Below are 288,358 nucleotides of genomic sequence, written 5' to 3' on the forward strand. Positions count from 1 at the left end.
CAGGATATAGGCTGGGTCATTCTCAGCTTCTAGATATTATCTGAGTCCTTGGCTCATGGCCCCCTTTACCTTCAAAACCAGCAACAGTGGGTTGAGTCCTTCTCATACCTCACCTCTCCTATCTTCTATTCTTCACCACATCTTTGTCTGCCTCTTCCGCCTCTTCTTTCATTTTTAAAGGCCCATGTAACAATCCAAGATAATCTTTCTATTTTAAAGTCAATTTATTAGAAACTTAATTACATCTGCAAAGTCCCTTTTACCATATATCATAACATATTCACAGGCATTTAACATAAGTGGGTTGAAGATTATGGCTTATGTTAGCCAAAAACAGCACAACCTAATAGATAAATAACCATTTAGAAGACAGGAAAATATTAAAAACTTAATATCCTACAAAATATGCATACAAACACTTTTATGTACTCTGATTTTAGAGAAGATATTTATTAAAGAAAATATGAAATCTGGTAATTCTGAATGACCAATCAATATAATTCTGTTATTCCTGAGATATATTAAAACAAAACTTTTCAATGTAATATGTACCTAGACTCTTCATTTTTGTGGTCTAACTTTTTCCTTTTTCATTACATTCTGGATAATTTATTTTTATTTTCAGTTTTTTGGTTAATATGACTTAGTTCAAACTCTGGCAGAACTCAAAAGATGCCTTAGACCTTATTTTTATTTTCAAATAATGTCAACTACAAATACAATGGATTATTACTCCACCATAAAAAGAATGAAATTTTGCAACAACATGGATGGACCTTGAGGGTATCATGCTTAGTGAAATAAGTCAGAAAGAGAAAGACAAATACTGCATGTTATCACTTATATGCGGAATCTAAAAAATAAAACAAACACATGGATATAACAAGAAAAACAGACTCACAAATACAGAGAACAAACTAGTTGTTACCAGTGGGGAGAGGGGAGTGGGGAGGGACACAGGAGGGGTAAAGATTAAGAGAGACAAACAACTATGTATAAAATAAGCTACAAGGATATACTGTACAGCACAGGGAATATAACCAATATTTTATAATAACTTTAAATGGAGTATAATGTATGAAAATTTTGAATTACTATGTTGTACACCTGAAACTAACATAAATAACTAATATAAATCGACTGTACCTAAATAAAATAATAAATAAGGTGACGTACAATCAATCCATTCCCTTATTATAAGTAATGAAGGACAGATATTAATATTGGAACATATAAAGTATCATCTATAGAAGGACTGATCAACCAACATTGAATTTGGAGTAAGGAATTTAACACTATGATAAGTCCAGCACTAACTGCCCAAGTAACTATGGGCAGGTCATTTATTTCTTCCACATGTACATATTCTATGCTTTATAAAATATTGCTGAATGAATTATATTTATGCTTTACATATTTGGGGCTAATTGCTCTAATCATAGCAATAAAGCATTTTGGTTAAGAGGAACAATTTGTGACCACCACGGCCTGGTTCAAATACTGGCTCTACCACTTATGAGCTCTGTGACCTTGGATAAGTTATTTAACCTCCCTATGCCTCAGATTCTTTATATAAACAGTGCATAAAATTACAGAAAATTAATATCTAATTTCACATGATTATGTTAAAGAGTAAATGGCTATTATTTGCAAAGTTCTTATAAGAGAACTTGGCACATATGAAATGTGTTCTTTTTTTAAAAAAATTATTTTATATTGGAGTATAGTTAATTTACAATGTTGTGTTAGTTTCAGGTGTACCACAAAGTGATTCAGTTGTACATATACATATATCTATTCTTTTTCAGATTCTTTCTCCAAATAGGTTATTACAGAATATTGAGTAGAGTTCCCTGTGCTCTACAGTAGATCCATGTTGATTATATATTTTATATATAGTAGTGTGTATATGTTAATCCCAACCTCCTAATTTATTCCTCCCCCCACCTTTCCCCTTTGGTAACCATACGTTTTCTAAGTCTGTCTGTTTCTGTTTTGTAAATAAGTTCACTTGTATCACTTTTTAGATTCCTCATATAAGTGATATCTATGATATTTGTCTTTCTCTGTCTGACTTACTTCACTTAGTAGGATAATCTCCAGGTCCATACATGTTGCTGCAAATGGCATTATTTCATTCTTTTTAATGGCTGAGTAATACTCCATTGTATATATGTACCACATCTTCTTTACCCATTCATCTGTCAATGGACATTTAGGTTGCTTCCATGCCTTGGTTATTGTAAGTAGTGCTGCAATGAATATTGGGATGCACATTTTTTTTTTTTTTTTTTTTTTTTTTTTGCAGTACGTGGGCCTCTCACTGTTGTGGATCACAGGCTCCAGACGCGCAGGTTCAGCGGCCATGGCTCACAGGCCCAGCCACTCCGCGGCATGTGGGATCTTCCCAGACCCGGGCACGAACCCATGTCCCCTGCATCGGCAGGCGGACTCTCAACCACTGCGCCACCAGGGAAGCCCGCACATATATTTTCAAAGTATGGTTTTCTCCAGATATATGCCCAGGAGTGGGATTGCTGGATCATATCTATTTTTAGTTTTTTAAGGAACTGTCAGATATTTACACCTGTTCTAAAATGCTTACTGGCATCTGATTACCTGTAAGTTTCAAATTTCTTAGTGTACCATTCATGATCTTCCATAATTTGATTGTATCTTCTTTTTCAGACCTAATATTCCACTCTTTTGGCCAACTTCTCCCCCAACACACATTATCTCTCTGCTGACATGATTTTTTGTGACAAACAGGTTTATTTTTCACCTCAAAACACCCTTAAAATGTCTGGTTTCTTTTTTTATTACCTACACTACCACCATGGATTGCCCTCCCTCAATCTTTCTACCTGTTCCATTGTTCTCACTCTGCAAAGTCCTATTCATATTAATAACACAAGTTTATCACCTCTGGATGCCTAATATTTATGTCTACCATTCATTTGACAAATGTATACTGTGTTACTTTCAGTAGAGTTGCAGCTTCTTGAAGACAATGTTTTCAGCTTCTGTATATTCACTACTATGTCATTATTTACAATAAAACTGTGTGGGCTTATTTATTGAACACAGATATTATAATTTAATTAAAAATTGAAATTACACTATTATTGAATTTGATCTTATGCTACAAATTAAATAAAATTATAATAGGAATTGGTAGTTCTCTATTATTTCTTTGTAATTCTACAGAACAAAAGCATGAGTTTACAATGTAATCATGGCAGAGATACTTTAAAGTATATTACATTGTTGGTTTAATTTTAGAAATATGAACACAATGCTTTCTGGAATTTTTAATATAACAAAAAAACAATGAAAAATTCAAAATAGCCTTCAAGGGAATAAAAATGTATTTTGTAAGAGAGTTTATAGTCTGGAAGTGTGTTTTTTTTAAATTCTAGCTTTACTAAATATCTGAAGAATTGAAAAATTGAAACATTTTCCCTTTCCTATAGCAAAGGCTTTTAATGTAACTACCAGGTTGCATACTAGCCATTTTTACTATGAGTTATAACATAATGTGAAAGATTAACTGAACAAGTGAAAAAGTAAATCTACAATTTGTTTAAAGATTTACAAATGTAACAGAATAAAAAGAAAATGAGAGGTGTCAGATTTTATACTGCTATACAACTTTGGTTAGGCATAAAGAGGTACATCAGTTTCCTTTTAAGAATTTATAAGTGCTTCCTGAAATTAAACTGATACAGTCATTAAATAGTTTGTTAATTTGGAAGCAGAACTTTAGGGATAAATAACTATAATGGATGAGAAGGTTATCTAGTCATGGTGTTTTAACAGTGACAATTAACAAACCAACTGAATTTTTAAAAGATTTGTCTTGGATAAGCTAATAATTGAAAGCTCCTATAAGTATTGCTTGCCAATATGGCTTATCAGTAATAAAAACAAATGCAAATTTAAAAAGAAAAGCAAAGAATAAACTATCTATTTGATCAAAATTATTTCTGAGGCACACATTTAATACTGCCTATCTCTGATAACCTTATTAAAATGTTAACACATTTTGAATAGCACAGTAAGTTATCACGGTTATTTTATATTCAGATTTATTAACTATTACTAACAGAATACATACATCATTTGTCAGTAGATAAAAGTTTACACCAATAAACTGATAGGCTAAGCTTTTTCTTTGTGTCAGTATTTTGTTTTTATAACATGAAAGGTCAATCAAAAGAAGCTACAGATGGGTGATTAAGAATTTCATTTAAGACCCTGAAGATATGAGAAAAAATTCATAAGATATGTATTTTAGATAGCAAACAATAAGAATTTATCAAAGAAATTAAACGCATCAGTAACATTTCAATTCCCTTGGATATTGTAATAGCATCCAGTTGGTAGTGTATTTTGATTGTTTTTTATTTTTGCTTTTTTTGTTTTGCTTTTTTTTGACTTTTTCTTCTTTAGGTAATCTTATGAACAAACTGCTTTTTATTTATTCAACATGTTTTATTCAGTTACAGTCATTATTACTTAAATTCCTCTAATTGTTCCATATTTGGCCAGTCAGAGCCTCTTTATATGAGCTGTTATGTCCTTTCGACATGACAGCCTATTAGTCTTTGAAAAATTTCTTCTTACTGGCACAAGACATTCTCTGCTCCTTTTCTGTAGTCTTTGCCCAGGACCTAGAATCAGTGAGTACTTCAAGGAGTCCAAATTGTTTTAAGTGGAGAAAACACACACACACACACACACACACACAATCCGTTTCTGGTTTTCCAAAATGTTAATGCTATTTGGAAAAAGAAATGCGAGGAGAGCCTGTTACTCTCATTGCTCTCCTTGGTTTTCAGGAGGATAACGAGAAGATTCAGTAGGAATCTGCCAGTAGGGTCCTGATAGAACCCTGGAAGTTTACAGTCAAAAGAGATGTCAAATCATGAAACCATTGAGAAACCAAAAGTCTAATATGTATAGGGATTGTATAGATCAAAATAATACGATATTTTGAATGCAACCTCAAACCAGAAGTACCCACATATCAAAGAGGAAAACAAGGCAGATGGCTGAAGACAGAGTGGCTGGAAGGAGCAAGGAAAGATCAAACCACATCAGACAGATACACAGCCATAGGTAGCAGTACCAAGAAGATCTGGAATCTGAAGTTAATTTTTTCCTCAAAATATCTTACATGCATCCTGCTGAGGTAAAGTTACATCTTTGGATTTGGCAGCCACCATATAGATAAGAGAAAAATAAGCATCCAGACAAAAGAAGTAATAGTTAAATTTTTGCAAAGTCTTTGAAGCCCTCTCAAAAGGTACAAGCTGATTCACAAGTGAATTAATTGCCTGAACAAAATTCAACACTGTCTCTAGTAAAGCCACAAAATCCAGACACTCAACAACATACATGCAAAATGTCCAACATCTAATAAAAAACTATGTCAAGTGAGGAACATGACCCATAACTAGGAGAAAAATCAATCAGTAAACAAACTCAATATATTAAAGAAGATATAATTAGTAGTCAAGGGCCTTAAACAAACTCTTTCGACATATTCAGCTACTTAGAGTAAAGCATAAAAATTATGAAGATGGACTTGGAGACTAAGTAAACTTCCAGAGCCAAAAAATATCAGAATGAAATATCACTGGCTGGGCTTTCAGAAAATTAGAAAAGAATGAAAAAATATTAGTAAAGTTGAAGACAGGAAATAGAAACACCAAAACTGAAGAAGAGAGAAAACAGACTTGAAAAAAAAATAAACACATGCCCAGTGTCCTGTGGGGTAGTATCAAGCAGTCTAACATACGTGAATTTGGAGACATTTGTAAAAGACAAAGAGAAAAGAGGACAGGGCAACAAAGGTAAGAAATAACACAAATTTCTTAAAATGCAATTCAGAAGACAATGTAACAACATCTTTAAAGTACTGAGGGAAAAAAATTGTCAACCTAAGTACTGTTTGCAACAAAGCATCCATGAAAAATAAAGACAAAATATTCACATTTTCAGATAGGCAAAAGCTGAGTGAATTTTGAGCCATCACACTAGCACTACATGAAATGCTAAAGGAAATTACTCAGGCTGAACATAGAATTTCCAGAATGGTAAATATGTGGATGAATAATACTATTTTAGAGTTAATAGAATAATTCTATTCTATTCTATATACTATTATACTATAATAATGATAGTTTACTTTTTAAAGCAAAATTAATAACACTATGTTGAAAGTTTATAACTTGTATAGAAAAAATTCATGATAATAAGAACAGCACAAAGATAAGAAGGGGGAAATGGAAGTATGCCCTACCAGAGTATTTAATTACATATAATGTTATAACATCTTTTAAAGGTAGATGGTCATATTTTAAGGATACACACACACACACACACACACACATACTCCTACTATGTGTAGTAACTCTAGCAACCATTAAATCATAAGGCAAAGAAGTATAGTTAATAAGTCAATAGGTGGGTTGTTTCTCACCCCTTTCATTACTTTCTACATTCCCTCTACCTCGACTGAAATTTCCTGCTGTTTTCTCTTTTTCCCACCACTTCTGTAATTTTGACCCTACTTTGGAATATTCAGTTATTTTATTATATATGAAATACTTCATATATCACACCCTCCAATCTCCAGTTATGTGGCCCACCATAATTAGGACACACATCTTAGGGCATACAACATTACTGCAAGCATTTTCTTTGATGAGCTAGACACTAAAATAGGTACTAGGGATGTGGCAGTGAACAAGTTAAAATGAATTTCTGTTCTCAAAAAGCTTGTATTCTATGAATAAAGACAAATATTAAATGTGTGATAAGTATAGCTAAAGAGATTTACAATACAACTAGTTCTTATTCATCTTTGTTTCCCTATTGCCTGGTCCATTTTGAATCACAGAAAGCACTCAATAAATAATTACTGACTGAATAATGGAATGTAGTCATGATTTAAATGCTGCTCTCTGATAATGTCTTCTCTGATTTCTCCAGGAAATATAAGCTTCCACAGCTCTTTGTTCATGTCAGTTTATGTCAGTTGATGGTAATCATCATATCGATGATAATCTATCTGCTTAAATAACTGTGGGCTACAGGAAGGCAAGTTCTGCACATTTTCTATGAATAATCTGAGTATCTCCAAATTAATAAAACTTCTGAGGTAACCCTTCATTATTGTTTAAATCGCTTTGACTGATTTTTCAAATGGATAACCACCCTTGCATTACTGAAATAAATTCCACTTCTTCATGATGTATTATGCTTTCCATATACTGTTGGGTTCCATTATGAGTTAGGAATGTTCTTCTCTATTTTATACACTAAGATAAGGTTGGTGTTATTTCTTTCTTAAATATTTGGAAGACTTCTCTGGAGAAGACATATGGGCCTGGAATTTCCTTTCAGTGAATGTTTTTAGTAAGACTTTCAGCTTCTTTAACAGATATGAGACTAACCATATTTCTTATTTCATGTTCTAGAAGTTTTAGAAAACTTAGTTTTTTAAAGAATTTGTCCACTCCAATTAAATTCTAAATAGTGTTTTAATGATTGTAGAAACTGTGTTGAGGTTACCTTTCTATTTCTAATCTTGAAAATGTGTCCTTTTCCTTTTTTCTTAATCAGTCTTAAAGAGTTTATAAATTTATTAATCATTTCAAAGAACATAATTTAGGATTGGATATATTCTTTATTAGACATTCATTCTCTATGCTATTGATTTCTGCTCTACTTTTATTACTTTATTCTATTTCTTTTGTCTTTGAGTTACTATGCTTTTTCTACCTTTGGGGAATAGAAATTTATCATTCATTTTTAGCCTTTTTTCCCCTAATATGTCCATTTCATTCTTGTGAATGTTTTAGCTGTGTGCAAGTTAGATATACATATTTGTTATCATCAGGCTCAAAATATTTTCTAATTTTGATTGTAATTCTTTTTGACCCATGGATTATTTAGAAGTGTATCTTAATTTTCAAGAAGTTGGGCACTTTGTGTTATTGACTTCTAGTTCATTCCACTAAGGTCAGAGAATATACTCTGAACTACTGAGACTTTCTTTATCATTTAGAATGTAATCAATTTTGGTAAAAGTTACACACGCATTTGAAAATAATATAGTCTTTGTCATTGGTGGATTCATTTTCTAAATATGTCAATTAGGTCAGTTTATAAGTTGTGTTTAGATTTTGTCATTTTATTCTGTCAGCAATTAATAAAGACATTAAATTCTCCCTTTCTGATGATGGTTTTGTCTATTTCTGTTTCTAATTCTGTCAATTTTTGCTTTATTTATTTAGAACTGTGTTATTAGGTGATATACATTTAGAATTGTTTTATCTTCCTTTTGGATTGACAGTTAAATGAATGAAAACAAACTCCTGTACATTTGCAGTGATGCATTTTAACAGTTGTTTTGTCAGCAATACAACTACATGAGCCTAGTGATTAAGGTTTGAATAGTAAATTACTTATCCTTTTACTTCCAAACTTTTGAGGTTTTTTGTTTCTTTTTTTTCCTCGGTATGGAGTTGTACTTTGATCTGAATTATCTTTTAGCATTTTAAAGGTGTCATTTCACTGTTATATGGCTTCTATCTTTAGGGTTGAGAAATATTATTGTTCCTTTGAAAATAATTTCCCCCCTTTGGCTAGTTTTAAGATTCTTCTCTTTGTCTTTAGTATTCAGCAGCTTTATTATGATGTGCTTTATATTCACTGAGCTTCTTGAATCTGTTGGTTGATATCTTCCTTCAGTTTTATATAATTTTTATCATTGTTTCAAATATTACATTTGCCACATTTTTTCTTTCCTATCCTTCTGGGACTCCAGCAACATATATGTTAGGGATACCAAATACACATATGGTTGAATGTGTCCCACATATGTCTTACCATCTCTTTTTTTCTCCATTCTTTTTATTTCTTATTTCTACCTCAGAAAGTAGATTTCCTATTGAAATGCCTTTTGAGCTACTGACATGATTTCTGCTGTTTCCTGTCTACTGTTAATCTCAATTATTGAGATCACAACTTTGGACATTGTAATTTTCTAGTTTGAGAATGCCCATTTGATTTTTTTTTAAAGATTCCATTTTATTATTGAAATTCTGTATCTTTTAATTCATTTTGTCCGTCTTTTTTCTCTACATTAACGTATTTATAAAAGTTATTTAAAGTCCCTATCTATTTCTAACATCTTAATCATATGAATCTGTTTCCATTATCTATTTTTTTCTTGGCATACCTTGTAATTTTGATTGAATGCTAGGAATAGTGCACACAGAGTCTAGAGATTCCAAACAATGTTATCTTCCATCAGAGTGGGTTCACTTTCTCCACTACGCAGATAAATTGACAGGTGGGTTGCATCTTAATTTAGAGACTGAGCTGAGTTGAGTCCAGGCTACAACTTTTCTAAAACTAACTGTAATCTTACATTTCCCCTGTTTTTTAGATAGCATCCTTCATGCTTTCAACTGGTGTTTTCAGTAGGTTCCTGGATCCTGGCACATCTTTGTCTTCTGAGCACCATTAGACTACAGGTAATTCCACTGTGCTTTTCAGAAGTCTTCAGCTTATCTGATTGTCCTACCACCTTGCTTCAGAATTGAGCAAATGTCTGCCAGGGAAAACAGGCTGTTCACTGATTCTACTCAGATTTCCTATTTTGTCACCTCAAGTCCATACAACTGCCGAAAGCTCAGTTGGTCTCTCTGTTCAGGCAGTACATCTGTCCAAGTTCAGATTCTTAATTCTCAAAACTGGCAAATACCACCAAGGGAAAACAGTTATAGATTATCTGTATCTTTACATACAACTCTCAGATATATTTAGACAGATGATTTTTTGTCTTTTAAAGTTTTCTCAGTGGGAGTATTTTTCTGCTACAAATAACCTAAAAACTGTTCCTTAACATGAGAAAAAAATCACTCAAACTCCACTCCAACAAAATTTCAATAGATCCAGTACCTTCCCAGTATTTCTACAGATCCCTAAATGTGGGATTCAATGCCAGGTGAAGTTGAGGGGTGGTACTTTCTTTTTCTTGTGTGTACCTATATTCTCTTCAAATTCCTGCTCTCTTAGCTCAATTTCTGTCTTTTGTTGTTAGCTGCCCATGATCTTGCCTGCTGTTTTCTCTGGCTGACTTTTGCCTCAAAACATTAAAAAAATTACAAGAGCCAAAAACTAATTTGTCACTAACAAACCCTCACTAACACAGCGGGCTAATATAAACAGACAGTTTATGATGTTTCAGGCATAATAAGATGAAGTTATAACATTTAATTTATTCTATTATGTAAAATATTATAACATCCCCCAAAACAAACTAACCTGGACTCACCCTTTCTTAGTCAAATGGCTCGATAATATAACAAAGAAAAGAATAAGTTTTCTCCTGTTGTTTTCTTTGAACAATTAGTCAAATAAAAGCCAATATTTAAAATAGTATTTTTGGAGATACCTGTATATTAGTGCAAAGAAGACTAATTAATATAAAATTGTAAAGCCTCTGCCTGAGATATGGTAGATGTCTGGTGATACTTATAAGGGATAAACCACATATTTTTCTCAAGTATAGTTTTTACTAACTAAACACAAAGAGTGGTATTTATTTTTTCTATACCAAATGATCTTTAAATGCCAAAAACTGGGCAATGAGCAATTTACACAAATCTATTTTTCTTGGGCACATATTTGAAGGAATTATTTGGATGGTGGCATTATTTGAAGTCAGAGGGTGTGTGTTGAGTTCTGATTTGGCAATTCATTAGCTATGTCACCTTAGGTAACAAATAGATTACTCACTAGTTCTTTCTGAATCTGTTTCCTCAAAAGTAAAATAAGAGAAAACTACCTACCCTGCAGGGTTGTTGTGAGGTGTAAATGCAAAAGCATTTAATCATTCATTTTTCATTTAGTGCCTATTTTGAGCACTATGTTGAATGTTGTGGGAAGAGATGTAAAAGATACATTTCTGGCTCTGAAAGTGTTGAGTGTATACTGAGGAAAACAGAGATGCATGTATATGATTAGAATTAAATGTGATGAATACCATGAGAGAATCAAGCTTAGGATGTAATAGAAATCAATAGAAGGGCTAGATTCAGCCTGGAGGGGCTAAGAAAGAAGTAAATTGAGATGTGAAACCAAATACAGAAGTTGGGAAAAGATATTCAAGGTAGAAGGAACTGTTTGTGTAAAGAACTGTTGTGAGAGAGTGCACGGTATTTTGGAAAAGTTAAAAGTAAATCAATATAACTTAATTATTTTCACCTAACAATTAGGATAGTTGATTACAGAGAGCAAGGTTGTATCCAAATGCTAAAAACCTTGTGTGCCATCCTAAAGGATTTATATTTTTGTCATGGAGTCAATGGGGGGCCACCAAAGGATTTTCAGAAGGATCAGATGTGCATTTTGGAAAGATATGTATGTTCTTATTAAATGCTCAGTCATGATTATATAAATGATAATCTCTTTGCTGAACCTGAATTCATGGACTTGCAAAAGATTAAAGTTCATTAGAGAATGGATCCATGACACTGCCTCATTAGCCTAAAAATTTGCCAGTCACATTTTGTCATGTCTGACTAACAATTAAGGGATAAACATCAAGCCCTACGAACCATAAAAAATCAAGGAAGTTTTTATGACATCCCTATGGCAAGCTCTATACGAAACTTCAGCACATTTTATCTTCATTAAACACTTTCAAAATATCAAGTTGTGAGTTTCTCCACAAAAATCTGTATCAAGGGGTTACCATGGATCAGAGGAAGATGTAGATGCTGGTGGACCAAAGTATTAGCTAATATTTATTATTAGCTAATACTAGTGATCACCAAGGTCCTGTCAAAGTTTATTGATGGTTTGTTCAAGTATTTTTCCAGGTATCAAGTTAAAAAAAATGACAGCTCTGTAACCTCAAAATTTTTAAGAAGTTCATTTACAAAAAGAAAAAAATACATTACTGTTCCTTCTTCCTGGTTTAGAGGTGGGGTTGTAGCGCTGTATCTTCAGTTAATACTCAAAGATAATAGCTAAGGTATATAGAAATATATGACACTAAGTTTCCTATAAATGAAAGGACAGATTATTTTAGAGAAAGGAGGAGCTTCTCTATTAAGAATGCATGCCTCTAATCACAGACTGGCTCTAAACTGGCTGTCTGAATTTATTTGTTAAAATTAACATTTTTAAGTAGAGTATTAATAGCCCTAGTGTCTTAATATCGTCTGATATCAGTGTTTCACCATCACCTCCCACCTCAAATTATCTTATTCTTGATCTACTGAAGGACACATTTTTTTTAAGCTGTCAAAAAAATAACAGTTTGCTGTTCTTATTTCTTTCTGTATTTGTTTTTGGTTAAATGTTTTGGTTGCCAACGGCCTTTGTTCTAAAACAACTATCTAAGTTTAATAAGATGACATAAACCTTTGGGTCATAGTATATAAAAATCAAATATGGAAAATTGTTTCAAACCAACATGCCAAGACTATTAGAGAGTACATAAGAAATGCATTTCAACATTTTCTACCATTACAAAGCAGAATTTGATTAAAGTACAGAAACTGCCTTCTTTCTTTTCATTATTTGCAGTAAAACCAATGCATTAAGCTACTGTTGCTGGTGACCAGACTTTCTACTCCTCCCTTTCCAAGCTCAAACTCAATTAAGAGGTTATAAACTCTAAGTAGTAAATACGATTTGCAAATACCACTAAGGTGGTAAGTAGAGCCCATTAAAGGAAAAGATTCCTTCTATTTCTCTACAGAAATATTTGTCTTACTATTAACACAACATATCAGGTTGCCCTTGTCTGATGACCCCAAATATAAATCTGAAGCACTGAATATAAAAGTCCATTTGATTTGATTCCAAAACCTAAGGGCAGAACTTAAAAGAAAACAATTAAAATAAACAAAAAAACCACATTTTTTGCAAAAGCAAAAAGTGTAAGAACTTCTGTAACCCTGTATAACTACGTGATAGGGGAAGAAATGGACATTTTTTTCCATTTTATAATGGTCAATATACCCTCTCTTGATAAAACATTTCTAGTTGGTGGTGGGTCAGTAACAGGAATATTATATTCAAATGAAAGAATGTTCATCAGGCTGGTCTTTTTTTATAAATAGCAAAATATACTTAACATGAAATTTACCATTTTAACCATTTTTAAGTGTACAATTCAATGGCATTAAGTACAATCACAATATTGTTCAACCATCACCACTATCCTTTTCTAGAACTTTTTCATCATCCCAAACAGAAACTCTGTACCCATTAAACAATCACTCCCCACTCCCTTCCCCCTGCCTTACTAACCTCTATTGTCTCTATGAATTTGCCTACTTTAGGTACCTCATGTAAGTGGACTCATATGATATTTGTCCCTTTTTGTCTGTCTTATTTCACTTAGCATAATGCCTCCAAAGTTCATAGATGTTGTAGCATCTATCACAATTTCATCTTTTAAGGCTGAATAATATTCCATTGTATGCATATACACATTTTATTTATCCATTCATCTGTTGATGGACATTTGGGTTGTTTTCATTTTTTGGCTATCAGAAATAATGCTACTACAAACGTTGGTGTGTAAGTCTGAGTCCCTGATTTCAATTCTTTGAGGTACACACCTATAAGTGGTGTTGCTGGATCATGTGGTAATTCTATGTTTAACATTTTGATGAACTGTCATACTGTTTTCCACAGCGGCTGCATCATTTTACATTTCCACCAGCAGCGCACCAGGATTTCAATTTCTCCACATCCTCGCAACATCTGTAATTTTCTATTTTTCTGATGAGTCATCAATGTATATGAAGTGTATATGAAGTGATATTTCATAGTAGTTGATTTTCATGTCCCTAGTGATTAGTTAAGCATTTTTTCATGTGTTTATTGACAGGTTTTTATCTTCTTTGGAGAAATGTATATTCAGATTCTTTGACAATTTTTTTAGTGAGGTTGGTTTTTGTTCTTGTTCTCGTTAAGTTGTAGGAGTTCTTTATATATTCTGGATATTAATCTCCTGTAATTTGCAAAGATTTTTTTTCTCATTCTATGGTTTGCCTTTTCACCCTCTTAATAGTATTCTTCGAAGGACAAACAGTTTAAAAAAATTTTTTAACATCTTTATTGGAGTATAATTGCTTTACAATGGTGTGTTAGTTTCTGCTTTATAACAAAGTGAATCAGTTATACATATACATATGTCCCCATATCTCTTCCCTCTTGCATCTCCCTCGCTCCCACCCTCCCTATGCCACCCCTCTAGGTGGTCACAAAGCACCGAGCTGATCTTCCTGTGCTATGAGGCTGCTTCCCACTAGCTATTTTACGTTTGGTAGTGTATATATGTTCATGCCACTCTCTCGCTTTGTCACAGCTTACGCTTCTTCCTCCCCGTATCCTCAAGGCCATTCTCTAGTAGGTCTGTGTCTTTATTCCCATCTTGCCCCTTGGTTCTTCATGACCATTTTTTTTTTTTAGATTCCATATATATGTGTTAGCATACGGTATTTGTTTTTCTCTGACTTACTTCACTTTGTATGACAGACTCTAGGTCCACCCACCTCACTACAAATAACTCAAATTCGTTTCTTTTTATGGCTGGGTAATATTCCATTGTATATATGTGCCAAATCTTCTTTGTCCATTCATCTATTGACAGACACTTAGGTTGCTTCCATGTCCTGGCTATCGTAAGTAGTGCTGCAATGAACATTTTGGTGCATGACTCTTTTTGAATTATGGTTTTCTCAGGGTATATGCCTAGTAGTGGGATTGCTGGGTCCTATGGTAGTTCTATTTTTGGTTTTTTAAGGAACCTCCATACTGTTCTCTGTAGTGGCTGTATCAATTTACATTCCCACCAACAGTGCAAGAGGGTTCCCTTTTCTCCACACCCTCTCCAGCATTTATTGTTTGTAGATTTTTTAATGGTGGCCATTCTGACCAGTGTGAAATGATATCTTATTGTAGTTCTGATTTGCATTTCTCTAATGATTAATGATATTGAGCATTCTTTCATGTGTTTGTTAGCAATCTGTATATCTTCTTCGGAGAAATGTCTATTTAGGTCTTCTGCCCATTTTTGGATTGGGTTGTTTGTTTTTTTGATATTGAGCTGTATGACTGCTTGTAAATTTTGGAGATTAATCCTTTGTCAGTTGCTTTGTTTGCAAATATTTTCTCCCATTCTGAAGGTTGTCTTTTCATCTTGTTTATGGTTTCCTTTGTTGTGCAAAAGCTTTTAAGTTTCATTAGGTCCCATTTGTTTATTTTTGTTTTTATTTCCATTTCTCTAGGAGGTGGGTCAAAAAGGATCTTGCTGTGATTTATGTCATAGAGTGTTCTGCCTATGTTTTCTTCTAAGATTTTGATAGTGTCTGGCCTTACATTTAAGTCTTTAATCCATTTTGAGTTTATTTTTGTGTATGGTGTCAGTGTTCTAATTTCATTCTTTTACATGTAGCTGTCCAGTTTTCCCAGCACCACTTATTGAAGAGGCTGTCTTTTCTCCACTGTATATTCTTGCCTCCTTTATCAAAGATAAGGTGACCATATGTGCATGGGTTTATCTCTGGACTTTCTATCCTGTTTTGTGCCAGTACCATACTGTCTTGATTACTGTAGCTTTGTAGTATAGTCTGAAGTCAGGGAGCCTGATTCCTCGAGTTCCATTTTCTTTCTCAAGATCGCTTTGGCTATTCAAGGTCTTTTGTGTTTCCATACAAATTGTGAAATTTTTTGTTCTACTTCTGTGAAAAATGCTTTTTTGGTAGTTGTTGCCTGTGCTTCTGGTGTATTATCCAAATAGCTTTGCTTAAAGAAAAATACACAGTAGCTATGTACAACTATGTACTCTCAGAGGAGCAGAATAAGTTCACTTAATGGAATTACTGTATCTTTTAAAAGCTATAAATAAGCTTTGTGGAGTTATTGATTGTTGTTTAATTACTCTTAGGTCATCGTGTCTGCGATTCCATGTCTAGTTCACCAAGTAGCTAGAAGTACACCCAAGGAGTGGTTAGGCTCTGCCTCTCGCAAGGCTTATCTGGGGGTATTTATCCTAAAATACATTTTGGCATCTACTTTAAAAAGTTTTAAAAATCAATTTGTAAACTACAAGTCACTTAGTATTTAGATTAAGCTTTATAAACTTAAAAGGCAACTTCCCCATTGCCTTCCAGATTATCCTAAAGAAATCTTAGGACAGATTTCTAGTCAACTGTCCAGATTATCTTTGCCTTTCACTGTTTTGATTAGGCTATTTTACAACCCTAGAGACACAGAAATTAATTTGTAGAAAAATGTATAGCTATGCAAACAATTCTTGTCCATAGAAATGAAACATCTCTCTAGTGGAGGTTCAATTGATTTCCTTTCCCCACTGTAGAAAAAAAGAGTTTGTATCTATTAAGAAAACTTATTTTAGGATTTCTAATGTCCTGTAAATATGTCTGCTTTGTGGATTTTCCATAAAACCAGTTACAACATTTTTTCTGCTTCCTTTATTAATTAATGTGTTAAATAAAATCTTTGACACATTTATTTTACATTTTTATGAGAGCCATGACTTGTAACTTTACAAAAATATTATTTAATAACCTGCACCCCACTAAAATAGTTATTTAAAAAATACTCAGGATGATTTTTTTAGAGAAGTAAATACATCTTTTAAAAAACAGCTTGTTTTAATATTCTTTCTATGCCATTTTAAAATTCTTATCCCTATACTATACATATTTTAAAGTCCAGGTCAAGGCTTTTCTGGATTAATTTTAAAATTTGGGATTCCCCTGAACTCAGATCCCTTATGCACCAACAATTTATTCAATAATTGATCTTGCACAGCACTGGAATGTATTTGTCTTCATACACTGTTTAATTTTCATATATTAATATCTATTTTCTCAACATAAGTCTATAGTTCTTATATGTTGGGACTTTCCTTTATAACATCCACAACATAAGGCTTTATATAGAATAGAAATTTAAATATTTGATTTAATTAATTTCCACAATGTCCGATAAAGCTTACAGGTGCAGTTCATTATCAGATTAATCAAAAATTTCTATTAATGACATAAACACTTAGGGTTCAAAAAAATAGTACTAACACTTTTTTTACTCTCCCCATCGAGATTATATGGAATAGACGACCAAGAATGCCTTCTTGACTCGTTTTTCCTTAATCTAATTTAGTCTTTTTAAAATTTACTTTACCCTTCCTCCAGCTCCACCCCCACAAATCTCACACAGTCTAAGCTTGACTATAGATCAATCTTTCTCAACCTTTTCAGTTTTGCTTCTCAAGAGAAAATTTGAACTTAATTTAAATTTTCATTGAGTGTGGTAAAGTACTAAGGAATAACATTTTGTCATGTAAGATTGAGCTTTGGAGGGCCAAAATATATTGTAATATCTAAATTATTTTCTTTCTCCCAAAGCCAAGTTTTACCCCCTTGCGGGAAATATCACCTCCACTGAGAATGCATGCTATATATGTTTTTCAAGGTTGCTGGAAGTTGTAATTTCAGGAAATGACTTAAACTTTTTTAAAAAGTGGAGTGTTGGGCTTCCCTGCTGGCGCAGTGGTTAAGAGTCCGCCTGCCGATGCAGGGGATTCGGGTTCGTGCTCCAGTCAGGGAAGATCCCACATGTCGCGGAGCGGCTAGTTCCATGAGCCATGGACGCTGAGCCTGCGCGTCCGGAGCCTGTTGCTCCGCAACGGGAGAGGCCACAACAGTGAGAGGCCCGTGTACCGCAAAAAAAAAAAAAAAGTGGAGTGTTCATGGGGACACAAACCTTTATCATATGACTTAAATGTGACACATTATTGTGCTAGCAAAGCCCTCTCCTTTTATGTTATTTCTCAAAGACCCTCACCCCAATTTGATAGATGTGAGGGCGAGGGAGAAAGCGGGTAAAGAGGAAAATGTATTGTCCTTTAACAGTGCCATTTTTATTCCCTCACTATATATTTTAAACATTTATATATTTAAACATTTCTTAATGAGTTATTTATTTATGAAGTTCCATTCTCAAGGAACATGCATAGTACAGATAGTCTTATCTTTGCATGGTTCTATGTGCACAAATGTCAATTACCACAGTTTAGTTAAAAAACACCAGTCACCCCAAAACATGGTTCAAATTTCATTTACCATGCTGTACTAGCTCTAATTACATAAAGTGCAATTTAATTCTGTCTCTTCAGACCACAAATCACTATGTAAATAATAGATGTACATCATGATTAGTGATCAGTCACATCACTTCTTTCAAAGTCTATCAATGACTGGTCACTGTGCATCTGTTATTTAGTTCACAGCAAAAGTACAGCTGTGTTGCCTCCTTTTTCCCAGTGATAAACTCACAAGACATTTTACAAAATGATTAATCAAAAGAGGGCACTTGTCAGTAAAGATGAAAGAACAAAAAAGAAATGAAAAGTGATAATGCTGGAAGTGAAACTGCGATCCAAAGTAAATGGAGTGACAGAAGAAACATCTGACTGCAGGATTGCTGACACCATCACAGTTCAAGAGGTTCTAGAAAAGCAGCCAGGGAAACTTAGTGAAGGTGAATTTATGGGCATAATGGAAGAAAATGATTGTGACAAAAGGAAAGGACTTTGAGAGGAAGTGAGGTCAAAAAACTTCACATGAACACAACTCTAAGAGATATTTCAGGACACTGAATGTGCAAAGCCTCCCAAAATTTTGGAAGTTGTTTCAAACTTAGAATGGAGTATGACAATCCTCCAAGGCAAAGAAAAAATACTCTATCATGTTATACCAGGAGAAGAAGCAAACACTGTTCAAAGTACTCTTGATAATTTTTTATAAACATAAAATCCCTTCTCATTTAAAAAAATTACAGTGCACTAAATACATACTAGTTTTACTATATTTTTATTTCCCTATACATTTACAGCCAGCAGTAAGAAAGTTTTAATGTTTTGACAGGAATATTTAGAAGTTATAGAATAATAGTGTTTTTCCCTATTGATTATTAGGATTTATTTGCACAGATTTAGCTTTCATGTCATTTTTACCTTTATACACTACCCAAGAAAGCGAGAACTGCCTATTCTCAAACTTGACACCATTCATTCACCAAGTTCCAATGTCTGATCCCATAACTTATTTATACTATTTAATGTAAATACGTCTCATTAATTGCACATGTTAGTGGACGCCATATATTTTTTAAGCCATTGGTTAGGTACCATCATGCTGATCTCTGAACAGAGATGGAGTTACTAGAGGTGTTTTCTGAATTTTTGTTCCCATTTACTTCCTCTGCATATGATTGGGCACTAAAATGTGGCTGTTAGCCACCTACAGTGGTAGGGGAATTTTTTTCTTTCCTTCTTTCTCTTGACCTACTAGTTGATGGTTGTTATGATTTCTCCTCTCAAGACATCTCACCCCTTTTCCTGTACTGAGGCTGATCTGGGTGGTAAGAACTTTTACAAGCAAAAATAGCTACAAGTAAAGAAACAAAAGAGAGAGAGGTACTAGAAATGCCTAATAAGAATTGAATTTCAAAGTATCTCCTGTTCCATTAGCTCTTTTCCAAGTAAAGCTTCTGATCTATTCCTCACTTCAGAATTTATTATAAAATATTTGGTGTAATGTGGGATTTTGTTTCTAAAGTATAGATGACTTTCACATATGGCTTTAGTGTAAAAAGGCAACTGATTAAAATGTACATACATTTTTTTCTTTCCCTGCAGGATCAAAGAGAAAAAGGAGAAATCTCTTAGTAGGAGTAAGAAATATTTTAGCCCTCAGTCTGTGTCCCCTTGGATAATATATAGTAAAATGATTTAAAAGACTTCAAAAGAACTTTGTGCCTATGTACCTGCACACATGGGGCTTAGAAAAACGGAGATTACATCAGTTGCCTGAACTCAATTTCATGATAGTACTATTCTGCTTGATTATACTTAAGCATAATCATTCTTCAAAATATTAATAATATGCATTAGGATTATTATAGTATCTTCATTAGCTATATTGGAATCTTTCATCAGAATTCAATTAAATGTTTTTCAGTTGTAGTATGGATGAGAATATGTGGGGAATTTGCTAAAAACTAGAGATTCCACATCAGAAGGACTTGAGTGGAACTGAGGAATCTGCCATTTAAAAAAATGTCTTGAATAATTCTGTTGCTGGTACACTGAGGACTAAACTTTAAGAAATATGGAAAAATAGGCCTGTCATTATTCTAGTGCAATGTGAATCCAAGACAGTCTAATGGGGGCTTCCCTGGTGGCACAGTGGTTAAGAATCCACCTGCCAATGCAGGGGACACAGGTTCGAGCCCTTGTCTGGGAAGACCCCACATGCTGTGGAGCAACGAAGCCCGTGCACCACAACTACTGAGCCTGCGCTCTAGAGCCCATGAGCCACAACTACTAAGCTCGCGCACCTAGAGCCCAAGCTCCGCAACAAGAGAAGCCACCGAAGTGACAAGCCCACTCACCACAACGAAGAGTAGCCCCGCTCACCACAACTAGAGAAAGCCCACGCACACCAACAAAGACACAACGCAGACAAAAATAAATAAATAAGTTTTCAAAGACAGTCTAATGAAGGTGGAAATGTATAGTTTATGGAGTTATATTGCTTGACTTCAACATTAACTCCTTCACTTATTAAACGTGTGATCTTGGTTAAGCCATAAACTTTCTCTGTCTCAGATCCCTCACCTGTAAAATGGAAACTAGAACAGAACAAGTTTTGCAAGGATGATGTGAAATAATCCTTCTAAGGGTTTAACACAGTGACTGGCAAGTAGGAAGGGCTTAAAAACAGTTGATTCATATTGGTTTTCTTTTCTTTTCTCCACAGATTCTACAGATCACCTTGTTGTCCCCTGAAGTTCTAATTCCATGTGAGAATGCATTGTAAGATGTCCGCGTGTCATGGTTGTTAGAGATGATTTCAAATAATTTTCAATCTCTTTTATATTTATTGTTTGAATTTTAAGAGTCAGAGACCTGGACTTTCTTCTAACACATCCTTTTAAACAGATATCCCTTGTTGACTACTATGTAGGAAAGTTTCCCTTATCTAATGGAATATCTGTGCATCTCCTTGTGGCTCTCACTGCTCCTTCTGTTCTGCCAATGATGTGGTTATGGGGTAGAAAGGTTGTCCTCTCACTGGAGTCAGTGCAAAAAGTATTTTCTCCATTAAACTAAGTCAACAGTATTAAATAGTTCCATTACTGCAAAAACCTGCAATTATATTGGCACACTCTATAGGCAGATATATAGATTGCATACTGTTCCTCAATTGATCTTTTTGGTGCTTAAGTCCATATGTCAAGCATATCTCAAAGAAAAGGAGAGGAAGGGGTTTAAATGATTATGACCAGTGACATCTCCCAAATTCAGTAATCAGATACTTCACCCCTCCTCCCACAGAAATAAGTGAATAAGGGGAGGAAGAACGAGCAGACATGGTTCTCTGGCAAAGCCCTTCCTCATGGAAATGCAAGGAGATGGGAGTGAACAGGACTAATCAATATTCATCTTGGTAATGTGCAGCAAGTACACTGGCAAGGCCCATCAGGTGCTGAAATATTGACATAAAATGCAAATTTGAATGTAATGTATCTGGTCCTTTGCAACCACCCCCCCCCGCACCCCCACTACAGCAGGCTATACCTGCTACTTTCTAAACCTGGAATGATACAAACTTGCACCTTTGGCAATTGAAATTTTGGAGACTTTGTTGCCATATGCCTGGGTTTTCTATACTTTCCTACCAATTGGTCGACAGCTGACCAACTGGTAGTATACAGTATATAAGGCATAATAATGGGGTAAGTAAAGTAATCAGTATTTAATAACATAAATACTATGTATACAAAGCCAAAAGTAATTGTATATAATGCCAAAAATATCTGGATTTTCCTACAGCCACTCTACACATGGGGTTGCCTCAGTACCTTCACTTGGACCTCTGTCCTTCCCTCCAACCCCCAGGATATCTGCAGCCAACAGGAATTAAATGTTCAGCAGGTGTGCACCATGCTACACATTTTGAATATTCCCTTTGAAAATCAGGGTTTTTTTCCTAATCAGTACCCTTGAACGGTGAACTCTTAACTAGATTCAAGAGTTCATTATAGTGAAATGCCACAAGCCAAATTCAAGGACTTCATCAAAGAAACAGAAGTGATGACTGGGAAAATAATTAATTAGCAATACATATCAAAAGAAGGCATCACCGTCATATTTTCTGCCACTTCAGTCTACTAGACCTCTAGCCCTTTCCCCTTCCTACCATTCCAATTAGTCCTTTGCCTAAAGGAGTCAACTGGTCCTAGACAAAGGAGCCACTTCCTAATACTTAAAGCTCATGGCTGAGGTGAAAAGTAGATGCAGGTCTTCAGAGAACAAAAAAAAATTTAAATGCCCTTTCCCTAAGGTATGTATTTGCATATGGTGGCTTATGATGTTATTACCACTGTACTGTCCTTCAGCAACCTTGGATGATCGGAGATTCTAAAACTTAAAAAATTATTTCTAAATGGAAAACTGACATGTATGATGGTTGGAGATTCTAGTTATATGAAAGTTAGACGATTGCTATATATTTTTCCCATCGGTGGTTACAAAATTTTACAAAATTATTATTTAATAAGATGATGCACTGAGATTCTTGACACTTACCTTTACTTAATATATACAAATTTAATTGTCTTCTTCACACATTAATTTTGAAAATGTTAAAAAATACACAGAGAAGTCCATGTTAATGTATTATAATTGTTTATGGTTTGCATATATGTATAACATATCTAAAAGAAATCAATCATTACTAATCATGTTGAAATCCTTATTACTTCCCTCTATTCTCAGGTGTACCTACAATCATAAATATAGTTTGTTATTTTCCAAAACACATATTTTTCATAATTATTAGTGTCTACAAACAATAGTAATATTATTTTGCATGTTTTATTCATATAAATTACATTATACTTGAGCTGTATTTTCAACTTTATCTTCATCCTCTTATTATGCTGATGTATTTAAATCAAGTTTATTTATTTTAAAGATGGATAACAATAATTCATTTCTTCTTTTCCTATTGAGAAACATTTAGACACTTTTTCTTTTTTTTTTTTTGTTCTTTTTTTTTTAGACACTTTTTCTGATTTCCCTGTTACTAGCCATTATGCAAAAGGTTCTTTTTATGTACGTGTGTGACACATTCTCTAACATATCTACAGAATATGAGTTTTGTATCACAGGCTATGTACATTTTCAACTTTATTACTTAATTATTTTCCCATTGATTTTTTTCCCAGATTGCAGTCCCATTAGCAGTATATGAGTACCACATTTTCCCACATCCCAGTTAACACTTAATATTTTCAGACTTTTACATTTTTTCCAAATTTAGAAATATGAAATTCCATCTCATTTTTTAATTTTAATTTTCCTGTTTACTAGTGAAGTTGAACATTTTTTCATATATTTTCAATTTTTATCGTTTTAGCAGAGTATATAATCAAAAGAAATGTTTCTTTTGTTCCATTTATTAAAAAGAAAAAAAGCTGTCTAATTGGAATTAAGTACTTTAGGGAAGAGATTTTAAATAACATAAATAGAAAACTATAATAAGAAGGTGAGATACTTTAAGCTGTATAATTTGGTTGTTATATATCATGGACTACAGAATTTCTCTCTACATATATGTAGCCCATAATTTTTTCCACACTCAAATGTTACATTTTGAATTATAATGTAGATTTTTCTGACTCTATGTCCTTTCATAACTCAAATTCAACTTGATTAAAACCAACAAACATTTTTTCCCACTTTCATCAAAAGAAGCACAACATAGTTGCATTATGATTTTTTTGTTACCGATACCTCTCTGAATGTCCAATATTAAAATTCCAATTATCCTATAATTATCCACTAACCAATCAGGCACAAAATTCTGCTAAGTCATTCTTAAAATAATTATACAAAAAACTAAATATTTAGGTTTAGAATGAGAACCAAAAAAGATTGTGTTTGTCAGGGATCTATTGTTATATGTAATCCCATATCATCTTAATACAGTGTTAGAGATAGTGATGATCAGAAGCTGTGTATAAAAGTCTTCATGAAGACTTTTATTTGGGGTTCCCCCTTACTTATAGGTGTGTTAGTACTTATATATCTCAACCCAAAATAAGGATAGGGCAGGAGGAAAGGGAAAAAGGAGGACTGCAGGGTGGTACCTTGGTGATAGAATCTGGAATTCCAGTTTGAGTTACCTTAGCCCTGTGAGGCTGTTAGAAGGTCTGCTAAGTTTCCCAGCCTCCATGTAGACTCTTCTGAAGGTGGCAGATGCTCTTAATGAAAATGTAGCCCTAATTGCTAGGCTTTCTTCTATTTCTTCACTCTTCTAGATCTTGGTCTCATCCTTTGTCATTGTCATTATAATGCTCCAATGCCTTTAAGCAGTCATATTTCTATTTCTCTGGCTCTTCCAGTCCTTCTCAGTGAAAGAGAAGGTCTAAATTATCTAGTCTTGCATTACTAGAAGCAGAAGTCTTCTGTAATATTAGTATTTATAAATATGCAATTCCTTCTTACTGGAATTTTTGCTTCACCCCTGCTAAATTATATCCAAATCAAAATCCATCTTCAAAAAAAATGCTCAACATCACTAATTATTAGAGAAATGCAAATCAAAACTACAATGAGATATCACCTCACATCGGTCAGAATGGCCATCATAACAAAATCTACAAACTGGAGAGAGTGTGGAGAAAAGGGAACCCTCTTGCACTGTTGGTGGGAATGTAAACGGATACAGCCACTATGGAGAACAATATGGAGGTTCCTTAAAAAAACTAAAAATAGAACTACCATGTGACGCAGCAATCCCACTACTGGACATATACCCAGAGAAAACCATAATTCAAAAAGACATATGCACCCCGATGTTCACTGCAGCACTATTTACAATGGCCAGGACAGGGAAATAACCTAAATGTCCATCAACAGAGGAATGGATAAAGAAGATGTGGTACGTATATACAATGGAATATTATGCAGTCATAAAAAGGAAAGAAACTGAGTCATTTGTAGAAATGTGGATGGACCTAGAGACTGTCATACGGAGTAAAGTAAGTCAGAAAGAGAAAAACAAGTATCATATATTAACACATATATGTGGAATCTGAAAAAATTGATATAGACAATCTTACTTACAAAGCAGAAACAGAGACACAGATGTAGAGAACAAGCAAACAAACATATGGATACCAAGGGGGAAAGAAGGGGGCGGGATGAATTGGGAGACTGGGATTAACATATATATATATATGATTGATACTATGTATAAAATAGATAACTAATGAGGACCTACTGTATAGCACAGGGAACTCTACTCAATGCTCTGTGGTGACCTAAATGGGAAGGAAATCCAAGAAAGAGGGGATATATGTATATGTATAGCTATTCTATAGCTGATTGTAAAGCAACTGTACTCCAATAAAAATTTTAAAAACATCCTAGCTCTGATAGATTCGTGATTGGTAGGGGTACCATGAGAATTTTAAATGAGTGTGCAAAATGATCCCTTTTAAAATATATTTTCAAATACAGCATCTATGAATTTCTTCCCTCCCTGTATGCATATATTGTACTTTACATTAAGAGATGGAGCCTAGTTTACTTCCCTTTAAATCTGGGTTGGCTTTAGTTGCTTAAGCAAAAGATGTTGCAAATGTGACTGTTGTGCTTCTGAGTCTAGGTCATAAGAATCTTTGCTGTTCATGACTAGGTCTTCAAGAATACTAGCTCTTGGGATGCTCCCTCAGAACTTAGCTACCATGCTGTAAGAAATGTAAGCCACATAAAGTGAAGACATGGAGGTAACCTAGTCAACAATCCCACCTGAGCAACAAGCTGACAGCCAGCATCAACTGCAACCATGTGAGTGAGCAATTTTGAATATCTAGTCAAGACTGACTGTGAGATGACCCTAGCCTCCATCTGACTGACACTGAACAAGAAACCTCAAGTGAGAATTATCATAGCACCATGAGAGTTAATGATATTTTTTGAACCACTAAATTTCAGAAGAGTTAGTTATACAGCAATTGTTAACCTAAACATCCTTAGGAGCTTTACAATCAAGTGAAGAAGACACAAAAGTAGATTCTAATAATCAAGTGTAGTAAATACAATGACAAAAGTGTTCACGCAAGGTGTTATGGAAAAAAGAAACTGAGAAGAGGAACCTTGAGAGAGGGTACTGGGGGCCTAGGAAAAGATTTCTAGATGAGATAATATTCTTAAAGAAACTCAGAAGAAAAATAAGAATGGTTCAGGCAAAAGAAATGCCATTAAAGATGTTTAATGTTCTTCTCTATCCTCTTTAAGAGAGAACAATGTTAAGGGAACTATAAGCGTTAAAATTGTACTGGATCCAAATTATTGGGAGACAATGGGTAGAAAAGACTGGAGAAAAAGGCAAGAGACCATATTATGCAGGGCCCTGGATTAGTCATTTTAAGGAATCCTCACTTGATTGTCTAGAAGACAGGGAGACATTGAAGGCCTTTAATCTAAGAAACAACAAGGCAAAATTAGTCTTTAAATCAACCATCTCAGGTGCTGTGTGGATAATAAATTGCAGATTGAAAGTAGAAGAGACATAATGCCTGAGGCAGAGTTGAGTCCTTGCAACAGGGATCATTTTGCAGATATAAGAAGATGGTCATCTGTGATCCAGGAAGGGGGCCCTCACCAGACACCAAATCTGCCAGCATGTTAATCCTGGACTTCCAACCTCCAGAACTAGTAACAGAATGCCCAGTCTTTATTTGATTCATGGCTGCCCAGAAGGAAGATTAAAAATCCAGACTTCTTCAGAGCTAGATATGGCCACGTGGCTAAATTCTGGCCAGTGGGACGATAGAAGAAATTATGTGCCTTAAAAGAGAAAGGGTTGCCCCATCCTCTTCCTCTTCCACACAGGTACAGGTGACAAACTAAGGTCACAGAGCCACCAGGAGAAGGAGACTTGATTCCTAATGTGCAGAGGTGCTGGAAGAGAGAGAAATCAACCCTCTCAACCACAGCTGAATGGCAAAGGAAGGAAGGAATTAGAAAAGAAAGAAATACTGATGGTAAGGAAAGGGAAAGAAATCACTCTAATAATTCATATCATATAAAATAAGGTCCTGACCTAGGCATACATGGAGGAATAAGAAGGATTGAGAGATATTATGCAGAAAATTTAACAGAATTTTTGATGGATTGAATGCAGGGATAACGATGAGAGAGAAATCAAGTGTGATTTCCATGCTTCTTGCTTTGCAATGGAGAGAAAATTGTGCTACAAACTAATATGATTGAAGGAAAATATTGGTTTGATATACTGAGTCTGAAGTTCCTGTAAGAAATTAAGTTAGTGACATATAGCAAATCTTGGGTATATAAATATCATGCACGGAGGTATTAGGGTTAGAAATTCACTCATTCACTCATTCATTAAATGATTACTGATTAAGTGACTACCAGGTACCAGACACTACTCTAGGTGATTAAAGTAGAGCAGAACAAACAATGACCCTTCCTTCTGAATAATATATTCTAATAAAAGAGACAGTAAATAATAAAAATAATAGTAAATAGAGAATGATTAAGGTACTATTTTGACAGACTAGTTAGGGGAGGTAGGGGATCTAGATAGAAATTACTTAAAAACAGGGAAAAAGTCACCTCAAAAGAGAACAAAAGAGAACAGAGCAAAAAATGAAAGTGTGTCAGTACTCTGACAGGTCAAGGACCTTAGGAAATGTTTCAAAGACTATTTTCATTTATATAATGAAAGGGGAAATTTTTCTCAAGGGTTTATATAACCTACTGGATAATCCTTTTTAAAACTGTTTTTCTAAAATAACTAAGTTCATCAATATTAAATGATAGATAAAAATCAAAATAGGTAACAGCATTTTTTAACATAATGGAACATCTCTGGAATGCTGAAGCAGTATAACATATATGAAAGAAGTATATCATATAAGTTTTTTATCAAAAGAAGACTAACATACATAAACAGCTAACAATATAATCCATTATATACTATTAAGAACTTACTTTTGTAATATTGGGCATAAATGTTAAAAAAAGTTTCATTCTTTGTTCTACGTGTTGTATATGTACAATTTCATATAAACTTATTTTTATGTATGCCTCTGTAGATACTACTGGCTAAAAATTTTTGTAGTGCTTTATAAATTTCAAAGCAACTTTATACCCATTGTAGATATAGAGGATCTTTAATTAGATACATAAATATCAAATATTTTTCTCATGCATGTATTGAAAAATGCAATATTTCTAAATCTATGCTATGCATCACACTTTATCATTTTGTTCTAAGTTCCAGTTACCAATTTAAGGTTACAGTAACCAATCTGAAGTGACTGAAAACAAAAGTAGTTATACCATTTCCTCTCTATAATAAAATTCTTTTGAATATCTAATGTAGGACACAAGATACAAAGAGTTTCATGGACTTTCTAAAAAGGAGGAATTGGTATGTACAGATAAGATATGATGTGGCCTACAATACTGTCAGATTGATTGTATGGAAATGTATTATAAGAAAGTTTTACTACAAAACAAATGACTAATTAGAAACAATAGAATTATGTTTAAGAAAAACTATGCAGTTTTATTTTATTTTTTAAAGAGAGATAGAAGAAGTAGTAGGGTATGGTTGGATTTATGTATAGCTACAGCTTCTGCTTTTCAGTGGTATGATCAATAGTTTTTGGTTTATTACTAAACTTGAATGTTCTCTACAAATGAATAAGCTTCTCTTACAGCAAGTATGTTTTCTATATGCTAAAATCATCTGTTTTTATCTGTAACATAATTACCATCCATTGCTTACTTGATCTTTAAGTATTATCATCTGGTATCACATTTTCATAGAATTTGTCTTCTTATTAACTGCTTGTTACAAATGATCTTCCAGTACCACGAAATACAGGGAAATGGAGAGTTAAAGGGGAAAAAATGTGCTTATGTAGGAGTTTTGGTCCAATCATTAATATTGGACCATACATGTTTGAGATCAGAATAGTTTTTATTCCCAGAAAAAATATTAATGTCATTAAAAGAATAGCAGTTGATCTTGAGGCAATAAAATTCATATGATTATGTTTTCATATTTTGTGTGTCTGTTAAATACAGCTTCCTGTACTCAAATAAGTATGCTGCCCTGCCTGCTGAGAGGTGGAAAAAGATTGTAGAAGACATTCTGAGAAGAGTGAAAAGCATATGTAAAAACAAATAATCAAACAATCATGTTGTATTAAGTATTAATGCACTATTATAACCACCCAGCTACTGTAACTCTATAAACTCATTTTCAAATTGTGCAATGATTTGAAAGGTTTGAAAATGGGTGCAGAATAAAATTCCCAACAATTTTTATGTATGGATCATTGAAACATACTCTATGCTGATTTACCCTTGATAGATAGATAGATAGGGAAACAAATGTAAAAAGAGAAAGACAGAGTTAGCCTCAAACATGCTCTAGAAAGTTATCCCAAAGAGTGTCAGACATAACTCTGTAGTTTTATCTATTACCTCAATAGAAAAGTTCTGTTTTCTGTTTCTGCTAGGAAATAATGGAAATTCAAACTGTGGTTATGATTGCTAGGGTTATCATTAAACTAAAAACCCTCAAATAATTCCACCTTCTTTCTGCTATTCTGCAATCTCTTTTTTATGCGTGATCCATCTGTTCAAAAATTTTTTTAAATTTATTTTTCTTGTTATTGATGTTTTATGGGAAAAAAAGCTTCAAGTAATCATACACACATGCACTCATATTCATAATATCAGGAGAAAAACAGATGCAATGTGATGCAAATCCTTGGGGATTATAACTTTCAAAAGTATTTGAATCCTAATTGAGATTTCTTGAATTTAAAATATACATATTTATATATACATGAAGAGTTTTCAGTAAAAGATTGTAGAGATTTATACACAGTATGTATCTGATATGTCAAACAATTTATTCTCTTTTTAATGTAGAAGAAATGCCCATATCTCTAGTTCATATACTGTAGTCCTTAGGAAATTCTAGAAAAATCAACAGAAGACAAAACTCAAGTTGCATTAGAGGTGTAATTGTATGAGAGGGTGGTTGACAACTCTTCCCCATCTTTTTATCTTATGGAAAACACATTTTCCAGCTACAAAAAAAAAAGTTTCTTGAGTATAGTTAAATGATGCAGGGTGTATGAGAAAGTTAGTTTGTCATTTACTCTTTCTTTGCTCTTGTGAGGCAGCTACCTCTTTTCTTGAGCTCTAGAAAACAAGTATTTGGAAGCTTAGAAATAATGCTTTTCCCATCCCACTGTCCACCCATCACTGAATTCTTCCTCAGGTTGACAGGGAAACTACATTTCTGGGTATGGCTGTGTGTGAGGAGGGGAGATTTCAGCTGTGTGGGGTCACTAGTGGAATATCCCATTTACAAGAAAAAAAAAGAAAAGAAAGCCTCTTCATTTATTTATACGTAGTATTTTAGGTGACCAAAAGCCCTAGATAGATAATAAACACATGAATATTTAACCAAATAGATTATTTCAATAGGATAGCTATAAATGACAGTTCATATATGCATATATAATAGCTATAGACTGTGTACCTTGAACAGAAAATACACACTGATAGTCTGCACTGCAAACTTTCTTTAAAGCACTAAATACAATATCAAGTCCTCTGTCAATGACAGCAGACGATTCCAGGCACTATTTGTTTCATAATGCTATATCTAGCTGACTTTACTTCTCTGAAGATCAAGATACCAGCAAATGCTGAACTGGAGCAGGAGAGTCAATCCTTGTTTGGATAACAAATTTCCTACAAAATATCTCCCCAAGCCCCAGGGAGCTGTAGTGATGTCATATCCGTTGTCCAGGTCTCCACACCTCTCTCAGCTGTTACTCCCTTTATCTTTTTCTTGGGTCAAAACTTTTGAGGTGGTCTGGCTATATAGCCGCGGGAGAGAAGGTAAATTGGGGCGCGCGGTTTGGAGGAGCTTCAGCACCTCGGTCAGCGACCACTGCAGCTCAATCCACTCCTAGAGCTCGCGGACTCCCAGCCCTGAGAATGCCTGCGGAATGATCGCCCCCCAGGGCGGCTGCCGCTACTGCCGCTACTGCTACCGCTGCTGCTGCTACTGCTCCTGCCGCCGCCTCTGTCTCCACTCAGCTCTGACTGGCAGGCAGAAAGTGCAACTGACGAAGGAAAGGTCTCTGCAGTGAGAGTGGAGTGGCTACATAAAAGAGAGTAAACAGGGGCAAAAACCCAGACCAGAATGCAGGCGGCATCCAACCTACTCAATCTCCTGCTGCTGTCTTTGCTTGCTGGATTAGACCCTTCCAAGGTATGGGCAATATTTTAACTCTTGTTTGAAATAAATGTGCAATATGTTACAGACCGACCAAAAATGCATTTAATTATGAAAAAAAAAAAGCCGCATGAAAGACCGCTCTTCCAGCTATCTTGTGGTGTCTGGCGTATCCCCACTGCTTGGAAGATAACAAGGTGAACTACCCGAGGAATAGCTCCACAAGGTAGAGTCCCGGAGAGAGGGGGGAGGGACCAGGAGCGAATATAACGTGTATGGGCAGCGGGCAATGCGGCTCTTGGGAGAATTTAGCTTATTTGGTATCCAAGTGTTTAATGTTCTCTTCTGAAGTCGGACGGGTAATGCAAAGGACTTAGCAGTTAAAATAATGCAATTTGTAATCATGTATTAGGAGATGGTGAACCGTTTCTTTGTTGAAAGCAGAGAAGCGTTTTCCAGCTGATCGTGGTTAATAATACTCCCATCGCAGACGTGCTGCGGTTTGTGTCCAAAACATTTGGGATGCTGCTTGTAACACACAGGGCAGAGCAGCAGAGCTCCACTCTCTGCCGTGGTTGAGAGGCATTGGTGAAAGGGACTTGTGTTTGTTTCTCTCTTTTCATTAAGGAAATTACGGAGCACTGAGGAAGTTCTGATTACCAGTGTTAAGAAACAGGAAGTGAGAATCCTTTCAAACTAAGGAGGGAAATAGCAAGGATGAGTTGTCTCATATCTGTTGAACTCTGGTAATTATCCAGTACTGGCAATTAAAGTGAATGCTAACTTCTTTTGATAAAAAATCAGAAAATATGGAGAAATATTTTCAGCAGTGTATGAGAAAAGTCTTGAGGATAAAATGAGATAATTTGAGAGCTTCAGCATTCTAAGAAAATCATAACTATCTGGAATAAGATATAATGCATCTAGTAAAAAGTAAGGAAATACAATATCAAAAATTATTTTACTTCTTTAACTGGTCAAGAGCAATTTGACACAATAGGAGAAATGATGTCATGTTCTAAAACCATTTAAAATTGTATTTTGGAATATTGTAAAGTTATTTTAAAATAACTGTGTAGTGTAGAGAAATTGTTTCTTTTCATAATTGAACTAAGATATAACAAAGCATAGCCTAATACTGTGGTTGAATGAATATTTCTAGGCCTAATATAGTATACAGTGAAAATTTAGAATCATATCATCTGTGCTTATAATTATTTCTGTGTACTTTTCATATTTAGAGAGACCTGATAAGAATAAAATCATTTCCTTTTAAAGCTATGGTTGTGATATTAAGACAAAATAATAATTTTGTCTTAATATCCTTAATGGGATATTTCATACACTAAGGTGTAGCTTTAAAGCATTTTACATCTAGGTACAAAGTGTTGATTCTGCTTTCATATTTTTTAATCTTTCTTTTTCATTTTTTTCTCTGGATCTATAGTAACATATTCCATTGCCCCTCTCATTATATTATGTTTGTTACAACTTTGAACACATTCTACTATATATCTCATCTGAAATATTCTTGGTAAAACATTTTTTAAAAGCAAAGCTAATTACTGAGTTACTGCATTAAAAAATCACTTAAAGTAAGATTTATCATTCTTTAAAATGAATTCAGAAATGCAGAGCTTTACTAACAACTGCATGTTTCATTTGATTTTTCTGATATCTTTAAATGCATAAATATCTTCACTTCTTGTACTCCATTCTTTCCCAAATTAAAAATATAGCAACAAAGAAGAGCTTCCAATAAATATTGAGATAAATTCTCCAAATAAATGACCTATTTTTAGTTGTGATCTTTTTCTAGTATTAATAAGTTTATTTCCAGGTATTCAACAACAGAAAACTTTTCTTCAGACTTAATTTTGGCTGTTTGGTACAACTGAGCTGAGAAATCCAGGAAAGGAAAGGCATACATTAACTTTTCAAACTGTCCTTTTCAGTTTCTAGATATTGCAATACAGTATGCAAAGAACAGCAGATAGTATTTGTTATATACTACATATGACAATATAGAGAATATTAAAATGTTCATAGCAAGTGATTTTAATGTTATAAAGAGGTCTTTGGACTAGTAGACAAATTTTGTTTAAAAAAGTGAATAAAACTACTTTTGTTACGTTTTAGCAAACTATTGAGAATCACGAAACTATATCATCTCCCCTCCCCCAAATCACAAATGGCACCACTGAATTCTCAAAATGATTGTCAATTAGGTTATGACATAGAAATTTTCTCAAATTTTATTTTTTTACTAACTACTTAAGGGTTTAGATAATAAAATTAACATCCATGATGCAAATTACTTTTGGCAAAATTGAAATTAAATTAGCACAAAAGACCACAGTTTGTGGACAAATAAGTAATAATTAAGTGATGAAACTTAAATATACAAAAATTCTAAACAGCTAATAAAAAAATTTTTATAACGTTAGGACTGATATATTTCAAAATCATACTTTTAAATAAATTCATTTAAGTATTCCTCTATATTATTGCATTTTATATTTAAACTACACATAAATTATGCATGGATACACACGGACTGGCAATATAGTAGAGCTATTAAAATTGAATAGACTTTTTTAGGTATAGGATTGTCACATATACCAAATATTGGAAATCTAAATTTTAGAGCATGCTTATTATATATTAAATTATCTGAAACAAAAAGGCTTCTAACAACAGTACCAATTCCATTTCATGGAAGATTATATAATATTTATGTTTATGATCATTCTTCCTGAGACTGAAACTTACAGATCATATATGACATTTTATAAAGTGCTTAGGTATCACCATCTTACAGCAAGATAAATCACTTGAAAGTCAATTTTATTGTTAAATTTAAAACAAAATGCCCAAATATTTATATTCACAGGATGAAGTTACTTTCAGCATCCACTTACTTTCTTTTCTCTCATTTAATATACCAGAATATTGGTAAGATTAGTATTTTCTTTCAGTAAAGGAAGCCAATTCAATACTAATCAATTATTTGTATTTTTATATAGACAGATTATCAATTTTCCTCTCAAGAAAATCATGAGAATTATGCTTTCTTAATTAAAATCATATTAACAAATTTCCAGTTCCATTTACAAAAACTCAAAGGTATATCCCTTTGCCCTTTTTAAGAGATATTAATTAATTAATTTCATTTGTAATGGAGTATCTGAACTACAGGCAATATGCCAAATCATCATTCATCCAATACGTAAATTAAGAAAAAACAAAAGCTTGTAGAATTCAATTATTGCTCGGTTTTATAGAGAAAGGACTATTTCTGTGCAGGAAATTCCTGAGGGCGGCTGCTAGATGGCATCTCTGTGCTTTTAAACAGAAGGCACAGAGTTTAGTAATGACCTTGATAGTAGGACAGTGAACCTCTTTTTCTTTTACAAGAAGATTTTTAGCAGACCATTATTTGAACATTATAACAAAACAGTAATCCCTTGAGCCAGAACTGTGAATTTCTCTGCTCTGCAATGCTGAATTATAAAGAAAGGAGGTATAAATGTGACTGTGCAGATTTCAAATAGAACATTTAAACTGGAGTCAGACACTTGGGGAACAGTTAAAAAGAGGTGACATAGGCATAGCCACACATTACAGTGACTGTTATACTTTTAAGCAGTCATACCTGTGTGATAAATATATTGCAAAATGCCCTAGCATGCTTAGACTGAGAAAGCATTCACTATCTCCTTACTTAGAAATATATTAAATAACTTATCACCATGGTTCTTGCTGACACTACAGACATAAAGTGAAACAATGATTCAGCAATAATCTTCAACACCAAACTGTTTTTTCTATCTAAAACTACTCGGTCAATTAGAACTCTTGCCTTAAATAAGACAGTTGCTTTAAGCCACATAAACACAATGGGAAGTAAGGGAATTTCAATAATTATATTGTTATATGCTTCATAACATAATATACCATGTATAACTGCCTTTGTGTTTTGGTATTGCTAAAAACAAAATCATCAAAGACCTAAATTGGCTAGAGGTGGCTTTAGTACATAAATCTAGTTAAAGTTTATTTTCTTATAACTTTAAAATGAAATTCATAAAAGCAAAAACAGCGAGAGAAATAAACTGAGATCAGTATGAATTTGCTTTAAAATTCATCTTAAAAATCTATCTTCTCCTGTATCTCCTGTACGCCAGAGACATTCTCTGTACAACAGGATCAACTCAAATTAGAACAGAAAATATGGATCGATGGCATCTGGCAAGGATCTGTAATTACATACCAATAAACCCGGATATGGTAAAAAATGAAAAGCTCAACACAGCCCACCTATGTTTTGAAAGTGCAAATGACTTTGCTACTCTCATTTTATCCCATCCTTCTTAACCCAATTAAATGTTTAGTTTGAAATGTAAATATTCTTTCTGACTCTTTTTCTTGGCAACCTGAAAAGGTTAAAATGGTACTGTGCTCCTTTATTTAAAAAAAAAAATCTTATTCCTTGTAATTTTGCAACAATTCTCTTTAGAAAATGACTATTGTGATGATCCATTCTCTCTGTTGGGAGGGAAAGCAGCACAAGAGTGAGAAATAAAAGGGTCAGATTCAGACAAAGTCCCTCATTTTTCATCCCTAATTTGCCACTGATATGTATATGTGTTTTTATTATATATATATTACATAATAAATACTTGTATATGTTTATTATACATTATATAACAAATACACACACACATATATAACTTTGGGAAAGCTATGATCTCAGTTCTCTCACCTGTAAAATGAGGAACCTACATGCTCTTTTTTAAATTTTATATTGGAGTATAGTTGATTTACAAAGTTGTGTTTCTGTTTTGTAAATAAGTTCATTTGTATCATTTTTTTAGATTCCACATATAAGTGATATCATATGATATTTGTCTTTGTCTGACTTACTTCACTCAGTATGACAATCTCTAGGTTCAACCATGTTGCTGCAAATGGCACTATTTCCTTTTTTTAAAATGGCTGAGTAATATTCCATTGTATTTATGAACCACATCTTCTTATCCATTCCCCTCTCGATGGATATTTAGATTGTTTCCATGTCTTGGCTATTGTAAATAGTGCTGCAATGAACACTGGGGTGCATGTATATTTTCAAATTACAGTTTTCTCTAGATATATGTCCAGGAGTAGGATTGCTGGATCATGTGGTAGTTCTGTTTTTAGTCTTTTAAGGAACCTCCACATTGTTCTCCATAGGAGCTGTACCAATTTACATTGCCACCAACAGTGTAGGAGGGTTCCCTTTTCTCCACACCCTCTCCAGCATTTATTGTTTGTAGACTTTTTGATGATGGCCATTCTGACCTGTGTGAGGTGATACCTCATTGTAGTTTTGATTTGCATTTCTCTAATGCTTAGCAATGCTGAGCATCTTTTCATGTGCTTCTTGGCCATCTGTATGTATTCTTTGGAGAAAGGTCTATTTAGATCTTCTGCCCATTTCTTTTGATTGGGTTCTTTATTTTTTGATATTGAGCTGTTTGAATATTTTGGAGCTTAATCCCTTGTTGGTCGCTTTGTTTGCAAGTATTTTCTCCCATTCTGCATATTGTCTTTTTGTTTTGTTTACGATTTCCTTTGCTGTGCAAAAGCTCTTAAGTTTAATTAGACCCATTTGTTTATTTTTATTTTTATTTTCATTACCCTAGGAGGTGGACCCATAAAGATATCACTGCAGTTTATGTCAAAGAGTGCTCTGCCTATGTTTTCCTCTAAGAGTTTTATAGTATCCAGTCTTACATTTAGGTCTCAATCCATTTTGAGTTTATTTTTGTGTATGGTGTTAGAGAATGTTCTAATTTCATTCTTTTACATGTAGCTGTCCAGTTTTCCCAGCACCACTTATTGAAGAGACTGTCTTTTCTCCATTGTATATCCTGCCTCCTTTGTCAGAGATTAATTGATCATAGGTGCATGAGTTTATTTCTGGCTTTCTATCTTGTTCCATTAATCTGTAAGTCTGTCTTTGTGCCAGTACCATACTTTTTTGATTACTGTAGCTTTATAGTGTAGTCTGAAGTCAGGGAGCCTGCTTCCTCCAGCTCCATTTGTCTTTCTCAAGACTGCTTTGGCTATTTGATGTCTTTTGTGTTTCCATAGAAATGTAATATTATACACAGAAAATGCTAAAGATGCTACCAGAAAACTATCAGAGCTCATCAATGAATTCAGCAAAGTTGCAGGATACAAAATTAATACACAGAACTCTCTTGCATTTCTGTATACTAACAATGAAAGATCAGAAGGAGAAATTAAGGAAACAATCCCATTTACCATCACATCAAAAAGAATAAAATACCTAGGAATAAACCTACCTAAGGAGGCAAAAGACTTGTACTCGGAAAACTATGAGATACTGATGAAAGAAAATGAAGATGACACAAATGGAAAGATATACCATGTTCTTAGATTGGAAGAATCAATACTGTCAAAATGACTATACTAACCAAGGCAATCTACAGATTCAATGCAATCCCTATCAAATTATCAATGGCATTTTTGCAGAACCAGAACAAAAAATCTACATGTTTTTAAAACTTCTTTGTTAAACTCTAGGATGACTCTATGCTATGGTCAGTATGTGTGTAACCCCTCCCCTTCCCACAAGTCATATGTTGAAACCTAATCTCCATGTGATGATATTAAGATATGGTGCCTTTGGGACGTGACTGAGTCATGAGAATGGAGCCTTCATGAATGAGATTAGTGCTCTTATATAAGAGGCCCCAGAGAGATAACTCACTCTTTCCACCATGTGAGAATATAAAGAGAAGTCTAGGGCTTCCCTGGTGGCGCAGTGGTTGAGAGTCTGCCTGCCGATGCAGGAGACATGGGTTCATGCCCCAGTCCAGGAAGATCCCACATGCCGCGGAGTGGCTAGGCCCATGACCCGTGGCCGATGGGCCTGCGCGTGCTCTGCAATGGGAGAGGCCACAACAGTGAGAGGCCCGCGTACCACAAAAGAAAAGAAAAGAGAAGTCTACAACCTGGAAGAAGGAGCTCACCTGACCATGCTGGTACCTTGAACTTCCAGCCTTCAGAATTGTGAGAAATAAGTATCTGTTTATAAGCTGCCCAGTCTGGGGTATTTTGTTATAGTAGTCTAAACAGACTAAGATATTCTGTTTAATATTATTTGATCATTCATTAAAAATTAGCAGATTCTTTTGTAGAGTATAGCTTATAAGATCATAAATTTGTGAGACCTGAGGGCTTCACTCTCATGACATAATCACCTCCCAAAGGCCCCACCTCCTTATACCATCACCTTGGGCATTAGGATATCAACATATGAATCTGGGGGGAGACAAACATTCAGACCATAGCAGTAATGGAGAAATGACCATTTCTATGAACACAATTTCTTTGCTCTTTTCTCTTGGATTGCTTTTTCAGTCCCTCTGTTTATACCGGTTTCCTTGCTTTTCTCAATAGAAACTTTATAAAGCCCTTGAAAAGACGTGACCCTTAATTAGACACAACAGCATTTCTCCTGATGCTGCTCATCCAAACGCAAGTCCACCTAAGTAACTCAAGAATTGATTCTCTCATACGAAGGGCAAAAATAGATGAGAGCAATTGTATAATATCTAGGATAGACCCTACCCATGAACACCTAATATTTAAGAAGAAATATACTATTTCAAAAATACCTGCACACCATACCTTAGTGAAGTTTAACTTTTAACTCACTTGTTACTTACTCAAGAGGTTGAAAACCATTTTGGGGGAAGAGGGGTCCAAGACACAAAAACAAAATTAGAACAACTCTATCAAAAGTGCCAGTAATTTAAATGGTGCTAATAAAAATACTCAAAAATACTGTCAAAACAATAGATTTTTCTAAAAACACATCTTTTGTGCTTTAAAAACAGGTGTTGTAAAGCATAATCACAAAGCTATGCCTCTGTTATTCTCATACCAAGCCTTCAGCAGAATAAAAATAAATTCAGAGAAAAGGATCACAGATGCTGCTATGTTCATGCTTTTGCCTCTCCCTGGAAAGCTCTATCCTTCTTCTCCATATGTCAAAAATTTACCTAAATTTTAAGATGCAACTCAAGTATCATTTCTTCCATAAATCCTTTCCTGACACACCCTGCACCCCAGGAGGAGATAATCCTGATAAACTAAGAACTCCTATAAGATAAGAATGATGTTTTATTTATCTTTACATCTACAGCCACTGGAACTGTGTCTGACACAGAATAGGTGTTCAATGAACACAGACTGAACTGTATTTCTTCTCCTCCCAGATTTATAAAACACTCTATTTCCAATCACTCTTACTATACTTACCACTTTCTTTTTTAAAAAAACTGGGTATTTATTATATTGTGTCTCCCCTACTAAATTATAATGTAGCTGAGGGCAGGCTCTGTGTCTTGATCATAATCTTATTATTTCCTATCTATCAACTAGCACAGTGCCTATTCAGACATAATATTTATGAACATTTGTTGAATGAACAAATGAATAGATGAAGAAAAAACGTTAAAATCCTAGGCTAAATGACCTACGGATATAATCTGTGTTTTTGGCCTATGCTCTCATCAGACAATATATTAGGGGTAGGGAAGTAAGACAAACTTTAAGAACCTTGTTTTAAAGGGTTTGGAATTCATACCAGGTTATTTATCTTGAAGAATGCTGCAAGATGATGTCTTTTAAATTTTTTGATTAACTTCCTGTCTTACCTCACCATCCTTAGTGCTATTTTTGACTTTTGGTAACTCCCTGGGATGCTACAAATTCAATACTCTTGTGAATTATTTGCTGTGTTTCATCATGCTTGTTGGCAAAGTTAGCATATCCTCTTATTCCTTGGTGTATCTATGTGTCCATTTTATTTGCATAAGTTTATGAGGCTAAACATTTTATTAATGTGTGCTTATTGTTTTGACTATCTTTATTTTATGTAATGTCTTACCTTATTGGATAAATTAGTATATTACCTATATTTTTCTACCTCTTCTAGGGACTGAGTTATTTTTTTAAGGATCTAAAATATTCCATTGAAATTATTATCTTACTATATATTCTTATAATACCACAATAGGAAGAGAAGTAGTATTGGCTCCATATTTGTACTGCATTACTATATGAGCACAACACTCCCAAAGAGAATAAAGTTAAATGATTAAAAGCAAATAGAAGTAAAGTTAGATTTATCTGAATTAAATATAACCAGAAATCCAAATTTTTATAATTAACTTTGTAGGCTAAAATGCTCTGAAAAGAAATATCAGTAATAAAATTGTTTCAATAGCACAAATAAACAGCTATCTAGATAACTCCACAGGAAGGACATAAATTGAACAGAAGATCCTTTTCATTTTTCCAACTAAACTGAATGTGATTAAGAAGCATTATCCCCTGATGATTTAAATAGCATTACTAGAGGGACCAGTTCCAAAAGGCAGGATTTCTTCAAATAGAGATCAGTACTGGATATATTGATTCACTGGCACCAAAATGTCACTGATGAAATGTTGCCTTACAAAAGATGCCGTTGCTTCTGGGAATGATCTATGTCTACGGCTGCTTATGGAATTGTGTATCTGGTGAGTATTTTCACACCTACATGTGTTTTGGGGCATGATGACTACATCTTAGTGCATATTACTGTAGTACTAAACAAACTGAAATATTATCCAGCTCAAGACACACTAAAGACTTTTTGCTATACTTGTTGCTTATTACTTATATTTTGCTACAGATGTATTCTTCTTTACAATAAGCTGAGTGCTAGATCAAGTCAGGGAATAAAATGACTCTAGTTTGACTGCCATATACCTTAAAAGATTCCAGGGATAAGTAGGAGGAAATGTACAAAGTGCTATGAAGATCATGCCAAAGAGGTAGTTAGTTACTGTAACATATAGTGACTCAAAACAGGGCATATGATACTTGAGAGTAAGGAATCAAGTGGGTTGAAGGAGTCAATATTTACTAGTAGTGCCCCCATTGGTGCCAAAGCATGATGACTTCCCTGTCAGGCAAAGAAAGAAAAGACTCCAAATCTAAATATTTGTCCTAAAATAAAAATGGATATTAAGAAGTGATAAAATTATACATGAGCTTACATGCAGCAGGAAGGTGAACACATTCAAATATAGTTAAAAGAAAAAGAAAAATTGAGATGAGGTAAGCACTTATTTACACATCAAGGATGCAGCTTTTAAAGATGATATATACAACACATCTGCCAATGCTTATTTAAGCATTTCAAGTGACATTTATTGCCCCCTGCCAACACCACACATGCGCACACACACACACACACACACACACACACACACGCTCCTACACAATGACTGCATTCATTAATCTGAGACCTGGATGCCCTTCTATTACTAACTGTTTAAAATAGGGTCTCTAATTTAGTTCAACTGATCTTTAATATCTCTTGGTAAGAAGAAATAGAAGGAAGAAAAAGGCATGAAAGCATTCTTAAATTCCTTTTCCTTTTTTATTTGCATCTAAACACTGCAGATAGAAATAAAATAAAAACATACTTCATTTTGTCCATTTGTACATGGTCATTGCTTTTGGAAAATGTATCTCTCAAGGGACTCAACCTAATTAATATTAATTTAACATGTAAAATGAAGATAAAGGAAGAGATAAACCATATCAAATTCTGAGCAAATTATATAATAATTAGGAAATTAGAAAGTTCATAGTGGAGTGAACAGAGTACTAAATTAGGAGTTACAAAATCTGCGGCCTAATATCAACTCTGCAACTATCTAGTTGTATGGCTTTGGGCAACTCACTAAACTTTTTTGGTTTCCATTTCCTCATGTAAAAATTAAGGATGCTGAACAAAATGCTCTTTTGTATTGGTAGGTCATCCTAAAATGGGGCACATTCATCTCTTCTAAATGTAGTTCATCACCCTTTCAACCTCCTTCCTCTGCTCACCAACTCTCAGATTGTTAAAATTCAGGATACAATCTAGGCTGCTTCTACTTTACTGCTGAAAATCAGTTATGTCATTGAGCAGACTATAACAATTCAGTTGTACACACATAGTGACACAAAAAAATAAATGTCAAAACGTATAAGGTCATTCCATATCCCAAGCATTACAGCATATTTTACATTTATTTTGTATCACTCCATTAACTTTAGAAGATTTAATGAAAAATAAATGAGTGAATGACATTATGTATCTAGTGTCTTTATCTGACAATAGTTAAACTAAAGAGACTCTTAGAGTTACAGGAAATATAAAGGCCATCTATTTTAATTCTGCATAAGGCAAAAATCTCCTCTATAACATAACTGATGGATGGTTAGCTAGCTTATGGTTATGTGTTTCTAATATTGGGGAGTAGGATAGTATTCAAGTAATTAGACTACTTTTAATCAAAAATAATTATTAGAAAGTTTTTTTATTGAGTTATGACTTCCAATGATATTTTCTAATACTGAGTTACAATTCTTTATGTGGCTAAATATAGAAAGAAAAAAAAGTATATGGACTGTAGTAGACAGAATAATGTCCTCCCAAAGATGTTCATATCCTAATCCACAGAACTTGTGAATATGTTACCTTATATAGCCAAAGGGCATTTGTAGATTTGACTAAATTAAGAAACTTGAGATGGGAAGATTATCCTGGATTTTCTGATGGGATCATGTAATCAAAAAGTCCCTTTTTGTACAGCAAAGGAAACCATAAACAAAACAAAAAAACAACCTATAGAATGGGAGAAAATATTTGCAAATGAAGGCAACCAAGGGATTATCTCCAAAATTTACAAATAGCTCATGCAGCTCAATATCAAAAAACAAACAACCTAATCAAAAAATGGGCAGAAGACCTAAACAGACATTTCTCCAAAGAAGACATACAGATGGCCAAGAGGCACTTGAAAAGATGCTCAAAATTGCTAAGTATTAGAGAAATGCAAATCAAAACTACAATGAGATAGACCTCACACCAATCAAAATGGTGATCATCAAAAAGTCTACAAACAATAAACGCTGAAGAGGGTGTGGAGAAAAGGGAACCCTCCTACACTGTTGGTGGCAATGTAAATTGGTACAGCCACTACAGAGAACAGTATGGAGGTTCCCTAAAGAACTACAAATAGAGCCACCATATGATCCAGCAATCCCATTCCTGGGCATATATCTGGAGAAAACATGGTTCAAAAGGATACATGGATCCCAATGTTCATTGCAGCGCTGCTTACAACAGCCAAGACATGGAAGCAACCTAAATGTCCATCAAGAGAGGAATGGATAAAGAAGATGTGGTACATATATACAATGGAATATTACTCAGCCATTAAAAGGAATGAAATAAAGCCATTTGCAGCAACATGGATGGACCTGGATATTATCATACTAAGTAAAGTAAGTCAGACAGAGAAAGACAAATATCATATGATATCACTTATATGAGGAATCAAAAATATGACACAAATGAACTTATTTACAAAACAGAAACAGACTGAAAGACTTAGGAAAAAAACTTATGGTTACCAAAGGGGAAAGGTAGGGGAGAAGGATATATTGGGAGTTTGGGATTGACATATATATATACACTACTATATTTAAAATAGGTAACCAACAAGGACCTACTCTTTAGCACAGGGAACTCTGGTCAATATTCTGTAATAACCTAAATGAGAAAATAATTTGAAAAACAATAGATAATGTATATGTATAACTGAATCACTTTGCTGTACACCTGAAACACAACATTGTTAAACAACTATACTCCAATATAAATCAAAAAAATTTTTAAAAACATACAACTTTTTTTTGTTTTTACAAAAAAAGGTCCTTATAAGAGGAAGGACTGATGCTCAGAGTCAGAAAAAGAAGAGAAGATGACAGAAGCAGAGATGAGAGAGAAGCACTTTAAAGATGCAGGAAGGGGTCAAAAGCCAAGGAATGCAAGCCACCTCTAGAAACTGAAAGGCCAAGAAAATGGATTTTTCTGTAGTTTCCATAAAGGAATACAGCCTTGCTGACATTTTGATTTTAACCTCATAAGATTTATTTCAGACTTCTGCCCTCCAGAACCATAGGATACTAAATTTATGTGTTTAAAATCATTAAGTTTATGGTAATTTGTTGTAGCAGCAACAGGAAACTAATATATTAGTCTAGATGATAATAATTAATATGTAAATACAAAATGTAAGTCAGCCAAATAATACTACAGTCTGTACTGGTGAATATTAAGATTAGAAAGACCATAGATATGAAATTACAGTGAGGTCTAAAAATTATAAAGGTAGTATAGAAATTAAAAATCACTTACTAAAGAATACTTACAAGATTACACATAACCCTAACTGAATTACATGACAGGTTACTGTGCCCCCTAGTTGATATTTGTAAGACACAAAGTGATGTTTGTTGTTGTTGTTAGGTAAAATCTGCCTATAGAATCACACCCTCAACCTAAGAAGTAAGTGGATTTCATTTCATGTCTTTGCCAGCATGGGACTTTTTAAAAGCATTTGATTCCAGATCCTTTGTCCTGGATTTATAATCTACAGTGAAAATTCAAACTCTCTACCAATGATTCAGTAAAATGATGATGACAGCTCCTTCTTTTTCATCAGTCAAATCTGATTTACTAAAGACATTGGCACGTCTTCAGCGCTGATTTTGAAAGCAATTTTGTTTAGAGAACCAATGCATGTTACACAAATAAAGGCACAGTCAAACATGATGATTGCTTAGTAACATCCCGCATACTACAAGCAGGATCTACCCTTTTTACATGCAGTCAAGAAAAACGTTATTGAATTTGCTAATTTAATTTTAAATAATTGAGATTTGTTTTTAGCTTTAAGAAAATTTGTAATATGAGAAATAATTAGTCCAGAAATGAATGATTATCAATGATCTTAAATATTATACATGATAAAGTAGTTCATTGGCATTCATACTGTAATAATTTTTTCAACAAATACTCATACCTGACACTGTTCTAGGAGTTGGAGATAAAAGCAGTTTTAAAAAGGCACAGCTACTATTCTCAAAAAGATCTTAATATTTTCTACTGGAGAACTCATATAGGTATACCAATAATTGTAGTACTGTAATATGTCTTATAACAGTGACTTGGATCGGATGCAAGTAGGGCATAGAGAATGGATACCTTCAGTAGACTGGGACATAAAAGAAAATTTCCTGAGGGAGGTGATGCTTAAAGGAAGATCAGCTGGGCAATGAAAGGGAAAAGATGGTTACTCCATTAAAAGGCAAGAGCCTGTATGAAATCACAGAGATGTAAAAGAGCATGTGAGCACTAAAGAACGTTTTTAATGTGACTTAGCTCTTTTGCTGCTAATCATATGGGAAGTAAGAGAAGCTGATGCAGATGAAAAACAAAGAGAACTACTGGTGGCATTAAATTCTTAGAAACATGACTACCTAAAGAGTCTAAGACTTAACCTAACCAGATTTTTAAATATTTCTGGACTTTAATAACCTTAACCCAAAACAAATAAACAAAACAAAATGTAGTTATATTAGAGTCCTCCAGAGAAACAAAACCAATAGGGTGTATGTGTGTGTATACACACACACACACACACACACACACACACACACATATATATATATATATATATATATATATATAAAATATATGTGTACATAATACAGCATACATCATATGTAAAAATATTTATTATAAGGAATTGACTTATGTGATTATCGAGGCTGATAATTCCCAAGATCTGTAGTCAAGAAGTTGGAGAACCAGGGGAGCTAATGGTGTAGTTCCAGTCAAAAAGACTACAGACTCAAGACATAGAAGGAGCCAATGTTTTTAGTATGAGTCCAAAGGCAGGAAAAAAAATTGATGTCCCAGCTCAAAGGCAGTTAGGCAGAAGGAATTTTCTCTTACTCAGCCATTTTGTTCTATTTAAGACTTCAGCTGATTGGACAAGGCCCACCTACATCAGGGAGAGCAATCTGCTTTACTCAGTCTACCAATTGTTAGTGCCATCCAGAAACACCCTCACAGGCACACCCAAAGTAACGTTTGATGAAATATAGGTGCATCCCATGGCCTAGTCAAGTTGATACTTAAAATTAGTCATCACAGTAATAAAATTTAAAACAATCTATATAGCTATATATCTAAGTGTCTCTGTATTATATTTATCTATCTAATCTCATCTCTATCTACCAAGCTAGTTTTGTAACCATCTACCTATCTTAATTAGCAAAACAGAAATGACTGAGAATCCCAACACATACTTTACCCCAAGATCTCTACAATTTTATTTTGATTATCTGTCCCTGCCTTGTCCATATCAGCTGATTGGGCTCCCATGAAAGTCGTGACTGAAGATTCTTTGAATCAGGGATTGCATCACCACCACCATGCATGAAAATTATTATTACTCAATTATTAAAATTATTGTAAATCCTTTGGTCACAAGTCTGTTGTCAGGATAGTTTCCCCTAAATAAATGATGTATTATATTTTTATCTGGTTACTAGATGATTTTGGCTTAGTTAAACCGGTCTGTGATTTAGCATCACCTTAAATTTTTAGTCAAGTTGCACATTGATTTCAAATTCTACTGACCAAGGACCTCCTTGGTAGCACAGTGGTTAAGAATCTGCCTGCCAATGCAGGGGACATGGGTTCGAGCCCTGGTCCGGGAAGATCCCACATGCCACGGAACAACTAAGCCTGTGTGCCACAACTACTGAGGCTGAGTTCTAGAGCCTGTGAACCACAACTACTGAGCCCGAGTTCCACGATTTCTGAAGCCTGTGCACCAAGAGCCCGTGCTCCACAATAAGAGAAGCCACTGCAAGGAGAAGCACGCGCACCACAACAAAGAGTAGCCCCCGCTCGCCACAACTAGAGAAAGCCAGAGTGCAGTAATGAAGACCCAATGCAGCTAAAAATAAATAAATAGATTTATTTTAAAAATTAAAAACCTCTTCATTAAAAAGAAAAATTCTATTGACCAGTTTTTTTTTTCATGATTCAAAGCTTATTCATCTTGGACTAAGAGGAATTTCTTTCTTCTGTCTTTCTTGTTTTTCCTTTTCCCTCCTTTTTCCCCTCCTTTCTTCCTTCCTTCCTTTTTCACTTAATTTCTTTCTTCTTTTCTTCTATTCATTACAAAAATACAATAAAACCCCATCATAATGTTAAAATTGAGGCCCCAAAGTTCAAAACATGTAAAATGGGTTGCCATGTTGCAACAAAGGCAACAAAATGACTAAGGTAAGCCTGCTATAGAAGTTTGGAGCCAATCACTGATTGCATGACATGTGCATCACTAGGGACTAGTGAAAGATTTTCAATGTAGTTTTAGAATGTCTGCCATATACCTAGAACTATCTGGAATCTAAAGACATAGCAGTGACCAACAAGACAAAATCTCTGCCCTCATAACACTACAGACTAATAAAAAAATAATAAACAAACAAATAAGCAAATATATGTCAAAAAGTGATACAATATGTGGAAGAAAAACAAAAAAAAGAAGAGTGAGAGGCAGTGGCATGTTGCAGGGTAGTGACAAATAGAACAGGTTCCACAGTAAATGTGATACTTGAGCAAAAACATGAAGAAGGTGAGGGAGTGAACTACACAGATATCTGGGAGAAGAGAATTCCAAGCAGAGAAAATTTAAGTACATATTTAGAAAAGCAAGAGCATACATGGAAATTTTGGGAAAGGGCAAGGAGACTAGGAACAAGGAAATTGAGCAAGGAGAAGACTAACAGAAAATGAGGCCTGATCATGTGGATCCCTGTAAGTGGTTTGTTGTATTCTGAGTGGGATGGAAAGATTTTAGTGGGTTTTGAGAATAGATGGACATGAAATACATTTGTCTTAATAGGACCACTTTGGCTGCTGTGTGAAGAATTTACTTCTAGTGTTAAGGGAAAAAGTAGAGAGACCACGTGATATAAAAAACTAAGTTAATGTTGATGGTGGCTAATAGAATGTGTGAATGCACTGGAAATTGGTTATGAAAGGTTGTTGACTTAAGCCACTGGAAAGAAATATGTCTCCTGAGATGCAAAAAAAAAAAAAAAAACATTGGGAGAGGAGATCAGGAGTTTGATTTTGGACATGATAAGTTTGAAATGTCTATTAGACATCCAAGTAGAGTTGCTGAGTAGGCAGCTGGTGTTTGGAGTCCAGTAGAGAGGTCTAGACTGAATATATCATTTTGGGAATCATCAATATCTAGACAGTATTTGAGCTGGTGAAACTGGAGGGGATCACCAAGAGAAGTAGCCGGACCACTAAACCTCAAATATTTAGAGCTAAATAAATGAGGGACAACCAGTAATATAGACTGAGAAGTAGTTCATGAGACAGGAAGAAAACTAGAATATATTGTGCTGAAAACAATGTGAAGAAAATGTCTCAAGGAGAAAGATTTATTAAATTACTAAATTATCATATGCTTCATATTAGCTAAATAATATGAAAATTGAAAATTATTCATAGTCTTTAGAAATGGAAATCATTGATGACATTGATAAGTGGTTTCAGTAGACAGATGGTGGCAAAATCCTCATCCTAATGGACTCAATAAAGTATGGGAGAAGAGCAATTTGAGACAACAGATATAAACAAGACTTCCTAGGAGTTTTGCTATGAAGAGAAGAGAAATTGGGTATACCTAGAGGAGAATATGACATCAGACATGTTTGTTTCTGCTGATATCTAAAATTAGATAAGAGCACCATGTTATAATGCTGATTGGAATAATCTATGAGAGGTTAGTTTTAAATAGGAACACAGAGAATTCTATGGAAACAAGTAGAAAGACAAAGTATATGTGTACAAATGCTGTTGGTAGTTTAGATAAGGAAGTACAAGCACGTGGAAGCCCTCTTGTAATTGCTTTTATCTTCTCAGTGAAGTAGAAAGCATGGGTATCAGCTGAAAGTGAGAATGAGTTATTGGTAGACAAAAAGAATGTCCTGAAAATCAGGAGCAATGAGGACTTTTCCACTGCCAGACTTAGTGATAGAGGAGTGTGGCAAAGGGCTTGAGATTACTTTAGAAGCAGCTGCGTACTCAGAGGAAAATCTGAGATTTCAATAAAAGTGAAAAGGAGAAAGAAATTTTCAGGGAAGTGAGTAGACATGAGGGAATGTCACTGTTGATTGATTGTGAGTTTCTCACATGTTGCTGTCTGCAGTAAATCAATAATGACTCTTTCATGTACATTGAAAGACAAGTCTGAGTTTTCCCCAGGAACTAGTTATTTTTTCACTGACTTTATGAAAAGGTTTAGCAAGTTCAAATACCTCCAGATGTGGAAAATGTGCAAAGCCATAAACTAGTTGGAGGGCATTCAACAAAGATTATAGTAGAAAGTAGAAACATGTATCACTCTCTTCCCCCTCACTCTGGGCCAGATTTATCTTAGATGTCACATCATACTCAAGGGAAGACTCATCCACTGAGCCTTAGAAGTTGATATGGTATAACCAGGAAAGAATGGCAAAGCTAACAGCAAACAGGGTTACATATTTTAACTGTAATGGGTCAAAACTCTATCCTGAAAATTACCTTGGAATATTTTTAAAGCACTACAAGAAAGTTGTCTCACTGACTGATATGGGGGCTATCAGTTCTAAACAGCAATCTTCCAGTGCCCAAGAGGACATGTTATTTCAGCCTCAAACACACAGGAAATCTGGGTTCACTTTTGTTTCTTCCAGAAATCCTGAAACCAAAATAAAGTCTTATTTCAGTGTACTACATTAATGGAAAGAAATTTGTAGTTTGTTATATTTAGCAATTTACTTCTGCTCTAGCATATGCTTACAAAGACGTGGCTCACATATGGCTCTTAATCAATTATATGATGTCTTTCTAATTATCCAACAAACAAACAAGAAAAAAAGTGTGAAGTTTTATGTGACTAAAGCAAACAAAAAACAAAAAACAAAACCCTCTGTGACATTCTTCTCATTTCCCTTGCTATTGGATGACATTATAATAGAGTAAAAAGAAGGTGTAAGGTAATGTAACGATGTTGAACTAAGGAATGGGAAATGGAAAATGAAAGCACGTGCCTGTGTATGTGTGCATGTGTATTTGTGTATGAAAAAGGAAAAGTTTCATCTGGTAACTATTAGAGTAAAACCTCAACAATTGAAACTAATTACACCAACTATGGAAGTAAGTGAACAGCATGAATTACAAAATATTTATAAATGCAGCTTATTTCCAAATCACATAATAATCTAAGTTAGTTCTACAAATTTTACTTGAATCTTGCCTAAGAGAGATCTTTAGAACATATTACAAAAATAGATGAAATGACTTTTAAATTATCCTATCAATTGAATAAACAGGAGTGATTTAAATTTCCCATCAAAATTCCGTTTATATTTAAAAAAAAGCTTGTTTCCTTCTTTCTTACTCCTCTTCTTCCTTTTATCATCTTTAAAATGATAAAATGTCATCTTTAACCTGTCACAATTATTACATGGTCCAAATGACAGGGAATTGAAAAAAATAATGTCTATTGATTGAAATTGTAATAAATTACTTGTCTGGTTTGAAGCATGTTACTTCTCTCTAGATCATACATTTCTCAGTAATACAGTGGGGAAAATAATACCATCCTCATGGGACTAAATGAAGGTTAAATAAGATAATCTTTTGAAGCACCAAGTCCAAGGCCTGACATTTAGTAAGTGCTGAATAAATAGCTGCTTATTTTTCAGTAAATCAGTGTTCAAAAAATATTGCTTGTGCTATATGTCCTACTTCTTAATTAAATGTGCTAAATTTGTTACCTGACATTACTCATCTAGTTTCTCTTATCCAATTTTACATTATTCCCAGTATATCTTAGGAAAACAGAAAACACATATTCCTTTCAGAAACTCTCTTCCTGCCCCTGTCCTCATCCTCATAAAGCTTAGATTATCCTTTGAAACAGTGGTGTGGAAGTGTTTATATTTAGGGGACCAAAAGAGAAAAGAGAAAGTAACATTCTTAAAAACAGAAAAGGCTATGTCTTTAGGAATAAATCAAGAGCACAGTTATTTAAAAAAATAACAACCAATGATTTGCCATAAGGGTTGACAAAAGAGGGGTGGAAGGAGGCGATTTTATATGTTCTATCTTTACTCACTTACAGATCGTCTCTGATCTCTTGAACACTGCTTGTTGGTATTAAAAATCTTCTGCATAAAGTAGGATAGAATTGGATTAACAAATGGCCCCTGAAGTCCCTTCCAACTCTGAGATGTATTTCAATTCAACAAATATTTGCTAAGCACATGTTCATTTCAGGTCCCCTAGATGCTGTGATTTTTGTTTGTTCCAATCTTCTATGCACTTTTTGTACTCATGGATTTATCCAGAATCATAGTAAGTGCTCAAGGAAAGGAAAAATACAAACGGATCTAAATTTCAGTTGATTGTGGTTCAGCTCTTTAGCAAAATCGAATATATCAAAGAACTCAAAGATTAATTAGATGTCAAATAAAGTATCAGTTATTTAACCAAAAAAATAAATAAATAAAGATGCCAGAATAGAATAAAATTGGTTAGGTTACTAATTATGCAAGCCTTCTCCAATTGTGCTTTTTTACAAGGTGGAAAAGGTGTGGGTGCAGCTAGAAATCAGCAATAATCTGTCCAGTCATGGCATCCATCCAGTGATCAGATGGTCACTACAACCCACCTGGATACATATGATTCTCCTACATATAATATCAGGTCACAGTTCCTTAAGTGGAATTTAACCACAAAACAGAGTAATTTGAAATTATCTAATTATATATTAGGTAAATTTATTTTAAAAGGCTAATGAAAAAGTTAAAAAAACCCACAAACTTCTAATTACATATTAACTGTATTGTGTCCTAGCATTTTGTGGACTCTGTCTCTTAATCTTGTATTCTTTTCTGTCCTCCCCTTATTAATTTTTCAAAGAACTTAAAATGTCCTTTTGGAACTTAATAATGTCCACTAGACTACAACTATGACTATGCTTTTGGTAACTTGTAGCAAATCCTTAAATCTTGCTTCTCATTCCTCCTGTACTTTCCTTCCTTCATTTCCTTGTTTTTTATGCTCTTTCTGTTATTTTTATGTATTATTTTTACCCCCCTTTTTCAACTCTCTGTATATGTATATTCCAATGCTCCTGGTGTTCTCCTAAATATTTTTTTCCTCAAGACTATACCTTCTATGCAATAACATTCTGCTGCCTTCCTCTTCCTTTTGCTGTCTCTTTTTATTAACTTCCATCTGATGGAAAAAGCAATCTCTTATGAAATCACTGTGTTACTTGTTGTGTTGCAAGCATTAATAAGTGGTTTATGTTTTCTGTGGTAATGGTCACTTGCAGTTCCAAATGACATTTCTGCTGGCTGAAATGAGACTATTTTTGTCCTCAAGAAACCTTGATATTCTGGCAAAAAAGACTGGCCGTAAGTCAGAAAGCCACCAGAAAAATGGTTACCTTAGGAAACAAAGCAAATTATTTCAGATATTTTGTGAATACCTCTACCTACAGGAAAAAAAGTGACGTCTTTCAAAAACACAAAACGCTTCAAAAATGTTTTACTATTAATTCTTTAATGTCCAAAGGATATTGCTTACGGTTCCTTACAGTTAAAAGCATCAGTGCATAGATAATAAGCTTAAATTCATTTTAAAAACTAAGAGAATGTGTGTGATTTAGCCAATAATTACTTTCTAGCCATAGGACTATGTAGGTATGTTGCTGTGCAACTTTAAATGTTAATCTAAATGTTATCCGACAATATCCACACCACTGTCCCCAAATAACAACTATTTGCCTGGGAGAAACCTGGATATGTTGTTAATTTAGATAACTGAAATAATTCACTTTCTGTTGAGCAGGGATGCTTTACTTTCATCTGTAAAGCACAACCCTCCATGAAGCATATACTGATAACCTCATACTGTCTTCTCACTGGTTGAGGTAAAGTCACAATCAACTCACTAGACAAGTTTCATGGTAAGAGGGATTGATCCAGAGCTTTTCTCATGTCATCAACAGTGGCATCAACCACATGAACAACAACAAAAACATGATGTTCTATTATTGAATTTCCTCCTTTGTGAAAGTGAGAATGAGGGACCTGAAGAACATATAGAGTTGTTTCTCATTTCCTATTTATCCTACATCTTATTCTGGGGAACATGCTTCAAGAGCATGTTAGGACAGTCCCTGTTTCATGGGTCTTACGATCTAGTTGTGGACAGAGACTGAATCAAAAAGTAGATAAATAAATAGCACGACAATGTAGCATTTGCAAATTGTCGAGAGACTAACTCAGGGCACAAGCATGAGAAGATGGTAGGGTTATGCAGCATTAGTGGACACAGGATTAGATTAATACTGCACCTTGCATCAAAAAACCCAACACAGGGCTTCCCTGGTGGTGCAGTGGTTGAGAGTCTGCCTGCCGATACAGGGGACACGGGTTTGTGCCCCGGTCCGGGAAGATCCTACATGCTGTGGAGCAGCTGGGCCCATGAGCCATGGCCGCTGAGCCTGCGCATCCAGAGCCTGTGCTCCACAACGGGAGAGGCCACAACAGTGAGAGGCCCGCGTACCGCAAAAAAAAAAAAAAACAGAAACATAATAATAACTTGACAGGATGTTACAGGTCCTTATCACCTAAATAAAAGGAAATTTAAAACATCTCCACAGTGGCATAAAGGTAAAATTATGAAAGGAGAACCACTGTTGCAACATCCAAAACTAAAGAAAGTGAGGGTACCCCTGGTGCAACTGAAGTGTCTGAACCCTGAGGCGCTACCTCTGTAATTCTGAAATTACAGAGCTGGGAGATGATATCAAAATATTTAGAGCTCCTAAAAATAGTTAGTTATGAGCAGGCTGATTTTAAACAATGTATTGGTATGGAAATACTCAAAACCCTAGAAGACCCATTTATCCACTTATTAAATCACGCATCTGTGCAAGAATTTATTTCACAAACCATTAACAAGTACAATAGTAAAATGCTAGTCATTGGAAAAGCAGCATGAAACACTGACACTGCCGTGGGTAAAAATAATCTGAGCAATAACTGCTAATTTTGACATATACTTTCCGAGCAACTATCATGTGCCAGGTCCTCTAATGAGACAGAAACATTTGATCTGTCCAAGGAACAGTAGTTACCATATCACCATTACCTTCTCAGAGGAAAAGGACAGTAGTAAAATTAAATGTCAGGGACTTGAAACAAATTGAACAATAACTTAAAAAAATACTAGTTATGCCACACTATTATAGATCTGCAAGGAGAGAAAAGTCCAGTTAAAAAAAAATACTTACTAAACCATAAACTCAAAAGTTGACTTTTAAAAAATTATCTTAAAATCAAATTTAGGAATACACATACACACAGGCATGCACGCACCCACAAACAAGCTCTGAAATACTTAAAGCAAAACTAGATTATCAATCCTCTGTCATTAAACTACATAAAAGAAAGATATTCCTTTATTTCCTTTAGTTCCTTCTTATTTCCTTTAATTCCTTTAGAATCCTCTTCATACTCCTAACAACTTGCTTTATAATAAGTGAAAAAACATAAATAAAAAATGATTTGACCAAACTGAGATTTTCTGTCAGCTCTAGTTCTTGAACTGTACTACCACCTTGGACAGCTCCAGGTCACACTAAAGGCTGGTCTGCTTGGGCCTCAAATATAACTTTAATATTGAAAACAATATCATACACTTCCCTTGAATTACTTATTCAATTCAACTTAATAAGCATTTAAATTGAATGCAGAAGTTTTGCTTTACTTCAACTAAGTTTTCAAAACTTCACTTCGGAATATGTGTGTCTTTGTGAACTATTAAGAATGCAGTCCCGGGCTTCCCTGGTGGTGCAGCGGTTGGGAGTCCGCCTGCCAATGCAGGGGACACGGGTTCGAGCCCTGGTCCGGGAGGATCCCTCATGCCGCGGAACAGCTCAGCCCATGCGCCACATCTACTGAGCCTGCACTCTAGAGCCCGAGAGCCACAACTACAAAGCCTGCGTGACACAGCTACTGAAGCCCATGTGCCTAGAGCCCGTGCTCTGAAACTAGAGAAGCCACTGCAATGGGAGGCCCGCACACCTCAACGAGGAGCAGCCCCCACTCTCCGCAACTAGAGAAAGCCAAGACACAGCAATGAAGATCCAGTGCAGCCAAAAATAAATAAATGAAATAAATAAATTTATAAAAAAAAAAAAAAGAATGCAGTCTGGTCACGAAAGTTCTGTTGACAGGTGTGGCTATTCTCTAATTAACAATAAGGAAATTGTTTTACCAAAAGCAGGGAACAAAAGACTGGAATATGGGGTTACAGCATTCTGAAGTCTTTGCAACTGCTTTCTTTATAAATTGCCTCTTCACAGTTGGCAGAAAACAGCTGAAGAAAAACCTATGCCATCCTCAATCCTAACGGAGGGGTTATCCCAAATCCCATCTCTATTTAATTCCACATTCAAGTGATCACCAATCCCTGTCAAATCTGCATCCTTACTCTGACTGAAAATCTGCCCTTCCACTCCAATTCTTCTGTGACTGCAATTACTCAGGACCTCAATTTTCTCTCACCTGGACCAGAATGATGGATGCCTACTTGTCTCCCATACTCTATTTTCATAGTACATCCTCAACACTGCTTTAGGCATGAACTTTTCAATAATAGCTGAAGGGGGCGCCTTCAAGAGAGCGGAGAAGTAGGATGGGGAGATCACCTTCCTACCCAAAAATATATCAAAACTACATCTACATGTGGAACAACTCCTACAGAACACCTACTGAACACTGGCAGAAGAGCTCAGATTCCCAAAAGCCTCGGGAGCAGAGGATTAAATCTCCACAATCAACTTGATGCACCCTGTATCTGCAGAATACCTGAACAGACAATGAATCATCCCAAAATTGAGGCAGTGGACTTTGGGAGCAATTGTAGACTTGCAGTTTGCTTTCTGCATCTAATTTGTTTCTGGTTTTATGTTTATCTTAGTTTAGTATTTAGAGCTTATTATCATTGGTAGATGTGTTTATTGATTTTGTTGCTCTCTTCCTTTATCAATTTTATATATATATATATATTTTTTTTTTTTTCATTTTCCTCTTTTTCTGAGCGTGTATGTATAGGCTTCTTTGTGTAATTTTGTCTGTATAGTTTGCTTTTCCCATTTGTCCTAGGGTTCTGACTGTCCATTTTGTTTTTTTCTTTGTTTTTTGTTTTTTAGTAGAGTTTTTAGTGCTTGTAATCATTGGTGGACTTGCTTTTTGGTTTGGTTGCTCTCTTCTTTCTCTCCTTTTTAAAATTACTTTTTCATTTTTTATTTTTAATATTTTTCTCTATGTTAATAACTTTATTTTACTTTATTTGTTTATTTTTTCTTTCTTTCTCTCCCTTTTCTTCTGAGCCGTGTGGATGACAGGGTCTTGGTGCTCTGGCTGGGAATCAGGCCTGAGCCTCTGAGGTGGGAGAGCCGAGTTCAAGACATTGGTCCACCAGAGACCTCCCAGCCCCATGTAATATCAAACTGTGAAAACTCTCCCACAGATCTCCGTCTCAACTCTAAGACCCAGGTCCACTCAATGACCAGCAAGCTACAGTGCTGGACACCCTATAACAAACAACAAGCAAGAGAGGAACACAACCCCACCCATTATCAGAGAGGTGGCCTAAAATCATAATAAGATCACAGACACCCCAAAACACATCACCAGATATGGTCCCGCCTCAAGAAACAAGAAACAACTCAAAGAAACAATCTAACCTTACATCTAAAGCATTAGAGAAAGAAGAACAAAGAAAACCCAAAGTTAGCAAAAGCAAAGAAATCATAAAGAACAGATAAGATATAGATGAAAAAGAAAAGAAGGAAACAATAGCAAAGATCAATAAAACCAAAAGCTGGTTCTTTCAGAAGATAAGCAAAATTGATAAACCATTAGCCAGGCTAATCAAGAAAAAAAGGGAGAAGACCCAAACCAATAGAATTAGAAATGAAAAAGGAGAAGGAACAACTGACACTGCAGAAATACAAAGTATCATGAGAGATTACTACAAGCAACTATAGGACAATAAAATGGACAACCTGGAAGAAAAGGACAAATTCTTAGAAAAGCACAACCTTCCGAGACTGAACCAGTAAGCAACAGAAAATATAAACAGACCAATCACAAGCACTGAAATTGAAACTGTGATTAAAAATCTTCCAGACTTCCGGGTAAGATGGCGGAAGAGTAAGACGCGGAGATCACCGTCCTCCCCACGGATACACCAGAAGAAATACAGCTACACGTGGAACAACTCCAACAGAACACCTACTGAACGCTGACAGACGACCTCAGACCCCCCAAAAGGCAAGAAACTCCCCACATACCTGGGTAGGGCAAAGCGGAGAGATTCCCACACAGAGGATCGGTGCCGAGCGGCACTCACCAGCCCGAGGGGCTTGTCTGCTCGCCTCGGCGGCGCTGGAAGCTGAGGCTCGGGCTTCGGTCAGAGCGCAGGGAGAGGACTGGGGCTGGTGGCGAAACTCAGCCGGAAGGGGGCTAGTGAGCCACAGCTAGCCGGCAGGGAGTCCGGGAAAACTCTGGAGCTGCCGAAGAGGCAAGAGACTTTTTCTTCCTTCTTGGTTTCCTGGTGCGCGAGGAGAGGGGATTAAGAGCGCTGCTTAAAGGGGCTCCACAGACGAGCGCGAGTCACAACTGAAAGCGCGGAGCCCAGTGACGGGCGTGGGACGCTGGGGCTGCTGCTGCCACCGCCAAGAAGCCTGTGTGCGAGCGCAGGTCACTGTCCACACCGCCCTTCCGGGAGCCTGTGCAGCCCGCCACTGCCGGGGTCCCGGGATCCAGGGGCGGCTTCCCTGGGAGAACGCACGGCGCGCCTCGGGCTGGTGCAACGTCACGCCGACCTCTGCCACTGCAGGCTCGCCCCGCACTCCATGCCCCTCCCTCCCGCCCTGCCTGAGTGAGCCAGAGTCCCCGAAGAGGCTGCTCCTTTAACCCTGTCCTGTCTGAGCAAAGAACAGACGCCCTCCAGCGACCTACACACAGAGGCGGGGCCAAATCCAAAGCTGAGACCCAGGAGCTGTGAGAACAAAGAAGAGAAAGGGAAACCTCTCCCAGCAGCCTCAGAAGCAGCGGATTAAAGCTCCACAATCAACTTGATGTACCCTCCATCAGTGGAATACATGAATGGACAACAAATCATCCCAAATTGAGGATCCGGGAGTTAGTGCTGTGCCCCTGAGGTGGGAGAGCCAACTTCAGGACACTGGTCCACAAGAGACCTCCCAGCTCCACATAATATCAAACGGCGAAAATCTTCCAGAGATCTCCATCTCAACACCAGCACCCAGCTTCACTCAACGACCAGCAAGCTACAGTGCTGGACACCCTATGCCAAACAACTAGCAAGACAGGAACACAACGCCACCCATTAGCAGAGAGGTGGCCTAAAATCATAAAAAGTCCGCAGACACCCCAAAACACACCACCAGACGTGGACCTGCCCACCAGAAAGACAAGATCCAGCCTCACCCACCAGAACACAGGCACTAGTCCCCTCCACCAGGAAGCCTACACAACCCACTAAACCAACCTTAGCCACTGGGGACAGACACCAAAAACAACGGGAACTACGAACCTGCAGCCTGCAAAAAGGAGACCCCAAACACAGTAACATAAGCAAAATGAGAAGACAGAAAAACACACAGCAGGAGAAGGAGCAAGATAAAAACCCACCAGACCTAACAAATGAAGAGGTAATAGGCAGTCTACCTGAAAAAGAATTCAGAATAATGATGGTAAAGATGATACAAGATTCTATTTCCAAGATCCAAAATCTTGGAAATAGAATAGACAAAATGCAAGAAACAGTTAACAAGGACTTGGAAGAACTAAAGATGAATCAAGCATCGATTAAAAACACAATAACTGAAATAAAAAATACTCTAGATGGGATCAATAGCAGAATAACTGAGGCAGAAGAACGGATAAGTGAGGTGGAAGATAAAATAGTGGAAATAACTGCTGCAGACCAAAATAAAGAAAAAAGAATGAAAAGAACAGAGGACAGTCTCAGAGACCTCTGGGACAACATTAAACGCACCAACATTCGAATTATAGGGGTTCCAGAAGAAGAAGAGAAAAAGAAAGGGACTGAGAAAATATTTGAAGAGATTATAGTTGAAAACTTCCCTAATATGGGAAAGGAAATAGTTAATCAAGTCCAGGAGGCACAGAGAGTCCCATACACAATAAATCCAAGGAGAAATATGCCAAGACACATATTAATCGAACTGTCAAAAATTAAACACAAAGAAATCATATTAAAAGCAGCAAGGGAAAAACAACAAATAGCACACAAGGGAATCCCCATCAGGATAACAGCTGATCTCTCAGCAGAAACTCTACAAGCCAGAAGGGAGTGGCAGGACATAAAGTGATGAAGGAGAAAAACCTGCAACCAAGATTACTCTACCCAGCAAGGATCTCATTCAGATTTGATGGAGAAATTAAAACGTTTACAGACAAGCAAAAGCTGAGAGAGTTCAGCACCACCAAACCAGCTTTACAACAAATGCTAAAGGAACTTCTCTAGGCAAGAAACACAACAGAAGGAAAAGACCTACAATAACGAACCCAAAACAATTAAGAAAATGGGAATAGGAACATACATATCGATAATTACCTTAAATGTAAATGGACTAAATGCTCCCACCAAAAGACACAGATTGGCTGAATGGATACAAAAACAAGACCCATCTATATGCTGTCTACAAGAGACCCACTTCAGACCTAGAGACACATACAGACTGAAAGTAAGGGGATGGAAAAAGATATTCCATGCAAATGGAAACCAAAAGAAAGCTGGAGTAGCAATTCTCATATCAGACAAAATAGACTTTAAAATAAAGACTACTAGAAGAGACAAAGAAGGACACTACATAATGATCAAGGGATCGATCCAAGAAGAAGATATAACAATTGTAAATATTTATGCACCAAACATAGGAGCACCTCAATACATAAGGCAAATACTAACAGCCATAAAAGGAGAAATCGACAGTAACACACTCATTGTAGGGGACTTTAACACCCCACTTTCACCAATGGACAGATCATCCAAAATGAAAATGAATAAGGAAACACAAGCTTTAAATGATACATTAAACAAGATGGACTTAATTGATATTTATAGGACATTCCATCCAAAAACAACAGAATACACATTTTTCTCAAGTGCTCATGGAACATTCTCCAGGATAGATCATATCTTGGGTCACAAATCAAACCTTGGTAAATTTAAGAAAATTGAAATTGTAAGTATCTTTTCTGACCACAATGCTATGAGACTAGATATCAATTACAGGAAAAGAGCTGTAAAAAATACAAACACATGGAGGCTAAACAATACACTACTTAATAACAAAGTGATCACTGAAGAAATCAAAGAGGAAATTAAAAAATACCTAGAAACAAATGACAATGGAGACACGACGACCCAAAACCTATGGGATGCAGCAAAAGCAGTTTTAAGAGGGAGGTTTATAGCAATACAATCCCACCTTAAGAAACAGGAAACATCTCGAATAAACAACCTAACCTTGCACCTAAAGCAAATAGAGAAAGAAGAACAAAAACATCCCAGTTAGCAGAAGGAAAGAAATCATAAAAATCAGATCAGAAATAAATGAAAAAGAAATGAAGGAAACGATAGCAAAGATCAATAAAACTAAAAGCTGGTTCTTTGAGAAGATAAACAAAATTGATAAACCATTAGCCAGACTCATCAAGAAAAGAAGGGAGAAGACTCAAATCAATAGAATTAGAAATGAAAAAGGAGAAGTAACAACTGACACTGCAGAAATACAAAAGATCATGAGAGATTACTACAAGCAACTCTATGCCAATAAAATGGACAACCTGGAAGAAATGGACAAATTCTTAGAAATGCACAACCTGCCAAGACTGAATCGGGAAGAAATAGGAAATATGAACAGACCAATCACAAGCACTGAAATTGAAACTGTGATAAAAAATCTTCCAACAAACAAAAGCCCAGGACCAGATGGCTTCACAGGTGAATTCTATCAAGCATTTAGAAAAGAGCTAACACCTATCCTTCTCAAACTCTTCCAAAATATAGCAGAGGGAGGAACACTCCCAAACTCATTCTACGAGGCCACCATCACCTTGATACCAAAACCAGACAAGGATGTCACAAAGAAAGAAAACTACAGGCCAATATCACTGATGAACATAGATGCAAAAATCCTCAACAAAATACTAGCAAACAGAATCCAACAGCACATTAAAAGGATCATACACCATGATCAAGTGGGGTTTATTCCAGGAATGCAAGGATTCTTCAATATACGGAAATCAATCAACGTGATACACCACATTAACAAATTGAAGGAGAAAAACCATATGATCATCTCAATAGATGCAGAGAAAGCTTTTGACAAAATTCAACACCCATTTATGATAAAAACCCTGCAGAAAGCAGGCATAGAGGGAACTTTCCTCAACATAATAAAGGCCATATATGACAAACCCACAGCCAGCATCATCCTCAATGGTGAAAAACTGAAACCATTTCCACTAAGATCAGGAACAAGACAAGGCTGCCCACTCTCACCACTCTTATTCAACCTAGTTTTGGAAGTTTTAGCCACAGCAATCAGAGAAGAAAAGGAAATAAAAGGAATCCAAATTGAAAAAGAAGAAGTAAAGCTGTCACTGTTTGCAGATGACATGATACTATACATAGAGAATCCTAAAGATGCTACCAGAAAACTACTAGAGCTAATGAATGAATTTGGTAAAGTTGCAGGATACAAAATTAATGCACAGAAATCTCTGGCATTCCTATATACTAATGATGAAAAATCTGAAAGTGAAATCAAGAAAACACTCCCATTTACCATTGCAACAAAAAGAATAAAATATCTAGGAATAAACCTACCTAAGGAGACAAAAGACCTGTATGCAGAAAATTATAAGACACTGATGAAAGAAATTAAAGATGATACAAATAGATGGAGAGATGTACCATGTTCTTGGATTGGAAGAATCAACATTGTGAAAATGACTCTACTACCCAAAGCAATCTACAGATTCAATGCAATCCCTATCAAACTACCACTGGCATTTTTCACAGAACTAGAGCAAAAAATTTCACAATTAGTATGGAAACACAAAAGACCCCGAATAGCCAAAGCAATCTTGACAACGAAAAATGGAGCTGGAGGCATCAGGCTCCCTGACTTCAGACTATACTACAAAGCTACAGTAATCAATACAGTATGGTACTGGCCCAAAAACAGAAAGATAGATCAATGGAACAGGATAGAAAGCCCAGAGATAAACCCACGGACATATGGTCACCTTATCTTTGATAAAGGAGGCAGGAATGTACAGTGGAGAAAGGACAGTCTCTTCAATAAGTGGTGCTGGGAAAACTGGATAGGGACATGTAAAAGTATGAGATTAGATCACTCCCTAACACCATACACAAAAATAAGCTCAAAATGGATTAAAGACCTAAATGTAAGGCCAGACACTCAAACTCTTAGAGGAAAACATAGGCAGAACACTCTATGACATAAATCACAGCAAGATCCTTTTTGACCCACCTCCTAGAGAAATGGAAATAAAGACAAAAAATAAACACATGGGACCTAATGAAACTTCAAAGCTTTTGCACAGCAAAGGAAACCATAAAGAAGACCAAAAGACAACCCTCAGAATGGGAGAAAATATTTGTAAATGAAGCAACTGACAAAGGATTAATCTCCAAAATTTATAAGCAGCTCATGCAGCTCAATAACAAAAAAACAAACAACCCAATCAAAAAATGGGCAGAAGACCTAAATAGACATTTATCAACAGAAGATATACAGACTGCCAACAAACACATGAAAGGATGCTCAACATCTTTGCTCATTAGAGAAATGCAAATCAAAACTACAGTGAGATATCATCTCACACCAGTCAGAATGGCCATCATCAAAAAATCTAGAAACAATAAATGCTGGAGAGGGTGTGGAAAAAAAGGAACTCTCTTGCACTGCTGGTGGGAATGTGAATTGGTACAGCCACTATGGAGAACGGTATGGAGGTTCCTTAAAAAACTACAAATAGAGCTACCATATGACCCAGCAATCCCACTACTGGGCATATACCCTGAGAAAACCATAATTCAAAAAGAGACATGTACCAAAATGTTCATAGCAGCCCGATTTACAATAGCCCAGAGATGGAAACAACCTAAGTGTCCATCATCAGATGAATGGGTAAAGAAGATGTGGCACATATATACAATGGAATATTACTCAGCCATAAAAAGAAATGAAATTGAGCCATTTGTAATGAGGTGGATGGACCTAGAGTCTGTCATACAGAGTGAAGTAAGTCAGAAAGAGAAAGACAAATACTCTATGCTGACACATATATATGGAATTTAAGAAAAAAAAATGTCATGAAGAACATAGGGGTAAGACAGGAATAAAGACACAGACCTACTAGAGAATGGACTTGAGGATAAGGGGAGGGGGAAGGGTAAGCTGTGACAAAGTGAAAGAGCGGCATGGACATATATATATACTACCAAACGTAAGGTAGATAGCTAGTGGGAAGCAGCCGCATAGCACAGGGAGATCAGCTCGGTGCTTTGTGACCGCCTGGAGGGGTGGGATAGGGAGGGTGGGAGGGAGACGCAAAAGGGAGGGGATATGGGAACATATGTATATGTATAACTGATTAAATTTGTAAAAAAAAAAATAGATTTTGAAAAAAAAAAAAATCTTCCAACAAACAAAAGCCCAGGACAAGATGGCTTCACAGGCAAATTCTATCAAACATTTAAAGAAGACCTAACATCTATCCTTCTCAAACTCTTCCAAAATATAGCAGAAGGAGGAACACTCCCAAACTCATTCAATGAGGCCACCATCACCCTGATACCAAACCAGACAAAGATGTCACAAAGAAAGAAAACTACAGGCCAGTAACACTGATGAACATAGATGCAAAAATCCTCCACAAAATACTAGCAAACAGAATCCAACAGCACATTAAAATGATCATATACCATGATGAAGTGGGGTTTATCCCAGGAATGCAAGGATTCTTCAATATACACAAATCAATCAATGTGATATACCATATTAAGAAACTGAAGTATAAAAACCATATGATATTCTCAATAGATGCAGAAAAAGCTTTCGCCAAAATTCAACACTGATTTATGATAAAAACCATCCAGAAAGTAGGCACAGAGAGAACTTACCTCAACATAATAAAGGGCATATATGAGAAACCCACAGCCAACATCATTATCAATGGTGAAACACTGAAACTATTTCCACTAAGATCAGCAACAAGACAAGGTTGCCCACTCTCACCACTATTATTCAACACAGTTTTGGAAGTTTTAGCCACAGCAATCAGAGAAGAAAAAGGTATCCAAATTGTAAAAGAAGTAGTAAAACTGTCACTGCTTGCAGATGACATGATACTATACATAGAGAATCTTAAAGATGCTACCAGAAAACTACTAGAGCTAATCAATGAATTTGGTAAAGTAGCAGGATACAAAATTAATGCACAGAAATCTCTTGCATTCCTATACACAAATGATGCAAATTCTGAAAGAGAAATTAAGGAAACACTCCCATTTACCATTACAACAAAAAGAGTAAAATACCTAGGAATAAATCTACCTAAGGAGACAAACGACCTGTATGTAGAAAATTATAAGACACTGATGAAAGAAATTAAAGATGATACAGACAGATGAAGAGATGTACCATGTTGTTGGATTGGAAGAATCAACATTGTGAAAATGACTATACTACCCAAAGCAATCTACAAATTCAGTGCAATCCCTACCAAACTACCAATGGCATTTTTCACAGAACTAGAACAAAAATTTCACAATTTGTATGGAAACACAAAAGACTCCAAATAGCCAAAGCAACTTGAGAAAGAAAAATGGAGCTGGAGGAATCGGGCTCCTGGACTTTGGACTATACTGCAAAGCTACAGTAATCAAGACAGTATGGTACTGGCACAAAAACAGAAATATAGATCAATGGAACAGGATAGAAAGCCCAGAGATAAACCACTCACATATGGTAACCTTATCTTTGACAAAGGAGGCAAGAATATACAATGAAGAAAAGACAGCCTCTACAATAAGTGGTGCTGGGAAAACTGGACAGCTACATGTAAAAGAATGAAATTAGAACACTCCCTAACACCATACACAAAAATAAACTCAAAATGGATTAACGACCTAAATATAAGGCCAGACACTATAAAACTCTTAAAGGAAAACATAGGCAGAACACTTTATGACATAATCACAGCAAGATCCTTTTTGACTCACCTCCTAGAGAAATGGAAATATAAACAAATGGGACGTAGTGAAACTTAAAAGCTTTTGCACAGCAAAGGAAGCCATAAACAGGATGAAAAGACAACCCTCAGAATCGGAGAAAATATTTGCAAATGAAGCAACTGACAAAGAATTAATCTCCAAAATATACAAGCAGCTCATGCAGCTCAATAGCAAAAAAACAAACAACCCAATCCAGAAATGGGAAGAAGACCTAAACAGACATTTCTCCAAAGAAGATATACACATTGCCAACAACACATGAAAGAATGCTCAACATCACCAATCATTAGAGAAATGCAAATCAAAACTACAATGATGGGGCTTCCCTGGTGGCGCAGTGGTTGAGCGTCCACCTGCTGATGCAGGAGACACGGGTTTGTGCCACGGTCCGGGAAGATCCCACATGTCGCAGAGCGGATAGGCCCATGAGCCATGGCTGCTGAGCCTGCATGTCCGGAGCCTATGCTCCGCAACAGGAGAGGCCACAACAGTGAGAGGCCCACGTACTGCAAAAAAAAAAAAAAGAAAAAACTACAATGAGGTATCACCTCATACCAGTCGGAATAGCCATCATCAAAAAATCTACAAACAATAAATTCTGGAGAGGGTGTGGAGAAAAGGGAACCCTCTTCCACTGTTGGTGGGAATGTAAATTGTTACAGCCACTATGGAGAACAGTATGGAGGTTCCTTAAAAACTAAAAATAGAACTACCATACGACCCAGCAATCCCACTACTGGGCCTATACCCTGAGAAAATCATAATTCAAAAAGAGTCATGTAGGGCTTCCCTGGTGGCGCAGTGGTTGAGAGTCCGCCTGCCGACATCGGTTCGTGCCCCGGCCCGGAAGGATCCCACATGCCGCGGAGCAGCTGGGCCCGTGAGCCATGGCCGCTGAGCCTGTGCATCTGGAGCCTGTGCTCTGCAGCGGGAGAGGCTGCAACAGTGAGAGGCCCACGTACCGCATAAAAAAAAAAAAAAAGAGTCATGTACCACAATGTTCATTGCAGCTCTATTTCCAACAGCCAGGACATGGAAGCAACCTAAGTGTCCATCAAGAGATGAATGGCTAAAGAAGATGTGCACTTCCTTATTTGAAGCAAGACTTCCTTTTTTTTCTAAAACTGAAGGCCAGAAAATTATAACTCCTTGATAATGGTGAAGGTCCATTCAAAGCTGTATATATGTAACCAGGAGAAACACAAATCTTTGATTTGATGATGAGTGTTTCAGAATATACTGTACTTGAAATTAATGAATATTCTTCTTTAAGTCCTTCATTTACAAACTGATGAAAATATATTTTCCACTTATAATCTTTCAAAAGCCCCCCATTATCCTAAAGACAAATGCGAACTCTTCAATGTGGCATATAAAACCCCCACAGTGTTGTCCGATCTGACCCCCTGCTTTCTCATTCTGCCGCACACTCCAGCAGTATCCAAGGGCTCCAAGGTGTTCTTCCCCACGTTTTGGCACTTGCTGATCTCTTGGCCTGAAATGCACACCATGCTCCTTCCAAACCTGCTTCCACATATATTTACCACCACCGCCCACAATCTGCTTCAAGACTAACTTAGGAATCCCTTCTAAAAAGCCTTGCTGAGTTAGCTGAACTGAGAAGAAAAAACAATCACTGATCAGAGTATATCAAAGTGAAAGCCATGAAATGTGGGCAGAAATTTTGTTTTTACTATTATTTTTGAATATTCATACATTTCAGGCACTGTACTAGCTACTGGCAATATAACCGTAAGTAAGAAGAATGCATGCCCTCTAGAACATGGTCATCCTTGGTTGAATCAATTCATTTGTAAATCAATATTTACAACACATTTAATAACTGCTATGTTTGCAGTGTTAAAAAATACCAGAATGAATGTCTTCTTTTCCTCAATTTCAACAGAGAAACCAGTAAGAGAGATGACAAGGTATACCTCCAACCCCATATGAGGAATTAACAGAAGGGATGAATTAAAATCTCTTCCTATCTCTTGGTCCTCTCACCAAAACCAAGGATATTAAAAAGACATGAAAAACTGACGAACTGGATGAAAAGAAACTTGCTTACATCTCTCGGATACTTCATTAAGCTCAAGGGTGTAAAAAGTGTCTGAGAGAGGAAATGAGAAAACAACAACAAAACCTAAAACAAGTGGACAGATTTCTTCTGAGTTATGTCTCCCTCTCCAGATACATACGATGCTACCTTCTAACACAAATCCTGGTAAAGGGGGCTTCAAAAGAACCACCTACAGAGCTGAGATAAATTTTCCGCAATTAGACACATAAAACTGGCATCAGACACTTTTGAGGCTGATTGTGGACTGGGGTTGGCCTACCTGAAAAGAATCTAGAGGACAAGAGAAAAGCTATCTACCTGCTTTGGAAGCAGGCCGAGGAGACCGATAATGGAATTTGCTTGTACTCCTAGAGTTTGTCAGGAAAAGGGATACATGGAAATTTTCCACATACTGTTTGGCAATGGGGAAAACATGCATTATGAGTCTTTTGGGTTCTGTGCAATGGGGTGGCCCAGAAATATGAGGAGACTTCAACAGGAAGGATATGAAGTTGTACTGCCAGCTGTCCAGGACAGAGAAAGGAACTCCACTCTGCACAGGGTGCATTCACTAATGTCAACTAAATTGCAAGAAAAAGAGCCCACCAGGGAACTTGTAAAAATCCCAAGTCACACAATGAGACATTCAGCTCTAATCACTTGCATCCCCACAGAGTGGTACGAAATTTAACTAGCAGCCCAATGAGCAGACACCTTAGCTAAGAAAAAACTGGCTACTCCTGCTCCCCCTCTATGCACCACCCTCAAACTTTGACTTCGGGAAAGAGTTAACCATTTCTGAAGGGTGGAGACAAACAAGTTGGAAGGATAAAGGAGAGCTACTAACCATGTTATCTATAGACTTCCTGTTTGAAGCCAGTGGAGAAGCAGGAGGGAAGAATATTTAACACAGAGAAGCTTCAGTTCTTTGATCATTCCAAAGTTCATGCTAATTCCTGAATCAAGATTGTGTTTGTTACTGAAGCAATTTTAGAGCTGTATGTTATTTCTGTCAAAATGTAAAAACTCTAGGACCTACTGAAACTTTTCATTCTGGGACAGAGAAGTTCACCCTCATTGAAAAAAAGGATTGAGGATCAATAAAAATTCAAGAAGAAATTGCATTTTGCTGATAATTTACAAGTCATTTATGTTCAACAAACCAGTTAGAGAATGAAGTATAATTTATTCTCCAAAAATCATTATAGGCAATTTTTTTCTTTTATTTCTATTTCTGTATTTTAATAAAGGAAAGAAAACAACACAGCTGACTTTACCAATCATCACTTACAATAATTAATCATTTGTCAAAGTCCCTACTAGAAGAAAAGTGCTTTGCTATGTACTGCAGATCAAAAAAAATGTGAGGGGACAGTTGTATAACATCTAGTCAAAATTCTGTATATGTTTATGGCATTGAATTGTGAATCTCTGCAAACTCTGCAATCCCTGTAGTTCTAACCATCAGCCCTTCCCCTTCCAACACTGACCCCTCAAAAATAAGAATATGCTGGTAACGATGAGAAGTGACTAACATTAAACTTTTTATTTAACTTTAGAAAATACTTCTATACCTATTTCATAGAAGGTGCTAAAAAAAAGTCAGCAATTTGATAATCTGGAGAATAAATGAAAAAGTCGACAAGGGTATTAACAGATAAAAGTGAGATTATGAGTGTTAGAAAAGAAGCCAAGAAGAGGTGAAAGGAAGCTAAGCAGGTGAATCTGGAGGTCTTCACAGAACTTCCCACATTCCTCAATGTGTATATTGCTATATAGTTTTCTTTCTTTTAGAATTTTTAACATATGAGCTCTAAATCCAAACTCTTGTGTGAAGGTTTATGCCCAGTTTCCTGGATCACTTTATAAGTTATATCTTTCAGTCATGTAAATATATTGGTTATTTAGCTTCCAACCCATGATGGGAATTTGCTTTTTACTAAGGCATGGTCTCCCCTCACTGTCTGCAGTAAATTTTTATCTACTCTTCTGTGAAACACTGCAAGATTATAAATCACAATAACAATATTAATGGCTTTTTATTACATAGTCCATTTGTCAGGGACCAGGATCATTAGGAAAATTATTTCTGTGGGTGTTTTCTTCTATCTCTAACTTTATTTTATTTAGACTCAAATAATTGAGTCTTTATTTTAATAGACTCAAATATTTTAAAATGATTTCTTTTTTCAGTAAAAATATTTTCTAAAGTTAAAAATTATTACTTACGGCTCTGCTTTTTGATCAACAAAGAAGGCTTGGCACATGGTATTTAAGAGGGTCAAGGAATCAAGTTATTGAAAGCAAAATTAAATATTAGTCTGGCCAAAAAGTTCATCCAGGTTTTTCCATAACATCTTATGGAAAATAAATTAAAAAATACAGTATCCATCTTAAATATGTTACTATAATTTACAAAAGACTTAAATCACAAGGTTTAGTCAACTTAAATTTCTCTATGTACAAATTGGATGTAAAATTACATCTAATAAAAATTAGCTTATTTTTAAGATTCTTCATAAAACAATTACCATTAACTGCTTGAGAAGTTTACAAGTCATTAATTCTGTAAAAATACACTTCAGTGAAATTTTCATTGCCCCCATCATCCTCCTTCACCAGTCTGTAGATGAGCCTTCCTTATGATAAACTGACATATCCAAAAAGATGTCTCCGAGGGCCACTGACCAGTCTACATATATTATCCAAATAAATCTCATCATAGTATCTCAATATTTAGAATCAGAAATTTCTTTCTATTCAATTTATTCTTAAGCTAAAGACTCATTTAAATACATTATGTCTTCTCCAAACACTCAAAAGTTTAGAAATGTCATGAGCATATGTGGTTTTTATAAGTAGATGAAAGGATAGACCATTTAAGGTCTCCATCCCTATAAGAGTTCAAGCAAAGACTGTTTAACATGGGTTATGGATGTTGTGATAGGATTTTCTCAGTGGGACTGGCAGAGTTCTAGGGTTGTAGTAACTCTATTTCTCTTCCATCTAAAGAGGGTGACAGTGAGGTACATGGATACTCATTAAGATACTACATAGCTTAAGAACGTATCAATTAAAATGAAGAACTGGCCAGTAGTCAGGTATAAATATAAAAGGAGAATCACTGAGGCAATTTAATATACCCAACCCAAGAACTGCCCAGGCAGAAGGGTACAAACACAGGCAGACCATTCTGCTACGACACATCCTCTATAACACCAAGCAGCTCTTATGTGAGTGGCAAATACAGGAATAATGTTAACATAACAGAAATGTGATGTTTTACAAATGCCTTTTTTCTAGGCATGTGGAGCTGGAATTATGAGACTAGAATGATAATGAGCCCCTGTACCCAGGTCACTTTCCCCAGTAAAATGTACCGCCACCTTTGGTCTAGGCTTGTGGCAGGTTGTACTCCCTGTTGTGGCAAACATAGTGACTCTGAGTTATGCTTCCATCTGCATCGTCCCAGGCCCACAAGTCACAATCTACACTCAGTTGCTCCTGGCATTTATAGTATCTCATGGTGCAAACTGAAGCTATTGTGAGCTGCCTTCCCAAGTTATCCAAGTAATCTCTCAAGGTACCAATTATTGTTTTTGTTAGTGTTCTGGATACACAATTACATAGGTTTTGGGTGATTTGTCCCAACCCCATTTTCCCCATAATAATGTAATTTTTAGTACACAGTTTTTCAGGATAGAGTTTTTCAAGAATCCAAGTATCATTTTACAACAGAAACATGTGTATATGTTACCGTCTGTAGAGAGACTTAAGGGTATCCGACACTGGTATTATTTGAATTATATGACTAAGTCATCTTATTTTGATTTCCCTTGCTTGAAGTAACTTCTGATCATTACTGGTCACTCCAATGCAAATATCCAATCCACCTGTCATATTTCACATGGGAAATTATAAAGTTGCATTTTTATTACATATGTCAATCTCTTGTGAATTTGGTTAACATATATCAGCAGACAACTGCTCAGTCAAGTATAAGCACTAACAAAACTGAGTTGATGACCTTAAAAAGCTGAAGACCAGACTGAACTCCTAGGAGCTAATAGAGATAAATGCCACCCTCTAAGGTCTTGACTCAGCAGCCATCTACCCTCATCCAAGATTGATCCATCACTCTATCTTGCTGTGAAACCTTTTAAAATGTCTAATTTCTGTACTGCAACGCAATGGAGACTGATCTTGATTCAAACACCCAACTCTGAATAAATCAGTTAGCCTCACTAAGCTTAATTCTCTACATTAAGTAATGATGGTATTTATATAGCCATTGAATAGGGTTGCTGTGGATGTTTCACAAGTATAGCACAGTGCTTGAAATGTAGAAGTATTTCTTAAAGTATATCTATTATTATTATAGTTCCTGGTGAGCAGTACATCCCATTTGTGCCAGTCCTTTCCCACCATTATGTCTCTAAATTTAACAAACCTTTAAAAAGTAAAAGGGGAAAAAAAACATGGGGGGAGGAAAAGAAGAATGCATTGAGAATTTAGAAATATGTGGTTTTGAGAACTGAGACCTATCTAGCTCAGCTTTATACTTCTAACCCCTGGCATATTTAACAGTAAGGAAAATTTATGTCTGTAGTACTGCTGAAAAGGAAAGTAGTATAAATTATGTCTATATATATACTGTTCCAGAGCACCTCTTGGGGCCATATTATTGATAGAAAGCTCTACAGCTATCTTACCCAAAACTGCATTCTCAAGTCAGTTAAAAGACTATGTGTGTTCTATTTGAGGAAAAAAATTCATGTTACTCAAGAATCCACTCTCATGCTCACACAGTTTAGCCAGGAAATTCTTCCTATGTCTTCTCCAAATCCAATCTTTATTGCCTGCTCAGAGAGAGCAAATATGGCCACATTCTAAAATTCTGATGAAAAAAAAGCTTACATGTCCTGAAGAAAACTTAAAATGCATCCAATTTTTATGCTCTTCTGACCCCAAAATCTATAATGCAGTCCTGTAAAAAGGACTCTGAATTAGTGAATAATGTTGACTTTTACTAATAAATTGTCTGAGATAGGAAAACCATTAGACCTATCTGAGCCTATTTTTTCTGAGGGGATCAATAACATCAGTCATGCCTACCACTTCACAGTGTAGTGAAAACCACTATGAAAAATTTAATCCATTACAGTGGGCTACATAAATGAAAGAGTATATCATCATAGTAAACTTGCAAATATTTTAAAATATGGAATTCAATAAAAAATTCCAAGCTAGTAAAAACAGTAGATACAATTAACATGTATTTCAAATTGTCAGTGTTAAGTAAAGCATAAAGTCTGTTTTTCCCAACATACTTTTAAAAGTTTCAATGTTTTAAGGGAATTGGGTTGGCTAATGCAGGCACAAAAACTAAAGACGGTAAAAGTCACCTAAACCATTCACCCACCTATGCCGTCTCCTGAATGCTATAGCACTTCTAAGGTTCATTCATTTAGCCACATAATCATTGCTTAATCTCACAGTTGCTGCATCCCTTTCTGCTGTGCATTTACATTTTTCTTTGGTTGTAAGTTAAATTCAAGCATTTTGTTACCATCTTTTTTCTCCCCTGGTATATTTCCTGAATTAAACACACTTAAGAAGAAAGTGTTGTCTGAAGTTATTCTAATTTCCACTCTCACTTCCTTACCATTCCTTGATGTATGATGCTTGGAACTGGTGATATGTCAATTTTAATAGTCTTTAGCCTTTTAAGAACCCACAATGTTATCCTTTCACTTCCTAATTATTCAGCTTCTTCCCAGAGAGATCTCATTTATGTAACATCTAGTCTTTATAATTTTCTTAAATTTCAAAGGCAGAAAGAGAAAGTATATCTAACTTAAGCATTAACTATTATTTAATCTCTATACCATTCTTTGGTGCAACAGCTAATCATACATTTTATTATTTCATCCATATTTGGCAATAAAATTAGTAACAATTAGATGTTTAGGTTATGCTTTAACAAAGATTCAGTTGGATTTTTTAAATTGTTAATCCATGAATTCCTCTGTGTAGTTTACTATGAAGGTGAAGATGTTCATTTGTATTCAGTTTCCTATGTGGCTTTCATACTGTCCCTTTGGTGTTTCTTAATCTACTTGCCTTCTGATCTTCATTGTCTCTGGCACTCTGATGGAATACATTACATGAGCATTCAGTCTAAGTGTTCTTTAAACATATCTCATTTTCAACAATCAAAACACCAAGGTTGAATCTCCAAGTCTGACACAACAGCTGTAAAATTACCTTGTTCTTATTGGGCAGTAATTATTTCTGGAACTGTCCTTTGAATGCACACCTATATTTTTTTATTATCAGGAGTACATGATTCTCCTACTGGAAATCATGCACTGTGATAACAAGCCTCCCGAAGCACTACATGCGCATTTTATATCAGATACTGCCTAAAACTACAGAATATTTACACAGACATAGTGCAGGCACAAAAGGAAAGAATTGAGTATAGACGTTTATTAACCTAATTTTGTTGAAATGAAAGAATTGGTTGAATTACAAAATGTAAGATTATCAGAAAGAGAAAAATTGATGAGTAGTGCTTTCAATGGTTCCTCTTTGTAGCAATTGGAGATGCAGAAAAAGTATACCTCTCCTGATTATATTCTTCCCGAAAGGACTGTTTGCTGGTCCTCAAGTATGCCATGAGCTTAATGCCTCTGAGAATGTACTATTAAGGCAGTTAAGAAGGACACTGTTCAATGTTCTATCAAGACCCAGCTAAAATTTCATGATTTCTATTACATTTTCTCATCTTTATACTCCAGACTCACCACTCAGCAGAATTATCTGCTTCCTTCTATATGGCCTCATGATGTTTGGTTTATTCCTCTATTACAATACTTATGGTATGGCTAAGTAACTACTTGTATATTTTGCACATATATGCCTGTCTCTCTGAAGATTGTGAGCTCTTACCAATAATGGTAAGGTCTCATAAATTATCAATATCAACCATTTATCAATAAGTTAATTCAAATGCCATGATGCTATTTTTAATTAACTGGCTAGCTAGCTAATTAATTACTTACATTTACTGACCCTAATCTGAGCTCTATGCCAACATTTACAACAGCTATTTGACATCTCCTTGCAGGTATGTCAGAAGTATCTCAAATTTAATATATCCAAAAATAAATTCATGGGCTTCCAGTCCCTAACATGAACTTGGCTTAATATCTTCTGCCCCAGTGAGTATTACCATCCATCCAGTTGTGTTAGCTAGAAACCTAGAAGTCACTCTTGACACCTTCTCCTTTATCACCTCCATTTTTCTTGATTTTATCTGCTAAATATTGATATCTTTGAGTCATTCCAGTTTTTGCCATTTCCACCACCCCACCCTAATCCAAACAACAGCACCACAAGTGGGTTTAGGAGAGGTAAGTTAAAGACAATAATTTAAAAGTAACATATGAACAGAGTTATAGGGTTTGCTGATGAAAAACGAATTTTAAAAAAATATAGGATGTTAATCACAGAATACCCACCCATTATGATTAATCAATAAAGATATGAGAGTGGCCTCCAAAAGTGCGTCCCTCATGACAGCCCCTCCCAAAGAATGTCTTTAGAAGGATAGCTGTGCAATTGGCTTTATTTGGCCTATTAATGAACACTGAATTCCAATTGTGGAATGGACTATTGTTTAGAGAGAGAGAGGGAATCCTATACACCTCATAACAGGAGAGGTTTTATGAGAAGAAAAGAAAGATTGAGACTTCAGCATTCCTGTGTTTTTCCTCGAATGAGTCTTCTTTAAGATTATCGAATTCTCTTACCTGCAGTTTGAACCGTAGCCACATTTTCCTTTGTTAGCCAGAGGTCCCAGGATGAGGAATAATCTGTCTTGCAGGAACTCACCATCCAGTGGGGAAGAGAGACGTATAAAGCATTTTCTGTAATAGGATATGAAAAGATTATGTATAGGCAGTGGCTTAAGATAGTCAAAGACCAAAAGGATGCAAACTATGCCTTCTCTTTTCCCTTTATTTCATATAAACTATATTAATTGTGTTTGAATAAATCTGTCCACTTTCAATTACATGCTCTTTTCACTAAATGACCAAAATAGACATTTGAAGAACTACAAATGGCCATTCAAAATATCAGGGCCTTTCATTGATATTAGTTGTTCTAGGTTAAATAAATAAGCTACCACCTGCAGACTCAAACTTTCCAAACCTAATTTATATTTAATGTTGAATGGCTTCACTAGCTAAAGAAGACAGAGCTCTGGCAGGGGTTCCAAAGGGAAAAAAAGAATATTTGAATATTGAAAGGCAAATAGATGTTTCCCAAGAATGGAAGGCAAGGCTGAAGTATTACCAGTAGGAGAATAGTTCTATGAATTGGAGTGATAAGTGACCTAATTCTGTAGGTCGAGATCAAATTGTAGAGCTTTACATGACACATTAGAGAGTTTTAATTTCATCTTATAATCAAAGAGCTAAAAGGGGATTTCAAAAAGATTTTTGTTTTAGTGAGATATCATGGTAGCACTGTGAAGTTTAGACTGGAATGGAAAAAGGATGAAAACAAAAAATTCCAAGAAAAATCCTGAAAAGGTTTTATGTAAAACTGGGATTGTGTTGAATCGAGAGATGGCAGATTAAAGAAAGAACCATGAAGTAAAATGGACAGAATTTGGTGAGTGGTATGAGAAATATAAAAGTTTAATAACTGTGATTCAAAGCTTGATGGTAGACAGTGATACCCTTAACTGAGATAAAGAGTACAAGAACAGGAACAGACTTTGGAGGTGGTGGTAATGAGAAATCATGAGCACTTTGGTACCTGTAGTATTTGAGGAAACTGAGGTATATTCAAGAAGCAATTAGATGTTAAGTACACAAAGATTTCAAGACTGAAGACATAGATTTGCGAGACATCAATACATGGAAGATAGTTAAGAGCACTGGGTAAAATGAGGTTCTCCTGGTATATATATATAAATGACCAAAACCTTTGGAACTCCAATGGGTAAGAAGCCTCCAGCAAGATGAACAGAGCACTAATGGTTAGACATCTAGGAAAAAAAGTCAGAAGGGGGAACTGTCTTAGAAACCAAGAGTGAAAAAAATTTTAATACCCAGGGAATGGGTAATAGCAGTAAAAAGTGTACATGGAAGTCAAGTAGTGCTGAAGACAAGTTATCAAAGATGGTAATCATAAGTTTATTAAAAACTTTAGTGTTTCCATAAAGCAGCTTATTTAGGCAGGTTAAATTAAAAAATAGATGTCAAGTAGGTTTAACCATTCAATAGAATCTTACTTGTACAAGGAATAAGAGATAGAGGGTCATAACTTGGTAAGAAATAACCCAGGGTAATAGTGTTTTGGATGAGAGATTATTTTTTATAAACTGGGTTAATCTCCATTTCCTAATTCCAGAATAGCTGAGGTGGCATCATGATAATATTCAGCAAACCTATGGATACGTGAATTCTGCCTTGATCTAACCAATTCTTTTTCCCTTTGAATTCCCAGTGGAGATAGAGGGACCACAGCAGCAAAAGAATTTAACATTCTTCTTATAAACTAAGATTTCAATCTTAGATTCTTAGAATTTTAGCATGCCAAAATGAACCACATGGAGAATTTATTTTATATATTATTTGGTCTAAATGAAACAGCCTCATAATGAAGCAGACTAAATGGTCGGCTCATTCTTCCTTACCTCTCCCCCATCTCCAGCAATCAAACTGAGTTTGGTAAGCAGTAAGGTCACACATCCCCACAACACAGTGCATTCTGATCCAAAACGTAACCAGGAGACGGCAACTTCCATAAAGGAACAACCTTGAAAATAGTCACACTTAGCTATCTGACATCATCTGAAAATAACACTTATTAGCATGGTACCCAATAAAATGTTTTAAATTTTGACTAATCTATATTACGCACTCTTCCTCCTTTAGGGTGGAATAAAGAGGGTGGGCCCACTCTTTGAGAAGGAGTCAACTGTTATCTACTAACTAAACTTCAGAAACATTGTTATTTACCTTTTATTTAGTTTACCTTTATGTTAGGACACATTTAGTTTGAAATATTTAAAGCAGAGTTGTTGCTTTTAGGTTAAAGTCATTATTGACCCTCAAGGTAAGAACTCATCTTAGGGAAGCTATAAAATTATTAAGGGAAGTTTTAAACCTAAATTAAAACATTTTAGTGTGCGTGTTCTTTACAAGGAAGGAAAATTATTACATGTCTTTAGAAATGGAATGAAATTCACTTTGATTTCACAATAATCATATACACCCATCTATACTATCAAATTTTACACATTTACTGATGTTACTTCTAAAATAAAAACCATACCAAGAAATTATACATTCCTACATCTAAATTTGAAATAAATCTTTTTACAATGAAAGTGGACAGGTTTATTTAATTCTGTCATATTAGATAGAAAAGCAATTTGCTTTTTGGCTACAACTCTGTTCAAATGGGTAGGCAATTCGATCAGTTTTTTTTTTTTTAACATCTTTATTGGAGTATAATTGCTTTACAATGGTGTGTTAGTTTCTGCTTTATAACAAAGTGAACCTTCTTAATTACAAAAGAAATAGTATTATAATTAAAATAATTTAAAATGGAAATCCAAAGTCATTTTAAAATTTATGCTAGAATATATATTTTAATAGTTATACTTAAATATGAATGCATCCTAGGAATAAACCTCATTTTAAAGAACATAACACTATAATTCATGAAGATTAAAGTAGGAAGAAGCCAGAAAGCTGAACAATTTCCCCTACTTTCTTAAGGCTCAACTAATCCTTCATCTGCCCCCAAAGGCTGCTCTTAAAGACTCTCCCTAGAACCTAGAATCTGAACTGGTTGTTTCCTACTATCTGTATATGTATTTGTCACTCTCTTACTTACCTTTCTTACCTATTTAGGGACTAAAATAGGGCTAAATGTGTTGGACACACAGATCACAGTGCCTGCTGGGCCCAGCATCCTCTCTGCCTGCTCACAGATGTCTCTGAAGGGCAAAAATATTAGACTGCGTTTTTGCCCAGGGTTAGCCACATATTGGATTGAAATGAGTATCTGATTTATAGGTTGGATGAAACAGCCTGGCCAAAAATGGTCTGATCAAATAGGATCAATTGAAATTTGATAAACCAAAATTTTTGTTTCCTTCCAGAATTTAGACTACAGATTACAAAGGGGTTTGACTAATTCATAGCAGGACGAGGCAGAAGGGACACACAGGGAGAAGCAGAGATATCATGGAAGAGCATTCTTCTAGAACAGAGATCTGCAAATTTTTTTTTTTTTTTGTATAGGGACAGATAGCAAATATTTTAGGCATTGCAGGACATATGGTATCTGTTGCAACTAGTCAACTCTGCCATTGCAGTGAGAATGCAGACATGAACAAATATGTAAGCAAATGAATGTGGCTGTGTTCCAATAAAAATTTGTTTACAAAAACAGGTGATGCACCAAATTTGGCCAACAAGCCATAGTTTGCCAATTCCTGTCCTAGACTACTGTTGTCCAGTAGAAATATTATATGAGCCATGTATCTTATTTGACATTTTCTACTAGCCACATTAAAAAGTTAACATAGGTGAAATTAATTTTATTAATATATTTTATTTAACCTAATGTGTCCAAAATGCTGTCATTTTAACATGTCATTAATTTTAAAGATTATTGAGAAATTTTGCATTTTTTAATACTAAGTCTTGGAAACTCGGTATGCATTTTACCCTTAAAGCACCTCTCAGTTTAGACTAGGCATTTCAACTAAACATAACTTTTCAGTTTAGACTCGACATGTTTCAAGTGCTGAAAAGCCACCACTTACTAGTGGCTATCATATTGAACTATGTAGCTATAGACCATAAAAGAGACTGTGAGAGTAGCCAGTCTCCTGTGAAGCCCAGAGTCCTTATGGATTTCAGTTGCAGCATTCTTAAAAAATATTGTCTGGGAAGATCTTGTATTTGGCAGCCCAAAGAGTCTCACCTAAAGTGTGAATAGATAAATGAATGAACGAACAATGGGACAAATGCTGTTAAGTGCATAGATCATCCCAACCTATATGTATTATGCAACTTAGTGTTTTCATCATTTTTTAAAGTGAAAATTTTGTGAGAAAGGGGGTTTTGTCCTGCATATGTTTGTGATTCAGTAGCTCTCCTATACTCTTTTTATTTCATTCCATGGAGATGTTCAATAACTGTTTTTTGAATAAGCATTGAATGTTATAGTCATTATATTCACCATCTACTCACAAAAATGTGTGTTGCTTTAAAATAAATTATTGAGCCATAATACAGAACTGTATTAAATAGCAGGTAACTAAAACAAGAAAAATGAAATAACTCAAGTATTCGATAAATTAGTCAAGAAGTACCTATATGTAAACAAGTCAGTCCAGTATAGAAGCAAGGAAGGAATCAGAGAGGCAGTCTTTCTTGAGCTGTCCTAAAAGCTAGGTAGGTGTTTCTTAGGCAGATTAGCTGTTTATGGTGGTAAATAGTGGAGCCCAGGTACTGTTTAAGCAACGCTTTATAATCAAGGGAACCAGGGAGAAAGTTAATTTTTTTAAAAAAAGATAGATAACTATTAACTAGATAAATGTTGGGTATTTTTTAAAGACCCACCAGTCATTTATTTGACAAATATTTACTAGGTACCTGTTTTTTTTAAATTAATTTTTATTGGAGTATAGTTGCTTTACAATGTTGTGTTAGTTTCTACTGTACAGCAAAATGAATCAACCACACATATATGGATATCCCCTCCCTTTTGGACTTCCTTCCCATTCAGGTCACTGCAGTGAATTAAGTAGAGCTCCTGTGCTATACAGTATGTTCTCATTAGTTATCTATTTTATACGTAGTATCAATAGTGTATATATGTCAATCCCAATGTCCCAATTGCTCCCACCCCCCTCCCTTTCCCCCTTGGTATCCATACATTTGTTCTCTATGTCTGTGTCTCTATTTCTGCTTTGCAAATAGGATCATCTAAACCATTTTTCTAGATTCCACATATATGAGTAAAATATTTTTGTGATTTGAAGAAATTTAAATAGCTACATATTTTAGCTTTACTTCAAAGAAACAATTATTCCAGTTAATACCCCTAATTATAACTTCTATACAAGGATAGAAAAATGGAAAACTATTATCCCCATAAAACTTAGATATCTGTTTCAGCAAAGAATCCTTTCACTGTTTGGGACAAAGAAAGTTGAGTTTGAATGGTTTTGCTGACACAAGCTCAAAACATACCCTTATTTTAAAGATTGGAAAAGCTCATAATTTATCATTCTGAATGAACCCTTTATAGATGCAAAATATTTCAAAATCTATCAAGAAGAGAGCGTGTTTGCTAAGGAAATGGCACCTTTGAAGTCTTGAATCTGGCTGACCTTTCCTTCTTTTGGATTATTCAAGATAAATGGCTGCAGAGAATGACTAACTGTGGAGAAAAGAAAAGCAGCAGCAGCAGCAGCTAAGAACCTCCAGAATTCTGAGGCACTTGTGAACAGTAGATCATTTCCTTTCACTACAGGAACGCCTGCCAATGTCTGACCATTCTGATGATTATTCAAACTAATCATGAATGATGTATTAAGTCACTCTCTAGCTTATTATGAGGTCTAAGCTGCATGTACCTGGAATATTGAGATAGGAAAGAAACCATCGTATTTCATTTAAAATAATATTTTCCCCAAAAGTGTGTAGACTAATACTTCAGTTTTCCTTCAATATCCTACTGCATAGAAAACAAACTTAAGTTAAAAATAAGTTATAAATTCTCAATAGAGCATTTATAATTGCTAATCCAAAATTTATTCACTTGTCTCATTTGCTCTTCCAAAATATATGTTTGTGGTGGTTGTTATTGATTTTTATTAGAGGAAATTGACTGAAGCAATTTAGAATAGGAAAATTAAGGTGCTAAAAAGCTATGCTTCCAAATAGTTTCTGGCCAAACTGTCAATGTAATATAATCAATTTATTAAGGCTTACTATATGCTAAAGTATCCCCATAGCATATACTGTCATTTAGCCTAAAACAGACTCTGCAGATTAGATTTTCTAGCTTCTTGCTGGGTAAATTAAGAAGCTAGAACATAGAGCTTTTACATAACATTCCTGAGTTGCAGTAACTGGCATATCTGGAATTCATTTATGTATTCAATCAATAGATATTTATTGAGTTCCTTTTCTGAGTTTGGCTCTATTCTAAGGGATATAGCAACGAACAAACAAGAGAAAGCCCCTTGTTCTTAAAGGACACTCTGGTAGACAGAAGTTGTCAATTAAAAATAAATACAATGAAATATTATCACTAGCAATAGGGGTTGGTAAGGTGAGAAATCTATCCAGGTGGAGATAATGGTAAAAATCGTAAATGGTTTGTGATTTTTATACACTGAGGTTATGCTGTGCCTCTCTGTTAAAATGATGTTTGAGCAGAAATGTGAAGCAAGCAAGAGAGTAGATGTACCAAGACAAAGAAAGCAAGGTGCTTAGTGGTGAATCTTGTTGGTGTATTCAAGGAACATCAAAAGGACAAGTATGCTTGAAGAGGACAGAGAGTAATCAGAGATGATATTAGAAAGGTCATTGGAACAAGATCCCAAATGGTCTTAAACACAGTAAGCAGATTTTAGATCAAATCCTCAGTAAAACTGCAGCCATCAAAGGCTTTTAACAGAGTGACTGGATCTAAACTATTATTCTAAAAAGACTGCTCTTTATACTTTGTAGAGAATAGAGTATAACAGGAGATGTAGGGGTCAAAAAATAGAAATCTGTGTTAATATGAATTTGTCTAGAGGGATGGCAGTCAAAGTACGAGAAAGGTTTTGATTTTGAAAATATTTTGAAAATATGGCCAACATCATAACTAAGAATACATAATTAATTGAATCTTTATTGCCACTTATAATCTTTGTAACTTTGCCTTTCAAATGACAGCTACTCTAAAATATAAAAGTTGAATGAATCAAGTAATTTCTAAAGAAATTTTTTTATTATTTATTTACTTATTTGCTTACTGGCTTGATTGACTGTTTATTTAAAGGTATGAAACCAAATGAAGTCCTAACATTACTGACTTGCTTGACACCCTTGCAAACTGCCTCTGTTGTGCAAATTACATCCCTTTGTCTCAGGACTTTCATTAAAAAAATGTATCTCCCTACCTCCCTTACATTCATCACATTCACCAAATTCCCTCTCTGTAACACACTTTTATTTCAAGAAAGAAACACATCCTCTCATCCTACTTTTCTTTTTATTTTTCTGCTTCTTTTTCTTTTTTTTTCAGGAAGTCTATTGGCTGCTCAAAATAACACTACCAAATTAATTAACTTGTATGCACCAGAAAACAAAAACTTGGTAATTAAGAACAATGAATATGATTGGGATTGACATATATACACTAGTATGTATAAAATAGATAGCTAATAAGAAAGTGTTGTATAAAAAAAATAAACAAAATAAAAGTCAAAAAGAACAATGAATGTGGATGTGGAATACCTAAATTCAATTCCCAGCCCTTACTGGCTTTGAGACCATGAAACAAGTTACCATATCTTTTCTACCCCTGTTTCCTCATCTGGAAAATTGAGATGACATTAGTAGTGTTTATCTCAAAAGAGTGTTGTGAGAATCAAATAACTTAATATATGTTAAGCAGTTAAAATTGTGTCCAACACAATAGTATTGTTTGTGTCATGGTCATCTTCACAGTTGCAGAGGGAATTAATTCATTGTTTTTCAAATGATAGGCATTTGATAAATATCAGATCAAACTGGATTCTTGTTGACACTGCTTCATTGCTTTTCACTGCAATACTTGGGTGGTTTGCAAGGTTTGAGAATGATGCTGACCAAGTTACTAAATTGAGACCAGATGACAGTACCAAGAATACACAGCAGGCATTTTCTGAAAGAAGAAGAGTATCAGAAGTGTCACTCCTACAATACTAAAATTTTGGAAGATTCCATTTTTAATAATTCCATTCTTGCCTTGTCCCTGACTCAAGACTATCAACAGGAAGCACACTCCATTACAATCCATTCCATTATAATCACAATCTTCCTTTACGCTAGTATTTTTGTTTTTTTTAATTTTGTTTGTTGATGTTGTGTTTATTGTTTTTGTTTTTAAAATCATTTTATTGGGATAAAATCAATATACAATAATACATATTTTAAGTGTACAGTTTTATAAGTTGTATAAGTTTTGACATGTGTATTCCCTGATAAAACTATCACCACAATCAAGATAAAGAATACATCTATCACCTTGCAAAATTTCCTCAGGCCCCTTGGTAATCCCTTTTTCCCATCCCTTCCAGACCTTCCCCTGAGAAACCACTGACCTGCTTCCTATAGCTATAGATTACTTTGTATTTTCAAAAATTGTATATAAATGGAATCATATCATATATACTCTTTTGTCTGGCTTTTTTCACTCAGCATTATTATTTTTAGATTCATTCACATTGTTGTGTTTATCAACAGTTAATTCCTTCTTCTTCTAAGTAGTACACCATTGTAAGGACATACTATAATTTATCCATTCACCTCTTGATGAAAATTTGTGTTTCCAGGTATTGGCTATTTCAAATAAATCTGTTATGAATATTCATGTACAAGTCTCTGAACTGGACACATGCTTTCATTTCTCTTGCATAAATACCTAATAGTAGAATGACTAGATTATACAGTATGTGTATGTTTATTTTTTTCTTCAAAGTGGTTTTGCCATTTTAGATTTTCACCAGCCATGTATGAGTGTTCCAATTCTTCCACATTCTTGCCAATATTTGACATGGTCAATCTTTATAATTTTAGACATTCTACTAGGTATGTAGTGATATCTCATTGTGGTTCTAATTTACATTTCTCAATGACTAATTATGTTGAACATCTTCTCTGGCCTCTGATAGTTCCTCACATGCACTGATGCAAGCGCTGATCAATATCTGCCGAATACTTGAGGGGCACCTTTACAAATCTATACATTTCTCTCTCTGTGCAACCCTCTCTTCTACAGAACTCAACTTAGCAAGCTCTAATCTTCCAAGATTCTCAGTTTCCTCTACTCAGCTCAAGGAGTCCACTGGACTCCTCCTGGGTTTCCCCTTCTCTACAATCTGGAAACTCTGACAACAATAAACGGGTGTAATTTTAGTCTTCATCCTGTTTCTTCCCTGTCTCTTTGAGATCATTACTCTTTGTTACCTGATATCCAATGTTGTTAAAATCATTGTTTCACATATTTCGCCCAACTTTCAAATTTATCAGAAGATTTATCAAATCTGCTCATACGACTCCAACTTAGAAACTGAAGTTCCCTTTTTTGCTCTTATGGTCTACTGTTATATAACTATTAGATCCTATATCACAACCAGACTTGCATTATTGTGTGTTTTTGTGTTTTTTCATTATGAGCACTGTATTCACATAAAGTTATAATACCAGGTAATCTATCAGTTATGTGACCTTAGGCAAGTAACTTTACTTCTATGAATCTCTTATTTTTAATTATAAAATTAAGATAACCATATTTTACATGATATATAATATCATATTATTAAGATAATCATTCTTATGATAGAGTGAGCTTTATATTGTATAAGGCATATATATGTTCTGCATAGTAACTGGAACATAGTTAATAGTTAATTATCATATATTTTAATACATGATCATCAACAGCATATACCCCAGGTACTACTAATGGTATGTTGGCATGTCTCAGAATGAGGAATGGAGGAAGATGGACAGATGAACATGTGAAATCAAAATAGAAGAGTTAGATTCATTCACTCTTGCTTAGAAATGATTTTCTCAACGAACCAGCCTCCTTCTTTAAACAGTGCTTGAGCAGGCACTACTTAAGTTTGTCTCTCATTCTTTCCTTATTTCTTCTGACCAACCTCCATCACCCACTCCTTTCAATTTCTCTATCTTTTTTTAGATTATTAATACAATAAATTTATAAGCAATTCTTACAGAATTAAGAACTTTTACATATAAATTTCTATGTGTATGTTCTGATCCATAATAAGTTGATATTATCATTTCATTCTCAGAGCTTATTTTTCTAGGTATTGGCAGATATTATATATAATTTATGTGCAATAATGAAATATAAAATAGAAGTAGCTAGAGATTCTTTAAAGACATTGACATCGGAAATCTAGCCACTCTTTTATTACTGAGAATAGTAGGAAGATAACTTTCAATGAAATATTGTGTTGGGGTTACTTTACCATAAATTATTAGGCAATGCTGCAAGGGGCAAAACTCTTATCTTAATTATAAGCTTAGGGTAGTAATATGATGCCAATAAATTTTCTTTCTAGAGTTTTACGAAGTTAACCAGATATGGTGTTGTTAAATATATCAATACACAATATCACTGATTCTTCTATGGCTATCCCTATGCAAATACATGTTGAGGGGTATTAGATATATACATAGATATACAATAGAGAATATATATACATACAGATATAGATACATATATCTATGTACTTCTTACTTAAGAAAATATTATAATTAAGACTGCTAAATAATATATTCGCAAATTAAGTGATGATAATAAGAAAGAGTGTATCTACAATAGCAGTTCTCTGATCCAGACCTGTTTAATGTTTTGAAAACTACAAGGGAATCATCATGTTTCTAACTCAGGGTCACTCTTTACATTGAGTTTGTATATTTTCTGAAGACTTAGATACCTGAAATTACTGCTCTATATCAGTTGATACTTGTATATGTGTTCCAGTGTGTTCAACCAGAGATGCAGAACCAATAGGAGGTAAATAAGAGATTTATTGCAACAAATTCTCTATACACAATCATGGGATGGCTAGGCAAGCCCAGAATCTGTCAGACAGGCTATCAAGAAGAGTAGGCTGAAACTCACAGCATAGGCTGAAGCTACTATCCACAGGTGGAATTTCTTCTCTCAGGTAAGCCTCAGCTCTATTTTTAAAAAATTCTTTCAACTGCTTGATTTAGGCCCACCCAGATTATTAGGGATGACCTCCCATATTTAAAGTCAATTGATTATGAGCTACAATCACATATACTTTCACATATATTGTTACTTTCACAGTAATACCTAGATTTCTGTCCGACTGAATAACTGGGGACTGTAGCCTAGCTGAGCTGACACATTCAAAAGACCATCACAATGCTCCAGTGTCCTATTAGGGGACATGGGACTAAAACGCTGAGGGTTTGCCAATCCTGCATGTTTCTGAGCTCAGACATCCACAGATAATTTCTATCCTAAGGTGCTGTAAGTGTCCAAGTTCTAAGCAGTTGCTTTCATCAGTCACTGTTATTAACCAAAGAGGAAAATATGGTCTAATTGCTAAAAGACTAAAGGTCATTCTTAATTTTTTTCCCTCTTTTTTCTAAGAACAAAGCAAGAATGGAAGTGCAATTTCTTCTAATGTAATGCTATTATTCGAAGATCTCTCTCCAGTAATTTATTCATTAACTGTGGGAGGAAAATAATTTCAGAGCCCTCATATTGTACCACATGCATCAAAGAACAGTTCACCCTATGGCTACCAATTATGACAGGCAATTGTCTAGTAGTAATTGGAAAAATCATAGAAGGTTCATAAAACAATGGATCTGTAAATGTTCCATATAGTGATCATATGGGTTACTGCTATAGGAACAGAGAAAGATGAAAGATGTGTCATGCGGACACACAGAAGGAAATAACAACTATAGAAAACCATTTGCCCCGGTGTGAATATATAAATACATTAGGAGGAAACACTTAGTAACATCTCCCTGGAACTCAAGATGTGACATCAATTACAAAAAAACTCAATTCTTAATTTTCAGTGATGTGGAGAAGGGTCAGGGGTGGGGAAGGCTTTAAACTGTTTTTGTTGTTGTCTTATTTTGTTTTTGTTTTTACATAAACTCTCCACTTATTAAACTGAAATGTTATAGAACTACAATATACCACTAACCCTTGGCCTGACCTTCTTATCCTGGAGTCTTTAGATATATAGGGTATCCCTGAATATGTCTCAAAAGTGTTTCTGAAAGAACACTCTAATTTTGTATGTGTGCATGTCTGTGTTGTTTCCTGGGGAGAAAACTACCACTTTCTTTAGCTTTCCAAGTATTCTATTACCCTAAGTTATTAAGACACACTCTGAGTACAAGCCAATACTCATAGCTAGGCATCTGTAACTGTAATCCAAAATACTTAAGTTTAAAATCCCTGTGACCTGGGGTGTGATTTCATCTCTCTTAACTTTGATTTTCACACCTACAAAATTGGGATGAAAATATTTTCTTGAAAGGGTTATTGTGAAAAATAAATAAGAGGATGAATATGAATGTGGTAAATTAGAAAGTGTTTTATTCAATACATGAGTTAGTTTTACTGCTATCTTTTTAAGGGTAAGAGAGTATAGCTCTTGTCTTCTACTTAGCTCTTTCTAACAGCCTGGAAGTATTACTCAGGCTGATACAAGTGCTCTAATTTGAACCAAAGCTGTACTTCAGTTTTAACAAATGTTGCTTATACTTTAACTTAGGTATATTTTTACCCCTTGGTAGATTATAACTTCTGAAATATCATATACTTTCTAAAAGTTTTTAATATGTTCCTAGGGTTTTAACTTTTCAGTTTTTGGAATTTTCCTTTTTTTATAACCTTGCCGTCATGAACTTACACTCAAGTTTGTAAATAAAGTGCTTAAAAAAGAGTGTGATTTAGATCTATAGTGTTTTTTTTTTTTTAATGATTTTTTTTTTTTTTTGGCTGTGCCGGGTCTCCGGTGCGTGGGTCCTCCCCAGCTGTGGCGAGCGGGGGCCACTCCTCGCCGTGGTACATGGGCCTCTCACCGCGGTGACCTCTCTTGTCATGGAGCACGGGCTCCAGGCGCACGGGCTTCAGTAGTTGTGGCACATGAGTTTCAACAGCTGAAGCTCACAGGCCCCAGAGCACAGGCTCAGTAGTTTGGCACATGGGCCCCGCTGCTCCGTGGCATGTGGGATCTTCCCGGACAAGGGCCCGAACCCACGTCCCCTGCGCTGGCAGGCGGACTCCCAACCACTGTGCCACCAGGGAAGCAGGACCTGTACCATGTATAACCATCTCTGTAGGCACAACATATCTGACCATTAATGCGCAATGAACACATTTGTTGGATGAACAAGTGAATGCAAGAAGCTACTTTCAAAATATTCTGCTAATATAAATTACATTTACTTCCTTATATAATTTCTTTATCCAATTTTAGTTCCCAAAGAAGTCTGTAAGCAAACAAATAAACAAAAAAGCAATTGAATTAGTTTCTTGGGAATAAAATTTTTAAGCGATTTAGTATATGAACTGTGATCTTTCTCTTCACCTGGCCATAGTACTGGATGGTGTTTGTGCCAGTTGTGAACTGCCTTACTTTCTAAAGAAGCTTTTGGGTTGTTGGGGTTTTTTTGCGGTACGCGGGCCTCTCACTGTTGCGGCCTCTCCCGTTGTGGAGCACAGGCTCCAGACGTGCAGGCTCAGTGGCCATGGCTCACGGGCCCAGCCGCTCCACGGCATGTGGGATCTTCCCGGACCAGGGCACGAACCCGTGTCCCCTGCATCGGCAGGCGGACTGTCAACCACTGCGCCACAAGGGAAGCCCTGTTTTTTTTTTAAAGCATGGCAGGAATTTTACAAGATGAGGCCTACCTTGGCATTATAATTTATAAAAGAAATACTAAAATTAGGACAATATAACAAAACAAGGACAGAAAGAAACAACTGTCTCTCTGGTACCAGTCTCTCAACAAGGACTCCAGGCAATTTACCCTAGATAGAAAAAGACAAAACATCTGGGATTTATCCTGGCAAATACACTGATTCTCAGCATGGGAGAATGATTTGGATGAATACTTGATAGAGACACTAGAATTCTCTCTAGCCTCAGGGGAACTTGTTACAAATATCCTGAGAGAGGCAGCTGTAAGAAACTGAGAAGGTAAGCCCAATAAGAGTTTCTTCTAATACATTCTAGGGAGCAATATAAGAAACTGAGTGAATGGGAAAACTCAGCAGCGACTCCAAGAACTTGTGTTAAACACAGTGGGCCAAAGCTTCCCTCTCTCTTTAGCAAAAGCAGCATGTGCTGTTATGTGCAAAACACAAGGAATGTTTGTGTTGATGATCTGGATGAGACTAGCAACAGTCAAGTCACCACTTAGTGGCCAAATAAAGGCTGAGTCACAAAACAGGACATGAGGAAACAGAGCAAAGACAACCAAAATGAAAACAGGTGTGTGAAACAGGTGTGTGAAAATAAGTTTATGAAATTATAAATACGGAGTTCCAGAATCAGGTATACTAAGTTCAAATCATCTACTACTTACTAGCTGGGTAATGCGGGATAAGATCTTAACCACCCTGCTGTTTACTTTCCTCATGTGTAAATTAGGATAATAATAGCATATATATCATAGTTTTGTTGTGAGTACTACATAAGTTCATTTAAAGTATCTGCATATAGTAGGCATGCAATAAACATTATCTATTACTAATATTATTATCATAATGTAAAAACAACCCAAATCTTCCACTACAGGGGCTAAGCTGAGTAAAAACGGCAAAATAATCGATTGTAATAATAAGTAGCCATTAAAATTATACATATAATACAAAAGAGTAAAACATCCATTCATCCACTCACCCATCTATTCTCTCATTTTTTACATCTGAATAGCTGTTATACATCAAATACTGTTTAAACATTTCTTTCATAGCTTTCCCTAAATAAAAGAAACCTTGATTTCTCTCAACTCTCCCATCTTCCTAGACTAGGGCATGACGTAGTATGAAATAAAACAAAGACAAAGATACATTTCTCTATATAGAAAGATGACATATATTTTAGAGTTGTCACCTGAATCCGAGTAGCATGAGAGACAGGTTTGAGAAACTAGAAGTATGAGGAGTGATGTTCTAGACAGCAAGGTCCAAAGATAATAGTAAGCTGAAACTAAAGGAAGAAGAACATGGAAAATAAGAAATTTCCTCCAGGACAGGATATAGTTGATGGGAATTTATATAATAATATTTAGTTAATTACCTAATATTCAGCTCCAATTCTTGGTTTGTGTTTTGTAGGGTGCATAGTACACCTTTATTCCTGCCTCTAATCAACATGGCTTTGTCTTAGTGTTGCTTAGGGTAACTGAAGGAGATAGGAATATGTTCCATGTTTGATCAATATGGCACAGAGGGGAGAATGCAATGACGGAGACAAAATATAAGGAGCTTCAGATTTGAAGAGTGCTGGAAAATGGGAGTCAATACCACATATGCCAGATAATTTGCAGAACATCTGAAAAGCTACTGGAATTGCTACTCTCTGAGTAGTGCAACTGAGCCATTTTATTAATAATTAAAGGATAGGATATTCCCATATAGCTGGATGACTAGGGGACTTTTATAAGCATCCACCAAAGTGAGTTTGGTGGACATTTTTGTAAGTTCTTATGTGAAGGTGAGCATACAGAAGAAGTGTTCCTAACTTTGCAGAAGGGATGGTGAGTCTCAGGGAAGGTGCCCAAAGACACAGTGATATTTGAAATATTTTGGGAGATAGGTAGGAATTACTTTGGGGAAAAATAGTGTAAATAAAATGAACAAAGACTCAGAAACATGAGAAAGCATATAGGATTTTTTTAGATTATGTTTTATAAAAACAGCTTGTTATAATACATGATTCCTATTTGTTTTATGGGAAAAATTAGAATACAGGTATAAAATTGTTAGAACTTTATAGATATGTGTTACATATAGAAAAATATTTGGAAAAAAATGTGCCTGGGCACATAAGATTATGTTATTTCTAAATTATTTCCAGGCCAAATTGAAAGGGAGTTTCTTTTACTCTATGGCACATAAGTTAAAGAGCCTTCAGATGATTCCATTTCCCAGTCTTTGAGTCTTCTAGCTGAGAGCCCAGACATTATGGAGCAGAAACAATCCATCCTCCTAGTAACCTGTCTCAATGCCTGACCTGTAACAATCATGAAAGATAATACACAGTGTGACTGTTTTAAGCCATTAAGTTCTATGGTAATTTGTCATGTAATCAGAGTGACCAGAAAAATATATTCAAACCTTAACAATTAGGACGAATCAAGAAATCCAGGTACATGAGGTTACCATATTTGCAAACTATATATCACAGTTATTATATTTATATTAAAATAGGGTTTACAATAGTCACATCTATTTTTTCACTAAAAGAATATAATACACTAAACACAAATGCCAGTTCTGAAGTCTGACTACCTGGGTATGGAATCTAGCTTGCCACACGCTAGTTGTATGACTTCAGAAGAATTAATTGTCATATGCTTGTCTTTTCATCTATACAACGGGGATAATAATAGTGCCAGCCTCAGAGGATTATGATGAAGGTAAAGAAGATAAATATTAAAGTCCTCAAAAGTTGACCGTAACACAGTAAGCACTTATTAACTCACTGAATGTTAGCTGCTATTATTATATTATTCTTTGATTTGTTCAACAATACTGTAAATTAAGTATGAATATTATTCCAACTTTATAGGTAAGGAATTGAAGCTCAAGGATGTTGAATGTTTTGCCCAGGGACATGCAGCTAATAGGTAGCAAAGCTAGACATCAAATCTGAGTTCTGTAACTCCAAATCCTATTTTAAAATGCATACTCCTGTATCTCACAATAGCCTTACTGAATGAGAATGCAAGGTGGGTCCACCAATCTAATTTGAATACCATTTTAGGAGGTTTTAATGCAGAGGAAGGCTTGAAAACCACTGCACCTAGTCAATATAGAGAATATAAGATTTCCGCAAAATTTAAAAATCAGTTTTTTCTTTTTGAAATCTTTACAGCATGGAAAAAACACTCTCTGCACTTTTCATATAAGTAAAATAATCCATGCTAGGCAGATTTTGCCATTAGATGCCCAAGAACATTAACACATTCATGCCCTGTGAAAAACAACAGTTCCATTATTGTAGGTTGCCTTAGTGACCATGTGAGAACAAGAAAATGAGGACATAGGCTGCCTTGTTGCTTTCTGGCAAGGATAAATTGCCATAAGTATTTTGAATTTGTTTACTGGCTTCTCACAGAGTTACAGAAAGTTTCTTATGCCTGCTTTCCTGAAATAGGCCAAACTCACATAACCCAGTGGATTGCCAATTATTATTAGGATAAAATATTAATGAGCTCCCCCAAAGCTATATCAGGGGCACAAGTCAAAACACCTACTTCAGGTCTGATGCACATTTAGTGGCCTACACAGCTATTCTCAAGAAATGTACCCCTTTTTGGCATACTTCCTCTGCCTTGCTCCAGCTCTCCAGTACCTTCCAGAAAGGAGTTTATACACTTATCTGGAACACCAATTTCTACAACTGGCTATCAGGGGACACCCCCAGATCACCTGGTTCTGATGGCCAGCAGGGCTCATGCTTGTGGCCCTGAGGAGTGTTACTATTTGGCTTTTAAAAAAAAACTGCTGCCAGAGTGTCTGGCTTCCACTCAGCCTGAATCTAGGTGCTGAAATCATTCCCAATGGGACACTGATAGGTCTTGGCACATTCTCAACTACTGGAAGCTCTTAAAAATATAATAGGCTGCATGGACAAGGCCTACACAGGGCCACTCCTTTAAGACTAGAAGACATGGTTGTCTCATCTATTGGATATAAGAAAGCAACATAGAGTAGAGCAAAATGAAGAAACAAAGGAATATGTCCCAAATAAGAACAAGTAAAATCTCAGGAAAAAAAACAATGAAACTCAGATAATTTATCTGATAAGAGTTCAAAGTAGAGGTCATAAAGATACTCATAAAATTGGGGAGAAGAATGGATGAACACAATGAGAACATCAACAAAGACATGGAAAATATAAGAAAGTACCAAATAGACATCACAGAGCTAAAGAATACAATAGCTGAACTAAAAAATATACTAGATGGTTTCAACAGCAGACTATGTGAAGCAGAAGAGTCAGTCAACTCAAAGCCAAGGCAGTAGAACTCACCCAATGAGAGGAGCAAAAAATAATAATAATAATAATAATTAAGAAAAGTGAAGATAGCTTAAAAGGCTTATGGGACAACATCAAATGAACTAACATTTGTATTATAGGTCTCCCAGAAGGAGAAGGGAAAGAGAAAGGGGCAGAAATCTTATTTGAAGAGATAATGGCTGAAAACTTCCCTAACTTAGGGAAAGAAACAGACATCCAGATGCAGGAAGCCCAGAAAAGTTGAAAACAAGATGAATCCAAAGACACCCACTCTGGGCTTCCCTGATGGCTCAGTGGTTAAGAATCCACCTGCAAATTCAGGGCACACAGTTTCGAGTCCTGGTCCAGGAAGATCCCACATGCCATGGAGCAACTAAGCCCATGTGCCACAACTACTGAGCCTGCACACTGGAGCCCGCGATCCACAAGTACTGAAGCCCGTGCATCTAGAGCCTGTGCTCTGCACCAAGAGAAGCCACTGCAATGAGAAGCCCACACACCACAACGAAGAGTAGCCCCTGCTCGCTGAAACTAGAGAAAGCCTGAACGAAGCAATGAAGACCCAATGCAGCCAAAATAAAATAAATAAATAAATTTATTAAAAAAAAAAGACACCCACACAAAGACACTTTATAAATTAAAGACAAGGAAAGAATATTAAAAGCAACAAGAGAAAAACAACTTGTTACATATAGGAGAACACTCATAAAGCTATCAGCAGTTTTTTCAACACAAGCCCTGCAGGCCAAAGGAATTGGCAGGATATGTTCTAAGGGCTGACAGAAAAAAAAAAAAAAAATCCAAATAAGAATACTTTACCTAGCAAAGTTATCATTCAGAATTGAAGGAAAGAGACACAGTTTTCCAGACAAGGAAAAGCTAAAGGAGCTTACTACCACTAAACCAACCTTACATAAATATTAAAGGGACTTCTTTAAACTAAAAAGAAAGGATGCTAATTAGTAACAAGAACACATATGAAAGAATAAATCTCACTGGAAAAGTAAACATATAGTAGAGGTAGTGGACTACTTATAAAGCTAGTATAAAGGTTAGAAGACAAAAGTAGTAAAAATAACTATAATTACAATGATTATTTAAGGGATACACAGGATAAAAAGATATAAAACATAACATAAAAACATAAAACATAGGGAGGAGTAAAATTGTTGAGCTTTAGAATGGGATCAAATTTAAGTTGTTATCAACCTAAAATAGATTGTTATAGATATAAGTTGTTTATATGTAAGCCTCATGTTAACCACAAAGCACAAACCTATAGTAAATGCACAAATGATATAAAGAAAGTAATATAAACATACCACTAAGGAAAGTCATCAAATCACAAAAGGAGAGAAATAGAAAAAGAAACAGAGAGGAGCTACAAAAATAGCTAGAAAACAATGAACATAATGGCAATAAACACACACCTATTAATAATTACTTTAAAAGTAAATGGGGTATATTCTCCAACCAAAAGACATAAGGTAGCTGAATGGATTAAAAAATGACCCATATCTATACTGCCTACAAATGAAACACTTTAGATGTAAGGACACACACAGACTGAAAGTGAAGGGATGAAAAAGGTATCCCACACAAAGGGAAACCAAAAGAAAGCTGGAGTAGCTAAACTTACATCAGACAGATAGACTTTAAAACAAGGACTGTAATAAGAGACAAAGAAGGGCATTACATAATGATAAAGGGGACAATCCAACAAGAGAATATAACATTTGTAAATATTTATGCATCTAGCATAGGTGTACCTAAATATATAATGCACATATTAACAGATCGAAAGGGAGAAATAGCAATATAATAATTGTAGGGGACTTTAATACCCTACTTACATCAATGGATAGATCATCTAGACAGAAAATCAATAAGAAAACATCAGCCTTAAATGACATGTTAGGTCAAATGGACAGATATTTACAGAACATTCCATCCAAAAAGCAACAGAATTCACATTCTTTTCAAGTGCACAGAGAAAAGTTTCCAAGGTAGATTATATGTTAGGCCACAAAGCAAGTCTTGATCAACTTAAGAGGACAGAAATCATATCAAGCGACTTTTCTGACCACAATGGTATAACACTAGAAATTAATTACAAGAACAAAACTGGAAAATTCACAAATATGGGGAGATTAAACAACATTACAGAACAATCTAGGGGTCAAAGAAGAAATCAAAAGAAAAATTAAAAAGAAAATCTTGAGACAAGCTAAATGGAAATGTAACATACCAAAATTTATGGGATGCAGCAAAAGCAGTTCTAAGGAGGGAATTTCATAGCAATAAATGCCTACCTTAAGGAACAAGAGAAGTCTCAAATAAACAAACTAACTTTACCTCAAGGAACATAAAAAAGAAAAGCAAATGAATAAATGAAGCCCAAAATTAGATGAAAGGAAATAACAAAGATTAGAGAGGAAATAAATAAAATAGACACTAAAAAGACAATAGAAAGGATAGAAAGGATCAATAAAACTAAGAGCTGCTTCTTTGAAAGATAAATAATATTGGCAAACCTTTAACTAGACTCACAAAGAACAAAAGAGAGGACTCAAATATATAAAATATGAAAGAGGAGTTGTTACAACTGATACCACAGAAATACAAAGGAGACTATTATGAACAGTTATATGCCAACAAATTGGACAACCTAGAAGAAATGAATAAATTCCTAGAAACATGCAACCTACCAAGACTGAATCATGATGCAATAAGAAATCTGAAGACTGATTACTAGTAAGAACACTGCAACAGTAATCAATAGCTTTCCAACAAACAAAAGTCCAGGATCAGATGGTTTCACTGGTGAATTCTACCAAACATCCAAAGAACTAATATCAGTGCTTCTAAAATTATTTCAAAAGTTGAAGAGGGGAGAACTCTTCCAAAAACATTTCATAAGGCCAGTATTACCCTGCTATTCAGACAAGAACACTACAAGAAAAGAAAATTATAGGGCAATATCCGTGATAAACATAATTGCAAAAATCCTCAACAAAATATTAGCAAGTTAAAGTCAACAATACATTAAAAGGATCATACACCATGATCAGTGTTATTTATTCCAGGGATGCAGGGATGGCTCGACATCCTCAAATCAGTCAGTGTAATATACCACATTAACAAAATGAAGGATAAAAATCATATGATCATCTCAATAAATGCAAAAAAGCATTTGACAAAATTCAACATTATGATAAAAACTCTCTACCAAGTAGGTATAGAGGGAACATACCTCAACATAATAAAGGCCATATATGACAAACCCATGCTAACACCATACTCACTGGTGAAATACTGAAAGCTTTTCCTCTAAGATGAAGAACAAGACAAGTATGTCCACTCTTGCCACTTTTATTCAACATAGTATTGGAAGTCCTATCCAGAGCAATTAGACAAGTAAAAGAAATAAAAGGCATCCACATTGGAAAGGAAGAAGTAATACTGTCAATATTTGCAGATAACATGATACTATATAGAGAAAACCCTGAAGCCTCCCTCAAAAAAACTGTTAGAACTTATAAACAAATTCAGTACAGTTGCAGGATACAAAATAAATACATAAAAATGTGTTGTGTTCCTTGACACTAATAACAAACTATCAGAAATAGAAATTAAGAAAACAATCCCATCTACAATTATATCATAAAGAGTAAAATACCTAGGAATAAATTTAACCAAGGGGGTGAAATACTTATATATTGAAAACTACAAGATATTAGCTTAAAAAATTGAAGAAGACACAAATAAATGAAAAGATATTCCATGCTCATGAAATGGAGGAATTAATATTGTCAAAATGTCCACACTAACCAAAGTGATATATAAATTCAAAGCAATCCGTATCAAAATTCCAATGATATTTTCACAGAAATAGAGCAAACAATCCTAAAATTTGTATGAAACCTCAAAAGGCCCTGAATAGACATAACCATCTTGAGAAAGAAGAACAAAGCTGGAGATAGCATACTTCCTGATTTCAAACTATATTACAAAGCTATAGTAATCAAAATAGTATGGTATTGGCATAAAAACAGAGATGTAGATCAATGGAATAGAACAGAGAGCCTAGAAATAAACTCACATGTATATTGTCTATTAATTTATAACAAAGGAGCCAAGAAAATACAATGGGGAAAGAACAGCCTCTTCAATAAATGGGGTTTGGAAAACTGGACAGCCACATGCAAAACAATGAAACTGAACCACTATCTCACATCATACACAGAAATAAACTCAAAATAGATTAAAGATTTGAACATAAGACCTGAAACCATAAAACTCCTAGAAGAAAACACAGGCTGTAAGCTCCTTGACATGATTCTTGGCAATGATTTTAATTGGACAACAAAAGTAAAATAAACAAATGGGACTACATCAAACTGAAAAGCTTCTGTACAGTGAAGGAAACCAACAAAATGAAAAGGCAACCTACTGAATGGGAGACAATATTTGCAATTCATATACCTGATAAGGGTCTAATATCCAAAATACATAAAGAACACATATAACTCAATAGCAAATAATAATAACAACAATAATAATAAATTCTTAAATGGGCAGATTTGAATAGACACTTTTCCAAAGAAGATATTTGGATAGCCAACAGGTACAACAGGCTCAACATCACTAATCACCAGGGAAATGCAAATCAAATCCACAATGACATATCACCTCACATTTGTTAAAATGACTATCACCAAAAAAAAATAATAATAATAACATACGTTGCTGAGAATGTGGAGGAAAGGGAACCCTCGTGCAGTTGGTGGGAATGTAAATTGGTGCAACTGCTGTAGAAAACAGTAAGGAAGTTCCTCAAAAATTAAAAATAGAACTACCATACAATCCACTACAACTCCACTACAGAGCTCATAAGATATTGTAAATAATGCTGCAATGAACATGGGGGTGCAGGTATTCTTCCAGTTAGTGTTTTCATTATCTTCTATCTGAAGATATTAAAACAACCTAAGTGTTCATCAGTGGATGAATGGATAAAGAAGATGTAAATACACACACACACACACACACACAGACACACACATAATGTGATATTATTCAGCTGCTATAAAAAAGAATGAAATCTTGCCATTTGTGAAAACATGGATGGACCTCAAGGACATTATGCTAAGTCAATATGTCAGAGAAACACTGACTAAGTAGATAAGAAAGATGAACACTGATAACGTATGATCATATGAAACATGATCTCTCTTATATGTGGAATCTAAAACAACAACAAAAACAACACAACAAGCTCATAGATACAGAGAATAGACTAGTGGTGAACTGTATTTTTGTTTTTAGCTTAAATAAATTGAATAAAATTTTTAAAATATTTTTGGTGTGAAAAAAATCACCTGTGGATTCTCACCAGGCTTCAATCTTTCCCCATTTCTCATTAAGAACTAGGCATCTGTACAATATGGCTATGGGCACCTTCATCTCATTTTCTCTGTGAACTCTAACTTAGATTATATTGTGTAATATATTTATGATAGCTAGTGCACTAATATATGAAACATTATTACACTGACAATGGATGCAGGGGGAGGGAAAGAAGGATGGAGGTGCTCACTGAGGGATACTTCTCAAGACTGTGTAAGAGCTATAGAAAAGGGAAGAAACAGAGGAAAGTACAGTAGAGTAGATCTCTCCCCACTGGGAGTTGACTTATATAAAGGTCCTACACAATAGAGGAAAAAAAAAACTTTTTTTTTTTTTGTCTTATGAATCTCTATGAGCTCAGTGCCTTAGCATGGGATAAAAATGTGAGTTTGCTGGGGGTCATGAAGAGCTTATTATTGACATACAGAGACAGCTGATTCCATTTGTGCTGGCTTAGAAACAAAAACTCCTTGAAAGTAACCTGAAATACTACTTTAAAGTAACCTCTTAAATATTTCCATATTCTATTTAAAATCCTGCTTTGCAGGACAATTATTTGAGTTAGTAAGATATACCATTAATTATAAAAAGTAATTACAAAACAAAATATCGATGTGTCTGAAGTCCTCTGAGATATTGCAAAAAGCACATTCCCATTGATATTAATGCTTCCTTTAGATCTCATTGTGTGGGTAGTCGCTTTCAAAGGAAACAGAATTGATTGATTTATGTGAAAATTCAGAAGCACTGGATCCTAGCTCAGCTATTTACTAACTATATACGCTTTGGACAATTATTCAAATGTCCTAAACTTTAATTATCTCATCTGTGTAGTAAGGATTATGGGAGCCTCTATGAAGAGATTCTGGATCTTCCTTTTATGGAACTGACCACACTTTTCTTTAAAGTCTTGCTGTAACCTACAAATACTTCCTATCAAAGCACCTACCAAACTTTTTGCCTCCCCACCCACACTATACACTGTACAGCTGTACAACCAGGCCAACAGTGAACATTCAGTGCATACTTGTGTATGAATGAATAAGTGAGAAAAATCTTACATAAAACACTTATGAAGTGTATTCTACTACTACCATTTTACAGAAAACAAAGCTAAAGCTCCAAAAGGTTAAACAGTTTGCCTAGACACTAGAAGATGCCCAGAACTAGAAGATGGAAAAGCCAGAATTTAAACCTCAGTCATATCTTCTCATTTTGCCTTGCAGACTTCAACATGATGTGGTTTCCCTTCAGAAAGCTCACAGAGCATTGTATGTTTGCCTGTGGCCACTACTATGCTCTTCCTTGCATTGTGAGGTGCCAGTACTTGCCTTATCTATTAACTAAATTCAAGATTCCTTAAGGACAAAAGAGCACACTACTGATCTTTGTACTTGAATTCATAATGCCTAGTTCAATAAACATTTGTGAAATTGAGAAATTTAGCTTTTTAAAGAGATCCCAGCAATCTCTCTGAATTGGTTTGACTGTGGCTCTATCTGTGGCACAGGAAAGGATGAAATGATTTTTCAACAGTAATATTATTATACCTCTTTTACAGCAAATTCAAGATCCCTCCCATTCTCTTACATCTATCATAGAATTTTATTTGGTTTCTGAACAAATATCACCTTTTTTTCTTCCACAGTCTATATATTCTATTTTATCTCATAATTTTTGCAGAATTTTGAGGAACTATGAAATAGTTTCTCATAAGTTTATCCTCTGCTGAAAATCTTTTTTACATGTACCTTATAATTTGTAAGCAATCTTGAAATCAAGCTTAGAACATCTGGAAGAAACTGAGCAAGAAAGCATTATTGGGATTACTTACTTTTCAAAAGACATGTAAAAATTTTATTCTCTCCAACTATCTGATAATATTTGTATATTTCAGATGAACTTCAAATAAAATTTATGTTTTTTGTGTGGTAGAAAAGTTGAACTGTACTATTATGACCTCTGCATATAGTATTTTAAATTTGATTTTGTAGAGCCCTAAATGGTTTCCTAAGTAATTTTTAATTCATGTAAATTACCTGAATTGGAGGTCTATTAACTTTCATTAGGCTGTCTCAGGAGCTGACTGCTGGCAAAGTGCCAAGCTCCTGGAGGCTGAGGGGTAGAGATAGATGTGGGACCACCAGAATGGAGATACCAGAAATAAAGGTAAGAGCCCAGCACACTTACTCTTCTGCATTCGAATGAACAAGATTGCAATTTAACTAGTACTTTTGGCATTAAACAATCAAGATTCAAGAAAGTTTAGCGGAATGCAAGAGGTGGGTTTCCCAAGATGACTCTATATTTAGACTATACTTTGGTAGGACTTGGTAGGACTCTAATGCTTCCTGGTTTTGCTCATCCAAATGTAGCAAAGAAACAAAAAGATGATTACACTGGAGCACTTATGACATTTTACAGTGCCAGGATGATGTACTATCTGCTTAGTTAAGAAGATTTACCTGCACATTTGCTGCCTCTAGGAATCCATCACTAATGAGTTCAAGCCCATATATCATAGCTAGAAAGCATGTGACAGTCTGAGTACAATCCAAGTCCTGGCATTTCAGGATTGTACTCTAATTTCCATGAGAATGTTTCAGGGTGTGTAAGATCTTTACAGTGAAGACATAAAGACAATGGATTCTAATCAAAACAAAACAACACAAGCAATCATGCTTTGATCCACACCTAGCAGAAATCGAATCTCAGGTCAGTCATTTCCACAAGGGCCTTCTATGAGTAAATTTTATATCTCTGAGCCTTGGTTTTACCATCTAAAAATGGATGCGATAATGCCCACCACTAGGGCTTTTTTTTAGAAGGACTAAAATAGAAAATGAATATAGTGACAAGCATAAAATAGGCCTTCAGAATACGGTATTTTTTGCTGCCTCTGTAGTTGTAAATGTATCTGTACACAGAGTTACCCTTAATCACACCCTCAGAATCCCTGTGCCAGAAGAAAACATCAGAATGACGGTGAAATTATAAAATTCAATAGATTTTTGTCAAGTTTTCTCTGTTAGAAAGTAGAAAAGTGCTTATGAATTTAAGTAAAAGGAAACACATACTCTGTGCAAGTGTTACTGGCTAAATTTGCCAGTAAAACATCCTCCCAAAAAAGGAAGACACAAGTAGATGAGGAGGACTCAGGATCTATTCCGCTCATTCTGTAGATCTTCCCGAATGCAATGTGTGTAGAGTCATGCACAGTAAACCTCTATAACCCTGCAAAAAGAAGCATTCTAGCAAACAAAATGAACACGCTTTTTGTTGGTTTGTTTTTCTCCACTGAATGACTATACTTCCCAAAGCTTGCCCCGTAAGTATTTTAGATATGTTTATTTCCCATGGCAATGACCAAAGATGTGTTATTCAAGTCTAACAATGTAAATGTTCCCGTAAGAGAAAAGATTTCACGTGGTCTCTAAAGACAACCTTGAAATTAGTTGTGGCAGCTTTCTTTAATGTTTTCATTCACTCCTTCAAGAAATATTTATTAAGTGGTCTCTGTGAGGTAGACAATGTGAAACACAACAGTGAACAAGATAGAAACAGGCCTGCTTTGATGAAGTTTATACCTTTTCCTTCACATCTGACACTCTTCTTACGATGGCCTCCTACTAATTTTTTTAATGATATAATTTTCTAATTCCTGAATACATTTATATTCTTAAAATTCAAAAGACATAGCATAGCACAAAAATTTATCATACCATTCTCTGCAAAATCACTACCACCAATAGTCTGGCATGTGTTTTTTTCACTTTTTCTAATCTCTTTCTTTCTTTCTCTCTCTCTCTCTCTATACATAAATTATATTTATATGTAATATCTTTTTCAAAAATGGCATTATATTATAAATTTTTAAAATTTAGCATAACGACTAAGTCATAGTAGTTACTCAATATATTTCCTTTTAATAAAGTTTGCAGGCTCTGAATTAACTTGAATTTAAAACAAAAGGCGGCGGGGAACAAGACTTTAGGCTTTAAAGAAGCCAAATAGTCCTCGTAGAGTCATGAAAGGAAATTTTCCACAGAGCTGCCAGCCTTAAGCTGATTATCCTCTTACCATGGTCCTTATACCACAAATCTTAAAAGATGGACTGACTTTATCAGACAATGCTTCTTTCTTTCTTTATCATCTTTATTGGAGTACAATTGCTTTACAATGGTGTGTTAGTTTCTGCTTTATAACAAAGTGAATCAGTTATACATATACATATATCCCCATATCTCCTCCCTCTTGCTTCTCCCTCCCACCCTCCATACCCCATGCCTCTAGATGGTCACAAAGCACAGAGCTGATCTCCCTGTGCTATGAGGCTGCTTCCCACTAGCTATCTATTTTACATTTGGTAGTGTATATAAGTCCATGCCTCACTCTTACTTCGTCCCAGCTACCCTTCCCCCTCCCCATGTCCACAAGTCCATTCTCTACTTCTGCATCTTTATTCCTGTCCTGCCCCTAGGTTCTTCAGAACCACTTCTTTATTTATTTATTTATTTAGATTCCATATATATGTGTTAGCATACAGTATTTGTTTTTCTCTTTCTGACTTAATTCACTCTGTATGACAGACTCTAGGTTCATCTACCTCACTACAAATAACTCAATTTCATTTCTTTTTATGGCTGAGTAATATTCCATTGTATATATGTGCCACAATTTCTTCACCTATTCATCTGTCGATGGACACTTAGGTTGCTCCATGTCCTGGCTATTGTAAACAGAGCTGTAATGAACATTGTGGTACATGACTCTTTCTGAATAATGGTTTTCTCAGGGTATATGCCCAGTAGTGGGATTGCTGGGTGGTATGGTAGTTCTATTTTGAGTTTTTTAAAGAACCTCCATACTGTTATCCACAGTGGCTGTATCAATTTACATTCCCACCAACAGTGCAAGAGGGTTCCCTTTTCTCCACACCCTCTCCAGCATTTGTTGTTTGTAGATTTTTTGATGATGGCCATTCTGACTGGTGTGAGGTGATACCTCATTGTAGTTTTGATTTGCATTTCTCTAGTGATTAATGATGTTGAGCATCCTTTCATGTGTTGTTGCCAATCTGTATATCTTCTTTGGAGAAATGTCTATTTAGGTCTTCTGCCCATTTTTGGATTGGATTGTTTGTTTTTCTGATATTGAGCTGCATGAGTTGCTTGTATATTTTGGAGATTAATCCTTTGTCAGTTGCTTCATTTGCAAATATTTTTTCCCATTCTGAGGGCTGTCTTTTCGTCTTGTTTATGGCTTCCTTTGCTGTGTAAAAGCTTTTAAGTTTCATTAGGTCCCACTTGTTTATTTTTGTTTTTATTTCCATTTCTCTAGGAGGTGGGTCAAAAAGGATCTTGCTGTGATTTATGTCATACAGTGTTCTGCCTATGTTTTGCTCTGAGAGTTTTATAGTGCCTGGCCTTACATTTAGGTCTTTAATCCATTTTCAGTTTATTTTTGGGTATGGTGGTAGGGAGTGTTCTAATTTCATTCTTTTACATGTAGCTGTCCAGTTTTCCCAGCAAAACTTATTGAAGAGGCTGTCTTTTATCCATTGTATATTCTTGCCTCCTTTGTCAAAGATAAGGTTACCATATGTGAGTGGTTTATCTCTGGGCTTTCTATCCTGTTCCATTGATCTATATTTCTGGTTTTGTACCAGTACCATACTGTCTTGATTACTGGAGCTTTGTAGTATAGTCTGAAGTCCAGGAGTTTGATTCCTCCAGCTCTATTTTTCTTTCTCAAGATTGCTTTGGCTATTCGGGGTCTTTTGTGTTTCCATACAAATTGTGAATTTTTTTGTTCTGGTTCTGTGAAAAATGCCATTGGTAGTTTGATAGGGATTGCACTGAATCTGTAGATTGCTTTGGGTAGTAGAGTCATTTTCACAATGTTGATTCTTCCAATCCAAGAACATGGTATATCTCTCCATCTGTTTGTATCATCTTTAATTTCTTTCATCAGTGTCTTATAGTTTTCTGCATACAGGTCTTTTGTCTCCTTAGGTAGGGTTATTCCTAGATATTTTATTCTTTTTGTTGCAATGGTAAATGGTAGTGTTTTCTTAATTTCACTTTCAGATTTTCATCATTAGTGTATAGGAATGCAAGAGATTTCTGTGCATTAATTTTGTATCCTGCTACTTTACCAAATTCATTGATTAGCTCTAGTAGTTTTCTGGTAGCCTTTATAGGATTCTCTACATATGGTATCATGTCATCTGCAAACAGTGACAGCTTTACTTCTTCTTTCCTGATTTGGATTCCTTTTATTTCTTTTTCTTCTCTGATTGCTGTGGCTAAAACTTCCAAAACTATGTTGAATAATAGTGGTGAGAATGGGCAACCTTGTCTTGTTCCTGATCTTAGTGGAAATGGTTTCAGTTTTTCACCATTGAGAATGATGTTGGTTGTGGGTTTGTCATATATGGCCTTTATTATGTTGAGGTAAGTTCCCTCTATGCCTATTTTTCTGGAGGGTTTTTATCATAAATGGGTGTTGAATTTAGACAATGCTTCTTAAAGAAAATTTCCAGTGATGTGATAAAGCTTCCTCCATATTGCCAAGAAATATTTAAATGGATTATTTTTCAAAGAAAGATTTTTAAAAACCCATTCTAGATTAATAGGAAGCTGGTCCCTTTCTGTTTCATTAAAAAAAAAAAAGTTGAAAGACAAGTCAAAGCCCAGTTTAGAAAAAAATGCCATTTTATATCAAACCATTTCAGGTAGTTTTTACTTCTTTTCTCACGATTCTTCTCTAGGCTTTTACAGTGTAGGGTTATAGAGGACTGTCATTTTTAGTCCTTCTATCTATTTTTATAAAAAATGAAAGTGGTTATATGTAAAGAATGAAAGCCGTCCTTCATTTGAAATAAGGCTAAATCATTTTTAAAAGATTTCAAGCTAAGTGTGTCTCTCAAATGCTTTTCAATCCAAGAAATGCTCTGGCCTTCACTCATTAATAGGCAAAGTGATTACATTATTTTTCCAATTCTCTTGTTATTGCTGTATCTGTTTTTCAGAAGGCAATGCTAGAATTAAAGAACTTCCTTTTAAAAATGCAATAAAATAGTGAGTTTTCTTTTAAACCAAAGTTAGAAAACTTTGTTCAATTTCTATTTTTTATGTCCTACCATATTGAGAGACAATTATCTACCATATGTGAAATGTAAACAGCTAGTTTTAAAATGCATTGTACAGACTTACAGACTCATAAAGACATCGGAAATGGTTGCAACTAATCCTTCTATTTAAATAAATGAAGAAACTTAGGGAGGAGACTAATACTTCCAATATGCCAGTTACTCTACTCAGTTTTTTTTTAATCTATTTTACCTCATTTAAGACTTACACCCAACTTGCAATCAGAGTCGTAAGTCCTAGTTTATGACTAGTCCAAAGTCACAAAGTGATTTAACTGCAGAACTGAGACTTCTGCTGGAGACTTTTGTCTTAATACATAGCTCTTTCTGCTATACCAAGCCATCTTGTACCATCGATTGATCAAAGGCGTACATGAATATAGTGACAGGCTGAAGAGAAATTATTTGGGGAACTGAACCTTATTGTCAAAGATAAGAGATTTAAGACTAGATACTATAAATGTGACTTTTTCTGTGATAGAGACTACCTTGTTAGATATAGATTAGATAACATCCCTATTTTAGTACCATCTCAATTGCCATAGGTAGAAGGTCTGTGACCAAACAGCTGAATGTAGCTGAATATGATACAGCTTAATTGGCTTAAGCCTACAGCTATAAATTTCTAATTTTTTATGCTCTAGCTCAATTAAGCTCACCTAAGGCTTTAAGTATTCAGCAATTTATTATGAGCAAGAGTATAGCATATTCACTACCTTAAAATAATCATCCAGATTCAAACTTAGACTTTGCCACTTTCTTGACTACTCTCTTACCTCACTTCTCTGCATCCTTGACACTTGGGTCAGAATTACTATCCAAAAGCATATGATTAAATATATTCACCAAATATTTACTGTCAAGCCATTATAAGTAGAGAAGATCTAGATAATTAAGTTAAACAATTTTAGACTCTTAGGTCTTTCTGATAATTGACTCCATTTTTCTTCTTACTTTTTGTGAATAATTTTAAAATATAGAAATTTCACTTGTTAGATTTAAATAGGACTTTTCCCCCAAGCTTTGCTAATTACATAAACTTTAAACAGATTTTACCCACACTTTAATTACTTCACTCATAGGATGAGCTAAGAATATATTTCAGACATTCCTATTTCCAGGTTGTTCAGAATTCAGAAGTGCTGAAGTGTTTTGAAATTCCCCTGTAGAATTTAGTGCAAAAATACAAGTTAAAAATAAGTAATTGGATTGAGATTATAAATACACAGATTTAAAAGGACATGGCCACAGCAGAATTTAAAAATATTTATAAATTCTACCAAACCTCCTTATTCTATTCAGGAGCAAATATTCAAAAGCAAAGGAATAGTCACACAGGAAGGAATATATCCTTGTGTAAATTTTAAAATTAGCATTCATTGGGGCAATCAGGTTAAAGTCAGTCATTCTACAGAAATATGTCTAAGAAATAAAGGGCACTGTCTGATGCATAGGACTACCTGGTATCCAGAAAATGCCTGGACAGAATCCTCTGAGATTCATGGTTAAGCCGAGCATCTACAAAAGTAGAGTTGCCATTTACTGAGATGGGGAAGGTCACTTGAGCAATTCTGCATTGTTTCTGTGATAGGAGGGGACAGAGATAAGAAATGCAGTTTAGAATAAGCTGATCATATGCTGCCTGTGTAGATCCAACTTGAGATATTAAGTAGGGAGTTTAGGTAAATGAATTTGGAGGTCAAGGAATAGATTCAGGCTGGAAATAAAATTTTAGGGGTTCACAGCATGTAGATAATAGCTAAATCTCTAAGACTGGATAATCTCACTTAGGGATGAGTAGAGGAGATACAGAAGAGTAAAAATCCAAAGACTGATTCCTGGGACAATCTACCATCAGAGATCAGGGAGCTGAATAGTAAAAGCAAAGGGAGCTAAGAAGGACAGGATGGTGAGAGAGTAGGAAAAGCAAGAAAGCCAGAGTGCTGGATGTCAAATGAATAAAATATTGACATTTCAAGGAAAAGAGAATGATCATCTGCATCAAATGTTGCTGAGAGATCACAAAAGATGAGGACTGAGATTTGACTTCTGATTTAGCACTGTGGTGACCGCTGGTGACCAACTAGAACAATGTCTGTGGAGCAGTGGGAACAGAACATGACTGGAACAGGTTAAGAGTAGAATAGGAAGAGAGGAACTGGAGATCAAAAGTTCAGAAAACTCTTTCGAGGCATTTTACTTTTTTTTTTCTAAAAACCAACCTTTAATAAGCTCTGCCCCTGAGTGATCAAAGTGAAAACTGGGGAGACTTTGGAGTCTACCTACTTCCTGGTTTATGTGACCTTGGAAAATTACTTAACTTCCTTGGGTTCAATTTTCTGTAAAATGGGAAAAATGATGCAGATGAGATCAATTTATAAAGCAGTGGGACAACATCAAGGCATTTTACTTTAAAGAAGAGTAGGGAAATGGTCTGGTAAAGGGATATGTTGAGTTAAAAGATCTTTGTAGTTATTTAAAGATTTCTATCAGATAATATATTAAATTTTCTTTAAAATCTACTATTTCATTGTTTTACAATTCATCACAAGGAGCTAAATAAGGATCAAATTAAGCTCTAATATCTGGCATTGTTTGATCTCTGATAATACTTTGCAAATAAAATTAAGGTAAGTTTAGGTAGTTGACATGTAACAGCGAACTGAAAATTCATTATGTAAGTCAATTAACTAAATCCACACATTATCAACAAATTACCTTCCTCCTTTTGAAACCTAAGATTGTAAATATTCACCTATTTAATTGAATATGTTAAATCTGTGGCCTTATAATCTTCCCTATTAATATTTAAATGTTTTTCCATGAATAGATTAAGACAACCTAAATACTGAATTTTTGAGTGTGTCAATATCCACACCTAAGATATAAAATATAAGATATAATCTATTTACCATGTTTAGTCATATGTAGTAGGCAGATGTCCACATCCTAACCCCCAGAACCAGTAAGTATGTTACCTCACACAGATAAAGCGCCTTTGCAAATGTGTTAAGTTTAAGGTTTTGAGATGGAAAGAGTACCCTGGATTACCCAGGTGGGCTTAATTTAATCACAAGTGTCCTTATAAATGAAAAAAATGGCAGGAGAGTTAGAGTCAGAGAAGAAGATGTGATGATGGAAGTAGAGGCTAGAGTGATATGATTGCTGGCTTTGAAGATGGAAAGGAGCCACAACTGAGGAACTCAGACAACTTCTTGAAGAGGGAAAAGGCAGGAAGCAGTCTCTTTCCTAGAGCCTCTAGAAGGAACACTGTCCTGTTAAGACTTAAATTGTAGCTCTATGAGATCCATTTCAGACCTCTGACCTATAGAACTGTAAGATAATGAATTCTATTATCGTAAGTCACTTAGTTGGTGGTAATTTGTTCTAGTTGCAATAGAAAACTAATACACCGTTAGGGATCTATATTTGTCTAGATCCCTCAATAAACTGAACTCCTTAAAGTCAGGCTCTGGTTTTGATCAGCCCTGTATTTCTTACAGATCTCTATAGTACCTTGCCTATAACAGTTGCTCAATAAATGCTGAATTTCTTTGGAAAATTAATTAATATATAAGCACTGTATCAAAACTAGACCAGTAACTACAAAAATGTTTGTGCAGAAGGAAGCCCTAAAGGGGAAAATGATAAAATGTGGTATTTATCCTCATTGTTCTTTCAAAAAAATGAGTTTACCAACATAAATGAAAGACACATTGGAGAATTATAAATTATGTGACCTTTTCTTACTCAGGATGCTACTATAATTCCTGAATATTAGAAGAAACATGCTCTTAGATTTCCACAAGTTTTTAATATAAGTGCATTCTAGGATTTGCATATTTTTAATCATGGAAGAAGTAATAAGGTAACACCATTTTTTAAAAAAATTTCAGCAATAGTTACTTCAATTTGTAAAATATGTTTGTTGATTTGATTTTTATTTTTGGCATGAAATCCAAAAATAGAAGTGTAATAATAATTTACCTTTTTTAAAAAAAAGTGTTTTCTGAAAATAACTTTCCTATTATACAAAACAAAGTTTGTGACTATCTTCATAAACAAGGCTGTATTCCATTTCAATCCTTCATTGCTATATTGGTCACTATAATAAATGATACTGTGATTTAGACATAGTATTAAAAATCACTGAGATCTTAATGTTTGATTTAACTCTGAAACATACTAACCTCTCCTCCCAGTGCACATAATATTGTACTATCAAATTATAAAAAAACATAAATAGCTGAAAAATCATCTGGATGATTTTATATTTAACAAAGAATATAAATATATTGTACTGCTTTCCTGTTTGTGATTCCTTTAGACATGTTATTCAACATTACATCATTCTTAGCTCAGTGAATCATTTTTCCTCAAACTAAACCTAAACTCTATTAAAGTTTTCACTTGATCTTTTTTATAACTCTTTGATGCCCCTGATATTGTACTATCTAGCTTACATATTTGGTTTGTTCACATGTCTTTTTTGCTATAGGAATAGTTAGTATACACTCCGTATAGGTATACTCAGTATATATTCAGTATATAGCTATGTATACTCAGTATACAGCTTAATATCTAGCTCATAGTAGGTGCTTTATAATAAATCAATTACTCAGATCTCTCAGTCATAAAAACTCTTCAATATTAATGATTTATTTTTTATGACAACATTCAGTCAGATCTGACAGTCAGTACAGACTTGAGCCAATTTGGTGCCTTGAATATCTATAAAAATAATACAAAATATGAAAATAATAATAGTTCTTAAGAATTGAAAGGTAATCATCATCAACAAAAACTTCAATTGCTCTCAATATATTATATTTAGTAAGGCAGGAAATTTAACTATGTATATATTTCAAAAGTATTGTCAACAATCATGAAAACTGAAAATTCAGCCAGCCAGAATGTCAATTCCTCAACTAATCTCTCCTTGTGATACTAACTCTCTGAGATCATCTCCAGAATTATAAAAAGGAAGGGACACTATACTTACCTCAGAGGGATAGAGTGAGAATTAAATGAAGTAATATCTCAGACAGAGGAGCCTGAACTTGGAAGTCAGATAGACCTAAATTTAAAATCCATTATGTCACACCTCTCAAGGTCTCTGCATCCTCACTTGGAAGAGGAGGATGGCAATATCTATCTTTGAAAGTCTATTTGGACTTTTAAAGATAAGGTATGTCAACGTATCTGATATAAAGTAAACATTCAATGCATAGTAACTATTATTGGAAAAGTAATGACGCAGAATAAATGTTTAAAAAATATTTCCGCTGTGTTTTAAATTAGAAATATTTTTGATCTGTGAATCACTGTTCCTAGTTGTGTAACTGCCTAAAAGTCAATTCAGCCTTTATGTCTCAGTTTCCCACATATACAATAAGAATGATAATAACCAGTGCTTTGTACCTCTCAGAGTTGCTGAAAGGATCAAATGAGGCAATACAAATGAAAGCTCTTTGAAAAGTGGTGTTATTAATAGCTGTGCTAATACTCATAATAATTTAATAGCACAGATAAATCTGGCATTAATTCACAACAATGGGTCATCTTACTGAGGACATTACAATGATCTATTTTCAGGATAGAAAGTTCCCAATGAATTGGCAAGTATATAGAAATAGACTTCTGAAAGGATGCCAAAGCTGGAACATCCTCAATTCTGTGTGTTTCCAGCTATAGGAAGTGAAACTATTCTACCTTGCAAAGATAATTATTACTTTATTTTAATATTCATCAATTTTTCCATGTTTTGAATATTTGCCAACTTCTTTTCTAGGAAGGGTTTTGAGCTATTTCTAAGAGAGGAGGGTTATTGTATTTTTAGCTCTATCAAATGATTATGATCATTATCTTTAAGTTTTTCAAGAGTAGAGAATCAAGCTTTAAAAAATAAGCATGAATTTTAAGATAAAGTGTTTCATTGTTTAATGGCATACTTCATCATTTACCTTAAGACAACAGAAACTTCTTTATCAGTGCCTTTTACTTGTTTTAAAGATGACTTCTTTCAGACAGTTCAGATCTTAAGAGAGTTACAGTGTAAAAATTATTCAAAGCAAATTTTCAAAAAGACATCATTTTAAAAATAATAATTCCAGCTGGTTAAATGAAGGACACCAAAAAAGTTTGAGTATTTTCTGTACCCTGATAGCACACTGGCCCAATTGTACAAAAAATATTGATATTTACTTCTATTCCTTGCCACTTAAAAATCTAATTGACTTTCTTTTATACAACTTTGTATTTTAACACATTCTATTAATTATCAACATGTATTGTGTACATAGAATGCACACAGCATACCATGTATAGTGAACCTACTTTATGTAATGTTTCTATGTGCATAATTTTTGGAATTCTTAAAACTGTTCATGTTTGCTGACTTTAGTAGGCCAAGTGAGTAATAAAATCAAGATTAAAAAGTAGTGGCCATGGGCTTCCCTGGTGGCACAGTGGTTGAGAGTCCGCCTGCCGATGCAGGGGACACGGGTTCGTGCCCCGGTCTGGGAAGATTCCACATGCCGCAGAGCGGCTGGGCCCGTGAGCCATGGCTGCTGAGCCTGCGCGTCCGGAGCCTGTGCTCCGCAAGGGGAGAGGCCACAACAGTGAGAGGCCCGCCTACTGCAAAAAAAAAAAAAAAAAAAAAGTAGTGGCCTTGGGCTTCCCTGGTGGCGCAGTGGTTGAGAGTCCGCCTGCCGATGCAGGGGACACGGGTTCGTGCCCCAGTCCGGTAAGATCCCACATGCTGCAGAGCAGCTGGGCCCGTGAGCACGGCCGCTGAGCCTGTACGTCCGGAGCCTGTGCTCCGCAACAGGAGAGGCCACAACAGTGAGAGGCCCGCATACCACAAAAAAAAAAAAAAAAAAAAAAAAGTAGTGGCCTTATACATAGTACATAGTGATGAATAATCCAAACATTAGCCAAACTGTCAAGCATTTAAATTACTATTCTAAAAAGAAATTTCCCAATCTCTCTTCTTTTTAACTGTATTAAATGTTGTATTAGTTTGCCAGGGCTACTGTAAGAAAATGGGTGGCTTAAACAACAGATACTTATTTTCTCAAAGTTCTGGAGGCTAGAAGTCCAAGATCAAGGTGTCAGTAGGTGTGGTTTCATGTGAGGTCTTTCTCCTTAGCTTGCGGATGGCTTACTTCCTGCTGTGTCCTCACATCATCTTTCCTCTATACATGCACATACCTGTGTCCATCCATATGCCCTCTTCTTATTAAAAAAAAAAGTCAAACTGGATATGGGCCCACCCAAATGACCTCGTTTTACCTTAACTACTTCTTGCATTTCCAAATACACTCACATTCTGACATACTGAGGGTTAGGACTCCAACATGCTAATGTATATAAAGGATAGAGTAAAGGATCATTTAGTAACTTTGTTGTGGATAATTTTTGGAAAATTGGAATAAGGTTTAATTATAACCATCTTCCCACAAATGTTGAACAGTCAAAAATGTTCAATGGTTTTGTAAAAATCCCACAAGGAAAATCCTGTAGGAATATTTATCAAATTCCTACAAAAGGAGACAAAGCAGGAGCTCCTAAGATTAAATATAAAAGGTGGGGATGATGGAAAATCACACAGAAAACAGTAAATGGTTTAACTATATACAATAAAATTTTTTCATATGCAAAAATTTGAGAAGCAAAATGGTGGACAATATTGGTTATAATGGACCATTATTTGTTACAAAAGCTTATACAGATAATAAAAATCCTTATCTTCAGAGTTGAAAGAAGTAATGATAGGACTGAATAAAGAAAACTAAACAAAATTAAAGACAATCTACAGAATGGGAGAAAATATTTGCAAATGATGTGACCAACAAAGGATTAATCTCCAAAAATTACAAACAGCTCGTACTGCTCAGTATCAAAAAAACAAACAACCCAATCAAAAAAAATGGACAGAAGATCTAAATAGACATTTCTCTAAAGAAGACACACAGATGGCCAAGAGGCCCATAAAAAGAAGCTCAACATTGCTAATTATTAGACAAATGCAAATCAAAACAACATTGAGTAGTTTTAACCGGTCAGAATGGCCATCATCAAAACGTCTACAAATAATAAATGCTGGAGAGGATGTGGAGAAAAGGGAACCCTCCTACACTGTTGGTGGGAAATGTAAATTGGTACAGCCACTATGGAGAACAGTATAGAGGTTCCTTAAAAAAGTAAAAACAAAGATACCATATCATCCTGCAATTCCACTCCTGGGCCTATATCTGGAGAAGACCATGATTCAAAAAGATATGTGCACCCCAATGTTCATTGCAGCACTATTTACAATAGCCAAGACACGGAAGCAACCTAAACGTCTGTCAACATATGAATGGATAAAGAAGATGTGCTATGTACATACAATGGAATGTTACTCAGCCATAAAAAGGAATGAAATAATGCCATTTGCAGCAACATGGATAGACCTAGAGATGATCATACTAAGTGAAGTTAAGTCAGACAGAGAAAGACAAATATCATATGATATCACTTATATGTGAAATCTTAAAAAAAAGTGATACAAATGAACTTATATACAAAACAGAAAGAGTCTCACAGACATAGAAAACAAATTTGCATTACCAAAGGGGAAAGTGGGAGGGATAAATTAGGAGTTTGGGATTAAGAGATACACACTACTAGATATAAAATAGATAACCAACAAGGACCTACTGTATAGCACAGGGAACTATAACCTATAAGAAAAAGAATCTGAAAAAGACTATATATATATATTATATATATTCAGTTACATATATTATATATATAATATACATATAACTGAATCACTCTGCTATACACCTGAAACTAATACAACATTGTAAATCAACTATACTCCAATAAAAATTTTTTAATTAAAAAAAATAAAAATGTAAAAAAGCATTTAACAAACATGTGAAGTAAAGCAGAATAACATTCAATATCACTTGCAATCAAAGATTTGTGTATATGTGTGTTTAAAAGCTTTGCAAATGGCTCGAATCCATTACTGCTAATGGGTAAAGAAACTGCATGAGTTGAATCAACTCCAACTTTGTGTCTTGAAGCCACAGAATTCTTGGTAATCTTTCCTCCAAGAATTCTGCTTCCTGAAAGTGGAAGCAACAAGAGGTTGGGACTATTTTGCACAGATTGGTCACACCATTGTAATGGGTAATGGAAAACCAGCCCAGCCTATGCAGGACACCTGTCTGGGGAGGGGCAGGGTGGGGTGGGGACAGTGGGCTAGAAGGACACCTTCCAATGTACAAGCTGCCCAGGACCCTGGCTCCTTATGGTAAATCACAGCACCAGCAGAATGAATGCTGATCACCTCTCTTTGCTTGCATGTTGGAATGCCTACCCATGTGCAAGGTGGGAAGCTCCACTCCAAGAAAATGCACAGGCACACTCCTTGCTACTCAGGGAGCAAACTACCAGCTTAAAAGTGAGAGCCTTGGGCTTCCCTGGTGGCACAGTGGTTGAGAGTCTGCCTGCTAATGCAGGGGACACGGGTTCGAGCCCTGGTCTGGGAGGATCCCACATGCCGCGGAGCAACTAGGCCCGTGAGCCACAACTACTGAGCCTGCGTGTCTGGAGTCTGTGCTCCACAACGAGAGAGGCCGTGATAGTGAGAGGCCCGCACACCGCGATGAAGACTGGCCCCCGCTTGCCACAACTAGAGAAAGCCCTCGCACAGAAACGAAGACCCAACACAGCAAAAATAAATAAATAAATTACTAAACTCCTACCCCCAAAATCTTCTTAAAAAAAAAAAAAGTGAGAACCTTGGAAGAGAAGTGTGGCATTACCTAAGAGCTTGTTAGAAATACAAATTCATGGGCCTAATGTACTGAATCAGAATCAGTGGAGAAGGGGCCTAAGAAATTGTGTTTTAGCAAGTTCTCAAAATGATTCTTACACACATTAAAGTTTGAGAACAAATGAAGCAAAAGAAACCCAAAGCTGATTGACCCTGCATTTCTGCCCCCTGTGCATGAGGGCCTGACTCTGACCATAAAAGCAAAAGGGTTAGCAGTTTCAAACGGTAGAAACTGAGAAAAAAAGAAAAATAAATCCACCACCTATCAGCCATTTAGCCACCTCTCACATCAAGACATGAATGAATAGTCCATCTTTTATAAATCTGCTTAGTTTTGAGTGAGCAAATGTCTTTATGCCATTGGAGAAAAAAAGGAATTCATATATTTAGTAGAATGGCACTGCAAACTCACGTTTGCATCAAAATAATCAAACCACTATCCATCAAGATACAGAAAAAAAAAGTGCAGAGATTTAAGGATATTTGCTTCCCTTTAACTTTAGTAGCAGAAGCAGGATTATTCTCATGCTCCTGATAATACTTATGCAACAGGATGCTGGGGGGGTCTGGGGACCTGATGCATGGACCTTCAAGAACTCCTCAAGTTGTACCATCTTCTCAGCTGGGTAAGAAAAAAATGCTCGTTGTTTCAAACTAGTCCTTCATGAGGGTTGGGGAGGGAGGGAGAGGGGGAGGTTGGAGTGGGGCCGGCAATATCAGTTCTTAGGGTGGAAGCTCTGAACCTAGGATCTGGAAATAGTGGCGTAACCAAGCTGAGGCTGGCATGGGTAGTGATGGGCCTGAATGCATCATATCTCCGCCTCCTTTTCCAAGGTCCTACTTGGACGCCTCTCACAAAGCGATGCCCAGGATCTACATGCAGCATACTGGAGTTAGGAAACTGCAAAAAGTTGTGGAAACATGAGAGGTTGGAAGGAAGCCAGGTACGACCAGGTATTTTCCCCGTGGCTCCCTCCACATGCACATTTTACAAGACCTTCACCTCAATCACGATGCTCCTGGTGCCTCGACGCCAGGCTCAGGAGCCTACTTTCACCAGATGTTGTACATCCGGGCATCCGAAGACGGTGATTTCGACTAAGTTTCGGGCGTTAACTGTGTCCACCGTCAACGGGGCCAGGCTCATCACTCCATTTTCGGAACTATGGCTCGGTCTGGGCCGAAGAGCAAGTCAGCCAGACATGCCTCCAGGTAAAACAACACTGGGTTTCTCAGTTCCTGCACAGGAAACCACCATGGCCAGGTGCAAATCCGTGGTGGCAGAAGTGGTAACCCCAGCAGCCCCTCTCCCCTGGTGGGCGTCATCCTTCCGTACCCGCGGGCCTCAGTGGCACCTGCGTCCATCGTCAGGCTCCAACCAGCAGGCCGGGAGAGAGGTCATGATGAGCAGCCTCGTGGGACTTGGGGAAGTGCGTAGCCCGGGCCTTTTAAGATTTCCGGCTGGGCCCGCCCCTCTCTGAATCTCTTCTTATGGTCAAATGTGTTTCTGTATCTACACTCCTTGAGTATATGTGTATATAACGTCCATGCTTTTGCTTTAGACCATTTGAAAACGTTTTTGTTGTTTGACCACTACTGTAGATTAAAGGCTGAAAGGAGTCCCACGTAGGCTTTCACCCTTCAGCTATTAAACGCTGTCAGCATTAAATCCTGTCACTTGATCCCTGCTTCAGGCTATTCTCACCCCTGAGCGATTTCTGGCATCACAGCGTTATTGGAAGTGATACCTGTGGTGGTACAGGTGACTGGAATATCACTCCAAAGTAATGAGCTAACTCAATTCTATCGAAATAGTATTCTAAAAACCGGGTAGTCAGGGATAGACGATTGGCCAGGTTAAATCCTGAGCTTGTGACTCAGTCCAGTTTAACAACTATTTTTGGATGCCAGACACTGCCATCCAACAAGCAATACTGAGATAGCAGTATTGTTATCAAATATATAGAACATGGTCATTATTCTCAATCATGCACCCCAGTGTATTTGCAGGAGTCCTACATTTAAATAGACAATTTCAAAAACAGTGGGATAAATACTAAGAAGCTGGGTATGGCAGCACGCTGTGGGAGCAAGTGATAGAAAACCCAGTTCAGACAAAGGCATCAAGAATGACTTCATGAGTAAGTCAGAAAGAGAAAGACAAATACCGTATGCTAACACATATATATGGAATTAAAAAAAAATTTAAAAAATTTAAAAAATTTAAAAAAAAATTAAAAATAAAAAAAAATAAATGTCATGAAAAACCTAGGAGTAAAACGGGAATAAAGACACAGACCTACTTGAGAATGGACTTGAGGATATGGGGAGGGGGAAGGGTAAGCTGTGACAAAGCGAAAGAGAGGCATGGACATATATACACTACCAAACGTAAGGTAGATAGATAGTGGGAAGCAGCCGCAGAGCACAGGGAGATGAGCTCGGTGCTTTGTGACCGCCTGGAGGGGTGGGATGGGGAGGGTGGGAGGGAGGGAGATGTATGAGGGAAGGGATGTGGGAACAGATGTATATGTATGACTGATTCACTTTGTTATAAAGCAGAAACTAATAAAAAAAATAAAAATAAATAAAAAATAAATAAGAATGACTTCATGATGATGCATCAGTGGGGCAGACCTGAAGGGTAATTAAGAGCTATTAGATATCAGTTCACTACAATATGTAGTAAGCAATTTATTTAATTATGTATATCACTTTTTTTCTGAAAAGGAAATAATATTGGTAATGTACAGCTTACTTGGAAAATACTGACAAAAAATAATGGGAATTCTTTATGAGGGTATCACTGTAAATATTTAGTTTCATATGTTTGGTTTTCAGTTTTTTGCCTCTAGTCTTAACTCAATATACAAGGAATATATTTGGATATATATTCACTGTGCGTTCTGTGAGCAATGTCTAGATTTACTAATGTTTTGGTCTTTCCTAGTCACCTTTTTTAATATTTTTTCATCCACTTTGTTTCTTTCACTGAAGCATTTAAATCATTTTATTCAGTTGCTAAATTTTCAGATGATCTCCAATCCTAACGGTGATGGAGGTATTGCTTTCTATTACTACTTAATGGTCTTGGGGAATCAGTATTTTTGACAGTTAACTATTGGGTATTGATCTGTGTGTGTGTGTGTGTGTGCGTGTGTATAAGATTTTTAGGATTAAGAATTGAACTTGTAACCTCTTGATGCCAATAGTTACTACATGATGGTCCTGACATCATTTCCTTCACCTGAGTACTCCAAATGTCAATGTCAATTGTCAATGAAAAACAATGTTAGCTGTAAAGTGGCAGTTGGGTCTTTTATAATCAGCAAAAGTAAATAATGCTAAACATCCCATTCATAAACTAGGGTTATATAAAGTTCATGTCTTTTATTTCAATGCAGGCTTTAAATATCTTCTGCTGATGGGCAATAGTAATACTCCTTTTCCAAGAAGTGAAATTGTTCTTTAAAATTCTTGGCTTCTTGTCTGTTGAGGGAGTTTAAGTCCCAAATTATTTAATGCAGAATTAGTAACCTAAAATTTTGCTGATCCAGCTTCCTCTTAACCTTTCCATTAAATTGTCTGATGTGGAAAATCAATAGCTGCAGTTACATAATCTGTAGGCTTTCATGAGAGGGAAGATGGTGCAATTATGACTAAGCCAGATATATAATTATTTCTTTATATCCTAACTAAAGTTAGAAAGCTAAACTTGGAATACTGCTTTAAAAATTGCATTGCTCCTAAAACACTTTCAAGACTTTCAAATCAGAAGGCCTTCCCACTAATTAATCTTCAGATTGGCATTATAATGTGTTAGCAGGGAGAAGGTAGCACTTTCAGTGGAATCTTTGCTTTGAAATTTCATACTTTTTATAGTTTGTGATAGGAGAAACCCTGAAGAGAATAAATGAAAGTGAAATTTTACTTTGTAGCTCCTTCACTTTTAGTTTCAGCTCCTTTCCTATTTTTGGTACGGTACTCTCTCAAAGCTATTGCTCTCAGACAGCTTACAACTAACCCCTTTTAAAGTTTAATTTACAATGACTTTCTAAAAGGCACTTGCATTTTAGCAGATCTTGAAGATCTAATAAATATTTAATGGAGGAAATCTGAATTATCACGGAAGGTAGCAGGTAAGAGATTGTGGGTAGAGGGTAGTATCTGGATTTTATACCACATCTGAAAATACAAGGTTTGATGTACCTCAACTGTACAGTTATTTCTTTTTCACTGTAGGCATCCCCATGGCTTTCTCAACCTCTGCCCTAAATTCCTTTAGCCAACAGATTCACCTCTGCTGCATTGCTTCAGTAAGTAAGAGTGCAGACCATGAAATCGGATAGATATGAGTTCAAACCCCAAGTTCTCCATTAAGAAACTCTGCCTTTGGGCATTTTGTTTTACATCTCTAAACCTCAACTTCCTCATCTTTGAAGCAAGGATAATTGTAAAACTTACTCTCTAGGGTTGTTGTAAAGATTAAATGAGTGGTACCTGGGGCTCAGATATGCTGAAGACCCTCTGAGAAGCCATGCTGAATGCGCCTCAATCTACTTACACAAGGGATGGAGACAGGAGTATTTATCCCCTGGCTTAGGTCTCCCATTAGTTAAGATTTGCAGTGTTTAACTCCTTGCATTTCCAGATTTGCACATATATAAGTCCAAATGTCAGAGTGGGTTCCCGTAGGCATTCCAAAGAAGTAGAGAAGCCCCAAGGCAGGAAAACCATAAAAGTCATGTGATGCAGCCTAGAAAACATGCTGTCAAGTTATATGTGCACAGTCCATTACCAGAGCAATAACTAGAGTAAATATATGGGCCAAGAGAATATCAAGCAGAACCAAGGGGTGTTCAGTAAACCCCCTTTCTCTTCTGGCTGAGGGCCTGTCATGCCTCATTGCCAAAGCTTCACTATTGGTGATAGTTTTAATATTAATAACATACATTCAATATGAAAGTAACAATACAACGTGAACTTTTAAATAAAACATCTTTTGAAATTATCTAGATAAGTAAGGTTAGAGATTCAAAATATGGAAGAGAGTTCAAGGAAGCAACCTGAAATTGTACAGTTCAGTGTAGTGTGAAGACTCAAATAAATCTCTAGAGACTCAAATTAAAATTTTCCCTTGGCAACTCACAGACTGCTGCTTTTGCGTTGGCTTCTTAATCTGATTTAGCCTGGATTTACTCTTAAGAATTGGGCAATTACAGTCTTCTTCTTCTTCTTTTTTTTTTTTTTTACATTAGCTACTCAAAACAGTAACTGTGTCTGTATCTCATCATTCACTGTCTTTTTACAATAAGTGCTCAATTAGCATTTGGTACCCACTTGACAACCTTGGAGGACTACTGCGAAGTTAAAATTGGGTAACTAGTGTAAAAATAAACCTCACAGCATATTAATTTCACTTTTCCTTCCACTGTATTATAGTTAAGTAGGTAGACATATCAACAGAGTCCTTAAAGTAAATTGTTTTTCTCCCTACCAACAGCTAATAACACATCCACATAATTCCAGTCATTTATCTGTTTCACCACAGAGCCTGAATTTGCCAGGAGGTCTCAACTCATAGTTCCAGATTTGAGTGCTGGTCTTCTGATATTGATTCTCCTGGGTTATTTTTTCCTCCATTTAAATTAAAAATCCCATTCTAATATGCTTCTACCCTTTCCTCCTATAATATATTCTATTGCTATTTACCAAATATAACTCTATGTATTTCAAGTTGCAGTAGATTATGCCTTCACCCTGCCTATATAATATGTTCTATTTCTATTTACCAAATATAACTTTATATATGTTAAGTTGCAGGAGATTTATGCCTTCACCCTGCCAGATATTTGCTTCTGTTTTGTTCAAAGAATACCCACTGAGTTCCTGAGTAAATCATTTACTAGATGTATAATGCCTCTACTCACAGGGCAGCTATGCATGAAGTAATAACGAGACTCATAAAATATTACCATTATGAGTTGCTATGCCATTGTATTGCTTTCCTTTCAAATATTTTGACACCACAATGTCAATAGCTCTATAGTGTGAACATCCTATCTGGATTGTGCCTGAAAAAAAATTGCTCACCAGAATTCTAAGTTCCCCCAAAGCGTCACTGAATTTTAGTTTTGACTAAATGCTCCGTATCAGAAGCTTTAAATATATCAGTTATGTAATTTGGAAATAGGGGTGATTTCTATCAGGGATTTAGACACAACTTTGCTCCCTCATCAAAAAGAATTTTAAAGTACTAATTTTGCATTGTGCTATTTCAGGGTTTGAACAAAGAGAATTATTTAAATATGGTCCCAAACCCTCAAAACTTTACAATCTAATAAAACACTGGCAAGAAAAAAAACATAAAAAGACATGTAAAATGCTAACCAGAGAAGAAAGGCAAGAAAGTGGTACAGCTGACCATGATTTTAAGTTTAGTTCATACATATACGTTTTGTAATTAATATTGTTGATAAATTTTTAAGGAGAAAATGCTGAAATTTATACTGTTTACAGTCCATTCAGAATGTATTTTTACATTATATGTACTCAATCAACTGTAGAGTTGAAGCTTCTTTGGACAAGGGATAAGAAAAAAATGTTATGCAACAATATCAGATATGGTCTTCCTCAAAAATGCTATTCTCTCATAGTGTAAAGGACTTCACTGGATGATTCTGTATTTTACCTGGACATCAGGTCTGTCTTTAAAGACATCTATCTAGCTCAGAGGATCGTTAACAGTTTCCAAACTATATATATCCTTTTTATTGCAAATCTTTTAATGAGCCCAAAGCAATTTTTTGAGAAAAATAACCTATCAACCTACACACAAAATAACAATCTACCAATACTTGAATTTAAAAACTTATGACTTGGTGCAGCCACTATGGAGAAGAGTATGGAGGTTCCTTAAAAAACTAAAAATAGAGTTACCATATGATCCAGCAATCTCATTCCTGGGCGTATATCCAGAAAAAATGAAAACTCTAATTTGAACAGATACATGCACCCCAATGTTCACAGCAGCACTCTTTACAACAGCCAGGACATGGAAGCAACCTAAATGTCCATTGACAGAGGAATGGATAAAAGAAGATGTGGCGTGTATATATATATATATTTTTTCATGTCCTAAACCCTAGAACCTGTTAATGCTGCCTTATTTGGAAAAAGGATATTTGCAGATATAATTAAGTTAAGGATCTTAGATGACATAGATATATAGATATATGATGGAATATTACTCAGCCGTTAGAAAGAAAGAAATAATGCCATTTGCAGCAACATGGATGGACCTAAAGATTGTCATACTAAGTGAAGTCAGACAAAGACAAAAATCATATGATATCACTGATATGTGGAATCTAAAAAAATGATACAAATGAACTTATTTACAAAACAGAAATAGACTCACAGACATAGAAAACAAACTTATGGTTACCAAAGGGGAAAGAGGGGGGAGAGATAAATTAGGAGTTTGGGATTAACAGTCACACACTACTACAGATAAAGCAGATAAATAACAAGGACATACTGTATAGTACAGAGCACTATATATTCAATATCTTGTAATAACCTATAATGGAAAGGAATCTGAAGATGTTGCTATACACTTGTGTTGATTTACACAACATTGTAAATCAACTGTACTTCAATTAAAAAATTAAAAGTAAAAGTATAACAAAAAAATTTAAAAATTTAAAAAACATAACTAATATAATTGAGATATATAAGATAACAGTAATGAAATGATGCAGTTCAATATTAAAAGACAGTTAAGTAGCCAGATACTTTAATGTACATATGTAATCATCATAAGTGTGAGAGTTACAAATGAAGATTAATCAAGAGTATAGTATGGACAACTCACATATTGTTATCAACAAAACACACTGGATTAACTAGCAGGCAATTTAAAAAATGGTGAAAAATCTTGGTAAAGTTCCAAACCAAACAAAATACATTCTTCTTTCAATTTACATGGTGAATATATTACTGGAAAACTCAGTTTATATTAAAAGCATGCCAAAACATTTTCCAGTTATACAAAAATAATGCTATTTCTAGGATTAAAAAATTGCAACCAGGATTTTTGCCTATATTAATACCTATTAAACATTTGGAACGTCTTGAGGGCTTCAGAATTTTTTTTTTTAAATCAAGGAGTGTCCTTCGATCTGAAAGACCTGTGGCCTATTTTTGGCTAGCCACTTAAAGCCATCAGAATTTCTGAGTGGGTTCCCACAGATGTCCCACAGGTGAAAGCAAAGAAGCCCTGGGACAGGAAGTGAGAGACACCTTCTCAGGAAGTGAGAGAGAACATTTTAGTTCCCAGCGCTGCTGTAACAAATTACCACAAACTTCGTGGCTCAAAATAACAAAAATGTATTCTCTCACAGTTCTGGAAGCCAAAAGTCTGAAATCAAGGTATGAACAATCCTCTGAAACCTCTAGAGGAAACCCAATTTCTTGGCTCTTCCAGCTTCAAGTGGCTCCAGGCAGTCCTTGGCTTGTTGCTGCATCACTCAGATCTCTGCTTCTGTGGTGACACTGCCTCCTCTTCTCTGTCTGTTTGTCTCCTTATTAGGACACTTGTCATTAGATTTACGGCCCACCTGGATAATCCAGGATGATCTCATCTAAGATCCTTAACTTAATTAAATCAGCAAATATTCTTTTTCCAAATAAGGCACCATTAACAGGTTCTAGGATTTAGGACATGAACATATCTTGGGTATATTCATTCAACTCACTACAACCTTTTTCCATTCCAGGCTGCTGTTCTGTCATGCCTCATTGTATCAACCAAAAACACTTCTACAGATATCCAAAACACATTCATGTGTGCAGTATTACACCACTGAGAACCACCTAGGCTGGCTAGTTTTCCCATGTATGACTTCTTCTAACAAAAGGAGGAAAGCTATTCAAGAGCACATTTCATTACTTTCTCCCACTATTTACTGATGTAGACTGGACTGCTTTTCATAATGTCAGACTTGACTGTTTTAGTTACAGATGTTCTTCTAGTGCTAATACATGGCACAATCAAGAGCAGCAAGGCAGCTGAGAAAGGATTGGATTTTGCCTACTGAGTCCTGGTCAAATCACTTAAACTAAGACTCATTTTTCTGCATCTGTAAAATGAGGATTAAAGTTTTTCCCTCACAGTCATGTGCAATGATTAAATTATGCAGACAAATCCATTTTTTTTTTTTTTTTTTTTTTTCTTTTTGCGGTATGTGGGCCTCTCACTGTTGTGGCCTCTCCCGTTGCGGAGCACAGGCTCCGGATGCGCAGGCCCAGCGGCCATGGCTCACGGGCCCAGCCGCTCCGCGGCATATGGGATCCTCCCAGACCGGGGCATGAACCCGTATCCCCTGCATCAGCAGGCGGACTCTCAACCACTGCGCCACCAGGGAGGCCCTAAATCCATTTTTAACATGTAGAAGGCAATGTAAAAATTAAAGGAATTTGAGTGTTAGATTTTGAATCATATCCTCATATTTGGTGGGGAAAGCAAATTCTAAGTAGACTGATTTTGCAAATATTAAATATTATATTTCCATCTAACATTTTTTTTCACAATTAATATATTCTAGGACTGCATATAGATAAAGCAACAATATGTCAGTGGAGGTTGATAGGTATATAGAAAATTTCCTTTGACATGGACAAAAACTATGAATTGTTTAGTACAACTTCTAAGTGTTTCCTAAGAAAATGGAACTTTCAAAAGATCCTAAGGATCTTCTTCTTTTTACAAAAATAAGCTTCTGAGCTTAAAACAGGTAACCACAAAATGTCCCAGATTTAACAGGGATGTTTGCCCCTTTTCATTAGAAGTTAGCCTTAGGGTAGACAATGGTACAAGTTCCAAAAAAGCTTTGACACTGCAGTAATGTAAATGATATGTAATGTAAGAAAAACTTTAAAATGAATATTTAGAAACGTGTTATTTGGAACCCACCTGGAGACCCACCTTTGCCTGCCCTACTGGGTAGGCTGGGTCACTTCTGCAATTCTCCTCATTAAAACCACAGGAACTATTATCAAAGTCAGAGTGACCTAGGTTATTTCCTTCTATAGTCTGCACAGGTAAGATCAAGTAATGTCAAGCAGTCAGCAGGAGTAAGGCAAATTCTAAAACCAGAATTTCACTGTCTGCATTTAATACCACCTGGTCAGAGAATGGCATTTGTCATCACAATGATTTTGCATTTAAGACATATAGAAATAGTGTTAATAATTGACCCTAATAACTGATGTGTGATTGGTACACGTGATTGTGGGCATATGTATTTTAACTATATTATCTGCAGAGATTAAAAAAAAAACTTAAAATTCTTCTGACATTTCCCCTTTCACTGTATTTAAGTGATTGTCTAAACATTTCAATCAGCTTATGATTTTATCTGTATCCCACGGCAAAATAAAAAAACAAAACACTGAAAGCTTCAACTGCTTTTATAAAAAATACTAAAAGCTTCAATTGCTATTATAATGGAAACCTAGTTCAAACTCACATGTCAGATAGTCACATTTATCTTTTAGCTCAATTTTAATTCTTTTTTATTTGTCAAAGATAATTGTTAGAAAAGTGAACACTTTTATTCAAAATGAAGAGCTTAAAATATAAGAAATGTAAAATGTGAATATGAAAAATAATGAATAAATATTCCACTAAAAGACCTCTACTAGTTTAGTTTAAAAACAACATATACATATTTATGCATGCATGTCTGCATATGTGTGTAGATATGTATCATATATACCATATTCTAAATCTATGTGTATTTATGGTTCATATGTATATGTATGTCATATTCAAAATTTGGTCACTGATGGTGGTGAAGATCATTGTAAGTCAAGTGAGTGAGTTTAGCTGTCAGATTTCCAAATGACTGAAGTAGATTTCCATTTCTTCCGTCAAAAGCTTAGCTTTTGTCAAGAGTGCTGGGTAATCTCCACCTACAAGTTGCCGTTGCTTAGGCTAAGAAATTCATTCTTGCTCTAGTTTTGTGGGACCTGGAAAATGTGAGGTTTTTCCATGGTTTTATTGTTTTCTTTTAAAATATGGCAGGAATCACTTATAATCACTGGAAGATTATTAGGCTAGAATCAAAGGATTCTACGTCCTAGACCGAGCTTTCCATTTAATCTTTTTCATATGGAAAACTATTTAAGCTCATTGGGCCTCAGTTTTCTTACATGTATAATGAAGGCACTAAAATAGATTAACTCTAAGATGATGTACTTGGTAATATAAGACACATGAGATAAAATATGAGAACACTTACTAAGCAATGCACAGTTGGAAATATTGAAACCTATCACTTGTATCCAGATATTTGAATTTTCTCATGATTGCTAGGCCTTTAATTAAAATTGGGTCCATGTCATTTATTAACGTATGTTTGCTTCAATTAAATAATTTATCAATGATGTAAGAAATAAGAGATATTTTACAAGTGTATTTAACACAAAAGTATTAAGAGGAACTGTGGCTATAAAAGTCATTTCTCTAAGAGAGTCTAGACCCTGTTTTCTGTGGAATAAATTTACCAGTCAAGGAAACACCTCCAATTTATGGGGGAGAAGAGAGCTATTCCTCCCCTGGCTCCTCAAGGAGAAGGCATTCTAAATCCATTCTTATTCCCACTCTACTTAGAAAATGGAAGAGAGGTGGAAGTATATGTTTTCCCTTGATCTTTACTGATTACTATTGATTTAACCAGATAGTAAAGGGAAAAGAAGCCCATACATAGTTAATATTTATGACGGGAATAGATCATTCCCTGGTTGTAATGCTGAAAATTGTGTTCTTCTGCTCCAAGTCAGGGGCAGATTATTTTTCGTTCTGAATTATTCATTAAATCTTAAAGGTAACTTTTAGCTAATTGTTGAGTGTTCTCACAGATCCTGGCTGCTGCCAGTAACTAATCTTCAAAACATTGACTGCAGCTGTGATTTCAGGCAATAATGGCCAATCACAATTCTGAAAGCAGGTGATCACAACTTTCACAGTGCCTCTTCCTTGTGATACAGTCAATGGCATTTCCAGAGGCTTTATTTACTTCCTAGAAACAGGCTATTAGCTTGATGATCACTCCCCACTGAGAAATTTACTTTACAACTTTCTTAAGTCTGCAGGAGAACCCTTACAGAGCAAATTGTAGGCTTCCCCCAAGAAGTAAATAAATCTAAAATAAAATAACTCTTCTAGCAATACAACACCTGCAGTAGTTAACAGTTTCCCATAGCCAGTCTGGTTACATTTGGCCTGAGTCCATCACTGCGTGTATCTTAAGTGATATTCTTATTTAATGGCTGCTTTAATGAGAGTTTGATGTTCTGGGAAGTTTAGCTGGAATCATTTGCAGTCAATCGCAATCCAGTGAATGTTTGGCTACCTTCAGACTACTCCCAATGTTTAAAAACCAGGGGAGATTTTGCTCCTTGGTTGCATTAGAGTGTTACAATCTAGAAGGAGACTTTCACCATGAGTGGAAGAATGTGCTCAGAGAGTAACAGTAGCTGAATGAAGTCTTACTAGTGAAAAATAAAAACTCTCAAATATGCAAAATATATGATATGATGCATGAACACTCATCCAAATCCCTTGTTGCCATAACCTGACGACAAAAACTTTTTTTGGAAATCATTGGAAAGGTTCCTTTTTACCTTATCATAGCACAAGAATTGTTAACAAATACCTCCTCAGGCCTCCTCACTTTTTACATTTTTTTATGTCTAAAATCTACACATTTGTCTGTGTCCACACACTGACAGTGAGTTATTGGAGACTGGCTGGATGGTGGTAGTGGTGGCTGGGGAGATTGTGGAGAGTAGAGTTAAACAGGTGGGAGGAGAATTGATATCAGCAGTTTTATTTTTCCTGGACGGCTGATTTCTAATAGTAAGTTATTTTCAGGAATAGGGAGAAAGTTACTTTCCTTGACTTGTTTGCCATCAAATTTCAATTTTCCAAAAAGGAAATACCTCTGAAAAAGCGTCATTTGTCACCACTGAATTGCATTGCTGGCCAATAGCTTTTAGCAATTCTGTTCAAAACTGCTTAGTGTAATGCAGTTTTCATGTACGTATCAACCATTTATTCAAGTACTAAAACAGATTCACCTTTCCTCCACATATTAAAGGATGAACAATATATTCCAAGTTACTTAAAAATTAGAAAATGAAAATTCAGTCTCATCCCCTCTTTCTAGAGAATTGTGGACCACATGATAGGCTAGGACTTGTAGCCAGCAGCTGCATCTTTAGAAATGAAGAATGGAATGTCCCTTTCTTCTTTCATCCTGCTAAATGTTACAAATAACTTCTGACTGGTTCCTAAAATAAAGTCAAGTTTTTTTTTCTCCTGCTTGACATGATTAGTTTTGATGCTCTGTTCCAATCTACTCTGACCATATCCTCTCCCATCTTCAAGTACTCAAGAATATTTTTTAACTTCTTCCATTTATTTTTTGATGATCCTAAATAGTTTCTTCGGGTAACTGTGTGATGGCAGACCATACAACATAAAGAACTATAGCTTCACAACTATAATGATGACTGAATCAACAGAAAAAAAATACTCAACAGTTGCTCATATTCTCTAGTGAATAAAAGTTGTTATAGAAAAGGAAAGGTTTGAAAAGTGTTGATTTTATTGAAATAAAGGAAATATCTTGTTCGTGTATCCAGAGCCCTCTGAATAATGAAGGAATTTAAATCCAGAAAAATACAGTTAAGTGTAGCTATGTCTACAGCACATTGATAAATAAAACACAATCATATTTGTTTACCGCAATCAGAGAATCATTAAAAATAACTAGAAATAATTTATTGAGATACATAAGAATTACTATTGTGAAAAACCTTTTATCTATTTAAAATATTATTATATTTTGTTTCAAAGAGGTTTTCAAGTACTAAATTCCCTTAGGAAAGGCATGTATCAAAATATACAAAAGTATAAATTTGCAAAATAGTTTCAAGAATTGTTTTTCTTTGATAAGAAATGAGAGAATTCATAGATTTTAACAGAAGCTGTAAGCAAGAAGTTCTTAAGCATCACTAATAATAAATCATAGAAATAGCAAAAGTAAGAAAACTATATTTTGTTTAACCTTTGTAAAGTCAATATCATCAGCCTCATCAACTCAACAGTTAACATCATGCACTGACCACAATCCCTGCCTATTTTTGGCCTCACGTTCTTTAGCTCCATGACTACAGCGACCCCCATTTCCAATCTATTTCAGCCATATTAAACCTATTATCTCAGGCAGAATGATATCTAATTAACCTTTGTACATCCAAAAGCTTATCACAGTGGCATCTATTTGGCACTTAAATATTTCTGAAGGAATGAAATCCCTCTCTTAATGCAGTGTTTCATCCTCTCATACCAATTAACTCTGTCTTTGTCCTTCTTGTGAAGTCCAGACCCTTGATTATTCCCTGTGCTTCCAACTAGCTATTTTCTTTAAGGCTTTTCTTTTCCACCCCACACTGGACTCCGATGTCAGTCATTTCAAATATATGTCAATGCTCGCCTTAGAATTATCTTCCCCTCTATCCTTTTGCAATATTTTCTTTGCAATTCCTGAAATTCTCTACTATCTTCTTTCTACTAAGGCTTCCAAATTCTTCTGGTAAAAGTCACAAAACCAGACTAAATACAATACATTAGAGCCACGCTGTCTTAGTGAATCACCACAGCTGCTGGGAAATCCCTTGTATCCTTAAGTTCTCAACCTACCCACCTAGCAAAGTAGTCAGGGATTCGCTGATCTACCTCTCAGTAAGAGCCTTGACAAGTTATATTCTCTAAAGATTCTGTTTTCTGTATTTAAAATGAGAGTATTTATGGTACATACTCCACAGAGCTGTTGAAAGGATTAAAAAAGTTAGTGCATATAAACCATTAAGTATAGTTCCTAGCAAACAGCAACCCCTAAATAAATATTAATTTCTTTCATTGATTACTGCAATTATGATGAACCAAGTGCAGTTTCCTTAACATATCAATTATTTCTGGCATTTCTACTTCCCTTTTTGTATAACTGATAACTGTAACTGTAACCTTCTTTCGTGGAACAATTTCTCTTTTTACCTGCACTCTTGACCTCTGTCTAGTCTAAATTCCCTAGTTCCTTTTAGTTTCATTTCCATCTTCATGCTTTTCCTCTGTACTATGCAGTTCCTTCCTCTCTGGATGGCAAACATGTTCAATTTCTTCATTTCCTCTTTGTGATGCTACTATTTCAAATTTCTACACCATCTGTCTCCTTACTTTGCTGCCAAAAGTACGGAAATAGAGCACACCTTGATGCTTCCACTTTCTCAGAATTTATTTACTCCTCAAATTTATCCCTTGTGATCATGATTCACCGTGGACCTGTACTATTTAACAGGTCTACTAAATATTGAAATTATTCTCTCCAAACTACTACTGACCCCCTAATCACCTATCATGCCCTCCTTCTTGAAATCTCTCCCCATTTGGCTTCTAGTCATAATACCACCATTTTTCACCTCTTCTTTCCAAACCATCAGAGACACACTTAAGTCCAAACTCTTATTCCCGCAGCCTGCTTCTCTACCTCTCTTACCTTTCCAGCTCTATGTCTCTATACCCCATATATTGAAAAGCATCCCATCTCCATCTTTTCCTTCCCAAACATCTCTCACATTTATCTCTACTGCTTTCTCTCAGAGTTTGTCTCCTCCTGAAATTCTACCTCATCCTATATGATTGATGAAATTCTATGTATTCTTTAAGATGCCACTCAAATATAATTTTCCTGAAGTCCTCCCTGGTTCTCCCAACTGGTGTGACAGCTGTTTATTTTGCATGTCCAAAATAATGTAAACCTCTTATAATGTTGTTTGACTGCCTTAACTAGTATTACTTTTAACTAGTTTATTAAAAGAAGAGATTTTATCATATTTATTTTTGTATCTCTCATGCCACATAATAGGCTCTGAGAAATAGTAATATATTGAATTGTTGAAGTAGACATATACAGGAATATGGTAAAAGATATTTAGAAGTAAAGGACATAGAGAATCCAAAAATCTCATGAACACCCCTTGCATTTTTGAACCTTATTTTTGAAACACGTTTAATGATTTCTTTAAATATAGGCATCTACTTCTGAAAGGAATTTTGAAAATTTCACTAAATTTATAAAGTTAATACTTTAGAATGTCCTTAAAATAGATTCCATTAACCTTCAAACCCAACCCACTGTAAGTACCCAAATCCATGACACACTCTGACTTTGTCATCACAAACATGTTCCATATCTCAATCATAATCTCCAAAATTCAAATGTCTTACTTGTCTTTGACCTCATTGAGCTTTTTAATTCGCTAATGCTTCCATTTTCTTCCATGTTATAAGCCTCTTCCCTGGCTTCACTTCCTTCACTATCTATCTTTCACCCCCTGATTTCCCCACACCAAGTACTTTCTTGCTTTAACATTCAATTTGCTTGCTTCACCATCTTTATCCCCACAGCCAAAATGCAACCCACTGAATGCCTTCTCCACATCACCCAGACCATGAGCTTCTAGGTAAGATCAATCATATGCACAGACTGGTATCGCTATCAATTTAGGACCTCACCTTCCTTTCCTCTAACACCAATATGTTTTAGCTCAAGCACTGTGTCCTCTGGGAAAACTTTTCTGATCAAACATACCATGGACTTGCAGGCTGGCTAGGTACCTTTTTTTCTATGTTCCCTAGCAATCTGTATGTCCATTACATTCATTTCTTCAGTGAATATTTCTTAAGTCTGTGTCCATGGACTTGTCTAAATAATAGCTACTCAGGAATGAACAAAGCAGACAAACTTCCTGTCATCCTGAAACTTACATTCTAGTGAAGGAAACATCAAAAACATAAGGAAATTCATGGGTAATATAATGTCAGGCTATTATAAGCAATAGGAAAAAAATAAAACAGAGTAAGGGAATATCCTATTTCAAATGAGGATTTTATAATTTCTTGTGACGATTCAACTTCTATACCGCAACCTAAGATTCTAGGGCCAATATGTGGTAGAGAAGTTCTCTCTAAAAAGATAACTTTTAAAACAAAGACTGAAATGCAGTTTAATACATAAAAAATGTACATATTAAGTGTTAAGTAAAATATGTATATAAATACATTTCCAAGTTTAAATTACTTATTTACATATTGAACATATATAAATGTATTTATTCAATCCAATTTTATTGAAAATTCAAATTGTTTATATATATTTTTTACAATTAAAAATTATCCTTGGATAAGAATTATTTCCTTTGGTGAACTCCTATAGATTAAACTCATGAGGTCAAAGTTTTGGTAAGTCATAAGACTCTAAATTCATATGCCAAATGTTAACCAGAAATTAACACATATTGATTTGGTATTTGGTAGGAGGCTTTGGTAGGAGGCTTCCACATTGTCCCCAAAGATTCCAATCTGGTATTCATGCCCTTATGTAATCCTATCTACTTGAGTATGGGCCTCATCTAGTGACTCTCTTCTAATGAACAGAATTTGCAAAAGTGATAGGATTACACTTTCAATATGAGGTTACGAAGAGACTTACCTCATATTCTAACTAACAGTGGTATTCTAACTTCTTCTGCTTATATACCCCCTAAAAGAATGTTTAAAAAATTATGTACCCCCTAACTGAAGTAAATTTTTGAGTTCATCCTTTTTTTCACCTATTCTTACTCTCTGCCTCACTATTATCTCCTTCTTCTTCTGTCATGCTGTGAGCTGCCCTAAGGATAATCTTACATAGCAAGGAACTGAGGGAAGTCTCAGGCCAATAGCCAGTGAGGAAATGATACCATCAGCTGTATGACCTGTGAGGGGGTGAATCCTGCCAATACCCACGAGTGAGCTCTGATGCAGATCTTCCCCCACTGAGCCTTCAGATGTGCTCACAATTCCAGCCATGACTGTGGCCTTGTGAGAGACCTTGAGGCTGAGGCACCTGGTTGAGGTGTACCCTGATTCCTGACACACAGAAACTGTGAGATAGTAAATGTTCATTTTTTAAAAGCAACTGTTTTGGGGTACTTTATTACACAGCAATAGATACCAAATATAACTGCCTGTTCCCTTCGTACACTCTGTGGTACCCATATAAATGCTTGTTGAATGAATTAATTAAGTATATGTTGAGGATTTTCTACTTTTATCATCCAATTCTATTCTTTTTTTCTTTTATGGGAAATGTATACTTGCTGATGTAAGTTAGTTCCCCAAATCACTCAGTATTAAATATAATCACTTAAACATCCAGAAGTCTGAATACCATTTAGAATTACTTTTAATCACTCACTATAATTGCAAAACTTTGAATCACTTCACAAGTAAAGCTGCTGTTACTGTATGTGTTTAGAATCAGTCAAAAATCAAATCCTGGGGCTTCCCTGGTGGCACAGTGGCTGAGAATCCACCTGCCAATGCAGAGGACACGGGTTCGATATCTGGTCCAGGAAGATCCCACATGCCGCGGAGCAAATGAGCCCATGAGCCACAACTACTAAGCCCATGTGCCGCAACTACTGAAGCCCGTGTGCCTAGAGCCCGTGTTCCACAGTAAGAGAAGCCACCGCAATGAGAAGCCCGCGCACCACAACGAAGAGTAGCCCCCACTCACCGCAACTAGAGAAAGCCCATGCGCAACAAAAACCCAACACAGCCAAAAATAAGTAAATAAAATAAATAAATTTATAAAAAATAAAAAAAATTAAAAAATAAAAATAAAATCCTGAACCTGCCACTTAACCAGTTACATAACCTTGGGTGAGCAGTTTAACCTTACTAAGCTTCCTTAGCTTCCTAATCTGTCAAAAGGAGATCATATAATCCACCTCAGAAGGTTTTTATGAAAACTAAATTCAATAATGTGTTTAACCTATAGTAAGCAAAAATGTAGCTATTATAAGTAGACTCCAACAAGACATCCTGAAAAAAAATTCTGTTTTAAACCCCTGAAAGCTAAACTGAATATTCCAGTTTATCCTGCACTCTGAAGTATATTTGACTCAGGTCATATTAAGTCCACTTGAAAAAAACTGTATATATATATATGTATATATATATATATATATAGATAGATAGATAGATAGATAGATGTGTATATATATATATATATATATATATATATATATATATATATATATATACATACACATACGACCTAAGAATTCCTAACTTGGGTTAGAATTTAGAGGTTGAATCATCTTTAAACACTTTTAAATCATTCACTTTTAAGTATGTTATTGCTTGTTTATGATCCTTGAAGCTTTAAGAAATGGTAAAAGCAAATTTGTTTTTGTCTAGCACGTGCAAATGCCAAAACACAAAGAATTGCCATTAACTTTTCCCAACTGGAATATCCTTATCCATGAAATTCTTTCCTTAAAGTGTCATTTAAAAATTATGATGTAATTTGAAAATGCCAAGCAACTATATTGTAACTTTTCTGTTATTTTTCCCTATATCCTGGAATAGTCTGAAAATGTATTTCACAGTTAAGAAACATTTTTTTTTTAGGAATTAGGGTCCTTTACTTCTAAACTATAAACTTAAGGGAAAAATCCTACTTGTGAGGTAAATATGCTCTTTTCCAAGAAAAATCACAGTTAGGAAGCAATGCAATGTGGCTCGATATTAAAATCTTTGACAAAGAAGGAAATGAGATCTTCTATTTGTTATTATCTCCTATAATACTTGCTCAAAAAATTAAATATTTAAAAATCATCCTTCTAAAATGGAAAATATGGAATAACCCCTCTAAAACTCTTTTTTTTAGTAAGCCAAGGATATTTCTGATACGGATAAACATTAAGGGAGGATGACCCATTTCCTTTGAAAATTCTTTCCTGTCTAAAAACTAACAGGTAAATGAATGACCAGAAGCAAAAAATAAAAACAAAAACAACTGTTTTTTGCTTTCAGATATGTATGGTTTTTTCAAGCTAAATACTCAATTGAAATATATTAATGTGATTTATCTAAAAAGGAATTTCAAAAATTTGCCACAGAATCAGGAGATGAGTTTTTTCTTTAATGATCTTACAAACCATAACTGTTAATCATAATCTTAAAAGTTGTATTTACTTTAGAAATAATGATTTTCCTGTTTGCCTCAGATGGGTTGCCTGAATTATATTCATTTCTTTCTTAGCGTTACATTCCAGAACTAATTGGCTCTAGGTCAATTTTATGTTTTAATGTAGAACAATCTTTTTTTTTAACCTCTCTAAAGTTTGGTAAATTTATAGCTATTTCTAATACTATATTTAAAATTTTAGTGGAGTGTTTCCTAATGTATTGTTCACCACCCACATGGACTCTTATGGCTCAAACTGATTTTTAAAAATACACCCTTTAGTTTCGTACTCTTTCCATTGGTGTTCATTTTTATGCTCACTTGAGGGCTATACTAGCAAGGTACTAAAAGAATTAACAGAGGTTTGGCATTCACAAACTAGACTTAGGGAGTAGAGTATACTTAGCATTGTAATTTAGTGTTCTCCATATAATACTTAACCATTTTACAACATTCATTGTGTACATATGTTAATATAAATTATTGGAATTCTAATACATTTTACAAAGACCATTTTGTTACAAGTCCATCATAATTGCTATCTTGTGCTGGTAGTGGTATGTTTTCATTTTATTTATTTATTTATTTATTTATTTTTGGTGGTACACAGGCCTCTCACTGTTGTGGCCTCTCCCGTTGCGGAGCACAGGCTCCGGACGCGCAGGCTCAGCGGCCATGGCTCACGGGCCCAGCCCCTCCGTGGCATGTGGGATCTTCCCGGACCGGGGCACAAACCCGTGTCCCCTGCATCGGCAGGCGGACTCTCAACCACTGCGCCACCAGGGAAGCCCTATTTTTTAAATATTTTTATAGTGATATATATTTTAGGACAGTTGATGGTAGTGTTAATTTTAAACATATAAATCCATGCATTGTTACCATTTTGTTTCTTTCAATATTTTTTTATCACAGATTATTTTTCTACAGACAATTGGGACACATGAGATAGATGCACACGCATGCACACACACACACACACACACACACATACCACATATCCATCTGCAGTCAAAAAAGCTGGAGAAATCCTCCAGGGAAAGTTTTCCACATTGGGGTCTAAGGAATTCCTGAGCTCCATGAATATACTCTGGAAAGTTCAATGATAGATTTTAATTTTTGTGTTTTTTCTTCAAAGATAAACTGAAAAGGAGTGAAATTGAATCATGTTTTAGATCATCTTGTGACCATCTTTCATCCTAATTTTGACCCAGGATTTACCGCTTGCATTTACCTTTGTTTTTTTTGTTTGTTTGTTTTTGTGGGTTTTTTTGGCTTTTACTGAATTTGCTCTGAGGGAGGCTCAAACAAAGTCAAGGAATGATATAAAACATGTTTTTTTTTCAAGAGTTCTAATAGAAAAAAGTGATCAGAGAATGGAGATACCTTATAGATACAGAGTGCATACGCATGCTAAACACAAATAAAAAGACCTGCACAACTGCAATAAGTACCACATGCAAACTGTGAGTATACAAAGTGCAGCTCTTCTTTCTGGAACATACCAGCTACAGCAGTTCATCAGTAGTGTCATGGTAACTGTGCAAAATAACTACAATGACCTGGACAGTGATTCGGGGATGATAAAACATTCTCAAAATTAAAAGATAGAATCAATAGCAAATGAAAATTAAAAGATGCCAATATATCTTTATATTATTAAACCTCATCTGGTCAGTTTAAAGTCAAGAAAGCAGTTATATTAATAACATTAACATTATTAATCTACATTTTATTTTAGTTTTAAAATTTTACTTTTTTGGCTTTTAGTTATATAACAGTAAAATGAATAATAAATCTATTCCTAATCTTTATACATATTTGCTGCATATATTTATACATATGTTGCATTAGAAAAGTCAATCTAAGTAAACACTGCTATCCACAGTATTAGCAGTAGTAGTAGTAGTATCATTACCATCATCATTATCATCTACCTTTTAAATGGGTCCATTTGATGACTCTATCCTGAGAAACTCTGCTCTAGGCTTTAAGGCTTTTCAAACACAAACCAGAGTAAGTAATAAATTTCCAAAAGCACACACAAACACACAATGAAAATTTCAGAGTTCTTATACCTACACTGGAAATGTAAGAATTATCAAATTCAGTCTGATATCCTATTCTATTCCATTTTAATTTCAAAAGCTATTCACGACCCATTAAATTAATTTAATAACCTAATAATAGCAAAACCATACAATTTGCAAACCACTGCCCCAAGGACCCTGTCAAACAGTTCAACACTCTTCAGGAGGTGCCATGATATGGATCAGAGGTCCAGAATTGGGCCCAATAGGAGGGGATGGAGCTTTCAAGGGAAGGAAAAAGAAAGTTAAAAGTTGTCATTAATACATGGGGTGACTATAAGACTCTTGGAAAATGATGAATAAACCCTGAAATTTAGGTCTGCTTTAATATAAGCAAAAAAAGAAAAAATCTTCTTGAGGTCTACCAAAGTAGAACAGCACAAGTTTAAGGTCAAAATCCCAACCTGAATAAAGAATAATTTGGTCAGCATGTACTGATAATGCATAATTTATCTCTACCAACTGAATTGGAGGCTTGGGGTTGTAGCAGAATCCACCAGAAACAAGACAAAAGATTACAAGCAAATAAGCAAATAAAGGAACTTAGTCCAGGGCTAGGGTAAAACTCATGAAGAAATAAATCCCATTAACTGAGGTTAGAAATAAAAGGTTAGCAGCATGTACAAGGGCATAATGACTCCCAGAAAAGTGTTTGCAGATAAACATGTTAAAACCCTGTGCTCATTCATCTTATTTAGTCACTCTACCCGCTACTGACTTGAGAGTAATCAGAGTGTTAACATCTATTGGTATTCATATTTATTCTCTCTGTGAAAGGTAAACAGCTCAATACTGGGATCATGTTCCCTGTATCCTGAGAGTTCCAAATAAAAGAAATCTCTCATGTGCTTCTACGCCATATATATTTCCAGCTCCATTGGGGAAAACATTTCCAAATACGCTAATGACAAGCTTAAGAAGGCTTTTTTTAATACATGTGCCTTCTGTTAAAGATGCCTGAAGTTACACTGTTATGGAACAAATAGTTTAAGTTGTTGAATAACAGTTACAATTTGTATTATTGTTACATTCACTGGACTGCGAAACATTTTAAATGAATTTTAAAAAGACAATTCAAATATGACACAAAGGCAAATATTAAAATAGTCATTTATGGGGCTTCCCTGGTGGCGCAGTGGTTGAGAGTCCACCTGCCAATGCAGGGGACACAGGTTCGTGCCCCAGTCCGGGAAGATCCCACATGCCACGGAGCGGCTGGGCTCGTGAGCCATGGCCGCTGAGCCTGCACACCCGGAGCCTGTGCTCCGCAACGGGAGAGGCCACAACAGTGAGAGGCCCGCGTACCGCAAAAAAATAAATAAATAAATAAATAAATAAATAATAAAATAGTCATTTATTATGCTACAGACTCTATTTTTCTTTAAAATGGAAAGTAGCAAAGTGGCACATTCTGAGAAAGTGCAATTCTCTTTGAGTTTACATAGAGTAAAGTGAATAAAAGTCAATCCACCTGAAACATTATTCTAAGTATCTAAATTATCTGGACTAAACGTCAGCACCGATTTAATAAACCAGATAATTTATATGCTTACCATTTTATAAGTCACAGTATATACTGTTAATATCGCAAGAGATTGTTTTACAAATATCAAATAGTAATTGGGAATGATCATTTCCCTTCGGACATCTCATTAGTAGAGCACTTAGCTTATATTTCTGGTTCTCTGTGATATACCTCCCGTTAAGTGACTCTGAAAATCAAATTTAAAACTATGTGTTACAAAAATGAAGGGATCTTTGTTGGTTGTGCTCATTCTTGTCAGTTTGACTGCTTCTTCAGTGACCAAAAGTTGGCTCACAGGAATCTGTAAAGATCCTTTTCACTATAGGAGGGATCAAGCATTCAGGAATTGAGGGTCATTAGTAGTATGAATGAATGAATGAATGAATGAATGAACACGCACACACACACACACAATCTAGCATTCAATCTATTTGAAAAAACTCAAGTCCTATTTCTCTGTTATACTTCACTAAAAATATTGAGTGAAAATGATAGCAAATTATGAAAATGACTACCTTCAATTTGTTAAATAATTATAGGTTGAATAGGGAGGACAAATATTTGCCTCTAAACAGATTCTTTCTTCTGTAGGGTTTTATCAGGTTCTGTGGTTTCTTTACTGAGGACATGATAATGCTCAGAGCAACTCATGGGTGTTAAAAATGGTTTGGACATCAGTCAAATTTTTACTGCATTTTGTATGCAATATAAATGTCACCGGTTTTAAAATATGAGTAAGCAAAGTTATTGGGTTTCTTTCAACATTTTAATGTCTTGGACATTAAAATGAAAAGAAGAGAGAGAGAAGGGGAAAGGAAGGGAGGAGAAAATATATGAACATGCTGTAAAGCAAACTTTCCAAGTAAAAATTTTCAAATTTCTAGAGTAAAAAGTGACTACTTTTGTTCTACAAAGGTTGTATTTTGGAAAAAATAATCAGAGAAAGGGTGGATTGTTAGATAAATGTGCAACTTTCAACTTAAAGTCTGTTGTTCACTGGTTGCTATTTTATAAGCCTCTGTGGATGAAGTCTTTGAAAGAACAATAAATTTGACCAGTTATCTGCTATGGGTCTCTTATATTTACAGCCTGTTATTAGAATAGTTGGGGGAAATACAAAAACTCTTATCATTTCCCCAGACTTCTCCAGATATTCTGGTGTAGAACTGAGGCCAGGCCCAGTACATCTCTAGCTTGGCACACCTGTATAGTTTAGGTGGGAAAAATAAATTGCAGAATCATTTATCATCAAAAATAATAGTCTCATTCAAGGTAGAATCTCATTCTTATCCAGCAGGAACACAGAATATATGAAGCTTGTGCTAGTGAGCTTTATATAATTAAAATAGTCCCTCATTAGAAAAAATTAAAAGTATTGCCCTGTCCTGAATGTGCCTAACTTTACCATCCATGGTGCATGTAAAGGCAAATTTGAGATTTTGTGAGAAATAAGGATTAAGTGAAACCATGTAAAACTGACCATATTCAACATTTATATCTTTTTTTTTTTTTTTTTTTTTTTTTTTTTTTTTGCGGTATGCGGGCCTCTCACTGTTGTGGCCTCTCCCATTGCAGAGCACAGGATCCGGATATGCAGGCTCAGCGGCCATGGCTCATGGGCTCAGCCGCTCCGTGGCATGTGGGATCTTCCCGGACCGGGGCACAAACCCGTGTCCCCTGCATTGGCAGGTGGACTCCCAACCACTGCGCCACCAGGGTAGCCCTATATCTTTTTTAAAATGGCAATTTCATATGATTCTAATACACAGCAAAATATCACTACATATCATGATTTTCATAGTAAATAATGTCCATGCCAGACTTGAAATTGTCAACACTAGTAATGAATATTAAATGTAGATAGCTTTGCATACACTCATCAGAAATTTTGCTACTAACATGTATTTTCTTTAATAGCTAAGCACCATGCTTGGCTTTACAAAAATGAAACTGACATTAATGTAGATGATCTAATGCATATAAATACTGGTCTTTGTTATTTATCACACCATGAAAGCATTGAATCAACTTGTGAACCTAAGTGAAAAAAAAGGAAAATCCATTTAAAATGAGAATACTCTATAAGAAACTGACCCAAAAATAAAAAACTGCTTTCTATAAGTAACAGTGGTCAGTAGGTCATCAATATTTTTGTTCTTTTCTTCTGGTGCTTATATTTTATTTTTATTGCTTTTAGTTTAATATATTCATCTAGTAATAACTAGCATGTTATTCATATATTATCTATCTTCCTTATATGGAATACTTAATAAGGTATGTTATTATTTCTTTCAAACTTAATGGCCATTTAAAAATTTCCTCTTTGAATCTCAGCAAAAGATTTCAATTGCCCTAACGCAAAGAAGAAGGCATTACACACTTTACACACTAAGTTACTGATTCATGGGGCAGATTATGTACAAGTTTAAAATCTCTACCTACATCCTTCTAAACTCTGAGATCTGGGTAGAATACATTCACCTACCAAAAAGTTATCTGCAGGGTTCTGACATTAGTTCAACCAGAATAAACCAAGGTTAAACATTTATCTAACAATCACTCTTTTTCTCTAATTTTTTTTTTCCCAAAATACAAGCTTTGTAGAAAAAAGTGGTCATTTTTTACTCTAAAAACTTGAAAAATTTTACTTGGAAAAATTTGGTTTACAGTATGTTCACATATCTTTTCTCCTCCCTTCCTTTTCTTCACTCCCTTCCTCCCTTCCTTCCTTCTTCTTTTTCTGTCTTTTCTCTTCCTTTCTCTCTCTTCCTCTCTCTGTCTCCTGGGCTCCACACTGCCCCTCATTCCCTCTGCCCCTCCGCCTTCCCCTCCCCTCCCTCCTTTTCATTTTAATGTCCAAGGCTGCTTGAACAGCCTTGGTTTTGAATGTCCAGAAGAAGATACATTTATTATATCACTATGAAAACTAAACTAATACTAATAAACTCCTGGAAGAAAAACTTTTATTAAATCAAATTTTCAGATTACTCAAATATTTGGCTAAATTAAAATTATGCTATATGTATTAAATAAGGTCTGAAGGACTCATGTCTTTATCTGGAAAGTGTAAATATTTGCTGCTTGAAGATTAATTTATTTCAACAATGATAATCTGTTCTGTTATCTTGAATTTGCTGAACCACTACCTCTTTTCATTAGTATAGAAATTCTATCTTCCCAAATTTTTTCTTGAGTATGTTTTTATAATGATTTAAGCAGTGACTCAAATGGTTCTTTCTTCACTGAGTTTTAGAATTCAGGATTTTCTCTATACTCAGCACATTGAAAACAAATCTTATGAGGTTTTGTTTGTGTGTTTAATTTTGTTTTCTTCATAATGAGCATGGTGTATAAGTGTGCAATATAATTAACTCCTGTATATAGATATCAGAAACAAAGTTTTACATTGATTGGAAGGATAATCAACTAACTCTCATTTAAAATTTTAAAAATTCACAAAATTCCTGATTCATTCTGGTGTGTTTGTGTTGGTTACGATATTTTCTTCTGAGAAATTATAAAATCACTAGACGCGTATTATAAAACTTTCAGAAATTACAGTAAAGTTTAAAAAGTGAAAGGAAAATAATGTCACTTCTAATCCTAGCAAAATATTTGATCACAATAGTTTTCTTCCAGATTGTTTTCCATTCTGTGTGTGTATGTATGTGTTTGTGTATGTACATAACTGTAAGAATATGTGTTCTAAGCATTAAGATTATTACTTGTGTGCAATGTTTATCCTCCTTTTTCCACTCAATATTATAACCATTTTATAAGGTCAGTAAAAGTTTTTTAAAAGGTACAATTTTAATATCCATGAATATCATATTTAGGACTACAACATGATTTACTTAATCAGTCCCCTTTGATTAGATTTTTGGGATGTTTCCAATTTAGTAGTTATTTGTTATACAGATGAAGGCATTTTCTCTACACTTTTTCCCTGAATTTTCAATTATTTTCTTAGGATAGCTTCTGAGAAGTGGAACTGTTGGTTCAAATGATATGAAAAAGTATTCAAAAATACAAAAATAAGACACTTAAATATTACACGTATACAGAGAAAAAAGTAAGCATCTTTCTACTCCTTATAATCTTTACCCTTTAGTTAATTAATGTTATGAATTATATTTATATTTGTACTTAAGTTTCCTGTGCTAGATCAGTATATCCAAATATTTGTACAAATTTATTACACATATATTTTCTTCTTTATTTCTCTTTATTTTTTAAACACTGATAATGAATGATACTATAATTACCCTGCAATTTGATTTTTTCCCATTTAAAAATATAACAAGAATTTTGGATAAAACACATTCATATGAAGGGCTAAATGCTGCTATACAGTACTGATGTATGATAATTTACTTAATTACTATCTTGCTAATTGACATTCATGTTGTTTGAAAAAAAACAGCAGTAACCATAGTACATATATCCTTCTTTACTGATTTTTTTCCTCAGAACTGTCTGAACTGTGGGACTGGTAAAGTTTTAATAGATACCACTGAATTTACAAAAGACTAGCAATTCACATGCCTTCCCTTCTCTACCCCAAAAAACAAGCCGTGTAAGAGACTGCCAGTATCTTAACGTTAAACTAACTTCAGAGTTGTTTTCTATTAGTGAGTTTAAATATATTATTCTATGTTTATTTCCTTTCCATTTTTTATTCCATGAATTGCATTTCCATATCTCTTGCTTATTTTTATACTGGATTATTTGACTTTGGTTATAAAAATCTAGGAGCTATTTAAATATTAAAGATTTTTAACATTTTCTCTGTCATATATATGGTATCTTTTGTCACAATAATTTTTTTTTTATTTTATGGAGTCAAATACTTAAATCTTTTGACTTATGGTTCATAGTTTCGCATCTTGATTATTAAAGCCTTTCCTACCAGGAGGTTATGCAAAGATTCAATCTACTATATCTATATTTTCCTACTGCATTATAGTTTGTTTTTAAAAATTATCTATAAATAATTTTAAAAAGAGGTCTAAATTAATTTATTGCAGAAGAATAGCTTATTGTACCAATAACAAGTACTAAAATATTTATTAATTTCCCTCTTAATGTTTCTTAAGAGAAGGAATTAAATAATTGAGGTTGCATCATGTGTAATCCACTGGAGGAATATGACATGATATTTTATTTACCTTATTATATCAAGAGCCTGTCATAGTATATGACATTTAATAAATATTTGCTGAATGAATTGGAAATAATCAAAGAGAAAATATGGTTTCATAAGTAAACTGGTAAAGGAGTGAGCTACAAATATATATTGCTGTATAACAAATTATCCCAAAACTTTAGTGTCTAATAAATTTAGTGTCTAAAAAAATTGACACAATTTACTATGGTCTCTCTCAGCTCTGTGAGTTGATGGGCTTCATTTGTGTGGCTTTTAATCAGGGCCTCTCATGCAGTTGCAGTCAGATGGCTGAGGTCATCTCAGATGGCTTCTCCACAGCACTTGTAACCTTTTTTATTTATTGCATGGAAATCGCCCAGTTTCAATTTGGTAGGAGAATATACAAGAATGTTAACATTAGGATGTATGTTCATTGAGGGAAAAGGTCCACTCTTGAAAATTCATTACCACAACTATCTGCTGGGATCTTCCTCTACTGTAAGATCCAGAAAATACTATCCTAACTCATTCTAAGCCCTTGATCCTACTTCTTCCTTCTCCAGTCTAATTTTTATTTTTATTTTTTGGCCTTGGGACTAAACCAGATGTAAAACACCAATTTACTTGATGTACACAAGTACATCCACCATCCAGCCTCACCCCTTCCCAAGATTTTATGTTTCTATACATAATCTTTGAGCCAAAAAGTGTGATTCAATACTATAAAAACAATCAATTTAAATTTGATTATTATTTATTCTTAATTTTAAAAGTATTTGGGCTTTTCTTTTATATTTCTTTCTCATGCCTTTCATTTTTCTCCTCCCTTACCTCTCTTCTCTTCTCTGTCCCATTCCAAATCTTAGGGGAAAAAATAAACACAAAACCTTCCCATATTTATATTCAATCAGGGGAAATAACTTCCCATTTTGTACACACACTCTCTTGTTCACATCTCAAATTCAGCTGCAGACCTCACTCTGAATATTCAAAAATTCAACTGAAGCTTTTATAATACCTTTTATATGAAAAGAATTGAGCGTTTAGACAAGGGCTCAAGCTCTTCCTTTGTCTCTGATGTCTATATACATATTAAGGGAAACTGAAGTACTTCTTCAAATTATCCAAGAAAAATAAAAAGAACATTGCTGACATACAGGCAGAGAAATATGAAAAACAGATAACAAGTAAAGAGGGAAATTCCAAGGAGACCAGGAAAAATGAGATGTTGGGAGAAGTTTGGGGCTCCAGAAAGTCCACAGATGAACCTAGAAAACAAAAGGTTTAAGAAGAAGCCAAGGAGAGTGCAGATTTCCCTAGATCACTGATGGTGCTGTGAATGAATGTTAATAAATAAACCTAGGTTTCTGCTTATTTGGTAAGGCTCTTGATGGTAGTGGTTCCAAAGGTAGGGAGAGGCAATATAAATCAGGGGAAAAAAAGTGACAGCAAGAAGTAAGCCTAAATGGAACCTCTTCCCTTGCCCTTTTCTCTTTTGTTTCTTATTCTCAATATTATTAGTGTCATGAATGTGTTAAATCCTGAATTGTTTGTCTCTCACACATTAATCTGTAACTCTAAAAGTACCCATTCTTAAGAATGCAGATATAATAAATATGTAAAAATATATAAAAGTAACATACAATATATGTAATTGAACACAACTTCTAAATCAGTGCACACTGTTATGGCCCCCAAAAAACGGGGGGGGGACAGGTATTTGTACTAAAACTGGTATTGGACCCAGGTGGAAAAGCCAAGTAACTAGAACATGACTTTAAAAGGTGACATAATTGGACATTATCAAAAGTATTAAGGGTATTTCACCTTCCACATAACAGTGAGGGAGGAAGGGATTCTGAAATATACAATAGGATATACTCCTCCTACCACTTAGATGTCAGGGAGCTTACATCACAGTGGAGTAAGGAACGGCTTGAAATTTTGTATGACTACATTATTTTAACTGGCAGCAGAAATCTGGAAAGAATTCCTATTCCTTTGACTTATATACATAGATTAAAAACAAAAAACAGTAAATACAGCAGGTAAACAGGTTTGATCCCAGCCAGACTCCTCTCAGGTTAAGGTGGAAACATGACCTTTTTTTTTTTTTTTAATTGAAATAAAGGTTACATTTTCCTTCTATTTCTCTAGTATGCTAACGGCCCCTGGGACAGTTACTGCAAAGTAGGGCTGACTGCTAGGAATAACCTTAGACTCACTTAATCCCCATGTCTTATTTATTCCTTATCTTCATTCAAGCAAGATCTATGGTAAATTAACCACTACCAAAAGCCTTAAACTAAAAATCTGTGACAGAAGACATTTTGACTAGGTTCCTTGAAAGGAACAGATATAAAAGGCAGAATAGTCAAAACAGGAGAGAAATGAGACTGGGAGCTGCTACTCTCTCATCTGTAGCTCCAACTTGAGATTCTGACAGATGTCTATGTGACACATAAAGGGAGAGGCATGATAGGAATGGGGCAGTGGATAGAAATAAATTTCTTGGTGTTAGTGGTCTTCCTGATCTCTTAACTTCCAGACTTTGTACTGACCAGCTACAGCTTCCACGGCTGTACTTAAAGTTACCTGGTTTCCCAGGAAACGCATGGGTATGGTGTACTTCAAGTTCTTGTCTAATTCATAGATAACTGGAATACCAGTGGGTGCATTCAACTCCCACCCCCCCATGATGTTTTCTTCAGAGATACTCAGATATTTGACAGTTTCCTGAAGACTTCTGTCATAATCTATGATCACAGTATCCACATCACCTTCTTGATTTATGAACTATTTATCTAAAAAGGTAAGACCAGGCCTTAGTACCATTTAGGCTTTCACCAAAGGGCAGCTGATCTTCAGTGTGATCTATATAGGGATGATCCTCACTGGTGTCACTGTAGAGAGGATAATTGGACTCCTTCATGGGAGGTTGGACTTTACAAAATCTCCAGCTATTTTCCTGGACTTCACCCTCCTTGAAAGCTACCCCTTCTTTGCTGAGATTGGTCAGACCTTCATAAGGTTGCTCACTACTGGTAACGATAATTGGTCAATGTCACGTAGCACTATCCAGAGGGCCTAGATTGCTGTCTTCCACACAAAGATGCATCAGATGTCAAAGTCATAGCTGGACTCTCATACTTTACCTCCTTCTGCCCTTCCAGGTGAACATCAGTGTTGTCCCCGCAACTAAAGCAGTTTTCTAGGTTCCAGAAGCTTTCATGGTGCCAGATCAGTATACTCTTATAGGCAGCCATGGCTGCGGGATTGGGAGACAGCACTGACATAGACATGAATGGGAGTTTCACTGAAAGTTCGCATAGTATTTTTAGGGTTACCCTAATCCAGTATATACATGGACATAAAATATATGATTACATAACAATATCAGAACTGGTAGAGCTCCTCTACTCTTAAAAGAAAAAGCAAGATATATGTACACCAATACTAAGAGTAGAAATAATTGTGCTACTTTTGTTGAGTCTAACGTACATATATTTTTGGATATAACATTTCAGAAAATTAGATTATTTTACAATCGATATTTGTTCAATATAGTTTTCTTCAAAAACATTATTAATCTTAATGTATCTTATACTTAATGTTATCTTAAAATCAAGTATGTGTACATATAATAAATATTTCATATGACTAAATTTCTATGTACAGTACATAAAAACTAATGAAACTATATTATATGGATTGAATTTTCTTGAGGCTCACAACTAAAGTAATCAGGGAAGAAACTGTTAATAATTCCTTCATGTTTTCACCAGAAAGCTCGACATAATGTTAAATATTTAGGCAAGACTATAGAAAAACAGATGGGATTTCTGTCGGTAAAATGTCAGAATGTTTGTTGTATCAATTGCTCTTTTTATAATCCCAGATTATAGGGGATGGAGGACATCCCCTAAAATGGAGTTTTTTTCATCTACTATGTACTATTTTCCTTATGGTAAGAATGTAATTTAGAAGAAACGATATTTTAGTTTTCCTTCTTACAAATTCATGCTACCGCTGACTGTAAATATTTAAGAACTTTAGAAAATGAGTTTACTTTAGACTTTAGAAATGAATAGGCCTTGTATCAGTTTTCTATAAATTAAGATTTTCTGAACATGGAATAGAAGGTATCTGGCTATTTGCTATTCGGAACTGCATTTATCAAAATGGCATTCAATTAATCCATAGCTAAATCTAGGCTTCTATATAAACCCTCTTTTCTTATGTGAATTAGTAATATCCCAGCCATGATGAAAGACAGGAGAAAAGGACTTTGGAACCAGACCCAATGTATTGCAGCAAAAGGCAAAACAGCTCATTAAATCCAGGAAAGACATAAAATATCTAACATATATCAAATGAAATCTTTTAGAAAGAGAAGATGAAATGATATAGAGCACAGCAATAAATAACTTAAAACATAGCAAAATAGCTAAAATATTGAGTTGAAAGTTTATTATTTTAAGGAATAGTTTTTCATTTTGTAAAATACAGATATATCAAAAATAGGAAGAAATATGAACAAATTCAAAAGGTCACCATTCAAACTCTGTTGTACACTCAGCAACACACATAAATACTACCATGAAAACTGATATTGGAAAGAAAATATAGTGATTAATAAACAAAACTTAAGGCATGCTTTTTGTGTTTTAGACAAAAATGGATTCTCATTAGTCCTTGAAAAAAGAATGGTACCTCAGTCCACCAGGATCTCATGACATCCTCTGACGAAGTTTTTATAGCTCTCCTTTAATTTTGTTAGAACCTCAAGGCTAAAAAGATAATTCAGCTCATTCCAAATTACCCCTTCACATTTTTCTCCCTTGGTGACAGTCCTCAGAACTTTCACTATCATTGCTGGTCAATACGCCAACAAATATGATTAAACTATATTTATATATAGTTTATATATATACATATATATGCAGCTCATATGATTTCTCTGAGGAACAATAATTATTGATTAATAAAAGTTCACAGTGAGGTTCATCTGAATGATGTTTGCATAACTGCTCTCTGCTAATGAAACTACACCTGATCCTAAAAGCACAAACAAATATGTATGGAGGCTAACTGTGAATCAGTTTTCAGGGATTCTGGTTACCTTTGTTTTCTAAAGCTCTATAGTAAGATTTTCTGCTACCATCATGAGCTTGCTTCCTAGAACTCTCCTGCCATTACTCAAAAGATCGACCCAGAAGATGCATAGTTACTAAGGATGCTGGTAGCTCACAGGTAATGGCTTCTGGCATGAGCCCAGGTTGACACTAGAATCTTGCCTCTATTATTTCCATCCCTGCTGCTACCTACAACCACCAATCTAAAGCCAGTGTTAGAGCGTCAGTGCTACAAATGGCACCATTATTCAATTGTAGTTGGTGCAGGATACAAATTTATCAGATTTTGGCAGTCAATTTCTCTCTGCTATGATATTTTTAATGGGCTGACCAACATACATGAATGCCTATGTGCTTTGTGGGCTCTCCATGGTAACTGTATAATCTGTTCCTCTGACACTGACAAGATCCACAGTGGAACAGTCTCGGCAGAGGTTAGCTCAGATATGCTGTACCATCATGGCATACCAGCCAATACCCCGAAATGAAGCATATGACCATTGAACCAATAATCTGAATAAATGATCCTCCATATTATCCCTTTAATTAACAATATTGTCTAGGCCTCTCTTTCTAGGTAATATTATATTTTGTCTCTTTCTAAGGTATAAAATCTTATTTTGGGTCTCTCCAAAGATTTGTCAATTTCTAGAAGCTCACAATCTTTCACTGAAATGGAAGACTTAGTGTTCAGTTGTAGTTTCTCTGGGACATCTACTGAGGAAGACACTTAAATCTCACTATGCCTCCTGAGCATGCTCATGAGGTCCTCTCAATTCCTGAGCTGCAACTAAAGTGATGTCACCTGCCATACACATCCTAAACCAGTCATAACTATCAAACAGAGAAAACTTATCCAGCAAACTCTGAGGAAATCTGAACAGTCCTATGACTTCATGACAATGATATTAAAGACAACTAAGCTTTAATGAAAAATGTGTTGTATAAATAAAATCTGAAAAAAGATGTATTTCATTAAAAGTCTAAGTACTGAAGTGCCATGTAACCAACAAAGTTATCTTAAAATACTTAAACTAAGATGTTTTAGTAAGATTATTCATACATACAACAATTTTGGGGGGAATTTAATTAAAAACAGGTTGATATTAAAAGTAGCACTGAAATCTATACGCCCAGAATAAGTTTCACCTATTTATCATTTTCTCATCCTTCTCATATTTCAAAATGATTATTCAACATTTTCTCACAAACATTAAAATATACAAAGGTAATATCTGATCATGTTTTTTGTTTTATTTATTAATGCCATTTTAGAAATACAGCTCTTTGCAAAACTAGTTTTTAAGATGTAATAATGGCATCAATAAAATCTGAACATCTTTTTTTTTTCTTTTTGCGGTACGCGGGCCTCTCACTGTTGTGGCCTCTCCCGTTGCGGAGCACAGGCTCCGGACGTGCAGGCTCAGCGGCCATGGCTCACGGGCTCAGCCGCTCTGTGGCATGTGGGATCTTCCTGGACCGGGGCACAAACCTGCATCCCCTGCATCGGCAGGCGGACTCTCAACCACTGCGCCACCAGGGAAGCCCTGAACATCTTTAACCAGAACAAAATACATGTTCAGTATTCTGATCTCCACCTTATAAAACAGAGGTCAAGGTACCCTAACCAGAGTCAGGAAGTCTGTCAGGACTGAGGTGGAAGATGGATGAAAAGAGACTGATTTAGTTTTTCCCTACAGAGTTCTGCTGGTGCCACTCTTGTGGGTATATCTTAAACAAACGGGGGTTGACATTTTAAGGTTCTGGCTCAACTCTAGACTGTTTCAAATTATCAACAAATGAAAAATAACCATGGCTTGTGCCATTGATTACTTGTCAAATATTGTAATTATCTGCATATTTAATAACTATTCTTTGCATGCTACTTTATTCTTCACAAAGAACCATCACGTGTAAGCTCATTTGTTCTTCAAAATGGCTCAGTGAAGGATCCATTTACCCACGATTATGTTTCAGATGTCATGTAAACAGTTTCTTGAGAAACAAAAATTTTAACCCAAATCTCACACATCAGAGGGTGACAGAACTAGATATCGGATCCAGATATGGCAACTTCATCCCACGGTCATCCCACTATAGGATACTACCTCTCACAAGGCAATTTAAAATCAATTATGTGATGCAATTATTTGTTACAGCCTATGCTGAAACCCTTAGACAAACCATGCAGTCTCCTAAAAAATTTGATATACAGAATTAAGGTAGAATGATTATTATGAAAAAAAATGAAAACCTGAAATATAGAAAAGCTTAATAAACTAGATGAATGACAATAGGCAATTTGGAATTTTCACACTAAAATTATCTCTCATTTTGGACTGGCTTAAACTCATTTTTATCTTAAAACAAACAAATACAAACAAAACAAAACAACAGAGCCAGAGCTATTTAACTGACTACCCTAAATTTCTGAAGCTAACATTTATTTTTTAGCCACTCTTCCTCCCAGAGGATATAGAAATACTTTAAAAAATATAAGTTTGTAAAAGCATTTGAGAGGGTATACCATTATGTAGTGGCCCAGCACCTATCATTTCTCTGTGTTCATTGTCCAGGTGCCTTTGGAGTTGCTATATGGAGGAGGGAGTTTGAGAAGGCATCCAACACTTGGCGCCACTCCCTTCTGGCATATACCAGTTTCTTCTAACATGCTTTGCACTCTGAGGCTCCTCAGAGTAGGTGGCTTCCACTATAGGAAGAGAGTGGGGGAAAAATATCCATGAAATGAATATTTATGAACAATCCCAATCTTCATTTTAAGTGTAAGGGAAAAATACATTTTAAATGGAGAGAACCTTAGGAATTGCTGATATAAGGCTCTATCTTTTAAATATTTACAACCTCCTTGTGTTACTTCTGAAATCCTTTAATCTGAAGTACAGTAAATAAATTAGGAGAACAACACTGAATCTGCCAGAGAATTCTGATAAATTCTCTTTAGCATGAGCAAACCAGTCATTTATGTAAGTAGTTTCCTCATTTTTGCACAAATTGTTTTTCAAGCAAAGTTAAATTGTTTTGTTATTCAACTAAAATCTAGTTTGTGACACTCACTTAAATGATGCCACTGAAGTATTTCCTTGTAGTTATTTCAAAATTGACAAGGCCATTTTCACAAGATTATTGGAAGTTAGGTATAAGGATTGATGATATTTTCCAATTCCGTTCCATGCAAACATTTTTGGCGGTCTTGTTATAGCTTCAAAATGGGGACAAATGGTCTAATGACAGAAGAAAAACAGCATATTTGAAATAATACTGTTTTATAAAATTCAGTATAGGGATTATAAATTGTCACTTCTTGTATGCGATTTATGTTTGCTCATTTAAATCTTCCTGTGTCCTAGAATATGTACTTCAAATTTTTAGATTAATAGAATTTATTTATTTATTTATTTATTTATTTATTTATTTTCTGTGGTACGCAGGCCTCTCACTGTTGTGGCCTCTCCCGTTGCGGAGCACAGTCTCCGGACGCACAGGCTCAACGGCCATGGCTCACGGGCCTAGCCGCTCTGAACATGTGGGATCTTCCCGGACTGGGGCACCCATGTCCCGTGCATCGGCAGGCAGACTCTCAACCATTGCGCCACCAGGGAAGCCCTAGAATTTATTTTTTAGAACAGTTTTAGGTTTACAGAAAAACTGAGCAGAAAGTAGACTGTTACCAAATACAACTTCCCAGCACACACACCTGCACAATTTCTCTTATTATTAACATCTTGCAATAACGTATGCAATGAACTGTATTGTGTGCCCCTCGAATTTCATGTTGAATCCCTAAACCTCAATGTGATGGTATTTGGAGATGGGGCCTTTGGGAGATAAGTAGGTTTAGATGAGGTCATGAGGGGTGGGACTCTCATGATGGCATTAGTGCCCTCAGAAGATGAGGAAGAGGTACCAGAACTTTCTCTGCCATGTCAGGACCCAGCGAAAAGGCAGTCATCTGCAAGTCAGGAGAGCTCTCACCAGAACCTGACTATGCTGGCACACTGATCTCTGACTTACTGCTTCCAGAGCTGTGAGAAAATAAATCTCTGACACCAAGACCCCCAGTATTTTGTTATGGCAGCCCAAGCTAATAAAATGCGGTACATTTGTTAGAATTGATGAACTAATATTGATACATTATTATTAACTAAAGTCCAGAGTTTACATTATGGTTCACTATTTGTGTTGTACATTCTATGGGTTTTGACAAATTATAATGACGTGTCCACCATTACAATATCTTACAGATTAGTTTCACTATCCTTAATCAATATGTATTTTAATTACTTTTTCAGATTGCTTACCAACTGACATCTTAGTACTTTCCCTCTCAATCTAAGGGAGATTACCTATTTAAAAATTCTGGTGTATACAGAGTAATTCCATTTTTCTTCATTAATATGAGATTTAATTACTTTGTTTCATAAACCAGTTTCTTTAAATGGATTTCATCAAGAAGTATGAGGTCAGAAATATTTCTACTTAATGAAATTGTTAGTCATGAGGGGATTCACAGTCATTGTGACTCAGAAAGTCTAATCCACAAATAAAAGAAATTGGGATTTAAAGCTCTGCAATGACTTTCAGTATAATGTCTACTAATTACTTAAATCGGCTTGGAAGATTTTATAGGCTGGCCAGACAGTTAGAAACTGTATAGGCAGCTGGGGAGGTAAGACCAGATCCCTGTCCCTTTCTCTTAAAGTCAGATTTTGGGAAAATCTGCCTTCTCCTCCCTTTCCTACCTCATACAGTATCACAATGCAGTTAGAACAACAATTCTAACACTGGGGATGGAATACTACCGGTTGTACTGTGTGACCGTGGGTGAAGTATTTAATATTGCAGAGCCTCAAATTCCTTATTTGTAAAAGATCATAATGATACTTGCCTCAATTTCTGCAATAATTAAATTACTTAGTATACATCAAAATTCCAAATACAGTCCCTGATATCTGACAGACGCTCAATGAATATTTGTCACTGTTGTTGTCATAATCATTATTATTATATTATTAGAATTATTATACAGTAGAGATCCAAGAAAGAAATTAACCATAGCAACAGCTACCTGCAGTACAGGCAAAAATGATCAAGAGTTGTATCAGACCTTCTATTTCAGATATGATAGCGTTAGCTCTACAGCCAACATAATATAGCATATAAGGAGTGGAGACAGCATTAAATTCAAGAAGTATTGATTGAAATTTCTCCTGGCTTCCTTCTGGGTTAGTCTGACGTGTCTATTTACTAACATAATAGTTCAAAATATAATGTCTTTGAAAACCACACGATCAACAGGCAGAAGAGTAGTCATTTTCCAGAACAACCATTGATAGTAAAAATATGTTGAAAAAAATTCCAATTTTTTTCCAATTTATAGATTTAGAGGATTACAAAGATATGGTGATTATCCCTGCTCTCAGGACAGCCTACACATACTAATCTACATAATTAAGAGGAAGAAATGAAAAACTAAAGATTGGAGACGGCATATTATATTTCAAAAGTCAAGATACTTTCTCTTTGCTAGATCATGAGTTTGGCGACAACTTATCTTAATAAATAAATGTAAATTATTCAGGAATAATAAAAATAATATTTAACATTACAGGTGTTTAACTAGTCTTCCAAAATTAAAATGTTGAACAAGTATTTTATCATTTAACCCAGTCACTCTCTGAGTACCATTATTTTCTCCATTCTACATTAAAGAAAACTGAAAAAGATCTACTAGTAACTTAACTAAGCTAGTAAATGGTGAAAACAGAATTTTAGCCAAGGATATCTGGTTACAAAGATCCTGCATTCAACTATTCTTTAATACTAGGAAAGAAAAATACATTAGGAATCAGAAGAATTAATTTTAATATGAAGATCTTGTACATACTTGTCATAACCATGGAAAAGTTGCAAGCCTCCTAAAATACTTTTTTTATTTAAAGTGGGGTCCTACTCTGAGTTAGTCTGAGGCTAGAATGAGAGGACTTTGAAACCTGCAAGAGAAAATATTAGGTACTAGCACATTATTTTTTTTTAACCAAGGGACCCCATGTGGTTATGTAGAACTTCTCCTGGTTTCTTTCTGGGCTAGTCTGAGATGTATCTATTTTTTAAAGTATAACATGCTTGAAAATTATTTTGATTTGCATCTGTGCACATGTACACTGTGTGTGTACACAGTTACCTATAGAAATTAATTCTTTTGAACGTTTAAATAGATAAAAAGCTAGGAAAGTTTCCAGTTTGATATTCATCATTAAAATATCTTGTTGTGGTAATGGACAGAACTTACATAAATGATTTATATGATTATAATATTTGTATTTTTTGTTATTTTTAATACATGTTTGTATTTTTATTAGCTTATCATTTTACAAGCCTGAACTTGACATATCAAAGACAATTTTCCCTGTAGAAAATAAATTGTGCTGTATAAAACAGCAGAAATTCAATGCTAAGTCACTTCAGGGATTTTCTTGAGGCTAATACTTCCACCTCTGGCCCTCATAAATGAATACACATTCACAGAAGAGCAACTGAAGGAGAGCTTGCAGAAAATGCAAGAGGACACCAGACACTCTTCTTTTCCTCATATTTGTGTTATCACACGTGTATTATTCAGTCCTACTTTAAATTTATTCATACTGAAAGAATTCTATTTTACTGATATTCTGATAGACTTAACCTAGTTTTGGTTTGTGAAAATCTACAAACTTTCCAGTACTCACTGAAGCATAGTTTTTAGCTAGCAGCTTTTGAGTGTCCTATGACCATGTAACCCATACACTCATTCAGCTGTAGCACCTATAGCTCCGTGGTAATTAAAATTAGCCTTTCTGGGCTTCCCTGGTGGCGCAGTGGTTGAGAGTCTGCCTGCTAATGCAGGGGACACGGGTTCGAGCCCTGGTCTGGGAGGATTCCCACATGCCCTGGAGCGACTAGGCCCGTGAGCCACAACTACTGAGCCTGCGCGTCTGGAGCCTGTGCTCGGCAACTGGAGAGGCCGCGATAGTGAGAGGCCCGTGCACCGCGATGAAGAGTGGCCCCCGCTTGCCACAACTAGAGAAAGCCCTCGCACAGAAACGAAGACCCAACACAGCCAAAAATAAATAAATAAATAAAATTTGAAAAAAAATTAGCCTTTCTGGAAAAAAAAAATGATTCTGAAAATCACTGTTTTCCATATTTTCTGGAGTTTATTTTTCACAATGTACCCATTAAGATATAGAATGAGAGATAATTATCAATAGAGTTGATACAAAAGCAAAAATGATATAACAGGCTTTTGAATTTTAATTTACCAAAATGTTAATCATAATTACAAAAATAAATAAGATTTATTTTTTAAATTATGATTATTATTAATAATTATTATTATATTATTATTAATATATGTAATTATTAAGATTTATACTGCAGGTAGCTGTTGCTATGGTTAATTATTAGATATAACATTTATCTTATTACAAAACAATAAGATATAATATTTTTTATCCCTACCCTATGCTGCCTAGCTTCTTGGTGCCCAGCTGAGATTTCATTAGGAATAATTATCATTCATCATCATTTAACTTGGAAAGTCTAACTTCTAAGGAAAGTGAGATTAAACTAGAACAAGTGAGACCTTTCCAGGGAAGAGAGATAAATAGCTAGTTTCTGCAGACGCTATTTTTAAAAGGTGAAAATCTATAATTTTCATTTTTAAAAACAAATCTATTCTAAGGAAAAGCATCGCACTTACTTCAAGCAGACGTCTACTTATTACAGCTGAATGAACTACAGGGTAAGAACTTTTGTTGAAAAACCTCAAATTTCAGAATCACTCAAAACTATTTATCAAAAGAATATTCCCACATATAATTTAACTTCATCTGACTTTCCCCTTGAGTCCCTTCTTCTGCAAAAAGGACTTGACATTGTTGTTTACATTCTGATCTCCCACTTGCTCCTCAATCTGCACACTTCAGATGACTGGCTCTACTAATCCACTGAAGGCAATCAAACTAAAGTAGTGAGTGGCTTCTATACTGTATAATGGGATAACCATTTTTCTACTCCATTTCCCTGCAACATGTGACACTGTTGATGCAACATGTGACTCTCTCCATGGCACATAGGACAAAACTCTCTCCTATTCCTCTTTTAACCTTTCCCAACATTGCTTCTTTTGACATTGACTCACCCTATTTTCTGAGATATGCTATCTCAGAGTTCTGTCCATAATCTTCTTTTCTGTCTTCATTCTGTATGTTCTGTCTTGGTAGTATTCATCCATTCCCGTGAGTGACAGTGAGCAAACCTGAATCTCCTGATCCAACAAATTCCCAAATCTCCCATTCATATTTCTGCTTATAGAACATTTCCACTTGGATATCCCACTGGTATTTTATTCATACTTAGCACGTTCCAAGCTGCATGCATTTCCCTCTGCCCAAACCATGCCTCATCTTCACTTCCCTCTCTCCAGTAAGGGGTTCCACCCATCTCTTTTCTGCACTCCAGTCAGCCCTAAATAACTTTTTTTTTTTAACATCTTTACTGGAGTATAATTGCTTTACAATGATGTGTTACTTTCCACTTTATAACAAAGTGAATCAGTTATACATATACATATGTTCCCATCTCTCTTCCCTCTTGCGTCTCCCTCCCTCCCTCCCTCCCTATGCCACCCCTCTAGGTGGTCAAAAACCACCTAGCTGATTTCCCTGTGCCATGCGGCTGCTTCCCACTAGCTATCCACCCTATGTTTGGTAGTGTATACATGTCCATGCCAGTCTCTCACTTCATCACGGCTTACCCTTCCCCCTCCCCATATCCTCAAGTCCATGCTCTAGTAGGTCTGTGTCTTTATTCCCATCCTACCCCTAGGTACTTCATGACCTTTTTTTCCCCTTAGATTCCATATATATGTGTTAGCATACGGTATTTGTTTTTCTCCTTCTGACTTAACTTCACTCTGTATGACAGACTCTAGGTCCATCCACCTCACTACAAATAACTCAATTTCGTTTCTTCCTAAATAACTTTTTTTTCTAAATAACTTTTTAATATATCATTTCTCTTCAGTCCTTTTCAAACCTTAAAAAAAAAAAAAAAACTTTTCCTGAAGTCTTGCCATGGTCACCTAACCAGTCATCCTACCAAATCCACTCTCCATTCATTCACTAGAGTTCTCTGACTAAAACAAACTGTCAAAATCCAGAAACTATCAAAAATCAAACCAGATTAATAAAAAAAAAACAGATTAGTAAGAATTTATTGAGCACAGAGGAACAGTTCATGAACTGGGAGTCTTCAAACCAAAAGTGGAATGAAGCTCAGAGGCATGTCATAATACGACAACTTACATAGTGAAGATGCAGAGGCTGTTTATTCTTTAAAAACATTGGTTATAGCACTGGAGTTTCTCCAAATGACAGGGACTGGGTAAAAGTGGTTATCTTATGCCATTTTTGGAAGACAATTTAGGTTTTATTTGTGATTTTCAGAGGCATTTACAAAAAATGACCCAAGTTTCACTTGCGTTGCAGGATAAGCTAAATTAGGTTTCCTTATGTGGTTTAACTGGTTTTATCTGCTCAGGGAATTTTCAGATCTGGTCTCTGTTTTGTATTTTATTCTAACAACAACAAAAAAAATACCCAAATACATCTAATCGTACCACTACCTTGTTAAGAACCTTTGCTACCCCCCTGTTGTCAATAGTATTGATTCAGACCTCCTCAGGATGGCCTACAAGTCTTTCCATCTCTTTCAACTTCTCCCAACTCATCTCTAATCCTCACCTCTCTATAATTCAACAACACAGAACTTCTCAACTCCTCCAAGTACCCCAGGCTCTCCTTTGTACTTCTGGTTTTACTCCTGTGAAATGCTACCCAGAAAGCCATCCATTCTTTAAACACCAGCTTATTCATCATCTCTCATTCATTTCATAACTCTTCAACTCAAAGTGAGTAGCTCCCCTTTTGATCCCATAGAAATAATTCATTCTTCTATGGCAACATTTATCACATTATGTTATGCACATATTTACCTCACTTCTCTGTGTGCTACTTAAGTTCTAACACATAGCTAAAATATGTACTTTCTATCATCTTAGCATAAATTCTACGCTCAATGTACACATTTTAATGTACATTTAATATGTATCAATGCATATTCATGTACATTCTATTTTCAATTTCTTATAATCAATTTAACATTTTAATACAACTTAGAATGATTATAAATATGCATTTGTTTTATTTTTGTTGCTCCTGAGTGACATATCTATGGAGATGTTTATTGTTAAATCAAAATGCCCCAAACTTTTCAGCTATTTTAGGTGTCTATTTTAGGATTTGTGTTATTGATAGTCTGTTTGACTATCAACTCTTGCTGCTAAATGGTGCATCCTTCTGCAGAAGATTCCAACCAAATCCATTCACTTTTCTTAAATCCAATTTACTAACTGGTAAGCTAGAACACCAGCAAACTAACCTTATGATTCTGTATACAGTTAAAGTGGATGATGACCTGAGGGCTTTCTTATAAAGAGAAGTGTTTGCACTTTATGCATAGACTATTTTTTCTCTGTTTCGATCTAAACACAAATTAATGTGACTTTCTTTATTCACTTTGATGTGTCTAGTTGAGTGACAATAAAATAAGTAATATGGTACTAAAATATATTCATTCACATATCAAAATAAAAGCACCAATTAACTTCCATCAGGTACTTACACTATACTTTCTTGGGCTTAAAATGGTGAAAAGCCCTTGAAAAGTTTGGTGGGGTAACAAACATAGAGATAAGCAATTATAAAACAATGTGACTATACCCTAACCAGGTAGTATGAGAGCCATAAAATCAAATTAAGAATCAGTTCTTCTCTTTGAGGCTATAGGAAGAAGTAGTGGATGCTTTATTAGAAATACCTGGGAAATTTTTTATATTACACATTCTAGTGCTCATTCCAACAACATTTGTGGGAAGCCCCCATCATACAAATACTTAAAAAAAAAAAAACTCCCTAGGTAATTCTGAGTCTTTCTACCTCTACCCCCACTGGGAACCACTGCAAGAAAAGATCTCTCTGACCTCCCCTAAGTTTGCTGAAGGGCAGGAGTTGAGAAAACCTTCAGACAGAAAACAAACTTTGAGTTAAATTTTTATGGGTAAGAAGTCCATTAACATTCTAGAAGAAGGAAATAGTATCTAAGGACACAGGGGAACCAGAAACTTAGTAATTGGGGAGTCTTATACTGTGATGTGTGAGGACAAAGTAGAACAAGCAGTTGGAAAGCTAGGCAGGGACTATATATACTTAATGAAAAACTGGAAATCCCACACTTGTATGATGAGGCAACTGTGCTGTCTGCAGCCAAGTCAAGCAGAGATAATTTCACATTCGCCACTCTCAGTGATACCAGTGAGGGAAAATGAGGTCATTGTTGTGCACTATAGCTGAAACTCTGTGTCAGGGAAGATTGTTAGGGGCAAAGGTAAGCACAATGTTCTTGATGAATTATAGAGGATTTTTAAAACAGTGAGCAACATCCCTGGAGCTACTGATGTCTCAGAGATCTTTTAAATGTCCAGGTACAAAGACATAATATCCACATTATGTGGGAAAGGTAAAGCAATTGTTTTTTTAATTGACCAAATAAAATTTCACAATTATTCACTGACTACATGCTATTTCTTGGGAATCTTAACATTGGTAACAGCTAATATTTTTAATATTAATATATTTTAGACACTACACTAAGCATTTTAGCTGGTCAATTATTCCATGGTAATCCCCACAATAACTTTATCAGCTAAGTAGTAGTATTTATTCCTGATATAAAGATAAGGTAACTGAGGTTATCCGTAAGTTAAATAATTTCCTTAGAGTACAGGACTGCTAGGTAGCAGAACCAGAATTCACACCCAGGTCTGACTAAATCTAGACTACAAGCTCTTTATCACTGAGTTGTATTGACATGGTGGGATAAATAATTATGGACCTCACTCTTCTTCAAGAAACAGAATACTGCCTAACATGAAAACAACCAAGTTGAGGAATAACATTCTAGTCTAGATTCTCTTTATAGGCACTGTGCGGCCTCCAGGGTGTAAAACTCCTTCAGCAGCACTCTTCATGGATATTAAGAACATTGCCACCTTTGTAATATAGAAATGGCAGTGTATCATTTTTAGGTCAGTGCTCAAGTTATGATAGCAAAAATGTCTTAGTTGTAGAAGATCACAAAGAATAAAATTACCAGTAACTATAATCTCCAGACTTGAAGAATCAAAGGTTTGAATTTTTTTTCTGCCTCCCTGCTGTGTGACAGTGTTTTTAACCTCTATGGGCCTCCAATTGTTCATTATTAAAACAGGTTTAACAATACAAACAAATCACAAAAACCTGTTGTGAAGTATTAGTAACACAACTGCTAGTAGGGGCTTGTAAATGAAAGTACTGCCTTCAAAGCATTGTCACACCGTTGTCCCATGACTGCACGAAGGGCAAACCAAAAAAGTCATGACTGTTCATGTAAGCAAAGAGCCAAGTGCTTGAATTTTAAAGGATGGCATTGTCCTCTAGCATCATCAAAATGTAATATTCTTCCTTGGTTCCTCTCGGGCACAGCACATAGTAAAACCAAATAAATATTTTAAATCACACACATATATAAGACTTAAAATTAGTGAAGCCATATTCCAGTACTGTGCTTTGTTTATTATTTATAAAAAATTACTTCAAATATTTGACTAAATAGATGATCATTACATGTTGCATTTCAATGATTACCTAACTTGCAAAGTTTTTATGTAGAATGCATATATAAAAACATTAATGTGGGCTTCCCTGGTGGCGCAGTGGTTGAGAGTCCGCCTGCCGATGCAGGGGACATGGGTTCGTGCCCCGGTCTGGGAAGATCCCACATGCCGCAGAGCGGCTAGGCCCGTGAGCCATGGCTGCTGAGCCTGCGCATCCGGAGCCTGTGCTCTGCAAGGGGAGAGGCCACAACAGTGAGAGGCCCGCCTACCGCAAAAAAAAAAAAAAAAAAAAAAAAAAAACATTAATGTGGATAGATGAATGTTTATTTGCATAAGTTACATTAAATACTATTAAATGCTCTGTAATTTCCCACATTCTTTTATAGCTGTTTTTTTAAATTAACATTAACCAGATTTCAAAATGCAGACTGCGTTCCTAATATACTATGACATTTAACAAAGTACTTGTGATTTTATGAAGTCAAGCATTTAGATTAAGGCACTATCACTGTAAGCTAAGAGGTGGCGTTACATATTTTTTAAATTTTATTATCTATTGATGCAACATGTAAATTACTGTAATTGAACAATGATATTGAAAGTGTTTAATTTTGGTAAAATAAATAATATATAGTCAAAGAAGTTTTATACAATTTAAGTCCAGCACAAAATACATTTTAATGAAAATCAATGATTCTATTGACTGAGACAAGAGTACTGAGTTTCTACTTCCAAAACAGCAATTACATTTTTAAAGTAGAAATAATTGTATCTTATTTATATTTACCAAACATAAATAGTGTTTCCTTAAATATACTTGGCTGGTAAAACAGTTTTCTGAGAATTAGACACAATTTATTTCATCTGGCTATATTTTAAATATACAAATGAATGGTTGTTAGTGCTCTACATATTGATAGATTCCTTCTGTTGACGAAATAGAATGTCTGTTTTCTCTTTCCCGTACATTTAGAAATGCAAGCAGCTTTGTTACACATAATGACAAATCATTGGACTAGCTTTCTCTTTGAGAAAGATTCTAACCAAATACATAAACATTGAACCAACTAAAAGTATTGTGTAAATTCTTAGAGACTTTAATAAAAACCTTTCATTTTCTTTTTAAAAGCAAATCTAGTAAAGTTAAATGTTTGAGTTTCATGTTTTGACCTAGTAGTCCTTGAACTTGCCAACTCTGAGTCAATGTGAGCATTACCAGCCCTGGACTGATGGCACCACAGCCAGTGTCTTCCAGGATTTGTGCAGGCTGTGATTTTATGGGACTGTTAGATACGCTGGGATAAAGTCTAATGATTTTTGAGCAGGAAGTTGTTATATGGCACAAAACATTCCTGAATGACCTGCCACTGATCTGAAAGAATTAATGAGCCTTTACCTTCTATACTAGTATCCTCCCACATGTAGAATAATGTTACATACTTGGAGAACTTACCAGAATAGAAAATAACATTAAAAAACATTATAAAAGAAGAACCAAAGACCTAGAAGTCCGCAGTATAAAGTGAATTCCACTTTGGGCTTGTGCTAATAAATAGATTGCTTTTGCAGATATAAAGATTGAAAAGGCATAGCCTTATTGGAGAGTAATGGTGACTTTGAAAGTAAGCTCACAGGATCAAAAATGTCATTCTGTGCTCCCATGACAGAGTCTTTCTAAATCTAACTAGTCTTTCTAACTTCCTCTTAAGGATTGGCCAAGGTTGTTTCAACCAGAGACATTGCTGAGAAATCAGCCTGGTCGAGAAGGCTCCATTGTGCTTAGAACTGGAATAGAAAAGACAGAATAAACAAGAAACCACACAGAAAGTTCATGGTGCAAACACCTGAGGAAAGCCAAAGTGAATTCCACATATGGAGGGGACAGAGATAATTATCAACTTTGGGGCCTGAGACAAGAAATTAAAGCCAAGGAGTAAAGATAAAACAAAAATCATATTGGATAAGACTGAGTGGAATGGGATAGAGGCCACTGACATGGGACAGAAATGTGGGAATCCTGAGAATTTGTTTTTATGGGTCAGCCTCTGTGTGTAGTGGTACTGAGCTGACTTCCAATTCCTGAGAGGGAAAAGTGTCATCTATTCAGCCATTAGATTTTCACATTTAGGGAGGCATATTGGCACTGATGTTGAGGATGACCCCAAATGTCTGTGTTAGAAGAGGCACAGGCACTGAGTTGGGTGAGGGTTAGAGGACCCCAGCCCCACAAAACCCTTCAAACCATACTGTCCCTCCACCAGTTCTGGCTGGGAAAGTCCTGAACACTCTGCAAATAAAATACAAAATATGTATGCCGGAAGAAAATATCATGTTTCCAAAATCATGCATTAAAAACAAGAAGGGTTACAGGATAATGGGTTATATCAGACCACTCAAACCTATATAATTTGATTAGAGAATTTACAAAACTATAACTGTGCTAGCATACTAACACAGTTAAAAATATATCTTAGTTTCTAATAAATAAGGAAAGACTTCAGTAAACACAGGATTTTAACTTTCAAGAAAATTTGAAGGCAACTTGATGGAAAGGGAGGTAAGGACCTATTGAGGCTGCTGAGCTATAAAGAGCAAAACACACAATCTGGGAACACCACAGCAAGAGAGACAAAGTGAATATCCACATCAAGTCAGGAAAAATGACATTAGGTAAAGTATCATCCTGTAAAGAACCACATAACTTCAGCTTGCTGTGTTCAGCTGTGCTACTATACTTTGCTTCTGTTACTTTTGGTGCAAAATGTTAATAATTTGGAAAAAACATGTATGAACCAATCTAAATTCACATTATATTGACATCATTCCTGAATTAACCAATTGTGTATCAGCTAATCCAATATATTTGAGTTTGCTAGGAGAGTAAGGAGAAGGGGGAGAGAGTTGAATTTTAACCTAAAGTTCAAAGCAATAAAACAGAAGAGAAAAGGCAGTGGTGGCCTCTAAGCTGTTTTCCCCACTAAATTTGTCTACTTCTCAATTGGGAAGATGCTTAGAGATCTAAAGCCAAAATTTAAGACTCTGAAATTCTCTGTAGATCAGCTATTTGGGAAACCCTAGCATAGTGACTGCTTAAGGGGATTCAAAAATACAATGTATCTCAAATCATCCTGTGGACTGATGAGAAAATTTTAACTCAATTCATCACTGAGATATACATTATCATAGGTGCAAAATTACCATATTCTCTCCAACTGGACTTGACTTTAACAAACATCAGTTGTTAAATTAGAGTGGAAAATGTTTTCCTTATATCAGTTATAATCATAATTCTTAAAGGAAAGGATAATATATTTAAATTGCAATAAATTTCATTAATCCTACAAAAGAAAAAAATGTATCATCATTTGTTATGAATAAGCCTTTTTACTCTTCTCTGATCTAGGCTGATCAGACCAACCTGGCATGTTTCAGAGAATTTCATTCTGTTCTGAGCATAATAATATTGACCAACAAGAGTGTGTCCAGATGAGAATAACCAGGAAGGTGGAGCCCTGCAAGCATAACATAAGAGGAAGAATCAAAAAGTCTGGGCATATTCTTCTTGGAAAAAGGCAGGTTTAGGGAGCTTGTTATGTTAAAGGGCCATAATGTAACAGAAAGAAGTAGACCTCTCAGTTGATACAACACAAGGCAGAACTAGAACAGTGAATGGAATATGAGAGGCAACAAGGACTTACTCATGATAGGAAATGTCCAATATCAAAGCATCTAGTAGCATAAGATTGATTTTACCAACACTGAAAGTATCCAGGTTGAAAAATCTAGGTATCAGGGATGTTGCATCGTGCATTTCAATACTGAGCAAAATCTGGACTAGATGACCTTTAAGCCATATTCTTTGATGTTCTAAATCTTTACTCCTAACCATTTGGGAATAGTATATATTATACTGTGACGTTGCTTCCCCATGCTCTTTTGGTTATATGAATGTTTCTGAAATTTTGCCTGGATATCAAAACCAGGAGTTTTTGAAAAGTGCAAACACACGTTCCATTCCAAGCCCCTTGAGCAGCATTTCTGATCAAGTGGGAAATCTGTATTTTCAATGGCAACAGATGACTATGCTGAATCCAGACATCTTTGCAAAGCATTGGGCTTCTAAGGTCAAAACAATGGACTCGGTTTGTGACCACCTAGAGGGGTGGGATAGGGAAGGTGGGAGGGAGATGCAAGAGGGAGGAGATATGGGGATATATGTATATGTATAGCTGATTCACTTTGTTATAAAGCAGAAACTAACACACCATTGTAAAGCAACTATACTCCAATAAAGATGTTAAAAAAAAAAAAAGGACTCCATCCCTTTATTGACTGATTAAATTTTCAAAGTTGTGTTTTAGTGACTTAAGACTGGGAACTTTTAACTCAACAGCCAATTTTATTATGGGAAGGTTTATGTGTGAAAGGACAGCTAAGCAATCCTACTACTACTAATTGTAGTAATTGCTTAGAGGACTGTGCCCAGCACTTCATATGCATTGTCTAATTTTATTTGTACAAGCTTTTTTTTTTTTTTTTGCAGTACGCGGGCCTCTCACTGTTGTGGCCTCTCCCATTGCGGAGCACAGGCTCCGGACCCACAGGCTCAGCGGCCATGGCTCACGGGCCTAGCCGCTCCGTGGCATGTGGGATCTTCCTGGACCGGGGCACGAACCCGTGTCCCCTGCATCGGCAGGCGGACTCTTGACCACTGCGCCACCAGGGAAGCCCTAGTACAAGCTTATTAAGTCAACCTCTAAATACTGCTTTTGCTACTTTACTGGAGGATGTAGAGCCAAGACACTTCGATTGCTGAAATCATAGACTATCAGAAACTTAGCTATTTGAAATCAGATCAGTAAAAATGGAACAGTCCACTTTTTTTTTTATAAATTTATTTATTTTATTGATTTTATTTTTGGCTGCGTTGGGTCTTCGTTGCTGCACGCGGGCTTTCTCTAATTGCAGAGAACGGGGGCTGCTCTTCGTTGTGGTGCACGGACTTCTCACTGTGGTGGCTTCCCTTGCTGTGAAGCACAGGCTCTAGGCACACGGGCTTCAGTAGTCGTGGCTCGCAGGCTCACTAGTTGTGGCTTGCGGGCTCTAGAGCACAGGCTCAGTAGTTGTGGCACACGGGCTTAGTTGCTCCGCGGCATGTGGCATCTTGCCGGACCAGGGCTCGAACCTGTGTTCCCTGCATTGGCAGGCAGATTCTTAACTACTGCACCACTAGGGAAGTCCCTCAAGTCCTATTTTTAACCCTGTGTCTTCCTTTGCTTGGTGAGATGCTCCATGGTTCCTCTGGCGTGCCACCTGTCTTGATGTGACATGTTAATAAGCCTAACTCTGTTGGACTACAGATATGTCCTTGATGTTCTTTATCAGATGGGCTCTATCAGTAGATATTAAAATCCTTAATTTAAAGATCAATAAAATAAGGTTCAGAAAAGAACTTAGTCAGGATCACACAGTAAGTGACAGAACTGGGATTCCAACCCAGGTCTATATGATTTCAAAACCCATTCCCTTAACACTAATGCACAGAGAGTCAGAGAATGTTAGAGCTGAAAAGGAAACTAAGGTATGCCAGACTGCTAAATTTAAATGAAAAACTAGGATTAGAATCCAGGTGTTCCTACCTCGCAACCCCCATCACATGGGTAGTTTTGTTTTCATTCAGCTGCCAATCAGCAACTTTTCAGGCTTTTCCTTTAGCTTGCACCTTTTGTGGATCCAGTATGTTCCCGGGGTTTGGGGGATACCCTGAGCCTTCACTGAGACTCTAACACTGGTAACTTCAAGCAGTACCCAGAACTCCAGATATTTCCTGATTATTCCCACCCTGATGGATGAGAATATAACCAAATCAAACTAACACATTTCAATTTTCATAGCTGCAGAAACACAATGCATCAACCTTTCTACATATAGTTAATAGACTACTTCTCTAAAATGAGTGAATTAAGTGAAAACATCATCCTCTTCCGTTTCCACTCATCCCAATATCAGAGTACATGGGTAACCACCCATGCTAAGTCTGTAGTCAACCCTGAGTTCGTGTTACCCAAGTCCTGCCATTGTGAAGCTGCGTAAGGCAGAGACAGCCATCAAAACTCAAATATTTACAAATTATGACCACTTTTTAAATGAAACCCCTCAGATCCCACTAAAATATCCCTCACTGCCTAACACTGGCATCCATCTTAAACTACTGATTTTTATATATGGCAACTATCCAATGTTATTCAATGCAAATATAATGGAAGGTAATCGAAATCATGCAAATGACACATGGTTTCATGCAGTGATGGAAGTGTTATGAGAGAACTGCCCTGATAAAATACAAGGGGATTATTAAGCAGTGCCTGGCAGATTTATATCCTTTAACAATTGGAGAGAGAAATTATGGAATGGGCTCTTTAAAAGATAATGATTTGAATATCAAAGGCCCTGAAAAAATTAGGTTAACTCCTTGAAGAGTTTTGCAAAAACAAATCTCTTTATGATTGTGCTGTGAAAACAGATGACAATATTTTTTAAAAATAATCTCACACACACACAAAGACTTCATCTATTCTTACTTCATACTAATATATCCTCACAATTGTAAGATAATTTATTTTATTTTGTGTTCACCTTTCTTTTTCAAGATAAAATTTTAACTATAACTTTACTTTCAAGAAATTTTAGGGCCCATTTAAACTGTATTAAATTTAAACATCTGCTTTCTGCTAACAACCATCTCTGGATGGTGGGAACTCCCGAACCCCTTTTTTCAGTGAGAAATATGTGTGTTTGGGAATCCTCACTCTCCCTTCTCTTGCAGAGCTTGACCCTTTTTCTTTCCTTGGTTGTACCTTCTTCATCACACAGGATGTGTGTCCACACACATCAGCCCTTCACTTAGTTGGCTTCCATGGCCCCTTCTCCTCAGAGTGTGGTCTGTAGACCAGCCACTCTGACCACCTGGGAGCTTGCTCAAACTGCAGAATCTCAGGACCTGCCCTCAACTTCTGAAGTAAAATTTACATTTTAACAAGACCCCCAGTGATTCATATGCACCTTAATGTTTAGCACTGTTCTCGGTGATTCCCCAGCACTTTTTCTGCAATACTGTGTTTCATGAAATCTAGAGTTTATTATTGTCGGCCTCCACATCTAATAATTCACAAAATTCTATGTAAATTGCCTAGCCCATGTGTTATCCTTCCTCTGTACATCTCAGTTCTTACCGGAGCATCCAAACAGCCCCCTAACTGCTCTCCCAGCTGTCAATCTCCTCCTTACCCCTCTCCCCAGTATTTATTGCACCTTTTCTGAGTAATCTTCCCCCAAATAACAAACAAGTTTGCTATCACTCTCCTTCCTGCAACTCTTGAAAGACTAGTTGTAGTAAGATCTAATCTCCTGGGAGAGCCACAAGCACCAGCTGGTGGTCCCTGCTACCTCTCCAACCCTATCTCCTCCCTCCCCCCACCCCACCAGGTGCTTTTCACTGGCCCTAGTCCAAGCTACTTAGAGCTCCCTAAAGAACATGTGATCTCTGACACCTTGGTGGTACACTTTCACATGCTGTTCCTGGGGTAGAATGGCCTTTCCTTCCTGATCTACTTAGGAAATTCTACTGAATCCACCTAAACCCACAGTCTCCTGAAGCTTTTTCTATCCCACCCAAACTGAATTCATTGCTAATCTGTTTATGTCCTACTACATTTTGTACAAATTACATAGCACGTTATATTGAGATTATTTTATACGTGTTTTTCTCTCTTGTTGCTGAGATCCTAAATGAGTGAATTTTATTAATCTTTGTTCTCTAGCATTTAGTGTTTAGCATATAAAGGATGATCAATAAATCTCTATTGAATGCATAAGTAATTCACCATGAAACAAACCTTGCTCCTCAAATAATTCTAAATGCAATTTTTATAGAAAAATACTAACTTATACATGTAGTTTGATAGATATTAATAATTATATTATTGAAAGGAAAACTATTTTAGAAAGGACACATTTTTTATCATGGGCATGTTTCTGAATCACTCTTAGAAGAAAAATGAGGTGCACATGAATGATGTATTACCATTACTGAACAGTAGTTATGAGCAGTCTCCAGTTTAAGTTCAATAACCTCTTGAAAACCTTATGACCACAGTAAGAAGTAAACCATAGCCTAAGCATGCATGCTTGAATGTATAGAAAAGGGAACTTTTGTTTATTTTGTTTTGTTTTAAATAGTGTTGAATGAGTAGAAAGGTAAAACATAAAATTTCCTAATTTGAAGTGTAAAATACTAGAATTATTTGTGCTTAAATTGTAGCCATACAGCCTAGGCTGTTGAAAATTGGGAACATAGGGCTTCCCTGGTGGCGCAGTGGTTGAGAGTCCGCCTGCCGATGTAGGGGACACGGGTTCGTGCCCCGGTCCGGGAAGATCCCACATGCCGCAGAGCGGCTGGGCCCGTGAGCCATGGCCGCTGAGCCTGCATGTCCGGAGCCTGTGCTCCGCAACGGAAGAGGCCACAACAGTGAGAGGCCCACATACCGCAAAAAAAAAAAAAAAAAAAAAATTGGGAACACATCAGAATCACCTGGGGAGCCCTTGCAACCATACTAGTATCCTACTTCAGTGCAGGACACTTAGGTGAAAGTGAAAGAGAAAAAGAAAGGAAGGAGAATAAAGGGAGGGAGAGGGAGAAAAAAGAAGGAAAGGAGGGTGGAAGATAAAAAGGAAAGAAGGTAGAGAGAGAAGGGAGAAGGAAAAGTAGGGAGGGAGGGAGGGGAAGGGAAGGAGAGAGAGAGAACACACTGCAAAGACAATCTACTTTCAATAATGGCAAATATTCCAGCACTCCTCATGCTATACCCTATCTGCATACATTTTACCAGGCACTTGACAAGAAGCATCTATACTAGAATTAAATTTTCAGCCATATGCTTTATGACTCATATTATATGTAAATATTAGAATTCAAACTACTCCTTGTTGACATGTGAATGTAATTTTAAATACAATTTTCTTGATAATGCAAGAGCTTTGATATTTCTATTTACCTCTCCTCCTTCTCAAGGAAAATGCTGTTTTCACAATAATGTTCATTCTTTCTGTTCTCTTTTTTCGCTCAATAGCCCTATATTATTATGGTTTAAGTAAATATCATGATTTTATTTTATTAATTGGAAGAGAGGTAAAAATGTACTAGGACAAATGATGCATATTGACAAAGGAAGGGCTGAAGAATATAATTCTCTACTCTTTGAAGCATTTCACAAAATTCCTTATGACTTAAATTTTATTTTATTTTTGGGTCCATAGTAAACTACACTGTCCATTTCCCTGAGTTAAAAATTAAGAGAATTAAGAGCTAAACTTCTAAAACCAGCTCAAGCACTATCTTTTTCCTGACCATTTCACCAGAAGGTACCAATATCCTTTTCTTTTAATCCTCCACTATATTTCTATAAGATTGGAGCTATTCAGTTCATATGTACATATTTGTTTATAGTCTGTTACATTCCCAGATTGATAAATTACCCAAAATATGAGGCTGTACCATATTAATCTTGCATTTTTCAGTATTGTACTGTTCCTGGCCCAAAGAATGTACTTAATAAATGTTTAATAGATCAATGCCTTTAAAAGTCAATGAGAATAATGACATATTTCTGCTTATGTTTTTCTAACAACAGAAAATAATACATAATTAAGCTGGGAAATGAGAGAACAAAAAATATTAGGAAGCAGAAAAAAATCATCTATTTAACTTCAATAACAAGAGATAACCTTTGTCAACAGTTTTCCTTTACTTATCCATTGTCAAGTTCATACATATGTCATTGGACCCCTTTCAGATGAGTACTCACAAAGGGAGCTGTTTCTAAGTCAAGTTACTTCTGTCCTCCTAAAACTGTTTTTATAAGGTCAGTAGTTCTTAAATGTGTTGAAACAAAAAAAGACAAGCAAATGAGGTAATGAGCTTGTACAGCTTCATCTATGTGATGGTTATTTTAATGACCTGGCCTTAACTGTTTTTCTAACCCCCTTTTATAAAACTACATAACTCTCACGACACTTTCAATGACGAAGCTTGCCTGACTTGTTTCAAGTCCATATCCTTAGACATTTATGTTTAACTATGTTTGTCTGCTAGAGCTTTCTTTCAAATCACAAAACAACTTTGACTACACATACTGATGAGGGGACAATGCTGACAAATAAGTAGCTAATGCTGCTACGTACAAATTAACTCTGCAGAGCTCCTGCTGTTTATGTGAATTTGTTAAAAAGCAAGCTACAAGTGTAATCTTCTTTTATACTTTGACGTTTGGGGTTATTTACTACTACCTGAATTTTGGTTCCTGCTAAACATACATTTCAAATTTCAAGAGGGAGATAAGTTTTATGAAACAACTTACAACAACCTTTCAGAAAACTGCACATTTCAAGATCCAATTTTATTCTTTCATGCTACCACTGAAACAGTCTTCTTTCTGATCACCAGGCAATTTTCCAACCTCTTTGAGATTTCTCTTTCTAAACAATTTCTTCCAGAAAAGCTTTTGGCAATAATTTAACACTTGTCTGCCCTGGTGAGTTGGGTGAATTAGAAAAACCTGAAAATAGATTCCAATGAAAATGAAGCAGGGGCTGAACACTTACCTGAGTCAGTGTCTCCCTGACCTGGCTCTGTCACATTCAAAGATAAACTCAATAAGTGAAGACACATTACTTTTAATTTTTGTGCTCAGCTTTAAGTATTCATTTACTGAGAGCATGCAATGACTAAACGGCAATGCTTCCCCCAAATAATTCCAATTATTTAAAAAGGATTAAACTTGAAATAAATAGTTGCTATAATACTGTTATTGCATGTGTTTTGTATGTATGTGTGTGTGTGTGCATATATGTGTGTGCGTAATACTTAAGAGCATACTTAGAATGTGACAGTTGAGGTTCAAATACTGAACTTGCCCTTAATTAGCTGTGTGACCTAGACTAGCTTACTTAGCTTCTCAGTGCCTCAGTTCCTCATCTATAAGCTGGTTATAGTAACAATACCAACCTCATAGGGTTTGTGAGAATTAAATAAATTCATACAAATAAAGTTCTAAGAGCAGTGCCAGGCAGACAGGCTTAAATAAGTGGCTCCTCAAGGCTGGCCTGTGGGATGGGTATGCTTTAGACCCTTTCTAGGATACTGCTGTCAGCCAATCCCTATGAACCAAGCATATTGGAATCAATAATATTTTACCCTTTTAAAACTCTTAAAGCTAAACCTTTACATTGGTAATTTATACAAAATTTGATGATCTTCACTTCCTTATTGCTAACAATTTCTATCTCTATTCTCTCTTCTATAAATATGGGGAAAATATACATAAACTTCTTTTGCACTAGAGTAATGATGACAAATATTGATTGAGAACTCCTTGTTTGCCAAATCTTGTGATAAGGGCTTTATATGTAGATGTTTATTTCATCCTCACAAACTCCTAAGGAATCAGGTTCTCTTGTTATCCCCGATTCACACATAGGGAAACCGAAGCTCTGGGAGGCCACACAGCCAGCTGTCTAGTGGTGTCAGGGCAGAAAGCGAGGAGGGGCTTGTGTAACTGCAAAGATCGAAGCTGAGCTCTTAAGTATGGCACTATATCATGGAAGGGACTATATAGGAAATTCAATTTAATCTCTTCATTTCCCAGTTGAGCGACCCAGAGCAAGGCAATGACTAAGTGATGCAAAATTTAAGCCTTTTGCCTTACAGTCTGAGGGTCTCTCTGTCACACCACTTTGCATCCTCCTTTCCTCTAGCCTAATCCTGGATTTGTATTTTTTCACTTCTTCAATTTTGAGTAGAAAGTCACAGTAAAAAAAAAAAAAAAAACCATGTTTGCCCTGAATATATTCCTCCCCCACACACCCATTTTTTTTCTCCTTTGAAGTAGCAACAAAAGCTGCCAACAGAGGATCCCCCGGGCTTATAGAGCATCAGTCAGCTTCTCAGATGAAGGCAAAGATGAGAAGGCATAAATCCCTCCTTTAGAGAACTTTGCTAATGTTTTTCACTCAATACATTCTTTCTTTAGTGAACACTTTTTTTTTGCCTCTCACCGCCGCGGCCTCTCCTGCTGCGGAGCACAGGGCTCTGGACGCGCAGGCCCAGCGGCCATGGCTCACGGGCCCAGCCGCTCCACGGCATGTGGGATCCTCCCGGACCAGGGAACAAACCCGCGTCCCCCGCATCGGCAGGCGGACCCCCAACCACTGCGCCACCAGGGAAGCCCAAGTGAACACTTTTAAGACAACCCTGAAACCTCAAGGCAAGAATGGCAAAGCGCTGAATTCTAGGAGCTACAAGTGGTCCCTAATTGATCGCCAGGAGCCAAATGAAAGGAAGTTGTGTGAATGGTCACTCAGATCTCCATCTTCTCCAATTCATTTTATTTAAACTCGTCCTTTCCATAGCCTACAGTCCCTTCCATCCTCCCCTATGTTATTGGAGACAAACTTCATTAACCAAAGGCAAGAGGAAGAAAAGACTACTTTCATATTTATTCAGGGTTCCAGTGACTTGTGGCTTATCAAGAGAAGTCAAAATAAGAGAGACAGTACTTCTTGGCTTAGACCAAAAGTGCTTGCATTCTAAATATCAAATTTGGAAGGAAAAAGCATTCTTAACTTTTAAGTTTACACTATGTTTTTACTCAGGTATACATTCTTCGTGTACACGTAACAACACACATGCAAAATGCAATAATATTACACCAGCTCATTTTGCAGCAAAGGCGGGGGGGGTCTATTTTAATTTTTGCATTTAAAATGGTCTCCATTTTACAATGAGGGAAGTTCAGGAACAAAACAATAATATATTAATTTATGCATTAATTTAATACTTACTGATAACCTGCTATGTACTAGGTACTCTCCTAGGCATAGAGAATACCCCAGTGAACAAAATAGGCAACGTTCCTGCTTTCATGGAACTTTATTTCTAGTGGATAAAACAAATAACAAGATGAAGAATTAAAATATGTAGGATCCTAACCTGTGATAAGTTCTAAGGAGAAAAAATGTAAACCAGCAAAAGACATGATGAAATGATCAGATGAAAAGTGTAGAAATTTGAGATAGTGTGGTCAGCAAAGATCTTATGAGAAAGTGATCTTTGAATTAAAACAAAAAGGAAGTGAGAAGACATTTGAGAGACTGGAAGCCCTGAGGTGGAAAATTATCTTGCATCTCTGAAGAACCAGAGTGACTCCAGTGAAGGGAAGGGTTATAAGAAATGAGATCAGAGAAATAAGAGGAAGCCAGATCATGCAGAACCTTATGGTTCATGCTAAATATTTTCACTTTTACCAGGAGTGAAATGGGAATCTATTAAAGAGTTTTAAGAAGAGGAATAACATAATCTGACTTACAATTTAACAGAATCACTCTGTTGGGGGGTTAAAAAAAGGACTGAAGTGGTACAAGGTCAATAATCAGTGTCTCTTGTAATAAACCAGATGAGAGATGATGATGACTTTGGAGCACCATGGTGGCAGTGAGAGTGGTGTAAAATGGTTGAATGCTGGGTATATTTTGAAAGTAGAGATGAAAAGACCTGATGATGAAACTGATAAGAGATGCAAAAAAAAAGAAAGAAAAAGTTAAGGTTGAAATCTAACTTTTCAACCACGGAATTGAAATGAAGAAGACTATAGGAATGCTTGCATGTATATAATTTTTTTGGTTTATTTGTTTTGTTTTGTTTTGTTTGCTGGAGATGGGAAAGGCATATCAGAAGCTCATTTTTTTAACATGCTCAATTTAAGATGTCTATTAACCATCCAAGTGGAGATGTCAAGTAGATAATTGGATATACAGGTCTGAATTGATAGGAGAGGTCTGTGAGGAAGAAATGAATTTGGGAGTCATTAGCATATAGATGAGGAAGAATTGACAAAAGAGACTGAGAAAGATAGGTCAGAACATAGAAGGAAAACTAGGTGGATGTGGTATCCTCGAAGATAAGTGAAGAAATTATTTTATTTCAGGAAGGATAAAGTAAAAGTCTGATGAATGCTGTTCATAGGTCAAGAAAGTTGAGTACTGAGAATTGACTGCTGGATCTAGCAACATGGTATCATTGGTAGCCTTGATAAAAGTGGTATCAGTGCAGTAGAGAAGTGTGAACAAAACCTTGATTAGGGAAAGAGAAATTGAAGATGGTGAGTATAGACAACTCTCAGGAAGGTATGCTGCAAAGGGATAGTGAGTGATAGGGGAAATAAATGGAGAGAAAATAGGATCAGGAAACTATTGTTTACCTGTTTGTATTTAAAATGAGTGATATAAGTGGGTGTTTATATCCTGCTGTGAATGGCCCATTAAAGTGGGAAGATTTATTGATATCAGTAAGAGAGGAAAGGATTAAGAGAGCTGTCATTGAGTTGATGAGATGGATGTGATCTAGGGCAGTCTACTCAAGGGTGGTCCAAGAATGGCAGAATGAGAATCAGCTAGGAGACTGTCAGAAATGCAAATTATTTGGCCCTGTGCTAGAGCTAATAAGTCAGACTCTCAGGGTGGGACAAAGGAATCTGGATCAAGCTCTCCTGGTAATTCCTATGCATGATAGTCTGAAAGGCACTGATCTAGTGCAGAGGGGGAATCAACCTTACCTAGGAACACAAACAATTTATCTCTGGAACAGGAGAAAAGGTAGAGTCATGTGGGCACAGGTGAGGTAGATGGGTAGGTAGAGTAATGGGACCTTACGGAAGTTCTCTTGTAATTGCTTTGACTTCTCAGTGAAGGAAGAAGCAAGAACATCAGTCCTTTTTCTCTATTTTGAGTTGGACTATTAGCTCCAGAGACCCAGAATGACTTTGTGTCACTCAGCAAAGTTGTATTATTCTCCTCATCCTCTGTGACTGAATACGAAGTCAGCATAAACTTTAAGCCTCTTCCTCTACTTTATGCCACTCTTCCTATTTTTCCTCCTTGCTAACAAGAGTCTACTTTGTTTTTTCTAGAGGTCAATTTGGTTCACCTATTCTTTTAGTCAAGCTAGGTTCCCCAGAAACCAACACACACACCTACCATACAGATAGCCCCCAGACTAGCAAGTGTACTGAGTACCAAAGCAATGTTAAACTTTCATGCTCCAGATCAAAGAAAAATAAAATTCCAATGACAGCATATGGCAATATTACATAAGATTACCTATAAGTCTTTCTTGGTCATTAATTCTTTGTTTACTAATTATTTACTATATAGGTTTATCATGAAATCACTCTGGGTGATAAAAAATCTACCATAAAATATCTAATGAATAAATATATTAATCAATAACTTCCTCTCCCACACTTCTCACATCTATTCAATCACTAAGTGCTATCGATTTCACCCCAATTCTTTACGGTATCCATCCTTTTGAGCTCCACTGACAGTTTCTTGTTCTAGGCCCTCATCATGTCTTACCTAAACTATAAGAATATGCTCCTAAGTTACGTTCCTGTCTCTGATATGCTTTGCTGTTCCTACAACCCCCATCAGCCTATCCTGCATTGTGAAAATGCCAATGTAATAATTTCAGACATAAAACTAATGACTTCACAGCCTTGCTTAAAGTTCTTGAATAGCATCCAAGATAATATCCAAACATCTTTGGCTGACCGTAAAGCCCTGGGAGTTGGTAACTGCTAGTATTTCCAGCCTTGTCTCTTGCTACTTTACTCCATCAACATTCACACCATGCTTGTGGGACTTCTGTAACCACTGGGTTTCTTGCCTTGAACACAGGTTGCTACATCCACATAGAAAAATCAGCTTCCCCATCTGCAAACAAGAACCCAACTTATAAAATGGAAATTATAATCAATTTACTAGATTATGAGAGCAATGCAAACTATTTAATCTTTTACAAATCATAGCTATTTTATTTCCCATAACTAACAATCATTATAATTTAAGCTTTCCTATTTCAGTGTGTGCCATTTAAATCTGTTTTTTTTTTAAGCACACATTATAGCTTTTACATTGTTCATAAACATCATCAAATCATAAACTTTCACTGTTGTTCTCTTTCAGTTCTGCAGTGCAGGTATTTGCATCTCTGGGAAATTGCAAGAAGCTTTCCATTTATATTGCATTTTTCTTTATTTCTTCATTTCTTTTTAATTTGCAAATAAGAGTACTAGTTTCCCCTGACATTCATGCTATATTCTTCTAAAGAAGCTATTATTTTGTTGATTGATAGCTCATTAATAAGTATAATTACCATCTGCCATGTTGCATCTTAAATTATCCAGTAATTGCATTTATATTAGTTTTCAATTTTGGAAATTAAGCTCTTAAAAGACACTCTTCTCCTTTATTAAAGTCAGGTAGAGTTCCTGGTAATTTTTCAAACAACTAGATTTGTATATCCGCTTTACTTTTTGTTACTGCCACATTGTAATAATAATGTAAAATTTAACAGTCTTTTCTATGAATGCTGTTATTTAATACTGTTATTTATTATTATTATTAAGTTATTTAAGTTTAACATATAAACTATGGTGCTTTTATGTTAAATTTTTCATATGATACGATTTTTGAAAAAGACAAATATACGTAATATTTGGTCTTCTGGGCACTGTGGTTAAAAAATAAGGGTCAGCTGAATTCATCTGGATGTATTCTGAAAGAAAAAATGTAGCCTGGATTTCCAGTTTTAAACTGGAGTCCCCAGTCCAGCTTTAAACTGGAGTCCCCAGTTTAAAGCTGTTTTGAAGAATAAATGCACACACACCTTTATAAATATATATGTCTTTCAATTTTATTAAAGAAATTCTCTTTATTTCTCCTGCCAAAACTGTTTAAGGAAAATACATATCTTTCCAGATACAAATAATTCCAGAATTCTCCTAAGGAATCAAAATAGTATTTTTTTTCCTTTTCATATGATTCTTTTTCACTTAATTTTCATTCACCCATATTTCCCTTCATGTCTTCTCTCTGTATTTTTATTTTAAACCACATATATTATATAAGACAATGGCCTCTGATTTATTCTATTTGGGACCTGAGATTTGGATTTGGACAATTTTGCAGTGTTTGTAAAAAGAATATAATAAAATTACCCATAAGCCGCAAATTCAATATATACATTTGCCGTCAGAACTCTAATAAACATATCATTGAATTTTACAGCTGGAAGGGGCCTTGGAGAGCAGGGAGTCCACCCCCCACATATCACAGGAAAAAAAATAAATGAAGCCAAGGAGTTTTAATTCACTGGCCAGTCACTCAACTAACTGCAAGAGAACAAGGAGCTAGAGCTCAGATTCCCTGGGGAGTCACAGAAGCCAAGTCTTGTGCTTTTTTAATGTCACATGTTCTCTCATGACATAGACTTGCGGTACTGGTCTGTCATTCTTCACAAGGTGAAAATAGAGTTAACTGAGTTTGCTGTGTGCCTGAGAAACTGCTAAGCATTCATTCATGAAAGCAAAACTGGGAACGTATGAAATTTCTTTATCAGGAGCTTTTCTCCAAGGCCGCCTTTCCTGTCTGTTCACATGTAAGGTGCCTAGGGCAATGTCCTCCACAGGCAGTAGCTATTAATCTCTGACAATTTTTTTAAGAGGCAACAGTGCTAATTTTAGGTTACTATATAAAAAATAATAATTTCTTACTCAATATCTAATCATCTTGGATATTCTCTGCAGACTTTGTTTTCATGTTTTGTCTAAAAGCACTTTTTCCATGCTCAGAGAAATCTGTGGATATTAAATTTGGTGTTTGAAATGGGCGCTTTGACAGACCTCAATTTAAGGGTGCTATTTTTTTTATGAAGGATAAAGAGCAGCTGATTATACTGACAGAAATCCCAGAGGCAGTGAACTCTGTTGATGGTAACTGACTATATAGTGGAGCAGGAAAAGCTCAGATTTCCTCCTTCCTTCAACCTCTGCTCTAACAATTACCAGCGAAGGCCTATCAAGAATATTTTGTTTGATGATCCAGCAAAGTATCTGGTAAAGGAGGAAAAGGAAGAGCAGGGCGCTTCCTGTGAGGGTGAGGGAAAGAGGTTCTGTGAGCTTTCCCTGCATGATTAGAGCTTGGGAAGTGGATCTCTTTTCATGCTGTAGATGTGGCGTGCTGCAGTCACGCCTCCCGCTGCCAGCCCACAACCGGGATCTTAATCAGTCACTATGAAAACTCATTAGCTCCACAGCAATGAGTCTTCCACTGCTGAAGCTTGGTGCTGTGCTTAGCACCATGGCAATGATATCAAACTGGATGTCCCAAACTCTCCCATCCTTGGTAGGACTGAACACCACGAGGCTATCCACGCCAGATACCTTAGTAAGTCACTCCGGTGGGTTTGGCCGTCTTGGGAAGTAAGTGCATTAAACCAGTGGGCTTTATTCTGTAAATTGCAAAGGCTGAAATTTTGCTTCTCTATTTACAGGTCTTCTTCAACAATACAATATTTATGTGGTAACTTTAGTCATGGATGTTCCTTTAGGAACACTTTAAAGTTACATCAAAGAATAAACGAACTGCCTGAGAAAGTAGTTGTGAAAGGAAATACTAGATTCATTAAATTCTTAATGAAAAGCTTTAATTTATATTGTTCTAAGGTTTTGAAGGATTCTTTCTTTTAAAATATGTTTTGTTTCTTATTATTTTACTTCTTTTAACATCTGTAAAATCCCCATAATTTTTCCTACAGAATATGCTATAGGGTATATTCTAGCTAATCTAGTTTTACTATAGCAGGTTCTTCTTTGGAATTCAATTCCTGTGACTGAAATGCATTCAGTCAGAGAAACCAACCTCTTTTAAACATAAATGAATAAAAAAAAAACCTCAGCTGTTTAAAGCATGACCAAAAAGACCTTTAAGAGAGCCAAGAATCATGAACAGAAAACTTACTTGATAAAATCATCTCCCTGTATTGTTTAATTTTTTCATAGTCTTCTCCTGTCACAAGTCTAACTCCTGTAGTCTTCATTCGTCTACAGTTAGTGGCTTTTTAACCCTTCCCACATTATAACAAATGTCTTTTCTCATGGTTTATTTGGCAATACTCTAAAATATTTCAAATAAAAATGAAAACTATTGGTTATTCAAATAGAAGCTTACAAATTCAAATAGAAGGAATAACCTGGAAAAACAATTTCCCTGCTAGCAAATAAAAAGTACAGAAACAATTAGTATTCAGAGCCCTTTACCTTTTTATGTTTATCTGTTTTTTACCATTGGACTGCTTCCACAGATCAGAAAAAGTCAGATACTTAAAAAAAAAAAGCAACTCTCCATTTTGAAGATATGTTTTCAGTTACTAATAATAATTACTCTATCAATCAATGTGTAATTAACTGAGTAGAGTCAGATCAAATTAATTACATAATTTGCCAGATTAACCTGGTGCTCAGGGCAACAGCAGAGCACATGTGAGGCACACTTTGACCTGCTTTTATATTTTTACCGCCCTTGAATCACTTATGGTACCTCAGTGCCTCCATTACTGAGATTCCCCTCCTTCCCTGTATGATGTGTGTGGCAGGAGGGATGTAAAAGACATTTGTAGTTATAAAGAAACCATGACATGGCATCAATAAGCAATCACAAAACAAAGAAATGTACATTATTTAGTATTTACTGAGCCAAATTTCCTCAATGTTCAAGTACCTGGTGACTTTTAACAACTTAGTTGTTGAATTAACTCTTTCAAGAAATGAACCTAAGCTAAGCAATTCATGAATAAGCTATGTTTCAAACTTGGTACCTTGGTTCTGATATGTATATTTTCTGTGTCTACAGATATTGGTTTGGTTATTTCCTGTTTCTTGTTGATGGAGGAGAATCAACTTTCCAAAATTATGCATGATTCTTTTAGAACTTCTTGCTCCTTTATGAATTTAAAGTAAATCAATTTCCTTTACCTTCTGATTAGTAATCTGTTGGTTGAAAAATATAAAATATTGGTATGGTCTACAAATGTTCTGACACAACTGAGTCACCCTCTGAGTGACAAAAAATGAATAAAGTTCAGAAAAGTTTACACTATGTTATTCACTGGAATGGAGAAATCATGTTGCAAAAGTGTGAGTGTGAGTGAATGAGTGTGTGTGTGTGTGCATGCATGTTTTACAGAAGTGCCAAATATTACAGAAGTAATTTCCCCACCTTAACTATTCAAGATAATTGCTCATATCTTAGGATTCCCATGGTGAGAAATGAATGAATCTAGTTCCTACATTAAGATCATTAAATGTTAATGCTGGAAAGGATCTTAGAAACTATCCAGGCCAGCTATTTTTACACTATTTTTTGGCAGCAGTGCCTTTTTTTTTTTAGAATTAAATCTTATGTAATACATTCAGAATAAATATTTGTTGAATGAATCTTGAGGTGGAAATCCAATATATAAAACAGGTCATGGGTCAAATAATAAATTATGGGGGGGAGGCATTTACTGTGCCTCTATCATCTGTTCCCTCCCCACATAATCAACCCCTTTCTCTGGTCAAAATGCCTCCACAGAAACCTTAGAACTCTCAGGAGCCTAGCTGGAAATATGACTGATCTAATCCAACCTCCTCATTCTGCAAGTGTGAAGACTGACCCCAAATGTTTAAGTGACTAAAGAGATTTCCCCCAGCTGGTTAACGACAGAATCAAGGGTAGAAGCAAGTCACCTGACTGCAGTCCTGACCAGGGAAGTCGTCTCACCCACCTTTGCTCTCCTTGCCCCTCCTGGTCCCTAGTGCCACACGAGGTTCTCTCTGTCCATCTAAGGTGGTTTCCTGTGACCCTGGACTCCACTTTCCTTAGATGGAAGGGCTGACAGTTCCCTTCCCAGTAAGTAGAGCTATGATGTTCAGCCCTTCTCAACTCTCTCACTCTACATTTTCACTTTAGACAGTACGAATGGCATAAACTTGAAAGTCTGTGCTTGCAAGTCTGTATACACCTCCCCCAAAAAATGAATGAATGAATAAATAAATAATATAGGTCTTAAAATTTGTTTTATGTGTTTGTGGGATGTGCAGATGGAAAAAAATACAGATTTACACAAATATGAATGTGGTATTTCTTTAACATGGTAGTTTCAAATGACCTTGAAAAAACAAAAATAAGAAATACAGGGTTTTAATCATTAAAGGCAATTAAATCTGCTTATGGCAGATGCCTCTGAAATAGGCAGTGTACGTTTGATTGTCTCAAAAGCTGAAATAGGTTTTTAAATTTCCAGGATATTTTTGTCAGTAAGTAGTTAAACACAGTTCCTTATTAGGGGAATAAGCTCCCTCTGGCTTCTCTTAGAATCTTGAAACATCCCTTTATCCTCCTCTTTGGCCCTGCTTTCTTTCTTTCTTTCTTTCTTTCTTTCTTTCTTTCTTTTTCTTTCTTTCCCTCCTTCCTCTCTCTCCCTTCCTTCCTTCCTTCCTTCCTTCCTCTCTCTCTCTCTCACTCTCTCTCTTTCTTTCTTTCTTTCCTTCCCCTCCTAATCTATAACTGGGCCCATCTACCTTCGGAGGAGTGGGTGTCTGCAGAGACAAAGCCTGGGCTCTGAGAAAGCTCAGGCTCCCTCTGGCATGTCTCTCTGATGAAGAGTAACTTCCCCCTGAGGCTGAACTTCTGAGAAATCACTCACACTGTGGATTCCACACCAGGAAGAACCTGGAAAAGAATAATTAAATAAGCAGAGGACATTTAGCAGACACCAGCTGTTCTCAATCAGCCCTGCCGCTGTGGTGGGAAGAGGCCTCCAAGGGACCTGTGGGCATCAGTGATTTGTTTTGCTACGTTTTCAAATGTCTAGCCAGCTTCTCCTCATAAATAACTACTTCAATGAGTTAGTCAGTTTTAAGTTCTGGAAAATGAGTAGAATACTCTGACACAAACTCTCAATACTCTCTAAGTTTCTTAATTCACCTTTTTTTTTTTTTTTTTTTTTTAGTCCTGAAGATATCTGACTTCTCTGTTTTGTACCACTGTTTTTCTTCCCCAAATCCTTAGGCAATGTCCATTTTGTGAAAGACCAACTAAACAAATTAAGGAAATGGATGAGAGAACAGAATGGTAAATCTTGAAAGTCACAGAGAATGTGATAATTGCCTTTTTAGAGTAGAACTGTGGCATAGGTAAGAGAGTAGATTTATTCTTAAGTACTTAAAGCAGAAGGAGAGCAAAAGGGGGAACATTACTAAGAGAGAAGTTCAGAGCCAGTCCTTTAGCTTTCCACCGATGGAAGGGGCTGCCTATGAAGCAGGGAAATCCTTATCATGCAGAGTTCAAGCAGAAACACAAGGAGAATACATAGGAGAAGTGTCACTGAGTGGAAAGACATAGGACCAGACATGACTTCTAATTCCTTCCCAACTCTGAGTCATTATGATTTCCAGAATATGAGAAGAAGTGATCAACCAACCTGAATTTGAGAATGTCTTCGGTCTTGTGTTTAACTGTTTTTGGTCATTGTTTTTACAGTTGTTTTTCTTAGACCCTTGAGGCTGCCTTGAGTGAAGAATATACATTTCTTATTTCAGTTCCAACTAGTCTCATAAGAAATAGGAGGAAAACTGCTATGCAGTGACATCTTTATTAACACATCCTCCAGAACACAGCTTCTTTTAGTGTGGTCTGTCAACATCTCTATTATTCCTGTCCCCACATTACTTCTCTTCACAACTAAAGTCATTAGCATGCTAAACCACATTTCATTCTCTGAGACCAAACCTATCCTCAGACAGAAAATTTATAAGTACTTTTCATCAGGTATCTCCTCTAAATCATCAGGTAACTCCTACTCTAAATTGAATAGGTTTTAGTAAATGGATTTTTTTCTGCTTTATTTTCCCCTACCTTGTACACCCCTTTCAGTAGCTTGATCCCTTATTCTTCTTTGCCTCAGTCTGTACTTCTATGAAATTCCCAGACATTCAGCATAAACATAAGACCCTAACAATGTTCAACCAGTTGATTCTGTCCTCTTCAAAGAATCAGAATTCTGTCCCTTTGCCTGTCCCTCCATTTGTGTCTCACCAAGCCTTTACTGCTAATTATTCCTTTGGAGTCTCAACTGCTACTTGTTTCCACATTATTTGGATAATGCTCTCCACCTTGCTGGGTGCATCTCCTCTAAAGCAAAGTTTTTTCAGCTATTGGTGAATGGACATAGGCCATCTATCTGCAATTTATCTGCAGAGGATGAACATAAAGAGCTCTGATCTGAAAACTGGAGAAAATTTGTGTAAGTCCCATATATAACATTTACTAAACGGGTGATTTCGGAAAACATTGCTTCGGTTCTTTGCGTTTCAGTTTCCTCATAAATAAGATAATGTCTATTTCAAAGGGTAGTTGGATCAAAATAAGTGAGACTAATACGAGAAGGGGTTTTATAAAAAGAAAAACATGCTGAAATGCAAGATTTTTTTTAATTTTTATTTTTACCTCAGTCTTCAGGATCTTTCTTTCCTGTTCAAAGCCCCTGAAGTTCTGAGAGACTTCTCACACAGTAGCTTTGTATTTATAAAGCATAGCTCTGTAATTAAATTGTAAGCAAAAAATCCAAACTTGAAATCCAACTGTTAAAATTATCATTTTAATTCTCCTATTTAGAATATGCCTAAATATTTCATGAGTTTTGTAATATTAAATACTGCTAAATAGTTCACTTAGTTCTTCTAATTAACACAAAAGGTTCAAAGAGAACTGCATCAGTAATCACTGTGATCAGCAATGCTTTGGATAGCAATAAACCGTATGCACCCTCCAGGTCCAAGTAGTCAGCTTCATGGTAGTTCAGAAAATGCTATCAGAATTATCTTCATCGTATATAAAAGGGAATTTCAGATAACTGGTGGTGCAGTATGGGGGTTAAACTTTCAAGCTCTGATGTCAGACTGTGCAAGTGCAAATCTCAGCTCTGCTGATTACCTCTTACATGACCTTGAGCAAGTTCCTTACTGTCTCTAAGTCTCAGTTTCCTCACCTATAAAATGGTGACATCACCTGGTTCATAGAGTTACTGTGATATTCAAAGGCAGTTAATGTATGTGAACTGCCAACTAATGGCTAGAGCACCATAAATGTTTGCTATTACTATTATATGAGTTTTACCGACACCTAAGTAACTGCTCTTTTAAGTTAAAATGAGAGCAGATCTTTTCTCATTGGTATCCAAAACCCATCTAAACATTTCTTTCCACCTGAGGTCTTAGCTGGTTTTATTTTTATCCTCTTTTCAATGCCAGTATGGGTGCCATAAAAGAGAACACTAGAGACGCTCATAAGGCTTCCTTTATTTTATCACTAAACCTGACACAAAAGTCTCTATCAAACCCACACAACTGTCAAGCACTCATCTTTTATACTAGCTTTTTTCTCTTTTGAGTTACCTTTTTCTTGCCAGAGAGGTAACTTGCTATAGTTGAGATCATTCAGACTAACTCTGTAGTAGATAAGGCCATGGCTCTTTTCAATAATTCTTACAAGAAGACAATTGAAAGTACAAACACAACCAGAGTCTACTTTTATTAAGCTGACACTTCAGGAAGAATGCTAAATGAACATCAAGCCCTATTCACCTTTTCTGCTTCCCTCATTCCAGAGAGCAACTGACACCTTGCCCTGACATTATAAGCTCTTTACTAGTTAGCCAAACACCTGGCAAGCGAGCATCAATATTAATGATGCCAGGTTTAATAATCAGTATTTGCACTGCTGTTAAAGATATTTTAATATTATAATTGGGTGGTCCCTGCTCCTTTATACAAAAGCTAAATTTATTCTAGTGAGAAGCCTTAATTTTCTGACGTGTTTGAGATTTGTGTCCAATGTCAGGAAAAGCCTAGCTGAAACTGTAGAACCTATGTCAAGATATATTCCTCCCATACTGTTACACAGCTTAAACCTTTAATTACATCATTGAAACTACTCTGCTAAGCTGTACCTATCTCCATTCTGTAGATGATCTCTTTGCATTTTTTCTTCTTTAGTATGAAAAGATTATCTTTACGATCTTATCTGATTCTAACAATATATAATTCTAAGTACATCTTTCTGTCCCAATCATAGTCAGGCATAAATGCTAGAAAGAAGGAGTAAGGGGAATCAAAAGAAAGAAATGATAATGAATCCAATACCTCAGAAATAAAAGGCAACATAGGACACTTCTATGAGCTATCTGAAGAAGGAGACTAAAAGATAGGTTTGGCACCATTTCCTTTTCATTACAGACTAAGGACAAGGACTGTGACATCTTTTTGAATTTCGTGAGTTTATAATTTATAGCTTCCCCATGATTGTTGTTGGAATGCCTATAAGCACCCTACAGTAATCTTCTCTAAAGCCCTTGAAAGGAAAATATCTGTGTGTTGGTTGATGGTATGTGATGAGCTAGGGCCTGGGAGAGAATAAGCAGGAGATTATATCTGTTCTGCTGAAAATTACAAGACAGAAGATGCCACAGACTATGGCAGCTCTGTGGAGAGAGGTCAGGATGGTTTAGTCCTTTTAAGAATCTGCTTCCAGGCTTCCCTGGTGGTGCAGTGGTTGAGAGTCCGCCTGCCGATGCAGGGGACATGGGTTCGTGCCCCGGTCCGGGAAGATCCCACATGCTGCGGAGCGGCTGGGCCCGTGAGCCATGGCCGCTGAGCCTGCGCGTCTGGAGCCTGTGCTCCGCAACGGAAGAGGCCACAACAGTAAGAGGCCCGCGTACAGAAAAAAAAAAAAAAAGAATCTGCTTCCTACCAGTCAAAGCGCTCCAGTCTAAAGGCAAACAGCCCAGCCCAGTAACACTGGGCATTGTGCAAAATAGTTCTCTGCTGGGCACCATTCACCTCCAGGTTCCTAGCCCCATCTCAGCCTTTCTTTCATCCTTCCTTGTTCCAGCCCCTCCGGCCTGAGTCATTAAAGACCTTCTTTTCTAGACAAAATTCATCTCCCTCTTCTCCTGATAATATAAGAAATATCTCCTTATCTGCTGATTCCCTGGAAACCATAGAGGGAAGGACAAAGACTGAAGAATTTCAGATCCCAGCTGTAGAAGTTAGTCGCAGCTTAGCTAGAAGGAGGCCCACTGGTTTATCTGATATTTCCACAGGAAAAAGAAACTCAGATGCAAATTGGATGGTTTGTGTATGTAACACCTGTCAGGTAGGTTTTTCAATATCCATATGATTGACCTTTAAGAACGATTATCTGAATGTTCAGCATCATATTAATATGGCCATAGCACTGGAATTAAAAGCAAGATTCTATAGCTATACAGTCCAATAAGGAGGCCACGGTGGCTATTGGGCACTTGGGATGTGGCTGCTCCAAGTTGAGGTGTGCTGTAAGTGTAAAATGCACACTCAATTTCAAAGTGTACAAAAAAGGAGAAAAAACAATGTAAAGTATGAATGAATAATTTTTATATTGAGTACATGCTGAAATGATAATATTTTGGATATACTGGGTTAAATAAAATATATTATTAAAAGTAATTTCACTTGTTTCTTTTTACTGTTTTAAACCTGCCTACTAGAAAATTTAAAATTATACACGTGGCTCTCATTCTATTGGACAGTACTGCTCTGGCTTCATACATAGCTCTACTATATACAAGCTGTGCATTCTTAGGCAAGTTAACTAATTTTCTCTTCTGTGAAATGGGAATAATAATTATTCCTGCTTATTAGCATCCTTCTTTGTACCCATGCATCAGCAAGTCAATGGATGTGAGCTATGCTGTGTAATAGGGTCTGACCTAGCGGAGAATGTATGCTCAAAGCAGAGTTCTTCTGAAAAATAACTAGACAAAAAATAAGTTACTTATTTTTGTACTTGATAGAATGTACTTGATATGGCAGATAGGAAGTAGCCAATATATCCTGTAGCTGGATATGGACTAATTATTGAAAAAGACATAAGAAAGACAGATAACAATACTAGAAAATACACATTAAGTGCCTAAAGAATAACATAGACAATCCTTCTGAAGAGGTTGAAACCATAAGGACTGAGTAAATTGAAGATTTGTAAGAGAGGTATTCCAAGTAGGAGAACAAAATGAGTAACATACAAAGATGTGAATCAAGGTTGCACGCTTTCAGGACACAAAAAGACCAATTTGGTTGGAAAGAAGTTTCTTATAGGAAGATACAGAAAAATCAGAAACATAAATAGGAGGCAGACTGCAGTAGAACAGGAATGTCACTTTAAGATAGGGTTCTAGGGAGTTTGGGTGACAAGTGCACAAAAGTAATTTGGGAAGATCAGTTCGGCGGCCTATGCCAAAATACTATCTTTAACTCTTCTGAGACTCTATATCCTTTGCAAAACAATGCTGGTCTAATTATTTTTACCCTATATTCTCATGTGATACTTTTCCAGCTTTATTAATAATTGACCCTTCAATACATGGGAAGCTCTCTGGGAGAGGACTTTGCTTCAGAGTATCACACATGAGTAATAATCAGAAAAATACATACTACTAATTACCATTTACTGTTGAGGAAGACAAGCTAACAGAACCTGTGTAGAAAGATTGGTGATATGTGACTAAGTATTGAATATTTAGATACTTCTAAGTATTGAATATTTATATACTTCTAAAGTTGCATTAAATTGTCCAAATATGACAGAAAGCATGAGGAAGTGGTGTAGGGTCAATAAATAGTTAATAATATGGAATCAAAAGAAAAAGATTCTCCTCTGAGCACTGAAAAGGAAGGTATAACTGAATGAAGCTGTGCTGCCTGTGTGAATTATTTAAACTCTTTCTTTTTAACTTTAGAGAATAAAATCACAAACTTTAAATATCAAAAAAAGAAACATGCTTTGCTTACAATTATACAAACCCACACTCTTTCTTTGTCTGTGTGTTCTGTGTTTTGTGCTATTGATTTCCTCAGACTCAGATTAGTCCCAAAGAAGGGTGGCAGGTATACAGCTCAGCACAGGATCCTGATGGACGATGCATTTGCACAGTGGTTGCTCCAGAACAAAACCTGTGCTCCCGGGATGCCAAAAGCAGGCAGCTTCGCCAGCTGCTGGAAAAGGTAGGTGTCCTCTGTCCCCTGTGAATATTTTTATTGAAATCTACCATTCTTTGAAAAGGAAATTATGGGAAGGCAGGTAATGGTGAGGAGGGTTCTTCCAATTTTTGTCCCCCTTCTCTAATAAATGCTTTCCCCTTCCTTGAAAGTAGTACCTCAAGATTCCTGCTCTGTTGTTCTATTTATATGATTTTTACTTCTCCCAGTCTTGCCTTAAGACTGGCTTTCTGTCATATTTCTTAATATCTAGTCTATCTCTCCTTAAGAAGAAAATAGTATGAAGTCTTATTCCAATGACAGAAATTTAGCCTCAACTTTCAGGATCACACTAGGCTCTTTGAGCTCATACTTTCTGATCTCATTAACAATCTTGCAGGGAAGTTAAAATAATGGCATACAATATGCAAGCTATCTGAACTGATAATGAATAATTCCAAGTATTCAACATCATTTTCTAAGTCATTCCTTTGAACATTAAGTTCTTCAATTTCATTCAATAGCATTCTCTCCATATAATTTACTTAAGAAGGATCCATAACAATCAAATGCAGAATGCCCTTGATTTATTTTCTTTCACAGATGAAAGTCATCTCATGAAGGGTTATTTATATTTAGTTTAGGGAGGAAAAAAAAAATGAACGGTTCTTTCAATTTCAATTTTCCTCATTCACACTTCCACTGTGTTGGCCTCTGAATATAGTTGGACAGCTGGGGTGGCCAGAGTGATGGAGGGATGACAACATATTTTAATTTTAAATATCTTCAGGGATAATAAGATAAATTAGTTAGTATGTGTTTTTAGAGGATATCATGCTCAGCAATTCACTCTACACAATATCCTTTCCATGATCATCTACACAATTATAGCACTGAATAGGAAGCTTTAACAGAAAATTAAGAGAAGATAGAAAAATGAAAGCACTGAATTTGTTAATACAGACATCCCTAGTTTATGCAATTTTAAGTCCAGCTACAGTAACTCTCTTCCACTGCCATATAATTAAAATAACTTTCCTCAGTGTACATTACTTTGAAGTATATTGATGCCCTAAGATTTTAAGAAGACTTTTTTTTTCATATTTTCATACAGAGATTAGTCTGCCTTTTCTGCCCTTACCCTTGGAGTCATCATCACCTATTTGCTCTCTCTTTTTTAAAAAGATCCAGTCTTCCCTGCTCCTTCAATATCTGTCCCCTAAACAAGGGCAAATGTAACTGTCATTCAAGTTAATGACCCCAGCTAACATGCCTCTCAACTGTTAAAACTGTTCATGACATATGAACTATGATTATTCTTCTCTTCATAGATTTTCTTTATATCTATGAAAAAGTTCAAACATATAGTTTAATATTGTTTGGTTACTAGGGAAATTAATTATGTTGGTAAAAAGATTTAATCTTTTAAATCCAATTTTGCTTTTCTATTAACTTGTATTTCCTCTCAGATTACTAACTTTCTACTCCATCTTCTTTTCTATGCAAAAATATCTTCTTTCTACATCAACTATGATCAGAAACATTTTCTTAGACTCGATAATCTTATTTCTGTTACTATTTTCAGTACAGTACTGCATACACACACCCACACATAGACTTGGACATTTCTTCAAAAATCAGCTGAAAAGTTCAAATAAACTATGAATGTCAGGAAGTGGATAATATTCTCTTCATGTCCAGAGGGAAATGTATTCCAGAGCTATGATAAAACCAGGAATTAGTAAAGGATGAATAAGGTATGAAAAGTACAACTAAGGGGATTGATTGAAGCAATCATTGAAGTTTATATGACCATACCATCCAATAGGCAATTTGTTTAACCGTTTTAACAAAATTCTAGAAAATCACACCTTTAAAAATGCAGCTGCATAGCACAGGGAGATCAGTTCGGTGCACTGTGACCACCTATAGGGGCGGGATAGGGAGGGTGGGAGGGAGATGCAAGATGGAGGGATATGGGGATATATGTATACGTATAGCTGATTCACTTTGTTATACAGCAGCAACTAACACAACAATGTAAAGCAGTTATACTCCAATAAAGATGTTTAAAAAATGCATCAATACCTAAATGACAAAAAACAAAATTTATTAACAAAATCAACGTCACCACAGGTTAGATTAATCAAATTCACCATTTGGTAGTGTTATGGAAACAGAGGAATAATAAATTGTGTATACTATTTAGAGTGTCCTGAAGGAAGTAAGTAGCACTGGTTTGCTGCACTGACCCAAAGAAAAAACATCTGAAAGCAGCATTCCTTATGCAGACTGAGCCAATCCCTTGCTGGCTTCTCTATAGTTTTACAAATATCCAAGGTACCAGATGGCAAATAGGAATGTGACGGTTAAGCAGCCCATTTCATTATTAACCAAAGGATTGATTTAGTCTACAATAAGGGAATATTCTTATTGAGAATAATATTAATAACAATAGTTCCCATCTATTGTATTTGTATCTGCTCCATTCAAACCTTATAGCAGAAGTTGTTGCCCTTCTGAGTTTACATAAAAGGAAACGTGTTTCTTGAGGCTAAAAAAACTTATCAATGTCACTCAACCAGTAGACTGTGGAGCCATACCAGGTCAACTTTGCATTTTCTCAACACCATGCCAGTGTCATTCAAACTGCCACTGATGGTACCCACACTTATTTAACTGATGCTCTGTCAAATATTTTGAACAAGTATTTATACTACTGAATATCAGAAAAATTACAATTGGTTTCACAATACATCAGGTCTTAGTGTATACAAACTAAAATTTTTCACTTAAAAAAAAATGCTTGTCTGTTAGCTACGTAGCATCTCTGTACAGGCCCGCATTGTCTAGGTCAATATTTACTAAACTGTGATTTTTGGAATAGGATGCTGATGACATCCTCCAATAAAATAATTTTAAGAAACACAGTACATGATACTTCACTCTTGAAGATTTCCATTACACGGTTTAATACTAAAGGTTCTGTGAAGAACTACAGTAAAGAAATCCCTGTTTATTTTTGTTAATCCCAATGCTATCCAAGCATACTGAACTGTAGGGCTTCTTTTTTTCAAGTGGCCTCCACACTAATTATAAATGAGAGTGAAAATCTAAGTTAATTTGTATTTAAGTGCAGAAAGGCCTCAGACGTTTTATTTATACAAAGAACCAAGGTAAATAAAGAGTTCACAAAATTATCAGTGAAGAGTAACAATGAGCTTGCCACACTATGTAGACAGTCTACCCAGGGGCATGTGTAGACAGCTGAATAGCAAGACATCAGAGATAAGCAGACTAAAAGAGGAATGAGTCTCCTTCCCACAAGTGTAATCATGGGGATCCAATCTCAAGTATCACCAGGAAACTGATTCTCAGTGGGTCTCCACAACCAGTGGGAAACTAAACAGTCCTAGGTACAGCCAGCAGGAAAAGCAAAAGGCAGCCCAGAACCATCCTCCCCAGTTAGACAGCTCCATCTCTAGCCATCACCCCAAATGTAGCTCTTATAATTATACATGATTCTGCTTGAAGGTCACAATCAAGTCTCAGCAAAAATTCTCTCAGTGCATTTTCCCATAACACAAATAAAGTTGAAATTTAAATTGATAGGGTAAGTTAAAGGCAAAATAAGAGAGGCTGTTTTAACTTTATCCAGGATATCTCACTTGCCTATCGTTTTCTAATTGTATGGATTCTGCTTAACCATAATGGAGTTGAAAATTATTTTCAAAGCATTGCATTCATCCAAGATGCAGTTACCATGCTTTCAATGTTGCCTCAGTAATTCTGTGCTGCATCAAAGTTTTTTTTTAAATGAAGCTTTCTGAATGTAGGAATGATAGTAAATTAAGAAATATTTGAGGGTCATGTAATACTATAGCCAAACCAGTGACAGGAGAAAGATACTTTTGTTAAAATATTAAAATACTTGTTACATATTACCACTGTTGGAAGCCTAAGATAATTTTACCCAATAAATATTTATTGAGCAATTATTCTGCACCTAGTTCTGTATAAGGTCTTGGGAATAAAAGGTATGAATAAGACACAGATTCTAACCTCAATGAGTTTACAGAAGGGCAGCCACTTTTCTGCTTCCCATTCACACACATTACACAATTAGATTTAATATAAGCTAGACTGTAGTATGTCCCGAAAAGACAGGGTTTATAAAGGACAGGACTATGGATCAAGACAGCAGAAAAAGAAACAGAAAAATGTGACCTTCTCTGACCAAAAAAAAAACAAGTGGCGGAACTGAGGCAAGCCAAGGCAGCAGAATTCACTGCCTTTTCTGAATGTTCCAATGCTGAGGAATATATTGACAACAGGCTCTTTAAAGCTAGCTGGTCCACTAAGCTTTGTGACTTACCTGATGACAGAAATTATCTCTGAACAAATCCCTTCCTTATTTGTGACTCACAAGGTTTTACAATGAAAATAACTTTTTTTATGTGTTACATAAATAATACTTGTTTATTTTAAAATACATGTAATAACACATAAAAATATATGAAATGAAGTAAAAGTCATCTGAAATCCCATTTTTTGAGCCCATGCTTTCATGTATTCATTTATCCATATAAAATTTATATACAATATTTACCAAGGACCTCTTTCTACAGTATTTATTTTGTTACTTCTCCTCTCACCCACACCTCACCACCCCCCACCAGAAAACTAATTTTAACCACCTAATATGTATTCTTCTAATCCTTCCATATCTTTCTCCATGTTTTTTGCTTATATACTCCTTTCTTTTACATATGTGTGCTCAAGTGTGTGTGTGTGTGTGTGTGTGTGTGTGTGTGTGTGTGAGACATAGTGAGAGAAAGAGAGAGGGAGGGAGGGAGAGAGGTGAATTTTATTTAGAATAAAAGTATTCAAGTTATACAAAGATCTTTACATTTGCTTTTCTCACTTACTTTTCTCATGGATATTCTTCCATGTTAAGCAATGTTTCTCAAAATGTATAAACATAAGAATCACTTAGGGAATCTTGATAAAATAAAGAGTCTGCCTCAGTATCTCTGGGGTGGGCCCCAAGATTCTGCAATTTTGACAGGCTCACAGGTGATGCCAAGCTGTTGCTCTGTAGACAATACTGTGAGTACCAAAGTATAGAGCTCTATTGTATCCTTTAAATTAGTTTAGTCATATTCTATTCCTCAACTCATTTAATAGCTCTCCTCCTATTAGAGGTTTTCACTTTGTTTTCCAGATTCTGCTGCCATAAGAATTAGAGTAGTCTTTCTTTCCTCATTTCTACATGCTTTATAGGTCACCTATTTCCCACTTCTAAATAGCCTGGGGCTCAATGAACTTGGGATGGTACCATCACCTTAACATATGTTTATTGCCTATCTACCAAACACTTGATGCAGTGGCCATTTTCCAAGTCTCATAAACAGTATGGTCTCTGAGTTAGGAGGTGTCCCAATGCTACCACCACTCATCTTGCTCAGTGCAGCCTCACCCCTGGGAGTACTTCAGATGCAGCTTGAAGTAACTGTACTGGAATGAATGCATGCTAGATCTGTTGGACACCTCACCACCATCCACAATTGCTAAGCATCCCAGACCTTGAGGAAGTCAGTCAGTACTTAAAGAAACAACTTATCTTAACATTTAATAGACTGAGCCATGATAAGCTTACTAAGCCCTGGAATGAATATTCTATTTTTTAAATTTATTTTTCTGATATATCAAATTCTTATTAATATTTAGTCATTTCTAATGCTAGAATGTCCATTTTATTATATCCTGCCTAGGTACAGTTTTCTTTTGCTAAATTATTTGAATGCTTATCATGAAGAATTAGCCTTCTGAAAGTATGTCCTGTGGAAATGCAATTATGGATTTGGCACTTCCAGTTTTTAATGTTAATGTCATTTTTGCTACTGCAGTAGTGATTGTATATACCTGTAAACAGACAATAATGCCAATGTTTTTGTTTAACAGGTTCAAAACATGTCTCAGTCTATTGAAGTCTTAAACTTGAGAACTCAGAGAGATTTCCAATATGTTCTAAAAATGGAAACCCAAATGAAAGGGCTGAAGGCCAAGTTTCGGCAGATTGAAGATGACCGGAAGACACTAATGACCAAGCATTTTCAAGTAGGTTTGACTTCAGCAATTTTGTCAGTCCAAATGAGACACTGAGTATGATGGACAGCCACCATGGCACTCAGCTAGAAATAACTGTACATCGGCCCATATATGCAAGGTTCAAAATTCACTGGGGACGTCAATAATCTCTCCACTGAAACTGACCATTAACTGGTAGGAATGCATAGAAGACTTGTTATAAAAAGAGCCTGACCCTCCTAGAGCTAGGTGGAGATTCTGGATAGATTTAAAGGCATTTCAATATGTATGACAATAGTAAATCTAGGAAAATTAATAATTAAAGTTATCAAAGATTTTCTGATGATTTTATGCCTTGCTAATATGAGGAGAAATACAGAGAATATGAATTATTAAAAGAGGCAATAATACCAGTATTAACAGCACATAAACAAGGGTTGTTTCACAGTTTGATACAAAAAAGTATTTATTTTATTTTGTTATTTATTTTTTTGGCTGCGTGGGGTCTTCGTTGCTACACGCGGGCTCTTTCTAGTTGCGGCGAGCCAGGGCTACTCTTCATTGCAGTGTGCGGGCTCCCCTTGTTGTGGAGCACAGGCTCTAGGAGCGCAGGCTTCAGTAGTTGTGGCACACGGGCTCAGTAGTTGTGGCGCACGGGCTTAGTTGCTCCGTGGCATATGGGATTTTCCAAGGCCACGGCTCGAACCCGTGTCCCCTGCGCTGGCAGGCAGATTCTTAACCACTGCGCCACCAGGGAAGCCCCACAAAAAAGTATTTTTTTAGACTTTAAGCTGTTTATTGGTAATTATCTAGAAACACTGAAAATGGAGAAACAATGCTTTTAAGCATGCTATGTGGATTTTTATTAACTATGTATGACACTGTCATAGATTAAAATAAAATCTATGATAATGCCATTTGAGCCTCTATTAAAAAGAAATAGTCTGCCTTACAAAGGCATAGCACATTGTTTATAAAACATACTGTGATTTTACAAGCATAATAGCCTCTGCTTTCCCTGCCAGTTAGGAAGTGAGATACACTGCTAATGGTGAGGGAGTGGGCCTGAATCCAAGTTCTTGGTCAAACATTAGAAGTGCTTTTCATACAAAATTGTGATTGGCAGGGAGCTAGTCAGGGACATGAAACAGGGTCTCTGCATGACACAGTTTAATATGGCAGAAATTAGCCTGGTTTTGTAATTTTCTTCAGTTGTGCTCAGGAGCCTGAGTAGAAAGGTATAAAAAACAATCATGGGGCTTCCCTGGTGGTGCAGTGGTTGAGAGTCCGCCTGCCGATGCAGGGGACACGGGTTCGTGCCCCGGTCCGGGAAGATCCCACACGCTGCGGAGCAGCTGGGCCCGTGAGCCATGGCCGCGGAGCCTGTGCGTCCGGAGCCTGTGCTCCACAACGGGAGAGGCCACAGCAGTGAGAGGCCCGCGTACCGCAAAAAAAAAAAAAAAAAAAAACAATCATGCACTGAACCAGTTTTAAAGTTTTCCCAGAAAGGTACAACAGAAGGACAGGAGGGTAAGAAAGTTCAGGGTATTGACAAGAGAGGGAGCTAAAGTGATGAATCATGAGATTAAATTGAAGAGAGAAGTAAGCAAAGCCAGAAGGTTAAGAAATGACAACAAATTAGAGCAAGGCCTAGAAGATAAAAATAAATTTAAAGATTATTGGAAATAAGAGAATGAGTAAACTAGAAGAATAGAGAAATTATGGGGGAATGGTAAGCACAGAAGAGTATAAGGCTGAAAAGCAAATAAATTAATTTTAACCAATATTTATTGAGCACATACTGTGTACAAGGCAGTGTTGTGCCCTCTGCTGGGTATATACTACATAATCTCTCTTCTTTGAAAGACAACTAACCAACAGGCAGGTAAAATTTGACAGTAAAAAGAGGCATAAACATCAAAATGGCACAAAGGGAAGAATTATTAATTTTTCTTAATTTTCTTTAGAGAAGTTCAGGGGAAGAGCTACAGGACTTGGCAATATTCAAGAAAACGGTTTTGGACTAGTGCCCACTTTCCTCCCCAGAAAATACTAAATTACAGAGGAGATCAAGAAAACCAAAAGATGTTCAGTGTCAATTTTCAATATTCAGGGTTAGGGTGTAGACAATAGAGCAATACCGTGAGCCTGATGTGATGTTGAGGCTATCAACAAAGTAGGAATGATCAGCCGGTACTTACCGCACATAGGGAGCATTCCCAGAAAGGAAGGGGGACAGAAGGAGAGAAGCTCAGGGTTTCTGGCTCAGAGTGAAAATCATTCAAGTTCGGATGGACAATACATACTGTGACACCAAGGGACAGCTTGTAAGTACCAGGTCTGGCAGAGTTGGTGACAAATGATGACGCGTGTGCATCTATGGGAACTTATGGGAGAAGAGAGGAGACAAAGAAACAAAAAGATACAAGGCTGAGAGCAAAAAAAAAGAGAAAGTTGCCTATTCTATAAGTTTGCCTAGCAGAAGCCAAGCCACCAATAAGAAAACTTAATTTTTAGGCAGCACCACAGAACATGATGATTTTGATTTTCCTAGTTCATGTAATCCACGTGGATACTAAACTTGTATGTCAAACTCCAGATAGCAATAATGATAATAACATCATTTTCTTGAAGAATTACACATATTCAACACATAGTTCCAAGCACTTTAAATATACTATATATTAGCTAATCTAATCCTCACAACAATCCTATAAGGTAGACACTGTGTTTATTCTCATCATTCACATGAAGAAACTGATGTACAAAGAAATTACGCAATTGGTCCAGGATGGTATATCTAATATGTATCAGAACTACAGAGTCCAGCTCCCAAGTTAAGCCTCCTAATACCAATGTTATACTGCCTCTCCAAGTAGACTATAGCTCTCTGAATTAAATTTAATAATAATAATTAAATGCTCAACATATGCTTGTTAAATATATTTATTCACCAAGTCCTATCATGAGTCAGATTTTGTTCTAGCTGCTGAGGTGCCATATATGAGAAGAAGAAATGGAACATTCCAAAAGTAAGTTTAACGTTAAGAATACTTTTAAATTGGAAGAAAATCCTCCTCTGGCACACCCTTTTCCGCTTATCAAAAAATCTAATTAGGTTGTGTCTTCTATATTCTTTATGATAAAAATGCTTGTTCTAGTTATCATACTTGAGACTATCTTTCTTATATGAAGAAATCTTGGTTGGGTAAGATAGTCTAGGTATACACTTTGCTATAAGAGCAACATAGTAGAAAATGAAATTCTAGAAAGGATAAGTAAGCACAGATCTGTGTTATTCTACTTTAATCTTTTAAGTATTCGATATGTACATTAGTTGGACTTTCTATTGTTCTCTGACAAGTGTCCAGAGTTAGAATCGACTGCCAATAATTGAATTATAAATTTTTGAAAAGACCCCAAAATTCATACACACACACACACACACACACACACACACACATAATTTTTAGCTCAGGGGAAATAAAATGCCACCAAAATTGTGACACTGAATTACTCTCTTTTCAATATTCTCATAGTAGAATGTAAAATTCTTCATTGTAACAGTTGCTATAATATGCAGCAAATGGTACCATCAGAACTCTTCTCATTAAAATCCTAATGAAGCAACTGTGTCTTCCTTTAGGGATAGCACAAAATGCTCAAACTAATAAAAAGTTTATTTCAAAATGAGCCACTAAAATGAGCAAAGCTATGCAATTCTGCCTTTTGACTGTGATATTTATCAATCTTTCTCATTATTAAGACTTCTGTCCCCTCCCACTCAACATGGACATACAGACAAATTCTAAGTATTCCAATCTTACAGAACAAGTGCAAATTCCCCCCAAGATACACAAGCCCATAAATCAGGGTGGCAATGCGAGCTCCTGCTATTTTAATGCATTGACAGTGATAACATGTTCTAAATGTAATTGTAAAATGCAATTTTCAGCTCCTTAGTTAGTATACAGCATGGTTTCTGTTATGATCATAGTAGTGACAGCTCTTCAACGAATGAGTTAATTGCAATAAACTCACAACTGAATCAAACTCATGAAATATTTTCACTGACCACCACCACCAAGTTAAAAGAAAGGAGAAAAAGGTGACATGTTCAGAAACTGAAAGTGAAACTGCAGGCTTGGCTCAGTCCCAAGATAGGAGTGACGGAAACAGTGTTGGCAAAGTATACTTCTTGTTCTCTAGACAAAAATCAACGTTTCAGTTTCAAACAACTCTGTGCTCTTTTATTACATAAATTATGAGCACCTTAGCCCCTGAAAGAGTTAATTTCACTACATTGGTAAGCAACTCTGCCTTACATAAAGAGCTCTAAATTTTCTTTGCTAAGTCGGAAAATGGGTAATAATTTAAAATAGTAAACAGCAACATACATTTCTTTGAGCTTTGAAAAGCTTTGCATGATTTACTATACTTGCTGAATGTACCTTCCTAATGATGCTGTGCTAAGAAGGATATTAAAAAGAGGGAGGACTAGAAGGACAGAGTGGTGGAAGCCCAAAGTTGGAAAAATTCTGTTAGGCAAAAGCTGTTCCAGGATCCAAAATTTCCTGTAAGTACCCCTATATTATTAATAATTAGTTAATGGGTAAATAGACTTAACTAAACATGATATTTGACCTATTTCTAATAATTCGTAACTAGAAGATGGACCCCGCTTCTATTTCCTAACTAAATAATGCATTGTTCACTTTATAAAATGCCACCAGAAAGCAAGATAGTACATAAACCCCGAACTGCTACCATAGGAAGTTTTGTACTTATGATAAGGATCAATCTGTTTCATAAGCAAGTAACCATTTAAAGAGGTGTTCTTGTATTGAAAAGCTGAGATAAGTGGATTGCTATTAATGATCATGTAGCCACTTACATTCTCACGAAACACACAATTTCAATCAAAAATCAATAAGCAGGGCTTCCCTGGTGGCACAGTGGTTGAGAGTCCGCCTGCCGATGCAGGGGACACGGGTTCATGCCCCGGTCCGGGAAGATCCCACATGCCACGGAGCAGCTGGGCCCGTGAGCCATGGCCACTGAGCCTGCGCGTCCGGAGCCTGTGCTCCGCAACGGGAGAGGCCACAACAGTGAGAGGCCCGCGCATCGCAAAAAAAAAAAAAAATCAATAAGCAACTGTGAATCTGTCTTAATAATCTCCCTTAAGTATCATGTGAAAAAGAACGTTGCTGTTTGATCTGTTTAAATGACACTCATGAATACAATTGGCTGCTTTTCACAGGAGTTGAAAGAGAAGATGGATGAGCTCCTGCCCTTGATTCCTGTGCTGGAACAGTACAAAACAGATGCCAAGTTAATCACCCAGTTCAAGGAGGAAATCCGGAATCTGTCTGCTGTCCTCACTGGAATTCAGGAGGAAATTGGAGCCTATGATTATGAGGAACTACATCAAAGGGTGCTTAGCTTGGAAACCAGACTTCGTGACTGCATGAAAAAGCTAAGTGAGTAGAACAATTCCATTTGTCTGGGTTGTGTTTTTAAGTAGCTTCAATAACAACTGCATTCTTACATTTTGGAAATAGTCATGAATTCCTAATTCTAGGGAAACTAGTACCTGCTTTCTAAGTGTAAAATAAGCGTTCCTTGGGCTTCCCTGGTGGCGCCGTAGTTGAGAGTCTGCCTGCCAATGCAGGAGACACGGGTTCGAGCCCTGGTCTGGGAAGATCCCACATGCCACGGAGCAGCTGGGCCCGTGAGCCACAACTACTAAGCCTGCGTGTCTGAAGCCTGTGCTCCACAACAAGAGAGGCCACGACAGTGAGAGGCCCACATACCGCAAAAAAAAAAAAAAAATACTTTTTGTTCAATGCACAGATTCATTTTATAGCTTGCCAGATGATGTCTGGCAAGAAGAAAATCCCAAACCAAGAATTGTTTTAGTGCTCTCAATACCTAAAAGTTACTTTAGGGGTTCAAAGAAGTATTCAAATGCATATTTATTAGCCCATAAAATATCTGGGTAAAGATATTCTGTAAATGACAGTACATAGGACTAATCTGTGTAGGGCTTTAATTTGATTTGGAAGAGGTCCATTTGTTGTTGATGAACCACTGAAGACCTTGAGAATCTATTCACTCTGTCATTCCTAGTATCTCACAATAAACCCAAGCCATTGGCTTTGTATGTTAAGTCCAGGCACCTACTTAGCACAAATGGATTCAACTAATAAACAAGGACAGGCAACAGAAAGGTTCTACACCTAGTAATCACCTTGAACCTTAAAGTGTGCCAGTTATGTTTTTGAAGGATTAACATGGAAAACCCTTGGGATTTGCTCTACTTTACAAATGAACTTCACTTCTAACATACACTCTCTCTGAGTTTACTTAGCTGGAAATAATGTCCACCACAGTTAGGAAATTCTACATTCCTCTCAGCTCTTTCGTAACTCCCAATTTGTTTTTACTAATCCACATATAACTCCCAACACAGAATCTCCTACAATATTAAAAATGATATTTGAGACAAAGAGGGTTAATCCAAGTAGACACAGATTCATCCTATTCCTTCTTACTGAACCATGGATAATGTCTCTATGGTGTCCTCAGGTCTCAGGACTGTGATCTGCAATGTATGTCAAAGACTTGTTTTATTAATTTTCCCCCATGGGCCACAAAGTTTGAAAGACTGTGACTGTCAAATAAATTATATTAATTAGTTAACATTTATTTTTATTTTAACTAATCAAAAATATAAAATCTAGCAACCAATATAGATATCAAACAGCAATAAAACTAGCATTTAATTTTCTTATTTAATGAGATGATTGCTATGTGAGTTAATTGATATGACCTTATAAAATATCGAAAACAGTTCTTACATCATAATGCTTTAGATTATTAGTGGTCCTCAGACTTAGTACAGAGGCCAGTGCCACAAGCAATGACTCTAACTCATTTATGCTTTTGTCCCAAGAACTGGGTACTTTTCTCCATCATACCATGTTTATGTCAATTAATCAAAACCACTTACTGAGACTCTCCTGAGCAGAGAGGATGTCTATCAACTGGAACACAATGCTTAATTACAATGTAGAAAACATGTCCAGGTAGAGACAGACGGCCCTAACACTGTGAAATCTAAAGCCACATGGTTCCTGAAAAAATAAATAAGTGAATCTTCATATTTTTCATTAAAAAAAGAATTACTCCAATTTCAAAGGAAGTACCTGATAAGGCACATATATTTACAGAAGAAAACACAAACAATTTTGTGTGGTACTAAGTTATAACTTGATTAACATTTTACTTAGTTTTTACAATTCCTGAAAATTGGTACAGACTGGACCAAGTTATCTCTGTGAACTCTTTTAATTCCATGACTGGCAGTATCTCATAAATAAGGGCCTGAATATCAAAATATCAGAGCACACAGACTCAGAAGACAGATGTTAAATAACATCAGGACCATTCACAGGAAATGTAGAGAAAAAAAAGTATCAGGGGTTCAATGTTCCAAAAAGGTCTAAAATCCAGTTGCTATGCTGCTCAGATCTAGAGTGGGATATTGAATAATTATGACATGAGCAATATAGTAACAGGAGCAATAAGGCTCATCCATCAATGGCATCTTTATTCTTCACAAAAGCCTCTAAACACACACAGCCAATTAGCAGAGGGTAAAAATGGGCTGGGGAAAGAAAATAAAATTGCAGCCGTGATGAATACATTTCCACTCACCTTTTCAGTGGATTTGCTTTTAGGGAAGATGTCACAGTGCACATCACATGAATTTTAAGAAACTAAAAACCAAACTAGTGTCATTGCCTACAAAGTTTAACTTAATAAGGTGCTGAAGGAAACACAAGTCATTGAGACCACTAGGGCACCATTCAGCTTATTTCTACTAGGGAATTAAAGTTTTAGAGAAAACAGAAATTAGAGAAAATGCTTCAACAGCAATGCATCCTAGTGGCCTGAATGAGGTACAGTAATGTACTTTCCTAAAAGTGCTTAATTTTCTCTATGAGGGACTGAGTAAAGTCCCCTGTGCTTAATTTAAAAATATCACATTCCTAGACATGCAAAATATAATTGTATGCATGTGAGAATTTGACTGGAAAAGCACAGTTGAAGCTCTTGCACACCCCCTGAGATCACCAATAGATATTTAATGTAGATTATAATCCAGTTTTCCAGGTTTCCAGCCCTCCGCCTCCACCCCCCACACACTTCCTCGGGTTAGTTCTACTTTAGGGCAATAGTTTGGTGCCATCTAGTGAAGTACAGGATGCATCCTTCTATTAACAGCAACAGTTTTGAGCCTTCATGTTTAACAGAAGTAACAGCAGCATTCAAAATTTGAGATTACAAGTAATCTCAACTTGGGTTACTATTTTTATCATGTTTATGCCAAATTAGTTTTAAAAGAGAAACCGAATTGTCTACGTGGTAGTAGTCTTATTTGTACATTCAACAAATATTTATTGACTCCCCAGTGTTCACTGGCACTTAACCAGGTATTTGGGGCTACAAAGATGAGTAGCAGGCAGTGTCCTCCTACTGTCAGGAAACTTGCATTACAGTGGGGACAATAAGCACATAAGCAGGTAACTACAGCAATGCTGACAGCCTACTGCTTGACAGACACTATGCCAGCTTCTTTAGGTGTGTTAGTCCTAATTGCTCTAAGAACTCAGGGTCAGGTATTATTATTAGCAATTTATGGAAAATAGATACTCAGCTTAAATTAATTTGCCAGAGGTACATGTTGGAGGCAACAACTTTAAACCCAAGTCCTTCTGAGTTCAAAGACTGAGATTTCTTTCCCACACATGATGTGTTTTGTTGGGTACCTAATAATAGAGAAAAGCCCTGGACACCTCAGTAAGTTTAACTCAGTAAACAGAACCCAACTGCTATAGAAAGAATGAAGTCAGAGTCACTTTTGATTCTTCCTTGAATTTCACTCACATGCAATCACCACATCTCCCCTCTCCCTCACGATTTATCAAAACCACCTCTTTTCTGCATTCACACTTTCACCACCCTAGTCCACAGCACCACTGATCACCTCTCAGATGGATTACCGCAATGGCCTCCTAACCACTCCCCTTACCTGAAGTCATTCCCTCTCTACCACACTAGGAATTTAGAATAATCTTTTTGACATGCAAATCTAATTGTATTATACCTTGTTTAAGTGATTTTCCTTTAAAATTAATTCTCAATAGCTTTGCCTCGTTTGTCTTGATGACATGGATTCTGCCTAACTCTAGCCCTTTTCTCTCAAATTTTCACCAGGCACTCACTCTAAGCATTAGTCATTTTAATCCTTTCAGTTCCTCAATCGTGCATGCCTCTTCAGCTCCTGGACACTGAACTTCCTCTCCCCTTTCATGAAACACTCTTCTCCCTACCTTACCTATCCAAATTCTAAGCTTGCTTTTTCATTTTACAGACCAGATACCAGCTTTTCTGTGGAGCCTTCTCTGATTGCTCCTCAACATGGCTGAATTCCCCTGGCACAGTCTCCCACATGTCCCCACCATACACCCCCACCCATGACACTTCAGATATTTTACAGAAAATTCCCATTTCCTTCTCTTTAATCTTCACTACCTTATAGACAAGGTGTCCTCTGCTCTGAGAAGTCAGGGATCATCTGTGTCTTGTTCCAGTTGAATCTCTATAGACTGTGATAAAACATCTGAAACATAACAGGTAAAAATTGGTATCTACAGAGTTTCTGAGAGCAAATATTATTTTTAAAATAAAAAGCTTTATGTTGCTTTCAAGAAATAAATCAGTGTATGTCAAAGATAAAACATCTATATCTTTTACAAAACAAAAAATCTTTTGGGAAAAAAGACAACAAAAGCACAGTCTTTTTTTAATCCTTGTTTTTATTGCCATCTGTTCTTTCTTCAATGGCAATGCAGTATTTCATTCCCAAAACACCAGATATTTGGCTGTACTTAGTACTTAAAGCAAGAGACAGTGAAAAATCTCAGTGAAAGAAAGAATTAACATGAAAGTCAAACTGTGTGCCTGGGATGAAGAAGAGTGCCATTTAACTTGGAAATATAATGGTAGAAATTTATAAGAATACCTCCTCAAATTAAATTGAGGAGAGCTTCAAATAAGTCATTTACCAAAGAGTCCTATTCTTCCTAAAATTCCAGATTATAATATGGAATGCAATTTCTCTGGTATCCATGCACCTGATGATGATTCATTCTTCTGGAACCCTGAGACCCTAGTGATTTTAGGACATTTTGGGGGTAACTGGTATATCCTGTTTTACCATAAATTGATTTATTGTTTATCTTTCTTTTTACTGTCCTAAATTTTCCTAGATTACAACTAAATTATAAACCTTTTAACAATATAAAGCCTGTGTTTTTAGAGGCAAGCCAAATTATTCAGTTTTAATAATGCAATTCTGCTCCATTTAGTTTGGATGTTAGATAGGCTTCTCCTTAAAGATATGTTCATAATATAAGCTTTATTTCAGAAAAAGTTCAGGCAGTTTTTAAAATAATTTAAGAGTAAAATTGTGTTAACTTTGGTAAGTGGAGGTATTTAGACACATATTATTCTTGATCCCATTTACCAGACACCCACTGAAAACTCATTCCATGCCATGCAATATGGCATCTGTTATGTTCATTCTTATCCCCACCTTTCCTTCAGCAGTATAGTTGGTAAGATTAGACATACAAATAAAAAGTTAAATAATATAAATAGATCTTACTATCAAACGTATGGTAGAGAAAAACTTACTTTAAGTAGCTTTAATAGAAAGACTTTAAAGATCAAATCATATCTACTTCTTGCTACATGAGTTCTCCAATGGCCTTTAAGTAAAAAGAAGTAACATTCTTTCATAAACATATTTGCCACTCCATTAAATTTATTTATATTGGCATGGTCTTAGGATTCAAATCCAGAGCTATTAGTACACAACATTACAAAGTACAATTATATATTAAAAAAATAAACAAAAAGATGGTTTTTATGCTTCATTGATCCAAACAACTGATCTCCCTGCTGAATCCCAAATGATACCTTTTCCTGAGCTACTTATTGATAAATATGTATTGTAACTGATAATAAAAAAGTTAATGTCTCAAAATCATCAGAGTATTAAAATGGTTACTTTTCTCAACTACCCATTCAGTATATTTTCTGAACACACAGAACCCTGCACATGTAATATATTATAAAATGCTAATATTTTCATGTGTCTCACTGCAGACAGAAGAGCATAGCAGGAAAAAATCAATGAAGCAAGACTCAGCTTCCTTCTTTGCCATCCACTTTTGCAGGAACATTTGTCTTCCACGCATTTGGGGAAATTATCCTTTTTGTCTGGCTTCCTTTGTCCTCATAGAAAGTGAGAGTAAAGTGAGAAAAATAATGTTTATTTGAACAAAAGCTAGTTTGGGGAAACCAATAAATGGAAATGACTTCTTTCACTGTTTATTTTACTTTATAATTTCTGTGCTCTGTTAGAATGAGAATACCTGTGTTTACTTAATACTACCATGAGTTATAAATAAAAAAGTGGCCAGTTTTTATAAATTCCTGCAACTCTAATTTTACTAATATCATTTAACAATATGAATTTTAGCTTAGGACCCTAATAACTATTTTTAAGAGAAACTTCTACTGGGAAGAAATCAACATCAAGAGCCCTTTCTGTGTTTTGCTTCCCAAGAGTAAGGGTAGATAATGATGATGTCCATGATCATGATCACCCTGATGACGTGTGTGTGTTTTACAACTACCACAAATAATACCACCTTCTCCCCATCAGCATAAATATCTACTGATCCCATATCCATTCCATGTTCCCTTAGAGTAACAAAATGTCAAGCTTCAGAACTTCCATCTTAGAGATGAGGAAACTCCACCCTGGAGAATAAGAACATTATCCAATATTACACAATGATTTAATATTGTGGCTTAGATTAGAAACCAGACCACCTAACACCCACTTCAGGATTCTAACCTGGAAGAAATATACTACATAAAGAACATTCCTGGAAAACTGTGGAAGTCAGAACAGAGAGACAAACAACAAAACTGTTAAAAGAGGCATAGTTAATAAATAGATTAAACTACCATTTGCTTATGAAATTCATTTATTATTCTCTTTCATATCATAAGTTTCTCCCTCTCTACTAGATTATTTATAAAGGCAAACAAATCTTTATTAAGCAACAATAGTAACATCAGCACAAGAATAAAATTTCCCCACAACCTTATATTTCTTCACCCCCTTTTCTCTGCTTCTTCTTCAAAATAATCTTTTATAGCTGCTGCTTTGGCATGCACTCTTTTCAAAACCAGATCCAACTCAGCTTCTGATCTCAACATTCTCTTCATTTCATTTTTGTAATCACCAATGACTGCTTGCTGCCAAATTCCATGTCATTTCTTTGATTTTCTAGACACCTCTGTATTCCCCAGAAATCAGTACATCATCCTTCTTAAAACATTTTCTTCTTTAGGATTTCTTAACACTGCACTATTTTTCCTATTCCATGTATAGCTTCTTATTGGGCTCCTTTGCTGGGTGCTAGAAGTACTGTGATGTCCCAGAACTCTGTTCTAAATGCCTTCTTCTTCTTTGTGTATGTCCTCTCTCCAAGGCTCTGGCTTTCACTATCTTCAGTGTGCTGAAGACTGTCAAAACCGTGTCTCAGGGCTTCCCTGGTGGCGCAGTGGCTGAGAGTCCGCCTGCCGATGCAGGGGACATGGGTTCGTACCCCGGTCCGGGAAGATCCCACATGTCGCGGAGCGGCTGGGCCCGTGAGCCATGGCCGCTGGGCCTGCGCGTCCGGAGCCTGTGCTCTGCAACGGGAAAGGCCACAACAGTGAGAGGCCCGCATACCGCAAAAAGAAAAAAACAAAAAACCAAAAAAACTGTGTCTCAGAAGAGTGTCTCCTACCTACATTTGCATACTATTTTCTCTACATCTCTACTGGCATGGATAATAGTCATGAACAACTTTAAATAACCCATAGTGAATTCTTGATTTTTCTTTTCTTTTTTTTTTTTTTTTTTTGCAGTACGCAGGCCTCTCACTGTTGTGGCCTCTCCCGTTGCGGAGCACAGGCTCCGGACGCGCAGGCCCAGTGGCCATGGCTCACGGGCCCAGCCGCTCCGCAGCATGTGGGATCTTCCCGGACCAGGGCACGAACCCGTGTCCCCTACATCGGCAGGCAGACTCTCAACCACTGCGCCACCGGGGAAGCCCAATTTTTTATTTTTCTTTCCAAACCCATTCCTTCCTCAGCATTTCATCTGAATAAATGACACTACAATCTGACCATCTGAACAAACCAAATATCTCTAAATTATTTTTCAGTTTGAGATTTTCTTTAATTTCTTTTTAATTTTCATCCTAATGTCTAATCCAAAGCCTGGTCCTATTGACTTTATCCAAAAAAGAAAAGAAAAGAAACCAAAACAAAACCATAACCCAAATCCATCTACTTTTCTCCATCTTCATCACCACTTTCATTATCTCCCACCTGACCAATGTGATGACATTCAGTGTGTCCCTCTGCCTATACTCTATCTCCTCTACAATTAATTTTCCACATGTAGCTAGAGTGATCTTTTTTTTTAAACGTAGCTCACATTCTGTCACTTTCCCATCTTCTTAAAATCCTCCAATAGCTTTCCATCATACCTAGAATAAAATCCAAATACTCTGATTTTACAAAGCTTTATTCCGTTCAATTCTCCAACCTCATCTTCTACTTTTCCAAGTTTTCTCTGGACACACTGGCCTTCTGCATTTTTACTTCAATTTCTCTTAACTCACCAAGCATATCCAAATCCAGGGCCTTTACAAGAACAATAGTAATAGCTAACATTTATTAGACAATTAACTGTACCAAATACTGATCAAAACACTTAGCATTTATTTTTTATTTAATCTTCCCAATAACCCTTTGAGTTAGATATTATTACTGCTGTTATCCATGAGACACTGACAGGTTAAAATTTGTTCAAGTCCTCCAGAGAGTGAGTGATAAAATCAGGATTCAAATCCAGGCAGATTTCTTAAACCATGCCTCTTATTACTTTAAAATCCTACCTTTTTCTGGTTGATTCAATGCCTAAACACCTTTCTCTTCAAGGATCCATGGCTGCCTGTCAATTAGATCCCAAATTAAATATCACCTTCTTTGAAAGGTCTTCCCTACTCACCAGTCTAAAGCAGCTCCCTTGTCGCTCTTTATCAAATTGCCCTATTTAAATATCTGTATTACATTTATTCCTACCTGATATATTAGCTTGTTTGCTTATTTGTCCATTTATTTTCTCTCTCTCCTGATCAAAACATAAGCTTCACCAGAACAGAGGTGTTATGTCTTTTTCAGCATTGTAGTTCTAGTACCAAGAACAATGTTTGATGCTCATTAAATCTTGGATGAATGAATAAATGAGGGAATGAAACACACCTAACTGAAGACCACATCCAAAAGCCCTTCTTTCAGCACTTACGTGTGTGCTTTCTGAGGCAGAACTGACTATAATAAGAATCAATTACTCCCACCAAACAAGATAGATGGTAAAAGAATTGATTAATCAATAGGCCACCCCACCATGATCACCCGAAGTGGAAGAACTTTATGCAAAGCACTTTATCCATGACATAGTGTAGAGTAAAGGACATTTCCATACATAATTATCATAGACCTATTTTGGATTTTAAGCAAGTTTATTGCTATGGAGTCCAAAATGTTCAATGTACTCACTTTTTCAGACTAAGAAACTAAAGGACTCATTTAAGATAAACATAGACATTATTTTAAAATCGTCAATACTTTAGGTCATTAATTCTTCACTTCAAGTGTATTTTTTACATTAACACTACAAAGCTTGGTTTACTCAAAGGCTACAACTTTGGGATGAAAAGTTGTGGTGGACTGAGTTCAAATTCCGAGTGGTGCCAGGAAGACAAACGTTAGCTTTGCACATTGTGAGTCGCTAGGCAGAGGAGAGATAGCTAATGGAGAAAGAAATACACAAAGAATCAAAGCAGGAAAAACACAATGTTCATAAATGTTCATAGAATCTTCCCTGGCCTGAGACTAGATATGAAATATCTTTATTTGAAACTAGAGCTAACATAGTTTCACATGCATATTTTGAAAATGGTTTTTATCTAACTTAAAAACCCATTCACTGAAATCTCCCAGAGTTAAAAGTTTGCAAAATTTATATTGATTTACTAGATAATAGAGATAAGTTAACTTTCACAGAGACAAGACAACTACCATTAAGACACATATGCAGGACCAAATCAGTAAGACCTAATAAGTTATATAACTGTAGTAAACTTATCCTTTCTAGACTCTCACCATTTTTTACAGAAAACGAACATGGGAGATTAGTTGAAATTGCTTGTTTCTTTCCATGTTTCACAGTTTAAGGGTATGTTTTGCAGAACAGTAGAGGTAAATGTGTTTTAAAATGAGATAAATTTCAACTTATCTAAGAAGGCTGTCTTAATGAAAGAAGTGCTATTATATATTTTAGTACCCAGGGCTGAATTTCTATAATTTTTATTTATTATCAACAGGTATTCAGTGCACTCAATGCTACATCCTTTTTTTCTCAACACAGATTTGGCCTGAAATAACTTCTTAACTTTCCTTGCCAGTTAATTTAAAAAAAGAAAAAGAAGAAAAGAAGTAGAAAGGATAGCATATAAGCAATGGTACTTTGAGAAGCTACAACCTATGAACCTATTTTGTCTCCCTGTTCACCTTATATCCCCAGTATCTAGCAGTCCTGGTACATAATAACTTCTTAGTGAATGGTTGTTTAAAAAATTATTATTTTACATTTAAATCATAACTATTTATTTTACCCTCTACCATATTTCAGAGAAAAACCTACTGCTACAAAAAGAAAGCAAAGTCATTTTTAGTTGAGATGTCAGAAGCCTTTAACCTCTGGTATAATTTCTGACTTAATTCCTGGCCTAAACATTACAAGGCTTAGCAGTATCTCTTTGCCATATGGATACAATACTGGGTTAGAGCCAAATACCCCAGAAGCCAAGATACCCCAAGCCACTAATGCATTATCAGTATCTGGAAATGTTGGTTCATGGCATGAATCCTAGTCCCAGAGATTGTTCTTATTCAGATTTTACTAACCAATCCAACTCAATTCATATTAAAGTTATGTTGACATAAACTGAATCCAGAGGATCATTTAAACCCAGAAAACAAATCAACGTCTAAAGTATGCATATGACTGAGGGAAATATGAGCTTTGTGTCTTCTTGCTTTGTCCAAACTATGCTCCAGCCTTCAGGCAATAGAGGCCACCTATGGCAAAGGAGCCAATTTTGCTGATAAGGTAGGTTAAAAACCACAGTTTGAGGTTTAATTTTACAGTCTGTCCCTCTAAAATGTTATATCAAACTTCATAACTACAAAATCTCTATTCACTTTTAGTATCAGAACAACCTGACATCATCATAATTTCTTACTGATTGTGTTACCACTTGGTCATTTCCTCTGGGTATAAAGTTTTCTGGGGATGAACATTCCATTATGTTTATGTTTCATATTTGGGACATTATATTGATCTATGTCCAGAACAAATTTAAACTGGCATCTGAGATTCTTTGTATTTTTTTTCAAATGATCATGAAATATTATTCATCTTTAAAGGATATTTTTCAAGACATTTTAGACTAATTTTTCCTCTTATAAAAAGTAGTTATTCAACAGGAGCATATTTTTCCAAGGTCATAATCACTTACTATTTTGAAATAAAATGTACAACATTTCTACTAGAATCACGATTAGTATCTTTTAGTACAGCTCCTCCAAATGTACTAACCAATGTTAACACTTATTAGCTTTTCTTAACATCTATATGAAGTAACTGATGAATGTTAAAATTCATAGTATGGATTCTAATTTTTTTAAGATTAAAAGAACTAGAGAGATTGCATTATCAATTGTAAGACAGAGCTAGAAGTTTAAAGAACACAATTTCAAACTAGTGCTTGCAGTACTGAAACCAAATTAAAATGCAAAATATTCACAGCTTCCAATTCTGGAGACTTACTTACATCTTCAATTTCCACCTACTTCCTAAACCCGCAAGGAAGCATGGCAAATAAAAATCTGAAAATGATCTTTCAATAGGCAGTATATAAATGTGATTTTTGCTTTTTAAACTTGATGTCTGCTTTTAAGTTTTTGCAACTATTTTAACTTTTTAAATTATAATTAAATATTGTGTGTGCATGGCTAGAAAATTATATGCTTAAATAAAAAGGACTTGGAATAAAAAGCAACAGTCTCCTCCTCCAGCTCTGCTTTCCAAAGGCAATCACATTTAATTTTAGGGCTTCAGGTGGTTAAATTTATGGCTTCAGGTGGTTAATATACTTTTTTCCACTTTTTTTTGGTTTATCAGTTTTGGACGTTGTTTATTGACTTTCTGCTCTGCAATGTGAGGATATAGATGGCCCAGCCAAAGCCACTTTCTTTCTTGTTTCCTCATAATATGCTTTCATAACTATTCACTTATATTTAAATATTAGTATTTTTTCCTCAACTCTAGGAAAACTCTCTAAACACCATATTTTTAAATACAAAGACAGTTACACCCCCATCTTTCTATCATTTCTTCTTTCAATTTTTACTTTTCTCACAGTGTGCACTTTACCTATGCTTTTATGTTATCATGGTTGGAAACATTGTGTCTTTTCAATAATCACAGAACAGATGAAATGTCTGTTAAATATTCTGTAATTAGTTCACAGCCTGATTCTACAAGTTAAACATGAGTGCTTGCATTATTATCACAATGCTGATGTTGTTCTTCGGCAGCTAAGTGGTGGACTTCAATGTCTCTAAGTCAAATGTCACATCAGTGCTATTCAAATGAGACTGTTACTAGAGTTAAGTTCAAATGAATTCTCCTCTTATGTACTCCAATAACTGACTTCACCATAACCAGTTTTTTCCTAGAAGGTCTCATACAGTATTTCTATAGATTAATTCCTCTTCTTTCTGAGACCACCCTCCTAGAGATTCTGTCCATTCTGGACTAACTATTCTCAAGGCCTTCTGCACAGCTGTCACTCTGAAACAAGAAATCATATTTTCCTGATTTTCCACTGTCTGTATATTTGCATATTTTGCTGCAATATAACCTCAAGTAACTTCTTAAAAAAGAGTGCATTGTAGGTAAACTTTGAAGTTTGCAAGTCAGAAAATATCCTTATTCTATCTTCCCCTGATTTTTCTTCCTAAATATAAAGGCACTGATTATTATCTTCAAGCATCCAGTATCGATGAAAAGCCAATGTCAGTCTAGTTCTTATTTGTCTGCATGTGTCCAGGTCACACATTTTCTGTGAAAAGGTCCAATATCTTCACTTCATTCAGTACCTTCTAAAATTTCACAGTAAATTTTTTAGGAGTAAATATTTTTTTTCATTTATTATAGTATAGGCTTTTATTCCAAATATTTAGGTTTTGTATCTGGGGAAATTCCATGAAAAATTTCTTCGATAATTTTCTTTACTCTTTTTCTCTCTCCTCTCATTCTAGAAAGTTGCTTTTCAGATGTTGGAGCTTCTGGATCAATCTTATATGCATCCATATATTTTGTCTTATTTTCATTTTTATCTTTTTCTTTTAATTTTGGGAATAACTCTTTTCATCTTCCAACCTATTATTTTTTAAAATGAAATCATATCTTAAGTTTCCAGTAGATCTTTTGTGTTTTCCTTTCACAGTATATAGTCTACAATATACAAATCTCTTTAAAGACGCTAGGATTTCTTCTGCTCTCTGAATTATCTCTCTTTTTATGGTGGTCTGGGTTTTCTGCACATTTACGTTTGTCATTCTTATTGTAAGCTTTTCAAAAACATATGCTAATCCTTGGTTAACCATTGATTTTTTAAAAGATTTGAACAATAAATCTGCTTGGAAATTCTGTATTTAGGTAGGAATGGACACTTCATTCCATGGTGAGTAGGCAAAGAAACTACCAATGTCAGAATGCAAGAACCTTTGTTCTGGAGCTCCAATGCTTTCATAAGTTGGCCTAAGTCTCATCAGGCAATTAACACAGTTTTGTAGATTTTTTAAACTGCCTTCTGGGGTCCCACATCAAGGATGAACGTGGTATCAATTGATCTTAAGCGATTCTTTCAGTGGTGTTCTTGTTTTCCAGGTCCTATCTCACCTGCGACATCCTTTATACCCATGTTTCTGAATCCCTAACTTTTTAAACAATTTTTTGTTATACAAGTTTCAGGGGTACAGCATTATAATTCAACATCTTTATATACTACAAAGTGATCATCACCACAAGTCTAGGTATCATCTATCACCAAACAGCTGACCCCCTTCACTTATTTCTCCCATACCTCAAACCCTTCCCCTCTGGGAGACACTATCTGATCTCTGTATCTATCAGTTTGCTTTTGTGTTATTTTGTTTGTTCATTTGTTTCATATTTTAGATTCCACATATGAGTGAAATCATAAGGTATTCGTCATTCTCTGTCTGAATTTTTCACGTGGCATAATACCTTCAAGGTCCATCCACATTGTCATAAATGACAGGGTTTCTTTTCTTATGGCTATGTAGTATTCCACTGTGCATACTTCTTTATCCATTCATCCATTGATGGACAATTAGGCTGTTTTCATATAATGGATATTGTAAATAATACTGCAATGAACATAGGGGTGCATGTATCTTTTCAAATTAGTGTTTTCACGGTCTTTGGATAAATACCCAGATGTAGAATAGCTGAGTCATATGGTAATACTATTCTTATTTTTTTTAAGAAAGCACTATACTATTTTCCAGAGTGACTGTACCAATTTAGTCCCACCAACAGTGTAAAAATGTTCCCTTATCTTCATATTCTCTCCAACATCAGTTATTTCTTATCTTTTCAATAATAGTCATTCTAACAGGCATAAGATGATATCTCATTGTGGCTTTGATTTGCATTTCCCTAATAATTAATGATGTTGAACATGTCTTCATATGCCTATCAGCCATTCATAATATGTATGGTACATCCTTTTAATTTAATCAGTTTTCCTACCACTTGCACGTCACGGTGAGGTGTCCCTTACTTTTCTTCAAGGCAGAGTAGCTCCATCCTCAGCTCTTACCTCCTCTGCTTAGACACTAGTGCATTTTATTTCATCCTACACCTTTAATTACCACTATCCATCACTTTCTGCCTTCCAGAAATTTGTTAAAAATTTCTTCTCTGGGCTTCCCTTGTGGAGCAGTGGGGTTTCCCTGGTGGTGCAGTGGTTAAAAATCCACCTGCCAATGCAGGGGACACGGATTAGAGCCGTGGTCCAGGAAGATCCCACATGTCGCAGAGCAACTAAGCCCAAGCGCTGCAACTACTGAGCCTGCACTCTAGAGCCTGCATGCCACAACTACTGAGCCTGAGTGCTACAACTACTGAAGCCCGCACGCCTAGACCCCATGCTCCACAACGAGGAGCCACCACAATGAGAAGCCTGCATGCCACAACAAAAATAGCCCCCGCTCACTGCAACTAAAGAAAGCCTGCACACAGCAACGAGGACCCAACGCAGCCAAAAATAAATAAATAAACAAACAAATAAATAAATAAATAAATTTATTAAAAAAGAAAAGTTTATTCTCCACTAATGGCTCTGTACCATTCTCTTTGCTTTGGGTTTTTTTCCCCCATGTTTTACTCCTTTACTATCATTTTAATGAGATTTTGCAAAATAAAGGAGATAAAAGCACCATCATCTTAGCCAGTTGTTTTCATATTTCACCTATTTTTGCTATTTGTATCCTGTTCAACAAAAGTATTTATTTTTCATGCATAAGGAAGAAGTCACATTTTATTTGTGGTGTTTTTTATGGGGAGCGATGTCTTTCTATTTATTTCAATATACTTATAGTTTAAATTTTCATGCACTTACCATTGTGAATTTAGAAATATTTATGTAGGCCATCACTGAAGATCATATTACTTTCACTAATTTAGTGCATTCAGAGAATATACTCAACTTATATTTTCAGGATAAATTTACTTTTTTCTAGTTCAAACTGATACTATTTTATTCTCATATTGTTCATGTGTTTATACCAAGTTGAGCTAATATATTCTAAATGGTTTAACTGAAGATCTTGTTATTCAATATAGATAATGCCACAAAGACTTCTGATTTGCTCAGTTTATCAGGTCTTAGGAAGTTATAAAGTAAGTCCTTTATATAAAATATATAAAGATGCTATCACATCTAGTTTCTTCAAAAAAGAAGAAAAAAATATATTCAGTTTAGGGTTCATAAAAAGCTGGAGATTACTAAATGTGTAGTTATCACTGAAGTAATAGCATAAAATATAATGTTATCGTTCATCATCTTTCTAACTGCATGGCTTAGTATTCTGCCAGTTACAAATTATTATGAGGAACACACATAGAGAAAAATGAGGCAAAATAAGCCCTAAGTTACAATTAGTTTTGTCCTTTATTTGCTTTGGGGATCTGTTCTTTCCCTTCCAAACATACAGGAACTGACAGATACTAAGTAGAAATTTATCAGTTCTAAGGATAGGCAGAGGAGGATCTAAGAAACATGGGCCATATAGAACAATTTTTTTTAAGTAAAAAAAGAATACAAAGAAAAGAGGAGTATAAATGGATAGGAAAATTTCTTTGTTTAGACCAAAAGTCAACATTTACAGGCACTCATATTGCCTTTCACAATGTGTATGATAAATCACTTTTAAATTATTCTGTTGTAAAAATCTCACAAAATGTCTGGGTTTCTTTTTGGTTTAGACTTTGGCATTTATGAAGTCCAAGCTTTTCCTAAGATTTTATTCATAGATAGAGTGATAAAAAATATAATTTTTCAAGAAAGTCACTAGTTTTTTATCATGTATTACATCAATTGATACTCTACCTCTTTCACTGCATGGGACTACAGGGTATGAGGGCTTGAGTTTTGTGGGATTTTTTCCCTGTACCTTTAGGGCTGCTCTATCAGGCCTGCACAAGGCATTTACTTTTCAAAACTCTACGTCTTTCAGGTAGGTTGTGATTACATTTTTATTATTATATTCTATAAATGTAACTTTCACAGGAGCTGCTCATTTACCAATACAAACTGAAAATCGACTAACAGAGTTCTTTCTGGCTTGCATAAGTAGTCCAAAGTCTCAAAGCATGAGCAGAGAGGGTCAGGTGAGGGGAAGCTGATGATCAGGTAAACAACATCATGGAAAATTTAATTTTGCTGGCTTCTTTACTTAGAAGCAGCAGCTGGACTGGTATAATGATAATGACGTTCCTCATTTATCTCTTTCCAGATTGTATAAATAATTTCCCGTTTTAAAATTCCACACTTTAGATTTAGAGCACTGAAGAAGCAACTACTCATGGTTCAAATTATAGTTAAATGCATAGCATCCCACATGAATGATCATTTATTCAGAATGTGGTATAAATTCTATTTGCTTTGTTTTAGGATTCCTTTCTTTGCTCTTGGTGTAAGTATGTGTTCTGGAATCATCGGCCATGTTCACCCAACATGTTCATGTTACTCTAATTTCAGCATGTGGCAAATTGATGAAAATCACAGGCCCAGTTACAGTCAAGACATCTGGAACCCGATTTGGCGCTTGGATGACAGATCCCTTAGCATCTGAAAAAAATAACAGAGTATGTTGCTTCCTCAAATGCCTTTGCTTAGAATTATGTTTTATTTAAGCTTTATGCCTACTAGACTATCCTTTTTTTTTTCAGGGATATTAGTTTCAACTTGAAAAGTGTTACACTGTTTGCAAATATTTTCAGTTTGATAATATTAACATATCTACAGATACATGGCAAACTTATTTTAGTAAAATGTTCTATCCTATAATTCATCAGTATAGTGAGTCTAATTTTTTATTGGTTAGTCCTATTTTATGCTTGAAAAGGGCTAGTTACAAGTATACAAAATTTTCTGTATATTCCTTCTAGAATTTGCTCCTTAGTGTGAAAAAAATACTAAATAAGTAAAAAAGCTCAAGAGCTAACCAATTCACTAAACAAGCTAAAATATACCGAGAATCTAGGGGTAATTTGAAAGAAAACAGCATAGAGGGTGTTTGGCAATGCCTGTATTATGAAAATCAATATACTAGAGACTTACCATAGCTCCATTTATGTTCTATTACAGAACTCCGTATACATTAGGATTCTCAAGGGTTACATCCAAGCAAGTTTAGTAGCTAAATTAGTAAAATTATTTCATTAAAAGGTGGTTGTACCTATAAGCTGATCCAATGAACAAGTATTACTAGAAGGTTCTGTGGTATCCATAAAGGAAAAATAAGTTGAATGTGCAAAATTAAGCCATATATTTTTCAGAGCAAGGGATGGAATAAATAAATTTTCTGAACGTGATATTTTTTGCAGTTATTACTAATCAAATTGATCAGGTAAATGAACAAAATGATGTGATTTGCAATGATATATGTTTGATTCACTCAGTGATATGCACTGAATGGTAAAAAAATGTTTCAAACAACAAAAAAACAAAGGACAAAAAGCAAATCAACTTCAAGGCAGTACATTTAGTTGTTTCCTTTCCACACAGACCATGTCACTATTTTTGCCAAAACCTGCAGTACTACCAAACTGCAGCAGGTAAGTGGTAAGAGAATCTTCCAGAGCCTGAGAATGACAATATTAATATGCGCTGATTCTCACTGTCTTTATTTTGGAATTCTCAAAAAAGTACAGAATTTAATTACTCCACTTTTCCTTCTTCCCAGGTTTGGTACATGGACAGTTATACTAACAATAAAATTGTCCGTGAGTACAAATCAATTGCAGACTTTGTCAGCGGGGCCGAATCAAGGACATACAACCTCCCTTTCAAATGGGCAGGAACTAACCATGTTGTCTACAATGGCTCACTCTATTTTAACAAGTATCAGAGTAATATCATCATCAAGTACAGCTTTGATATGGGGAGAGTGCTTGCCCAAAGAAGCCTGGAGTATGCTGGTTTTCACAACGTTTACCCTTACACATGGGGTGGGTTCTCTGACATCGACCTAATGGCTGATGAAATCGGGCTGTGGGCTGTGTATGCAACTAACCAGAATGCAGGCAATATTGTCATCAGCCAACTTAACAAAGATACCTTGGAGGTAATGAAGAGCTGGAGCACTGGCTATCCCAAGAGAAGTGCGGGGGAATCCTTCATGATCTGTGGGACACTGTATGTCACCAACTCCCACTTAACTGGAGCCAAGGTGTATTATTCCTATTCCACCAAAACCTCCACATATGAGTACACGGACATTCCCTTTCATAACCAATACTTTCACATATCCATGCTTGACTACAATGCAAGAGATAGAGCTCTTTATGCCTGGAACAATGGTCACCAGGTCCTATTCAATGTCACCCTTTTCCACATCATTAAGACTGAGGATGACACATAAGCAAATGTAATTTGTGTTCACTGATCTAACAGTGTCATCTGTGATAAACTCTATAGACCCTTTCTGGTTTTTCTTTATAATAACTTTCATCATTTCTCCAAAGCATTTTTTGTTATAAAGTTGGTGTTTCAAAAAACATCTGAGCCTGTATAAATTAACCGTTGGAAACACATCTTAACTCCTAAATTTACAAGGCCTATCATGTCCTTGTCATGAAAAGCACTAAAGTGAGCTTAAGTGGCTAAAGTCATAGTTTTACAAAAGATTAATGATCTGCCTTATATTAGAGTCAGAGATTAATGGTGGCTTAAATGCATGAATGTCTTTTTTTTTTTAACTCTGTCATTTTTTTACTGTCTTTTGCTCCACATCAGAAAATATTTTGGTAGGAATTAGGAAAAAAAAAAAGCACTTCCCCCTCATTTATTTCTAAAAGAGATTTAAGGATCTTATTTATATGAGAAAATATTATTAATCATTTTGCTGTTATACAGTTCTCTGATGCGGTGCTGTACAGTCATTTTTAAATCTCTTGCTAACATTTTATTGGCAATAGGTATTTCTACCATTGTAACCACCATTGTTCAACTGTATCTCTTCACTTCTGTGAAAGTAAGTAATATTTTTTATAAAATACACTGAAGTTTAATCTCAGTAATCATTATGGGTCACTTTTCAAGAGTGGTCAAAAAAGGAGGTCTCTTCTCAGCTCACCCCTTTACATAAGCATTATAAACTAAAAAGAAAATCAAACCAGATTCCTTACATAGAGTCTTTATTTTACCCCAAGTTTACTGGACCACTGACATGGAATCCTAAAATTGATTCAGTAAGGATGAGTTATTCTGATCACTCCACTGAAAGCAAACCATATAGTTGCTTGCAAAGATGCAGTTGAGTCACAACTGACTTGAGTTGGCTCTACTCATTTGTTACACATTCAAATTCTGTTCTTTGTAATTAAATATATTAATGTTTTAACTTAAATTTTACACACAACTGGCAATAATGTAATTTCTTGTGTCAGGACTCTAAAAGTACAGGAAGCACATGTGAAAACTCTTAAAAATAAAATTTCTGTAATGTCATCTAGACTTATAAATTCTGGAGAGCTACTGGCAAGATTTGTACAAAAGAAAATTGTGGGAAAACTTGGGAGTTGTCTGTGTGGTTTATTGTATAAATAACCAATTTAGAAAATAAGATGGGACAGCAACCCCGTTACCCTGATTCACTGTGTGCAGAAATACTGTAACCAAAAAATAAAGCTTTAATAATATTTTATGTTAATAACACCAAAAACATATAATCAATATATATAAAACATATCACTGGGCTTCCCTGGTGGCGCAGTGGTTGAGAGTCCGCCTGCCGATGCAGGGGACACAGGTTCGTGCCCCTATCCCGGAAGATCCCACATGCCGCGGAGCGGCTGGGCCCGCGAGCCATGGCCGCGGAGCCTGTGTGTCCGGAGCCTGTGCTCCGCAACGGGAGAGGCCACAGCAGTGAGAGGCCCGCGTACAGCAAAAAAAAAAAAAAAAAAAAACATATCACTGAGTTTGGAGGTACTTTCCACATACTTACCTAAGGCAGTTTTATGGAAACTAGTGTGGGTTGGTTTTACAATTTAAAAAGCATATTCTATAATAAATAATATATAACTTAAACTGTTGTGAATGTTTAGTTTCACACATACATAATAATATCATTTCCTTTGTAAAGTAAGGATATAATAAATCAGATAAGGCATTGTATAAAGAAATAATACTTAAGAGTAATTCATTTCAAATGTCACAAGTAAAACATCATTTTCAAATATCTCACTGTCAAAACTGTAGTATGAAAAACTCAATCTCAAAATTGTTAAAATTTAACAAAGATTTCTTTTTTTGCCTACAAAAAGCTATTAGCATGATTTAATGACCACTCTGGGTTCTTCTGCAATACTGTCTTCTCTTTAAAACATTTATATATGTTCTCCTCTGCTTTTGAAAGTTAGAAAATTTATGGGACTCACTTGTCATTGTACACACACCACAAAAATAATCAGCCAATACTTTGTACATCAAGAGTTTGTATGAAGAAAGAAAGTCAATTTCAGAAATGAATGAGTTTTTAGTATATGGCCTCTAGCAGATATCTGGGTCTTCATTACTTGTTTTTTAAAAAAATAATGTAACATGATATCACGTAAATTCAAAACCTCAATGATCACAGCTTTTTTGTGAGATGTACGGCTTGTAAAGCACTTTATTGTTTTCTATGTAAGGGTTCATCACCACATCCAGGTTATAGTGTATGTGCTGCTAAAGCAGGCACAGATTTTATTATTGTCACTAGAAGTGGGGTTGACATGGGTTTAAAAATGTAATTTGCATTAAACACTTAGTTTAAAAGCATTTTTCTTAATAAATTATTATCAGTTTGTGCCTGAAATAAATAAGAACTTACTCTAATCACTGTTTTTAAAATCTCCAACAAATAAAATACATTTTATGAGGGAAATAATGACTATTTTAAAATCATACACATAATCCAATCCATAAAGAAATCCAAGCTCAGAAAGTTTTAATTCTAAGTGAACTGTGTAACTGGAATTTTCTGAATTAACGATATCATTAACAAACTTCCATGTCATTTAAATAATAATATGATCATGGTCTGATTGTGTTTGTGTGACATTTGTATTTGTGGCACTTGAATCATAATGTTTATTACTTGCACCTGCACTTACATTTATGAGTTCAGAAAATGACAGTGTGTTAGTGCATTACCAATATGTAGAGATTAAAAAAGAAAATAATGACAAGTGCCTATATGCCACATTCCATAGAGTAATAAGGTTGTGATAAGATTTACCATGAACTCAGAATCTCTGGTTCCTATCACCATACTCATAGAGTCATTTCATCATTATAATCTATAGTATTCTCTGATGACACCTTTTTTTCATAAAATTGATTCTTAGTCCTAACAAGAAAATGGCGTTTATATCTGAAAATTACTACCAAACTTAAAATTACAAATTTTTCAAACAGAATTATTTTAAAAGTATAAATATAAAATTGTACTTATGTTCATCAACAAATGAAACCAGTTGTTTTTCTACTAAGGTATATTATATATATATATAATTATACATATTATAATCCATAATATGTATAATTATACATATTATATATATATATACACACATACACACACACACACACACACACACACATATAATAATCCCTTAGCTTTATTCTCCTTAAAAACATTTTTTAAAAACCCTATCTGAGCACTCAGGATTACCAAATTGTTTCTTTCTACAAATGCTAAATTTGAATGCAACTGATAGCAAAATTCAAAGTATCGCTTCGAGTTAGAGCAAATATGAAAAATTACTGACATTACAGAGTTTCTAAAAGCCAAGCCTTCTAGAAATATGGATATTTTTGAAAAAGAATAAAAAATGGCATCTTGCTGACTTGACAAGGTAGGTATGATTATATCCTTTACTAAACGTACAATTTGAGTTCCTATGACAATATAAAAGAATGTGAATTTATAGACAAGGCATACTTTGCCTCTCCATCATCACATGATTAGTGGACCATGAGAAAAGCTACTAAAAGTGGTCTACCTAGCACAATAGGCAGGGAGCATTAATTAAAATTTAGATGCTATAGGATGATACAAAGCCTTAATCTCTGACTACTCATAGATAGAAACAGTCATTTATAGAAAGGCTCAGAAGCACTAAGTATCATTCAGTTTAGTAGGCTGTATCCATACTGAAATCAAGATCATGGAATGACTTCTGTTTCTAAAATTAAGTAAGCTCAGCGTAAATCTCTTAGCTGATAGTTTGTCATAATCAGTAACTCTTTATAAAAGGTCTTGAGCTTAATAAAATGTGTTCTTTTGAATTGTTGAACTCGAACTAGAAAAAACACTGTGAAAACATTAGCTGATGGAAGAAAAACCAACTTCACCAAACTCTTTTAGTTATTTTTCTATCAAATAATGAATTCAATTGATGGCAATCTCTTGAATAAAGAAAAGCGTTTACTCTACTATTTAACCAGTCAGAAAGAAATCTTCCCCAAACTGACTTTACTAGGCTGATTTTTCTGAATCATACCTTAATATTATGTGATATAGTTTATCCCTCTTCATCAGGGTTAGAGGAACTTTAATCATGTTTGGAGTCTGCCTTGTCTCCAAAGCGTCAAACTAATTGGCAGAAGATGTATCCTCTTTGAAGCTCAGTTCATTGATTGCCAAATAAGTTTTACAAGTATAAATTATTATTAAACATGACTTGAAAATAATATAAAAAAGGACATAAAGTTGTACCTTGTCAAGAGTACACAGTACCTTTCATAACTATAACCATCTTAAAACACTATTCATAGTTAGAGATATGAAGCAAAATGGTGAATATAAAAGAGATCTCAGGAACAGAGCTGCAAGAAATCTGCTGGTAAACCATACACACATATGCAGTTCAGTATAAAGTTACATCCCTACCAAAGCTATAGTCTTCCCAGAAGAAACTGCACACATTTTTTAAAAAATAATTAAAATATTGCCATAAAATATCATTCTTACCACAGTTCAGACTTGGAAATACTGCATATCATTCAGACATTATCAGAAAGTAAATACTATATGACAAAAGTCTTGAAAACGGAGCAAAAAATGAGCTGATGAAAAGAAGCATTAGCCATTTTAAAGGTCCTCATGGGCATACATTCTAGTAAGAACAAGCAGCAACAAAAATATTAATGAAAAGTAAGTTCTGATTGTACTAACTGCTATAAAGGAAATAATTCTACCTCATAAAGAGTGACTGGGTATTTACTAGGGGCAGGGTGGGATAGGAGATCTTTAGGTGGGATAGTCAAGGTAAATTCAGTCAAGGAATGAAATGTCACCATCTGATCCACACAAAAAATTTTACCTCTTCCTTTCCGTTCCTAGAAATCCATGGATCAAATATTTCTTATTATTTCTCTATTCAGAAGTTTGTTTTGTTTTGTTCATTTTTTGTTTTTTTAACTTGGGAGTTCAAGGATACACTTCTGATGATGACTGAACTCCCTGAAAATATATGCTAAATTTAGTGTGTGCTTGTACATTCTTTTATGTAGGGGACTTACAGCTTTCATCCCATTCTCAAAAGAAAGCCATGACCCAAAAGATCACCACTATGTCAATGAAATTTTAATCCTAAATTTATTAAGCATCTTTATGACAAGCACTGAATGTGTGTCATCTGTCTTGCAATACTCAAGAATTTAGCTTGTTTCAGAGAGGAAAGGAATTAACATCCTAGTATTACCCGTAATTTTTTTCTTCAGAAGAACGCAAGATTAAGTTGTTCCCTATTAAAAATAAAACAAAACAAAACCTCTAAAGGGACTTTTTTTATATTTGGAGCAAATCCAATTTTTTTTCGTGATCCAGCTTTAGAGCACATTCTTGCCACATTTAGTGGCCAAGAGTCTCTATTATGAGGCCTGTCCTACATCTACTGGAGTCTGGAGAACATTCTCTTATAGTTCTAATGCAGCCTTTTAGCAGCACCATTAGAATCTGACTGGAATTGAAGAGATGTTGTGTGCTCCATCAAATTTAACTGCAAACTCCTCTTCTGAAATTAGCTACCGCAGCAATGCATAAACAGCAAAAGAAAAGATTGTAACACTTGCCTTGGTTTAGAAGCTACTGTGGTTGATATGCATGTAATCAACAGCTACAGAAAATAAAAATAATTTGTATTTAAAAAAATAACTCTAGGGCTTCCGTGGTGGCGCAGTGGTTGAGAGTCCGCCTGCCGATGCAGGGGACATGGGTTCGTGCCCTGGTCCAGGAAGATCCCACATGCCGCGGAGCAGTTAGGCCCGTGAGCCATGGCCGCTGAGCCTGCGCATCCGGAGCCTGTGCTCCACAACAGGAGAGGCCACAACAGTGAGAGGCCCGTGTAACACACACACACACACACACAAAAACAAAACAAACAAACAAACAAAACTCTAGTCATGTTTATACAGATAAAATCATGCTGAGTAGATAATTGAGGCTGCTTCCATCAGTGATATTTTGTTTGATTTCTTTTTGTTCCCCAAAGTACTTAAGAAGACATTCATTAATTCCACTCTGATATGAACCAAAAATAATAAAAATAAATATCTGCAATGTCTTTATTAAACTCCATTAGAAACTATTCTTGGAAGATGTAGTACACATTGAAAAAGAAGTTGAACATGTCTTTGTATAGGTAATGAGTTCTTATACTCAAATGACATTCTTGTCCTTCAGGTAAAGTCTGGCCCAGAAAAGCGGTTAAAATGTATAATTAATTTACTATTACCTCTTTTTTTGCCATTCTTCCTTAGAAAATGTACACTAAACAAATACAAAGAACCCTTTCCATTTCATTGTTTTCCACTTTTCAAGGCTATTTATTTCATTTCTATTCTTTCATGTAAGGCCTTACAACATCCTTATGGAATAGGGAGGGCAAAACATATCATTCTAATTTCACAAATGAGTAAACGGAACATTTATGTTTCCATGTTTATATTTCTCCATACATAGTTCACAGGCACCTCACACTCAGTATGTTTCAAATCAAAATCCTTATCTTTCCTTCACCTGCCCCCCAATCTATTTTTCCTTCCTACCCCAGTTAACAAAAATACCATCCTATCCACAACCTTGTTTTCTACCACACCTTTGGCTCTTTAAACACACCTGTCCCTTCTATTATCAGATTACTGTGATAAATAAATAAATCTAATCATATCTAAAATCTAAATCAATGCTATTCCAGATATTTGTTTTCAACCATTATCTTCCACTTTGTTTGGTTCACTCACTGTTTCCTACTCTATTCAATCAACCCTCTAATCTTCATCTCCATGCCCAGAGAAACAGATGCCCTCTTTAGAAACACCTCTTCTGTTTACTGACCTCTGATTCCTCTCCTATATAATCAGCTTTACTTTTTGCTTTGGCCAAGGGCCACTTCCATTAGCTATGGCTTTACAGAATACTTCCTGATCAAGCAAGCTCCCCATTTTCCAAGTCAGATTAAATGGTGGGTTTTATACCTTTCCTCATAATTCACATTTAAGACTGACCTCTTACTCTCTAAATTTGTATTTATCATTCAAAATTCACTTAAAATACCACCTTATTTCTGAAGCTTCGAAAACATCATTCTCTCAAAGTACTGATCTTATATTATCAAAATTATTACATCACATTTTAATTATTTGTTTCTTCCAAGTTAGTGTGTACTCCTCAAGCATAGGGATTTCCTGGCACAGTGTCTGATACAGAATAATCTCACAGTAAACATTAATAACCAAAGAAGTATAAGACTGAATGACAAGGTGACCACCTTCCCATATCTAAAAACATTAAAAACATTGTTCCATTCTGAGAACATCCTAAGAAATTAACTTTTCCAAATTTATTGTATTGAAAATAAATTTCCATTTCTTACTAAGGTCAGATTTTAAATATAAGAAGCATAAAGACAAAATGGAGCTTAATTTACTCTTTGGTTAAACTGATCTCTCCAAATAAATTTTATTTCAAAAGTAAATATTATTTCTATCCTACCTTGGTCATTTGCAGTCTCACCTTAAAACTAATTTTTTAAAAGGAAAAAGCATTTAAATTTTCACCCACTCAGTTTCTGGTTCCCTATTTTGCCTTTTTTTCTCCTGTAAGTAAAGACATCTCTTACAAATATATGTCTTGGAAGAACAAATAGGGTTTTATCAAAGAGGCATGTGCTACCAGGTCAGGGAAAAGTGAAAGAGTCATAATTCTCCTCTCACGTGTTACCCCCTTATTCTGTGTTTTCAGAGGGTGCATGAACAAGAAATCTGATGTTCATTAATCTGTCAATGGTTCTAAGTAAATGCACCTTCTAAGTAACATTAGTGAAGATCAGTTCTTCCTACAGTTCAAGAAACTCTTCCAGAAGGCAGAATATCTGTTCTAAAATTAGATCTAACTGCATGTCTTTGAGCAAGTTTGTTGGTTTCTGTAAATGAAAGCACTGGGCTCTCAGTAGTATTCAAAAGCTGCCCTTTAGAGCTTGAGGTTTCCATAGGGATCCCTCAGAGTCTACCACAAGGGATAGAGGAACTAAACAGAGGTGGGACAATGAACTACAAACTCCCCACCACCTCACCACCTCCAATAAATGCAAACTCATTTTATCTACTTTTAAAAATGCTTCTATTTTAAGCTTTTATTGCCAGAAAACATTTTTGTTGTTCTTTTAACAAGTATAAAAGCCACTTACCTAGATGGTCCCTAAGGTTTCTTTCAACTCTAACCTTCTCCTAATCTGTTATTCTAAAAGATCAATAAAGGCTGTGCATGAACTGGGGCTTGGATGCTTGTAGATATCAGACTCAAAGGGAAAACACCAAGAGGAAAGGAGAGATAAAAGTGAAAGTTTACTAATTCAGTTTCCAAAAGTTTCGAAGTAGTTTCTACAGAGTCACCTATGTTACGTTAAAACTAAGACAAACATTTCATATTGTTCTCTATTACTTGACTAAAACTTTTTTCCTAACTAGGAATGTCTGCTCCCCCAATAAATCAGTTCAAAATCATGGTTCTTTTTTCTTTGCACTCCTTTTAAGAACTCATCCTCTCATATGGCTTCAACTACTACTTAATGACTTCCAAATCTGCATCATGTCTCCAAGTTCAGAATTTGTATCTATCTAAGTGGTACCTATAATGCAAATGCTCCATCAATATAAAGGTAGCATTTCCATAAATGAACTCATCTTTCTTACACAAGTGTCCCTAGGGAATAAAGTCTAATCTCCTTAACACAATACACACAACCCTCCATCATCCTCAACAAATAAATACTTCGATTTCACTCCTCACCATTTTTCTCCTGCTATTCCTTCTCACTATAGCACTATCTGTAGTACCTTTCTTATCTGGTTAATTCTTGCCCATGTTTCAAAGATGAGCTTAGACTGTGCTTCTTCTAGGAAGCTTTCCTAACTATTCCCTCAGCTGTGCTATTTGCTCCCTTTTTGTTTTGTCATATTACCTGGTAACTGCCTCAATCACAGCACTTTTACTATAAGTATCTGTTTACTTGTCTGCCTCCCATCCTGGACTATGAGTCTCCTGGGATCGTTTATTAGCATAGTACTCCTTGGCAAACTGTAAGTTCTCTATGTTGCTGACTTGACCAGCGAAATCATTGTATTTCTTCAATAATATCACTAATATCTTCTAGACATATTTAACTCTTCCATCACCCTGATTTCCTATGTCCAAACTCTCACTAAAATACAAAAAATGTTGTTTTCTCTTTCAAAGGATTTTTCTTCAATCTTAATGACTCACCCCAATGTCACAGGTAAATAATACAAGGTCTTACCACCTTCTACCTACAAAATGCCAAATGTTGTTGGCAGATATCTCTGTCTCCAATCTCTTCTCACAAAATCTAACCTGCATTCTTCCATCAGTTTCACCTCAATAAAGCATTATGACACTCCCAGTTCATTAGGAAATCATAGCTTTCTGTTTCCCATTAAATCAATTTCAGGCTGCTCTGACTAAATCCACCTGTCATTTACAAATGTGCTTTCCATTATTACCCAATATACTTCCTCTAGCCCAGTCATAAAGTCTACATGCATAATATAAGCCTTCTTTCCTCTAAGCTTATATCCACATTCTGAATGTTTTCACTCCTCTTTTGTTATCAGAATCTTTGCTAATGCCTCTTGGCCAAATGTAAAGCTCACTTAGTCCAAATAATTCCATACAGAGCATCAATATTAAAATGTAGAGAAAAACAGGAGTCAGACAAATTTGCAAGGAAATGTGTGGCTTTTCTTTCTGCAGGAACATATAGTGATGTGGTGAAATGATTGTCAGGGAAGGACTAGGTCACATTTATAAAATGAACAGACATAAAACCTTGTCCTTGACCTTACAGTCTAATTAATTACTTTCCCAACTATATGTGAGCTGTTTTGTTAGACCAAACTTTGTCAGAAGCTGACTAATGATGCTATAAAATCTCCTCAAATAAACCCCACATTTGAACCAACATATCACTGCATCTCACATTGTTTATTTTGCTCTGGAGGAATGATACAATTTCTAGTGGTTCTAAGAAACAGAACCTCCTCTAGGGACTTCGCTGGTGGTCCAGTGGTTAAGACTCTGTGCTTCCAATGTAGGGAGCACAGGTTCGATCCCTGGTTGGGGAATTAAGATCCCACATGCCATGCAGCACAGCCGGGGGGGGGGGGACCTCTTAACTTCAAATGTCAAATAACAATAAAGAAAAAAAAGAAAAAAATAGAACCTCCTCTAATGAATCCCCAAAGGAAACTGGACTATTTGTTAAAGAATAAACAGCTCTGGACTATAATGAAATTCCTCCTTGGGGCCCATAACCTTCCTGGGGCTTTCTTTAGGCTGATTTTGAAATTTATGTCTAACGAAAGCTTCTTGAAACTCAGTTCCACCAAAACAAGGGAGGACAGTTAGGATCAGAATGCGTAATAAAAAAAGGAAGGAAAGAAATCAGACAATGGGAGAAACTAAAATAAAGCTCAGTAAGAAAACAATAAGTTTAGGTTATACACAAGCTGATTCTAAATTGAGACAATCCATCTGCTCAGTCAGGGGAAATATTTATGGTCTATGAAATTCCAGGTGTACCTATTAAATAAGCTAGGTACTAATTACTGTGGACACTGCAGATAATTAAAGGCAGACTTAGGGACTGCTTTTATGAATGCTGCAGTCCACAGTACTTGACTAGGTGTGCCATGAATTTCATAAAAGTAGGAGGCAGATATGGACCACTTTGTTAAATGCTTCTTGATCAAACGCAGCTGCAAGATTCAATTTCATTTCACTGAATCTGCTTATTTTCTCTACTTTTCATAGAATGCCAAACAACAAGTAAGCTCCATCATGGTAGGGACCACAGTTGCCTTAATGATGTTTTTATGTGCAGTCCCTAAATTAGTGCCAAGAATATAGTAGTATCCCAATAAATAACAGTTGAATGAATGAATCAATCAATCAGTCGTTGAAAATCAACAATTATCTCAGTCAGAACTCCAGACTGTGCATCTTAATGTTTGATATAGTTTAGTTGCTTATTTCCTAATTAGCTTTTGAATTGCTTTGAATTTTTTATATTTATAGTCATAATAGAATTAAATACTTGTTTGTTTAAACACAAATGATTAAGTAGCTGATTAAGAGAAATTCCAAGTCTTGAGTCTACAATAACACAAGCCAAATACCTCAGTTTTTTACTTGTCAAGAGGTAACAGTGGAACAATATGCTTATTACAAGACTTACTATAGCTATTATCACTACTACTAATAATAATGATGCTAGACCAACAATGGTAGGAAAGATTGATAGTATCTGTTTGCATTTCTGTGGTCAGCCTTTTTTTAAAAAATCAAATAACAAAGTATTTTGAAATTTGGGGTTGGATTTCTTATCGCTTCCTTTACGCATACCCGTGGAGTGCTAAACTAGTGAGAGAGAAATTTGCTTTCTAATAAGAACTGAGATATATTCATTAGATTTTTCTTTGTCAGAATTTTATTGTTCCACTTTTATAGCAAGGCTGTTTAGCCCTTCTTATAGCTAGCAAGCAATTGGAAATTCCTTACTTTTCCCTAAGAGAGATTCACAATACAAAGTCAGAATTTCCCTAAAAATCATCAACATCTGTTGCAGTCATAAGTAACTTGCCTTTAGAGTCTCCCAAAAACATCCTGCAGAGCTTTGCCTATACCCACTGCTTCAGCCAGAAAAATAAAATAAATGCCTTGTGAGAGTGATGTAATGGTCTAAGGGAACAGAGAACAGTTGAGTAAAGAAGGCAAAAAGTTTGAAGTGCTATATATGACATAGGCACTGATTTTTATTAAATTAGGTGTACTGGACAATTTGCTGATGTTCCAGTTCTATGTAAGTTCTGATTCCCCTAAATGCCACAGAAGTACTATAGTATAAAAAGAGAATAAGGAAAAAGAAGTTCCAAAAAGTTATCCTTTACATATATATGCTATGTTCACTTTATTGATGTACCAAATTCTTAAACCATACAGGGTCTTCAGTTCATGTTGACACTGTAGACTTTTCTTTTCTATAACCTAGACCCTCAGAGACACAGGAGTTGTAAAGTCTTATCTTACCAGCAACTTACAGATATACGAATAGCTAGAGTGCAGAATTTAATCCTCAGAAGATTCATGCTGAGCTTTAATCCCTAGCAGAGAGAACTGCTCCTGCTTTTCATGTCATCATCAGGAAGGCTGTGTCAATATACTTCCACTTTTACTGAATGCCATCTATAAACTACAAGCTAATACTGAATCCTCCTTCGGTAAAAGGAGGATTTTTACTGCCTAACTGTTCATCTATGTGAGATATAGGTTTCCTAAGATACACCTGTTCAACCTGAGACAGTTTCCCTAAGCATAAGAGATGACCATGAAACAAGAATTCACAATTCTTTAAAATTATCTTAGTCAATGCTGTTTTAAAAAAAAATAGAAATATTCAACAAGGTTGACATTTTGGTTATCTATCCAAAAAAGTGAGAAATAAAGCAAACCAAAAAAAAATGTAATATGGATTGTGGTTTAACTCATCACTACTCCCATCAGCAGGGGTAAAAGGGGGTCTTGATTACTAAGAATAAACTTTTTCCCTCCCCTATCCTCCTTGTGTCTAATGCAGAAAAGTGAAAGGGAAGGCAGAGAACTCTGTGTGCCCCTGGCAAAAACTCTCTGCCTCCCCAATCCCCACAGTCCAGTGATCACAGCCTGTGGTCAAGTCTGACATCTTTATTGTCCAAGAAACCTAGGACTATAGGTCACTCCAACCTGCTATGGCATCGCACATCCACTTTCAGACTTCTGACTCCCACTCAGAGCATCCTCTAGAACTCAAAATCTGTCATAGCAAAATCCCCTACCTTTCTAACCTCCACTCTCAATGTCCCCTTCACCTTGATCAAACTGAAACATGGCTATGTACTAGTATGTATGAAACAAACTATGTACTAGTTTTTGAACCTTGTTCAATTTCTTGGAGAGATGTTTGTTGGGTTTTTGTTTGATTTTTCATTCTGTTCTTTGGGATCTACCCTCAGAGATCCTGAGTTAGTTGGTCTGAAATGGGGCTCAGGAACAGTATTGTTTTTTTTGTTTTTTTTTTTTATTAGTTTCTGCTTTATAACAAAGTGAATCAGTCATACATATACATCTGTTCCCACATCCCTTCCCTCATGCATCTCCCTCCCTCCCACCCTCCCCATCCCACCCCTCCAGGCGGTCACAAAGCACCGAGCTGATCTCCCTGTGCTCTGCGGCTGCTTCCCACTATCTATCTACCTTACGTTTGGTAGTGTATATATGTCCATGCCTCTCATTCGCTTTGCCACAGCTTACCCTTCCCCCTCCCCATATCCTCAAGTCCATTCTCAAGTAGGTCTGTGTCTTTATTCCCGTTTTGCCCCTAGGTTCTTCATGACATTTTTTTTTTAATTCCGTATATATTGTTTTTAAAGTTTCTCAGGAGGTCCTAGTACACAATCAGTGCTGAAAACCTCTGCTCAATAACAGAACCAGGTCTAATAGAAACCTGGTTCTCCCTGAAGGACATGACTTCCCCTCTCAAAAGAGGGCTATTTCCTCTCCCAGCAGTCCTCGAACACCTGTGTGTGAAGGTCAGTTTGGGTACTCTCTGCTCTTCATTGCTACTTATTGTCCCTTCATCCTAATGGTGCCACAACTCAATTTTGAACCTCTTGTCACCAGGTTTCACCACGTGTTACAACTCTTTGTAGAATCATCTACAGACCCTCAGGTCTCCCTCTTATTTTTCATAATTCTGTATTTTACCATCACTCTCTTTAACACTACTACTGTAGATGATCTTCTAATACTGAAGCCCCTCAATTCCTTGACCTCCTCTCTGCCAGTGACCTTATCCTGAGCCACTTGCTCACATGATCATATCCCAGACAAGAGGGTATATACACAAATTGTTTTTCACATGGAAACTTCCTCTCTTCAGAAGGTTGGCATCTTCCTTACTTAAACAGCACTGCCTTTTTTTTGTTTGTTTTGAACCAAAAAGCAAAAAGTAATCAATTTACCAGAAAAAGAACTGGGGAACTGAATCAACCCTATAAATTATAGTGTGGGAGTCATCACATTTCTGGACCAGACTATAAGCCAGATTCCACTGCTATTACCTCAAGGTATTAGAATTTTTACATATTGAATAACTCTTGAAATAACTAAGTCTTTTGCCACAGATCACATTTTTTGTTATTAAATTTAGAATTAGATTATGCATTCTTTGACACAAATCACAGCAATATTTTTTTGGATCTCTCTCCTAAAGTAAAGAAAATAAAAGCAAAAATAAATAAACGGGACCTAATTCAACTTAAAAGCTTTTGCACAGCAAAGGAAATCACTGACAAAATGAGAAGACAAACTACTGAATGGGAGAAGATTTTGCAAATGACAGGACCGATAAGGGGTTAATATCCAACATATAAACAGTTCATACAACTCAGCATCAAAAAAAACAACTCAATTAAAAAATGGGCAGAACATAAAAAGAAACGAAACTGAGTTATTTGTAGTGAGGCAGATGGACCTAGAGACTGTCATACAGAGTGAAGTAAGTCAGAAAGAGAAAAACAAATACCATATGCTAACACATATATATGGAATCTAAAAAAGGTGCTGAAGAACCTAGGGGCAGGACAGGAATAAAGACACAGACGTAGAGAATGGACTTGAAGACACGGGGAGGGGGAAGGGTAAGCTGGGACGAAGTGAGAGAGTGGCATGGACATATATACACTACCAAATGTAAAATAGCTAGTGGGAAGCAGCCACATAGCACAGGGAGATCAGCTTGGTGCTTTGTGTCCACCTAGAGGGGTAGGATAGGGAGGGTGGGAGGGAGATGCAAGAGGGAGGAGATATGGGAATATATGTTTATGTATAGCTGAGTCACTTTGTTATACAGCAGAAACTAACACACCATTATAAAGCAATTATACTCCAATAAAGATGTTAAAAAAAAATAATATCCTTAAAAAAAAAAAAGGTCAGAAGAACCAAATAGACATTTTTCCAAAGAGGAAATGCAGATGGCCACCAGGCACATGAGAAAAGGCTCAACATTGCTAATCATAAGGGAAATGGAAATCAAAACCACAATGAGATACCTCACACTTGTCAATATGGCTAACATCAAAAAGAACATAAATAACAAATGTCAGGGAGGATGTGGAGAAAAGAGAACCCTTGTACACCGTTGATGGAAAACAGTATGGAGGAGCCACTGTGGAAAACAGTATGGAGGTTTCTCAAAAAACTAAAAATAGAACTACCATATGGCTCAGCAATTCCACTCCTGGGTATATATCCAAAAAAAACAAAAACACTAATTCAAAAAACATACATGAACCCCAGTGTTCACAGCAGCATTATTTACAATTGCTAAGATATGGAAGCAACTTAAGTGTCCATCAACAGATGAATAAATAAAGAAGATGTGGCATATATATACAGTGGAATACCACTCCACCATAAAAAGAATGAAATTTTGCCATTTGTAGCAACATGGATGTACTTGGAGGGCATTAGGCTAAGTGAAATAAGTCAGAGAAAGACAAATACTGTATGATATCACTTATATGAGGAATCTAAAAAATACAACAAATTAGTGAATATAACAAAAAAAGAAGCAGACTCACAGATACAGAGAACAAACTAGTGGTTACCCATGGGGAAAGGGGGGAGGGGCAATATAGGATGGGAGAGTGGGAGGTACAAACTAATGGGTGTAAGATAGGCTCAAGGATGTATTGGACAACACAAGGAATATAAACAATATTTTGTAATAACTATAAATGGAAAATAACATTTAAAATTGTACACATTTTTTTAAATTTTTTAAAGAATTAGATTATGATCCAATTCATTATAAAGAGGTTTGACCTACAGTTACATGTATCACATGTCATAAGGAAACATTTCTTTAGACAATTAGTCAATTTTCAAATTAAAATAAATGTGTTTCAATCATGTTTCACACAGGAAAAGGAAAAATGACTTCAATAATTGCACTTTGCATTTCTATGGCAACATTTATCTAAGAAGCTCAAAGCACTAATTTAATTAAACCTCCAAATATTCCTGTGAAGAGGTGTTATTATTTCCATTTGACAAATGCATAAATGAAGTCACAGAAAGATTAACTCAATTGCCTGTGGTTACACAGTGAATTAGCAGTGGAGGTCAGAATAAACCCTGAAATTTGGGCAAGTTGTTCTCTATAGTCTGGATCAACGATCTCTCAGTGTCTGTAATTTTTCCCAAAGTCTCATCAGCTCAACTCCTGCCTTTCACTGGAGCATTAGCCACTTTTATTCTTCATGAGTTGGGGGAATCTGAAGAATAGATTATTCAAAAATACTTCTGATTTTAATTCTTGTATTCTACTTTCTGGGATGGCATTCATTTAGGGCAAACTCTGGTGGTATTTTCTTCCCTTTTTTCTCAAATACTCTTTATCAACATATTCTCTCTCTTTTTAATACATAATTAGGTGGCTTAATCCCAGAAAGCAAGGCTGTTTGCTTTTAATTAAGGAATGAATTGTACATCAAAATTTCATGGGGAATTTACAGCATCTCCATCTAATCACTTAATGAAATGGATCTGATAGCTGCTCTGTTTGCATTAGTCACAGCACATGCTGTATATGAATTTAAGAAGTGTGTTGAGCAAACAAAGTTAAAATACACCAGGAAGTACTTATTATCCAGGGAATAAATATTTAGATATTTTCAAGGGCAAAAAGTTTTAGCTCTAATATTCAACAACACTATATAGTCCTAAGAACTAAATTTAACATCTTTGCCCTCCAGCTTCAACTTTTACTATTAAATCCAGATTCAACAAATCTATGATTAAGAGATTGTGAGCACTTTATGTATTTAAGGAATAATGGTAAGTTATAATGGTCATATATTTCAAATACATTGAAACATTTAGACCCATTTAGAAGGAGGGAAGGATAGATGGAAAGACATGGTACTCAAAATATAAGTATCCTTATTTAAGCCTCAATAATATGCAAAACAAAAATCCCTTAGAGATTTCTGGCAGTTTCTTATTTCTGCTGCTTAGCCCCACCAAAGCTAATAGTCTGTATGAATTTGAATAGCCTACTTAATTTAAAATGCTTATTTGGTAACTTATGAGGTATTTCTTTCTAGAAATGATTTCACATTTACACTCTATTTTTATATCCGTTTATCTATTCTCATGCATTTTGCACATACTCCCATTGACGATTTCACATTGTATCATATATAATTGGTTATTTGTATCTTCTTCATCTATTTGAAGCTTCTTAAAAACTCGGATCAATCTTTCATTTAAATGTGTTTCCTCAGCAATTGGCATAGTGCCTAGAACACAGTGTGACTCAAAACGTGTTTAAACATGTAGAATATTCCTCCAATATTGCAAATAATAATTTGATTTCCCCAGATGTCTAAAGTGTTTATTCTTGAATATATACCTATATAGAGAATTAAGGATTAGAATATAATATATTCAAATTCCCACGACTTTTTAATTAATAACATTTTTGTCCTTTAGAACTGCATATAATCTCTAAATCAGGAGTCTCCATAGGTCATTTGTAAAGTATTTAGGCTTATAAATTTGTGTATGAGTAAAAAACATAACACTATTTGGAGGGGTAGTTCCTTTTGGTGATCTGGAATCTGAGAAGTTGAAAAATGGATTATCAATGATCTATGGAAATATTATTTTCAGAATTCACCTAATGCAAGAGTATTTTCCATTTTCCTAACTGTCAAAAGCTATGAGAAAGCTAGAGGAAAGGATAGCCATAGACAGACCATCTTAAAAGACATGAGAACCAATATTCTGCCTCCTCAAAAAAACAAAATAATAAAATTTATGTCCATTATTGATAATACAAAATGTCCAAGAGGACACTGGAATTTACCACTGACAGTCTTGGTGTACTAGAATAATCTGATTATGTTCCCAATAAAGTAGGCCACATCAATGAAATAGTCTTAGATGTAGATGAAAGAAAGTTTTCAAGAAAATACATACATTTAAAAGACTTCGCACACATAAATACTATAGTGGTAGACAGTCTTCTTTCCCATTCTCTGCCTGAGGAAAAGGAGGCTCATGTAGGTCCCAATGATGAGCTAAGCCCCTGGTTCACAAAGTATGGCCTCCCGTCAATCAGCATCACATGGGCACTTGTCATAAAGGTAAATTCTTGCGCCCTCTCTCTAGACCTACTGAATCAGAAATTCTGGGTTGAAGCCTAGTAATTTGTGTTTTTAGAAGTCCCCCATATGATTCAGTTTAGGCTTAAACCTGAGAACCACTGGTCTAAGCTCATAGCTTTAGCTGATGGTAAAGCCTTGGTTTCAATGCTTTAGTCCCATCTTTGCTTCAAGTACAATACCTTGATTTTGGCCTTGATGCAATAAACGAAGGCTTACTGTTGATGTTAATAATAACTTCAGGAAATAATGCTAAACCTCAGCATCTACTTTCTTAGCTAAAATCTAACTTGAACACATTTTTGTTCACTGTGATTCATATAAAGAGATCTGACTTAAAATCGTGAGTTCTCATGTCTCTTTCTTCAACCAAATTCTTCGTATAAATCATTCTCATGTGTTTATTTTCATATTGTCCCCTAACTCTCTCCAGCTTCCTCATTCTGTTTCTGTTGTTTCCATTTTATCTCTTTTTTCTCTGTCCTCTTTATATTAACCGTGATCATTGCTTACACCTGCTCTAGCCCAACTTACCTTAGTGAATGAATTTTAATGCTAAGGTATATAGATAGAATTTGAAACTGCAAAGGAGATTTATAGTTCAGGGAGCATCATCTGGAGAAGGCCCTAATTTATTTTCTCAGATATGTAAAATTTAGATCTCCTATGCCTGTAAAACCGCCTGGAAGTAGCAGCAATTGTAGTTCACAGGCTAGTCTGCAAGAAAGATTTAGACCAGACTCTAAGACAACAGGCACTCTTTTCCTCACCGTTTTCCCCCAGGAAAGATTTGAATATTTTGCTTTATAAGAGAAAGAAAAGGAAATTAAATTAGACTATCACAAATATAAACAAAATCAGAATGTCCTTCCATATTAGGAAGCTGTGTCCATCACCAGGAAAACTGAAGCAAGCTTCTCTTTCCATCTCTGTAAGTAAGATAGACACTTTGTTGCCCTATAATATAAGTAAAGTAGACAGCATGTTCCCTTTGGGAATATCCCCAGAAACTATCACTGTGGCAATTTTTTAAAATACTTTTCAAAGATAACCCTGAGAACAGAAACATAGCTGAGGAGTTGCTGTGTGGTCATGACTCCAGCAAGCCCAGCTGAATCAGCCAGGCTGCCCTTGCACACTACTGAGCTATGTCAATCCTGCCCACTTCTATCACATTTACCTTTATGCCACATACAGTCATGTAAGTCAGAGGGCATAGGATTCAGTCAAAAGCCATGTCAAATTCAAGTATTAGTTCTACCAGTCACTAGACAGAGGACACTGCATAAGACACACTGCATAAGACACACTGCTATCTTCAACAGCACTTATCACAATGATATGGACATAACATATGTAGTCAATAAACATTCCAGAATCATTGTGTGATGATATAATTAAATTTCTGGATCAACAAAAAAGGATGAATGATGTATCAAAGTTTAATCATAATCAATAATGAAAATCTTAATAATAATTTACACTGATGGGCTCCTTACAATATGCCAGTCACTTATATTTATTTGATCTTCACAACCAACCTTTGCCCCCATTTTACATGTAAGGAAACTGAGGCACTGAGAGATTAGGTAAGTTTCTCTAAGTCATACAGCTAATTAGTGTTAGAACTGGGATTTGAACCTCAAGATAATATGGCTCCAGAGTCCACGTGCTTTATCTACCACACTATTTATCTCTGGAGCCTAGAAGCAGCTAAATCCATATAGCAAAGCACAGCTATGGAAGACATTCAGCACAGGTAGAATTAGTAAATCAGCTCAATTCAGGAAAATATTAAAATGAAATAGTGCCCACCTGATTGACAGCTGTCCACATTAAAAAGGTGCTGAAGTATTTGGGCCAAGTCATAATTGAAGTTGTAGCCCTTAAAAAACTGGGACCCTTGGTTTTGATCAAACTGTTTAAATGGCCAAGTATATGACCTTGTTGTTGCCAAACATATGCTCACTGCAGGTGATATTTCAGTAGATTTCTGAAGGAGAAATTGCTACTTTCACTTTGCTCCTATATATTGTGCAAAATGATCCATTACCTCTGGTCCCGGCAATAGGGAACTTCAAAGGCAAACAGAGAAGGAGAAACACTCATCCGAATGGCAAGCAGTCAGTAAGCAGACAATGTAAACAGATACACTGTGCAGGCTTGGGGGCATCAAGAGCAATCTCAGCAATTGCTTCATCTGCTTTCCTGTTTTCCCTCTTATTTCTGCCAAATGTGACTGGATGTGATGCAAGTCCTGCACTACGAAGCAGGTTCTCTTCCACAGAAACACACCCACATTTCTCTCCTTTGGCCCAGAATGCACAGGAGCTCAGTCTAGTGTCTAGAACTTTGAAAGTAACAAAGCCAAAGAGAATAGCCTCCTGGTAAAGAAACACTGAACTTCACTAAATCAGATGTTCTGTCTGTTGAAAATATTTAAAGCCAACTGTTTTACTCTAGTCATCAAATTCATTTAAAACAAGTCTGTCTCTTTAAAAATTGCTGAGTACAGAAAATAGCTTGATTTATTCATGCACAAAAATCTCATTATAACAATATTTATGATATGGCTCGCTGACCAATCCTTCAAAACATAGCTATGAACAACAACAAAAAAACTTTTCTACACATCACATAATTAGCCCATAAAACATGTGTTCATTTTTTCACACAATGTGAACATTCTTAAAAAACATCACTTTATTGCCTTTAACTCTAACATACTCAGTAGAAGTGCACTTTATAATATCAAAATAAAATTGTGCCCAAAATGTTAGCCAAAACTTTAAAGCATATAGTGTAGTGACTGTTACAAATGTTTTAATCTTTGAAAGAAGAGGCACAGCTTAATTTGCCAAAGTCACTAGAGATTAAATTAAAATTTATCTAGTCCTTAAGTCATAATCATAGGTAAGAAATAATGTGCATTATGGTGACTTGAAACTTTTGAACATTTTTATGTAAACTAGCCTACCTTTCTCCTCATAAAGAGCATATGGGGTACCTATGCAGCAATCATTTACTCCATTTAAAACCTGAGGGGGCACCAATGCAGAGAACTTAAGTAACTCCTTGAGAATCACCAATACTAACTGGTAGAAGTGAGACTTACATCCTTGTCTCGAGTCTCAGTTCCATTACTATTCTATTAGACCCGCTGCTCCTCAGTGGCCTGTGATATGGTTTTAACTTGCTTGCCAAGAAATGAGAACATTAAGAGCAATCAGTTTATTAAAGTAAATTATTTCTATCTTAAAGAACTGTCTTAAAAGACAATAAATTCTTCCTACCTTTTGTGAAAATGTTTTTTAAATAAATTATGGTGATAAAAAATGGTAGCTGTTTGTATTTCTGAAAGGTCTTTCCTGGTATCAGTCTGAACTCCCTCTGTTGCACATATCTAAAACCTAACTCAAATTGGCTTAAGCTAAAAAGAGAATTTTCTGGCTCATGTGATATTAAAAAAAAAAATCCATGGTTGTAAAATCAGATATGGCTGATTCTAGGATTCAAATGATGTTTTTAGGACTTGGTCTCTCTTTATCTCTTGGCTCTGCTTTGTTTTGCTTTTGCTTTTGTTTTAAGCACAAAATTATCTCTTTAATTTTTTTTCTTTTTTTTTTTTTTTGCGGTATGTGGGCCTCTCACTGGTGCGGCCCCTCCTGCTGCAGAGCACAGGCTCCGGACGCGAAGGCTCAGCGGCCATGGCTCACGGGCCTAGCCGCTCTGCGGCATGTGGGATCCTCCCGGACCGGGGCACGAACCCGTGTCCCCTGCATCGGCAGGCAGACTCTCAACCACTGCGCCACCAGGGAAGCCCAGCTCCTTAATTTTTTTTTCTAATTTACACTGTGTGGTGACAGATTTTTTTCTAATTGAGGTAACTTTGGTTTATAACATTATATAAAATTCAGGTGTACAACATTATAATTCAACTTCTTTATACACTACAGCATGCTCACCACCAAAACTCTAGTTTCCATCTGCCATCATACAACTGACCCCCTTTACCTATTTTATCCACCCCCACCCCCATTCCCCTCTGGTAACCCACCAATCTGTTCACTGTATCTATTTGCTTGTTTCTGTTTTGTTTGTTTATTTATTGGGATTTTTTATATTCCACATATGTGTAAATCATATGATATTTTTCTTTTTCCATATGATTTATTTCACTTAGCATAAAATCTGCTTTGTTTTTTAAAGACTTTATTCTCAGATTTCAGAAGCCCTCAGAAGATTCAAGCTTACATCATCCTGACTGCTAACTCTACTAGTGGAGAGAAAAATGCTCTCTTCCTACTAGTTCCAGAAAAGTTTTATTGGGTGTGGTTACGTCACATGACTAACCCTGAACCAATCATTTGAGCCAGAAGATGCAATAGTCTATTTGTCCATCCATAAACCCAGAGATAGAGTCAGATCCTTATGAACAACATGCAGTAATCATGAAGAAGATGTGATCCCCTAAGAAAATCAAGGTGCTGTTAGCAAAGAGAAAGTGAATAACTTCAAGTTAAGCAAAAACATCAGCTATTCACTAGTCCTGCCAAAATAATACTTTGATAATGTTTCCTAACTTCTGAAGAAAATTTATAACTCCCTCAAAATTTAAAGGCTAGATACTGCCATGTTAGACTACATGCCCTAATAATAAGCAAACTTTTATAATGCCTACCACATAGTCACAAAGAATCTTTGGAAACTAAGCAAATAGTTCAATATTCCCTGCTTTTTTAATCAGCTGTTTAGACATCTCAAAATTCAACTTTTCTTCACTAATAGCCAAACATGTCAATTAAACCTCCCCTCTCAAAATTCTGAAATACAAAGACAACCCAGCTACCAAAAACATTGTTGTCTATGAACTAAATTTTAATTTACTCCTAACAAAAATGAGAGAATAAAGAAGAGAGGAATATTCAGCCATCTGCCAGCTCTGCTCCTAAGTCATACTCTGCTTAAGGTGAACAAAGAGACTCCAATTAGAGACCTGGTACTTTCTGAAACCTGTACATTCTCTGTGTTTGGAAAGTAAAAAAAAAAAAGAAAAGTATTAGAGTTATGATGCTCTTTGAGAATGGAGCAAGAATACTCTTTTTTTAAAAAACTATGTTCATAACTGAAATTTAGTCCAAAGAATTTATTGGTATATTAACTCTTGAAAAAGAAGTCAGGTTTATCTTTCAAGTAATACCATTATTTCTTCTATGTTTTCTATAGACTGCTTCAAGCTCTTGCATATTCCTAAAGATAGCTGGCTTTGGATCATTAACCAAAATTTCAAAATCTTCTGAAAGGGTCCAGTAGCGTTTATTTTCTTCAAAATATACTCGATCTATTGACCACAGCGTCTTCACAATATCAAGGCAAGAAAAATTTAAAATACAAATGTTTCATGTAGAAAGAATATCTAATATAAACAGAGCCTACTGATCTTCCTGTAAATAACATAAACTGATGGAGACTCTGAAAGTCTGGACACTGAAACCCTCTATTGCTCCTAAAGCTAATATTGAGCTAATTCCATTCAGTGCAAGCTGTTTAAATGACTACTTCTTAGACCCTGCTCACTCATTTCCTCTGTAGTCACTAGAAATTTGGCTTCGATTACTACCAATCTACTAATCTGCAGAGAAGAGACAAAAAGGTCCTTTTCTCATTCCTCATTCTTCTTGATACTTTGCAATATTCTATTTTTTTACTACATTTTTATTCTGATAGTTCTCCTTTCTTTTATGCAAATACTCAATCCTAGTTTCCTCCTACATTTAGAATGGCTTCTCCATATGTACTTCTTTTTCCCTTTCCCTAAATGTGAATAAGCTTAAAGAAGCTTATATCTTTCTAACATGTATTCTTCTATTCAATAGTACTTTTTTTAAATGTTCAAGTCATAAATGGGATCTAAGATTTCAATGGGGGGGATGAAAATGTGGAATAAATATCATTGATGATTAACTCATAACTGATAAAAACATAGTAATTAACAATTATTTTATAATTATTATTATAAAAAATTAATAAACAGAAACCTCAATTAAATAGAGTTGGGAGACCAGAAAGGGAGCTCTCACACCTTGTGACAACAGCAAAGCTCAAAAATAAGATGAAAGACTCTTCTCTCCTGGCAAGAACTCAGCCAAAGAAAAGCCAAAGGACTCTGTTTACTGTAGCCCTCCCAGTGTCCTTTTCCCTCTATAAAATAATTCTCCTCCCCTTGCTGTGCAGGGACTTGCCTGAAACTCACCATGGTTGCAGACCCCAAATTGCAATTCTCTGCTGATCCTGAATAAATTCACATTTCCTGAAGAAATATCTGGCAGTCTATTTGTTTCAGGTCAATATTTTGGTGGCCTGTACAGAGACTAAAGAAGACTCCCAGTGGCTCAGGGGTTAGTGAGAAAACAGGTGCAATACCCACAATTGAGCCCACTGTCCCTCACTGCTTTTCTTATTGACCCTGGAGTTTGAAGGTACAACTTTCTCTGAATCCAAGCTCACACTCTCTTTCCATTTGAAAGTCTCCAGGCTTTATTCGGGATATATTTATGCAAGTACTCTTTTGACACTTCGGTTTGATTTTGAGATCAGACTGTTTCATTGAAACTGGCTAGCCTTCAGTCTATTTCCTTTGGAACAGGGGCTGCCTCTTCTGAAGCTGGCTAAGTCTTTCACCCATTCCTTCGGGAACAGAGGCTGCTCCTCTGAAACAGTACTGCGTTTTTCAGTCTTTAGCCTGTTCTTCTGGAAGTGCTATCTTCTGGAGAATGGCTTAAAAAAAATACAAAAAAAAAAGCCTTTGTTCTGGCTCCTCCTGGACCAAGCTGCCTCCTTAAGACTTGCTGGGATTGGCTTACAAGCTGTTTGAATTAAGCCTTTAGTGCTGTAAGCTGTTTGAAAATTGTTCTTTGCTCTAGAGGAAAAAACTAGGAAATGGAACCCTAGTTATCTAAGTATTATGAGGGTGTCCCCCTTACTTACTCCAGAAAATTTTATGTTTAAATAACATAGTCCTTCCTATGCACATTTCTAACTAAATGGACTGAACTGACCAAAGGCAATTAAGAATATCAATGGCCATTATGGGTTACTTCTTAAGTCTCCAAATTTAATTTCCTTAAAAATGAACTGGACTGCAATAGCTCAAAAATTTCCAGAACTGCGTGGAATGCTTACTTCGATTGGTATTTTGAGGTGCCCCAACATTATCAAGAGTCTAAAATTGCCTCTCTGAAAAATAAGATTTTAACTAAGTCAAACAAGTGATCAAAGAAAAATAAAGTGGCTCCTGAAGCCTCAGGTTCTTCTTCTTTGGCTTCTTTGTCTCAGACTCCACCTCTGGCACCATTTTGTCTCTTCCCGGGCTCCTCAAGGCCAGACTCTACTTCTGACACCATCTTTTTCCTTCCTTTCTATGCCGCCTACACCTCCACTGTTCTCTCAAATCCCCCATACTAAATCTGTCACCAAACTTCTCCTTTTCCTCTGAACTTGTCAAAACCAGGCCCTTTAAAATTAAGCCTTCTGAGGATCCAGAGGCTCAGCTCTCAATTTTTTATAATCCCTGGACTAAAACTGAACTACAAGCCATAGACAAAGATTTTCCTAAAGTAACCAAAGATCCTCACAGATTTGTTGACAAATTTAATACAGTCATTCAAACGTATCAACCTGGTTTCTCTGACTTATACCAACTAGTTCATATGCTTGTCAGTCAAGGCCAGACCCGACACTGGATGAAAACCACTAATTGGGAAAGTCCTAAAAGGTCTCTAGAATTACAACCAGGAGACCAGCCCACAATCAGGCCTGGGCAACCTCCAGGTAATTTTCTGGCAACACTGATTCTGGAAACACTGATCATTTGCCCTATTGAATCAGCTACCACTTTTCTTATGGGCAAAATCTCCAACTGATTTTGGCAAAATTCACAGTGCACCTCCTATCAAAATTCAAATAAACCCCTCAAAACCTCTTCCCAGAATTAATCAATAAATACCTTATAAGTAAAGAAGGCCTTCAAGGCATAAAGTCCATAATAGAAGATGACAAGAAGCAAAGCCTCATTATCCCTTGTATGAGCCCCTGTGACACTCCCATTTTACCAGTGAGAAACCTTAGGACCAAGGGTAGAGGTTTGTCTAGGACCTCTGAGCAATAAACAACATTGTTATCCCTCAACACCATTATTTCTAACCCTCATATGCTACTAACATTCATTCTCACTGGAAGCAAATTCTTTACTAGAATTGATTTATGCACTGCATTCTTCAGTATTCCAGTTGAGGAAGCTAGCCAATACCTTTTTGCCTTCACTTGAGAAGTAAAACCATTTACCTAGACAGTAATGCCTCAGAGTTATACTGAGAGTCCTTATTTCTTGCAAATCATGAAAGCTGATCTGGATGACATAAAGTTCCCTAGAGGTTCTACTCTGTTGCAATATGTGGATGATTTGCTTCTTTGTTCTCCCTCTCAAACCTCCTAACAGGAAGATAGCATCCACTTGCTAAAGCTTTTAGCCTTAAAAGGACATAAGGTATTCAAAGAAAAATTGCAGTTTGGCAAAACCCAGGTTGAAAATTTAGGGCATCTGATATCAGAACAAGGGCTACACCTAGATTCAGATAGGTTTCACGGTGTTCTAAGTTTCCCAAAACCCAAAAGTAAGTGCCAACTGAAAGGTTTTTCTCTGCTGAACTTGGCTTGTAAAATTCTCTCTTATTGCCAAACCTCTATGTTTTATTCAACAATACCAACCCTAATCTAATTTTATGACAACATAGCCTTCAAGGCCTTAAAGAAGAGCTTGATGAACCCACTGCCCTTGGGCATCCCAACTGTCAGATTTCCTTTTTCCTTTTCGTATATAAAAAGGAAGAGAATGGACTTGGGATACTCACCCAAAAACATGGAGACCACCACCGACCCATAGGTTATTATAGCCAGCAACTGAACTCTTGGCATTGGGATAACTCCCTCGCCTTAGAGCCACTATGACCACTGCCCTTTTGGTTAAGGCCATGGAGAAAATCACTGTGGGATTGCCTTTAACCATTTTTATACCCAGAAGCTCTCTGGAATTCTCATCACACTCAACATTTCTCAGCTATCCACCTCACCTCCTATGGAATCCTTTTGTTAAGTGCTCCTCACATAATTCTTTTGCACTGTAATAACCTTAACCCAGCTACTCTTCTTCCCTCCAACCGATGAAAGTCCTTCATGACTGCTTAACGCTGATGCACCACCTCCTGACTCCTCTCGATGATCTATAGGAAATTCCATTGGGTAATATTGATTTCTCATGGTTCACTGATGGTTCTTATTTAAAAGGTGACAATGGTAAGTATTGTGCTAAGTATGCTATTACAACTCCTTCTGGTGTTGTTGAGGCAGTATCATTACCTATGGCTACTTCAGCCCAGCAGGCTGGATTATTCACTCTTACAGGGGTTTGTACCTTAGCCAAGGACAAAACTGCCAATATTTATAATGATAGCAGATATACTTTTGGAGTAGCTCATGATTTTGGAATGTTGTGGAAGCAATATGGCTTCTTTACTTCCAGTGGAAATAAAATTTAAAATGGCCCCTATGTTCAGGAATTATTAAATGCAATACTTTTACAATACTTTTAACTCTAGCTATAATTAAGATTGGTGCATTCTAATCTTGACTCTTTGGAAGCTAAGGGAAATCACCTTGCTGATACTTCTGCAAGGAATGCTATTCTTAAAGGGATGAAAAACAGTCAAACCTATCTCATGGTTCAAAGGGATATTTCCCCAAATTATAATTGAGGAAAACTGGATAGAGAGGATCCACAACTGGCCTCAGAAAAAGAAAAACAGGATTAGAAATTCAATAATTGTTGGTTTGATAAAAAGAGAAGGTTCTGGTTTGGACCAAATCAAGCCAGTTTTACCAAAGACTCTAAAATTCCCACTCTTCACCACTGAACATGCATTAAACCACTGGTCTACTCAACAAAATGAGAGGCTTCATGAATCAATATTGGTGGGAAAACATTAATAAGGCTGCAAAAAGCACCTATCTCACTTGTCCCACTTGTCCAAAGTACAAACCAGGGAAGCCTGTTTGTACTGCTGTTGGACATTTTAAACTGCTTAATAGACCATTCAAAGTCTGGCAGATGAATTTCATACAGCTTCTTCCATGTAATGGATGTAAATATGTTTTAGTCATGGTCTGCTTTCACACTGGACTGAAGCCTCTCCTTACAGACAGGCTACTGCCTCTTCTACGGCTAAGTCTTTTGGAAAAGAGTATCCCTACCTGGGGAACTCCTCTCAAACTTCATAGTGATCAAAGAATCCATTTTACTAGCCATGTGCTTTGACAAGTTTGTGGTGCTTGGCCAGTTTCACTGTGCCTACCACACTCAATCCTCTGGTTTAGTCAAACACACTAATGCGTTATTAAGACTGAATTGGCAAAATTTGTAGAGGCCCTCCAAATACCTTGGCCAAAAGTACTGTCGCTGGTCCTTCTAAATCTCAGATCCACCCTTTTGGAACTAATAAACTCTCACCCCTGAAGATAGTCACCGGACGCCCAATGCACTTGGCTCTTGTTTCTTTTGACCCATTACTAATAAAAGGGAAAATACTTCAATGTTGCAAAGGCCTAATTGCTTCTATTAAAAATAACCATGTTTTGGTAGAGGAATCTTTTCACAGTATGCCCCCAAAAGACGAAGACCTTAAGCATCTCACCCTGCAATCTGGAGATGCTGACAACCGGAAAAGATACCTCTGGAAGGACTCTGTTCAATCTCACTGGAAAGGCCCCTATCAAGTACTGCTAACCAACCCTGTGTAGCCAAATTCCAAGAAACAGACTCTTGGATTCACATGACACACCTAAAGAAAGTACCAAACCCTGACTGGACGGGCACATCATCTGGTGACCTGAAAGTAAAGATCTCCCAGAATTGAAGCAAACAACCTCTGATGATATCACTTTCCCAAGATATCCAAACTAGGCCTGTTAAAAAGTTTGTTGCCAAACTTTTGATAATGACATAACACTTCAGATTACCTCCAATGTTTATGATCTTGATAACATATGGACTTCAGATAAGAAGTGCCTGAGAGTTCTCCCTCCTACCCCTCTTTGTTACTCAAATGTGACCTTAATAGGTTTCCAGTCTATGCACTTTCCCTCCAATGTGAGGCAATCCATCCAGGAAAGGCTTTTCCTGACATTGAAGGAAAAAAGCCACTGAATTAGAAAATCTGACTCCTGATCAGCAATGCTTTCAGAGAAAGATCGTGATCAAAAGGGGAAAATGTAAAAAATTAATAAAGAGAAACCTCAATTAAACAGAGTTAGGAGAGCAGAAAGGGGCAGTTCTCATGGAACAGTAGCAGAGCCCAAGAGGAAGAAGAAAGATGCCTCTTCTTTCTTGGCAAGGACTCAGCTAATGAAAAGCCATGGACTCTTTGTTTACTGTAGCCCTCTCGACTTCCCTTTCCTCTCCATAAAAGCATTCCCCTTCCCTTGCCCCATAGGGACTTGCACAGTTGGCTTGCCACAGTTGCAGACCCCAAATTGCAATCCTCTGCTGATCCCAAATAAACCCATCTTTGCTGGAAAAAAATATCTGGCAATATATTCCTTTCAAGTCAATACAGTTAACTATGTGAGAGTTCAATATAGGCCTTAGCAACATCCATTCCTTCCCATTGAGTTTACAAGGTCTAGAAATAGCTGAGAGACATTTCCCCAGCTAGACAATAAGCTCTTAAAAAGTAAAAAGTAGTTCCTGTTTTTTGTATTTGCAGCACCTAAGCTGTGTCTAGCTCAGAGGAGATAATAAAAAGCTTTTTAAAAATAGCAAGTAAACCAAATGTCTAGGGCATATGGCATATGCAGGAGAATAATAAAAGTACTAAAAATATATGTGGGGGAATATTGATCTACATGTTAAGAATTTTGGATTTGTTTTGCACATAATAGAGAGCTTTGAGGGGTTTTGTACAGAACACAATATAAATGATTTAATACATATGAAAGCACTTAGAACTATATCTGCCATATAGTGAGCCCTCTATAACTGTTAATCATCACCATGTTTATCAGAGCCATGCTCACTGTTCTTTTCTTAAGAATTTCTACTTCCACGTTATACTGATTTATTTACTTTCATATTCACATGTCCAAAATATTGAGTTTGCTTTTAGTATTTTCAAGGCATTTTCTTTGCAAAAACAGATTGCAAGAAAGTTGCTCCCACTTTTAGTCTCTTACTCTAAAATAAGTCTCGTTCCAAAGTCAACTGTCTGCTTTAATCTCCAGAACTCACTGCAAGTTAAAAATAGCTCAACTCCAGTCTATCACCAAACATGAAAAGTTTCAGCTTGAAAGGCACTCCAACATCTGCCTCTGCACCACAGACCACAAAGCCTGAGTGAGCCGTGTGGCTACATGCTTGAATGAAAGGGGTGAGTCTGAGCATGTCTGCTGTGTGATCTTTTGCAAAAATGAAGAGACTATCACAGAGGAGACCCAGCTCAGGGAACTGAATAAATGAGCAGGCAGCTCTATGCAGACCATAAAAAATTAGGCTCCCTAAGGCCTGCCAAATATCTCCTTTGAATTAGCATATCTTTGCATATACTGACATACAGAAAAATGCACTACCAGGCTACCAAAGGGTGTACCTCCACACTCTCAGGTATGTCATTTTCCTCTGTGGCTGCCTAGGCAACCAAGGCATGCATGATGCATGAACAGTGACCTAAGAGACCAGAATTCTCCTTTTTCTATGACTGAGTACCTATGGGGCTCTAGGCAAGTCATTCCTTCTTTGCAGGCCTTAAAATGAATGAAGGAATGACAGAAAACCTCTAAAATTTCTTATGCTTCTAAAATTCCTATTTCTTTTTCTTTTTTTATTGAAGTATAGTTGATTTACATTGTTGTGTTAGTTTCAGGTGTACAGCAAAGTGATTCAGATATACATACATATATATCTTTTCTCCAGATTCTTTTCCCTTACAGGTTATTACAAAATATTGAGTAGAGTTTCCTGTGCTATACAGTAGGTCTTTGTTAGTTACCTATTTTATATATAGTAGTGTGTATATATTAATCCCAAATCCTAATTTATCCTTTCCCCCTTTCCCCTTTGGTAAACCTAAATTTGTTTTCTATGTCTGTGGATCTATTTCATATATTCATTTGTATTATGTTTTTTTAGATTCTTAACCATATCTTTTCCGTAGGTAGCATGCTGTTCTGTGTTAAGGATTGACAAATTATAGTTCAGAGGCAAAATGCTTCCACCACCTGTTTCTGTAAATAAAGTTTTATTGAAACATATCTATAACCATTCCTATATATTTTGTCTATGGCTGCCATCCCCCAATGGCATAGTCCAGTGGTTGTGACAAAGGTCAACCTTGGGAAAGTTGAAAGTATTTACTAACTGGCCCTTTACAAGAAAAGGTTTGCTATTCCCTGATCTAAATGAAAGTAAACAAAAATTTTTATTTTCTCCTCTATTTCTTATGCTAATAGTGTCTCCAAATACGAGTAAATTGAGTTATGGCTCAATTTAATAAGTTACGGCTGAGGCAGTGTTCACAATTATTTGTTCTACACTTAAACAATAAATAACAGAGCTGTTGGGGTCCAGGGCTGGCTCCCTCAAAATATGCCTCAATGGCATATTTATTATTTTGAGTTAAAGCTACTTAAGAAATAGTCAAAGCAAGAGGAACACTTTGACCCTCCTCTCTGTGCCCGAGAGCAGGAAACAAATCTCCCATGTGAAGAGTGCATTGCCTGCATCTGAAGGTAGAAGGACACCCTTATCATCAGAGATAGGGAATTCAGGACTGAGAAGCCTATATAAACAAACCTTGTTACTTTGCTACTAATTTACTACCCAAGCCCAAATTCTGGTTAAATTCCTTACTAATTAAGCACCCAAACCTAAGTTTCTTTGTCTTGTCAATTCCTCTTGAATTAGTTTCTTTGTCTATAAAAGTATAAAGCCTGCCTGCTCTGGCCACTTCTTAGGTCCTGTTTCTATGAGACCTCTGTGCACAGGAATTAATTTTTTTTCCTTCAGTTAATTTGTACTGTGTCAATTTTCTTATGAGTCTGTCACAAGAACTCAAGAGGCCTAGAGGGAGAAGTTTCCTCCTCCCCAAAAGAGCAAACAAATGACAAGTTTGTGGCAAATCATTCTGATATTCAAACCAACAAAAAGTACCATGTGAAATGTTATTGTCACACCCAAACCAGTTCTCAGGACTTGTGTGGGCATAGTTTGAATTGAAATACCAAACTGTCATTGTATTCAAATAATTTTATTGTACAACTCACTTGAAATAGGTCACTATTTGCTTTATGGGTCACTCTGATAGGCTTTACAAAATGAGAAATGATTCAGCATCAAAATCTCCCCATTCTCACTTGAATGACTTCTTAATAGCTGAAGGTGGTAGTTGTATGAGCTCCGTAGTGAATCCTAATTTAATTATATCAAAAGGGGCAAGGCTAAGTTATGCAATGAGTAGGAAATGACTTAAAGAATGTTAGCTAGGCAATAGATATAAAACAATTAGAGGCTGATTCATATCTGACTTGACAATTGACTTTAAGTGTATCTCTTCTTAGAACATTAAGTAGAAAATAAAAGTAGCTATTCAAATTATTTGCAGTTCTAAAATGGTGCATAGCTGAAATGTACAATGTACATCTTTGGTTCTTTACAGAATAATCCTCAATATGAGACTGAAAGCATCTCAAGTGGCAAAAGCTTCCTGCTTCATGCTACCCTTGTGGAAGTTGTTCTTTGTTGTCTTCACTTTGATCTCCATCCCTTTTGTATTGGGTGGGCCAAAAGGTTTGTTCAGTTTTTTCCATAAGATGGCTCTGGTAGCCGTCTTACAGAAACTTTCCACAATTTTGTTAGATTGTATGTGACAGCTGTCATATCAGCGTGCATTTAAAAAAGACATCAAAATTGGTGAATTTTTTATTTTTTGCGATACGCGGGCCCCTCACTGTTGTGGCCTCTCCCGCTGCGGAGCACAGGCTCCGGACGTGCAGGCTCAGCGGCCATGGCTCACCGGCCCAGCCACTCCACATCACGTGGGATCTTCCCGGACCGGGGCACGAACCGGCGTCCCCTGCATTGGCAGGCGGACTCTCAACCACTGCACCACCAGGGAAGCCCCCAAATTGGTGAATTTTTGTGTAGCCCTTTTAACATTGAAGATGGAAGACAAAAAGCAATATTTTCAGCATATTCTGCTTTATTATTTCAAGGAAGGCAAAAACGCAACTGAAACGCACAAAAAGACTTGTGCAATGTATGGGGAGGGTGCTATGACTGATAGAACATGTCAAAAGTGGCTTGCAGGGCTTCCCTGGTGGCGCAGTGGTTGAGAGTCCGCTTGCCGATGCAGGGGATGCGGGTTCGTGCCCCGGTCCGGGAAGATCCCACATGCCGCGGAGCGGCTAGGCCCGTGAGCCATGGCCTCTGAGCCTGCGTGTCCAGAGCCTGTGCTCCGCAACAGGAGAGGCCACAACAGTGAGAGGCCCGCGTACTGCAAAAAAAAAAAAAAAAAAAAAAGTGGCTTGCAAAGTTTCATGCTGGAGACTTCTCGCTGGACAATGCTCCATGGTCCAGTAGACCAGTTGAAGTTGATAGCGATCAAATTGAAAAAATAATTGAGAACAATCAATGTTATACCACGCGGGAGATAGGTGACATACTCAAAACATCCAAATCAAGAGCTGAAAATCATTTGCACCAGCTTGGTTATGCAAATCGCTTTGATATTTGGGTTCCACATAAGTTAAGCAAAAAAAAAACCCTTCTTGACCATATTTCCTCATGTGATTCTCTACTGAAATGTAATGAAAACATTCCATTTCTAAAACAAAGTGTGACAGGAGATGAAAAGTGGATACTGTACAATAATGTGGAATGGAAGAGATGGTGGGGCAAGTGAAACAAAACACCACCAACCACACCAAAGGCCAGTCTTCATCCAAAGAAGGTGATGTTGTGTATGTGGTGGGATTGGAAGGGAGTCCTCTAGTATGAGCTCCTTCTAGAAAACCAAACAATTAATTCCAACAAGTACTGCTTCCAATTAGACCAACTGAAAGCGGCACTTGACGAAAATTGTCCAGAATTAGTCAACAGAAAATGCACAGTCTTCCATCAGGATAACGCAAGACTGCATGTTTCTTTGATGACCAGGCAAAAACTGTTACAGCTGGGCTGGGAAGTTCTGATTCATCCACTGTATTCACCAGACACTGTGCCTTCAGATTTCCATTTATTTCGGTCTTTACAAAATTCTCTTAATGGAAAAAATTTCAATTCCCCGGAAGACTGTAAAAGGCACCTGGAACAAACAGTTTCTTCCTCAAGAAGATAAAAAGTTTTGGGAAGATGGTATTATGAAGTTGCCTGAAAAATGGCAGAAAGTAGTGGAACAAAAGGGTGAATACATTGTTCAATGAAGTTCTTGGTGAAAATGAAAACTGTGTCTTTTATTTTTACTTAAAAAACCGAAGGCACTTTTTGGCCCACCCAATACAGTAAGTGACAATCCCTATTCTTTTTCACTGATTAAAATGTATTGCCTTGTTTTCCAAACAGTCTTGAGCTGAGCATCAATTTGGAGCTTCTCAGACCTGTATTTGATTTCCAGCACGGTGACTCTGGGGAAGTTATTTAACTTCACCAAGCAAGCCAAGGATTCTACAATTCAAATTTGAAAAATAATAGTTGCTATTTCATAGGTTGTTGGGAGAATTCTATTTGGCAAATGTATATCCCTGGTATACAGCACATCCTTACAAACATCATTAGTCAACTCATTTTCCACAGAGAAGTAATGAGACGCTCTTTCTCCTCTCCTGCACCCATTGGTTTTCCACAACTGTAGCATCCTACCAATCATTCACTTCTTAGAGTTCAGTCACTTGTATTTCATCTCCCAAGTACTTAGCTGGTACCTGCCAATCAAATCCTATTTTGTTGAACTTTGTTCCCCTTGGGTAAAATTTATAAGACATCATGCGTCCCTTTCAGAAAGTAGAAATAAGACTCATTCTCAAAGATGCTGTACTAGAGGTATTGCTGAAGAGATCCCAAATAGTTAAAACGCTGTGAGACCAGCAGTCCATGAAAGGCTTGTGGATCTCTGTTATTTCATCATTCTTGACAGTAAACTAAGGAGTGGTTAATTCTTTTCTACTTTCCTGAATACATCAAGCATAAATCCACAGAATATATTAGCCAAAGTCAATAAGCAGAGATGAATAAAACACTTAAAAGAAGCCTTAACAACTAGACAGGAAGGCCACTCTGATGATATGCACTTAATCATGTGTATTATTTTAAAGGTCAGCATTACAGTTCAATTAGTAATTTTATTTATTAGATGCATTTTCCCTGGGAGAATTATTCATCACAGCTTTTAAAACATGTTCAAATTCCAATTAAATATATCTCTTGGAAGGAACTCCCACCAGATCTCTTGGTCTGACCATTAAATCCTCTTTTCTCTCAATCCTAACTCTCTGCATAGACATATTGGATAGATTCTTTGCATAAACAGACAGGTAAGACCAAAGGGACTGTATTTAAATAATACAAGGTAAGTAATCCATGCCCTTTGGTTTGTTCCGCTCCAAAAAAATAACTTTTGACTCTCCAGAAGTTAGTTCCAGATGAGTTTAAGGTAGTATTGAAGAACTTACTTTAAAATGTCTCTTTCTAGAGAAAATAATTTTAACACTATATAGGCATATGAGATTTAGTGTACTACTATTATTATAATATCTTGTAACTTCAATAGAAGAACATGTAATAAATGAGAGTTATGGAAGAAGCATCTTAAGAAATAGTAGTGGAACGTTAAGATTTAAGGAATTAAGTAAACCAAATAAAGCAGAAAAGAGATGATAGAGGATAGGTGATAGAATTTGTCATCATTTTCTCCTTACATATATAAACAAACAAACAAAAGAAACAGAGGGCATTAAGTAGGAAAGTGTGTTTCTCTCAAATTCCATGTACAAAGGAATCAAGATCTAAAATTCTATTTTGTATTTATAAAATATCCAGTAAAGTGAAAAACTAATGCTAAAGTAATAAATTCTTTTCACTATTCAATAGTCTCCTGCCATATGTAAATGCTGAAGCGATACAAGGTATTTCTTTTCATAGCAAGAGAAAGTGGTTGTCTAACATAGTTTAAGAACTGTACTTCAGTCACTTGCATGATTAACTGTTGGTCTTAGGGAGGTTAGAACCATGAAATAAGTAAGAGCTCTTCCACTAGCTATTGTCCTTAGAAGGTTCTACAACATGATTGCAACCTGATGCATGAAAGGCCATGTCCATATTTTTTATCTGGAGTTAAATATAATCTGGAGTTAAATTTAGAAACCTATAAAGATTTCTGTTGATTCAAAATTGATATGTTCTCCTGTGAAGAACAACTGGGAAACTGGGAATTGCACCACAGGCAATTGATAAGAAGCTCTTGCTTCTATTTTTTTTTAAGGAAATAAAACTTTGTTTCAATTTTAAATATTATGTCAATAAAAGAAAACTAACATGTTTGAAACTTGGTTTGCCTGGATTAATATTCCTTTGATGATGCAGACAACATTATAAAAGTGTATTATGAGCATGTGAAATACATGTGTGGGGGGAGGTAACAGTCTATGGTACAGAATACATTCTTAATCAGAGAGAAGATGAAAGTGCTCAAAGAGTAAGATAGCTTATCAACATCTGAAAATATTTTATTTTGTGAATTTTCAAAGACAAACCAACCCAACATTCAGACCTATTTTTAAAACTGTGTCCATGTCCATGCATGCCCCTTGGAATTATTATTCCTTCCTAATGTCTTTTTTTTTTCTTTTTTGAACAAGTTATCGTAGTTTGAGTAACAATCTTTGAGTAAGCATTTTCATCAGTCCAGTTATCTGATTGGTTGGCAGTGATTTTCCTTGGCTAATTGGAAAGATTAGCGGTGCCATACTGAAAGAATTGGTGATAATGAAACCAAACTACCAGCCTAATGACACAATTTAGATCTCATTAGCAGACTGTAGAGCTCAATGTATAAGGGCTGTTACAAGGAGATGAAGGGCTAGAATCTCATTTGAGACCTCCTATTTTAAGCTTAAGCTTGCTATAGTCCAAATAGAAATGTTAGAAGTGCTCTGACCTTACCGAGTTGTAAAGCAGGAAATAAATTAAACAGGATACTAGCTAATTAATCATCAGCTAATATTATTAGAAACATGACAGGCACTTCCTCCTTGCAACATTTAAACCTTGTATTCACATTCTACTATAGGCACCACTTTTTAAATCGTATTCTCATTTAACAATACCTACCTCTCCTCCTGGCCACCAACAGGCAATGAGTTCCTTGAGAGTAGTAACTTTTTTTCACTAGTCTTTGCATCTACTCCAAAAGTGTAGGCATTCATTAAAAGTTAATTGAAGGAATGACTGAATGAATAATTGAAACATGCTAACACACAAAAAGTACAATGGAGAAAAAAATAAGAACTAGGATAGATGACCAATATTAAATAGGTACACAAATTAAAGAGACATTTCCAAATTGTGTCCATGAAGAGAGGTCCTTGGAAGAGATGGATGGTCTTTGAGCCAAGCAGCCTTGAGATTGGTTGCCACCTGGTGGCCTTAGGGAGTAACTCAAGCTTCCAAGTCCACCTTGGTTATCCAGTAAACTTGAAAATTACTGGATCCAGACGCAGACATAGAGAATGGACTTGAGGACACGGGGAGGGGTAAGGGTAAGCTGGGACGAAGTAAGAAAGTAGCATGGACATATATACACTACCAAATGTAAAATAGCTAGCTAGTGGGAAGCAGCCACGTAGCACAGGGAGATCAGCTCAGTGCTTTGTGACCACCTAGAGGGGTGGGATAGGGAGGGTGGGAGGGAGATGCAAGAGGGAGGGGATATGGGGATATATGTATAGGTGATTCCCATCACATTGTAAATATTCAATAAATCAACTAATATTATTGTAATAGTAGTATTGATAAGTATTGATAGGTATTGATAAAACTTTATCAAATAAATTAGAAATGTTATCTATTTTACAGTGATATTTAATTTCATCCCTTCTGATCTTCATAATGAAACTAATACATTTTGCCTAATCATAATACTTCACACTTTCACAACAACTTATATATTTCAAAATACTTTCAGGTACCTTGGTTCATTTGAGCCTCACCATATCTATGTGAGATAATCATGGCAGGTATTATCATCCATATTTGTGAATAAGAAAACTAACCCTCAGAAGCAAATTTCATACATTATATAGCTAGCAAATAGAGAAGCCAGAACTACAAACCAGGTCTTCTGATTTTTTGAACAAACAGCAAAACAGAACCCTACATAGGGTCTGCTGAGGGAAGAAAGTTGCTTTGTGTGGGGAGGAAATTACTCTCTCAGACAAAAATTCCTTTCAAGGACTCATCTTTCTCTTAATAGTATGCTTTTGCATTTCAAAAGCACAGTCTGTGGTGGAATTTGTGAAATATATTATGCTAAGTTTGGAAAGCACATGATATTCTGTTTCAGAATTTATGATCTCATATAAATCTAAATCTTGCCAGTGAGCTGTTGACTAGAGCTTATCTGAGAAGGAAAGAAACATTAACAATACTTGTATAAGTAATATTTTTGTATTTGTAGGTCATGAGAACTATACTCATTCAGTAAACACTTCCTGAGTATCTATACAGCAATAAAGGTACAATGATATTTATTATTAGGCTAAACGCTAAAGATACAAATATTAATTAGACACAGTCCATGACCTCAGAAAGTTCACAATTCAAAGGGTAAAGAGACATATAAACAGATTACTGTAGCAGAATTTCTATCACCCTTCTCTATATTAAAATATTCTTTTATCTACCTGTCTCTCCTCCTGGACTGAGAGTTTCTTAAGTTATTATCATTTTCACCTTTCTCTATATTAAAATATTCTTTTATCTACCTGTCTCTCCTCCTGGACTGAGAGTTTCTTAAGTTATTATCATTTTCTAAGAGAGTTAAGTATCCAAAATGATGAGTAGGAGACATAAAGGGGCCCAGAAGGAGACTTGTATTTCAGGCAAAAGGAGAAGAGTGGTGAGGTATGAAGCTGTATGTCCTGTAGAAGGCACTGCAAGTAGGTCAGCATGGAGAGAAGGTAAGATCTTTGTTGGAGGTAGAAAGCAGAGAGGACTAGTAGGTGAGGCTGGGAGGAGTATATCCAGTTTTAAAATATTCATTCAGTATGAAAAGAACAGAGTTTGGGGGAAAATAAGGAGTTCAAATTTAGACTCATCATCTGTGGACCTTTCAAATGAAGATAGGTCATTGGATATACAGGACTGTAGTTTCAAAATTAAAGATTTTAAAACCATTCGTGAATCAATGGTAATGTGATTTCTCAAGAAGGAAATGGTTGCTACTAGCAATATACTACTTGGAGGGAAAAAAAAATCTCTTTAAACACCACCAATAGTGTTACTAGTCCTTGAAAATTTAAAATGTTGTATCAGGAAATAGAAATTTTGAAGTACTGAACTGAAAACTTAAGATTCTCTCCATGTACTGGAATTAGAGGAAAAGTGGCAGGCTTCATCTGTGCTGTGATGGTTAAAGGAAAGCCTGCAGTTTAAAGGAGTCAGGCTTCATCTGAGAATGCCCATCTGAAACACAATAAGTGAAAATGAGACTCCTTATGTATTTTCCATTCAAAATTTTTAAGGAGGAAGAAAAAGGAGAAAGAAGTTGTTGATTGTGTGCTCTTCTAGATCTTTAGGGTTTCTAGAATTCTCATGTCTTTTTTTTCTTCCTTTATAATAATTCTCATCAGAAATGTATCTTACCACAAATTAACATCATTCTTGAAGCTTCACTTAGAGGCATTTAACTTGAATAGCTTTTTTCATAATTGTTCATGGAGACAATTTCACTGATTATTTTATGAGGGTTTGAAAACTATGCCAGAAGCATAGAAATAAAACAGAACCCATACTCCTTATTCTCATATTTTCAAGCAAAGCAGTGAAGTGCCATTATAAGGGTAATACAACAAGAAGCAAAAATGTTAGATTTTATAACTGGCCTAAACTTACCATGCTTAAAACTACACCTGTTTTACTGGGTCAGTCTGGGAAGTCAATAAAACATGCTACATCTGTAGGAGCATCAAACTTAAAAGCTTTTGCACCCCAAAGGAAACTATCAACAAAAAAGAAAAAGCCCCCTCTGAATGGGAGAAGATATTTGCAAATGATACATTCAATAAGGGGTGAATAGTCAAAATATACATACAACTCAATATAAAAAAAACCAACCTGATTTAAAAATGAGCAGAGGACCTGAATAGACATTTTTCAAAAGAAGACACACAGATGGACAACAAACACATGAAAAGATGCTCAGTATCACAACGGGACTTCCCTGGTGGTCCAGTGGTTAACACTTTGCCTTCCAATGGGGGGAGGAGGTTAAGGGTTTGATCCCTGGTCAGGGAGCTGGGACCCCACATTCCTCGTGGTCAAAGGGCCAAAACATAAAATAGATGCAAGATTATAACAAATTCAATAAAGACTTTAAAAAATGGTAAACATCAAAAAAATTATTTTTTAAAAATCACTAATCATCAGGGAAATGCAAATCAAAGCCATGAGATGTCAGCTCACACCTGTCAGAATGGCTAGTCTCAAAAAAATAACATAGTAAGTACTGGTGAAGATGTGTAGAAAACGGGCTATCGTGCACTATCAGTGGGAATGTAAACTGGTGCCAGCCACTATGGAAAACACCATGGAGATTCCTCAAAAATTTAAAAATAGAACTACCATATGATCCAGCAATTCCACTTCTGGGTATTTACCCAAATGAAATGAAAACACTAATTTGAAAAGATATATGCACCCCATGTACATTGCAGTATTATTTACAATAGTCAGAATATGGAAGTAACCTCAGTGCCCAGTAACAGATGAATGGATAAAGATGTGTGTGTGTGTGTGTGTGTGTGTGTGTATACATACATACCTCAAGGGTATTATACTAAGTGAAATAAGTCAGACAGAGAAAAAGAAATACTGCTTGATTTCACTTATATATGGAATCTAAAAATTAAAACAAATGAACAAACATAACTAAACAGAAACAGAGTCATAGATGCAGAGGAGAAACAGGTGGCTGCCAGTACAGAGGGGGCAGACAGTGGAGAAATATAGGTGAAGGAGGTTAAGAGCTACAAACTTTCAGTTACAAAATAAATGTGTCACAGGTGTGAAATGTACAGTGTGTTGTCAATAATTATGTAATATCATTGTATGGTGACAGCTGGTAACTAGACTTATCATGGTGAGCATTTCAAAATGTATGGAAATATCAAATCACTATGTTGTGTACCAAGAACTGACACAGTGTTGTATCAATTATACTTCAAAAACAAGCAAACAAACAAATTGATAGAAAAAGAGTTCAGATTTGTGGTTACCAGAGGCAGGGGACGGCGGTGGGGGTGGGGGGGGTGGGGGGGGAGGAATTGGATGAAGACAGTCAAAAGGTACAAACTTTCATTTATAAGATAAATACGAGAGATGTAATGCACAACAGGGTTAATATATTACCACAGCTGTATGTTATACGAAAGATATTAAGAGAGTAAATCCTAAGAGGTCTCATCACAAGGAAAAAATTTTTCCACTTCTTTAATTTTGTATCTATATGAGATGATGGATGGCAAACTTACTGTGGTAATCATTTCACGATGTAAAGTCAAATCATTATGCTGTATACCTTAAACTTATACAGTGCTGTATGTCAATTATATCTCAATAGAACTCAATGATTTCTCAAGAAAGAAAAAAGAATTTATCAGAAGAAAAAAATATTCTATTATATTTACCCCCTCAAAAAAAAAACTGAAGGTGAAATAAAGAGATTTTCAAGAATAATAAAATAATCAAGAAAAACAGAGAATATCACCAGCAGACCTGCACAGAAAAGATGACTAAAGGGGAATTTACCAGAAAAGTATTGAAATAATCCAAGATGTAAACCTAGAGACATCAGAAGGAATAAAGAGTAACAGAATGGGTGAGAATAAATATAAATTAATATTGACAATAAAAATCAGTAATTTAAGAAAAGACATGCAGTTCACATGATTGAAGCCCAAGATGTCTGAATAGCTGTTGACGGCTCTCATTACAGAGATAATGGACAATTATCTACCATATCCTAACCACCTACAAAAGTACATGCCAAAGCAGTATGAAAAACAGAAGTTTGCCAAATTAGTGTCATCTTTGCTTAGAATCTCTTGCTGCCATACCCTTCAACTAGATAAATCCCTTAAATTGTCCCTCATGGCTTGAATCAAGCCCAAGTTCAAAGTCCTATAAAAGGACTTTAGATTTTGCCATTAATCTTTTGTATTAAGATCTGTTATATATCCTTCAGATAAAACCCCATTTTACTGGCATCAACAAAACACAAATATCCCATCATGCCTCATAAATAATGCCATTCAAGTGTGACACCTGAGCTTCGTTCTGGGAGAATGAGCCTACCAAAGCTCAGTTCTTTTACTAATTTCATTTTTAGATGTAAACAAAATCTAGATTTCAGGGAAGGTATTCAGGCCAAAATTTAAATAATTCTAGAACATGAAAGATTTTTCTTTTTATTCTCCTTTACTTTAAAGATGATTTGTAAATACAGAAAAGCGAAAGCTTAACTAAAAGGAACTCACTTTTAGGTATATAGTTATATTTTTCTATAAGAATTTAATGTTATGTTACCAGATGCTTCTAAAAAATGATTATCACAACAGTCTGAAAAATTAATAGATTTTTATCTCAATAGATTAATATAAAACATATTCCAAATTAAAATGCTCTGCCTGAGGAAATATCTAAGTAATTTAGAATATTTAGGAATACATCATCTATTGTACATCTTGCTATATATGCTTTGAAGTAAATATATACACTATAAACATGTTTTATATATATATATAAGAAAACAAATACATTCACACCACATATAAAAGGTAACTGGAGTAAAATATTTCAAAGCGAAATAGATGTCTTATAAAATTGTTAATCCAAATTCACTTAACAGATGAGAAATAAGTAATGCCAATTTTAAAAACAATGAAATATATACTTATAAGACCAATATAATTAGTGACAATTACTCCTTAAATTTCTTTCCCTCTTACATTTGAAACTATGGAGACACTAACCTATTTGCCCTCAGGCAGCACTGACCACTCTGTGAATTAAGAGAGAAGTATTGAAATAGTATCCCTCTACTGTCTAGAGAGAGAGGAAACTGTCTAATAGAGTTCATCGAAATATTTAGGACTCACTGTCCTTTGGAGGAGGTTACCAGGCCTTTGGCACCTCATTTAATGTTTGCCTATTACAGTCCTTTCTCTTTCCATAGGAGCACCAACATGACCTTGCCCTCTTGCCTTGTTGATGAATGCTGCCGGTTTTCAATTCCTGTTGCACCAGATAGAGAATGGCTATTCATAATGTTGGTAATACTTGTTAATTTTTTACAAATTAGCCCAATTCTAACTCATATACTTTCAAACATCCCTTCTTTGTACTTATGGTTACAGAATCTTATTCATTTAAATTCATATATTGCCAAAAAGTGATTACAATCAATGAATATGGGAAAGTAGAGTCGTAAGTAATACAGTCATGTGAAAAATGGTGGTTTGTAAAAAAGATTTTGAGGAAACACATAGCACTTAGAGATGAATTATTTTACAATGAGGAGAAAGTTCAAGAAGCACCTGGAATTAAGAAATTTGATGGATAAGGACTTTGAGATTCTCTTCCAAATTTTTTTTGGAAACTGTCTAAATTTTATATATATATAATTATATATATAATATATATATATACACACATACATATATATATACATATATGTATATAAAAATCTTCTTTGCTTACCAAAATACTTTAAACTCTTTGAGTATGTCAGTAACATATTAGGTGGAGGATAATATCTTTGGGATGCACTATTCGACTTAAGAAGGTGAGGGAATGTATCTTTGATTTCAGAAACCAGGGAAGACTCCACACTCAGAGATTATGACCCAAACAGAGATTATTCAAGAAAATTTTACTCATTCACTCCTTCTTCTATTAATCAATTTATTCATCCATGCATTCATCCAATTAACAAACTTTCATTAAGTAGGTATTATGGTCCATGAATTCTGCTAAATTAGTACAATTTATTAAAAAGGCTAAAATATAATTCCAATTTTTGAGGAAGTCACAAAGAGAAACTCTCCTTATAAACAAGTGACTATGGTACAAATTAAGTGAAATTATAAATGTAAATGCAAAGTACAATAAATTAAGATGAAAATATTTCTACAAAAGTCAGGAGATAATAGAATGCTATTCTATCTTAGACATTATTATTATTATTATCACTACAACTTACCATCATCATCATCGTTCTATGAGAATGTAAGCTTCAAGAGGAATTTTGTCTTTCTCCAGCATCTAGAACAGTGCCTGGCACCTAGTAACACTCACTAATTGTTTGTTTAAATGACGAATAAATGAAATTCTAGTGCAAATGCCTTGTTTTACACATGATGAAACATAAAAATCCTAACTATGTGTACAGCTGAACTAAAACCTATGTCTCTCTGTTCAGATTGTTCTTATTTGGAAGATAACTTCAGTGTAAATGTACACACTGTTATTACTACTGCTGACTATTAGGGAGTATGAAAAATTTGCTAGGACAATAAATTTTAACAGACAATGGTGCAGAAATACTTGGAGTTAACTTTTAAAGAACTGATTGGGGGTGGAATGGGGAGGGTGGGAGGGAGGGAGACGCAGGAGGGAGGGGATATGGGAACAGATGTATATGTATGACTGATTCACTTTGTTGTAAAGCAGAGACTAATAAAAAAAAAAAAAAGAACTGATTGGCTCAACACAAATGCAGTAAATAAAGAACCTGTGTTTTGAAAAAAGCTCTATACACCTCTAACTTAAGGAAAAATAGAAAAGCAGTCTTTGTGCAATAAATAATTTAACAGTTTAATATTTTTCCTCCATTCTTCTTATTTCCCACATGGTTTTATACAGAATTCTATTTAGTTCACAATAGAAAAATATATTCAATTTAACTGTAGAATTTTATGTAATCTAAGAAAAGATGTTACTATTCAAATTACTTTCTGCAATAGTTGGAAAGGACCATATATCATTTGTGCCTTTTGTCACAAAGTTTTGTGATACGAATGAGTAATTATTTTTAATTTAATATCTCAAGAATACATATAAGAGAAACCTGTTTATGATACACCAGTAGCTCTGATTTTTAATCCTATGAACATATTTAAAATATAATTTTACAGGTCTCAAGGGTATAAAAATAATTTATTGATTCTCTGCAGTTATATCACACTATAAGAATGTAAAACAATATTCTCCTCTGGCCATGCTGCATTAAAAAGTACTGAATACTAAATATGCAATGTCAAATATGTCAAAATTCTCACAAGTGAAAACTGAGGAGCAATGGATTATTGTAAAAGAGGGCACGAAAGAAAAGCATTGTTGGGCTTCCCTGGTGGCGCAGTGATTGCGAGTCCGCCTGCTGATGCAGGGGACACGGGTTCGTGCCCCGGTCTGGGAAGATGCCACATGCCGCAGAGCGGCTGGGCCCGTGAGCCATGGCCGCTGAGCCTGCACGTCCGGAGCCTGTGCTCCACAATGGGAGAGGCCACAACAGTGAGAGGCCCGTGTAACGCAAAAAAAAAAAAAAAGCATTGTTAAGTAAGATTAAATGAAATAATATATGTACAATGCTTAAAAGAGTACTGAGCACATGGTACTATACTAACATTAAACACTTTTGTTTTATTTTGATATTGATATGAATCTCACAGGGATTTTGAGGATGAATTCAGATAATGCCTTTACATCATTTAATCAGGTGTCTGGCATATATAATAAATTCTTCATAAAGGTTAGCTTTGCTACTGCCATTATTATTATTTCCAATTTAAAGACAACACAGGGGCAGAGTCTTGCTTAAAGTAGCACAAGTATTAAATTGAAGATTTAGTGCCCAAACTTGTATCACTTAACATCTAGCACAGTCATTATTTTCCTTTTAACACTTTCTTCCCACACTTTCATTCTTTCATGTGCTTCGGACATAAAGGGAGACTTGGAGGTGTCACTTACTATTCTAGAAACTGAAGAGTAGAATCTGAAAGGTGCTCATTTAATGCATTGTCACTCATTCAAAAAATAGTTTTTGCTGTCTACTACTGCTAAACCCTGTGCTAGATGCAGAAATTTTTCGGTGAATGAACAAACAAACAAGGTTCCTGTTCTCCTGGACCTTACAAACTAGCAGAGAGAAACTGTTACTCAAGGACACAAACTGCGTAAGTGTTGGTGATGATGGTTTGCAACAGCAATCAGTGCTACAACACAGATGTACATGGTACTGTAAGAATTTTTAATAGGAACAATTGACCTGGCCAAGGAGGTCAGGGACTACTTCTCTAAGGAAAAACTGAAGAAAGGAAGTTAGCTAGGCTAAGGCAGAGTAGGGCAAGGGAAGTATGCTGGAAGGAACAACCTATGGAAAATTTTGCATTTAAAAAAATTTAAAAGATTTTTAAAGGCCAGTGTGGCTGTTCCAATTAGAATGGGAGGGTGTGGTTCAGAATGGTCTGGAGAAGTTACTTACGTGATATACCATGCAAGGCTGGGTAAAAAATGTTAGTTCTTTTGTTCTTCATTCTCACAGCTATGGAAAGCTAATAAAGTAATTTAATGGGACAGGAGTGAAAAGAAATCAGATGTGCATTCCACAAACATTCCTCTGGCTTCCATGTTTTGAATAGGAAAAAGGGCAAGAATAAGCACAGAGAGACCAATTCAAAACCTACTACATGAGCCATGTAAGAGTTCATGGTAACTTGGTGGAGCTGCAATTGAAAAGAAGTGGGCAAATTCATTGGTGAAGATAGGAACATGTCATATCAGCTGAGGAATAAGAGATTCATATTTGTAATTCTTCTGCCTACTTATAATAACTAAAGTCATATATATGAATGAGATTGCCCAGGGCAAGATTTAGTGTGAAAAGAGAAGAGAGACCTAGGATGTAATCTAGAAGAACTGTAATATTTCACAGTTGGCTAGAGGGGATGAGCTTGCAAAGAAGACAGAAAATATCCAGAGGAGTAGTAAGAACTCTAGACCCAGAAATAGTGTTAAACAGGAGAAGACATTTAACAATGCCAAATGTCCATTAGATTTAATGGTACAGAATTCACAGGAAGAGCTCATTCAGTGATGTGATGTGGAGAATGTGATGAGAGGTGGTGAAGATGTGGAGACAAAGAGGACAGCACAGTTGATCATCATGGGAAGAAAACTTTCTTGAAAAACGTGCATAATTCAAGACGGCTGTAACTCAAGATAAATTCTGACAAAGTAGGGTGGATATGTATATATACAGCAAAAGTGGTACTAAGATGAAACTATAGCATAGGAAGAGAGTTTTTTCCCAGTTTTACTGAGATACAATTGACATAAAACATATTAGTTTAAGGTGTACAATATAATGATTAATGCATATATTGCAAAATGACTTTCACAGTAAGTCTAGTTAACATCCATAAACTCACATAGTTACATTTTTTCTTGTGATGAGAACTTTTAAGATTTACCCTAATAGAACAGAAGAGTTTACAACTTGCTCTGCCCACCAAATTTGGATTAAAGCAATTCTTGATCAATATTTCATTTATAGTGATTTGTATTACAAATTTGGAACAAAAATGGAACATTAATTGCTGAGGGAGTCTTAGTTTATCTACCCTTGCCTGCTTACCAGAGAAAGACTAAAGCATTGAGTTTTCCAATCAGGAAACACACAGTTACTTTCTCCTTGGTTTTGCCAGAGATTAAAGATTTTAAGGGTTAAGATTATAATCAGTCATAATTCTAGTTACTGTAACCAAGTTTATTGATTACATTGTAATCAGGTGCTTAATCATGTCTTTTTAAGTCTTTTGTCTTTTGTACAGAGTTACTGTTTTACTCTGATACTTCTGAAAAAGTGCTTCATCTTCAAGAAATTCATAGGAAGGACCTTTTCACAATAACAGGTCTGATAAATTTCAGATTATACTGCTGAAATGGGTAAGAACTTAAAGAATCCTAATGGAAGACCTGATGGCTTCATAAAAAGTTAACAAAACTGAGTGAACTGGTGAATATGGTTATAATTTTTATGGGTTTTTTCTGATCTATGTTTTCTTGACATAGGGAAGCCCTTCTCCTCAAGTTGGTTATGATTTATAGCAATTTGGTAACATCTGTGGGTAGAATTGAAGCATTTTCATTTTTCTCTTTGCCTGGTCCCCCCAGAAATCAGACTCTTGGGTTCCAAGAAGCCTTACCAGGGGAAAGGAAAAAGACTGTCTCCTGGCATGTGCAAGAATCGCAATATTTTGGGGACTTCTAGAAGAGAAAAATCCACCAAGACAGAGCCTGATAGCACGGATTTGGCATGGCTTTCCTGGCCTTGAGAGGCCTTTTGGGAATTCAGTCTGAGCCTCCTGAGGAGTTCCCCTTCAGCCAGTTTGGAGGGGCCTATTTGATCAATTGACCAGACTTGTTTTGCAAACAAATTACTCTTGATTTGGCTGTATTTGGTGGAGATGAGGGTAATTTTAGAGAGAACAATATTATGTTTCAGTGGATGCTAAATTCTTGTTCTGTTAATTGAGGTTTATATTTATGAAAGTTACTGTGTTAGCTATACTTTTGCCCCGATGCTCTGGATGGAAAGAGAATTATCTAGTGAAACTGTCACAGAGTATAACTACTCATTAAGTGTGACACTGCTTGTTTTAGGTCTGCTACTAAAAGCACATGTACAATGCTTGTGTGACAAGTGGGTATAAGTGATAAAATGTATAGCCAATAAAGTGTTTCCCCATTAACATACCTCTGAGCCTGTTCATGAGATCTGACTAGTTTTCCCCCAATGTGAATGATTAGGACCGAGGGACATGATCTGAACCTGGGGTAGGAGACAGCACCCCAGCATCAAGGGGTGGATATTTTGATCATCAATGCTTTCTACGGAAAGATTTGCATCAAAAGGGCAAATGATGGGAAAATCTGCACAATATTGAGGTATGGGAAGTCAGAAGGCTTATACATGGTTGAATTTAAATTTTACTGGCCAGAGAAGCCTGTTTTGTGGCCTTTCTGACACACATTGTACATCTGCTTTGGCCACTGAGGAAGGGGATGCATTTGAAAGTCAAAATGGTATAGCTGTGGCTCAGATATCCAGGGTAAAATTAGGTGGTCATTATATACATGATTTTAGACACGTGCTTACATTACTGAAAACCTGAGTTCTCTGAACTGTATTGCATACCAGGACCTAAACCACAGTGGGTGTGGTATTCTCTCAGAATGCGGGTACTGCTTGTATTTTGCTTAATGGTCACGACACCGCCCCCGCCCCCCACCCACACCCTTGTGCCTGTTAGATGTCTTACATTTCATCCCTAGCCTGAGGAAGGAAATGCATTTGAGTACTGAGCAGCAACACTGGCCTCACTGTGAAATGAGTCTAATTGCTGGGTCTACAGTGAGATGCCGTTGTCGTCCTCCTGGGACTTCCATGAAAAATCGACCTGGCTACTGTGACTATGTGGGGACTACTGACCATGGGGAGAAAAGACTCACCATCTTCTGGTCCCATATGCCAGTACATCAGAAGGACCCCCGTCAGTAAACATTACTGTACAACTGACTGCTCATGAGCCCCTCTCTGCTATGCTGTGTGGAGTGGAATAGGCTGGCTCCTGGTCACACAAGTCCAACTAGTGGGATTAAATGTTTTTTGTTTGCAAAGACCTAATGGGTCCACCCCTAATGGCACTCAACATAACATGGGGTGGCAGACCTGTACTGTGACTGCTGACTCCTGACTAGGCCAACAGAATGTTTCGTTTAGAGCCAGGGTCCACCTCTCCCCACAGGGGTGGCTCTGGGTTTATGAAAAACAGGTGTGGCCTGTCTGTACTGTATCTGTGGTGTCTGGTTGCAGTGCCTGCTATATACCTGACCCCAGGGATATCGAGGAAGAGAGGTGGACCAAGGTGGTAAGGGTCATGCAGGGTGTGTAGCGGTAGCCACTCCAGATGGCTGTTCCCTTGCTCTCTGCACATCCCTTGCCTGACCAGGGCCTGTTTCACCTACACCCTACGCACATGACTGACCTTCCTACATACTTGCCCCAGGCCTCAGCTAATGACAGCTTATCAAAGGGGTGGTAAGCAGGGTGTCCCTCTGCTGGTTTCCCTGGACACTAATAAGCCCACCTGACATCAATTCCCCTGTAACTGGTAATCTCCCCTTCCCCATGGGAGCGAAGAGTGCCACCATGTCCTGCCATGCCATAGGCCACACATGGCGAGATGTTGCTCCAAGAACTTGCTTCAGATGTATAAGCTCCCCCATCCATTAAACCACTGATGTCTCTCATTGCTGACTCTGTGCTCTTTTTTCGGTCTTGAAGCTGGGCAAGCACAGGGCTTGTAGGCCTGTGGGGTGTAGCCCAACAACACTACTATATGTAAAATAGATAACTAATAAGGACCTACTGTATAGCACAGGGAACTCTACTCAATACTCTGTAGTGACCTATATGGGAAAAGAATCTAAAAAAGAGTGGATATATATGTATATGATTCACTTTGCTGTACACCTGAAACTAACACAACATTGTAAATCAACTATACTCCAATAAAAATTTTAAAGAAAAATGTGGTTAAGCTTCTTTCTCCTCTCTTTTTTTTTTTTTATGTCTTAAGGGTTTTGTATCTAGCTGAGAAAGTCTTTACTAAAATAGTAAATAGTCCTAAAATGTGTCCATCTTCATTGCCTCCATCTTCTTCACTAGCGGTCTAGGTGAGCACCCCACCCCTCTAAGAATGCAGCCAGGACTTGCCCTTTATATTCCAGCAACACTGAAAGGCTAAGCATCTCCTGCCTTTACCAGGGGCCCTCACCTGCATGACTCTACTCTTGCTGCCTCCACTTAAGAAGAACATCATTCCCTCCTCTCCCTCACTCCACTGGTTAACCCCACCTATCCATAAAGATCCACTAAAGTGTCATTTCCTCCAGGAAGACTTTCTCACCCCCCAACATCTTCAGGTCTTACGCTGTATTCCATAACACTATATGCTCAGTAATCCATTTCATACCTGTCTCTCGCATATGACTGAATTGCTTGTCACAGAGAACTGTCCCTTGGTCAACCCTGTTTCTGAGCCTTTCACACAGTAACTGGAGCATAAAAGGAGATCAAGAGATATTTATGAATATAATGAATAAATGAACAAAATGAAGAGTTTATAGAATTACCATAATAACAGCTTGAACAGAGGTTAGAATTTCACTGAAACCCATAATAGGCAAATAAGAAGGTTACCAGTTCCAACCTATATGATTTTGAAAGCAAATCCAAGTTTCATATATCTATAGTGCTCATATTTTCCCTTTATTGTAATTTTCTTCTGAAATACTGTGCAAGAATCAGAGCTTGAATCCATCAGGACTTCAGTGGATCTCTTATCATATTACTCCAAAGAAGACTGCTTTGTGCTTTACACTTATATATGAAAACTGCTTTTTTTCTCCTCCTAACTAAAGTCCCAAAAGTGTTTCTAGAAAAACCTAAACTTAATTTATCAAAGACACCAAAGGGGGTTTTAACATATTTAAAAAAGCACAATGAAAATTTCTGAAGTACATACTTTGAAGGAATTATTATTGTATTAGAAATATAAGACATTTTAGAAAATAAAGCTCTCTTCTAGAAATTCAGACTTTTATATATTCAAAATAATTTTTAAAACCCAAAAGAATATAGTATCTTTGAGTTCAGTGACACTAATTATGACCTACATTATAGTGTTCAACCTTTTTCCGTGGCCTCAGTGTCTATATCTCTAGGTCTCTAAAAATAATTTCACTTTAAATGCACATGGCATAGCAATAATAATATTATTATTAGCAGACAGTTACCTAGGGCCTGATACATAGAAAAACTGTTTTTGAATGTTGTATATATACATATATTCACATATATACATATCATACATATTCATTTAAATTTCAAAAACCAACTTTATGGGGTAGGTGCCATTGTTTCTCCTTTTTTTAATCAAAGAGAAAATGAGGTACAGAATGTTTAAGGATCTTGTTCCAGGACACATAACTGAAAACCAGCAGAGGTGTGATATGAATCAAGGCCCCCTGGTTCCAGGGTGTGTCCACTGACAACCCCCTCCTCAGTCTCTCATTACTGGAAGAGTGTGAATTATAGACACTGATATCTGGGGTCAAATTTGTGCCCCACTACCTTAATCATTAATTTTTTTATTCACAATAAGAATTTGGCAGTTTAATTCATGAAGCTGGACTACAGGAAGGTTAATTTTCTGTCAAATGAAATTACTAAATTTCATGATGTTATTGGGAGGATAAAATTAAACAATATGTAAAGCTTCCAGCACAGTGCCCAGTGCACAGTAAGTAGTTAATAAATGTTAATTCCCTTCTCTCTGGTTGTCCCTCAGAAACCTCAAATTTAAAATGGCACAAGGCAAATCCCAAGATACTTGCTGCTCTTTCCACATGCCTTAATGCAGTGAGAAATTAACATGTAGCCAATAACCTCAGTATAATCTTCTGTTCTTTCTCTTTCTCTGTCCCTTACCATAGCAAAGCCATCATCTGATCTACCACCTAGTATTTCTCAAATCTCTCACCTTCCCTGTCTTCCAACCTCCATGACAAGACTGTCTTAACGTGGGCTCTTAGAAACTCTCACCTAAGGTATCAAAACGTTCCCAAGCTGATATCTATTCTGTGGTCCCTCTACTTCCCAGCTCATCTGTGGCTGCCTCAGTTACTGAATCCCTAAAACACAAATCTGAACCAAGTCATTCTGGTGCTTAATGGCCCCCACTGTTTCTACACTGACAATAGGTGAAGTTCAAACACTAGCTTAGCAAATCTAGTCTCATCCTGCCTTAGCAAACTTAGCTCCCAACATTGTCCACACTTAAAAGTATTGATAACATCAAACACCTAATCATTTTCCTAAGATACTGTGATGGTTGGTTTCCCTGTCCTTTGCACACATTCTCCTCCTCAACTTAAAGGTCATTGAAACTTCTGATATTAGGTGACAGATTGTTCGACAGATGATAGATAAATGGAACAATAGTTTTGTTAACTACATACATCCAACCGTTCTCCAAACATTCTCTCACACTTTGTGTCTAATACCCTTTAGGAAGGAAGTGATCTAAATATACATATATAGAATCTAACTGGTAATAGAAATGAGATGCCAGGTGTCCCACTTTCACAGGGTATCTATCGGGTTAGAAATAAGGCATTGCACTCACAGTCCACAAAGGTACATGAAAAGATAAAAGCTTGAAATGGCATTATAAATCAATGCTTTAGAAATGCCATATTTTGCTCAAACCACATTTTTACTAATGGTAACATTCAGTGGACATTGGTTAGGAACCAAAGGCCTTGAAGATATTCCACAAACCCCACTGGGATATAGAAGGCCTGAAAACTATTAGAGAAAATATTTTGACTGACTCCAGCTACGAACCACTAGTTCTGGGATGCAGGGACTTCACTTACATAAAAAAGGGACCTGGCTCAACTGCGTTAGAATTATGTGCACTCAACCCTGAACCCTATCCTCCTCTCAGCTATAACCCCAACAGATCCTTTGTTTTCAAAGCCACACAAAACAGAGCTCTCAATATACACTGTGATAGTAAGGAGAGCTGCAGAGTTGCATGTACTGCATAAGAAACAATGTAAGGAAAAGTATCAGAAGCAGAGGGAGAAGCACTGGTAACTTACCTTTTTATTAAGGAGGACGCTGCAACCCACGGCCTAGTCTGCTGGATTGAGTTCAGGCTTTCCCAGGAAGATAATAGCGCACAGCTGGAGCCCACAGGGTGCGCTCTGTGGCTTCAGGTACGTGGCGGGAAGTGCAGGTTCAGATGGAGGGGCGGGGGGAGGATGAGCCGGGACACAACCGAGCCTGGGGCAGCGCACAGACCACTGAAGCCAGGCCGGAGTCTTTGCTGGCTGCGACCCCTCTTCCCAGAAGAAGCCCAATCTCGCGATATCTCCGGACTTCCACGGGAGCTCGCGCGGGAGTTCTGGGATGAGAAACACCTGGACGCTCCAGGTGCGTGAATCCTAAAGGAGTCTGGCTTCCACCACCAGTCCTCCACGATTCCTCCCCAAAGCCCTAGTCAGAGTCACAGTACTGTGGCACTTTGCCCCAGGGACCTGCCTCTTGTCCACAGTCTGTGCAGGGGCCCCATTCCCACCCTCGTGAACTGCGCGTGCACAGACCACGCGAGTCTATTGCCTTCCAGGAGGGAAGCAGTAGGCCCCGGGGCAGTGACGCGGAATTCTCGTGCAGGCTCCTAGGGCCCCAATCTGACCTCTGCCACGGTCCAAGCCAAAATATACTGTTTCCTTATCCTCAGGACCAAGTTGTTCCTTCCGGCAGTAGTGGTGCCTAGAATTCACCTTCGGAGTAACTCATTGCCGTTTTCCTGGAAACTTTTCCCTGAAGAACAGCTTCAGGGAGTTGCTCTCCTACTTCTGACCCGGCCCAACTGCCAGCACCTGCGATGAGGGAGCTGGCCTCTTCTCCAAGTCCCTCCATCGGGAAATGTTCTCCTTTTTTTTTTTTTTTTTTTTTTTTTTCCCGGTACGCGGACCTCTCACTGTTGTGGCCTCTCCTGTTGCGGAGCACAGCCTCCGGACGCGCAGGCTCAGCGGCCATGGCTCATGGGCCTAGCTGCTCCGCGGTATGTGGGATCTTTCCGGACCAGGGCATGAACCCAGTGTCCCCTGCATCGGCAGGCGGACTCTCAACCACACTGCGCCACCAGGGAAGCCTCAAAACACTAGCTTTTAAGCAAGCCAAAAGACATTGAGATCTTAAAGACACTAATGAAAATATAAGAGTGAATTTACTAGATTAGACTAAGTTTAGTTATTCATCTGTATTCAGCATGTGTGGGGGGAGGTTGGGGGGGACAGAGAGAGAGACAGAGACAGGGAGAAATTTCTTCAGTGTGTAAATTCTAGCAAAGCAATCTACCTTCTTTTTGAACACTGCAAATTGGAGTAGAGTCCAAGTGACTAGGGCATGTCAACCTGACATAACCTTTAAGAATATAGTTTCTGGAGCCAGATGGCCTGGTTTGGAATAAAGCTTAACTTCTCTGTGTCACAGAACCCTCATGTATTAAATGAGGATAATAATAATACCTATTATGTAGGTTTGTGGAAATGATTAAAAGTCTATATACATTTGTGTAAAGTGCTTAATGTGTGGTTATATTGGTCAATAATCATTTAAGATTTCTCTGCCAATGCTGAGGTGCACTTTAAGAGCTGTTGTGAACAGTTGTCCTCTTTTTGCTTATTCCTTTTGTCTATCACCTTTCTTAGCATTAACACAATATATCTCCAAATGTAACTGGGCTATAGTTATTTTAGGATCTATAAAAATGTCATTAACAAGTAAGAAACCAACTCATAGCACAGTGAAAGTGATAAGACTTAGGAACTAAATAATCCAGTCTACTATGTCTCTACAAAGCTTCCTGAAATATCCCTTGAGATCTTCCCAAGAAGCCTGCTATGAGAATGTTAAGAAAAAAATCATCAAATACTTTTTTATGCATTGTGTAAAACCAACAACAAATACACACAGTGCACTGACTAGGCAGACCAAATAATTCAATTCTGATCATCTTAACCTCTTTCTCTGACAGGTTGCCTTGCAGTAGGCTGACTTTTTCTTTCAAATCTTTAATATCTTTTTTGTAGTTATCAATTTCCTCTTGCTTCTCTTGTTCATCTCTGTCCCTCGGCTCCCTTAAGTGTTCAGTTGTCTGCTCCTGATAAGAGAGAACATGAATACATTAGAAAATTCCTTTCATACTTACATCATATGACTGTAATTCAGCTCTTAGCTGATAAAATTTCACACTTCCATCCATCATTCAAAAGATAGTGATAAGTTGTTAATAATTTACTTTTTAGAGAATTCATCCTCCCTACCTATCTTATTATAACAAAGGTCTGGCTTTGTTCTTTTGATTCCCCTAGGTTTCTTTTCCAATAATTTCAACTAGTGTTAGATGTCCCTAAAGTAGTCTTTTGGAATTATCCCATGTTTTTCAATTCCCAAGTAACCAAAACTTATATATATATACCCTAAGGACAATAAGTAACAAATATTTCATCTTTACACAGGCATACCATGGAGATATTGCAGGTTAGGTTCCAGACCACCACAATAAAGTGAATATTACAATAAAGCAGGAAATTTAAAAACAAAAACAAAAACAAAATGTGTGGCTCTTTTACATTAATATCCAGGAAATAAATGTATTCCTCAAGACTCTTTGGTTTGACTCTGAAAAAAGACTCTCAATTAGAGTAGCACAAGCAAAAGGAGAATTTGTTTCACCTAACACAGCCCCAAGAAGAAGAATGTGAGTCACAGAAGCACAGAGAATGCAACAAATCTAAAGAACAGTTGGAACCAGGATTTTGAGCACCACAGAATGCTTCCTCTTCACCTCTTCTAGTCAGTTTATCCTTCGATGTCAGCAACCACTTGAGCATGCCCACTTAGCACAAGTGCCCATGCCCAGACCAATTACTATGATCCGTATAAAGATAGTAGCTCCCATTTGAAATCACATGGGTAGAAGGGATAAAAACAATTAACAGTTATCCAGTGTTTATTTTCTGCCAGGCAGTCTTCTAAGTATTTTACATGTGTTAATTCACTTATTGCTCCCAATAATTCAATTGGGATATTATTATTTCCATTGTACAGGAAAGACGCAGAGACCAGAATAATTTAGAAACTTGCCCAAGGCCACACATCAAGTTATTTGTAAAGCTAAGATTTAAAACAGTCAATCCACATGTCAACCTACCCTCAGAATCTGACCTCTGGCTTAACCCAGATGCCTTGAAATATATGGTATAGAAATATAAGAGAAATACACAAATATTAACCATGATTATCTCTAGATTACAATATTATAGGTAGATTTTAAAATTTTCTCTACATTCCAAGTTTACTTAAATGTACCTTACTAATTTTTTAATCAGATAAAAACAATAAAGTTTATTTTCAATAAATATCCAGCCTTCAATTCAAGATTGCAGACAAAGGAAACGTATTAACTTCGTTAAAACACAGAATTACAAAAAAAAGAAAAAAGACAACCTATTATAGTGAAGAAAAGAAAATGGAAAGAAATCAAGAGATAGAAATATATTGACATCTGAAACAGGTTGGAGAAATTGTAATTTAGAATGTGGAATGAAGCAACTGCAAATGGAAGAGGGAGCTTTTCTACCCATCAGAGCCCAAAAAAATCTCTGAGCTCAGAGTCTGTAGGAACAATAAAGGAACAGGTGAAAACAAGGGGAATTCCTCCAAAGTCTGCACACAGAATAATTGTACTTGTCAACCCACTACCCACTTCCCCAGTCATGGAGCATAGAAAACAGCTCAGCATTTACCCCAAAGAGAAAAATAATTTTTTTTTAATTTTATTATTATTAGACTCCACTCCAAAAATAAAAAAGTGATCTTTCCTGGAGCTAAGAATTCTAATATAGATAGTGTTCAAATGTTGGTGCCTGGTCCCATCTTATCTTCCCTAAATAGAATAAACATGCTATCTTGGGAACAACTTCAAGAAAAGAAATGGATGCAGTCTCTAAATTGATCCAAGATGAAACAGAAAATCTGATTAGTCTTATAAACACTAAATGACTAAATAGCTGAAGTTATTTCTACAATTAGAAAGAAAATAGAATGAGGAGAATACAAAGAAAAAACTTTCATCAGTACAAATTAAGATAAAAAATGAAATTTAAAATATATAGAGGAAAAATATAAGTAAAAATAAAGTGGGGAAAACAAAGTACAAAATAAGAGGGTAGAAATGAATCCAAATATTTAGCAATTACAATATAGGGAATAAAATTTCCAATTAAAGGACTGAGACTTTTTTTCCAGATTGTTATTTTAGAAAATTCAACCAAAAGCTATTTATAGTAGACAAATTTCAAACACAAGGACATAGAAAAGGTGAATATAAAGAAGATTGGCCTACATCAATTAAAGACAGCTGATATAGCATCATTAATATCAAATATAACAAACCCTAATGCAAATAAACTTTAAGAAATAGTCACCCCTTATTTATAAAAAGTTAAATTCACTAGAAAGATATAACAATTCTAAACCCATATGAACATAACAATAGTTTCAAAGTCAATCCTCATCATTCATGGAGTCTATATTTGAGAAATTGACAACTGGCTAAAACCTATTTGTAATTCCAAAGCAACACTCACAGTGCTTTTGTGGTCATCCACAGACACATACAGAGAAGAAAAATTTGAGTAGCCCAAAGTGCACTTTCCCAGCAGAAACTGAACAAGGTGATGCTCTGCCTTTTTGTTTCATTTTTCATACTGTAAAAAAGTATCTTTTTCCACTCCTATTTAGTGCCATGTTTTTCTCATTTCTGTACTTTTTGTTGGTGATTTCACTGTCTTAAGATGGCCCCTAAGTGTAGTGTGATAGTTCTGTAAAGTTTTCATAAGCACTAGAATGCGGTGATTTGCCTTGCAGAGAAAACATGTGTTAGATGAGTTTCACTGAGGCTTGAGTTATAGTACTATTGGCCATGAATTCAATCTAAATGAATCGACAACATGTATAAAATAAGGTGTCTTTAAACAGAAACACACATAAAACAATGAAGGCAGGGATCAGACTTGCCCTGATATTGGGAAATAATCAGAAAGTATGAGGTATAAGAATAGTCCAATAAGTTAAATAAAATTTAGCACATAGTTCAAGACATAGCTCAGGCTCAACATGGTGTGTGACACTGTTCCTCAGAATCATCCTCCCCCCTAATATGGTCTCTTATCACCATATTCACAATCCCAAAGACACAGACTCAGAATATTTGCTACATTATATGGAAAACATCAGCATGTATATCTATCTCCTCGACTAGACCATAGCTCCTCTCAGGACAAAACTTATTTCTTGTTCATCTCTGCTTCCCAACATTTTATACAAAGGGGTACAGAATAAGTTCTAAATAAACATCTGATGACTGAATGAATGAGTGAATGGATTTTAATTTAATAAAGACCAAAATGCATTGGTTATGGAACAGCTGTTTTCTCTTTATGACAGGATTCTTCATCTCCTTCCCTCACTGTAAAAGATATCACAAAATAGTTGAAATCCAAGAAGCCATGTTTTTGGAAAAGATGAGAGGCCCTTTAGCAAGGAAGACTTCCGTAGTGGATTAATATTGAGCTCACAGTTGAATGTGTAATATAATTCCCCTTGATGTATATACACAAATTGTTTACCACATTTGATATCTTGAATGTGATATAAGCAGTTGTAATCCTTCCAGCTGAAATAAAATTTAGATCTAAACAGCTAAAACTTCAGAACTGAAATAAAGAAGTAAATATGGACAGAGGCCAAGATCTTACAGCTCAGCTTATTCCCTCTGGAAAGAACATTATCATTTTTTATTCTAGCATTGTGTTCAAGATGTTTTCATCTGCAGAAGCCCTGAAATCTTTCCTATAGACCAAATATTCTGATTTGCTTCTCTTTACTTCTTTACACTGATCTTAAAGACCAGCTGACATTATGAAGTACCCTGATTTTGAAGACAAGTTCCTGGAATGACCAGAATACAGAATACTTTGCCAATGCCAAATTTAAGGATCACAGTGAGTCGCAGTGATATAAGAACTGGAATCATAAAGAAGTGCTTAATCTGTATGTGTTCTATTTTCTATCGTTTAGTTTCTAATATGGAAGCCATTTCTTGCTGGGGAAACAAAGAGCTATCTCAAATGCTTCCATACTCTTATGGAGAATCATGCAATCTTACAGTTGGATATGATTTTTGAGCAATCTTCTTTCAATTCATGTGCATGTACAGTTGGATATGATTTTTTGGCAATCTTCTTTCAATTCACAGCACCATGGTGCATACTGTTCAGGTTAGAGGAAGGTGGAGATAGTGTTTCCCCACCAACAAGGATATGGTGAACTGAGTTCCAGCAAGTTGCCTCCAGCCATAAGCCATCTAATCAGTTCATCACACTGTGTGACACTAATACCATTGTCTTGATGTAGCAAAGGTGCCATGATGTAGTAAAGGTTAGGAACCACTACCTTGGAGATCACCTAGTCTAACTTACTCAAAAAGTAATGCTCACTACAACCATGCTGGCTCAGGATTATTTGAGCTCTATTTGTGTGTTTTCTATGACTGATTTCCCAATATTTTGTAAAACAACTCTTTCTGAAAGATCATCCAGAGACAGAGGTTTAAAAAAAATCTTCTAACTTCCATGAATTGAAGCAAATCCTGACATTTGAAGCTATAGTGAATACAGCTTCACACGAGAGTTTGAATCTTAGAATCCAGATATTATCTTTGTTATCAATCTCCAAGACATACATTTTCAATTCCCTCAAATGTTTCTAAAATGACAAGGTCAAGAACCTCCCACAATTTGGCAACAAACAATCAACAATCTCATTTACAAAAAAAAAAAAAAAGTTTCTTTTAAAAATACACAGTCTAGTACTTAATACTAAATGTAATTGAATCAAAGCTTATTAAAATGTCTATTATTTCCTCAATTTTTATTTAATCAAAAATAGAATGGGATGTTTCTTTTTTCCCCCTTAGTAACTTCACCATATTTTTTTTACATTGAATTTGTGATCAATGGAAAACTTCAGGATATTTTATATGAACTGCTATCAAGTCAAAACATATCTTCTTCTCCTGTACTTTTTCATTTTTTTTAATTAATAAACTTGATTTTTATAGAAGTTTTAGTTTCACAGTAAAATTGAGCAGAAAGTACAGAGAGTTCCCACATATCCTCTCTCTCAACATACACACAACCTCCCCCATTATTGACATTCCCCACCAGAGTGGCACATTTGTTGCAATGATGACACATCATTATCACCCTAAGTCCATAGTTTACATTAGGGTTCATTCTTGATGTTGTACATTTTATGAGATTTGACAGATGTATAATAACATGTATCCATAATTGTATTATTGTACAAAATTGTTTCACTGACCTAAAAATCCTCTGTGTGCTACCTATCCATCTTACCCACTCCCCTAACCTCTGGCAACCACTAATATTTTTACTGTCTTCATAGTTTTGCCTTTTCCAGAATGTCCTAAAGTTGGAATTATACAGTATGTAGCTTTTCAGATTGATTTCTTTCACGTAGTAATATGCATTTAAGTTTCCTACACATCTTTTTTATTCCATGACCAAGTAGGTTTATTCCCATGGAAGCAAGACTGACTCAATATTTGGAAATCAATGTAATTCACTATATTAACGGGCTAAAAAAGAAAAATCACATGATCTTGCCACTCAATACCTAAAAAGAATTTGAAGAAATTTAATATTCATGATAAAAAACCCTTGGAAAAAATAGAATAGAGGAGATCATCCTCAATGTGATAAAGAGCACCTACCAAAAAACCTTAAGCTAACATTATACTTAAAAGTAAAAGATTGAACTCTTTACCCTAAGACTGGTAGAAGACAAGGATATCCACTTTTGCCACTTCCATTCAACACTGTACTGGAACTGCTAGCCATGGAAATTACCCGCCTGAATTTTTCCCCAGCTTTATTGAGGTACACTGACAAATAAAATTGTATATATTTAAGGTGTACAATGTGATGATTTGACATATGTATACATTGTGAAATGATTACCATAATCAAGTTAATTAACACATTCATTACCTCTTATAATTTTTGTTTGTTTGTTTGTTTGGTAAGAATGCTTAAGTTCTAGTCTTGTAGCAGATTTCAAAAATACAATACAGTACTACTAACTATAGTCACTATGCTGTATATTAGATCCTTAGAACTTATTCATGAAAATTTATACCCTTTGACCAACACCTCCCCATTTCCCCATCCTCCAGTCCTTGGCAACCACCATTCTACTCTCTGTTTCTGCAAGTTTGAATTTTTTTAAAACTCATTTTGTTAAATATAAAGACAGAAATTTCCATTTTTTTCCTATGTTAAACTTAATTAAACTTACTTCTCACCTGAAAATAAAATTTTTGTTCCTGCCTTGTAATCAATTAGTTTTAATTGTTGATAATTCTTTTGCACATGACCTTTTCATAGGTCTTCAGTCAAGTAATTAAATTGCAAAGTAATTGCAAAGCTGTAATGCAAACCAGACATAACAGAATTCCATGTCACACCACTAGAAACTTCCCTCCACCTTGACATCTAACTACCTAAATCTCACCAAAGTATTTCTTATCTGTTATATTTTTCCTTGTATCTTTCTTTATTGTGCTTTAATCTAAAACGTCATACACATTTCTCAAAGAAGAAATACAGAAGGGCAATAGGCACATGTAAAGATGCTCAACATCACTAATTATTAGAGAAATGCAAATCAAAACTACAATGAGGTACCACCTGACACCAGTCAGAATGGCCATCACTAAAAAGTCTACAAATAACAAATACTGGAGAGGGTGTGGAGAAAAATGAACTCTCCTACACTGTTGGTGGAATGTAAATTGGTGCAGCCACTATGGAGAACAGTATGGAGGTTCTTCGAAAAACTAAAAATAGAGTTGCCATTTGATCCTGCAGTCCCACTCCTGGGCATATATCCAGACAAAACTATAATTCAAAAAGATATTAATACATGCACCCCTATGTTCATAGCAGCAGTATAGTATATACAATAGCCAAGACATGGAAACAACCTAAATGTCCATCAATACACACACACACACACACACACACACACACACTCACACACACACAATGGAATATTACTCAGCCATAAAAAAAGAATGAAGGGAAGAGAAAGAAAGGAACAAAAAAGAACTACAAAAACAACCCCAAAACAATTAACAAAATGACAATAAGTACACACCTATCAATAATTACTTCAAATGTAAATGGAGGCTCCAATCAAAAGATAGAGTGGCTGAATGGATACGTAAACAAAACCTTTATGTATGTTGACCAGAAGGAGACTCACTTCAGATCTAAAGACACACTCAGACTGAAAGTAATGGGATGCAAAAAAGTATTGCATCCAACTGAAAATTGAAAGAAAGCCGGGGTAGCAATGTCTTATATCAGACAAAATGACTTTAAAACAAAGATTGCTACAACAGACAAAGAAAGACACTACATAATGATCAAGGGATCAATCCAACAAGAAGATGTAACAATTATAAATATTGATATATATGCAGCAAATATGGGGCACCTATATACATAAAGCAAATATTGACAGATGTAAAGGGAGAAATTTACACTAACACAATAATAGGGAACTTTAACACCCCACTTTCACCAATAGACAGATCATCCAGACAGAAAATCAAAAGAGGGCTTACCTAGTGGTGCAGTGGTTGAGAATCCGCCTGCCGATGCAGGGGACACGGGTTCGTGCCCCGGTCTGGGAAGATCCCACATGCCGCAGAGCAGCTAGGCCCGTGAGCCATGGCCGCTGAGCCTGTGCGTCTGGAGCCTGTGCTCCACAACGGGAGAGGCCACAACAGTGAGAGGCCCGCGTACCACAAAAAAAAAAAAAAAAAGAAAGAAAATCAAAAGGGAAATACTGGGCTTAAATGACACATTAGACCAGATGGACTTTATATATATAAAGAATGTGTATTCTGCTGCTTTTGAATGGTATTTTATATATATTATATATATATATAATAAATATAAAATGGGAAATATATAATATGATATATAATGTATTATATATTATAATGTATATTATAATATATAATATATTAATGTTTCAATAATGTTATTATTAATATTGTTAATTAATAATGTTATTATTAATATTTATTATGATGTGTATTATAATTATATAATACACATATGAATATATAATATATTTACATATAAATTATATATTTTATATATTAATATATAATTAATATCAATATATCCATTATATTAATATACAATATATTGTTGAATGTTAATGTATAATATATATCAATATTTGATTTTTAATATTAAATGATAATAAATTATTAAATATTATACGTATTTGTATATTATATTTTATGTATGTATTGGGTGCCATTATTTACAAGTGTACTCTGGAAGATGGAACAGATGGAACGTCCTCCAGGATAGATCACATGCTAGAAAGTAAAAAAAAGCCTTGATAAATTTAAGAAAACTGAAATCATACCAAGCATCTATCCAACCACAATGCTATAAGACTAGAAATCAACTACAAGAAAAAAACTGCAAAAAAACACAGACACACGGAGGCTAAACAATATGCTACTAAACAATCAATGGATTATTGAAATCAAGAAATCCAAAAATAATTGGAGAAAAATTAAAACAAAAACACAATGATGCAAAAATCTATGTAACTCAGGAAAAGCAGTTCTAAAAGGGAATTATGTAGTGATAAAAGCCTACTTCAGGAAACAAAACAAAATTTAAAAAAATCCTGAAACAACCTAACCTTATACCTAAAGGGACTGCAATAAAAGAACAAACAAAACTGAAAGTTAGTAGAGGGAAAGAAATCAAAGGTCAGAGCAGAAATAAATAAATAGAGGCCAAAAAAAAGAAAAGATGAACTAAGAGCTGGTTCTCTGAAAAAATAAAATTGCTTGACCTCAGCCAGACTCAACAAGAGAAGAGAGAGCTCAAATAAATAAAATTAGAAATGAAAAAGGAGAAGTTACAACTGACAAGACAGAAATAGAAAGGCTCATAAGAGACTACTATAAGCAACTATATGTCAATAATGAAATGGACAACCTAGAAGAAAAGGACAAACTCTTAGAAATGTACACTCTCCCAAGACTGAACCAGGGAGAAACAAAAAAAATATGAACAGACCAATTACCAGTAATGAAATTGAATCAGTATTTTAAAAAAAAAACCCTAACAAATAAAAGTTCTGGACCAGATGACTTCACTCATGAATTCTACCAAACATTTAGAGAAGAGTTAACACCTATCCTTCTCAAACTATTCCAAAGAATTTCAGAGGAATTCAATCTATGAGGCCACCATAACCATTATACTAAAACCAGACAAATGTAGCACAGATAAAGAAAATTACAAGCCAATATCATTGATGAACATAGATGCAAAAATCCTCAACATAATTCTAGCAAACTGAATCCATCAATACATTAATAGAATCATATACCATGATGTCAAGTGGGATTTATCCTAGGTATGCAACCATGCTTCAATATCTGCAAATCAATCAATGTGATATAGCACATTAACAGGCAGAAGTATAAAAGCCATATGATCATCTCAATAGATACAGAAAAAGATTTTGACAAAATCTAACATCCATTTTTGATCAAAACTCTTCAGAAAATAGGTATAGAGGAAACATACCTCAGCATAATAAAGGTCATATATGATAAGCCCACAGTTAACATCATACTTAAAGGTCAGAAGCTGAAAGAATTTTCTCTAAGAGCAGGAACAAGATAGGGATGCCACCCTTGCCACCTTTCAACAGTATTGGAGGACCTAGCCATAGCAATCAGAAAAGAGAAATAAATCTACATTGGAAAGGAAGAAGTAAAGCTATCACTGTTTGCAGATGACATAATAATCAGAAAATCCTAAAGATGCCACCAGAATACTGCTAGAGCTCATC

General features: G+C 35.8%; 1 protein-coding gene across 3 annotated transcripts; it reads left to right on the top strand.

The window, feature by feature from the left end:
* Positions 1 to 31,418: 31,418 nt before the first annotated feature.
* Positions 31,419 to 221,880, top strand: OLFM3 (olfactomedin 3; the record flags this gene model as incomplete). 3 transcript variants are annotated; one of them, XM_081223997.1, is made up of 7 exons in its annotated part: positions 181,484 to 181,612; positions 191,164 to 191,330; positions 194,330 to 194,396; positions 197,248 to 197,403; positions 202,634 to 202,853; positions 219,996 to 220,102; positions 221,203 to 221,880. In XM_081223997.1, the coding sequence occupies 7 exons, from the start codon at positions 181,484 to 181,486 to the stop codon at positions 221,878 to 221,880; spliced, it is 1,524 nt and encodes a 507-aa protein (XP_081080123.1). The 3 variants fall into 3 exon arrangements, with proteins under 3 accessions (XP_081080125.1, XP_081080123.1, XP_081080124.1); XM_081223999.1 differs by lacking the exons at positions 181,484 to 181,612; positions 194,330 to 194,396 and adding an exon at positions 31,419 to 31,487 and having other exon boundaries at positions 191,164 to 191,310; XM_081223998.1 differs by lacking the exon at positions 194,330 to 194,396 and having other exon boundaries at positions 191,164 to 191,310.
* Between the last annotated feature and the right edge of the window lie 66,478 nt (positions 221,881 to 288,358).

Source organism: Mesoplodon bidens (assembly GCF_964165515.1).
Source record: "Mesoplodon bidens genome assembly, chromosome: 2".
NCBI lineage: Eukaryota > Metazoa > Chordata > Mammalia > Artiodactyla > Ziphiidae > Mesoplodon > Mesoplodon bidens.